Source organism: Macaca mulatta, chromosome 14 (genome assembly GCF_049350105.2).
Source record: "Macaca mulatta isolate MMU2019108-1 chromosome 14, T2T-MMU8v2.0, whole genome shotgun sequence".
In the NCBI taxonomy this organism is placed as follows: Eukaryota; Metazoa; Chordata; class Mammalia; order Primates; family Cercopithecidae; genus Macaca; species Macaca mulatta.
The window spans coordinates 30,160,061-30,404,388 of record NC_133419.1 but is presented as its reverse complement, the minus strand read 5'-3'; the positions used below and the strand labels follow the sequence as shown (position 1 = coordinate 30,404,388).

At 39.5% G+C, this 244,328-nt stretch overlaps 2 protein-coding genes and 3 long non-coding RNA genes across 12 annotated transcripts; 3 read left to right on the top strand and 2 right to left on the bottom strand.

Moving 5' to 3' along the window:
• Positions 1-10,314: 10,314 nt before the first annotated feature.
• On the bottom strand, positions 10,315-49,972 carry APIP (APAF1 interacting protein). Of its 4 annotated transcripts, none has more exons than XM_015114542.3 (8): positions 49,811-49,972; positions 33,956-34,020; positions 28,676-28,776; positions 17,823-17,871; positions 16,339-16,456; positions 15,879-16,014; positions 11,283-11,450; positions 10,315-10,764 (listed from the first exon to the last, which is right to left on the bottom strand). In XM_015114542.3, the coding sequence occupies exons 1-8, from the start codon at positions 49,821-49,823 to the stop codon at positions 10,665-10,667; spliced, it is 750 nt and encodes a 249-aa protein (XP_014970028.2). In that variant the 5' UTR covers positions 49,824-49,972; the 3' UTR covers positions 10,315-10,664. The 4 variants fall into 4 exon arrangements, with proteins under 4 accessions (XP_014970028.2, XP_014970030.1, XP_014970029.3 ...); XM_015114544.3 differs by having other exon boundaries at positions 15,879-15,951; XM_015114543.3 differs by lacking the exon at positions 33,956-34,020.
• Positions 49,973-50,188: 216 nt separating this feature from the next.
• PDHX (pyruvate dehydrogenase complex component X) lies at positions 50,189-134,160 on the top strand. 4 transcript variants are annotated; one of them, XR_003722578.2, is made up of 15 exons: positions 50,189-50,386; positions 65,219-65,299; positions 81,626-81,726; positions 83,261-83,460; positions 86,261-86,359; positions 92,363-92,537; positions 95,857-96,004; positions 103,829-103,887; positions 107,165-107,323; positions 114,924-114,988; positions 125,216-125,385; positions 125,550-125,655; positions 128,346-128,513; positions 132,764-132,827; positions 133,637-134,160. XR_003722578.2 is itself a non-coding variant. In XM_028833522.2 (11 exons), exons 1-11 carry the CDS (start codon positions 50,227-50,229, stop codon positions 117,653-117,655), a joined length of 1,287 nt encoding a protein of 428 aa, XP_028689355.2. In that variant the 5' UTR covers positions 50,189-50,226; the 3' UTR covers positions 117,656-118,598. The 4 variants fall into 4 exon arrangements, 3 of the variants coding, with proteins under 3 accessions (XP_028689355.2, XP_014970025.3, XP_014970026.3); XM_028833522.2 differs by lacking the exons at positions 125,216-125,385; positions 125,550-125,655; positions 128,346-128,513; positions 132,764-132,827; positions 133,637-134,160 and adding an exon at positions 117,616-118,598; XM_015114539.3 differs by lacking the exons at positions 125,216-125,385; positions 125,550-125,655; positions 128,346-128,513; positions 132,764-132,827; positions 133,637-134,160 and adding an exon at positions 117,555-118,598.
• A 2,027-nt stretch (positions 134,161-136,187) lies between these two features.
• On the top strand, positions 136,188-138,810 carry LOC144334269 (uncharacterized). The gene is made up of 2 exons (XR_013403950.1): positions 136,188-136,340; positions 137,678-138,810. It is a non-coding gene; the product is annotated as an uncharacterized LOC144334269 (long non-coding RNA).
• Positions 138,811-175,874: 37,064 nt separating this feature from the next.
• Positions 175,875-192,340, bottom strand: LOC106993296 (uncharacterized). Of its 2 annotated transcripts, XR_013403949.1 has the most exons (4): positions 192,046-192,340; positions 186,113-186,192; positions 183,260-183,458; positions 175,875-176,623 (listed from the first exon to the last, which is right to left on the bottom strand). It is a non-coding gene; the product is annotated as an uncharacterized LOC106993296 (long non-coding RNA). The 2 variants fall into 2 exon arrangements; XR_001439501.3 differs by lacking the exon at positions 186,113-186,192 and having other exon boundaries at positions 192,046-192,239.
• Positions 192,341-234,116: 41,776 nt separating this feature from the next.
• LOC106993295 (uncharacterized) lies at positions 234,117-237,452 on the top strand. The gene is made up of 3 exons (XR_001439500.3): positions 234,117-234,252; positions 235,588-235,719; positions 237,296-237,452. It is a non-coding gene; the product is annotated as an uncharacterized LOC106993295 (long non-coding RNA).
• Positions 237,453-244,328: the final 6,876 nt, after the last annotated feature.

The following is a 244,328-nucleotide window of genomic DNA, read 5'->3' as shown; positions in this document are numbered from 1 at the left end:
GGATATATTTTAGATTTTGAATATGTACATTTTGAATTTGTAAAATCATGTCAAATGTACATGTTTATTACACACATGAATTTAAGCTGAAAAATCAATAAACGTGGAAATAACTTAAAAGTTTTCACAGATCTAAATAAAAGTCTCTACCATATCCCTTGTTAACCAAAGGAGTAAAAATATTTAAATTCTCCTACCAAATTTATGCTTTTATTTTTAAATCTAACCCCAAATAGCCAACCTGATAGCATTGATACAGGAGCTAGAAAGAAATTATTTAGAAATTATTTAGGCAGATAATGAAGGCAAAAAACTCCTCAGCAAGATTCCCCTTTTAACAAAAAGGAGCCCCCAAATAATTTCTTTTCTAACAAAAATAAGCCTGAAAAAATTGAACTGCAGACATTGATAAGCAAGCTGGAAACTTGCACAGTGAACGCCGGCAGCTCTGCCAATAGAAAAGGGCTACCTGGGGCCAGGCATGTTCAACATGGAGGCTCCATCTTGCCTTTGTCACCACATGTGCAGTAAAGGAACAGGCAACATGGCACCAGCCAGGTATAGAATCCATCTGCATAATAAAAGATTAGAGTGGGGGTGTAGGGTGGCCAGATTTTCACACGCTGCGCAAATGGCACACCTGGTCTGACCAATCTTTCATGCCCCATGTAAATCAAACACTGTCTACTCAATATAGGTCATCTATGAAACCTCCTGCACTTCATAACAGAAGTGACAACCCACTTCTTTTCTCTTTCTTTCGTCTACTATACTTAGGCTCTGAATCTCACTCTTTGTGTGTCCATGTCCTAGTTTTCCATGACTGTGAGACAATGAATCTTGGGTATTTAACCCAGACAATGACATTGTTCAGCATGAGATAAATTGTAATAGTAAAAAACTGGTTTGTTAAGGAATTGCCACTTTATTTGGCACAAAATCAGAATAGTTTATCTACTAACACAGGGCTTTAATTTTGTTTTAGCTTTAACCTCACCCTTCAACTTTGTTATCTGTATTTCTATTTCTTCCTTTCTTTCTCTTTTCCTGCCACATCTTATTATGTAAATTTTAGTATTATCATATCCTATGTTGTGAAATATATACTTTGTTTTTGTCTCAGGTTTTCTGGCATACAACTCCTAAAAATCCTTGGACTCTTCAAAGTGATGTGTCTTTTTGTATGCTAATGATTGCCTGATGGCTGGCAGTCTCCAGGTAGCTTCAGGATGGGGACTGGTCACCAGAAAGACCAAGGCAGGATTAGAGGGTTGAAACTCTTAACCCCACTTCCTAACCTCCAGGGAGGGAAAAAGGGGCTGAAGGTTGAGTTGATTACCAATGGCCAATGATTTAATCAATCATGCCTACATAATGAAGTACCCGTAAAAGCCCAAAAGGACAAAGTTTGGATAAACTTCCAGATACCTGAACAAGTATAGACTTCTAGAGGATGGCATGCCTGGAGAGGATGTGGAAGCTCTGCACCCGCTTTCCCTGTGCCTTGCCCTATGCATCTCTTCGTCTGTGCTCTTTGTAATATCCTTTATAATCAACTGGTAAATGTTTTCCCTGAGTTCTGTGAGTTCTGTGAGCCACTGTGGCAAGCTAATTAAATCCGAGGAGGGAATGGTGGGAATCCCAATTTATAGCAGGTCAGTCAGAAGCACAGGTCACAACCTGGGGCTTCCAATAGGCATTGGAAGTGGAGGGCAGCCTTCTGGGACTCAACCTTCCACCTGTGGAACCCGACGCTGTTTCCAGTTAGATATTGTTGAAATCGGATTGGAGGACACCCAGCAGATGGTGTCTGCTGCAGAACTGATTGGTTGCTGGTGGGGAAAAATCCGCGACATATGTCTTGGTAACCAGCGGTCACAGAAGTTTTCTGTGGTGTTGTTGAGTGAGAGAAAGAAAAAACAGTTTGATTTTCCTCTGTATATATTCCTCTTTGTATCTTCAGAGATTCTCAATCCTTTTCAGAACGAGTATGCGTGTATATAAATGTAATATAAATGCTTTAACACAGGGATTCCCAACCTCCAGGCCGTAGACCTGTACTGGTCTGTGGCCTGTTAGGAACCAGGCCGCACAGCAGGAGGTGAGCCACAGGTAAGCGAGGATTACCCCCCGAGCTCTGCCTCCTGCCAGATCACTGGTGGCATTGGATTCTCATAGGAGTGGGAACCCTATTGTGAACTGCACATGTGAAGGATCTAGGTTGTGCACCCATTATGAGAATCTAATGCTTGATGATCTGAGGTGGAACAGTTTCATACTGAAACCACGCCCTCCACCCCCATCTGTGGAAAAATTGCCTTCTACAAAACTGGTTCCTGGTGACAAAAAGGTTGGGGACCGCTGCTCTAACACCGTATATGTGTTCCTGAAAAATCTACGCTGTACCAAAAATAATAAGGCAAATGGAGTAGACAAGGTTTAGGAAGACACTGAAAACTTATGAACTATATAACCAGAATACCAATAAAAATATTACTAATAAAAATGTTAGCACAGTTAGCTTTCTTCTAGTATTCATAGCTGTTAATCATTTGCTTCCTTATAATTTCCTGGACTTGTGCTTCCTCCTTTAAGATGTAAGTATTAGAAGGCATTTGCTTTGAAAAACTCAATTTTCATCAAATTTTAAAATTGTATCCAGTCTGTAGCCTTCCTAATTAATCCATTGTTTTATATAACTAGAAATATCTTCTTAGTGTCTTTATCCATGCTTGCTCCAGATAGCTTAACAGAATGAAAAATACTGAAGGTCCCTAAAGCTACTGAATCAGGCTTTTTTTCCCCGTAAAGAATAAACTTCTGCAGATTTTCACCTTTTTTTTTCAAAATGTTTTCGTGTATCTTTAAAGCTTTCTCATTAATTATAAGAAATCTTGCCCTGATTGCTTTAAAATAATGTGCTGAGAAAAATTGTGTATGAATCCATGCAATTTCCATATTATACCAATGTACTAGTAACGTTCCTTTATTTACCAGTTTTATATGAAGTAATTTGCATAAAAGACTTGAGTGTCATCAAGATTAATGTGTTAGCCTTTTATTTCATACAATTGCATAGCATTTGGTTTGATATACTGTTAGACATTGTGTAAGACTCTATTATGAAATAAATCATCTCAAAATAACGTTTAAAGAAGCAAATCTGTTCAACACTTCTGACTCAAAAGGCTGAAGGTGAATCCAAAGGTACTGCTAAATCCAAGTACTAAAATGCTGTAGTAGAACTATTTCTATATCTTGGCTCTGCTTTTTATACTTTTCTTTGTGTGTTGGTTTCATTCTCTTCAAACACAGATAGGTTTTCTTTATCTGGAAGTGGAGGTGGGTCCTGGCACCTCTTCTTGAGTTAGGAACCTAAGACTTGGAACCTCTCTGTAGGCAGGGAAACGGTGTGCCACGACTGGACAGGACTGGCCAGGTCCGGGTCACGTGGTTATGGCTGCAGCGAGAGGGCAGGTAGAACACTGTGACTGACACCATCCCAGAGCCTCGCGGGATGTGGGTGAGTGGAGGTGGGTCCAATGAGTGAGGGAAATTGGGTAGACACCACCAGCAGCTTAATTCTACACACGTACCAACACCTGAGCACTGAACAAGTACTGAGTACAAAAGAAGATTTGCTGAAATTTGGAGTTACAAGACCCTTAGAAAATGCCAACCAGAAAATGAAAGTTAAGTGATTCTGCTCAAGGTCAATGTAAAATTATTAAAAATGCTAATGATATGGGCAGGAGGTGGGGAAACACTAAGTAGAAGAGGGCAGTTCCCCGGCAAAGGCCCCACCCTCAAGTCTGGAAACCCATGCACCTAAATAGGAACAGGCATTCCTGTTTTCACACCCAAATGTTGCCTTTTCTAAGACCACTCTGGCCTGCTACACCCCTATTCTGTGCCCATATAAACCTCAAGCTCCACGAGCAGAGGATTAAGGCTTATAGTTAAGGCTTATACTTAAAATCACATTTATTGGTAAGCTTGATGAGTCAGACTCAATCAATGTTAATGGTGAATGGCTAAATGGTAACAATTTTTACCAAGTTACTATGGGCCAAAGTAATATCTTTCAAAGTGCCAGCTTTCACAACATAGCAAGGTTTTTAAACAATGTCATTCTTGGCTGCAAAGGGAGCCAGCAACTTGAAGTAGAAGTTCAAGTTTGCTTTCTGGATAAAAAGAGGTAAGGAGAAAATCAGAATAAAGTTCTGAAATTTAGGAAGATAGAGGAAAGAAGTGTTTTTCAGAGTGTTTCTATAAATGGCACACATTGATTGCTGATATGACATTGATTAGTGTTGATCAAAACGAGTTAATTCATTCTATTGTGTGATAAGAGCGCTAGAGATGTCATACAATTAAATTAACTGCAATAATTGCTAAAAAAAAAAAAAAAAAAAAAAAGGAGATTTAAAGGGCAGAATTATACCTGAAATCCTGTAAATGGCTTTGAAAGTGCCTTTGGAAAGCGTCACTTAGGTGCAAAGCCTTTAGAAGTTTTAATTTAAAGCAGAATCAACACATTTTTAAGCTGCAGTAACCAGGGGTCATCAGGATCTTAGTATCTGTGAAAGACTACTAGAACAAAGTGGAAAGAGCAGAAATGTGCAGGCTTTTCAGTTTAAGTTCATTCCTAAAAATTGTAGAGGGAGATAGAGAAATAACTGCTTCTGTGATAACATCCTAATATTCTTTTTCTTTTTTTGGATGGTTGGGCAGGGTTCTGCAACACAGCAGAAACCCCAGGCCTCCTGAGACCCAGGATCAGAACTGTATAATGTCACTTCTGCCTCATTTTGTTGGACAAAGTGTGTCACAAGATCATCTCAGTGGTGGTGAAATTATTATTGCTATTATTTTCAGACAGAGTCTCACTTTGACACCCAGGCTGGAGTGCAGTGGCGTTATCTTGGCTGCTCACTACAACCTCTGCCTCCCATGTTAAATGATTCTCTTGCCTCAGCCTTACCAAGTAGCTGGGATTACAGGTGCATGTCACCATGGCTGGCTAAATTTTGTATTTTTTTAAATACTTTAAGTTCTAGGGTACATGTGCACAACGTGCAGGTGTGTTACATATGTATATATGTGCCATGTTGGTGTGCTGCACCCATTAACTCATCATTTACATTAGGTATATCTCCTAATGCTACCCTTCTCCCTCCCCCACCCCACGACAGGACCTGGTGTGTGATGGATAACATCCGAGTATTCTAACATGATGATGTTAATCACCTCTATGCATATTGTTAAAATATGTATGCAGTTTTACTAAAATGTTAGATAGAATATGCCTGAAATTTATGTAAGGAATAAAAGCAGATAAATAAACCTGAAAATGTCCCTATGTTTATTATCTTAAATAATTTGAAGATGCATGAATAAAATGCATAGATTTGCATTTACTGAGAGGGGTTCATTCATCCAGGTTGAGAAAATGCCACACAGTTTAGAGCCAAAGGCCTAGGAAAAATTCCCCTCTCCTGCTCACAGGTCTTGGGCAAGTTAACCTTTCTGAACCTGTGTTTCATTGTTAACATGAGGGTTTATACAAAAAGCAAGTATTTTTTAATTGTCTACTAGGAGTAGGCATAGGGCTATGGAAATAAATAGGACATGGCCCTGTCTCGCCAGAAGCTTACGTGTTTTTGGTGTTTAACACCAACATCAGGATTGCTGAGAAAATGACTAGAAGGGTGAAAGTGCTTGCTAAACTATAATATTTCATGCAATTATTAAACACAGTTAATGTATAAAGTGATTCATAGTTTGCTATTGGGAAGACATACAAATTAAAGACATTTAGTAAAGAGATATCAGATAAGCTCAACAAGATTTTATAATCCTAGTCTTCCCAGTTCCTTCCTCTGAGATGTAATACATTACTGATTTATTTATTAACCACCCCTTCCATTCTGTCCCATACAGGAATTTAAGACTTTCTCAGTCCTACTCCATTAACAACAATAATTAATTATGCCCCATAACATAAAAGTTAACATGACATTCATTCTTCTTAGGCTCAATTCTCTTACAATGGAATTTGGAGGTGACCTAGACACTTCTTTTTACTCCTCAATCCTGTTTAATATTGCTGGAGGACCAAGAGTCATTCATTCAACATTTATTGATATCTACTTGCTAACGAAGGTTTACAGCAATATCCCTTGAGGGATAAAGATTTCCTACCCTGTCATGGGAAGAAATATTCAGCACCCTGAGGATGTCTACTCCATTCTCTTGCCTGTTGGAACCTTCTTGGGGTGTCCTTTAGATCATTTATATCAAACAGATAAGCTTACAGATGGTCATCAAGGCTTTGACTAGGAGCATCTGACACCAACACAACACAACTTACTGTTTCATAAGTTTACCCCTTATACTAATGTTACTTTTTTTTGGGTGGGGGTCTAGGGTATTTTGCTTTTCACCCAGTTTTTATAAAACAATGCAAGCCTAAATGAGCATAAGATTATACACATAATACTTTCATGTTTAGAGCACGGGAAAGACATGTTTGTTAACAGAAAAGTTTAACCATGCACAAGTAAAGAGAACAGATCCTAACTCTCTAGTGGGTTCCAATCACAATGTATTGAATTATTTTAAAGTTAACCTAAAGAGATTGTATATCAGGAAAACAGTCCTTTTTCTTTACGTGTATTAAAAGCAATAGATGCAATTAAACCTGAAACTGAGAATGAACAATTGTGAAACCAATGGAAAAATTTGTGGATGATTTAAAACACATTGTTCAAGATAAATGGAGGGGTGATGACTTGATCAACATCCTCAAGAAAAGAAACAAAGCATGATTATTTGAGGACACGGATAAACACTATTGAATATATGAAACAATCTAAGTTCACAAATCACACACACACTACTATATTTGATGTGTTATTTTAAAGGATTTTTTTATGATAATTTTGACTACTGGAAATTTTTACTTAACTTTCAAAGCTCTACTGTACATACAAAAAAAAAAAATTTTTTTTCCTGGTTTCAATTCCAAAGATGTGGTCCTTATTGCAATAATGAAGTAGAAAAAGTAAAAGGTACTTACTATATGTAAAATAATAGAACATATTAAAAAGTCTGTTAGAACCCTAAGTCCCTAATACCCATATCAGAAGCCAATTATACTTTAAGAGCATATTTGTGTTTATAACTTAAGACCACAAAAGAATACCTATTTCAGTGATTAGTATCTAAAACGTGATGATTCAGTGCTTACAGGTTACAGATCAGTGAAATGGAAACCAAAATCCGTTTTTTTTTTGTTTTTTTTTTTTTTGAGACAGAGTCTCGCTTAGTCGCCCAGGAGGGAGTGCAGTGGCGCGATCTCGGCTCACTGCAAGCTCCGCCTCCCGGGTTCACGCCATTCTCCTGCCTCAGCCTCCCGAGTAGCTGGGACTACAGGCGCCCGCCGCCTCGCCCGGCTAATTTTTTGCATTTTTAGTAGAGACGGGGTTTCACAGTGTTAGCCAGGATGGTCTCGATCTCCTGACCTTGTGATCCGCCCGCCTCGGCCTCCCAAAGTGCTGGGATTACAGGCGTGAGCCACCGCGCCCGCCCTTGTTTTGTTTTTTGAGATAGTCTCGCTCTGTCATCCAAGCTGGAGTGCAGTGGTCCGATCTCGGCTCATTGCACCCTCCACCTCCCTGGTTGAAGTGATTCTCATGCCTCAGCCTCTGGAGTAGAGGGGACTACAGGTCCCTGCCACCATGCCTGGCTAATTTTTTTGTATTTTTAGTAGAGATGGGGTTTCACCATGTTGGCCAGGCTTGTCTTGAAACTCCTGACCTCAGGTGATCCACCCACTTCAGCCTCCCAAAGTGCTGGGATTGCAGGCGTGAGCCACTGTGCTGGGCCTTATAGTCCTGCTTTAAAGAAACTTGGTGGGAGAATTCAAATTGCCTCTTGAATAGTGATGTCAATATTATTAGTTCCACATCTGACCATCTTGACTACAGCTGCTGCTGAGACATGGCAAAATTTTCTCAAAAGGGAAGTATTTGAACAAACTGAGATATAAAATGAAACACTCCTTAAGATTATTACTTTACCTTTCTGATTTTGGGACATTCTCTGGCGAACTATGTTATTTTGAAGTATCTCTCACAAGAAAGTTGGGTGGGTCCAAAAGGTTCTAGAATCATTTGAGAAACAATTGACAGTCTCTGGACTAAAATGTGTTAATCCCTTATTCAATCTGAGAGTGAATGGCATGTCCTGCACTTAATGAAATAAAAAGTATTTGATCTAGATCTCTTACCAGTTTAATCCTGCATTTGTAACCACATTTTCCTCTTATTTAAAGAAGCTGGAATAACTGAGAGAACAACAGTCACAAAGGCATGTGAAGAATGCCTGCTTCCCTCTCCCTCATTCACTGAACACCTATGTGCAGGCACTGAGGATTAGCTCCCAGCCTGGATTTGTATTCATCTTTGGACCTTGGATCCTAGCAGTCACATAGGAAGGATCATATTCTTAAAAAAAAGGATATTAACTAGGAAATATCGCCCTCCACCAGCTGTTCCCCCACTTCTAAAGCAGGTTTTGCAATCTTTTCTGCACTCCCAGGAAATAAATATACAATTGGAGATGTGCTGCTGCTGCTACATACTTTAAATGGTTTAGTTGCATGACAATTACTTTGAAGATAGCTAGGTGACGGGTTTTTAGGAAAGGAAGTTTATATTTTGAGTGCATACATAGTATATGACAGGTACTGTGTTAAGTTTACCTATTTTCTCTTATTTAAATTCTACATATTTATTATTCCTATCTGAGCCTCAATTTTCTCATCTAAGAAAATAGGTATAATATCTATCTCAAAAGACTATTATGAGGATTAAAAGGGATTTTAAAAAACACTAATATTTATTGAACATCTACACTGGATTAAGCATTGTGGTTTGTTCCCCCACATACTTTATCTTATTCATTAGCTGCATTTTAAAACAAGGAAAATGAAGTTAACCAGAGGTGGCTAAAACTATTTTTCCCCAGTGGAAGAACCTCTGCCAAGAATCCAGAAAACAGGCTGAGGGCAGTGGCTCATGCCTGTAATCACAGCACTTTGGGAGGCTGAGGTGGGCGGGTCACATGAGGCTAGGAGTTTGAGACCAGTCTGGCCAACATGGCAAAATCCTATCTCTACTAAAATACAAAAATTAGCCAGGCCTGGTAGCACGCCTGTGATCCCAGCTACTTGGAAGGCTTAGGCAGGAGAATCACATGAACCCAGGAGGCGGAGGTTGCAGTGAGCCAAGTGCAGTGAGCTACTGCACTCCAGCCTGGGTGACACAGCAAGACTCTGTCACAAAAAAGAAAAAAAAGAAAAAACAAACAAACGAAAAAACCCAGATACAGGCAAGGTTGTAAGGAAAAGGGAACCCTTACACAGTGATGGTAGGAGTATAAATTAGTGCAAACATTGTGGAAAGCAGTATGGCAATTCCTCAAAGAGCTAAAAGCAGAACAATCATTTGACCCAGCAATCCTATTACTGGGTATATACCTAAAGGAATATAAAGCATTCTACCGTAAAGACACAAGCACACAAACGTTCACTGCAGCACTCTTCACAAGAGCAAAGACATGGAATCAACCTAAATGCCCATCAGTAACAGAATGGATAAAGAAAATACGGTACATATACACCATGGAATATTATGCAGCCATAGAAAAGAACAAGATCATGTCTTTTGCGGGAACATGGATGGAGCTGGAGGCTATTATTCTTAGCAAACTAACACAGTAACAGAAAACCAAATACTGCATGTTCTCACTTATAAGTGGAAGCTAAATGGTAATAACTTAAGACTATGAAGAAGGAAACAACAGACACTGGGGTCTACTTGACGGGGGAGGGTGGGAGGAGGAAGAACATAAAAGATAACTGTTGGGTATTGACTGAACTAAATACCTGGGTGACATAATAATATGTACAACAAACCCCTTGACATGTTTGTCTATGTAACAAACCTTCATGTGTGTAGCCCCAAACCTAAAATTTAAAACAATTTTAAAGAAAGTACTTTCTGATTACATCACTGGTTTGATCAAGATCTGTTTGGTTAAGGGAATTTTGAGTTAATACCACCTGATCTGAATTTCACAACTGATCCCCAAATAAAATGAGTGCCCTATTGTAGACTACAGGGAAACACTAAAGTTAATAGGGGAAATCTATTAACATTAACATTGAGGGATAAATTTGGACTTAATGTTTCACATATATTTTCTGACACCAACATTAAAACAAGAAAATGCTCATTTCACAATGAGGAAATTTTCTAATGAATTTTATTATCACCAGCATCTTTAAAAATTAAGAGGAATTTTCTGAGAGTATATATAAAAAAGAAATTAAAGGCAAATATTTTGCTGCTAAGGATTTAAAAATAAACAAAAACATAGAGTATAAAATTGTCATTTCACTGTCCCCTCATTTAAAATTATAAGAATATAAGCAAATAACATCCAATGTCAGAAGAGATTCAGGGTGACCATTTGCAGTATTTAGTGGCAAATTAGTAGCATCATGAAAAATTTCAATTCATTAAAAAAAATAGCTTTTATTTAAATAATAATTATGTTGAGCTTTATCTCTGTATATAATTAGACTTCCTTTCGGCTTAGACAATTCCATTTTCTCCAACTGGGAGCTGTGAAGGATCAAGTCCTACTTTCTTCATTGATATGGCAATATCAAATAAATAGTCATAACACTCACACCTGTAAAACAAAAAGCAAAAAGAACCAGTGTTTACTGAACAACAGAGTTCTCCAATCCTAAAGAATCACATTTCTCCTCTCTTACAGTTAACTCTGCTTTGTTCCTAGTACATATTTTCTCTCAATTCTAGGCCAAAACTTTATTTTGCCCTCAACATTTTTAAAACACAGAAAGGAATCATATTAAGTCATGCAACCATATTACATACCTCTCAGGAAATGAAAGAGAGTTTAAAATATACTGCCTACATAAATTTACACTTTTTAAAAACTAGATGTCACTTTCTGAAATAGAACTTTTGTAACTTGGGATCTGTGTCTTCTTCCTCTATTAACATTCCTAGAGCCTTGCCAAACAATAGCTCATCCAATCAATACTTCTTCATGAATGAATATATAATAAAAATAAAGTATCTAGAAATAATGATAAACAATTTAAATTTAAACCAACTGACATACTTTATTTTCTTTCACATTTAGCGGGTGGTAACTTATTTCCCATGTTGATTTACACTCACATGGTTTTGGCTTTCTCCCATGTTTCCCCCCACACATATACTCCATGACGTCTGACCAGTACTGCACAGGAGTCTGGGTATTCATTCATTGCATGAGCCATTCGATCTTTGAGGTCTTTCTCCTCAGGTGTATTCTCAATAATGGGTACCACTAACATATCATCATATCTGTAAGACAAAACAAGCTATTTTTTTCCATTAAAAAAAATCAAGCATTGCTATGTATACAATATGTAATTTTTTCAAGTAACCAGTTAGACACGCTCTTTTTATGAACAGGATATTGCGTGTTATTCTATGTATCTTGTATAACCATCTCTACCAAAAGGTACCTTGGTAATGTGGCAGGCTTGGTCTAATCCTAAACCTAAGTGGTGGAAATTTGTAAAATACAGCAAAACCTAACAAAGAAATCATCAAGATCATGCAAATGTTTCCTTGAAGCAGAGACAATCATAATATTTACACAAGGAGATGGCAAATGATATATTGCAGAATCAGAAGCATAGAAAAGATTAAAAATTGAATTATATATTAAGAATTTCCCAATAATACAAAATCACTGTATTTCATTTCTGCAGAACCCCAAAGTATCTGAGATAGACAAATCAATAAACACAAGCGTGGTTTGTGGCACTAGTATCTCAGATACTTTGTAGTGCTAAAACTTAAAAAAAAAAAAATTTCTAGCTAAAGTATTCAGAAATTGCTACTGCAGGGCAAGCATAGACTAAGTAGTCATCATGTGACTGATAACTTGGCCAACCATTATCATTAAGAGTATAGAGCTGCCCATTACTTCACTTAAGTAAAACAGAGGTAATTATAGAATATCCTTAACTATGGCTGAGTGCGGTGGCTCATGGCTATAATCCCAGCACTTTGGGAAGCCAAGGCAGGTGGACTGCTTGAGCTCATGAATTCAAAACCAGCCTGGCCAACGTGGTGAAACCCTGTCTCTACAAAAAATACAAAAATCAGCCAGGTATGGTGGTGCATGCCTGTAGTCCCAGGTACTCGGAAGACTGAGGTGAGAGAATGGCTTGAGCCCGGGAGGCGGAGGTTGCATGAGTCAAGATCGAGCCACTACACTCTAGCCTGGGCAACAGAGCCAGACTTAGTCTCAAAAAAAACAAAACAAAACAAAAAACAAAAAACAAATCCCACTATCCTTAATATTGAAGGAATGAATTGCTAGTCTCAAATCTTTCCTAATATTGGCCAAGAGAACCACAAACTTATATTTTTCTCTAGCATGCACCAATAGTCAGATATATTTTCAGGAGCAAAATAATTTCACAGCAAAGTAAGACCTGAAAGCGAATTCAAGCCAATCCTCCCACTTTACAAACATGACACTGATCCAGACAAGTTAAATGAGAAAGAGAGCCAGGATAGCCCTTTGACCCTCAAAGAGTATTGTTTTCACTGTACCATAGAAACGCTGCTTCTGAAAGGGAGTACAATTATAATATAAATGTTATGTATACGTATACCATTATACAACTATAATATATGTATACATATATATTATATACACATGTATATACGTATACATTATACAGATACATATGTTAACCTTCCCTGGTAAGAACTAGTACAGTCATGACAGAAACCATGTTTCTGTCAATGTCAGACCACAGATATGATAGTGGTCCTGTAAGATTATAACGGAGCTGAAAAACTCCTAACCTGCATGGACTTGGTGGACTGAACAAAGAGGGTGAACATGGGAATAAAAGATAAAGACAAGAGAGTACGTTTGGAAGAAGGGGTTGGGGGCACCTTGCCTCTAGTGGACAAGGGCCCTGAGCTTTACATAGCCCTCCATATTTATTGGTAAAAGAGACAACGAGAAATGGGGGGTGATCGTTGGGGGGTGATTGTCAGGCAGCTGTCAGTCAGCCATTTGGTTCACAGCAGGCTTGTGAGACTGCATCCTTCAAACAATAGGTGCTAGAGTTCTCAACAGATAACTTCAAGGAGCCCTGTGCCAGGGAGTGATGTCCCTCAGCAAACCTTTTGGTGGCAGGCGCAGGGTGAGTTTGCTCACATCCTGCATTCATGATAAACAGTTAGCTGTTTGATCATACAGCCTCCAGTGGAATGCTGAGTTGGTCACGATCCCTTTGGCATTTTCGGCTCCCAACAACTCCTATCGCCTAATGACCGCTTAGCTGTCATAAGGTTACAGCACCACATATTATGCAAATATCTGTGGTGATGCTGGTGTAAAGAAACCTACTGTGCTGCTAGCTCTATGAAAGTACAGCATATACAATTATGTACAGTATTTAATACTTGATAATAATAATAAATGACTATGTTAGTAGTTTATGTATTTATTACACTATAATTTTAAAACCCTATTTTAGGGTGTACTCTTTCTACTTATATAGTTTTTAAAAAGTTAACTGTAAAGCAGCCTCAGGCAGGTCCTTCAGGAGGTATTCCAGAAGATGGCCCTGTTATCACAGGAAATGTGAGCTCCATGCATGTTACTTGCCCCTGAAGACCTTCCAGTGAGACAAGGTGTGGAGGTGGAAGGCAGTGATATTGATGACCCCGACCCTGTGTACACTAAGGCTAATATATGTGTTTCTGTCTCAGATTTAAAAAAAAAAAATTTAAAAAGTTAAAAAAAAATTAAAATAGAAAAACTTATAGAATAAGGATATAAAGAAAATATTTTTGTATAGCTGTACAATGTGTGTTTTAAGGTACTATTACAAGAGTCCAAAAGTAAAAAAAAAAAAAAAAAAAAGTAAAAGCTTGATAAACTAAAAAAGTTACAGTAAGCTGAGGTTATTAAGAAATGTTTTCAATAAATTTCGTGTAGCCTAAACGTACAATGTTTATAAAGTCTATAGCAGTGTAACGTCCTGGGCCTTCACATTTACTCACCACTCACTGATTCACCCAGAACAACTTCCAGTCCTGCAAGCTCCGTTCATGGTCAGGGCCTTACACAGGTGTAACACTTTTTCTCTTTTACATCGTATTTTTTTACCAAACCTTTTCTATGTTTAGATACACAAATACCTACCATTGTATTGCAATTGCCTACAGTACTTTGTACTAACCTGCTATGCAGGCTTGTAGCCTAGGAGCATTAGGCTATACCATATGCCCTGGGTGTGCAGTAGGCTATACCGTCTAGGTTTGTGTATGTACACTCTGCATACACAAGCAATGATGAAATCACCTAGTGACACATTTCGCAGAACATATCCCCATCCACAGTGACATGTGACTGTATTTTAAAGATGTTCTTTATATAAAAGATAAACTTAAAAAAAAATACAGTGGATAATTTTAAACTCCATCCTTTCTTACCTCATCCAGCTGTCACTGCCCTTCTTTTGATTAGACTCAGGATTCTCTTCAAATTCAGACACAATAACACTGCCTCCTGAGCTGTGATAATGACTCTATTACTCATTTCCCAGCTAGGCTCCAACAAAATTGCAAAGGGCCACCATGTTTGGCCTCTCTACAAAATTGCAAAGACTCTCTTATGCCCTGTTCCTCTACCTTACCTTTTCCCTCTTTTCAGAAAAACTGATTCTTCTGATCTATTTTTATTTCTTCATCAAAACAATAAAATTCATATGAAACTGATAGCACCCATAAGGCCTCTCCTTCAGCCCCAGATATGGAAGAGGCAATCTGGGACTCTACTTTCCTCAGTATGTACACTTCTCTTAATTTAAATATTTAACTTTTGTAAATTGGTATTTCACAGTCCTGAGGAATGCTTTAAGCACACAATAAATATTAACTGAAATCAAATCAGTATCTCAGTGCACTAGTTTAAACATGTACATTCCATTATGTGCAGTAAGAGTATGATATTGTAGTAATAACACTTTAGTAAAACGGGCACCGTTTTCCTCTAAACAAGGCAAGGTAGGATCAAGCCCTTTAGGAAATTAAGAGTGAAGGTTCAGGAATGAGAATGCTAATAAACTCAAATGAAATGCTTAGCTTGCCCCTGAACATTGAGAACATGTTTCTTCATGCCATTATATTCTAGAATTATGAAGAATTACTACACTTTTGTGGACTGGTGAATTTATTTAAACTGATCTAGAATGGTAATCTATACTTACTATCCATATCACCTTCCACACTGAAAAATTCTAAAAATACAGAGATCTACTTTATTAAGAAAACTTACATAAATATGAAAATATTCCAGAAACACTAAATTAAATCATCACGAAGTATAAACTGTAGTCACTGCTCAAATTTCTGAAGACCAAAGTGAAGGTGAAGAGATCTTTGAGTGCCTCAATATAGGACCATAGTCTTTCCATAATGGTAGAGCTCTCAGTCAAGATTTTTTTCAGTTTACTTAAACAAATATTTCATTATTCATATTGCTAATTTACCATGGCTGGTATAGGGGCGGGAGAGGAGGGAAGACATCCCATTTGTGTCATGAGAATAGGTCTGGAAGTGTAATATTAAATGGAGTATTATTTAATACAGATCCCATGACATCTCATTATACGCATAAAATGATCAGTATTCTATTTATCAAAGAGAAGGAAGAATTCTTTTCAAATTATTTAAGAAAAGGAAAAAAAATACCTATAATATCCTCCGGAAGTACATTTCTTTATTCCTTTTATCATCTCTTGATGTGTAATTTTAAACTCCCGTCCTGGAAAGAGAAGGGTGGCCAGCACAGCAGCTTTAGAGTGGGTATGAATCACTGCACCTGCTCCTGGAGGAGGAGGAAGAAAGCTGCATGCTCAGTGAAGGCCGAATTACAACTTTTAAAGAAAAAAAAGGCCATATAGTTATACATATATATACATATGGTTATGGGCTTATTTTTCCTGGCATGGAATAAGTTGGTGGTGGGCACCAGGGTAAGTGGAATAATGGACTTTCCTCATAGGTTGATGTGAAAACTGAGTAAGTTCATGCACTTAAAGTTCTTGCATATGGTGGGTATCCAAGAAATGTTAACTGAAATAATAATTACCATTATTTAGAGGAGCCTACTCTGCAAATATTCTTTATGTTGAATACATTTTCTGCATACCTCTCATTGTGTAAGCATTCATGAAAAGAGGAGTACACTGGCTTTTTTTTAGCTTCTTAGATGGCAAAGGTCCACTTATGTCCTTTTCATTTATATCACAAACGAACATGTCTTCAGGCTATTTATAGAGGGAAAAAAAGAAAAAAAGAGGGCTTATAAAATACCAACTAGAAATGTTTCTTTTCTTGTGTACATATACACAAGAATACAAGAAAGTGTTTATCTATAGTATACATACTTGTGTATATATTTAGTATACATATACAAAGAGTGCTAATATATGTATATATTTAATTTACATTTTAAATATATAATTATAGTTTCTCAAAATAATTTAACAATTTTGAGAAATAAAAAAATGATTTCTACTGGTAAAAATATTCTCAAAAGTTTAATATAAATCTCAAAAATTAAAAAAAATTTGAAGACAAAAAATGATAAGGAAAATTACTATTTATGTAATGATTTTACTGCTGTCATTTCATCAATTTAGCTTCTCAACTTTGCCCTATAATTTCACAACTATATTTCAGAGAGCCTATATAAAGAAATCGACATTCCAAAGACGGGTGTTAAAATTTTTTCTCCACATTTTGTAAAATAAAACCAAAATTTTGAGTAAAATTTTCTAACCCTTGAGAAATTTAGCTGGTACTCAGAAAGGTTAATCTCAATAAGGTATATTCTTCTTAAAGCTTAAGAAATTATGTAGATCTACAGGTTTTTCTTTTTTTTTCAACTTTTATTTTAGGTCCAGGGGTACATGTGGAGGTTTGTTACATAGGTAAATTGCATGTTACAAGAGTCTGGTGTACAGATTATTTTGTCACCCACGTAATAAGCATAGTAACTGACAGCAGTTTTTCCGTCCTCATCTCCTCCCACCCTTCACCCTCAAGTATTTCTGATTTGTAGCTTTTATCTGCCAAGGTTTATCAAAAAACTACAATATAAATGTTTTATTAACAAAGCAGCTTTTCTTTTTTCTTGTATTAGAAGTTAAATAATTATGTGTTTGCTTTAACTAGATTTGGGGTATTACTCCAGCATTAACACAGAATGAGACTTCTCAAAATCTGAAACAAAGTTTCATAACTTGAAATCTCGAAATTAGAATAACTTTGCTATTATGAAATATGAATTAATTTGTTTCATCTGAGACCATCAATCTGATTATTCCACCAGCCTGATAAAGATCGTAGTGTTATAAAGCTGCAAAGTCATACTTGTTCTTTACTGTGATTTAAGACTGCACTATTCACTTTTGCCCCCTATAGGCTGAATAAGATTTCAAAACATACACTGGTTGTATGGAGGATATCTACCACCTTAAAAAACATTTAATAATTACTCAATAAATGTTTGTTGATTAGTTATTCAAATTGTTGTGATAAAATGAACGTTTTCTTTTAAAATTAATTCCATTTCATAAAACAGTAATTAAGAAGAAGAGACACTGAGGTTAAAGAATCCCTTTATCATACCTGAATTCGTTCCTTTTGCACTCCTGAAGGAGCAATGTAGATTTCATCGCTGGCAACACAAAACATACAAATTGGTATTTATTTATTTCCTGCTTTTGCACAAAGAAAAGTATATCTTCACAGTCCAATCATGCATGTTCTTTATAAATCAAGCAATACAGCCAGTTGCTTGATTTAATTATGGATTTTGGCTGCATAGAAAGTAAGTCAAACTACATCAATGCCTTTGTAGTGCTGGTGGCATAGTAGAATTATTAGTTGTTGCTTTTGTCTTCCACGTTTTCATATATATTTATTCTTTTTATAGTGCAAAGTTGGTGGTAACCAGGTTTTTGTCCAGTTAGGGGAATAAAAATCTGAAAACATAAGTCTTCGGTGTCTTTAAACATGAATAAGCAGAGTTTAACCTATGTGAAATACAGTTATTCTAAAATCCAATCTGGAAAATATGCTCAATAGAAGTATATTTCTGTCATGCAAAGAATCAGGTTTGATTTATTGTTCGAAATGCTCTTATTAAACCATGAAGTTCAGAGACCTCTGCTGGACGGTTTCTTAAATTACTGTATTAACACTGGGCTACTTTTTGGATAGAATCACATGCTTCCCATTTGAAAAGCACATATATCTTGGAAAAAATTTAGTAAAAAGCTAAAACAACTAAAAAGAGTTCAAAATATAAGAATGGCTACATGTGAAGATCTCTTTGTTACAAGATGTTGGACTAAGGGAGATGCTATAGCCTACCATTTACCACAAGGTGCTCTCAAATTTGATTTGGAAATTAATTTCTTTTTTTTATTTTTATTTTTATTTTTTATTATACTTTAAGTTCTAGGGTACATGTGGATAACGTGCAGGTTTGTTACATATGTATACTTGTGCCATGTTGGCTTGCTGCACCCATCAACTCGTCAGCACCCATCAACTCGTCATTTACATCAGGTATAACTCCCAATGCAATCCCTCCCCCCTCCTCCCCACCCCATGATAGGCCCCGGTGTGTGATGTTCCCCTTCCCGAGTCCAAGTGATCTCATTGTTCAGTTCCCACCTATGAGTGAGAACATGCGGTGTTTGGTTTTCTGTTCTTGCGATAGTTTGCTGAGAATGATGGTTTCCAGCTGCATCCATGTCCCTACAAAGGACACAAACTCATCCTTTTTTATGGCTGCATAGTATTCCATGGTGTATATGTGCCACATTTTCTTAATCCAGTCTGTCACTGATGGACATTTGGGTTGATTCCAAGTCTTTGCTATTGTGAATAGTGCCGCAATAAACATACGTGTGCATGTGTCTTTATAGCAGCATGATTTATAATCCTTTGGGTATATACCCAGTAATGGGATGGCTGGGTCATATGGTACTTCTAGTTCTAGATCCTTGAGGAATCGCCATACTGTTTTCCATAATGGTTGAACTAGTTTACAATCCCACCAACAGTGTAAAAGTGTTCCTATTTCTCCACATCCTCTCCAGCACCTGTTGTTTCCTGACTTTTTAATGATTGCCATTCTAACTGGTGTGAGATGGTATCTCATTGTGGTTTTGATTTGCATTTCTCTGATGGCCAGTGATGATGAACATTTTTTCATGTGTCTGTTGGCTGTATGAATGTCTTCTTTTGAGAACTGTCTGTTCATATCCTTTGCCCACTTTTCGATGGGGTTGTTTTTTTCTTGTAAATTTGTTTGAGTTCTTTGTAGGTTCTGGATATTAGCCCTTTGCCAGATGAGTAGATTGCAAAAATTTTCTCCCATTCTGTAGGTTGCCTGTTCACTCTGATGGTAGTTTCTTTTGCTGTGCAGAAGCTCTTTAGTTTAATTAGATCCCAGTTGTCAATTTTGGCTTTTGTTGCCGTTGCTTTTGGTGTTTTAGACATGAAGTCCTTGCCCATGCCTATGTCCTGAATGGTATTCCCTAGGTTTTCTTCTAGGGTTTTTATGGTATTAGGTCTAAGATTTAAGTCTCTAATCCATCTTGAATTAATTTTTGTATAAGGAGTAAGGAAAGGATCCAGTTTCAGCTTTCTACTTATGGCTAGCCAATTTTCCCAGCACCATTTATTAAATAGGGAATTCTTTCCCCATTTCTTATTTTTCTGAGGTTTGTCAAAGATTAGATGGCTGTAGATGTGTGGTATTATTTCTGAGGACTCTGTTCTGTTCCATTGGTCTATATCTCTGTTTTGGTACCAGTACCATGTTGTTTTGGTTACTGTAGCCTTGTAGTATAGTTTGAAGTCAGGTAGCATGATGCCTCCAGCTTTGTTCTTTTGATTTAGGATTGTCTTGGCAATGCGGGCTCTTTTTTGGTTCCATATGAACTTTAAAGCAGTTTTTTCCAATTCTGTGAAGAAACTCATTGGTAACTTGATGGGGATGGCATTGAATCTATAAATTACCTTGGGCAGTATGGCCATTTTCACGATATTGATTCTTCCTATCCATGAGCGTGGTATGTTCTTCCATTTGTTTGTGTCCTCTTTTATTTCACTGAGCAGTGGCTTGTAGTTCTCCTTGAAGAGGTCCTTTACATCCCTTGTAAGTTGGATTCCTAGGTATTTTATTCTCTTTGAAGCAATTGTGAATGGAAGTTCATTCCTGATTTGGCTCTCTGTTTATCTGTTACTGGTGTATAAGAATGCTTGTGATTTGTGCACATTAATTTTGTATTCTGAGACTTTGCTGAAGTTTCTTATCAGCTTAAGGAGATTTTGGGCTGAGACAATGGGGTTTTCTAAATATACAATCATGTCATCTGCAAACAGGGACAATTTGACTTCTTCTTTTCCTAACTGAATACCCTTGATTTCTTTCTCTTGCCTGATTGCCCTAGCCAGAACTTCCAACACTATGTTGAATAGGAGTGGTGAGAGAGGGCATCCCTGTCTTGTGCCAGTTTTCAAAGGGAATTTTTCCAGTTTTTGCCCATTCAGTATGATATTGGCTGTGGGTTTGCCATAAATAGCTCTTATTATTTTGAGATACGTTCCATCAATACCGAATTTATTGGGCGTTTTTACCATGAAGGGCTGCTGAATTTTGTCAAAGGCCTTTTCTGCATCTATTGAGATAATCATGTGGTTTTTGTCTTTGGTTCTGTTTATATGCTGGATTATGTTTATTGACTTGCGTATGTTGAACCAGCCTTGCATCCCAGGTATGAAGCCCACTTGATCATGGTGGATAAGCTTTTTGATGTGCTGCTGGATCTGGTTTGCCAGTATTTTATTGAGGATTTTTGCATCGATGTTCATCAGGGATATTGGTCTAAAATTCTCTTTTTTTGTTGTGTCTCTGCCAGGCTTTGGTATCAGGATGATGTTGGCCTCATAAAATGATTAGGGAGGATTCCCTCTTTTTCTATTGATTGGAATAGTTTCAGAAGGAATGGTACCAGCTCCTCCTTGTACCTCTGGTAGAATTCAGCTGTGAATCCATCTGGTCCTGGACTTTTTTTCATTGGTAGGCTATTAATTATTGCCTCAATTTCAGAGCCTGCTATTGGTCTATTCAGGAATTCAGCTTCTTCCTGGTTTAGTCTTGGGAGAGTGTAAGTGTCCAGGAAATTATCCATTTCTTCTAGATTTTCTAGTTTATTTGTGTAGAGGTGTTTATAGTATTCTCTGATGGTAGTTTGTATTTCTGTGGGGTCGGTGGTGATAACCCCTTTATCATTTTTTATTGCGTCTATTTGATTCGTCTCTCTTTTTTTCTTTATTAGTCTTGCTAGCGGTCTATCAATTTTGTTGATCTTTTCAAAAAACCAACTCCTGGATTCATTGATTTTTTGGAGGGTTTTTTGTGTCTCTATCTCCTTCAGTTCTGCTCTGATCTTAGTTATTTCTTGCCTTCTGCTAGCTTTTGAATGTGTTTGCTCTTGCTTCTCTAGTTCTTTTAATTGTGATGTTAGAGTGTCAATTTTAGATCTTTCCAGCTTTCTCTTGTGTGCATTTAGTGCTATAAATTTCCCTCTACACACTGCTTTAAATGTGTCCCAGAGATTCTGGTATGTTGTATCTTTGTTCTCATTGGTTTCAAAGAACATCTTTATTTCTTCCTTCATTTTGTTATGTACCCAGTAGTCATTCAGGAGCAGGTTATTCAGTTTCCATGTAGTTGAGTGGTTTTGATTGAGTTTCTTAGTCCTGAGTTCTAGTTTGATTGCACTGTGGTCTGAGAGACAGTTTGTTATAATTTCTGTTCTTGTACATCTGCTGAGGAGTGCTTTACTTCCAATTATGTGGTCAATTTTGGAATAAGTGTGATGTGGTGCTGAGTAGAATGTATATTCTGTTGATTTGGGGTGGAGAGTTCTGTAGATGTCTATTAGGTCTGCTTGCTGCAGAGATGAGTTCAATTCCTGGATATCCTTGTTAACTTTCTGTCTCGTTGATCTGTCTAATGTTGACAGTGGGGTGTTGAAGTCTCCCATTATTATTGTATGGGAGTCTAAGTCTCTTTGTAAGTCTTTAAGGACTTGCTTTATGAATCTGGGTGCTCCTGTATTGGGTGCATATATATTTAGGATAGTTAGCTCTTCCTGTTGAATTGATCCCTTTACCATTATGTAATGGCCTTCTTTGTCTCTTTTGATCTTTGATGGTTTAAAGTTTGTTTTATCAGAGGCTAGTATTGCAATCCCTGCTATTTTTTGTTCTCCATTTGCTTGGTAGACCTTCCTCCATCCCTTTATTTTGAGTCTGTGTATGTCTCTGCATGTGAGATGGGTCTCCTGAATACAGCAAACTGATGGGTCTTGACTCTTTATCCAGTTTGCCAGTCTGTGTGTTTTAATTGGAGCATTTAGTCCATTTACATTTAAGGTTAATATTGTTATGTGTGAACTTGATCCTGCCATTATGATATTAACTGGTTATTTTGCTCGTTAGTTGATGCAGTTTCTTCCTAGCCTCGATGGTCTTTACATTTTGGCATGTTTTTGCAATGGCTGGTACCGCTTGTTCCTTTCCATGTTTAGTGCTTCCTTCAGGGTCTCTTGTAAGGCAGGCCTGGTGGTGACAAAATCTCTAAGCATTTGCTTATCTGTAAAGGATTTTATTTCTCCTTCACTTATGAAACTTAGTTTGGCTGGATATGAAATTCTGGGTTTAAAATTCTTTTCTTTAAGAATGTTGAATATTGGCCCCCACTCTCTTCTGGCTTGTAGAGTTTCTGCTGAGAGATCTGCTGTTAGTCTGATGGGCTTCCCTTTGTGGGTAACCCGACCTTTCTCTATGGCTGCCCTTAAGATTTTTCCTTGATTTCAACTTTGGTGAATCTGACAATTATGTGTCTTGGAGTTGCTCTTCTCGAGGAGTATCTTTGTGGCGTTCTCTGTATTTCCTGAATTTGAATGTTGGCCTGCCCTACTAGGTTGGGGAAGTTCTCCTGGATGATATCCTGAAGAATGTTTTCCAACTTGGTTCCATTTTCCCCCTCACTTTCAGGCACCCCAATCAGACGTAGATTTGGTCTTTTTACATAATCCCATGCTTCTTGCAGGCTTTGTTCATTTCTTTTTCTTCTTTTTTCTTTAGGTTTCTCTTCTCGCTTCATTTCATTCATTTGATCCTCAATCGCTGATACTCTTTCTTCCAGTTGATCGAGTCGGTTACTGAAGCTTGTGCATTTGTCACGTATTTCTCGTGTCATGGTTTTCATCTCTGTCCATTCGTTTATGGCCTTCTCTGCATTAATTATTCTAGCTATCAATTCTTCCACTTTTTTTTCAAGATTTTTAGTTTCTTTGCGCTGGGTACGTAATTCCTCCTTTAGCTCTGAGAAGTGTGATGGACTGGAGCCTTCTTCTCTCATCTCTTCAAAGTCATTCTCCGTCCAGCTTTGATCCATTACTGGTGATGAGCTGCGTTCCTTTGCAGGGGGCGATGAACTCTTATTTTTTGAATTTCCAGCTTTTCTGCCCTGCTTTTTCCCCATTTTTGTGGTTTTATCTACCTCTGGTCTTTGATGATGGTGACGTACTGATGGGGTTTTGGTGTGGGTGTCCTTCCTGTTAGTTTTCCTTCTAACAGTCAGGACCCTCAGCTGTAGGTCTGTTGGAGATTGCTTGAGGTCCACTCCAGACCCTGTTTGCCTGGGTATCAGCAGCAGAGGCTGCAGAAGATAGAATATTGCCGAACAGCAAGTGTACCTGTCTGATTCTTGCTATGGAAGCTTCCTCTCAGGGGTGTACTCCACTGTGTGAGGTGTGGGGTGTCGGTCTGCCCCTCGTGGGGGATGTCTCCCAGTTAGGCTACTCAGGGGTCAGGTACCCACTTGAGCAGGTAGTCTGTCCGTTCTCAGATCTCAGCCTCTGTGTTGGGAGATCCACTGCTCACTTCAAAGCTGTCAGACAGAGTCGTTTGCGTCTGCAGAGGTTTCAGCTGCTTTTTGTTGTTGTTGTTTAGCTGTGCCCTGTCCCCAGAGGTGGAGTCTACAGAGACAGGCAGGGCTCCTTGAGCTGCTGTGAGCTCCACCCAGTTTGAGCTTCCCAGCCGCTTTATCTACTTAAGCCTCAGCAATGGCGGGCGCCCCTCCCCCAGCCTCGCTGCTGCCTTGCCGGGAGATCGCAGACTGCTGTGCTAGCAATGAGGGAGGCTCCGTGGGTGTGGGACCCTCCCGGCCAGGTGTGGGATATAGTCTCCTGGTGTGCCCGTTTGCTAAGATCCTTGGTAGAGCACAGTATTGGGGTGGGAGTTACCCGATTTTCCAGGTGTTGTGTGTCTCAATTCCCCTGGCTAGGAAAAGGGATTCCCTTCCCCCTTGCACTTCCCAGGTGAGGCCATGCCTCACCCTGCTTCAGCTCGCCCTGCTTCAGCTCTCGCTGGTCGGGCTGCAGCAGCTGACCAGCACTGATTGTCAGGCACTCCCTAGTGAGATAAACCCAGTACTTCAGTTGAAAATGCAGAAATCACCTGTCTTCTGTGTGGCTTGCGCTGGGAGTTGGAGACTGGAGCTGTTCCTATTTGGCCATCTTGCTCCTCCCCCTCCTGGAAATTAATTTCAAATCTTGTCTAAAGTCTTTCCACCCTCAACAACAACTAAACAAACGTCCCTTGGCTCACGTATCAGATTTTTTCTCTTTTCGTTGGATATCTTTGATAAATTACCAGTTTCAGTTGCCACCAGAGAGTATTAATGAGCTGCCCATATATATGTAAACCAAGAAAATGCCAGTACCTGCATGCTCTAGTTTCTGCCAGTAAGGCACAGACATAGGGACATTGAACACATATCAAACATTTCATAGTGCAAATGAGGATAATGGCCTATATATCAAGCTGCTGAAGTTCAGGTTACTAATAAACCTGTAGGCTTGGAATCAATAAAAATGTAGGGTGAAACAGAAGTTTCTTTAAGGTTCTACTGATGAAGTCTAGAAAACAAATGTCTGATAATGTGAGTGGAAGTCCAATGCACTGTAAGCTGCATGCAAGCATTCGCTTTCATGAAGTGGTTATTGTTTCCGAGTTCTGCGACATAAGGATAACATAAAGGGATATTCCTCTGGAACCAGTGAGAATGGGTTGGGATCATACTATTAACAAGGGCTCTTTGTGAATACCAGTGATCTAAATCTGGTGTCCTTGTGTAACATGGAAGAAGCTCTAGACTCATGTATGGTATGTGGTCCACTCACCTGAATAGATAAGTGGACTTGTGGGTCTTCTTATGTGGGTAGAAATTTATGCAGTCCTGGGAATAGACTCAAATAAAGTACAAAACGGTCTGCTGGTAAGTAAAACTATTCTATAAAGTAGGGTATTCTGTTTATTCAGTGACTTGGTATGCTGAGTCCTGTAAATGTCTTTGTAAAACTGAAATTAATTTAGACTTTGATGAACTTAGGGTAATTAAAACATTAGCCAAATATGTTTTAGAAAAATATATTTACATCTACAAAGAACGAGATATCTGGATAAAAATATAAAAATGACAGTGTTTTTTAGAATAGAAACACGCCATATACTAAAGTGAAATATCTACTTGGTGCTTTAAGCCACACACAGAAAGCATTTTGAATTTCAAGTTACTAAATTTTGGAATATACTTCTCTGTACTCCTGCATTTTCACTGTGGTAAGCAAGGGCCAACCCCCAAGAGGTCAAAATACATCTTTGTTCAGTTGCTTCTATTTTTATTTGCTTTCTGGTCATTTAAAAAATAATTTAAATCTTATAGTGCTTCAATTATTTTGTCTACAATATGACTTTATTAATTGTAGTCCTAATCACATGCAACAGGATCAGTCTCTCCGATACCTGTCAATATTACTCTGTGAAAATAGGAAATTACAAATTTGAATGATAGGGATCTAAACTAAACCCAGTGGCTATTGAGTATCCTGGAATTGCCTTGATTACTATTATTTTTTCGGTCCTTTATTTCCTTCTTGTGACTTAATTTTTGGTACCACACACTTGTGGCATAAGCTGGAATGGCCGAGTCAAACCTTGGAATCAGTAAATCATTTTATGTTCCCGATTTTATTGTCTATATTATTGTGGAATCATAATTTATTGGGTTTGCACTTTATTCCAAATTTATTTGCCCTAAGCATCAAAGAGCCAAACTTTCACTAACAACATGAGAATAGTATTGCTGATAATGCTAGTGACTTAAGTCATTTAAATATTAGGGGAAAAAACCAACATTTTACTACAAAATATTCATTTTACTACGTAAAGCACAAATTTAATAAGATTCCAAATACAGTGCCACATGACTGTGGCTCTTTCCATCCATGATCTCCATACCCATTAAGAACTAAGGATAAAGCATTTCACATATATGATGAAAATTTCCTATAAGCTGATTATAGTGCTATAAAAACCATTTAATTTTAAAAGATGTGCCAATGAGTGGTTTATGGTGGCCACATACAATGGTAGTGCGTGGATTAGTAAAATTCTACTAGAAAGAACATAGTTCTTTATGTCTTTTTGATAAGAAAAATTTCATCTTGAGTCCTGCATTCACCTATTTCTAACTTGGCTGGTTTTTTTAAAAGAGCCAGTTGGAAATGGTTATTTTAGCTCATTTGGTAGAAAGCTTTATTTTATACATACACAAACTATTTCTGAACATGCAAATAAAAAGCAGCTAACTAAAGGCAGCATTTAGAATATGATTTATTATAAATAACACAGTTGGGAAACTGTATTACTGGGACTCAACTTCTAAATGGATACATGAAACAAGAATAAATGTTGTTATCATAGGGTTTGCTGTGAATAGGCCATCTTGAAAGTTTTGGCAAACTAATGTGAAAGCTTGAGCAATGCTGTATTTACACATCAGCAGCTAGGCTGATGGTAAGAGAAGAGGCACAGATGGATTTATTGATCTACCATGTGAAACATAATCTTACTAGACTGAGAGCATACTTATATCCCTAACTGTGCCAGAATGAAAATTTCATGAGTTAACTCAGTAATTTAAAGCAGATAAAATTACAATGGCATCATCTTGTGGTATGCCATAGACTCCCTTTTGTTCAAAATGACTTACATCCCTAAGTGTGCTAGTTGCTAACAGAGGCACCTCTTGTCATTTCCCAACGTTCATTGAAAATTTCATGAGTTAACTCAGTAATTTAAAGCAGATAAAATTATAATGGCATCATCTTGTGGTATACCATAGACTCCCTTTTGTTCAAAATGTTCTGATTATATTTAACATTCCATTCGTTAATATGCAATGCAGCCTCTTTGGGGGCATGACTATATATACTTATCAGCACATAAATATTTTAACAATCCAATTTTGTTAAAGAAAGTGAATTAGAATGAAGTAATAAATCAACATCACTCAATTTAACACACAGCCTCCAGACAATAATATTCCTAACACATTTCAGGAGGAAGAAAAGATTAATCCTATGTTGGAAATCCCTGAATGAGATTCTATAATCTTAATTTCATTGATAGCAAGTTACTTCTTACTAACACTTACTTTCTTTATCTTCTTGAATAAATGACACTAAATAAATACAATGAGCAATTGAATACTATTTATCCTTCCTGCTTCAATTTAAGTCCAGTACATCTTATTTTGTCCTCTGAGGAATACAGATTAGCAGGTACTATATTCATTAATGATACAGGTGCTTAGGAAGCATACTGCCTTTCTTTTGATTCAATAAAAAAATTATTAGGATTTTTAATGATTAGTCATCTGTATTTAAGTGACTTTAAAATATGTATCTGGGAGGCCGAGGCAGGTGGGTTGCTTGAGCCTAGGAGTTCAAGACCAGCCCATGCAACACAGTGAGACCCAGTCTCTACAAAAAAAAAAAAAAAAAAAGAAAGAAAAAAGAAAAAATTAGCCAGGCGTGGTGGTGCATGCCTGTAGTCCCAGCTACCCAGGAGGATGAGGTGGGAGGATTGTTTAAGCCTTCCCTTGACTTAAGGGAAGTCAAGGCTGCAGTGAGCCATGATTGCACCACTCCACTCTAGCCTGAGTGACAGAGCGAGACTCTGTTTCAAAAAACAAAGTACCTGAACCTTTGAAACAAATCCTATCTACCCAGAGAGGATCCGCTGGAATTTCAGGTATATGAACATACTTGGTAGCATGTTATTTAACTCTGGTACTCAAAAACTGAGGACTAAATTATTGTGATCTGAAATTGTAGTTCTTCAATCTTCAGGTATTTGATACATCTTCAGCTTTTGTACATTGCTTCCATTCAGTTATACAAACGTCCACTTGTCCATTTAGAAACTAAAGACCTACGGTATCACATAAAACTGATCATCAGTTGTTCTTTGGATGTAACACATTAGACTCGCTGTGGTCTACTCAAATGGAGAGTTCCCAGTAATAAAGGCTGCCAGAAACTTACCCATGCTTCAAGCTAATTCCTCCTCCAGTCCCAGTGACCCAGCCCAAATGGTAAAACTGTTTGCAAAGTTCTGGGATCAGGTATCTTGGATGCTCCTTGTCCTAAAAAGAAGGCAATGATTTTTAAAACAGACATCATTTTATCAAGTAACTATTCCAGCTGGTGTTTCTAATAAGAAGCTAATTTAAGAAAGTTTAAGAAAACATACTATAGAAAGAGTACAGTGAGGGAAAAAACTATTACAGACATATTTTGTTTTTAATGTTTAGAAAGTGGATCTACTACATTATTTGGCAACCCGGGATTATTCAGTATAGGGCCATATAGTCCAACACTAAGGAACAGGCTGCAAAAACAAGGTGGGGAAATGCCCAGTATACATTACAAAGCATCAACTAAAATGGCTGAAAGAAAACAGAATCTCATGCTGAAGGAACAGTCTGTCCAGAACATTTATTTACACAAAGCACCTTATTTAACTAAGGCTTAATGATATATATATATGAGATATTATGATAGTTACACATTCAACACATACTCTGTGTGTTGGTTCAATTGCATTTTTATTCCAAAAAAGTCCTTTTTCCCATAATGATTTTAGTTTCTCTTATTGCAAAAGCAATATATACTCATTATAGAAAATAAAGTGAAGCAAATTACAAAAAACACTAAGAAACAATCTCAGTTAACACTTGCTTAACCCATTTTACAAAGATATGTGTTTATGAGTGTGTGTATGTGTATGTATACAGACAGATAAATACCAAGCCTTATTTTTGTAAGTTCAATGATTACTTCTTTGGAAAAAAAAATCCACACCATTTTCTCCTGCTTTTTTGTGGTTTAAATTAATGAAAACAAACAAAATAAATAAAGAAGAAATACAATGAATTCCATTTTGGGCAGTATGATATACAATCCTTAACTTGAAAATAAGTACAAATGCTGAATAAATTATTTTAAAAAATATTTCAAAACAAGTTGTTGAGCTGGCAAGAAAGTAAGGTTTCACAGGGACCATAAAAAATGAGAATGAGACTCTCACACTAGTTAGAACGGCGATCACTAAAAAGTCAGGAAACGATAGATGCTAGAAAGGATGTGGAGAAATAGGAACGCTTTTACACCGTTGGTGGGAGTGTAAATTAGTTCAACCATTGTGGAAGACATTGTGGTGACTCCTCAAGGATCCTCAAGGATCTAGAACCAGAAATACCATTTGACCCAGCAATCCCATTACTGGGATTCTACTATAAAGACACACACGTATGTTTACTGCAGCACTATTCACAGTAGCAAAGACTTGGAATCAACCCAAATGCCCATCAATGTTAGACTGGATAAAGAAAATGTGGTACATATACACCATGGAATACTATGCAGCCATAAAAAAGGATGAGTTCACATCCTTTGTAGGGACATGGATGAAGGTGCAAACCATTCTCAGCAAACTAACACAGGAACAGAAAACCAAACACCACGTTATCACTCACAAGTGGGAGTTGGACAATGAGAACACATGGACACAAGGAAGGGAACATCACACACTGGGGCCAGTCAGGAGGTGGGCAGCTAGAGGAGGGATAGCATTAGGAGAAATACCTAACGTCGATGATGGGTTGAGGGGTGCAGCAAACCACCATGGCACAGGTATACCTATGTAACAAACCTGCACATTCTGCACATGGATCCCAGAACCTAAAAGTATAACAAAGCAACAACAACAACAACAAATGAGAATGAGACTACCTGGGAGAGAAGTAAGCTCCAAAGCCAGAATGTTCCTGAAGGTATTGCAAAACTCTGGTGACCTGGAGCTTCAATTCTGATAGCCATGTAAGCCACTAGAAGCATGAGATAAAACCCAGGCCCTGATCAATTCGAGAGAACCTAATGAAAAATCCCCACATAAACTGGAGACCCCAATGAGGTCCACCTTCAAGGTAACAGTGAACAAAACAAGATTCACTGTGGAGAAAATCACAACAAGGAAGCATGCCTTTACAGGTCCTGTCACTGGGTAAAGCGGGAAAAACATCTCTGAGTTCAAAAAGGGATCATTATTTAACAGGCTGAATTCTCAGCTACTTAACTGAATACTTGAAATTGTGGTGTTTTTCCCCAGATTCAGTGCTAATGTTCTACTTACTCATTTTAAGTATTACAAATGATGACTGATGGAGTAACCTTCCAAATATAAAATTAGTAACATGAGAACCTAGAAATTGCTAAAAGTTCTGATTCAACTTAGACTTGGAGTTAGCTCACTTAAAAGTCAAATCCACATTACTGGATTTATTGCTTACATGACTTTGGGTGTCAGTTTACTTATCCCTACAATGAAAATGCTGTGAGGATTAAAATGAGCTACAATGGACATAACGCAATCAGCACAATATCTGACACCGTCAATGTCAGTTTCCTTCTCATTTTAAAGAGCTGAAAATTCTTGAATTAAAATAGCAGATTATAGGAATTATTAAGAAATTACTTTAGACAGAGAGGGTAAGGTTGGCAAGGTTTTGTTTTCTTTTAATAATGCAGCTTGGTAAGGTTTTTTTTTTTTCTTTTAATAATGTAGCTCCAAAAATATTTCTTTTCTAGCAGAAGAGTGGCTTAAAGGGTCAGGCTGGCAAGCTTTGATATGCAAATACCAGCCATTAGAAACTGGGTCCATCCAATATGGTGATTCCTACCTTCTTCTTGTCACCATGTGTGCCAAGCACCATAGTCACCCCAGATATCTTCACGTGTACAGAACATCATGGTGGCCTGTATTTGAATATTAAAAGGCTAGTTTTTGCGTGGGCTACATGAATGACATATCTGGTCAAACCAATCCCCTGGGCCCTATGGAAATCAGACACCACCTCCTCCAGCCTCCTAATATAACCCAGTGTTTTCCGCTGCACGTGGGGTTTTCTCTCCCCGCTTGGAGCCACCCTCCTCTCTGTACAGGGGAGCTTCTTTCTTGCCTATTAAACTCTCCACTCCTTAAAACCACTCCACGGGTGTCCGTGTCATTTATCTAAATTGGTGCGAGACAAAGGGCCCTGGTGTTCCCTCAGTCATCGGAGTCGTATCATTTTGGTGCACTGGCCGGGAATCTGAGGTACAACATTCATCAGAGTGGTGACTATAGGAGCAAACCTAAAATCTGTTCTATCATTCTGAGGGGCTCTTGGCCTCTATCTTAAAATCAAATCAAATCAATCAACAGACATCCTTCAGCTAGATAAAAATACGCTTATCATGACTGCCATTCTAAAGCCTGGGATGTTAAGCTTCCAGGTGAGAACACGGAGAACCTCCCAATACCCACGGGTCATTGGGAATGTTGGCCGTGTTTCGAATCAGTTTCCTTTCATGGGGAAACCTTACCATCGGGTGAGGCTGGGAAAAGTTCTGAGGCAACTGCAAATTTCTGGCCAGGGCACACCCTGGCGTTATTCAAAGGCCTCTGGATTGGACCCAGCCTCCAACAGCCCACTTCGGGTTTTGGCAGAGAATCCCCAGCTATCCTGTCACAAAACTTTCCTTCTTTTTCTATCCACGGTCTCTTTCTCTCTCTCTGTGTAGAATGTGCGGGAATTTAGTAACCAGGAGTTTAGCTCAGGAATGCTGTTGCAATCTTCTAGGAAAAGAGGGTTCCTTTCCTCCCCCTCCTCCCTACCCCCACCCAGAGTGAGAGTCTCTCTCTCTCTCTCTCTGCCCTTGGTCTGGAGAGTGCAGGGCATTTCCAGGTCTCTCTACCGCTTCTCTAGCGAGCACATAGTATTTCTTTTCTTTTCTCTTTTTTTTTTTTTTGAGAGGCGGAGTCTCACTCTATCACCCAGGCTGGAGTGCAGTGGCGCGATTTGGCTCACTGCAAGCTCCGCCTCCCGGGTTCACACCATTCTCTTGCCTCAGCCTCGCGAGTAGCTGGGACTACAGGCCCCCGCCACCGCGCCCAGCTAACTGTTTGCATTTTTAGTGGAGACGGGGTTTCACCGTGTTAGCCAGGATGGTCTCGATCTCCTGACCTTGTGATCCACCCGCCCCAGCCGCGAGCACATAGTATTTCTAAACCAACAGTGCCACCTAGTGGAAATAGAAATCCTCTTCATGAGGCACTTTTTTTTTTTTAAATGGTAACACTGCAGCTTCCTTTTGCACCACTAGAAATCGGGCTCTAAGCCTCTTCCGTGAACAGGAAAATTCTGCTTTCAACAGATAGGGGTTAAATGTCTTCTGTGTGGCCAAATTTTAGTCTCAATATTGTCCCATCAGCAGGAAAACGGTCATTTGGTTCCTACGTTCCTTAAAGGCACCTATTCTGTCTCCGATTAAGGTAGTACTTAACTAGTAAGGGGATTTTTAAGTCCAGAAGTTAACCGGAACCATTTTTCTAAGGGTAAATGCTTTAGCATGGGCCATAATAGCAGGATATAGAGTTCAATCTAGCACACCCCCTCCATTAAAGGGGCCTTGCCCCATTACCTAGTTTTTCTTGAGATCCATTTCTTTTAGGGAGTTACACAGGTCACACAAGTCTAGGAGGTCGAAGGGAAATAATAAGCAGAGGACTAGGGCTGCTTGGGGAAGTGCAACTAGGCCCAAAAGTCTAGTTCCTCTGGTGCCATGGCTTGGAGGGTCACGCCTATAGTCATGGGCTGCACATTTAACAGGGAGGTGGGATCCAGGAACCAGGGAGGGAAAATAGTTGGGGGATGCTCCCACTGTTTTCTTCTCCACCCTGGGTCATATACAGAAAGGAAGGAGACTAAAAGGACACTTTTATTCTCACTTCTCTTTCTAAATGGGTAACAGATTGTCTTCGGCATGCAGTCCCCTGGAGTGGATTTTAAAACACTGGGACTGCTTGGACCTTGAGACTTTGAAGAAAAAGTGCCTCATAATCTATTGCACAAGGGCATGGCCTTCTTACCATCTTGAGGACAGACAAACCTGGCCTTCTTGGAGGAGCCTTGATTTTAACATCATCCAACAGTTAGAGCTTTTCTGTAGACAGAAGGGCAAATGGACTGTGGTCCCATATGTATAGGTGTTCTTTGCCCTGTGAAACCCAGACCTTTACAAGTTCTGCACAACTGACCCAGTTCCTTTACCAGCCATGGCAGGCAAGCCCATAGGCCTTCCCCAGTGCTAAAGCAGGTTCCTAAGGAGCAATCTGAGACAGTTATTGAATGTCCCAACCCTTCCAGTCCCCTCCAATTGTACCATCAGCTCCTCCAGCTCCACCATCTCCAGTATATCCTACTCTCCCCACTTCACTCTTACCTCTGCAGGAAATGCTTGATGGGAATGGTGCCATGAGGGTTCAAGTTGCCTTTTCATTACAGGACCTTAAGCAAATAAAGGGAGACTTAGGCCGATTTTCTGACAACCCAGGTAGTTAGATAGAAATTTTCCAAAATTTAACTCAGGTATTTGACCTCACATAGAGGGATGTTATGTTGCTGCTATGTTAGACACTCATTGCAGCTGAAAAGCAGGCAGTTCTGCAGGCAGCAGAAAAATATGGAGATGAGTAACATGCCTCCTATAGCAGACCAAGGAGACAAAGAGGAGATAGGGAAGGTGAGGAAGAAGTGAAAACTCCATTCCCACTAGGAAGGGAAGCAGTTCTGGTAGACACCCCTGATTGGAACCCCAATAACTCAGGAGATGAATAGAAAAGGAAGCACCTTCAATGTGTGTATTAGAGGGCCCATGGAAAACCAGAGCCAAACCTCTCAATTACTCTAAACTGTCTATGATAGACTAAAGACCAGACGAGAATCCCATAGTCTTTATGGAAAGGCTGAGAGAGGCACTAATAAAACATACGTATTAGGCCCTGATTCAATCAAGGGACAGCTCATTCTCAAGGACAAGTTTATTACACAGGTAGCTCCCGATATTAAAAGGAAACTATAAAAGCAAGCTACAGGGCCAGATAGTACCCTAGAAAACCTCCTGAGAAAGCCACTTTGGTCTTTTACAATAGGGATCAGGAGGAAGCCCAATAAAAGGAAAGGAAATACAAGAAGACAACAGAGGTTCTAGTAGCAGTGGTGCAAATTTGCAAAGTCCAGGATCCCCTAGGTACATCCACTAGTTGTTATTGATGTGGCAAGTCAGGGCATTTTAAGAAAGAATGTCCAGGTAGCAAGACAAAGCCACCTCGACCCTGTCCAGCCTGTGGCGGAGGCCACTGGAGACAGAACTGCCCCCAGAGATGGAGGTCACTGGGTTCAGAACCAGTCTCACAGATGGTCCAGCAGGACCGATGGGTCCCGGGGCTCAAATCCCTGGCTCCAGCAACTCAGACTACCACTACAGCACAGGAACCTCAGGTGATTCTGGAAATGGAAGGAAGGAAGGAAGGAAGGGAGGGAGGGAGGGAGGGAGGGAGGAAGGAAGGAAGGAAAGAAGGAAGGAAGAGAGGGAGGAACGAACGAACGAACGAACTCCTTCTGGATACTGGAGCCAGTCTCTCTCTTCTCCTCTCTAAACCAGGCCTCCCCTCTTCCCATAGTATGACTGTAAGGGGCGTCTCAGGAAAAACTCTAACCTGGTATTTTTCTCAACCTCTTAACCTGCAGATGGGGGAACCTACTATTTACACATGCTTTTAAAATCAGGGCTGAAAGTCCTGCTCCTTTCTTAGGGAGATAGTCTAGCTTGCATGAGGGCCAGCATCTGTATTAGCCCCAGGACAAACTCTGTGTCTCCCCCTGATGGAAGCTAACATTAAACTACAACTGTGGGCAACTCAAGGAAGAATAGGTCGAGCTATAACCACTAGGCCAGTCCAGACCTATCTTAAGGATCTCACTTCTTTTCCTAACCAGAGACAGTATCCCCTGGGCCCAGAGGCTAGGAAAGGGCTAGAAGCCATTAATAATAACCTAAAGATGCAGGGCCTCACCTCCTCAAACCCTTTCATAGCCCCTGAAACACCCCAATATTAGGAGTGCAGAAACCCAATGGGGAATGGAGACTAATTCAGGACTTTTCCCTCATTAATGAAGCTGTAGTTCCAATCTATCCAGTGGTACCTAATCCCTATACCTTGTTAACTCAAATACCTGAGGGAACTAGATGGTTTACAGTCCTAGATTTAAAGGATGCCTTTTTCTGCATACCATTACATCCTGATTCTCAATATCTGTTTGCCTTTGAAGATCCCTCTGGCCAGACTGCCCAGTTAACCCAGACAGTGTTGCCTCAGGGATTTTGAGATAGTCCTCATCTGTTTGGACAGACACTGTCACAAGACATTTCTGAGTTCTCTCATTCTCAAGTTAGGGTCTTGCATTAGTTGATAATATTCTGTTCTGTGCCCCAACTGAGGAAGCTTCTCAGGAAGGCACTGAAGCTCTTCTCAACTTCTTAGCTAACAGAGGACATAAGGTTTCAAAATCCAAGGTCCAGCTCTGCAAAACCTCAGTGAAGTACCTAGGATTAGTACTGTCCAAGGGGACCAGAGTATTAGGGGAAGAGAAGATTAAGCCTATTTCCTCCTTCCCTCGCCCCCAAACCCTCAAGCAACTAAGAGGATTTTGGGGCACTACAGGATTTTGTAGACTATGGATACCTGGGTATGGTGAAATAGCCCGTCCATTACATAACTTCATAAAAGAAGCTCAGGGAGCTAAAACTCATCTTTTAACCTGGGAACCTGAAGCTTAAAACACCTTCAACCAGCTAAAGCAAGCCTTGCTCAAGGCACCAGCCCTCAGCCTTCCTGTAGGGAAGGCCTTCAATCTGTATGTATCAGAAAGTAAGGGAATGGCCCTGGGAGTTTTAACACAGGCCCGAGGACTAGCTCAACAGCCAATGGGTTACCTAAGCAGGGAGCTTGATTTGGTGGCTAAAGGGTGGCCAGCATGTCTCTAAGCCATTGCCTCAGTGGCTCTACTGGTCCCAGAAGCCTCCAAACTAATCCTAGGAAATGATTTAACTGTTTACAACCCACATAACACAGCAGGACTATTGCACTCTAGCGGGGAGCCTTTGGGCTAACAGATAGCCAACTCCTTACATATCAGGCCCTGCTGTTAGAAGGTTCCAACATCCAATTAAAGACTTGTTCTCATCCAAATCCGGCCACCTTCTTCCCCGAGGAAACTGGGGAACCTGAGCATGACTATGAACAAATCATAGTACACACCTATGCAGCCAGGGAAGATACTGGAGAAACTTCCCTAGAGAACTCAGTATGGGTTCCTCTTCACAGATGGGAGCTCTTTTGCAGAACAAGGAATATGCGTAAGCAGTGGTCACTCTAAATGACGTCATCAAAAGTGCATCTCTCCCTCCAGGCACAAGTGCTCAATTAGCTGAGCTAACAGCTCTTACAAAAGCAATTAAATTAAGCAAAGGAAAGGTAACTAACATCTACACTGATTCCAAGTATGCTTTCCTGGTTCTCCATGCTCATGCTGCCATTTGGAAGGAAAGGCATTTCCTTACCACCAATGGACTTCCTATAAAACATCACCAGGAAATTAACAGGTTATTATCTTCAGTTTTCCTTACACAAGAAATAGCAGTGATGCATTGTAAGGGACATCAAAAGGGAACAGATGAAGTAGCCGAAGGATCCAGATTAGCTGATCAGTGGCAAGGAAGCCTCAAGGCATCAACACACTTCATACCCCTCTAATCTGGGAAGGCTCCATAAGAGAAATTAAACCTCAGTACTCCCCTACAGAAATACAATGGACCACTTCGTCTCGAGGGTGTACCTTTTAGTCCTCAGGATGGCTACAGTCAGAGGATGGCAAACACCACTTGCCAGCCTCTGGCCAACGGAAAATCCTTAAAACCCTTCACCAAGCTTTTCACTTGGGAAAGGATAAAACTTATCAATGTGCCCAGATACTGTTTTCAGGAGAGAACTTACTAAAAACAATCAAGCAAGTTGTTAATACTTGTGAAGTCTGTCTTAAAAATAATCCCCTGAACAGGTGACTCCTTCCTCCTCAAACCCAAAGAACGGCAAGTTATCCAGGGGAAGACTGGCAAATAGACAAGGGGCATTCAATACCTGCTGGAACAGGTAGACACCTTCATGACTGGGTAGAAGCATTTCCATGCCATACACAAAGAGCCTCTGAGGTAATAAAAATGTTAGCTAATGAAATAACTTCCTGCTTTGGTCTACCGAAGTACCTTCAAAGTGACAATGGGCCCTCGTCTAAGGCAGCTGTCACACAAGGGGTCTCGAAAGCACTAGGCATAGAATGTCATCTCCACTGTGCTTAGAGACCCCAATTCTCAGGGAAGGTAGAGAAAACTAATGATATTATCAACAGACACCTCAGAAAATTATCCCAAGAAACTCACCTTCCTTGGATCACTCTTCTTCCCATGGCCTTACTACGAATAAGAAATACCCCTTCAAAACTAGGTCTTAGCCCTTTTGAGATGCTGTACAGATGGGCTTTCCTTACCAATGATTTTCTATTAGATCAGGAAACCTCTGAGCTAGTTAAGCATGTAACCTCTCTGGCTCACTTTCAACAGGAATTAGCACAACTAGCAAAAGCCCAACCCCAGGAAACTGGACTACCTCTATTTAACCCAGGAGATTTGGTACTGGTAAAGGCTCTCCCTTCTCTCTCTCCTTCCCTAAGCCCAAGCTGGGAAGAACTTTACACTGTTCCTCTTTCAAGCCCCTAGGCAATAAAAGTTACAGGAATCCACTCCTGGATATATTATATTTGTGGGAAAGCCTGGAGACCTGAGGGAGCAACCCCTGACAGCACAGAGGAATGCCTTGAATATCAATGTAAAGAAATAGGAGATCTTAAGCTGAAAATCACAAAAGATAAGTAACTGAATGAAAATTACTCATCTTAGTCTCACCCCTACCTCACCAAATACTTCTTGTCGTTTCCTCCTCTCCTTTTGAGATTCGCTGCCAAATATTATAACTTCTTTTTGATGGAAATTATTTACTATGCCACTCCTGCAGGACTGTTTTACTCACTCTACTATTTGGAGTAGGACTATATGCTGTAGCACCCTCAGGGTGGAATATCAGACAGAGAATCTCAATTACTGTAGCATTCTGCTTAATTATTATCCTCATAGCAGGAATAACAGTTACGAAAAGGAAGTAAATACGAGCATTTTACTATCACTTAGTCCGTTAGGACTCTTTATCGGACTTAGTAATACATCACACCCTTTAGCTCCTGCAATACCTGCCATGGTCCACCTGTACATCAAGACTAATGATTGGGTCCATCCTAAGTGGTTTGCTCAGTTCAGTGACGCTAAAGAAACTTACAATGACCAGCAATTCACCGTCTTAGGATTCCCTTTATTGGCTTCACTTTTACCCTTAAAGACCTACCAGGCATAAATTGGACATGGTATGGGGGCAACACTCTGCTCCCAGTGCCGGAGAACACTCTGCCCAAAGATAAGCTTCACATCCTCAGCTGGGACAAAGCCCAGTAATAGCAAATGCCTCCCTCTGCTTTAAAAGCAGCGAGGAAGGAACATGCTTGGGAGATCTCAGATATTTTAACATCACACTTGTAATTGCTGATAGTTCAAATATTTACGGAGGAGAGTGCAACAAGCGTGATCTAAAAGGATCAGAAGCCCTAGTTGGGGGGCTTTCAGAATCTAGCCTCTCATTCTGGTTGGAAGTCCCGATGGGAATGGCAGGCTCTAAGTAACCACCTTGACTATAATGTAAACATGGGCCTTTCCGAATATGCCCCCTTATGGAATTCCAGGCCCTTGTATGATGTTTGCTAATAGTAACAGCTTACACATCTGTGGCGAACTGGAGGCATCTGGACTGACAGCCCCTGCCACAGGATCATCTGTGATATTGGCCAGGGCATATTATGTCTTTAATTCTTCGAAACTCCATTTGTCAGTTGGACGCTTCTCACTTGGCATGTCAAATTCCAAATGGCATCGTAAATATCATAACTATGGATATCCTCATCCCAAGGATGCCCCTATTATATGTAAAGAAGGGAAACTTCTATGATACAAGAAAAATCTGCTGGTGTCTCTCACAAGCCACAACTTAGAACCGTCCCTTCAAGGAACAGCACTTTTTTTTGTTTGTTTGTTTTTTGTGGCTCCTGGATATATTTAATCCTCCCAAGGCACTGGAAGGAAACTTATACTATAGTAGCACTAGTTCCTGACTTATTATTTTTAAATTCTACAAAGATGGCAGCATCATCTGGGGTTATCCCTAACTTAGGCTCTTTTCTAGAGACTACACTACATTGAATATGCTGGACAAAGAGATCTATCATTTCTATGCCCTCATAGGGAGATTTAACTGAAAGAGCAGACTGGGGAGGGCATGCACAGGACTCCCATCTTAGAAAAACCATGAATGGGAAATGCTATAGCCAGAGGTCTAGTCTGGATTACGGGCATCCCTCTCCTTGAAAGATCAGTACTTAATATTTCTATTACGATGCATCAAGGGTAGAAGGCAACTGTAGGTGCCATAGAGGCACAACAGCAATCTACAGACTGTTTCACCTCAGTAGTAGCACAGGACAGGGCTTAGACGTCCTTATAGCTGAAGTAGGAGGTACCTGTGCACTTATAAATAAAACATGCTGCTTCTGGATTAACACCTCTAGTAAAGCAGAGGAAAATCTACAGGTACTTAAAGATCAAATCAAAATCATTAACAGGCTACAAGAACATGCAGGCTTCAGCCCCGGGTGCCTACAATTCCTCTTTAATGAATTCTAGTTTTCTTTATGGAATTGGTTAGCTCCTTTATTAAGCCCCCTCTTACTTATATGTCTTGTATTAATATTTGGACCTTGCATACTCAATACTATGACTCAAATCATTTCCTTTTGCCTAGAAGCAATCAAACCAAATGGTGCTGCAAACCGAACCACACACGGACATGCCACTCTTCTGAGGACCCTTAGATCAACCCCAGGAGGAGCCCTAGCTGTTGTTCCCCACTTGATGTCCCTTTTCAGCAGGAAGTAGCCAGAAAGAGTCCTTGCCCCAAACCCCCTAACAGCAGTTAGGATGGCATCTATTTAGGGAGGGAATATGACAGGAGTTATTAAGGAAAAACTGTTGGTATTTCTTATACCTGTCCTTAAGAAATCTAGCCCAAATTACCTATGCCTGCATAATTTCCTATTTCCTTATTTAGGGATATAAGTGATATTTTGATCATCTTAAAGTACAGCTAATGGGAAGACTCCTGCAGTCTTCCAACCCTTAAAACTATCAATTTGCACAGCAAATTGCAAACATTACAGAAAATGGTCTTTTATTACAGGTCTCCCCTTTCTCTTTTGTCTTTTCCAGTGCTGAGTATTACAGCAATTAGCTAGCTTCAAGCTACAGTAATAACAATGACAAGGCAGCTGCTGTTAATACATTTTCAATCCTTGAGACCCATAAAATTAAAATTTCAGAGAGAATTATCACTTAGCAGGCACCAACAGAGATATACTTGGTGAAAATGAAGTCATTTAAACTGTCCAGAAGAAAGGAACTGCCAGAACATATATTTTAACAAGAATTGACAAGGAAAGGTTTAGTTGGTATCTAGTTCTCTACTGAATGTCAATATTACTTTCCTATTATTGTTAGATCTGGTTTTCAATTGTAATAATAATTTTGAAATGTGTATCTAAAGATTGATTACAATCAACTATTTATAGTAGAGGTTATACAGTGAGGAGGAAACACATTTAACAGCATTTTATACATATCAAAATCATTAACATCTAACACGTTTTGATTCGGTACATTATTTTTCCCATTTTTCAATCTAGTTATTTTAAGGAAATCAGCCTGGCTTGTCTCTGAGATACTACTCACAGCCAACAATGGCTCTAATCCCCTCCCCCATCTTTTCTTTCAACTTAAGCAAATACAGGCATATATTCCTCAGATACATACATGTTTTCCTGAGAGACTCTCATACAAGTATAAAATAACATGCATGAAAGCTATTACTAACTCATCAATAAACGGGGAGACTAGTAAGATGTCACAACTGATTCAAAGGGAGAATTCAAAATATACATATATAAGTAACGAGGAATCCTGACTTAGCAAAATTGGACACTGTCCACGGGTTAACAATAAAATGAATCTCCATTGAACACAACTTGCATTTCCATAAACAATAATTACCTGCGTAACTGTCAGGATTCCACAACTGACAGTTGTAAAATATCATAATGATAACTCCAAACACCCCGTAAATACTCTTTTTGTTTGCTTCAAAGTCTTTCACTTATTTTCCTGACACTGGCCTCAGGAAGGGACTGAATGCAGGCACAGTAAAGATGTGTTGTACTTTCTCTCTGTCCTTGGTCTTTGTTTCATTCTGCACATTTGTTGCACTTGTCTCTCTGTGCATCTTGGTTTTCTTTACTTGAATGCCCCAGCTCTCCCTTCTACCTTCACTGCACTTAAAAACCCTCCTCCTCCTTATCAGTCAAGTGTTGACTAGAAATCAGAAGACATGGAGCCTGTTTTTAGCTTTGACCCCCACTAGCTGTGTGCCCTAAGGCAAGTCAGTGATACTTTCTGGGCATCAGTCTCCTTCTATTAATAATCTGGATCAGTGATCTCCAGACTTCTGAATTAACACCAGTAGTTTGTTCTATGTGGTATTGTTTATACCTGTCTTAATGAAGGATGGTGGGAGTATATGCTGGGTAGGTGAAGAGGAGAACGGGTATTTCAGTCAGAGAGGATGCTTAGTAGCCGGAAGTGGTTATAAATTACGTTCTGCAGGATGGAGGTAAAAGGGAGGCTGAGTCTAAAGGGTCTTCCATGCTATGCACAGGGCTTTGGCCTATATTTTACGGATGACTGAAAACCACCAAGGAGTTTGAAACATAAGATATGTGATAAGAGTCTGTTTTTGAAACACTTGCACAGTGGCAGTAAAGGAAAGAGGCTGAAAGGCAGTGGCCAAGAAAGCAAAAGCTCAGCAGAGCAGGGAGGCTGCTGAAAGAGTTTAAAAAGGAAGTTGGAAGGCAGGGACTGTGAAGATGCATTTGGCAGATAAAGGACTTGGGGTGAGAAAACTGAAGGAGAGAAAGAAAGGCTTCAAAGACTCCCAAGTGTGTGCTCAGCTGAGTAGCTGAGTGGATATCATTCCCTGGGATGTGGGTCAGAAATATTACCATGTGCTGAACACTCTTCTAGGCCCTGGGAATTCAGCCATAAACTAGACCTGAATTCCCAGGACCTGACCTAAAAGAATTCACATTCTAGGGAGGAGTTTTTAAAAAGTAAACAGAAGAATACACAAGTAAATTGTAAAAAGTGCCAAGAAGGAAACAAACAAGGGATTTGGAGAAAAATGGCAGGGATCAACTTTGATTAAGGCAGTCAAGGAAGGCCTCTCTGAGCAGGTGGCATTTAATCTAGGACCTAAAAGACATGATCTAAGCCAGTGTGTGATGAATGACTATGTGTGCGTGTGAAAGGTTTTGTGCTGGGAGAGGCAAGTACTCCAGGCAGAGGAAACAGCAAGTGTGAAGGCTCTGAAGTGAGTAAGTATTTCACAGGTAGAACATCAGCTGGCTGGAGCAGAAGTGAGGAAGTGCTGAGGGTGGCAGAAGATAAATTTGTAGGGGCCAGATATGGAAGGGCTTGAAAGCTGATGAGAACAGTCTTACCAGAAAGGAAATGATTCCTAATAGGAGACATGGGGAGAGGGAGAGAAATAATTATAGAAGGTGAGAGGGCTTGGAGATCCTGAGCTCTAGTGGAGGAACTGGGCTTCTTCCATTTCATGAAATAAGAGAGAGAAGCTGGGTTCACATTCCAGCAGATTGGTAGGTTTTCTGGTAGGAAGGCAAGGAAGTTCATTACCCAATGACTTCTACTGTCTTAAATATAAACAAAGTCATCAGCTGAGAGTATGGCGACAAGGGTACGAGAGGCCTGACAAGAGAATAAAGGGCATAAAACAGTCATCTTGGGGAGTGGAACGGTGAACTACTAAAGAAACAAAGAAGGGTTGTTGGGCAGCATTAAGTGCCGATCTGAGGTTGAAATCATGAAGCAAGGCCAGACAACAAAGTTGTGCAATATTCTCCAGCAATGTTCAGCTGCTCAACGCCGGCCCAAAGAAATGGGTGGCAGGGTTCATCCTGGCTAAAGGTTTGGCTAGGCCAACTCCATATGTAAATTAGGTCAACCATGACCTTAAGTAACAACTGTTTCAATAGACTAGGTGCGGAAGCAAGATCACAGTGGGCTTCACTCACTTTGATTTAGAAATAAATGAAACTTGGAGGCATGGAGTTCTAATGACTCTTTCAATAGTGTTGCTATAAAGAACGGCCAGACAGGGAAAAAGAAGGGAAAACTGGTTAATTCAGACAGTTTTCTACTACATGCTAAGGGGTAACATTAGGAGATAGGGAGAGATTAAACATATAGGAGAGCAGAGGTCTAAGAGGTCAGACTTTGTCGAGATAGAGAAGCCGGCATTAGAAAAACAGGAATGGGAGGAAAGGTAAAGATGCAGGTAAGTCTGTAATAATATTAAGAAAGTAATATTAAATGTGTAATAATACCACTGATAATAAGAATTGCTAACATTTCTTTATTGAGTGCTTATTTTGTGCCAGGCATTTTTCTAAAGACTTTATATGGACTACTTTACTTTATCCTTACAACAACCCTATTGTACTAAGAGAGATTAAGTAACTTGTCCAAGGCCACCAAGATAGCAGGTGGCAGAGCCAGAATTTGAACCCAGGCAGTCTGATTCTGGTCCTTAACCTTTACATTATACTGCATGTGGGAAGAGGAAGAAATTAAGAAGTTCACACCTAATAGCTTTCAGTTTCTTTGTGATTTTGGAGGAAAGGTCACCTTTGAAACAGGTGTGGGGTAAAGGATGAGGTGAAATGGTGAGGTTCTGGAACAGCTACTTAGGGGATTGTAAAAGGAAACTCCCCAGAAGACTGTCACATGCTACTCAGAGGCCAGCTGCAGTAGGACACCAGAATATTTGTAGAGACACTAATTCATATAGTTGAATATACCCAAAAGAGTGTATGGTAAAGGGGTAGGGGTTGGGTAGAGAAGGATATGACCATGGGAATCGGATGTTAGAGTGAGGGGGAGGTAAAGATGAACAGCATTGATGAGGTCAAGGAAAAAAAAGGGCAAGGTATTGGATGTCCTTGTGTTGCAGAAATACCAAAGAACAAATATTTGTTCAGCGTCAACAGATATAGGACACTGTGATAGTTAAGGTAAAATCAAAAAATAGAAGTAGTCCCTACCTGGTTTTTCTCTGCAACTAAGCAGAGCTCCCTAAAGGGTAGGGAATGGGTTGTTGGTATAAGCTATACCTACCACAGTGCTTTGCTCAATAAACAGTGGTTGCATTAAGATCATACCTCTTACATTTAAAAAAGTCCTATATCAGAGGTTATGGTATTTTGTAGACTGCTTCGGGCTCACAGGAAGTTGTTTATTTGGTCTACACAATGCTTAGAAAGAGTCTGAGCCTAAATTTTAAAGTCAAGAGATTTCATATAAAATCTGAGTTTCCAGTTTCCTTTAAAAAAGCAAAACTAAACAATGGGCTGATAATATTCCCACATAGCAAAAACGATCAGCGTTGTGTACTGCTGCCTCTTAAAACAGGGCATATGCTGGCCCTAGTATCTTCTTTTTGGTTTCCATCTGGCCAATCTAAAATGCCATATTCTCCATAAAGTCTTCCATGAGTCACTGTATGAAATGACCTTCCCCTCCCTGTAAACTTGCAAAATACTTTGTCATCCTCTAACAGAACTTCGTCCTTTCCCCTCATGCCCCACTGCCCATTACTCATATATATTAATTATAAATACGCATTTGCAACTGCCCAAGTTTCTGAAGAATAAGAACAACTTACTCATGTTTGCATTTTTCAGCCTGGACTTTAATATACAGTTTCTGAGTAAATGCTTTCTCTTTTAGGGAAACACTCTGTGACTTTGCTGATGCTAGAAAAAATCAGTTCAAGGGCCAGTCAGTAGGGATTTAATTTCAGAACTGTAAAGCCAGTTTAGAGATTATTGTTATAAGCTGCAGCTGACCTGAAAATAACACACTTGACGCCTGAAGAATCTTTAGAATACAAGACGAAAGTACATGAAACATAAATCACTTGGGAAAGTTACTGCAAAGGATAACAAAAATTATTGAAAGGGCTACAGAGGGAGGCAAATAATATGTGTTCAGAAAAGAGTGTTTATCAAAGACAGAATAATAAATAAATAATGCACAGGTCTTGAGAGGGAAGGTTTTGGTGAGCAAGTCTTCTAAATCTTTATCTCCAATCCAGGTCTCTCTCCTAGCTTGAAAGCAATACCCAGTGTGATGGTTAATACTGAGTGTTGACTTGATTGGATTGAAGGATACAGAGTATTGATCCTAGGTGTGTCTGTGAGGGTGCTGCCAAAGGAGGATTAACATTTGAGTCAGTGGGCTGGGAAAGGCAGACCCACCCTTAATCTGGATGGACACAATCTAATCAGCTGCTAGGGTGGCTAGAATAGAAGCAGGCAGAAAAATGTGATAAGGGAGACTGGCTTAGCCTCCCAGCCTACATCTTTCTCCCATGCATCGAACTCCAAGTTCTTCAGTTTTGGAACTCAGACTGGCTCTCCTTCCTCCTCAGCCTGCAAACGGCCTAATGTTGGACCTTGGGTTCATGTGAGTTAATGCTTAATATTTATTTATTAATGCTTAATAAACTTCCCCATATATATATATAAAATTCCATTAGTTCTGTCCCTCTAGAGAACCCTGCTTAATACACCCAGTGTATAGTACCACATGCTGAGGCTGTACCTCAAACTCAACATGTCCACAACACGCCCATGATAAACTGTTTCTTCCTCCTGTATTCTCTTTCTGGTGGACCACCAGGCCCCAATCACTAGATCAGACACCTAAAAGTCATTCTTGATTTCTTTTCTCACTACACACATCTAATCAATAACCAAGACCTTCTGATTTTACTCCCTCACTCACACCTCCAGCATCTCTTGCCTGGATTCTTGCCATGGCTTCCTAGTCTGTCTCCATGCCTCTAGTCTTTTTAACTCTAGCCAGCAATCCCCAGGCTTTCTTCAGTCGCCTTGGCTGATTATCTCATTGCCCTTCGTTTAAAAACCTAAGATTTGCTTAGCAGGTCCTTTAGGTCTGGTCCTAGTGTGTCCAGAATTGGTTCCTTCCAGTGGGTTCTTGGTCTCGCTGACTTCAAGAAGGAAGCCGTGGACCCTTGCGGTGAGTGTTACAGTTCTTAAAGATGGTGTGTCCAGAGTTTGTTCCTTCAGGTGTTCAGATGTGTCCAGAGTTTCTTCCTTCTGGTGGGTTCGCGGTCTTGCTGACTTCAGGAGTGAAGTCACAGACCTTCGCAGTGAGTGTTACAGCTCTTAAACGTGGCGTGCCCGGAGTTGTTGGTTTCTCCTGGTGGGTTCGTTGTCTTGCTGACTTCAGGAGTGAAGCTGCAGACCTTCACAGTGAGTGTTACAGCTCATAAAGGTAGTGCGGACCCAAAGAGTGAGGAGCAGCAATATTTATTGTGAAGAGCGAAAGAACAAAGCTTCCATGGCGTGGAAGGTGACCCTAACCGGTTGCAGCAAGGCGAGCTTTTAGTCCCTTATTTGGCCCCACCCACATCCTGCTGATTGGTCCATTTTACAGAGAGCTGATTGGTGCGTTTACAAACCTTTAGCTAGACGCAGAGCGCTGATTGTTGCATTTACAATCCTTTAGCTAGACAGAAAAGTTCTCCAAGTCCCCAGTCAACCCAGAAACCCAGCTGGCTTCACCTCTCAGTAGCTTTTCTCTTTAGCTTCATCTCTTCTCAAGTCTCTGGCCCCTACTTTATGTTCCAGAACACCAAACTTAATATGGGAACACACCATGTCCATAATCAGGGACAATCCTGAGATTGTGTACATGCTACTTCCCCTACGTGGAATATCTTTACTTTCATTGCATGTGGTTATGTCTTCCTGATCCTTTAGGCCTCAGTAGATACTTTCACTTTTTCCTGAGGTATTCTCTAACCCAGTCAAGTGTATACTCCTAAACTACCTTGAACTTTCCCATCTAAGTCATATTGTCATATGTCATACTATGTCATATTGTCATACCATCCTTGTCTCTTTGCTAATTTGTCTCTGCCACTATACAGCATGTTCTAGGGGAGAAGGAACCAGATGCAGCTTGCACTCTTAAATCCACAATGCCTGGCACATAGTAGGCACTCACTAAATATTTGTTGAACTAATCACTTACAGTTGAACGTTCCCCTTCCTTAAGGCCAAAGAGACTGTCTCTTTCAATTGCCCATGACCCGCTAAAACTACAAAGAAATTTTATGACTTCTTAAAACTTTTCTTATTGCTGTTTTTATGTATTTGTACAAAACCAGACAGACACAAATATCTAGAGGGGCTCATGTATTTAACTGGATATTCAAATCCAGTGTGAGCAGTGGAAGCTGTGGTAACCTGGCCAGCACCCTCGGTAAAGGCGGTGTTCACTAGCAACCGCAATCCAGATCCCAGGAAAAAATAAGGGCCCGATGTCACCATATGTTCTGAGGTTTTAAAAGAAGCTGAAATGCTTCTGGACTTTGAAATGTTGACTTGGCCGGGCATGGTGGCTTACACCTGTAATCCCAGCACTTTGGGCAGCTAAGGTGGGTGGATCACCTGAGGTAAGGAGTTGGACACCAGCCCGGCCAACATGGTGCAACCCCATCTCTACTGAAAATACAAAAATTAACTGGGCGTGGTGACATGCGCCTGTAATCCCAGCTACTTGGGAGGCTGAGGCAGAAGAATCGCTTGAACCCAGGAGGCAGAAGTTGCAGTGAGCCGAGATCATGCCATTGCACTCCAGCCTGGGCAACAAGAGCAAAACTCCGTGTCGAAAAAAAAGAAACGTTAGCTCAAATTTTTCATGAACATTGAGTTAGGCAAACGAAACATGCCTGTCCATCAAGCTGTCTGTGGGCCATGTTTGGTATGAGAATCCTAGTTTATTCTGGGGTCCCTTAAGGCTCTCTTTGATGCTCACATTACACTAAGATTTACTGATTGAGGGCATGAACACTTCTCCATACACACCTGCCTAGGAACGATCTCCAATTATCTGTCCTATCTCCAAGATCTTCTCTCTCCCATCCAACCTTGCCTATCCACCATTCTATTTTCAGAGTAGTCTTCGCTAATTTGGGGAAGTCACTTATTCAAACAAGACAGCGGTTGACAAATACTTAGCAATGAAATCTCCTGCTAGTTACTACTTTTTAATTAGGATTTTCAACCCTAAGAAAGATATACATGGGAGGAATAAGATAGGGGGAATAAGGGAGCTAATTTTGAGGGGTTTCCCTGCCTCTTAGGTGGGGTTTATCATATTGTGCTGAAACTGCTTATTCGTCTAGTTCTCCAGACCCTGGGCCATTTGTCTTATGTACCGCCATCTCTGAGCGCGGAGAAGGTGCTCCATAAAACTGTTGGTTTGTGTAAATGACCGAAAACTACATGCAGAGTGAGGGTGGATTTCCCTTTGACTTCGGCTTAAGGAAGAATCGTTCCCATGATCATCCCACAATTCATCTAAAGGGAGATAGGCAAGGAGCAACTGTTCAAAGGCAAAGCGCTGGCAGCCGAGGCACAGCTCCGGTTCGGCAAATGTCTCCCGAGTGCCAAAAGTCTCCCCAAACGCCCAACTGGTCAGGGCGCAGAAAAGAAGCTCGGGGAGCGCGGTCTTCGCCCCAGCTCCACTTCGGAGCTTCACGATTCCTTCTCTGGCCTGTCTTCCTGATAAATACTCGCTGAGGTCACCCAAACGCTATTCTCTCTGCGTTATTTGCTTCTTTCCAATGTTTGGCGCCCAGCTCCCGTCGTCGGAGCGCCCCGCCCGGGACCACTGATCGCCTGGGGCCGCAGCCTTGTTTCCCAACGCGAAGGCCGCGGTGCTCCAGGGTCGCAAACTGCCCGGCCCGAAGCCCCGCCCCGCAGCCAAACGCCCGGCCCGCGACCCCGCGCCCAGCTCCCGCCGCCAGGTTCCGTCTGGGCCTCTACTCCTGGGAATAACCGGTACTGGTGACCCCGCCCCTACCTGCGCGCCGCATCTCCGGGAACAACAGTCTCCCTCCGGAGCGTCACAGCCAGACATGGCCTAGACCAGGGACCCACGCGGCCTCCAATCTCCGCACCACTTTACTCGCGGCGCTCAGCCTAGGTTGAGGCAGCAAGGCCGCAAATGCAATCAGGCGGCGCTGAGGGCAGCCCGGGGGCGGGGCGAACATGGTGGGCGGGGTCTGGTAAGGCCCCTCCGGCTGGGCTATCCAGCAGCGCACCTGACTGCCCGGGAGGCGTGGCCAACGCGGTTGGAGGCGGGACTAGGAGGGCTTCAAGTCTGAGAGACCTAAAGGCACCTCGATCGTCTGGGGGTGTGGCCAACCATGTGGGAGGCGGGGCCTTGATGCTGGACATCAGGCTGTGCTGCGGGCAGCCGGTGAGAAGGCCGTGAAGATGGCGGCCTCCTGGAGGCTAGGCTGTGATCCGCGGCTACTGCGTTATCTTGTGGGCTTCCCTGGCTGCCGAAGCATAGGACTGGTGAAGGGGGCTCTTGGGTGGTCTGTAAGCCGCGGAGCTAATTGGAGATGGTTTCACAGCACGCAGTGGCTTCGGGGTGAGTGGCCGGGGCTCGCTCAGCTTCTCTGTGTAGCTGAGTGATGGGCCTGGGACAGGGGCAGTCTTGATTGAGGACCTGCGTCTGGGTGTTGAGGTGCGCGGCCTCCCTATTCCTTTCCCTCTTTCTCTGGGTGGGGTCCGCCGACTCGGCCTAATGCATGCTGTGGAGGGCTTTCTTGGCCTCTGGGAGAATTCGACCCTACCCTAGGCCTCCTGGTTTGTATGACTTTGTGACCTTGCCTTGGAATTTGGGTTATTTGTGAGGCGCGGAGAGGGTTCCTAAACTCTCCTCCCTCAGCCCCCTTTCCAGTCAAGGCTCAGGTTTCTTTAGGGTTGTCAAACGTCTCGGACGAGAAAAAGCTGCCCAAGGTTGCCGAGATTGAAAAGCCACTGTTGGGAGTTCTTACTCATTCTCTAGGCCTCTCTGTTGGGAGGTGTTTTCATTGAGGCCAGTCGAGTTTTACCCCACGCCATGACTCGTGGAAGACTTAAATTTGTAAATTCCTACGGCATCACAGACAAAGGTCCAGGAGAATGTTTCAAGCAAATATTCGCTTGAAAGAGCGAGCATTTAGGAGATAAATCATATCAAAAAGTTTATTATAGAAAATTGTCGTTTAGTAATGATATTGATACGGTTAACACAATTCTTGCAGTATTTAACAGTATGCAAAATGGCAGGCTGGGTATTATTTTTCCTTATTTGGGGAGAGGGTTGGAGGGAAGCAGGGATTGAGAATAGGACTGACGTTTTTTAATCTGACGTATTGCCTGCCAGTCATCGTTCCTGGCACTCTACAGAATGAATTTTAATTTAAATAGGTCTAATAGACATTGCCTTCGTATTCTGAGCTACCTGAGGCCCAGAAAAAAAAAAAAATCACACAAAGCCATATAGTAAGATGAGTGTATTGGGGTTCCTAAAGATTCCGTAATGGGAACAATTTATTTCAGTTTTTTTGGTGTAATGTTTCATAACATATTCCTTGGAGCAGAGGTGCTTTAACAGTGTGTGCAGAATTCCCTCTCTTCCCTCCTCCAAGTTTGTTGAAATTAAATTTTTTTACAGCTCCTAGAGATTTGGTCTGATCTAGTGTGGGGCTCAGGAATCTGCATTTTACAAATGTTGGATGCGTTCTGATGTTTTATTTTGACGTTTAATGGAATGTGCTTTGAGACTCACTGCCTTAGAAAATCATGGAATATTAAAAGTTTAGTATTAGATATAATCTGGGAAGAGTGTTCTTAATCTTGTCTATCAAGCAGATCCTTTTGAGAATCTTTGAAAATGCTGCAGACTCTCTATACAGAGAAGGTACCATAAATGGTTACACACAAAAATGTGCACGTGGTGGCTCATGACTGTAATCCCAGCACTTTGGGAGGCGAGACTGGAAGATTGCTTGAGCCCAGGAGTTGGTGACCAGTCCGGGCAACAAAGTGAGACCCCTGCCTCTACTTGAAAAAAAAAATTAGCCAGGCGTGCTGGCATCCCAGCTACTCCAGGGGCTGAGGCAGGAGGATCCCTTGAACCCGGGAGTTAGATGTTTCAGTGAGCTATGATCCTACCATTGCACTTCAGCCTGGGTGACAGAGTGAGACCCTGTCTCAGAAAAAAAAAAAAAAAAAAAAAGTATACATAGGCCCAGTTTAATGCCTTTAGGAACTCACTTAGGCAAGCAATCCTTACCTGCATCCTCATGATGTTTTTTACCTATTGCCCATCCCCTAGACATATACCATGAACAACTTGTCTAACCCAGTTTGAATACCATCTGTCAGGAAGAAGGCACTGCATCTCACAGAAAGCCAAATTAGTTTTCTAGTGCTGCTGCAACAAATTACCACCAATTAGTGGCTTAAAACAACACAAATTCACGTCTCATAGTTCTGGAGGTCTGAAGTCCAAAATGGATCTTCTAGGCTAAAATCAAGCTATTAGTAGGAGCTGCATTCTTTTCTGGAGGCTCGAGACCCCATTCCCTTACGTTTTCCAGATTCTAGAGGTTTCTAAGATTCTTTGATTCATGGGCTTCGAAGTCAGCAATGGCTGGTTCAGTCTTTATCACATTACATCACTTTTAATACTCCCCCCCTGCCTTCTGCTACTTACAAGGACCCTTGTGATTACATTGGGCTCATCTGGATGATCCAGAATATTTTCCCCATCTCAAGGTTGAGTAGAAACCTTAATTCCATCTTTAACCTTAATTCCCTCTTGCCATGTAACAGCATATTCATAGGTTCTGGGTATTAGGACGTGAACCTTTTGAGGCATGACATTCTGCATGTGAAGCTGTGGAAAGTATTTGGAAATACTAAGTATTTAGAAACTTTGGACTTTTTTTCTAATACCGAGCCAAAATTTATCCGCTTCTGACTTTCACCTACATACAGATTTTTGTTTTGCCATGCCGAAAACACGTGGCAATCCTTGGACTGTTTGTTTTACAAAGTGTGAATTTACGATGGTATTTTTTCTCTGAGCTTGGTAGAAACTGTAGTTTCATAAAACTAAGCAACTGTTTGGATTACTGTAAACTGTGTACATTAAGTACGTTTATTGAACTGTTTCCTCTTTCACACAAATATCCAGGATTTAAAAATTTGTCAGTTAGAACTACCTTTGGAGTTTTGGTTTCCTTAAGAGGTGTTGGCAGCATTTTTATTAGCTATGACATACGCCATTGTCTTAGCACTTCCTAGAATTTCTCATTCACTTCTCACATAACCTAGTAAAGTTGGCATCATCTGCATTTAGTTGGACAAAAACACCAAGACTTAGAGAAATTGAGTCTCCTAAAGACACACAACTATGTTAATGAACTGAAGTGCATGTATGTATTTGTATACATATATTAATTTGCTTAACAAATCTTTAATTTGTATCATTCTCTCAATAGATTTAGTGAGAATGCAGAGACTATCTTTCTCACCACTTATATTATTGAAGAATGGGTGAAGAAATTGGCATCTGTTAGCTGCTAGGCACATGGTAGCCTGCTTGGGAAGTAGTGGCCAGCTGAATCAAACAGATTCTCAGTATTTGCCACATGGCACATTTAATCATACTTAGTTTCTGGACATGCAATCCAAAATTCTATATAGGGCTGATCCTTAAGGTATTTATAGTGTCTTTGGGAATGTAAACAATAAAGGCATGATTTCAGTAGTGTATGCAGTAAGCTCAGAGGGGGTAAGTTTGAGATGATCAGGAAATAATATATAAGGCAGCTTCTTAGAGGAAGAGATGCCAGCCATTACAGGCTGAAGGAACAGCAGAAACCAAGACCCAGAGGCCAGAGTGCTAGTTATATAATTGACACAGCATCTGTAAACAGTTTTTCAACCTACCCTAGACAGTTAACTTCAAACAGTTTAAATTATGGTCCTTTCAGAGTAGGTAGTATGATTTGGTATATAATTGGTAAGATGTTAATTAATAATATTGGTTTTAAGTTGTCTCTGAAGAATAACATGTTGAATTTAAAATAACCTGTGAATAGAAAAATAAATGAGGTTCAATCTTGGTGGCGATTTGCCTAGTATGTAATTATAGGCCTTGCATATTATAGACGTTAAATAAACATACCTAAGGAAGCTAGAAATCCAGGACGTTATAAAAGAACACTAGAGCCTACAGTAGGATTGCAAGTTGGCAGCCAGTGAACTGACCCACATTGTTTTAGCAGAAAAACTTATGGCAAAAGTTTGAAATCAGGAGACTTTACAGACAAATCTAGATGTTTGTTTTCTCTTTAAAATTGAAAGTTAAACCCTATGTGGTGACAATTATCTAACACTGAATAATAATTATTCTTTTTAGGTAGGAAATTGCTTCCTACTTTGTCACTATCCCCCCTACATCTTAGCAAGGCTGAATGTCCCTTGGTATTTGCATCATCTCTAGTTGTCATTTTTTTCTTCTACCCTTATCTCTATGGAAAGCAGAAGACAAAAGACCAAGAAAAATGGGAGAAAGCAGATATTGTGTATTTATGTAAAGGAGGAAAATGCTTATCCATTTAATATGACAATAAAGAATGTCAGAATCTAAAGAAAAAAGCCTTAAGATGCTAGTCCTCTTTTCTCACCTGCCTGTTTTTTGTAGGCATATGAGTTTTTGACAGCAGTGCTATAACAAGGAGAGAGGGAACTTCCTTGATAGAGTTAATGGTATGGTATTTCTGCCAAAACACAGATACTCTTTTAGGCCTGGTTCTTATTAAGTGCTGATACACTGATAACTGATCAGATTGATACTGTCCTTCGAGTTCTCATTTACCTGTGGAAACAAACATGTAGAAAGCTGTAGTAAAAGTAGGATTTATTAAAAGGATAGAACATCACTTATAAAGTGCTGCAGGGCTATGGGGAAACCATAATTATTCCATCTATTTCTTCTAGAGCTCCTATTGTTTGTCTTCTTTCTCTTATTTACTTTGTTTTTCTGTGCAGACTTGTGATTATCAATCTGTTTACTCCTGGCTTTTCTTTCTCAATGTCAGCTTGCCTTGCCTCATTGGTGATTCAGGCCTTTATGCACGATGCTCTGTCAGTTTAATTTAAGTGCCCACCATCATTTCTGTAATCTCCTTCCAAATTCCTTGAATAGAGTAACTGACTGACCCACTGTAGATCAGTTGTGCTATAGGGCACGCAAGGCTGATTCTTTCGAAGGCTACGATTTGGACATTTTCTTTAAGAAAGTAGTATACGTTGAGAATGGATGATTGGCATGTCTGTTGCTATGACCACATGACTAGAATAGCTCAGTGGTGCAGTAGTCCTTTATTTTAATTGTTTCTGCGCTAGGTAATGACCAAGCAAAATGTATCATCTAAGCAAAGCAGATCTAGACTACTCAGCTGAGATGTTTGCCCATCCAAAGAAAATAGGGCAGGGGTAAATGAGATCTTACTACAGGCAGCAACAGGAGGGACTAAGAAGATTTAGATGATCAGGAAATATTTTGTATATGTTTACTTTGTTTTAAAGCATTTTATTCTGTATATGAAAGCAGCATATTAGAAGTAGCCATCACATACTGAGCTCTCACTATATTTGCATTACTTCTAACTCATAAAAACCCTGCAAAGGTTTGCCATGTTTCATAGGAGAAGAAATAGAGACTCAGAGAGGTTTTAGCATTTTACCCAAGGTTAGTGGATAAGTGGATGACCACTTTGGAACTGTGCACCTGATGACGTCCAGAGGAAGAAAAGAGGATCTTTCTTCTTGGATGTCTTTTTTGCAGAACAAAGAAACATCTTCTGTTACCACAGCAGAATTTTCTTGTATTGACCAGAATTGGGTCGTTTGCCCTTTCTTAAGTTAGTTACTGGCTTGACTTCACTGTGTGAAAAATGGATAAACTTTGGCTAATCAAGGGGATGAGTGTGGAATCACTAACTCTGAGTATGTATGCACAAGAAAAATATATAGCTGAACAAAGTTAAGCTTCTACCAGCAAGAAAGAAATTTGGGGAGTAGGTTTGGGAGTAATAAGTAGCATTTATTGAGAGCTTACTATATACTGTGCACCCTTGTGAGCACTTTACATGAATCAGCTCCATTTAATACTCACAACTAATGCTATACTCTGGTAGATAGTTCAAGTTTCAACCCAGATCTGACACCAATGCCTGTTTCCTTAACCATAGTCTACCTCAGTATCAAGTGATAGCTTGATTATAGATTTCAGCAGAACAGTGTCAGCATGCTGACGTTTTGTTCACATGTGTACATTCTATATGAACATTTTTGCTTTTTTTTTTAAAAAAAAATGAAATCAGACATAGTAATAACTGCATTGTAGACTAGCATTTCTGTGACAGCCTATCATTTTAGTACAATTAAGGACACCAAAATTCTTGAGTACGTATAAGGGTGGCATGACTATTTAAGAGAGAGTATATATTGACTTCTCCTACCTGTAAATTTCTAAGGTGACGTACTCTTAAATATACCTTCTTATTGTTGTCTTGAGCTTAATTTGCCTTTTACAACAAAATGTGTAAGTTCCCAAAGTATCGTGTGTGTGTGTGTGTGTGTGTGTGTTCTTTTGCTAGGCTATAAATGGAATGCTAATTTCTTTTTACTCTTCTCCCAAGATGGCAAAGTAAAGTGAGATTTATGTAGAATTTTAATTTTATAGTTTAATACCAAGAAGGCCAGTATTGCAAGCTGAAATCTCTTCTAAAATGTTTGGTTTATTTCATTCAAAGGAAATGCATTCTACACCATATGCTATCTAAAAATTCTGGCTAACCTCTTTTCTAATGTGCTGTTGGATACTAAGTAAAAGTATAATAATATAGAATCAGCAGATTCTATAAACAAGATGGGGTATATGGTGATTCATTTTTTTGGTAGGCAGTACATTTACTATAGCTAGTGATCTGTTTGATACCTTTCCGTTACTGTATAAATCAAGGACTTTATTATATGAAACATTCGTAGGGAAAAATTAGGATCAGCAAATGTCTAATTCAGGAGAGATTGCTTGGGAATCTATTAGCCCTGGTTTTTGGAGGGGAACAAATCTGTTAGAAAACTGATAAAAGCTATACCACTTCTTCAGGAAAGCACATACATACAAAATTTTGTATATAATTCTGAGTCCAGAGGACTCAGATCTCCCTGTAATTTGTCCATAAGTACCACCTAGTCTAAAGCCTATTTCCATAAACATTTTCATCACTTCCTAGCTTTCTGTTTTTTGGATAATAGCCATCCTAATAGATATTAAGTAGTACTAGTACAGATTTTTTTTTTTTCCAGTCTTCATCAGGTAGAATCTCAGCTCTCATAATTCTTTGATTGTCTAATGGCACTTTTATCTACTACTGTCTAGTACTTGTGTATTTATCTTCTCATCTAAATTGTAATCCTTTTGAGGTGAAGAATCTGGTTTGGTCTAGGGCTAGGATAACAAGTGTTCAGTAGGCATTTGTTGAATGCCTACTGAGTTTAATGAGATTTTGGTTTTCAAATATGAAATGTAGTTGGAATAGAGATTAAGAATTAGTGTACTTTAGTCATGAGAACACTGCTGAATTAGGTAGAGGAGAGAGTAAAAAGGGAACCTTCAAGTTTAGGCTGGGAAGGTGAAAGGAACCTGTGAATGCATCTCTCATTACTCCAAGTAGGAACTGTGATATTCTACAATATTGTGACATCTTAACAATATTATAGGATATTGTGATACATCTAGCCAGCTATCTGAATGCCTCCAGCATATACCCTCTTAATTATTTCTATGCTGCCCATCAAAAATAAATAGCTAACATTTTCAAGACTTATTCTCTGCCAAGCCCCATGTGCTACCTTCTTTTTTTTTTTTTTCTTTTTTTTTGAGAAGGAACCTTGCTCTGTCGCCCAGGCTGGAGTGCAATGGGGTGATCCCGGCTCACTGCAACCTCTGCCTCCCAGTTTCAGGCCTCCAAGTGCCATCATGCCTGGCTAATTTTTGTATTTTTAGTAAAGATGGGCTTTCACCATGTTGTCCAGGCTGGTCTTGAACTTCTGACCTCATGTGATCCACCTGCCTCAGCCTCCCAAAGTGCTGGGATTACAGGCATGAGCCACTGCTCCCAGCCTACCTTATTTCTTTACAAAAATCTATTTATGGCACCATTTTAGAGAAGAGGAAACAGACGTGGATTGAATAAATAACTTGTAGGTGGTGGATCTGAAATTTGAGCCTAGGCAGTTTGATTCCAGTACCTGCTCTCTAAATCACTATGGTATTCTGCTTCTCCCTGAGTTTTTTTAAATTAAATATTTAACTAAATAATAAAATATTTCATGTAGCACAATAGTACATGCCTATAGTTTAAATAGTACTGAAAGGCTTGTAACAGTACAGTGGATCTCTGCCCCATCTCACCCAACTTTCCCAGTCTGCCTTAGAAGCAACTGGTTTTGTCTTTTAACTTCCTTCTGGCATTTGCCTATCTCCCTGTTTCTATTTTAGACGTTATCTGTGGATGACTGACAGTCAGTGCCACCCTCTGTTTTCCCTCCCCAGTGAAATTGTTTTGTAAGTCTTGGTCAAATATTCACTGTTTACACTAAACAAATATTATTCACAATTGAGGATTGTCCCATATTTCGATTGTTAGCCTTCTTTTTGCTGCAGTTATTGCTGCCTTTTAAATTTTTAATTAGTTTTTCTCTGTGATAATTTCTAATTTATCTAACACTACGTAATAACTTCTCCACACAGTTTTCTGTAATGTCAGCCACATCAGATACTTTCTCACTTAACTTATTTTGGCAGTTTTTATATATCCCCAGTTGTGTACATTGAACTTCAAGCTCTCTTTTTGCCCTCTGCAGAGAAAACAAGCTTCAGTCTTCTGTTGAATGAGGGTAGGTTCTGTTGAATGAGTTGTTACCTACCACTGGATTAAGAGAGGGGATCCAGGTATCTAGCTACTTTTCAAACAGCAGCCACCCAAATCCTCCCTGGCTTAGGATACGGCCTTCTAGGGTCTCTTTAGCTGATTATTATTTATCTATTTACTTTTCTGCTTCCAAAATTATGTGCCATTATTCCTTCTTTTCTCTCTGTCCTTGTGGGTTCTGTTTAAAAATAACAGAAACAAACAGCACATTTTTAAACTTGATGTTAGGTAAGTTTGAAAGAGGAAGTAAGATTGGATAAATTTATTGTAGACATATATGAAAATATAGGTTATCAGAAATAAAAGAAATAAAAAGCCCTTATAGTAATATCACTAGCTAGAGATGACTACTGTTGCCATTTTAGAGTATTTCATTTCATTCTTTGTGTGTGTACAAGCGGGGCAGGTAGAAATTGGATGATATCATCTACAGGTTTGAGCATCTCTAATCTGAAAATCTGACATCCAAAGCTTTTTGAGCACTGAGCTGATGCTCAGAGGTGATGCTTAAAGGAAATGTTCATTGGAGCATTTGGGATTTTGGACTTTGAGATTAGGGATGCTCAACCAGTAAGAATAATGCAAATATTCCAAAATCGGAAAAAATCTGAAATTAAGAACTCTTATAGTCCCAAGCATTTCTGATAAGGCATACTCAACCTATATATTGCTTATGGGTTATCTTTTTTATGTTTGTTAGCATGCCAAGACCTGTAAGTGCTGTTTTCATACAAACTGTTGTGCATTCATTTTCGATTGTGGTCCATTGACATTTTCAGTCTATTTTTACTCCAGTACCACACCAGAGTAACTCTTTGAACAAAGAAGACTTATATGGCAAACGCTCATTTAAAATAAAAAATAATGTAACTGCCTTTATTCCAAGTGTTACTATGTGCCTAGTGCTGATTTTTAAATTACTTTTACTTTATTCTGCTTTATTTCATCCAGCCTGCAGATGGCAGGATTGTTTTATTTGAACAGCAATTTTGAAGGCTCCGTTTTATTTAGTGTGTTCTGACATTGGAATGAGAAACGATTAAATGAACAGTCTCTCTCCCTATTAGCGAAGAAGCAAATTAATGTTAGAGACAGGGAGCCACACTGAGAAAGTACTGGGTAATTTACTTTTTCATTTGGTCTATCTTCATTTCATGATTTTTGCATGCTTGGATTATAAATGAACTAGAGCCTATAAATGAACTGGAGCATGATGTTTAAGCTGTACCATATGTAAACTGCTGAATACCCTTACTTACTTTAGTCAGAGTAATGGAGCTTAAATCTGCTTCATATTAACCATAAAACAGTTTGTTCTGCATTTGTATTTTAAGAGTTTGCGTGTATGAAATTTTTTTTTTAATCTGGAGACCTTTTAGTGTTCATATATAGATCATCAATTTAAAGCTTTGATATAATTGAGTTTACTGTGAAGTATGAGCGTTTTGTTCTTAGGATAAAAGAAATACTTAGGGAACAAGAAACTAGAATTAGGTTAGTGTACCATATTTGAAATTGAAGTCAGAATTATGCTATAGAAAAATTGGAACAGCCTATTTGAAGAAATATAGGAATTGCTTAGAGGGATTACTGTAAAATTCAGTGATTGCTAAATTGCTCATGTAGCAGAAATGGCAGGGAAAACAGCAATATGCTAAGCAAAAAATTGTAACTGATTGTGTCATTCTGTTGATGTAAAAAAAAAGTAAAATAGTTCTCATGAGTCATGAGACTTTACTTTTAAAATCAGCACGTTTAAATATAAACTACTGGACCACATACATTACAATAGTCATTTTAAAATTTTAAAAAATGTTTTGTAACTGCTATAGAAGGGTGGGTTTCACAAACCAATTCGGTATAATTTGTTAGCTTTATAAGAAGGAGCAGAATACTAAAGTGACTACAAAAGTGTTAAATTTTAACTAAATTTTGAGTATTTTGTGAGTACTAATTGAAAAACCTGTATAATGAGTGCAGCAAACTACTTACCTGTAATTGTGGGAAACTAATATTAGTAGGAAACATAATTGGTGCATATCTTAAGGCTGCCTTAATTTGACAAGAGAATGGTAGAATGTACAGCTTACTGGAATGAGGAGGGAGTCTGCATATAATTTCAAATGCAAATTAATTAATATTAGATAAAGGATAAAATTCCATTCCAAGGAGTCTAGAAAAGTCCACACTATCTTAGTAGAGCTGACAGCAGCCATAAAGGGCAGATATTAATTATGTCCAGTCCTGTCACTTCAAGCTGATATTATGATTGCGTAATTACTTTCTTATCAGAAAAATACATCTGGAAAAGATATCATGTAGTGTTCTAATCAAAAGAGGGTATACTAGAAAGAAATATGTACTTTTATTAACGTATTAATGCTTATGAAATGATTTTTCTAGCATGAAAGCCTGAGGATAGATTAGTTAGAATCACCACAAAATATACTGCACATTTAGCTCTCTGTAATAAGTGAGTATAATCTATCAAGAGATAGTATTGAATAATGGAAATGTCCAAAATATTTTTCTTTGGTTTTTGTCACCTTCATTTCAGAGTAAAGATAATGATCTACTACAGAATTATTATATTATCATAATTCAGATAAATAATTTCAGTTCATTTCATGAAGGGTGACTAAGGAACAATTATGTTCTTTTTATTTTTAAAATATGAAAAATTTTGAGGTTCTTGGTTTGGTAACTTGAAAAATAATACTTAATAAATGCAGAGGCTTCATAATATAGTCCTTAATGTCAAGAGTAATGGAAATGTGAAGGTCTCTTAGGTGAGAGATTATAATAGGAGATAGAATCATAAAATAAATATGAATTGTGTCATGACAATTGGAACCAAAGCATACAAATATTGGAGAGAGACTTTAAGAGAATTAAGTTAGTATTTGTCATAAATTGGAATCTGGCTATAGTATCATTGAGGTCCATTTAGTTGCTTCTTTGAAATGGAACTCTTTGATATATAAATGTAATATGTATATATTTATGAAATATTCTGTTCATAATGCCTGGCTTCAGCTTTTTGATAAGAACACATTGGGACCTTTTTTTTTTTTTTTTTAAGCTTTTGTTTTCAAAAAGAGGCTGGCCTCTTACCATGGTGCTATTTAAAAGGTAGGAGTTTTTTTGTCCACCCCCCACTCCTTTTTTTTTTTTTTTTTTTCCCCAAAACAAGTGCATTTGTTATTCTGAGCTTAAAAAAATAATGCTGAGGCTCAGGCTGACAGTACATTCTTTAAGCAACTGTTTATGATTTCTTTATCAAGCCATGTAAAAAATGAAAAAGGCAGTAAGACACACCACATAGTGTAGAGGATTAGAAAGCTCATTCTCTTATCTCCAAATGCATTTAATGTGTTGAGCTTTATGTACATTTGAAGAATTCTTGCAATTAAGTGTAGGATTGTTATGGTTTGGATTTGGAGATGCATCACTAATGTTATAATCTTGCCTGTGTGTGAGAGTGTGTGTGTGTATGTGTGTTTTCCCTAAGTGCACTTCCCTAATTTTAGTTCACTCAAGAATTTAGTTCTCCAGCGTTTTATAGACAAAACATTATGGTTGTACTTAGTAGTTTGCATTATTTTTTACCTATTTAATATTTTAATATGCCTATTTTAGTTCACAAGGACTTATTTTACTAAGTAAAAAATGCAGAGATTTTTTAAAGCTACCTTCTAGTTATAATTAGCATTTCAACTAGAGGTAGCTTGGGAATTAAGTGAAACTGTTGCAGCTACGGTTATTGAGAGTCATGGTGGACTGGAGTTGGATGGCCTTTGTTCTTCAGTGTCTTCAAAATAACCATCTTTCATAATTAGGAGTTAGGAAACTCATTCTGGCTATTTTTCCTCCTTTTTTTCAATATATAATGCACTTAGAGATAACCTGTTTTCGTGTGCATTTGAAATATTCATTGTCAATAGTAAAGATGGTTTGTTTTTTTTTTGAGATGGAGTCTCGCTCTGTCGCCCAGGCTGGAGTGCAGTGGCGGGATCTCGGCTCACTGTAAGCTCCACCTCCCGGGTTCACGCCGTTCTCCCGCCTCAGCCTCCCAAGTAGCTGGGACTACAGGCGCCCGCCACCACGCCCGGCTAATTTTTTGTATTTTTGGTAGAGACGGAGTTTCACTGTGTTAGGCAGGATGGTCTCGATCTCCTGACCTCGTAATCCACCCGCCTCAGCCTCCCAAAGTGCTGGGATTACAGGCGTGAGCCACCGCGCCTGGCCTGTAAAGATGGTTTTTTGTTTTGTTTTGTTTTTCTCAGGCAGAGTCTTGCTCTGTTGCCCATGCTGGAGTGCCGTGATCTTGACTCGCTGCAGCCGTCTCCCGGATTCGAGTGATTCTCATGCCTCAGCCCCCCAAATAACTGGGATTACAGGCATGTGCCACCACACCTGGCTAATTTTTAAATTTTAATAGAGTGGGGTTTCACCACGTTGGCCAGGCTGGTCTCAAACTTCTGGCCTGAAATCTGCCCACCTCGGCAAAAGTGGTTTTTTAATACAAGAATTCTGCACGTTCAAGGTGGGGAAAAGGTTTACAAGGATATTTAATTAGACATATATGAAGAATGCTCACGTGGATCTGATATGTCTGGTTTGCTATATTTGGATTTCTGAGTGAATATAAGCTATCAATAACCATTAATTAATTGATGATCCATGTTTGTAAGGAATATTGAGATGTTAAGTCAGCACAACTTTGAGAGTTAAGCATGCAGATTCGCATGCTGTAATCAGTCTAGATTGTGGTTTTCTCTTTGATGAAATGGGCATGTTTGACTTGAACTTTGGTTTGGGCTGTGTCATTGTTGGGGCACTAGGAGTGATAGTTCTACTTTTCCAACCTTCTTAGAATTTGGTGCCAGTGGAGAGAGAGAAAGGGTAAGACAGATGGAGATCAAATGCTGATAGTTACATTGGATTGGAGAATGTGACTTAGATCTGTGGCCTAAGATTGGGCTTCTTAGTATAACCCCACTTTAGACTTTGAACTTTCTGTTTTAGAGGGAGACTGTGTGTACAAAGCAAGCACACATATCCGAATTGCTTCCTCATATCCAGTGGGCCCTGATGGCAAGAACACAGAGAGCTGGGCCCGTGGAGCTGCTTTTGAAAGGCAGGGCCACCTGTGCCTAGCACGTGGGTGGAGGAGCTGAGAGGAGACTGCAGGTTGTCTATGATCAGGAAGTTGTTAAAATAAGGAAGGGACTGAGGCAGGTATGCATGCTTGCATTCTTTCTGCAGACCTTCAGAGTGAGGGAAAAGTGGAGAGGTACAGAAACTTTCTCTTAAATACTTCAAAGAGGTGGAAGCGCCTTTATCATGAAGCCATAGGAAATCTCCATTTGAAAATGCAGTACAAGTTATTCAGCTTCCCAAGATAAATATTTATTCTCATTTAACATTAGTGCTAAATTTCCTTGCTTTTAACCTAAAACATCAGTGGAGACAAAAGAATCCCTGTTCTTCCACGTTCGAAGTATGTTAGCTATGCTACAGTGTTTTGCTTGTTTGAGTCTGGAGAGTTGAACTATCTGAGGAGAATAGGGTCTGTGGAAAACTACAGGGGATGGGTGTATTTGTTACCATGGTAAATTGTAATCTAAAAGCCATGTTGCTCTTGATTGTAACCCTGGACAGTGGATTGGGAAGTGTTGCTGGACAAATACATAGTGTTTCCTTTTTTGATACCTAAGGAAAATGTAGTTATGCTTCATTGAGAGATCATTCTGGTTTGAGGTCTACTTCTCTGGATCCCCAATTGAATTGTGGTATACAACAAAAAGTGAGGTTAATTTAACCACTTAAATTCTAATCATCCTTGATGAGGCAAACTTTTCCTTTCACACTTATTTGTAGGAACCTTTGATTCTTGAATACTATAATATTAGAGGAAAATAAAAACAGCCAATTTCTGATCTTAATTATTCTGTTGTAGATCGTCAGAACCATGTTTTTGTTGTTGTTATTTTTTTATTGTTGTTTTGTTGTTGTTTTCTTATTTGCCTTTTTCTTTGGTCATTTTACCTATAAATGTTTTTTGCAGAAACAAAAGGGAAAGGAGGAGGTGAAACCTAAATCAATCCTAAATCAATTTTTCTCCTTTTTTTTTTTTGACTTGTAAGCACCTGGCTTGAGAAGATGCATAGAACACTGGGGAATTATGAAAACAGAGTTTAAAATATTCCAAAAAACATTTTTATTGTTATAAAAAATTGAATTTTATGTTTCCATACTATTTACTGGAGACTTAGTTTACCAGTTGGGAATCTTTTAGACTTTGGAATGCCTTTTTTTTCAAATTGAATTTGACATTAATTTACTTGAACTTATATTGATGCCTCAAGAGGTGCATTATTTGTTGTGGCTGATCTTTCCTTTTTTTTCAATTTCAGGTGATCCCATTAAGATACTAATGCCGTCACTGTCTCCTACAATGGAAGAGGGAAACATTGTGAAATGGCTGAAAAAGGAAGGTGAGGAGGTACCTTCCTAATGTCCTGTGTGCTTTGTTATTTGGTTATTTTTTTTTTCTAATCTGTCCTGTTATACAATATGTGATATAAATTAAATAAATTGTGTCCCTTTGGTAGTTAATATAAGTTTGGTTAAATAAAATTTTCCCATGATAATGTAGCAAAGGTTTTCTGGGTTCAGCCTATATCCTTACACAAGCACAGAATGGTGAAAAATATTTTAAGGCTTATACCCAGCTTTTAGTTTCAACATCATAATTTTGACATTCTTCTTAATTGATAACTTTATCATGATTGTGTGTGTGTGTGTGTGCGCGCGTGCGTGTGTGTGTTCCGGGAGGTAGGCAAGTTCATTATAAATTTTATTGGAAAAAGCAAATAAGTAGAATCCAAGGAAAACCCTCAAAAGCAGAGCAGCGGAGGAGGGTTGTAGCCCTGCTAATTATTGAAACATAGTATTAAGCATTTCTAATTAAAACTCTGGGATTGGTACTTAAAAGACAGACCAGTGCAGCTGAGTAGAGAATAAGGAAATAGATGCAGTTGCACGTGGAATTTAAGTGTATAGTAAAGGAAGACAATATTAGATTTATTTTAATAAATAAATATTAGATTTATTTAATTTATATTAGATTTATATTATGTGAAGGATAAATTACAAATGAATTATACATTTAATGTATAAAAATGAAACTATGCAAGTCTTGAATTCCTCTGAACCTGGAAGTAGAATAAACACCCTAACTATAACTCAAAATCCAGATTATAATATGGGAAATAAAATTTGATACTTTTACATGGCTAAAAATACAAGTTAAGTAAAAAAAGAAGTGACAAATTGGACAAGAGTATTTGCAATTTCTATCACAAAGGGTTAATATCCCTAAAAAATCGATAAGACTGTCAACAAGAAAGTGGGTAAGATACATGAACAGATGGTTTATGGAAAAATAATTGCAAATGGCTCTTAAACGTAGAAAAAATTGCCTGACCTTTCAGCTGATAAGAAATATGCAGATACTTTACTGAAATGTCATTTCTTGCCGATTATATTGACAGTAGTTAAAAAGTTTGACAAGCTGTTCTCTTGATGAGGCTGTGGAGGGAAGGGAAGAAGCAGGCACTCTCGGACATTGCTGGAGGAAATGCTAAATGGTGTAAATACTAGGGAAGAGAATTTGGCACTATTTAGAAAAATTACATTTATGTTTACCCTTTGGCCTAGCAGCTTTACTTCGAGGGATCTGTTTCAGTGTTACAGCAGCAAAAATAGGAAAAGTCACAAACACACACTAGGCTGTTTTTATCACAGCACTGTTTGAAATAGCAAAAGGTGGAAACAACCCAAATGTTGGTTAGTACAGGATTTGTTGAATAACTTTTACTATATCCACAACTGTAAAAAGGAATGAGGAATATCTCTTCATACTGCTATGGAGTGATGTTCATTGGAAAAAGCAAGGTATAGACAAGTGAGTATAGTATATATCATTTATCAAAGAAAGAGGTGGCAGTGCTAATATTTAAGAAATTAAAAAGAAAGGATAAAATAAAACTTTAAAAACAACAATAGATGGTTATTTACAGAGTAATGGAGGGAAAAGTGTGGGGAAGAAACTGGAAGCTGGACTTCTCTGAATATATCTTGTCTCTTTGACTTTGGGACCATATACATATTTTGCCCAAGTTTAAAACAAATTTAAAATGTAAATGAGTCCTAAAGATTGAAACAATGAGACAGGTGATTCTAATTCATTTTTTTCTCTCTCTCTCTCAATTTGCTTACATAACCATACAGAGAGGCACTATTTCAAATGTCGGATATTTGATTATATGCCCTAATAGATTATAACTGAAGGATAAAGCATCTCCAAAAGTATAATCCTCAACTGTTAGAGTAATCATATTACGCTGGTTATGTTGGTATTGTTATTCTAAGGCTTTTTTGTGTATTTTATGGGATAAAGCAAATGACTGGTTAAGATAGTATCATTGGAAACTTGGATTTTTAGTGTAGTTTAAAGGAGAAACAGGTAAAAGTTTCTAAGGTTAGGAAAGACTCTGTGATGGTAAATTTTCTAGCTCTTTCCCCTGGCAATGCCTGGAAACAAGGACCAATCGAGTCGCAGTGAGCACCCCTAGAACCCAGACTGTAGTCTCTAAATATCAGTTCCCACTAAAGTAAATGAAGGCTCCTTGGAGAGTAGCTACTTGCAGGTCTAGGGCAGGAGATGTGCAGATGAGCTTTTAATATCTTGTCAGTTCAGAAAGCAAGGACGCTGTCAAAAACTCCTGAGGGCAACTTAAAGGACTCAGGAGCCATAGATGAGATAGTTTGAGGATCACTAAGGATAATAAGGATAATATATTTAATATATTTCAGTACATTAAATATATTTGAACCGTAAGTTCACAGTAATACTAAAGGAAAAAAAAATAATTGGTTAGCTTTAGAGGGTGGTAAGAAATAACTCATTTTGAAAATGTAATAAATGGAAAGACTCAAGCATTTTTCTCTACCTTTTCTGCTATATGAACTGTAGCTCTGAGTAACCAAGTAATTGATGAGAAGTTTCTCATTATTAGCATATCGCAGTTGTTAAAAGATAGAAGAATCATAGAATGTCACTGTATCGCCGCTTTGCAATCTCTGGTAAAATAGTATCATTAACAGCTGCTAACATCACAAAAAGAGAGATAACCAGATATTACATGCTTCCCACTGTGAAGTAGTCTTGCCAGAAAATTGAACCAAATACATTCAAGCCTATAGCTCTAACTATCATTTTCCAGGAAATACAGGGGGAAATATAACATGTTCAATGACACTATCAGAAGTATATCAGCAAAAGCTAAACTGAGGAATTTTATATGCCAGTTTCTTCAACCAATAAATTTCAGGGTGGCAGGGAAGAGCTCGGGGCAGGCGGTGGGCGAACCTATAGCATACAAGAGATTTGAGACCAATGCCAACGTATGGACCTTATTTTAATTATGATTCAAGCAAACAAAACAGATGGGGACATTTGAAAACTGGCTGGATATTTAATGATGCTAAGGATTTTTTTTTTTTTTGAGACATGGTCTCACTCTGTTGCCTAGCCTGGAGTGTAGTGGTGCGATCTCTGCTCACTGCAGCCTCAGCCTGGGCTAAGGGTGATTCTCCCACCTAAGTCTCTTGAGTATCTGGGACCACAGGCACACGCCACCATGCCTGGTCAGTTTTTTGTATTTTTTTAGAGACAGGGTTTCCCTGTGTTGCTCACGCTGGTTTTGAACTCCTTGGCTCAAGTGATTCTCCTGCCTCGACCTCCCAAAGTGCTAGGATTACAGGCATAAGCCACTGCACCCAGCGTAGGGATTATTAATTCTAAAGGTTTAATAATATTTTGGTTATATTTTGATTATTTAAAAAAAATAATCTCACCTATAAATGATGTGAGATGAAATACTTATGTATGAAATGACAATATCTCTGGGATTAGCTTCAGAATAACCCTGGTGGAGGTTGAGAGGGTAGGGAGGGGTATAACTGAAACAAGATCAGTCATGAATCACTTGGCAGTTGTATAAGTAAGGTAAAAGGTATATGTGGCTTCATTGCCTTTTCTCACCACTTTTGTATAGTTTGAAATTTATTTTTTTTATATATATATTTTTTAAAGTTGTACATAGTGCTTTCAGGATATAATTTGAAATGAGAAACTAGTACCAGATGAATTGGAATGTTGATATTATTAAGAGAATATTTGATGCAATACCATCTATAAAGCTGTATTACGTCACTGTTTCTGGCAACCATTTTGCCAGATTTTAAGTAACTAATACAGTGCTTAGGAAATAAGACTGTGAATAAAAGAGGTGAGTATGTTACAGTGCTCATACAGAAGGATAGAGGAACAGTTAATGTGAAGGAAGCTGGAGAAAGGGACTTTTTGTTTTTCTGGCAGCTACTTTCTTTTCCTTTTCTTTTCCCCTTTTTCCTTTGCCATGTGTGGTAGTAGAGTCACCCCTCTAGGTATTGGCCACTGGATAGCCTCTTTTAGCACCCTATGTAGCTGTCTTTCTCTGTGCTTGACTTATTCTGTATCAGGTTAAACTATTGTGGAGGAAAGAGGATGAATCTACAGTACCTATTAGGAAAGAGGATGAATCTACAGTTAGACAGAAGAATAGAGAAATTAGAGGTGACTGAATGAGTCCCCCACAGCCATTATGATGCTTCACCTGGAGCAATGGTAAGTCAAGTGTTAAAAAGGGAAAGAAAGAAGGAAAGAGCAAGGAGAGAATGAATAACATGGTCTGGGGAGGATTTGTCTAATTCCAGAGACTAGCCCTGGCAAGGACTTCCAGGGTATCCTAATGTGATTTAGTAGGCACAGATGTCACTCACATGAATGTTGGTATTGAGTGGTCCAGTCTAGTGCATATGAAATAGTATCAAGAGTTTAGGCAGTGGGCAGGACACCAGAGTCTGGAAGAGCAGTGTTATGATCCTAGGAGGTCTAGCCTTTCATGGCATCACTTTTGCCACTAATGATGGGTTTGGGGATCAGGAAGAGGGCTGACAAGTATTTACTTGAGAACCCTAGCCAAATGAGCTGCGGAGTTTGGGACAAGACCTCACTTCTTTCAGGGAGTCTGGGGTGTAAGGAAAGGCGAGAAAAATTGCTGTGGGTTGAGCCACTATGGAGGTTAGGAGGTATGGTGCAGTGAGGTTGTCCAAATGAACATTACTGGTCCTTGATGGACCCAACCAAGTCTGATTGGACATACTACTAAATTTTGTTCCTCAGTGGGGATTATGTCTGAGTTTGTTCTTGTTTGTGCTTCCCTTTGTGACTAACATGGTAATTGGAATAGAACTGCATTGCTGTAAGTGGTCAGTTAGTAAAGGTATCGGCAGAGGGGAAAGTAAGCCAAAAGCAGGGTACATGACAAGGATCCAAGAAGGCTTTGCAGATGAGGTAGTATTTGAACTGGTCCTTGTAGAATAAATGGGCTTTTTTAAAAAGTGAGAAGGACATTCCAGATAGAAAAACATGGGTAAAGTCTTGGAAGAAAGATGTCACTGAGACATACTTTAGCAACAGCAGGTAGGTCTGGCTGCATTGGGGGCATAGTGGCTGTAAGATAAGATAGATTATTAGAAGGATCTTGAATACGAATCTGTAGTTTATCAGTCTGTGAGGGTCCTTATCCTAAAGCCAAAATACATCCACATTCATGGTTTCTTAATAGGAAGTGATTTCTTTTTTCTTTCTTTTCTTTTTTTTTTTTTTTTTTTTTGGAGACAGAGTCTCACTCTGTTACCCAGGCTGTAGTACAGTGGCCCGATCTCACTCACTGCAACCTCTAACTCCCAGGTTCATGTGATTCTCGTGCCGCAGCCTCCCAAGTAGCTGGGACTACAGGCAAGCACCACTATGCCCAGCTAATTTTTATATTTTTAGTAGAGACGGAGTTTCACCATGTTGGCCAGGCTGATCTCGAACTCCTGACCTCAAGTGATCTGCCCACCTTGGTCTCCCAAAGTGCTGGGATTATAGGCGTGAGCCACTGTACCTGGGCAGGAAGTGGTTTCTACATACTTTTCTGAGCCCTATTAGTAGCATTATTTTGAAAGGAACAGGCCCTAAGAGTAACCTGGTATGAAGAGATAACTATAGGCAATTTAAAGTAGCCTCCTTTTCCTGCTCCCATTTGAAAAGCCAACACTGAGGACTCTTAATCAATGTGACCATCTAAACAGATGGGGTAAAGCATCTGCTCTCTATCGGATATAATATTATAAGTAAATCTTTTCAATGTTAAGTGGTGCTGGAATGCAGAGAAAGGAAATCACCAAGTGTACCCACATCTGGAGTGGTGAATGGGAGTTGAGGCCATGTGCACCACTAGGCCTGAGCTGGAAGGCTGGAGTTTCTGACCTTTTTTTTTTTTTTTTTTGGTGGTAGTGGGGTGGGTGGAAGGAGCAAGGAAGAGAAATCAAGAATCAGATTAAGATTTGGATGTGGTAAGATTTGAGATGCATATTAGACATTCAAGGGAAAGTGTTCAATAGGCAATGATTATAGGAGTTGAAGTTCAGGAGTGAAGTCTGATTTGGAGACAGAAATTTGAGAGTCATCAGCATGTGGATGGAATTTAATGCCATGTGATAACAGGCAAATCGATTTTGAATCTATATGGAATAAGAATGCCTACTCCCCTAAAGAGTCCTCCTGAGGGTCAAATTTATAGTACTTGCATTTTCTGGGAACCCACAGGTAGAAGTGAAGTTGTCCTGGGCTGATTGCCTCCGTGGGTTACCTGGTAGAAGCCATTATTCTGGAAGAATACAGCTTCTAATCCAAACCACACAGAATTTGCAGATAAAGTCTCACTTAGCAAAAGTCACAATCCCATATTTACTAACGTATGTAGAAGAAGTCTTTTAGGAGTGAAAGTCAATAGGCATAACAAGCAGCAGGACTGGATCCCAGAACTTCGGTTAATTGGAATTACAAAAGTCCAGGCAGATTTGAAAAGGATAAACAGAACTTCTAATAATGAAAAATATTATCCCTCAAATTAAAAACCCCCAAACCTCAAGGGTGGGCTGAAGTGTGATTAGACAGGACTGAATGAAGAATTTGTGAACGGTAGGACAACTGGAGGAAATTAGGTTGCATGTAACACATAGAGACAGCACTGGAAAATATGAGAGAGAAGTTGACATATGAAGGGTAAAATGAAAATTATTCAGTAACCCAATAGGAATTTCAGAAGAAGAATAAAAAAGAGGAAAATGGGAAGAGGTAATTTTCAAAGAAATATTTGGCAGATAATTTTCTAGAATTTAAGAAAGATACATGTAATGTAAATGGAAGAGCCAGTACCCCATTGGAAAGCATTTTGAGCAGTTGGCTCTGAATAGCTGCTACCATATTTTAAAATAATTGTCAGTATCTAAGAAAGTTTTACCTTTATAAATAATGTAATGAATTGGAATCTATTTTTAGGTTTCTTTTCTCTGATGAATTATAGAGCTTTGGCTATTTCCATATTCAATATGACATGGTGTTGGTGTCATTAAATAATTACTCAGACACAGAACAGTCTTTTCGGGATTATTTTAAAAAGATTAACTTTCTTCACACTTTGAGAATTTATAGGTAAGCAGATGAGGGGATTCTTGGGCCACATTTATCTTTCAGACTTCCAGCTCACTGGCAATCTAATAAGTTATTCACACCCGTTAGAATATGAGCAGTAAGATAAAGAGCCAGGAGACATATGGTCTCATTATTCTGTTCTTTTTCCCTTTTGATTACAGTATGCTATTTTCATGTAGGACAGGCCAGGATATATTTTAAGTCCCTGGAGCGTGTTTCCCAGAAGGTTGCTCTTAAAATTCTGTGTTCTGCCAACTGAAGGGAAATTTGTTTTTGCCAAAACACAGTAAATAATTGAAAGCAATCTTAATCCTTGGTTCTTAGTAGTTCACTGGCTTCTTTTTTAAGCTCATCACCTTTGTGATTTGTGATCTATAATTTGCTGCTTTTCATTAACACTTATGTACTGTATACATGGGTATCCATATATGTTTAAGTATGCCTGGTTCTTGGTACATTTATGATAACTTGCTTCATTCATTTTATATTAAAAACAAATTTATATTCTGACACTATACTTTTCATAGATTTTTTTCTCTTATTAACTGTTTTTTGTTTGAATTTTGAGATTTTAAAAAATATATGGTCACCATAAAACAATGAGTTTAGACCTTTATGCATTAAGAAAATTGATATTTTTCATGAAAAATGATAAGTGTTGCATCTAATTATGAATCTAGTTTACTTCTAAGCAAAGACTAGATAAGTATTTGAGAACATTCAGTGGACAGCAGTTCAGTCTTGAAACCATTAAGTTTTTTAAAAAATCTGAGACTGATTCACAGCTTCTTTTACTAATGCTGTGTGTGTGTGTGTTTGTGTTTGTGTGTGCGCGTGTGTGTGTGCGCGCGCGACATTTTATGCCAAGGAGATAAGGGTGCAAAGAAAAACTCTGGCCCAGGAATCATGGTTTTTCCTTTGGGTTTCCTCCTCTGCCATGAACTACCTGGGAGTGAGTTGAACTAGATGAAATCTAAGGTACAGAATATCCTGGATTTATAATTCTATGATAACTTATTTTCTTTTTTTAAGTAACTGAAATATGCTGTATTATAGCATATAAATTATTTCCATCTTTGTTGAACTCATGAGTCTAAGAAAATAAGTTCTATAATGACTCTTAGAGTACTTCATTTCAGTCTGAGGATTGACTAAAACATTACACATGATAAAATTAGTACAGAAAACACTCTGAAAGTGCTAGGTAACAGCCACAATTTCAAAATCTTTTGAAAGGTCAATTGAGCTATCATTCGGCATTTTTATTACAGGTTTTTTATTTGGAGGGGGCATGTGCTTCAGATATTTTCAGTTTAAACTGGACCTAGTTTATTTTTTCATCAATTGAACTGTCAAATCTGTTAAAATAATAAAAAGGAAAAAAAAAATTCTTGTTCCCCTTTTGTAAGAGAATATTTGAGGTTGTGAAAAACCTTGTTTTTTTTTCTCAAAATATTTGAGATTTTTCTGCTCTGCCATGAAGCACTGTGGAACAAAACCAGGCTGAGATAATTCCATCAAGCACTTAGCCGCACACACAGTGCCTAGAATGTACGTGGCAAGCATGCTTGACAGTAGTGCTTGTTGCTGCAGTGTTCCTTATGTCATGAGACAAGGGTTTTTTTTTTTTGTATTTCAAATAGTTTTTGTGAAAGTCTTACACTATGTCTAATATACTGTTACTGTTTAAAATTCAGAAATAAAACCATTTTGAAGAAAGCCTTATCCTATATCACTAGATGCCACTAGAGAGTTATATGGGTCTCTGAATTCTGCTGTAGAAGACGCTTTGGTTCTATTATTTCTGGGAATATGTATATGTTTGTGGTGCTAAAATGGAAAATTTTGAAAAGTACATTTCACAAATAGCTTCCCTTTTTTTTGATGTACTACGGTTTTAACAGCTTTATTGAGGTATAATTTACATACCATAACATTTACCTATTTTAAGTATTCAGTGATCTTTAGTAAATATATAGAGTTGTGCAGCCATTACCACAATCCAGTTTTAGAACACATTTCTGTCACCCCAAAAAAGATCCCTGCTGCCTGATCGCAGTCATTTTTTTCTCCCATCTCTATCCCTAGACAGTCCGCATCTGTTTTTTGTCTCTAAAGTTTTGCGTTTTGTCTATGTTTCATATAAATAGAAGCATGTAATATTTGATCTTTTGTGACTAGATTTTTTCAGATTTAGCATCAAGGTTCATCCATGTCGTAGCATTTATCAGCTGTTCATTCCTTTTGTTACTGAATTATATTCCATCATTATGCCTTTTTACACTTACTGCTAAATCTTTGTATGATATCAGAATTTTAAAATTAGTGAATGGAATTATAGATTATAGTTTTATTCAGTAGAAGTTTCTGTGGTGATGGAAATGTTCTGTGTTAACCTGTTGAATACAGTAGCTACTAGACTTAAGTGAAGAAGCCCGAGGGATGTGTGGGCAGTTGACCTTGTCTCACAGGGCCCTTCTCAAACTACTACTCATGCCTTCACCCCGTAGGGCAGGACCTCAACTGGCCTAGCAACCAGGTTGCCTCAGGTCTTTGGCCATGCAAATATTATCCTTCTTTGTGTGTGTGTAAAGTGAAAAGGGATGACAAACACTGACTAGGGGCCCCTCCTCTATATTCCCATTCTGCTCTAGGTACTAATTGGATGGGATTGTCATTGCCTGCTTGTTGTACTCTTCTTCAGTCAGATTAGGAACTTCTTGAAGCAGGTCTGTCTTACTTTATTACTATTTTTATCATAGTGTCACACACAGTGTCATTCACATGGAGCAGCTAGTAAATATTTGTGGAGTAAACAATTGAATTATTTTTGTCTCTGATTATTGTTGTCATTGTGGTTCAACATAGCACTAAGAAGAGGAATTTTTCTTTAATGTTCATGTTGATCTGATAACTTGGTCTTACAGATAAAAACTAGCTCTTCTTCCACCACTACCACCACACGCACCTTTTACATAAAGACTTTTATTCTTAATTTTTGGCGGAACAAAATTATTTTGTGAAAGCCTCAGGACTTAGTCCATTAATAAAATAAACATCACCATGAACTGTGTTTGACCAAGGCTATACTTAATGTCTAGAATTTAAAAAGAGAAAGGGAAGCCTCTGTATACTTCAGTCCTCAGCTCTGGCAGCTGCCCATCGGACAAAGGAACGGGATGATGATGCTGGCGTCAGTGCTGGGGAGCAGCCCCCAGGCGGGCCTCTGCTCTGGCCCCTTCTGGGGCCCGCACTCTTGCCCCGGGCCCGCTCCACTTCTGCCACTGACATGGACCACGAGAAGATGGTGCAGGAACACTCCTGGGCCGCCATCTCTTTCTTCAAACAGTCAGCTATGAACCTGACAGCTGAGAAGCCATGTGTCACCTCACGGTGTCCAGGACCCTCTATCCTAGCTGCTCAGTCTTTTCCACTCTTCTCCACTTTAAATTCTTTGTGGACAGAAACTTCTCTTTTTGTTGTTTTCATACCCAGTGCTTAGTACAGTGCCTTATACGTTAATGTTTGTTGAATGATCTGGTAGAAATGACAGAATATGGAATAAATGTGTCTTGATTCTGGTAGAAATGACAGAATATGGAAAGAAAACGTATCTTGATTCTGGTAGACATGACAGAATATGGAATACATGTGTCTTGATTCTAAATGGCTATATAGCTAACATTTTATTTTTACCTAGAGATGTTGTGAAGTGTTACATAAAGATGTATGTGAAGCGTTAACACTTCCAGCCCCAAGACTTTAAAAAAAAAATGTATATATATATATACACACACACACACATATTTAAAATTTTCCTGAGAGTCAGAGAGATTAAGTAACTTGGTCAAGATCCCTAGTAACTGTCAGAGCTTGGAATCAAACTCATATCTGAATTAGGAGAGGTTCCTTGTAACTACTCTGCCAAGGAATCGTTCTAAGCTACAGCACTAAATTTTTGATCACAGCTGAAACTCAGTAGATTTGGAATATTCATGGCTCATTATTTGGTCTCAGAGTTTTCTTTTGGCATTTACATGATGTTTGATTATTGAAAAATAGAACTTTGGTTTTGTGATGAATTAGGGGTAATGCTTCCATATGTAATATTATTGTGTTTTTAAAACTTTCCTGGGGTTTGTTGGTAAAGTTTTCTGTGTCTCTTTTCACCACTTCCCTCTCTTTTGTCCTCTCATTTTTTCCCTGTCTTTCCTCCTGCTTTTCTCTTCTCCCCTCTCCCTTGGCATTCTCATCTAGCTAACATATATGTCTGTGTTATGTGAAAATATATAGGTATAGTTTTTTAAAAAAGCAAAAAAGGCTGTCTTTTTAAATATCAGAAGCTTGCTACAAATCGAATGTTAGAACCAAAAGAAATGTAAAGGATAGTTTGATGTATACCTTATGAGGAAATAAGGATTTGTGAAGTTACGTTTTTTTCTAAAGCATTTTAATCTAAAATTCGTTGTGTATGGTGCACTGGCCTGAAACCTGAGGAATGGGGATGGGAATATAAAACACTTAAGTGTCCTATCCCTGTTGTGAAGAAGCTCATAGTCTAGTAAATAGAGGAAATCACAATTTAAAAAAGTAATTAGCAGTAATGTAACATTTTATATGCAATTTGTGATTTTTAAATAAATTAGACCTACTATAGGAATCTGGAATATGAACAAAATTATGTAGGTCAAGTTACTCAGAGAAAGTTATATGGCTGGAGTCGAATCTGTAGTTCTTAAAGTGTGATTGGAATTTGAATACTGATGAACACAAATGATAATATAGCATCATTTTGTTTTTCTGTGGCTGGAGTCTATTTTCTAGGCATCTAAGAGGTATTTAATTGCTGGGTTTACTAGTTCTATAGTTTTTCCTTGATTATAGCAGAAACCTTTGAGGATATGTTTTGTTTTTTTTTTCCTTTTGAAGTACAATCTGTTTTAACCACTAAAACATCTGCCATTTAAAGAAGTATGTAAGATGATATAATCTGACACTGTAGCTTTCTCTATGACATACAAAGGTCATTTTTGGTCTCTTTCTACGTATCTTACCAGCCTAATCTCTCCTCACTTCTCTGCATACTATTTGCAGTTCCTCTGAAGTTTCCTGTTCTCTCTGCCTCCAGGACTATAAGTATATTACCTTCTGCCTGGATCACTGCCTGTTTACAGATTGTCTCCTCCTCACCTCTTCAGGCTCAGATTAGGTGGTCATTGTATTCTAGGAAGCCTTTTCTCACCTTCCGAAAACTGAATTAGATGCCCCTCCTGAACATTCCCAGAGCATCCTGACCTCACCTTATCCTGCTCTATTTTCCAGTTTACTTGTCAATGGATATTAAGCAAGCTTCTTGAGGTCAGGAATCTTAAATCTATGCTGTTATTACTGTCCACTGCTGTATAGTCAGTGCCCCTCTCTCTCTCTCTATATATATATATAAAATATATAAATATATATAATATAAATACATATATATATATTTTTGTTTGTTTGTTTTGAGGCGGAGTTTTTGCTCTTGTCGCCCAGGCTGGAGTGCAATGGCATGATCTTGGCTCACTGCAACCCCCTTCTCCCAGGTTCAAGTGATTTTTCTGCCTCAACCTCCTTAGTAGCTGGGACCACAGGTGCCCCCCACCTCTCCTGGCTAATTTTTGTATTTTTAGTAGAGACAGGGTTTCACAGTGTTGGCCAGGCTGGTCTTGAACCCCTGGCCTTAGGTGATCCACCCACCTTGGCCTCCCAGAGTTCTGGGATTACAGGTGTGAGCCACCATGCCTGGCCACCCCAATGTATTTTTAATAAATGTTGACTAGGGACATCTCTTTGGGGTTAGACAAAGGACCTTTTAGGTGGTAAATAAATATCATCTAACATATCAATTTATTTTTAAAAATAACTTATATTAGTGTCTCTGAACTGTTTTACCTAAAAATGTAACTATCAATTTGAACATCTTGGTACACAAATGAAGTACTTTCTGTACTGTGAACATTCAGAGCATATTTATTAATTTAGTGTTTTAGATTTTCTTTTTTTCCTCTTATGATGCTTGCCTGTTAATATTGCTATTCCAGCTATTTTTGATGTGTGAGGAGGTGTATTTATATGTTACCTATTTTTTATCCCCTTATTTTTTATTCTGTTTTTGTGTTAGGGCTATCTCTTGTAAGCTACATTTACCTAGATTTTATTTTTGTATCCATTTTGATAATCTCTACTTTTAATGGGTGATTTTAATCCATTTATATTTATTGTGATTACTGATACATGTGGACTTATTTCTACCATTTTTTGTGCATTTTTATTTTTATCCTCTGCCTTTTCTTTCCATGTGCCTGCCTTCAGTTAATCACCTTATTTTTTATTTTTCCTCTGTTTTTCTAATGCTGTAGATTATATTTGTTTTTAAATTTTAAATTAAATTTTGCCAATTACGTTTAGTGTTATTCAGTATTTTTTTCCTATTATAGGTTGATGCAAAAGTAATTGGGATTTTTGAAAGTAATGTGGTAAAAATAAAATTACTTTTGCACCAACTGAGTATATCAAAGTTGTTAGCATGCATCTAAACATTTCCTTACCTATCTTATTATTGTTTAGAGTTTGAGTTTTACACTTTTTAAACCCTCAAACATTACTTTAAAAATACAAGTGGTTAACATTTTAGTAATTTTCACAATAACTTGTTTCTTATATCCCATGGGTTCCATCTGCTTCCACTTTTCTTCTTAATGAACTGCATCTTGTAAGAGCTTTTTAAAGAGATCTTTAATAGATGGTAAAATTTCTTAGCCTTTATATGTCTAAATAATACTTCTCTTTCGTTCTCAAATGATGGTTTGGCAGCATATAAAATTCTAGACAGTTATTTTTCCTCAGTCTTTTGAAGATATTACTTCATTGTTTTCCGACCTTTATTGCAGCTGCTAAGTGTGCTCTCAGTCTTTCCATTGAGGTAATCTTTTTTTTTCCCCTTTGATAGATTTTTAAAAGACTATGTTTTTATCATTGATAGTATGCTATCTCTTTACATTGTATCTAATATGGATTCATATTTATATGGTCTAATGCTCTTTTTTCTGTTTAATTTTTTTATCAAGGTATAACTTGCATAAACTTTAGGCTCAGTTAAATTTTATATACATGTATACCCATGTTACCACCACCTAGATCAAGATTTAGAACATTCTTAGCAAGCTACACAGATCCCTTATGCCCCCTGCTAGTCAGTACACCTGCCCTAAACTCATTCAAAACTCTTTGATGATGAGAGTATACATCTCCAGTTCTGGGAAATTCTCAGCCACTGTTTCTTCAGGTATTGCTTCTCCACCATTGCCTCTAGCATATTCCCTCAAAACTCCATTAGCAAACATTGCAGCCTCAGTCTTTGTCACTTAATTGCTCTTTTCTGTTTTTTGTTTTGTTTTGTTTTTTGTTTTTCATGTTTGTATCTTTTTGTCTGCCTGCATGAAGTTCCGGGTAGTTCATTAGTGCTACCTTTCAATTTACTAATTCATACCTTCACTGTTCCCTGTCTAGAATATATTCTGTTGTTTCTTTTTATTTCAATTACTTAAATTGTCATTTTTAAGATTTCTAATTTTTTTTTTATTTCTACCTGATACTTTTTTTTTTTTTTTTAATTTCTTGTTATTGTGATGGCTCTTTTACTTTCATTTATGTTTCTGGATATCCTCAAGTACTTATTTTACCATCTTTGATAGATTGCACTAAATAAATTGCTTCTGAAATGAATTTTTATTACAATTATTGATTTTGTGGCTTGCTTTCTTAGCATTTGATTTCTTCATGTGTCTCAGAACTTTCTTTTTTTTTTTTTTTTCTGAGACGGAGTCTTGCTCTGTGCCCCAGGCTGGAGTACAGTGGCGAGATCTTGGCTCACTGCAAGCTCGGCCCCCCGGGTTCACGCCATTCTCCTGCCTCAGACTCCCGAGTAGCTGGGACTACAGGCGCCCGCCACCACGCCCGGCTAATTTTTTGTATTTTTAGTAGAGATGGGGTTTCACCGTGTTAGCCAGGATGGTCTTGATCTCCTGACCTCGTGATCCTCCCGCCTCAGCCTCCCAAAGTGCTGGGATTACAGGCTTGAGCCACCGCGCCTGGCCGTGTCTCAGAACTTCTGCAATTTACTTTTAAGTGGAAAGTTTATGCTTTAATGTCTTCCCTCCTACACAGTTCCCCCTCAGTCCCCGCCACCACCCAAGGAATTTTGCAATTGATATTGGGGACGTTGGTAGATACAGCCCTGAAGTCAGAGGGTGGCTTGACTCTGTTCCTGGTATTGAGGCAGTATTCTGGTCCCCACCTTCCTAGACCCGTGGTTGCTGATTAGAATCATAGTCTCAGTCAACAGGTTTTGATTGTGCATTTTATCAGCCTCACGTTATGAGTAGAAGAACCCTGATGTAGCCCTAGCTTCAAGTAGTGAATCTGATTTGAGTCTCCTATATCCAACAAACTACTTTTAGTTCCCTTTAATCCCTAAAGGAAACTGTTGTACCTCTTTCCCCCTGTTTACTCCAAACCTGCTCCTAGATCCAGAAGCTAGTAAGCCTGTAACTTCAGGTCTTCCTCAATGTTTTTGAGTTTCCAGATATTTTCTTTTGCAGAGAAGTGATCCGTATTTGACTTCAGTTGTGTCTTTGATTTTCTCTTTTTATGCTTTATATGTTTTATTCATTTATACTGTGTGCTGCCAACAGGTTTTTTGAATTTGCCCTAAGATGTGAACCCCAAAGTACTGCTACTTGTAAAACTTTTCTTCAGGGAATATAGTCAAAATATTTGAAAAAGTAAGGGGGTATGGAGTCTGGAATTGATTTGTTCAAAGGTGAATACACATTTGTTGCTATTGTCTCTAAAGTTGATTTCATTTTTACATGCTCAATAATCTTTGTAATAGCTTTTTTATTATCACAAGTATAATTTATGTCTGTTATAGAGCTTTTGGAAATTACAGCAAAGCATACACATACACACACACACACACCCCCCCACAAATAATGAGAATTACTTGTATTTACACAACCCAGGTATAGCTATGGAATATTTTGGTATTTGTTTATGTTTTATTCGTATGTACATGTATACATAGTAATATTTATATTTTAAAAAACAAAACAAACCCAGTCTTGTTTTGTAGGTGAAGCGGTGAGTGCTGGAGATGCATTATGTGAAATTGAGACTGACAAAGCTGTGGTTACCTTAGATGCAAGCGATGATGGAATCTTGGCCAAAATCGTGGTATGTTTTTATTTTAATTGTCTTCAACAGGATGAAGAGCTCTTGAGTGTAAAGTTCATTGTAGTAAAATTACCTTTTATTTTTGCCTCCTTATTTTTAATGTGTATGGTCTACTACATAATACATTTTTAACTCAAGTGTTTAAAATGTTTTAGAGTTAAGGTCTAGTAGCCTGTTTTTCTGTATTTTCTAAATTTTCTGTAATGTGGGTTATTTTTGTAATGGAATGTTAGAGCTTATGTGAAAAGTAAGTGAAATAAAATGCTCAGAGCTACATGTGGTAAAAACATGACTATTTAGCATTATGTGGTATATTCCCTGATTGAGCCAACCAGCATGTTTGTTTCTTAATTTCTAGAACGTTTACTAGATAGTATGGTGGAACAGCTAAGACTGTGGACCCTGGAATCACCCCGCTGACTGATTCATATTATATCTAAAAAGTTCTGCCAGTTATTAGTTATGTAATGATTAGCAAAGTCTTCAACCCCTGTGCCTTTTTCTTCATGTTAAAGTAGAGATGATAAATACCTACCTCATGGGACAGTAGGGAAGACTGAGAGAGTACATACATGCGCATCTCAAGACCTGTTACTCAGTTGCTCAATAAATGTTACTTCTCCCATTATTACAATTGTTTCCTCAGCTCTTGGTGACCATCAGTCCCCAAGTCAGTCTGTATGTTTGCCTAGTAATTTGTATTGGTTGGTTGCAACTGCATAATAAATATCCATTTGCGCCTCTGGAGTTTGATTTGTACAGATGAGCTGCATGTCTATTAGCAGTCCCTTGTGGATGTGTTTTTAGTTCTGAGCCACCAGCTTACCTCCGCTTTGAGCATAGACATAACACCTTCCTTTGTATATTCTATTCAAAGACTACACTTCAGAATGCTATACTCTAACTAGGTGCAAATCTAGAGACAGTTTTTTATTTGTTTTTCTTACTAGAAAATCCTCTTTTCCTTTTTTTTTCTAGCACTTATGTTGTATTTTTAACTTCTAATATGTTAAACTTCCTTTACTTGTCATCTCTGATATTGGATACTAGATATAACATTCCAGGTTGAAACATGTTTTCAACAGGTTTTAGTAGATTGGACTAAGTTGAAGGAATTAATCCCTTCTGAGCTTTTTGAATTCTGAAGCTATTGCATAGAAACTGTCTGGGAAAGACAAATGGTTAAGATATGTAGCCACAGGCTCCTGTTTTGGATTTGTATTGACATCAAAAAACAAGATGATAATGATGGATCTTATATGTGTATTTGAAGGCTCTCAGAGGATACATTCTAGATTTATCCTTTGTTTCAGAAGGTAGCATTAGCAACTGGAAAGAGGAGAATGGTGAAGGAAGGTATAAGTGGGAGAAAGTGGAGAAGGTGACAGGTGGAAGACTGAGGCAAACAGTCTTGGAAGCAGCTTTTAGCTCAAATTAAGATATCTTAAGGGGAGAATTTCCCAACAAGGGAATAAACTACTTAATGCAGTCATGGGGTTTTACTTCTCTACAGTTATTTCTTTTTTAAATATAGGTTGAAGAAGGAAGTAAAAATATACGGCTAGGTTCACTAATTGGTTTGATAGTAGAAGAAGGAGAAGATTGGAAACATGTTGAAATTCCCAAAGATGTAGGTCCTCCACCACCAGTTTCAAAACCTTCAGAGCCTCGCCCCTCACCAGAACCACAGATTTCCATCTCTGTCAAAAAGGAACACATACCCGGGACACTACGGTGAGTATATTTATTCAAAGGATGATGTAAAAAAAAAAATGGTTATGGCAGTTCTTACGGAGTTGTAATCATTATATTCGCACATCGTTGTACATAGAAGTTGCTGTTCTCAGCACACTCAGACCTTAGAGTGTGTGCTTTTTTTTTTCAACCATCATTGTTCATTCAGTAAATAGTTATTGAATATCTGCTATGTTCCAAGTACTCTGAAAGCCCTGCTTGCACAATGGAAAACCAAACAGTATGTGTCCATGTTGAGGTTGAATTAGGTTTTAGAAGTCTAGAATGGAATTCAGTATACCAGACTTCATACTCTGTTACCATTTATGGAGTTCTAATTACTTACAGGAATTCCAAGCTCGAATGTCTCTCTGATATAAAATAGAATTCGTGTTTTAACATGCATTCGTTTTCAAACTAGTCTGCATTATGAGTTTCCGGCACAGACTGGAGCTCAGTTTTGTCTGTTCTGTAACAAAACAGACAACTTACTACACATCATTTCACTTTAGCTTTACATTGCTTTAATAGAAGAACTCTATAAATTCTAACATTTCATTTGTTTAGTATTCTATATAATTATACAACATTACTTTTTCTTTATGAGAAAAAGATCTTCATAAAGTAGACCTCTTCATTCTTAAACATTTTTTCCTTTACTTTATCATTGTCAGAAAAGAATCCACCGTGCTTTTTTGGGGGAGGCGGTGACGGAGTTTGTTCTCATTGCCCAGGCTGGAGTGCAATGGTGCAATCTCAGTTCACCGCAACCTTGGTCTCCTGGGTTCAAGCGATTCTCCTGCCTCAACCTCCTGAGTAGCTGGGATTACAAGCATGTGCCACCTTGCCCGGCTAGTTTTTTTGTATTTTTGGTAGAGACAGGGTTTCTTCATGTTGGCCAGGCTGGTCTCAAACTCCTGACTTCATGAACTGCCTGCCTTGACCTCCCAAAGTGCTGGGGATAACAGGCATGAGCAACCACGTCCGGCCTGCTTTTTGAAATATTGATTTTTAAATTCCCTGTGCAAAGTGTTTCTGACTCTGTTGCCTTGACTCCCATTTACTGTCTCCTCTTTCATTTACGCTAAAAATTGGAAGACAGTCTCACTGATGTCTTCTAACTAATGGTCTTCTCCCCTTGCAAAGATAATAATAGTGTATACCCTATTTAAGATCAGTCATCATCAGAAACTTGCATGAATCTGAGGCCCCACTATGTAGGTTAAAAACCTACTGACCTATGAACTCTGCATATTTTTGGGCCCACACAGTGAATGAAAAAAAAAAATTTTTATTTTGGTTGGTTGGTCACTAATCTTATGTAAAAATCTAAAATTTCAGTTTCTCTTGAAAAATCTAAAGATTTCATAATACTGGGCCCATATGAGAGTTATTTAATACTTCCCTGAAATGCAGCAAGTTCCACAGTTGTTTCTGTTTCTTAGCTTTAATTTCTAGACCCAGCCTGTTTTAATCTGTACTAATCAGGCTTATTTTCTTTATCTGACTGTGTAGTCATTTGTTTACTACTTTGCTTAAAGGAAATATACTGTTAGTCATGTAATCTTAGGTATACTATATATATATATATATGTTTATATATACAATTCAACCTCAGCAAAACAACCCAATTAAAAAATAGGCAAAGGACTTTAATAGCATTTCTCCCAAGAAGACACATAGATGGCCAGCAGGCAAATGAAAAAGATGTTCACTGTCACTAACCATTAGGGAAATGAAATCAAAACCACAATGAGACATCCCTTCATACCCTTCAGGAGGGCGATTATCAAAACAAACAAACAAACAAAAACCAAACCAGACCCAGAATATGACAGGTGTTGGCAAGGACATGGATAATTTGGAACCTTTGTTGTTGCCTAGTGGAAGTGTAAAATGCTGCAGCTACTGTGGAAAACAGTATGGCAGTTTCTCAGAAAATTAGAATTACCATATCATCTAGCAGGTCCACTTCCGGATATATATGCAAAATAACTGAAAGCAAAGACTGGAAAGAGATATTTGTACGTCTATATTCATAGCAACATTATTCACAGTAGCAAAATGGTAGAAACAACTCATAAGTCCAAAATGCTATGAAATGTGATTCAGCTTTGTAGGAAGGAAATTCTGGTAAATGCTGCATAGATAAACCTTGAGAACATTATGCTGAGTAAAATAAGCCAGTCAAAAAGACAAATACTGTATGATTCTACTCATGTGAGGTACCTGAAGTAGTCAAACTGATAGAGACAAAGAGAATGGTTACCAGGGGTTGGGAGGAGGGAGGAATGGAGAGTTACTGTTTAATAGATACAGAGTTCAATTTGGGAAAATGAAAATTTCTGGAGATAGATGGTGGTGATGGTTGCTCAGTAGTGTGATTGTACTAAATGCCACTCAATTGTACACCTAAAAATGCTTAAAATGGTAAATTTTAGGTATCATTTGCCACAATACAAAATATATGAAGCAACAATATAACAAAATATATGAAGAAACAATTGATGTTTGTGATGAGCACCCATGTGAAAGTAATTGGTTGAAATAGAAGTTCTTTCCCCTAATGAATATTTATTCTTACTAAAACAATATTTAGAAATAGTAACTAAATTTTTATGAAAATGTTTAAAGAATAAAATAAATTGGTACAGATTATTTGACGGTGACCATCTGTGGGAGTCATTTTAACTTTATTATAAGATTTTTAAAATTATTTGCAAAACTGTTAACATTTAGATCTATTTGAATCAAATGTAAGTGTTAATTGGTTCTATTAACCTTCATATTTTTTTCTTAGGTTCCGTTTAAGTCCAGCTGCCCGCAATATTCTGGAAAAACACTCACTGGATGCTAGCCAGGGCACAGCCACTGGCCCTCGGGGGATATTCACTAAAGAGTATGTGTTTGCTTTTTGTAATAACCAATTCCATTATTTATTATGATCATGTTTTTTTTGAAAGAAAATAAAAAGAGCTTATTCAGTCTTAAGATTTAAAAGGAGGTACACTGTTCTTTTGTACTTTTAATTGCTTTTATCATTGTAAATTATATTGTGTGCAAGAGTTGTTTTCTGAATAATTATAGCATTACTGAAGAACAACTCTAATTTGGTAACTAAGCAAGATCCTTAGAAGTGGTAATAAATGCAGAAAATTAGAGTGCCAAACAGTGAAACTTTATGCAGTATTAAGTGTATGAAATCATGCAATAACATTTACATTTCTAAAACAAGGAAATATATTTTAAAAAATTATTTTCATTATCCATTTGAATTTTATTCACTTGTACTGTTATAAAGCAATTTCCATATACAGTTTGGTCTCTTTTTAGATTTTCTTTTCTATTTCATTGATCCATCTGTTCACGAGTTAGTACCATACTTTTTTAGTACCACATTTTTAATTAGAAATGTTTTACTGTATGCTTTACCTCTGATAGCAATAGCCTTGCTCTTTTTTTTTTTAATTAATCAGTTTTCTTAGTTCATTCTTATTTTATTATTCTTCCAAATGAATTTTAAGCAGTTCATCTAGCTCCATGGGTAGGAGTGAGGGGTATTTTTATGGGATTGTATCACATTTTAAATAAAGTTTGTGAGAACAGACATCTTTATGATGATGGGTCTTTCTATTCCGCAACACTGGTGTGTCTTTGCATTAGTTTAAATTTTTGTGTCTTTCAAAACAGATGGCCCCTTTTCTGTTGAAACTTAGTCTAGTAGGGTAGACAAAGATTAATCAAATAGGCTTATGAACTAATGTAAAATTTCAGTAGTGTTATGTGCTACATTTCTATTGGCAGTAAGAGTAAATGTTTCAAATTGAGTTTATGTTTTAAAGCAATGTACTCATTCCATGTTTATCTAATATTGATAGAAAATAATAAATAATATTGGCCAGAATTTTTGTAAGTCAAGAGAGAGCAATGGTTATTAAATTATAAGTGGCAGTGTTGGGCCAGGCAACTTCTTCTTTTTTCCACTGGGTTATTTTACTCTGCATGAAAGCATTGGCTTACTGTTGGGTGTTTATTGAAAGCAGTATGTAGCTTTAATTCTTAGATATCCTCATTTATCTATATTGCACTCTTACTGATTTGTTAACTGAATGTGAGTATGTGGTTCTATCACACACATACTGTGAAGTTCATGCCACACTGCATGAGTTGGAAATCAGCTGTCCTGAGAGCTGACTGAAGGGCAACATCCCAGACCGTGGGATTTTTAGTTAAAGGACTTAAAAGTTACACTTAGCTGTAAAAAATTAAAATTAAGAACCTTGGTTGCCAGTTAATCCCAGTTTCTTCCCCACACCAATCCCGATTTGTGTCTGCTCTTGGTATCTTAATCTTGTTAATCTCTACCAGTCTGTGCCTTAGTAGCACTCTCTGTAAAAATGGGAGAAAGCAACTATTTTTATGACAAAGTAGACTTGCCTTGCTCATAATTCTGAGGATTAGGAAGAAGAGTCTGTATTTAATTCATTAGTCTTTGAGGATTTGGTGAAATGTAAAATAATAATTGTTGCATCTTAGGGGGATCAGTTCTGCAAATTTGTGTAAGATAAACTGGAGCAGAAAAAGATGAGTTAAGGAGATAAATTAATAGGCTCCTAAAGTAATCCAGGTAAGAGATAATGAATACTTGAATGTGGTTAGAAGATCTAAAAGGGAGATTCCTGATACAGACAACATTGTAAGGATAAAGTCCAGAAACCTTCACAGATTAAATGTGGAGTGTAGGCCAGAGTAGCAACAAATAAAGGAATGAATTTGGATCTGGTCTAGGTGATGATAGTTTTGTCTCCAGAAATAGAAATAAAGGATTTGGGAAGCATTTGTTTTGGTGGAGTTAGTAATGTTTGAAGCTTACTTTCAGGACTTAGAAGCCATGTAGGTATCAGGATCAGTGAGATGAAGATGTATCTCAGGAGACAGTTTGGGATTAGAGAGATAGATTTGGTAGATAATAAAGCAATAGTTGTAATTGAGTTCATAAATAGGGAAACTATTTAGAGGTTAAAATCCTTGAGTTGGAGGATACCTGGGAAATGTGGGAAAAGTCAAGGATGGTAGGATCTAAGAAAAGACTCTTAAATTTGGTGATGTGGTAACCTTTTGGAGGGCAGTTCAGTAGTGTGAGAGCAGTAGAATAAAGAAGTAAAGGTTTCTTCCTTCCTTTTCTTTCCATGTGTGCTTAATACATGTATGGTGCACAAATATCTTTTTTTTAAAACCTGAGTTGAAAGTTATAATATTAATGAAACGTTTCTTAAGAACAAGGTGGTATTATCTCCCGAATACCATAAGGAAGCAGTATTAAAGAGTTAGGCTTTTATTATTATTGCCATCTTTTCTACCCTGTTACCCTTTTCTCTTCCCTGCCCTTATTCCTTAACTCTCCACAAGAAAGGCATCAACTTCTGGTCTTCAAAATAAGAACTAGTACAAAAGATTTTATGAGAAAAATGAATCCTGAAAGCATACATTATTGAGGATTTTTGCTTTTCTATACTACTAAAAATGCCTGCATTTTAAGTTTATCATTAAGGTGAGCTTTGGAAAAATTTTAGCCTAATGTCATCTTCTGATACGGTTGAAAAATTGCAGGCCTTGGCATAGCTCTCCCCAAAATATCTTAGCACACTTTTTTTTTTTTTTTTTTTTTTTTTTTAAGAGAGAGATAGGCTCTCACTCTGTCACCCAGATTGGGGTGCCATGATGTTGTTCATAGCTCACTGCAGCCTTGAACTCCTAGGCTGTAGTGGTCCTATCACCTCAGCCTCTCAAATAGTTGGGACTACAGGTGTGCCACCATGCCTGGCTAAATTTTTTAAAAAATTTTGTAGAGACAGTTTCTCACTAGGTTGCCCAGACTGGTCTCAAGCTCTTGGCCTCAGGTAATCCTCCCGCCTCAGCCTCTCAAAGTGCTGGGAATGCGGACGTGAGCCACCGTGCCCGACCAGCACACATTCTTGACATGGTGAGGACATCCTCCATACCATGTCTACTAAAAGTGCGAGTAGAAAAATCAGTTCCAGATGCCTCCAGCCCACTGTATTTGTGAAAAAAATCTTGGGTATCAGGGCTACTATTTTAATTTTGCCTTAAAACAAGCATTGCTCAGAATACATATGTTGTACCAAAGCGTGTAGACTTGACTCCGCTTGTATATGTGACTATTTTAAGAAAGCAGTGTCAGGGCCACAATTAGAAGCAGAAGACGTTTAGGTTCTTTGCCTGCAGCCCCAATGTCTTTGGTACATCTGTGTCTTAAATCATAGTTGTAGTAATATTTGTATTTATCACACAGCATCAAAAATTAGGTAAGTATGACAGGCAAGTGCCTAGTGTGTTTTAGTGGTATTTCTTTTCAAAATGAATTCATGTCACACCCAAATGAATTGTTCTCTCGGAAACCAGTAGAGAAGGTTCTACCTGAGTTAACTTCCAGAGCATCCTCTGCCTATCTGCAGATTTGTTTTTCTCCTGATTTTTGTAGCTTTTAATGTCTACCTAACGCTCCAAGTTTAGTCTGATTATTTAATGTGCAGAAATCATTAAAACCATTTTCTGCCTTACAGAAAACTAAATCGTTGGCTGTTACTAAAGAATAATTAAGATTTATACTTCATAGGTATGTAAAGTATAAAATAGGTAATAAAAAGGCCAGGTGCAGTGGCTCACACCTGTAATCCCAGCGTTTTGGGAGGCCAAGGGTAGCGAATCACTTGAGTCCAGGAGTTTGAGACCAGTCTGGCCAACATGATAAAACCCCATCTCTACTAAAACTATAAAGCTTAGCCAGGCGTGGTGGTGCACACCTGTATTCCCAGCTACTACGGAGGCTGAGGCATGAGAATCTCTTGAACCCGGGAGGTGGTGGTTGCAGTGAGCTGAGATTGTGCCACTGCACTCCAACCTGGGTGACTGAGTGAGACTCTTTAAAAAATAAAAAAATAAAAAATAAAATCAGCAATAAAAGTTTTTGTGAGCCAGTGGCCAGAATGAATTTTCTTCCTGCTTCTTTATGATTAACCTACCCAAGAACCTTAATTACTACAGAGACAAAACTAAACTGCTTTTTAAAAAATAAAGTAGCAAGTAATAGTTATGTTAACTAAATATTACATATTACTAAATATGCTAATAAGTAATAGTTATGCTAAAAATGTGTCAATTTAGTGTCAGCAGCCTTTTTTTTAAATAGATGTAATCAGGCATTAACCATACAGATTTTTGCACCTCAGTTAGAGTGTTCCTACTTGTGTTGGTGTTCTATTATTGCATAACAAGTTACAATAAACTTACCAGCTTAAAATAATACCTGTTTGTTTTCTAACAGTTCAATAGGTTAGAAGTCCTGGCATAGCACGGCCAGGTTCTGAACTCATGGTCTCATAAGGCTGAAATCAAAGTGTTGGCCAAGGCTGGGGACTCATGTGAAGCTTGGGGTCCTCTTCCAAGCTCATGCGGTTGTTGACAGAATGTATTTCTTTGGGACTGTAGGACTGTGGCCCTTGTTTTCTTTCTAGCTCTCAGCCAAGAACCCGTGACAGCTCCCAGAGGCCATGTGCAGGGCCTTGCCATGTGTGGTCTCCACAGGCAGTTCGCAACATGCATGTTTGCTTCTCTCAGGCCAGCAGTTGAATCTCTTTACTTCAAGTCTCTTCTTCCAGGAAGGCCTAATTTCTTTTAAGAGATTACCTGATGTATTTGCCCTCTCCAGGGTAGTTTGCCTTTTGATTAACTCAAATGCAACTGATTTGGAGCCTCATATATCTATAAAATGCCACCAATTTTGTCACATAATAGGGCCTAATCATGGAAGTGACATCCATCGTATTCACAGGCCAGATACCGTCAAGAGGGATTATATGGGGTGTGTACACCCGGGGCAGGAATATTGGGGCCATCTCAGAATTCTTCCTACCATGTTGCCACAAGTAAAAGGGTCTTCTCAAATATGCTCAACAGGTTCTAGGTTTTAATCTTTCATCAGTTTTTTTGAAAAATAATACCAAAATATTAACTGCTTGAGAAATAATTTTTCTTTAGATTTTGTGTCACCCTGAATTTTTTTTAGGTTATATAAAACAATTTTTTTTTCTTAAATTGGAAAAAATACTTTCCTAAATACTTACTGGATATTAAAATGTCCCAAAAATTATTTTAAGAAAATATATTGCCTAATACCACTGTAACTTAGCATAGTGAGTTGAGGGCTTAGCATATTTAGTAATCTAATTATATCTTCTTACAAGACAAAAATACCTTTGTTTTACAGAGTAATACAAAGGCAAGTCTGTAACTAGTTATTTTTCATTCTAAAATATATCATGGGTTAGATTTGTTATATTAGGTTGTACTGATGGCATATTGAGCAAAATTTAAAATGATTTGATTTCCTGGTCATAAATAAGCTGATTTGCACTATAATAAACAATGAATAAACAATAAGTGAACAATGATGTAGGAAGTATCCTGGTGAAAGCCATATTTACAATAAACGACACTTTTTGAATGCCATGTGAATATTATTTCATGAGTATGAAGGATGAGAATATGGTTTAATTAATTGTTGATCTACCAAATAGCATCCACTGTACAGAAAAAAGACTAATTTCCTTTTTAAAAATCAATACTTATGCCCAATTTTAATAAAATTTTAGTTATTGTTTGGTTTTTGAAAATATGCAAATATTAAAACATGACAAATAATCGTCAGCAGACCAGGTAAGAGACAGGATTTAATTTTCTAGCTCAAGTAATTGGTTTTTAATTATAACCTTGACATCTGTATATTTGTGTATCTTTTCTCCACGTTTCATCTACGTTTTCTGAAAGTTCTGTTATATTCCTTATTGCTAGTTATGGTTATCTCCTTTGCTCTTATTTCCAGGGATGCTCTCAGACTTGTCCAGTTGAAACAGACGGGCAAGATTACCGAGTCTAGACCAACTCCAGCCCCTGCAGCCACTCCCACAGCACCTTCGCCCCTACAGACCACAGCTGGGCCATCTTATCCCCGGCCTATGATCCCACCAGTATCAACTCCTGGACAACCCAGTGCAGTGGTAATGTTCTCTAAGTGCATTTTTATTTCTTTTTTTTTTTTTCTGAGACCGAGTCTTGCACTGTCACCCAGGCTGGAGTGTAGTGGCGTGATCTCAGCTCACTGCAGCCTCCGCCTCCCAGGTTCAAGTAATTCTCCTGCCTCAGCTTCCTGAGTAGCTGGGATTATAGGCGCACACCAGACGCCCATCTAATTTTTGTATTTTTAGTAGAGATGGGGTTTCACCATATTGGCCAGGCTGATCTCAAACTCCTGACTTCAGGTGATCCACCCGCCTTGGCCTCCCAAAGTGCTAGGATTACAGGCGTGAGCCACCATGCCTGACCTGGATTTTTATTTTTCAGATTTAAGTGAGAGAGAAAATAAGAACAATTACTGTGTGTTTTAAGAATAGATTTAAAACAGATTAGTTTTACTAATCTGTTTCAATAGTAACTCAGTGATAAATAAAAAACAGTCCAAATGCTTTGTTTTACAGATTTCCTATCAGAAACCAAAATTTGTTTGTACGTTAACTTCCAAATAAACGTTAGAACTATAATTCAATTTAAAGTTACCATAGGTTCCACAACTTCAGTAACATATATTCCCTACAATCTCATGTTTCATGTCTTTTCTTAAGTGTGATACTAATAATTAGTGGCTGACACTAGCTCCCTTTTGTGGATGTGTTCTACTTTTTAACTAGGGAATTGATAATCTCCCTATAAAGAACTATATAGGTCGTCATTCTTTCCTTCTCAGGTGCATGCAGCATAACAGCCCCTTTTTGTTTTCAAATTCCTCCATTTTGTCTCTCTGTGCCTTTCCTATTCAGGTTATTTACTTCCTATCAGAAGAAGTGTAGGATAACCAAGTTTATTTAAAATTGAATGGGCACTTAAAAAAATAAATAGATAAATCTGTACTCCTAGTGGAGAACTATATACTATATGATACTTTAAAAGAGTTGAAAACAGTACAACTTTCATGGGAAACAGATTTTCAAATATCCATTAATAATTAATATACTGCATACTTGAATAACCTAGTCTTTAAGGACATGCAGTTGGACAAGACACTATGTATATTGAGTGTATAGTCCACTCTTCGACTATATAACATATATTGACTATAAAATATGTATAGTTCGATCATATATCTTTAAAAAGTAGATTATTCAAGGCTGGGTGTGTTACCTTACACCTGTAATCCTAGCACTTTGAGAGTCTGAGGTGGGAGGATTGCCTGCACCCAGGCATTCAAAGACCAGCCTGGGCAACATAGTGAGACCTCATCTTTACAAAAATATTTAAAAATCCGCTGGATGTGGTAGTGTGTGCCTGTAGTCCCAGCTACTCAGGCAGCAGAGGTTGGGGAATCACTTGAGACTGGGAGGTTGAGGCTGTAGTGAGCTGTGTTCATGCCACCGCACTCCAGCCTGGGTAATAAAGGAAGACCCTATCTCAAAAAAGAAAAAAAAAAAAGTTATTCAAGTTAGGAAGGTAAACCTTACTTTCGAATTCTTATAGTGTGTAGAGAGCATTTATTCTACTTGACCAAGTACTTTGCTAACATAAAGTGTTTAATTTCTTAATGATATTTGTAAAAATAAAATCAGCTGCACTTTCATTTGCTTTGTATTATCTTGAAGTGATTGTAATGAAATTCCAAAATAGAGTGAAGGACGAGAAAGGAATTAGATATAATTTAAAGCCTATCATGCTTTTTTGAGCGGTCCAAGGAACAGAATGAAAAAACTGCAGAGAAGTTACAGGGATATTTTATTATCTCGTTCATACTTTCTATTATGAATCTCTAAGAAATAAGATCCTCATGTTATTTTTAAAAATTACAAATCCAAATAGAAATAATGGAATTGCCTATATAGAAGGTCTCTGAGCTTCTAATGTCCCTTGTGATTTCTTTGATCCATGAGTTGTTTATAAGTATGAATTTAATTTCAAAATATTTGAAGATGCTTCAGTTACCTTTCATGATTTCTAGTTTAACTCCACTGTGTTTAGAGAATGCACTTTGAGACACACTTCATTTTTAGAACAATCTTCTCAAATTTATTGAGATTTATTTTATGTTTATAATATGGCCTGTCTTGGTGGATGTTCCATGTGTGCTTGAAAAGATGGTTCGACTAACAATTTTTTGACTTTATGATGGTGTAAAAGTGACATACATTCAAGTAGAAAGCAGTGCAGTATTTCCTTGCAATGCTGGGCAGCAGTGGCCCGCCACAGCTCCCAGTTAGCCGTGTGATCATCAGCGCAAACGACCGCTACTTTGCAATGTAGTGTGTAGCCAGATAATTTTGCCCAACTGTAGGCTAATGTAAGTGTTCTGAGCACATTTATGGTAGGCTAGGCTAAGGCTAAGCTGTGATGTTCAGTAGGTTATGTGTATTAAATGCACTTTGACTTATGATATTTTCAACTTACAATGGGTTCATCAGAGTGTCACCCCATCAAAAGTCAAAGGGCAACTATATATTAATAGTTTGTTGATTTATTGGCTGTTTTATTTCAGGGTTTTTTTGTTTGTTTGTTTGTTTGTTTGTTTTCCCTAAGACAGTCTTGCTCTGTCGCCCAGGCTGGAGTGCAGTGGCGCAATCTTGGCTCAGTGCAACCTCTGCCTCCCCAGTTCAAGTGATTCTCCTGCCTCAGCCTCCTAAGTAGCTAGTATTACAGGCATGCGCCACCACACCTAGCTAATTTTTGTTTTCTTAGTAGAGATGGGGTTTCACCATGTTGGCCAAGCTGGTCTTGAACTCTTGACCTCGTGATCCGCCCACCTCAGCCTCCCAAAGTAATCCTGAGATTACAGGCATGAGCCACCGTGCCCAGCCCATTTCAGTTTTATTAAGTGATATTTGTAACAAAAGCTGCTTACAGATGGCTTATGTCTGTGTGTCTCTTCTCACTCCTCCCTCTCTCTCTGTGTATGTATGTACACATACATATATTGCTCCTTGTGTGTGTATGGTGTGTGTGTATGTATGTATACACACACAAACACACCTATGGAGGAATTATTTGGTAGGTTTCTTTTTTATCATCTTAAACATAGTAACATAAGATATCCCATTCACAATTGAAACATGAATTTTATTACTTTTTTCTGTAGTTACATACTATAAAACCAAAATATCCCAGATTTTTTCATATTCTTCCCTTATACTAAGAATTTTAATAGTGCTTTTCTTGTATTAATCTTTAATTAATAAGTTAGGTCATCAAGAATGAATTTCATTTATAAAGTTGCTTGTTTTTTGTTTTATTTTTCTATTCCACTTGTGGTTTAATGGACAGGTTGCTATCTTTTTGTAGGGCACATTCACTGAAATCCCTGCCAGCAATATTCGAAGAGTTATTGCCAAGAGATTAACTGAATCTAAAAGTACTGTACCTCATGCATATGCTACTGCTGACTGTGACCTTGGAGCTGTTTTAAAAGTTAGGCAAGATCTCGTCAAAGGTTAGTAAAATTGAATTTACTTAATACAAAACACATGCTAACTTAACTGTCATGAAATCCTTTATAAAATTACACAACGTAGCTTTTAATTTCAATTTCGTAATGTACTTGCACTCTACTATGGGTATATTTGTGCTAGAGAAAAAAAAATTAGTAATGTTTTCCTTGAAAAAGTGAATTGGTTCCACAGTATTAAATAAACCACAGATGCCTTTATGCAGAATAAAGGTTTCTGTTCTACTTTGCTTTTATTTCCCCTTTGTCATATTTGAATAATGTACATTTAGTTAACATTCATTTAGCAGGCAGTTATTGTGTTCAATTCTCTGTTACATACTGAGCTTTAAAAATACAGGTTGAGCATCACAAAACCAAAAATTCAAAGTGCTCCAACATGTGAAACTTTTTGAGTGCCAACATGAAGCTCAAAGGAAGTCCTCATTGTAGCTTTTCAGATTTGGGGATTTTTGGACTAAAGATGCCCAAACAGTAAATGTAGTATTACAAAATCTGAAAAATTTTGAAATCTGAAACACTTCTGGTTCCAAGTATTTTGGATAAGGGATATTGAAATCTAAAGTACTGTAATTTGGTTGGTTATTTTAAAAGCAAAAGTGGTCTTAATGTTTTGGTTTGCTTTAGCATTTACATAGGTCAATTTTTTGGTAAGAACACATGAATGATTTGTGTAGACCAAATGGTTATTTTTTATTTTGAATGTTCTTTGGTATGGTATTTAAACAAAGCAGTCCTTAACATTTCATTAAGTTTAAAATCCAAAACTTTTAAGGATGTTTTAGATTATAAATATCTTAGATATTCTTCTGTATGCAAATTTTGATTTTATATTTCTTGTTCAGAGTGCATTTACAGATTATTAAATTTGTAATATTTCTTACAAAAATCAATTATAAGTTTGCTGAGAGACATACAGATTTTTTAGCATGAACTGATAGTTTTATTTCTTCATTTTTGACCTATATGGCCTTCGTATTATTTTCTTGTCTTATTGCACTGACTAGAACCTCTGGTATAATGAATATAGATGGTAAAAGCAGATATTTTTGTCTTGTTCTTGATCTTGGGGGAAAAGCATTCAGTCTTTTATGTTAGCTATAGGTTTTTTGTAGAACATTATTTTCAGGTTGAAAGAATGTCCATTCCTAGCTTGCAGAGAGTTTTAAACATGAGTAGATGTTGAATTTTGTCAAATACTTTTTGTGCATCTTTTCAGATAACTTTTCCTTTTTCTGTCTGTTAATAAAGTGAATTACATTGGTTGATTTTCAAGTGTTGAATCAACTTTGTATTCCTCAAATAAAGCCCACGTAATCATTAACCTTCTCATATATTGTTTGATTCTGTATTCTAAAATTTTGTTTAGAATCTTTACACCTATGCCCATGAGAAATGCCGACCTGTAGTTTTCTTTTCTGGAGACATTTTTTCGGATTTGTTATCTTATCTAGTGGAATGGGTTGGAAAACATTTCCTGCTCCTTTATTTTCTGGAAGAGTTTGGGTACAATTGGTATTATTTCTTTTTTAATTGTTTAGTAGCATTCACTAATGAGTTTCTTTTTGGAAAGGTTTTTAATTATGAATTTTATTTTAAAAATGGATGCAGCTTTTGTTTTCTTGAATGAATTCTGGTAGTTTGTGTCTTTCAAGAAATTTGTGTCATCTAAGTCACCAGGTTTATTGGCATAAAGTTATTCACCACATTACCTTATTATACTGTCATTTTATCTGAAGTAATGTTTCTGTTTTTGATATTAGTAATTTGTGTGTTTTACTCTCTAGATCACTCTGGCTAAAGGGTTATCAGTTCTATTGATCTCGATCTCTTCAAAGAACCAGCATTTGGTTTTATTAACTTATCTAGTATTTCTGTGATATTGATCTCATTGATTTCTGTATTTTTTTTTCTCTTTGCTTTCAGTTTACTTTGCTATTTTATTTCTAGTTTTTTAAGGTGAAAACTTGGATCATTTATTTGAGACCTTTATTTTTTAATATAAGCATATAATACTCTTGAATTATCTTTAAGCACTACTTTAGCTGTATCCCACAGATGTTGATTTTTTTTTTCTTTTTTTCTTTTGAGACAGGTTCTTGCTCTGTCACCCCGGCTGGAGTGCAGTGGTGCAATCTCGCTTCACTTCAACCACCGCCTCCTGTGGTGATTCTCTCACCTCAGTGCCTTGAGTAGCTACGATTACAGGCACAAACCACCATGCCTGGCTAATTTTTTGTATTTTTACTAGAGACAGGGTTTCAGCATGTTGGCCAAGCTGGTCTCAAACTCCTGGCCTCAAGTGATTCACCTACCTTGGCCTCCCTTAGTGCTGAAATTACAGGCATGAGACACCACGCCTGGCATTATTTTTCCTTTTATTCAATTAAAAATGTTTTCTCATTTATTTCTTTTGTGATTTCTTTGATCAATGAGTTATTTATAATTGTGCACTTAATTTCAAATTATTTGAGAACTATTCATTTCTCTTTCTTTTATGATTTCTAGCTTAACTCCATTGTGTTTAGAGAACACACTTTATATGATTTCAATTTTCTTAAATTTGTTGATATTTATTTTGTATTTATAGTATGGTCTATCTTGGTATGTGTTCTTGAAAAGAATTTTTTTATTTTTACAAGGGAATGTTCTGTAAATGTCAGGCCAAGCTGGTTAATAGTGTTGTTTATGTCTTTTGAGAGGAGTGTTGATATTTCTCATTATAATTGTTTATTTGTAGTTTCTCCTTTCAGCTCTGTCAGTTTTTGCTTCATGTATCCTGAAGATCTATTATTAGCCACATACACAGTTAGAAATTTTATGTTTTCTTGAACAGACCAGTCATGTTATGTCCTTATCTATTCCTTGTAATATTCCTTATCCTCAAGCCTTCTTTATCACATCTGTAGCCATTACAGATTTCTTTGACTTGTGTTTCTATAGTATATCTTTTTGCATCTTTTTACTTTTTAAATGTAAATATGTTTATTTAAATAGGTTTCTTGAAGGCAGCATGTAGTTGGTTCTTGCTATTTTATCCAATTCTTTAGTCTCTTAAGATGTTTAGACCACTCACATTTAATGGGATAGTTGGATTTAAATCTACCATTTTGTTCTTTCTTTGTGTTCTCTTTGTCCCACCTCTTTTATTCTTTCCTTATCTTTTTGGTTACTTACTTTGTTATCATTCCATTGTATTTCTTCATTTTATCTCCTTTTTTCTCTTCTTATCTGTCTTTGCAGTGGTTTTCTTAGGGTTTACAATATAATTCTTTAATTTATCACAGCCTGATTACACCCCACTCCATGTTTAATATAAGAACCTCATAACTATATACTTGCATTTCCTCCCTCTCATATTTTGTACTGCTGTTGTCATGTTTTACTTCTATATGATATAAGCCCCAGAATACATGTTTAATGTTTTTTTTGCTTTAGCAAATCAACTATTTTGGAGTTTTAAAATGAGGGGAAAAGTGTCTTTTATATTTATCTGTACCTTTTTTCATTTCTTTGTATAGAATTAAAGTGCTGTCTGCTATTATACTTCTTCTACCTGAAGAACTTCCTTTAATGCTTTTTATAGTACAGATTAACTGACAATAAATTTTCTGTTTTTGTCTGAAAAAGTCTGTTTTGTCTTTCACATTTTTCCTTTTTAAAACAATTTTTTAAATTGTAGTTGGATATATAACATGAGTCTTCCATTTTCGGTGTACAGTTAGTTCATTGACATTAAGTACATTTACATTGTTTGCAGCCATTACCACCATTCATCTACAGAACATTTTTCATCCTGCAAAATGGAAACTCTGTATACTCTTCATTCCTCTTTCCCACCACTCCTGACAAACCACCATTCTTCTTTCTGTTCCTATAAATTTGATGATTCTAAGTACATCATATTAGTGGGATCATATGGTACTTGTCCTTTTATGACTGGCTTATTCCACTTGGCATTATGTCTTCAGGGTTCGTGCATGTTGCAAAACGTATCAAAATTTCCTTTTTAAGGCTGAACAATATTCCATTTTATGTATATACCCTACTTTGTTAATTCATGTGTTAATGGATAAATACATTAGGTTGTTTTTACTTTTTGGCTATTGTGAATAATACTGCTGCAAACATGGCTGTACAAATATCTCTTTGTGTCTCTGTTTTCAAATATTTTAGGTATATCCCCAGAAGTGGAATTACTGGATCATATGATAATTCTATTTTTAATTTTTTAAAGAGCTACCATACTGTTTTCCTTAGTGATTGTGCCATTTTGCATTCCCACTAAGGGCGCACCAATGGGTCAGGCATGATGGCTCATCCCTGTAATCCTAGCACTTTGGGAGGCTGAGGTGGGAGGATCGCTTGAGGACAGGGGTTCAAGACCCACCTGGGAAACAGAACAAGACCCTGTCTCTACAAAAAAATTGAAAAACTAGTCAGGCAGATGGCATATGCCTGTAGTCCCAGCTACTTGGGAGGCTGAGGTGGGAGGATTGCTTGAGCCCAGGAGCTGGAAGTTACAGTGAGCTATAATTGCACCACTTCACTCTAGCCTGGCTGACAGAGCAAGACCTGTCTCCAGAAACAACAATGAAGTGTACAAAGGTTGAAATTTCTCCACATTTTTGCCAATACTTGTTATTTTCTGTTTTTTTGATAGTAGTCACCCTAATGGATGTATCTTCATCATTTTTAAGAAGTATTTTTGCTGGATATAGATTTTTGAGTTAATAGGGTTTTTGTTTCAGTTCTTTAAATAAAGATACTATTTCATTATTTTCTGTCTTAGAATGCCTGCTGCCATTCTTAATATTTGTTCCCTTGTATATGATGTTTTCCCCCTATCTGGTTGCTTTCAAGATTTTCTCCATTACCAATTTGGCTATTGTATGCCTATATTTTTTTTTTTCCTATTGTATTTATTCTGTTTGGGTTTCTCTCAGCTTCTTAGATGTATGGTTTGTTGTCTTCCTTTAATTGTGAAAATTTTCCAGTTATTTTTAATGATATCTTCTGTTTCATGTGGTTTCTCTTTGGGGCTCCAATTTTAAATGTTAGACTTTTTGAATTGTCCAAAGCTCTTAAATGCTCTATTCCTTTTGTTCATTCTTTTTTCTCTTTATGTTTCATATTGGATAATTTTTGTTTACCTAGCTTCAAGTTCACTGATTTATTTTCCTAGTTGTGTCTGCAAAGCTTAGCAAAATATATATATTTTTTATCTTGGTTAGCATGGATTTTCCCCTCTGGATTTCCAATTGAATGTTTTTTTAGTTTCCATTTCTCTGCTGCTAGTCCGCATCTGTTTGTGCATGTTGTACCATACTCTGCCCTCTTCACTCCTGTACTCTGACAGTGGGTATTTACTTCCTGTGTTTGTCTCTCCCCTGAGTGGATTATCACTCTTTGGCATTCAGTTCACCTGTTTGCTTTGTAACCTCAGCTCCCTAATGAGCTTAAGAAAAGTTATGATTTTGTAACTTATCCTGCTTTTTCTTTCACCCTGTCAGGATGGGAGCAACTTTCTTTTGTAACTTTCTACATCCAAGGTGAAAGCAGGATGTTTTTCAGTTTATATACAGATCTTCAGGATTTCATATAAAGACAACTTGAGAGCTTTTAAAAGTTCAAGGAACTAAATGGAAAGCTATATTAGAGAAAGTGATAAATCTCTAAAAAATGAACCCTGGAAACACTCCTGTAGTTCTCAGATCATACTTGCTTAGTCATGATATAGAGGTTAATGTGGAAATCACTTTCCTGTTTTCTTACTCTAATAAGGCAGAAAACAGCAGTATTTCAGAGGAGATGTGGATTAATTTGTTATCTTTGCATGGTCTGGTTTTGGTACACCCTTGTAATTAGGAATTTTCTTAAAAATCTTTACACCCCACATTGTGTTCACTCCTCTTTCTCGTATAAAGTTACAATATATAACATTCTATATGCATGCTTCACACTTTGCTTTTCTGTCTGGACAATGTGTAAATGAGAATGTTTGATATTACCTTACAAACTGTTTTCTACTCAGTAAATGTAACAACATCTCCTTTCAATATGTTTGGAAAATCTCCATTATAAAGAGTTAAAAATAAAGAATTCAAAGAGAAACCTACTTTACACATGTTAGATTTGAGATGCATGTTAGAGATGCAAGTAGAAATTTTTTGTGAGAAGTTGGATATACAAGTCTGAAGCTTCAGTATCTCAGAATTAGAGGTAGAATTTGGAAGAGTCATCATTATATAAATGGTATCAAAACCTTGGAAATGGAACTGGAACTTCCAGGCTGGGGAGATGCCAACATTGAGAGGAAAGGAATAAAAATGAGTGAGTGGGCAGAAAGTGGAAGAAAACCAGGAGAGTATAGTGACATAGGTAGAGGCCAGTAAAAGAATATGTTTCGTTTAACTCAAGAATGTTCCTAAATGTGGGAGTATGCTGAATACAGAATTTTAAATGAGGACTGTGCACTTAGGTGGTAGGTTTGGGGGTCATTAGCTGGCAGATGGTTTTAGAAGTCTTCACTGTGAATACCTGTGGGTAAGTAGATAAAGTGGGGAGAAGGCTGAGAGAGCCATGAAAGGTAAGCAGAGTAAGTTCATGAGCTGTTACATTTGAATTTGTACAGACCAAATCTTTTCTATGTGGTTATCATTAAAAGCCTCTAAGCACTGTAAGTCCATTTATATCTCTATTCCTAAAGGGAATTTAAGCCAAAATGTTTACATATTTCTGGAATTCTGAATTAGAGGAGCTTTGATACTTTGCACCTGACAGTTACTGTGACAGTTTGACAGTATTTAGATTTATGGTAATTCATCTAATCCCTTTCTGAAGTCTCTAGGATGCCTTTGGAATGAGTTGTTATTCATGTAAAATTCCATGATACTTTAGTAATAGGATAGGTTTTTTGCCACATACCATTGACTAGATTTTGATCTTAAAGTCTTTTTCTATAAGCTCTTGCAAGAAAGAATCGAGTGTTGTTTACATTTTCCAACATTGTTATGTGCAGTGGCAAATGCAAAGACATAAACAAATACTTTAGTTATGATCAGCTCTGTAGGAAGTGGGAGGACCCTAGCTTTATCTTAAAATCATTACGTATACTGCAAAGAAATTGATTCAAATGCATTCACCATGAAAGTATGGACAGAGAACCTCATTTTATTCATCACACTAGGACCTATGCCAGCATTGCTTCATCTTTGGCTTTTGTTATATCCTGTTTTGTTAAGTTAAAAAGCAGTTAAATTTGTTTTCACCTACACCCCATTAGTAAAAAGAAATTTTTGAACACTCTCTCATATATGTATATATAACTGTTTATATAAAGTACCTACATGTGTCACTGTTCTAGTATAATCAATATATTATAAAGCATACAGAGAATAAGTGCATTTGAAAAGAACGAGGAAGAAACTGAATCATCTTGTAAACTTCCTGACTGCACACACCACAGAGAGACCATTTGTCTTTTTTGAGACATAGGAGTTAGTTCTTTTTTTTCTGATTATGCTTGTAATATGTCCTTCAGGTTCTTGTATATGATATCTAAACAGTTTAAAAAATTGATAACCGAAGCCCAGAAATAAACTTACATTAATGGTTAATATTATTTATCCAGGACCTCACGTAAGTTTTTCTAATCATGGGAACCTTATTGACTAAGCAAACAAAAGCTTGTAATTTTTTTATCATTGTTTGTCAGTACATTCCATAATTTACAAGTTTGAAGTTGTAATGGTCAATGTTAAAGTTGTATTAGGAATACTAATTTTACTAAGCTTATTTTTCTTTCAGATGACATTAAAGTATCAGTAAATGATTTTATCATCAAGGCAGCAGCTGTTACCCTTAAAGTAAGTAGCAGACTTCAAATGATTTTGTCTTCTAAAGTAGTTTCATGTCATGGAATTTTTACAATGACAAATAGAACTCTTATTTTTAAATCACAAAAATTTTATAATTGTCTTGCTAAAATATCCTATCATTTGATCTCTCTCATTTTTCTAATGAAGAAACTGTAAATGAAAAGGGCTCACAACGAAGTAGAGCAGAATAAAAACCATTTATTCTAGGCATTAGACAGATAGCAGTAAACCAAAGCTTACATGATTTCTGCTCTCGCTGGGGCTTATATTCTAGTTGGAGGAGACAAACACTATTATATATCAGATGATGAAAGTACTGAGGAGAAAAAGAAAGGATAAGGGGACAAAGTAACGAGGTGTGCTCTTTCAAAAGGGAAGCGAGGGAAGCCCCCCTGACAAGGTGATAATTTAGATACGGCCTGAGAAAACAGAGGGAGTGAGCCACACAGGTATGTGGTGAAAGTACGTTCCACACAGAGGGACCAGCAAACACCAAGGCTGTGAATAGAGGATTGCATTAACTCAAGATATGGTGCTGAGGGTGGAGTGTGCCTAGAGTGGAAAGGGCGGGAGATAAGATTTAAATAACAGTGGGAGAGCATGAAGGGGAACCCCCCAAGTACATGAGGCCTTGTTGGACATGGTGAGGACTAGGGATTTTATTATGGGTGAGAAGGAAGCCTTTGGAGGGTTTTGAACAAGTAACTAATGTGATCGACTTACACTTGAGAAAGGAAAAGGAGAGGCTGCCCTGGGTGCTGTGTAGAATACGGCCTGTGGAGAGGCAAGGGAAGAGACGATGAGCTCCCCTGGGAGGCTTTAGAAGATGACTGTGGCTTGGACAAATGTAGTAGCAAATGGAGCTAGAGTGAAGTGGAGATTTGGGTTATGTTTCAGAAGTAGAGCCAACAGGATTTGCTGATGGATTGGATATGGGGTGTGAGAAAAAGGAACAAGCATTTTGGCCCAAGCGATGGGAGGAATGAGTTTTCCATGTACTAACATTGGGAAAACTGGGAGGGGTATAGCTTTGGGGTGAGGAATCTAGAGTTTGGTTTTAGACATGTTAAATTTGAGGAGCCTAACAGATATTCCAGTGGAGGTGGCAGGAAGGCAGGTGAACATATGAGCCTGCAGTTCAGTGGAGGTGATGTAAACCTAGCTGCCTTTAGATGTAAATCTAGAACCCTGGCTTCCTGCCTTCCTGCCTGGCACTATTTTTCATCATGCCTTCTTTCTGTAATGAGGCTATTTTCTGGGATCACTGCTTGTTAACAGACTGTATTTAAAGTACATTTATAATTAACTTGTTTTTATTTCTTGAAAAATACATTAAGGAGGGTTCCATGGTGTAATGGTTAGCACTCTGGATTCTGAAAAATACGTTAATACAGAACTTAAAAAGCATGCATTTTCAGCATTATCTAATTATTCATATAACTTTTCTCTTTTGATGAAATATTTTTAATTATATTAATGATTTAATTATTAATTGACTCTTGTGATTAATATCATTAACTGTGAATCATTTTTGCACTCCTTAAATAAATCTCTAATAGGCATAAGCTATTTGTTAATATTTCATTGGATAATTTTTGTATCTGGAGTCCTAAGTAGTGGTAATTTAAATTATGTGCCAACATTATCAGACCTTTTTCCCCTAATCATTGGCTTCATTCAATGAATTTGGATTATTTCTTCTTTTCTTTCCTCTGTATTCATTTCAATATTATAAAATTTTTTATATTTTCTAGTTTCATAGAATTCAGTAAAAATATCTGAACCTGCTTCTATTTTGAGGAGGGGATCTTGGCAGCTTTCCCTTTTTTTTTCCCTGCCATAATTACTGATCTGTTTTAATTTTCAGCTTTTTAAAAAAATCAATTTTAAAAGCTAATATTTTCCCCCAAAATCACTCATTTAATTTAGATTCCCAAACTTATTAGCCTAGAGTAATTTAAATTTGTTTCTTATAATTATTTTAACATCCTCAATGCCTGGGGTTATTCTGAACTCTCACTTCTATTGCATATTTATATTCTTAGTTTATATTGTTTTGTTATGTATTTTTTCCTTCATTTCCTTAGATTCATTTTGGTTAGAAAACTTGAATGTGTAATTCATTTTAATTTTTTTAATAAGGTTTAAGATAATAGTTGTTTTGTTTTGTTTTGTTTTTGAGCAGCAGCAAGATTTATTGTGAAGAGGGAAAGAACAAAGCTTCCACAGCATGGAAGGGGACCCGAGCGGGTTGCCCTAAGATAATAGATTTTTAATACAATTTTGACCATGTCCCATAAGTCTTCTTTACGTTTTGTAATTAAATTTATTTGCCAGATATTCTTCATTCATGAGGGTTTTGTTTAGTTTCTCTTTTACTTTAGCGTTGTCTATGAAGAATTTCAAATCTTCTGAGGGGTTGGGACTTTATTCTTTTAACATAGTGATATTGCTGAATGAGTGAAGGAACTAAGCCTTGAAAGATGGAAAAATGGAAGAGCAATTGAAAAGCAATGTGAAGGTAGCCTTGAAATGGAAATGAGCATAGCATGACAGTGGAAAATCCATCTCAGGGGAGTGGTCACAAGTAAAATGGGATAGATAGAGTAGAATCAAATTGTGTATTGCCATGCTTAAATGACACGCCAGGAGGCCTGGATCTTTTTCTTTAAAAAGCAAAGAATTTTTGAGTACAGAAATTCTTTCCAGTTTCTGTTTTTCAGCATCATTTTCACCTGTAATACAAGGCAACATTATTAATAGACAGGATTTCCAGGCATTTTGTCATTTGATGAAATCTCTTTTAAATAGGGAAGTAATTTCTTGAGGGCCTGCTGATATATATCCCAGAGCTGAGCTAGAAAGGAATAATATGATCTTATATCGTTACCCTTTTCCACTCTCCTCCTCACCTCAAGATCATGTTCGTTACCATATGAGGTAGGAAGTACAACAGACATTAAATAACTTCTAGCAATCAGGAAAGAAAGCCCTTTTTTCCCCACTAGGATATAAAGAGATCAAAGCATGTACCTCATCATAATTTCTTCAAACTTCCTTCAAAAAGGTAGTATGTTTAATTATTCTTGGCAGACATAAAAGATAATTGACAGAACTCCAAACCATTTTTTCAAACCAAATTTTTACTTATTTCCTCTTATCTAGCTATGTTCACTTTGGAAAATGCACAGTAATTTTATTTTTCTGTAACTGCCTTGTTCTAAAGCCACTTTTTTAGTAAGATTTTTTTTTTTCCTATTTCTAGCAAATGCCAGATGTTAATGTAAGCTGGGATGGAGAGGGCCCAAAGCAACTGCCGTTTATTGACATTTCAGTGGCTGTGGCAACAGATAAAGGCTTACTTACACCAATCATAAAAGATGCTGCCGCTAAGGGTATCCAGGAAATTGCTGACTCTGTAAAGGTATGTCTTAAGGAAGAGTGTGCTTTCAAAATGTTAGCATATACTTTTGGATAATTACTTTCTGATAAAGTCTTGACGTAATCTAGTCAGACTGTGATTTTTTTGTATGTGGGGAGAGTTATTTCATCAAGTGATTGTCACGTATCTATAGGTTTTTAAAGTTTTTATCCAAGTATGACCCATTGTAAGAAAATTTAATATTCAAAAATTAAGAGATAACATGTAAATAGAACAATATCATGCTAAAGACAAACTTTATTTTCCAAAGTCCAGAATTCAACCCTAAAGATGCTATATCAGGTAGGTTTTAAAGTTGAAGTTAAGCTGAAACTGTATTTCTATGGAAGTGGTAATAGACCTCAATATTAATAACATTTTATTCTTAAAGTATATTTACTTCTTCTCTAAAACTGAGACCATTAAAAGAACTTAGCGGCCATGCACAGTGGCTCACACCTGTAATACCAGCACTTTGGGAGGCCGAGGTGGGCGGATCACGAGATCAGGAGATTGAGACCGACCTGGCCAACATGGTGTAACCCCATCTCTACTAAAAATACAAAAATTAGCTGGGTGTGGTGGCACGTGCCTGTAATCCCAGCTACTTGGGAGGCTGAGGCACAAGAATCACTTGAACCCAGGAGGCAGAGGTTGCAGTGAGCCGAGATTGCGCCACTGTATTCCAGCCTGGCAACAGAATGAGACTCCATCTCAAAAAAAAAAAAAAAAAAGTGGACTTAGTGTTCCAGAAGCAAAGTTATTTTACTTTTTCAGGATTTCTTGAAAAGCAGTTTTTGTAACTCCAATGTGTAGGAATCTTATTTCACCAAAAAATAGCACATCGAATAGGCAAGAACACAGGCAGTAGGGCAGCTTTGACAGCCTCAGTAATTTCCGAGGGTATTTTTTGACAGAAGTATCACAAGTCTTAAAGTGATTGCATCAAAAATTTCTGATTCATTTGGGTAAGTGATTTCTTTCCATTTGCCAAGGACCTGTTGTATGTATAGTGGTAGAACAATTTAGAAGGTAAGATTTCTTTGGAGAGCTGACAGTACATAAATGTGTAGACCTTCTTGCTCAAAAGAAATAAGTACAAGTTAATCTGATTTTAAAAGCATACCCATAAATACTGAGTTTACTTGGAATTTTAGAGGTAGATATAATTAAAGGTGAACCTACTAGAATCAATATTTTTAGGTCTTTCTTCACTCCTCTTTGAAAAGATTTGCAGAAAGTGTTTGTATAGATAAAAATGGAATTGTTAATTGAAAAATGAGGCTGCACATGGTGGCTTATGCCTGTAATCCCAGCACTTTGGGAGGCTGAGGCAAGCAGATCACTTGCAGGAATTTGAGACCAGCCTGGCCAACATGGTGAAACCCCATCTCTACTAAAAATACAAATATTAGCTGGACATGGTAGCACACACCTGTTATCTCAACTACTCGGGTGGCTGAAGCACGAGAATTGCTTGAACCTGGGAGGCAAAGATTGCAGCGAGCTGAGATCGTGCCATTGCACTCCAGCCTGGATGACAGAGCAAGATGCTGTATCTCAAAAAAAAAAAAAGAAAAAAGAAAGAAAAAAGAAGGATAGCATTAATTTGGTCAGTTCAAAAGTCAAAGTAATAGAGATTGGTTTGCTGAGATATAGTATGTTCCTTATATTTATCAAGGGTTTTCAGCAACAATGAGAATACTTTTGTCTGTGTTTTGTAAAGGTTAAATGAGATTAAGTGTTGAAACAACCCGTAAAATAAAAAGTACTATTATAATGTTATGGAACTTTACTGCGCAGCTAGAATTTCCTTATTTTTATATACATTAAATTTTAAAAATTAACCATTATGGGAAGATTTCCTAGATTCTGAGCAATTTACTAATTTTACTACTATAATACATAACTCTTAAGTAGTTATGTTAGCTTCCTCTATTCCTTGCATCCTGAAGACTGTAAGTTTACGAGGTAAGGAGGCAGTCTCACCAGCCTCTCAGTTGGGTCTCACAGCAATGGGAAGGGCAGTCATAACCCTCTGGAGTGTAATGGTCTCTGGCGGGCCTTAGGCATTTCCTGTAACCCCCAGCAGGGACTCAGGGTTTGCCGAGCTCTGGCTGCCCCTGTTTGCTTCTCATTCTACCTGCTTCTCTTTCCCACTCTGCTCTCTTCACTCTTGTTCTTAGTGATGCCAGGCACTGGGCTAAGTGCTTCATTTAATCCTATTAACCCAGTCCAATTGGAACCTTAATTTCTCCATGAAATTGAGGAGATGGAGTTTTAGCAACTTTGATAAATTTGCCCGAGGCAGTACAGCTAGAAAGCAGAGGCAGTGAGGACTAGTTAACCCAGGCAGTTAGATTCTAGAGCCACTACTTAATGATCTGTTATACCACCTCTCTCCTTGCTTTTACTGTTTACCTTTCTTTTTTCCTATCTAATCATTCACTTCTTTACCTCTCTTTTGTCATTTTCTCCCTCAAAGTTACCAAAAAGGAGGGTTTGATTTGGTCCCCAAGTAGTACTTTCTTGTATGAAGTACTCTAGCTGGGCAAGTCTCTCATGCCAGGCCAATGTGTCATGTGGTACAGAGCATAACAACCAGATGCATGTAATCACTTTGGTTGTACTCAGAAAAAATAAGGGGACATTGAAGCACATTGAGGCCTCTCATGAGAAACAGGTGCCTTGCATGGCCTATTTAGCGTATTAGTTCTCTAGTTTACATGAGAGAGAGAGAAAAAGAAAGTGTGTGTGTGTGTGTGTGTGTGTGTGTAAGAGAGAGATCTGAGCTCCTGCAAAATTAGTTTTTTGTTGAAATGGCTTGTCTTGTAAGCATGATTATTTTAAAAACTTAAATCTTGGATTGTTTAAATGGTGGCTTAAAAACTAAGTATTTTAGATAGGCTCTATAGAGATATGTTCATTTAGCTGCTGTGCACGAATAGTCGTTAAAAATATGTATGCACCAAGTAGAAACCCTGAGTGTGTGTGTGTTTGTGTGTGTGTGTGTGTTCTTCACATCCAATGTAGATTTTGACTCAATTCCAAGTTAAGCAAGATTATATTGAATTCAGCTTTACTGTGCAAAAAAAAACAAAAAACAAAAAACAAAAAAAACAAAAAAAAAACCAGCATCTATCTGAGTGTCCAAGTATAGTAGTGGGTCATCTTTGGTAATAAATGCATTTTCTGTCCTGTGCTTTAGTGTTGTTATATTTTACCCCATCCACCAAAAAGGGTAGACAGTAAATGTTCCATTTATGGAATAGTGCCATTTTATACAGTTTGAGTCTTGTCAGTATTTCTACATCAAACTTTGTACTGTGGCTTATTAAAAGGTTTTATGTATTAAAAAGGTTATGTATTTAAACAGTTTATGAATGTTTATGTATTTAAACAGATAAAATTTAGAATGATTTTAATTCCAGGGTAAAATCTGCTCTGACCAGAGAGAAATATATGACTAATTCATATATGAATGTAGTATTTGTAATTTTCTTATTTAAAGACATGCAAGTTCTAGAAGTATTTGTACAGTTTAACAGTTTTAACAACTCTAACAATAATAGCACCTGGCATACTTTGTACCAGTTTTTGCTGTAAGCCTTTTATATATATTAATCCTCTTTAAAACTACCCTATCAAGTACAAGATAATAATTTGATATGGTCGATGAAGCAACTGATGGGAAAAAAAGAGAAGTTAAATAATTTGCCCCAAATCTTACTAAGTGATGTAGCCAGCATCTGAACCCAATCAGACTGTAGACTAGAGCCTGCTCCCAACCACTTAGCTTTGCTGCTGCTTTCACACTAGTTACATAACTACTGTATGACTATAGTGGTCAGGTTATCAGCCTTCTAGAATCAGTAATGTTTTCTCTAAAAATAAAAAATACTTGAGAAGCAGCTCCTGAACTTTCAGAAATGAACAAGAAGAATAGCTAAGGACTCAACAGTTATACCAAATGCACCATAATTAGTTGATTTGCCAGGTAGACGAAAGGAGTACAATCATTTGTTTTCTGTGTCTGTAAGACCAATCTTTTGGTTTGGAATTTGAGATATTGTAGTTCTGTCTTATCCAAGGTTTCACTTTGCATGGTTTCAATTACCCGTGGTCAACCACAGTTGAAAATAGGTGAGTACTGTACAAGGTATTTTGAGAGAGACCACATTCACATGATTTTTACATTGGTACAATTGTTCTGTTTTATTATTAGTTATTGTTAATCTCTTACTGTGCTTAATTTTTAAATTAAACTTTATCATAAGTATGTATACGTAGGAAGAAGAGTACAGTCATGCATCACAGCAGGGATACATTCTGAGAAATGCATGGTTAGGCGATTTTGTCATTGTGTGAACACCATAGAGTATACTTACACAAACCTAGATGGGATAGCCTACTACACGCCTAGGCTTTGTATGGTACAAACCTGCAATACAACCAATTACTGTACTGAATAGTATAAGGAAATAGTGCTACAGTGGTACGTATTTGTGTGATAGGAATTTTTCAGCTCCATTGTAATCTTAATGGGACCACTGTCATATATGTCTGTCGTTAACTTAAGTGTCCTTAGATGGCACATGACTGTAGGTATAGAGTTCAGTATTATCTGCCATTTCAGGCACCTACTGTGGGTCTTTGAAATATCCCCCACAGATAAGGGGGAACTACTGTATGCAACTGGGAGAAAAAAAGAGTTAAGAAAGAAGAGACCTGAGTCACACGGGAGAGTACTCTGCCAAAGAAGCAGTGAAGATTCCCTGAGGAATGTGAGGTTGTGGTCTTAGCAAGTAGGCAGTGGATAAGAGAACCTGCAGCAAAGAGACCAAGGCTCTCTACCTGGTGAGGCAGGAGCAGACTTTTTGAGGAGACTGTGGGATCATAGACAGGTTGAGCTCTGGATTCTCACTAAGAGACATACTATCCAGTACACACATCCCTCTGATTGTCACTTGGCTGGCTGTTTTTCATCATTGGTTTCTCAGTTCAGTTGCTAATGTCTTAGGCCTTCTGCAGCTTCCATAGCTGAAATAGTTTCCTAACACTCTTTATCTCATTACCCTGTTTTATTGTCTTCATATGGTTTATTTGTCTTTGAAATTACCTTGTTTATTTATTTGTTCACCCTTCTGTGTTCCCTACTGTCTGATGTTCACTGTCCATTGCCATTTATCTAATTCTAGAAGAGTGCTTGGGATACAATAGTTGCTTGGTGAATTTATTTTAAAACAAATTTCAGTAAAACCTATTTCATTGAAATTAATTTTTCAAGAGTTTGTGGCTCTCTACAGATTCATCCATGAACCCCAGGTGAAGAACACCTGTACTACGCATTTACTTCTTGACCCTCAGTAATCCCAAGGATGCCAGTGTGGGGGCTGTAGGCATACTGCAGCCAAGTTCAAGTTGGTATTCCTTGAATAAAGTAATGTAGTAACACACCTTGAATCCTGTGTTATTCTTAATTCTTCATTACTTATAACAGTATTAAAAGGCAGAGGCAAAGTTTACCTTATAAGTACCCAGTAAATTTTTTTGAATGAATTAGCAAGGCATTTGATGTATTATAGAAATATTTAGTGGTCATTTTTTATTCTTTCAGCTGGATGCTTCAGGTAACATGTACTTTGATTTTGAGTCCACATTGCCAGGGGATCCCAGTGATAATTACAAATTTATACAACCAACAGTCCTTCTCAGACTCCATACCTATTTCAGACTCTTACTCGAGTTCACTGACAGGAATTTCCTGTTGATGTATTTAGGATCTACAGAGTTTTTGTTTTTAGTATGTGTGCTTGCAATCTAGTTATTAAAATGAATTTTTTTCATTTGTTGGAGTGTGGTAATTCATCAGGATAATGCTGAGATCATCTGCCTTTAGAAAATGCCTTTCAAAGTTCATATATATATCTTTTCAAATCATGTAAACAGTTACATTGCTTAAGGGAGGAAAAATGCATTTGTAGATTATTCTCTCTCCTGTTATTCCAATAACTATATAAGTCAGAATTCATCTCTTTTTTTGCAAACAGCATACACCTGTAATTTTTTCCATTGGCAGTATGTTGCAGTGATGTGTTTTTAGATTTTTGATATTTTTAAAGACTTAATTTTAAAAATTTAAATCATCTATGAGTTAAAGTTATCAACTGTGATTGTAATAGTGCCTATGTTGCCTATGCAATACAAAATATTAAGTAAACTCCACATTTATTTTATCTACCCAAATGACAGTGACCTAATTTTTCTGTATCCTTCCTCTTAATTCATTATTAAGTTTTTATATATGATGACTCAACCTCTGTTCCCTTGCTTTTAAGCACTGAAAAATAAAAATTAACAGAAGTATAGTTAATTCCAATTACAAGTGAGAGGAAAATTTTACTAATGTGTCATGTCTTGTCTTCTGTAAGATTTTTAGAAATCAGTATGGTCAAGAGTGATAAGAATCAAGTACATCCTTATATTCCTTGTGGCAGTATAAATTGGACTAGCTTATTCAGGAAGTGATTTAGCTGTAGAATCAGGAACCAAAAGAAGTCTATTCTCTAGGGCACTATAATTCCACTTCTGAAAATTTACCTGAAATAATTCAGAAAAAACCATGAACCAAATTATAACACTGGGAAATAACCAAGTAAATTAGGCAGATGCATTCTTTAGGAACAGACATTAAAAAATCATTTCTGAAGGCTGACAACACAGAAGATGCATATAATACTGAACAATTAAATATAAAATTTATGTTTTATAACCATTGTGTGGGGTTGAGATTGTGCATAAAGATGGAGCAAACTCTGAAAAATAAAAACGGAATGTTGGTTGTGGGATTGTGGGTATGCTACTTTGGTTGCCATTGGATAATTTATTTAAAACACACTAGATTGGCCAGGCATGGTGGCTAATACCTGTTATCCCAGCACTTTGGGAGGCCGAGGCAGGTGGATCCCTTGAGTTCAGGAGTCGGAGACCAGCCTGACCAACATGGTGAAACCCCATCTCTCCTAAAAATACAAAAAAATCAGCCGGGCGTGATAGTGGGTACCTGAAATCCCAGCTACTCAGGAGGCTGACGCAAGAGAATTGCTTGAACCTGGGAGATGGAGGTTGCAGTAGGCCATAATCATGCCACTGCACTCCAGCCAGGGCGGCGGAGTGAGACTTCTTCTCAAAAAAAAAACAAAAAACAAAACAACAACAACAAAAACACTAGGTTGATGAGAATGTATTCTTGTTTTTTTTTTTTCTTACAATAAAGTTTTATAGGCAAAATAGAAAATTTCACTGTGCATATAGGAAACTCTAAAGCATTCTGCATAGTAATTGGTGGTACACAGGGTAATTCCCATATTTGAAAAATTGTTGAAGTAATTTTTCTAGAGTTTTGATTAACAGCTTTAGTTTCTTGAATTATCTGTGCTCTTGTTTGTTCTTATAATTAGAGAAAATTATTTTTATATAGGTAACATAAAATCAAATCAAGGCATATCAGAGATGAGAGTGTATGACTTACAAATATTTCAAATGACAAGATCAACTGTGTAACATTTTGTTGGTTGTCCTATTCTGTTTGTATTTTTCTCAGGCTCTATCAAAGAAAGCAAGAGATGGAAAATTGTTGCCTGAAGAATACCAAGGAGGATCTTTTAGGTAAAATTTAAACTCTTAATTATCCATAACATCAAACAGATAGATGTAAGACTTATAAAGACCCTGTCAGCCTTTCATTTATCTGAAATATTTTTTAAAATTTAAGCTAAAAATATTTAGACAATAGAATATCTGGAAATATTCTTCACACTAGTCAGGCTTTCATATTAAAGCTAGTAGGAACCTATTTGTGTTGAACTAAACGTTCATTGGACATTGACTAACATGGAATGATAAATATTATGTATTCTTTAGTATCTGACCCCCCAATATTAATATCTGTGATATTATATTGCTATGTGAAGCAACCACTTATTTGTTATTATTGCAGTATATAATATTCTATTGTATAAATATACCAGAATTCATTTTACTGTTGATGGGCATTTGTGTTGCTTCCAGTTCGGTGCTATTACAAATTATGGTGCTATGAACATGCTTATTGGTGTCTTATGGTGAATATATGTACATTTTTTGTTGTATAGACCTAAAAGTATAATTCCTAAGTTAGAAGTTTTAGCAGATACTGCCAAACAATTTTCCAAATGGTTATACAAATTTACACCTCCACCAACAGTCCTGAGAATTCCCATTGCTCCACATTCTTGCCAGTGTTTAATAATGTTAGGTTTTAAATTTTAACAATTATTGGGGTGTGTAGTGGTACTCTTTGTAGGGAAATGCAAATTAGTGATGTTGAGTACTTTTCACTCATCAGCCATTTGGGTATCTGGTAATTCATGAGATAAAGTACCCATTGCAGTCTGGTGTTCATTTAAAAAATGATGTATAGTTCTTATTTCTGGATACACAGACCTTTGTAGGATATATATTGTTTCAAATAGCTTTCACACTCTGCGACTTGCCTTTGCGACTCTCTCAGTGATTTTTTTTAATGAAAGGAAGTTCTGAATTTTAATGAATTCCTGTTTATCAGTATTTTTCTTTATAGTTGATATAGTTGATACTTTTCTATATAGTTGATTATATATTTTTCTTTATAGTTGATACTTTATAGTTCATTTTCTGTTAGGAATTTTTGCCTATCCCAGAGTCATGAAGTTACTCTTCTGTGTTATCTTCTAAAAGCATTTATGTTACTTTTCACATGTAGATCACAATTCATCTGAAATTGGATTTTGTAAATAATGTGAAGTTTAAAGTTCTCTTTTTTCCCCACATGGATAGTAAATTTACACAGCATCATGTAATGAATATTGATTTCTCCTTTTTCATAGCACTGAAAAGGTGATTATATATGTGTTGGTCTGGTTCTATGCTATTCTTTTCCACTGGCCTGTTTGTTGATCCTTTGTTTACTACCACCAAGCTACAACTCTTCATAGCTGGTAATGAAGGCTTCCAATTTTATTCACCCTCAAAATTGTCTTCTGGCTTTTCGTATTTCCAAATAAATTGTAAAATTGATTTGCCATTTTTCACACACACACACACACACACACACACACACCCCTACCTTGCTGGAATCTTGATTGGGATTGCATTAAGTCTTTTGATGGTTTGAGAATTGACATTCTTACAATATTGAGTCTTCTAACCAGTGAATATGGTAGAAACCATTGTGTATTCAGTTCTTTGATTTCTTTCAGTTATGTTTTATAATTTTCTGTGTAGAGGTCTTGTATGTATTTCATTCGATTTATTCTTTGGTATTTGTTTTTTGATACTGTTATAAATGATATTGTTTTAATTTTTTATTTTCTAATTATAGCAACTTATATATAGAGTCATGTGCCACTTTATGATGGGGATATGAGAAATGCATTGTTAGGAGTTTCATCATGCAAACATCATAGAGTGTACTTACGCAAACCTAAATGGTACAGCGTGACACACCTTAGCTGTATGATATAGCTGTTTGCTCCTAGACTACAAACCTGTACAGCATGTTACTCTACTGAATACCGTAAGCAGTTGTGACACAATGATGAGTATTTGGGTATCTAAACATTTTTAAAATGTACAGTAAAAATGTAAAACGTAAAACATGGTACACCTGTTTAGGGCACTTACCATGAATGGAGCTTGCAAGACTAGAAGTTGCTCTGGATGAATCAGTGAATGAGTGAAGACTTAAGACATCACTATACACTACTGTAGACTTTATAAACACTGTACGCTTAGGCTGCACTAAATTTACTTTTAAAATAAAGTAATTGCAATATGTTATGACAGCTATGATGCCACTAGGCAATAGGAATTCGTCAGCTCCATTATAATCTTGTAAGACCACCATTGGATATGTGATCTTTCATTATGTGGGACATGACTCTAGATATAAAATGGATTTTTATATTGACCTTTTATCTGATGACTTAACTAAATTTACTTTCTAATTTTACTAGTTATCTGTAGAGTCTTATTTTTCCTATGTACACAGTTAATTTATTTGTGAATACTACATTTTTCCTTTTTTCATTACTTAATATATTTTTTTCTTGCCTTACTATACTGCCTAATAAAATATATATAAAATATGTGCTTCGGGGAAAGGGAACTTTGATTAAGGATGTCCCTCCCTCAGAGCTTTTTCTTTCCCCCCTAGTATTTCCAACTTGGGGATGTTTGGCATCGACGAATTTACTGCAGTGATTAACCCTCCTCAGGCCTGCATTTTGGCGGTTGGGAGGTTCCGACCTGTGCTGAAGCTCACTGAGGATGAAGAGGGAAATGCCAAACTGCAGCAGCGCCAGCTCATAACAGTCACAATGTCAAGTGACAGTCGAGTGGTTGATGACGAACTGGCAACCAGGTTTCTTAAAAGTTTTAAAGCAAACCTAGAGAATCCTATCCGACTTGCCTAGTCCTCAAAGATAAGAAGTTGGTGTTCAGCTTAGTTGATTCAGTAGTTGTTACCAAGAAACATGTGTTAGAGGAAAACAACTTGGTATTTAAGTATGAAGTGGATGAAATGTTTATTTATTTAAGATGAAAGCATTTGACCCAGGGTGTCTTCATCTTCAGTTTGGGTTTAATGTTATAGAAATAAATGATGATAAACTCTAACTATTAAAGGAAAGAGAATATTTGGTTACTCAGATCCATTTTTTAACCTCTGGTGCTGTATAAAGGGAATATTCAACTAGATGTAAATCAAAGTATATGTTTGGCTCATTTGAGCATTTTAGAATATTTGAGAATGTATAATACATGTAAAATAAACTATTAGAACTCTACCATAATTGTGTTGAAGGTAGAAGTGATCTTCAAAGAGATGGCCATTAACTTAGCAGTGGGACCTCACTTTTACAAGCACTGCTCTAGATATACTTGAAGAATTTAATATGTACAGAATTTTATTCTGGATAATAAATAGGATCACACTGTATTAGGGGTTATGGCAACATTATTGAATTTTTTATGTACATAAAGTCTTATGTTTAGGGTGGTTTCTATCTGTCTTGTTTTTCACTTGTATAACACTGTGAACTTCTAAAGAGAGAATAAAAGAAGCATGAATGAGAAGAATGACATTTCAGAAAAATGGTTCAATGAAAATCTATAGCTAAAATATGTAAACCTAGGTAAAGCGCTTGCCTTCATCCTGAGTCAGAATATATTTAAATAAATTGTGTTATCTCTTGCCAAACATTTTGTTAGTGTTTATTTAAAAAGAAAATGTTGTTTCTTAATGCATTTAAATCAGTTTTGTATTGTGCAGTAAAATGTGAGAAAATATGAACATTTCAATTGTATTTTACATGTTAAAACACAAAAGTTCAGTAAACTTTGAAGTTGATTAGTAGTTTTTCTAGAACACCTTAAAAAGGACTCTACAGGAGGAAAGAAGGAATTTCAAATTAGTATGACATTAGGAAAGTAACCAATAGGAAATGTAAAACTTTGGAAAGAGAATAGAAGACTTACGAAGCCAAACAGATGAGAACTACTCTTTTTATTCCACTAATACGAAATTTTCACTAATTATTATAAAGTTTGGAAGAGCTTATTCTCTCTTTTGGCAACTCTGCTATAACTGTCAAGATAACTGTATTTAAATTGGACGGTAATGAATGATAATTTAACTTGTCACAAAAAGATTTGTTAGTGTCGGCTGACATGAATCACCAGAAGGAAGTCTATAGTACAAGTTGTGTGGTATGACATGATGAATTATAAACCCTAACAGAAGAGCCTTCTAAAATAATTAGCACCCTGGTGTATTAATTGTTAAGAAAATGCTTAATCCAACTATCCAACTCAGTTTAACAAGCCATTTTTAAAAAGTCTTCAAAACTTTCGTCATATTAACAGTTACACTGAAAATTATAACCAAGTGCTATTTTCAAAATAATTTTTATGTTAAATTATTTCCAAGGTCAGTTTTAATCGAAATTATTATTATTTTTTTTTCTTGAGACAGAGTCTTGCTCTGTGGCCCAGGCTGTAGTGCAGTGGTATGATCACAGATCACTGCAACCTCGACCTCCTAGGCTCAAGTGATCCTCCTGCCTCAGCCTCCCGAGTAGCTGAGGACTGCAGGCATGTGTCACCATGCCTGGCTAATTTTTCTATTTTTTTTTAGAGACAGGGTCTTGCCATGTTGCCCAGGCTGGTCTCAAACTCCTGGGCTCAAGCAGTTGACCCACCTTGGCCTCCCAAAGTGCTGGGATTACACAGGCATAAGCTACTGTGCTGGGCCATTGTTTTTGTTGTTGTTGTTTGTTTGTTTTAATTTTTATATCTGAGGAACAGAACATGATGAGGCAACCTTAAATAAGCCTGGCTCAGAGTTCTGCTTTTCATGAACTGACATACATAAGCAGTAGTGCATCTGTTTCCCTGTAGGTGAAATGGGCATTAATATTTACTCAGCCTGCTTTAGAGAGTTGAACTGTACAAGGGAAATAGCTGTATAAATTTAAGATGTTTTAATTCTTCATGGACCTCACAGTCAGGCTTTTCATATAATCACCTGCCTCTCATGGTTTGACTTCTCAACTTTTGGTACAAATGCTTGTTCATTATGACCAAAAATATTTTCTCTGGTATTTCTATACTGATGAGGTGGTTTAGATAAGGAAGTTTTCATTTCTAAAAAGAATTTTGTTGTAGTTTGAGATCAAAGAATAACACTGAGAAAGGAGTTTGGTACACTTGGTTTGAACTGTGTGCTACACTATCAGGCCCCTTTCACATTATACTACTAATTTATTTATAATAGGTATCACACCGAGAGGATATAAAAATAATTTCTACCTCTTCATTTTTGTTTCTTGTTTGAACAGAGAAAATGACTAAAATATTGGGAATACTTCTAAGGAAAAGTCAACACATATTCCAGTCAACACTTAGATGTGAAAATATCAATGAATATTAGAATTTATAAGTCAGAATGGCTCTGCTCACTGATTGCAATTTTTAGTTACATTAACTATTTTGTGCTAAATTTAAGTCATTGGTATACAACTGGCCAGACCCCTTGGTTTGAAACATTACTAAGAACTTTATATATACTGTTAATGGGTGTTTTATATAGTGTTGAATGAAACTTTCATTTTTAGATTTTTAAAAAATATTTTGCACTTTGGGCTTAATTTTACACTAAATTGTATCGGCCAGCCTACGGGCATTATGCTAAATGTAAATCTAGTTCTTGGTTAAGCTTTTATTGAAAGATAGGTGGTGCTGTAAGTTAATATATTGTAGTGAAAGTGTGGGAGAAAAGTTAAATTGGCACTTAAATCTTAGTTTTCAAGGAAAACGTGTCCTTCACATACGGCATTATGATGGACTTTGTCTCAGGTGAAGTGAAGAAGTGAAAGAATCAAGTGTATGGCCGGTAAGAACTAACCATTAATTTAAATGGGATGCTATTAGTTGGAAACTTTTACTGATTTTTGAAGAAGGAAGTGACAGTGCAGATTTACTTTTATCAGTCTGGCCATAATGTGCAAGTCAGTAGGTCAAAACCGGGAGAGGATAGCAGTCATCAGAAAAGAACTGGAAGATTTTGCCATAATGAAAGCGTAAGTTGATTAGGATCTGTACTAGGTCAGTGTCTTTAAAGGAGAAAATGGGTAAAAATTGACATGTTACCATGCTATGGTGTCTTATGAATATACAGGGTAGATGTATTCAGTCAGATAATGCACTTAAACTATAGATAAGTGATGGAATTTCCCATCCAAAACACAGTCCTCCATGGCTCACGTTCACTAGTATGAAAAGGAGTAAGATTCCAGTAAGTTATGTACAGCAAATAGTATATTTCAGTAGACATTTAAACTTTTCGTGAATAGAAAAGCCAATAGTCTTTCTATAAAATCATTTTACTTAGTTTTATATTACAAAAATGTGTGTGTGTGTGTGTGTGTGTGTTTACATTGGTTTCAGGAGATGGGGGCAGACAGGGTTGGAGGGAGGATATAGTTTGTCTAGACTTGTAATATTGAAGCACCATTTAATTGAAACTATAAGGTATGCAGATGTATTTTGAAAAATTATTACCCTCTCTTAATGGCAGTCTTTTGTTTCTTTGATCATATGAATTTTATTTTCACATTCTATCCTTATCTTTGCTTTTTTTGCAAGAAGTCCAAGCAGCTTTCTTCCTGGGAAAATGAATGTTTTGTAAATCTCTCAGTTTAACCTCTGTTGTATGATATATACCATTAAGGAAAATGGGTTTTCATTAAAAGTTGAGAAACTTAGCAAAATCATTAATTAGTCATGATTTGTTTTTTTTTTTCCATACCTAAAATGTATATTTTAAAATTTCTTAGTTTATGAAATTCTGTCACTCCTATTACTAAAAGATGAGCCTTTTTTAAAGATGAGACTCTTGTGATCAAGTGGAATAACATTGATTATAGCACTTTATAAAGCATAAAGTATTATGGAAATGTAAAATGTTAAATTTAAATTTTTAATCTCATAAATTGCACTTAGTAGCTCATCAGTCTGATGGGGAATGGTATTTATCAGAAACTTATAAGATGGTACTTAATACCATAACTTAATAAGTTATTCTTCCCAGTAGAACTACTAGTTGTTGTACATAACTTTGTCTCCCAAGTTTGCATACTCTTAAAATCAAGACTATTTTAAGCCTAATTTCAGCTTTGTAAGTTACTGTGCTCTTGGCAAAACCTTATTTCTGTGCCTCAGTATTCTTACCTATAAAATGAGGAAGCAAAGGGGGAAATTAATCACTGTACTGGTTGCTTATCTTTTTAAATTTCCTCAGTTATATGTGGGAAGTGTATGCTACTTATCAATCATCATGGATGATGTAACGTTTACCTCCCACATAGAATTTCAGAGATTACACATAGAAATTCAGATATTATGTAAATTGACCAAAGCTCAAAAGTGCTACAACTGGGATTTGAACCCAGATCTGTGCAGCACCAAAGCTCAAGCTCACTACATTGCAATATATAGCCTTCTGAGTTGTGTTGCTACAGCTGGAAGTTCTGTATGCAAAGAGTGTTTTCCACCTATAATAACTGAAGGTCCTGAGGTCCTGTTCTTCTGTATTAAAGCTAATGTGTTTATGACCTAACCACTTTTAAAATCAATTCATATTTTCTCTGTAGTGGCTCTCTTTGTGCCTTTCTAGTAAGTGTGCAGAAAGTACTGAGGGATTTTGTTGTTGTTGTTTTCATTATGGACAGCTCTTAACCTGAAATAACTAATGTTAAGTGTCATCACTTGTACCTCTAAGTAGAAAAATAGAATCTTATGGGGCTTAGTGCCTCTAGGTATTAAAAAAATGACCTAGAAGCTGCTACTTTTAATAAATAGGTGATTCTTGTCCAAGTTAAGACCAGAAGTGGTTACCATAGTTTTCATTTCCGAGGCCTCAGGCTTCTATATTGATTACTGTATCAGCCATGGTCTAAACAGTTAGGGTTCAGTAGTTTATGGTGGAGTTCATTGGGTCACCAGGTTGGATCTGTTCATAGTTGTCAAGTGAACGGGAAGCAACCATCCAGGGCACATGTAAGCCTCAGCTGGCACGCTGAGAGGGTCAGGGTACCACTGCAGGTGGGAGGCCTGGCATATGTGGTATCTGTTGAGAAGACCACGCAAAGGTGTGGAGAAGGCCAAGCTGGGGCTGCTATTCTGGGCAAACGGCAGGGTCAAAGCACCAGTGGATGTCCACCATTTTAAGCTGAGAGTCACAAGTCTCCTTTTTAAAAACATTTATTTCTTAGAAAGTTTTGGAGTTCAGCACATTAAAAAGATTTTTATGAGTTGGGTAATAGCTCTCTCTTGATGTAGTGAACACAGCCTGTCGAACTTCTCGGGAGCATCTTCTACAGGGATTGCACATGCCATAGAAATGTCTGTGGCTAAAACCACAGTAATTTGACATTTGGTTTCCTTTAGATTTTAATATTAATGTATAGTGTATTCCTTCAGCCTTCTGATTCATGAAGGGGTGGTAGCTGGTGTGAATTAATAATCAAGAGTCAAACGGGAAAATAATACCTCAATGTTCTTATTTAAAGGGCATGTTATTGGGTGATGACCAAAGAGTTCTTTAGTTTTGCTCTGGGATGACAAGTTACAGAGGAGGAAAAGTAATAAATTTTTAAAAAGAAAATGTAATGTCTTTGTGGTTGAAAGTACATGTTCTTTCTATGCAATTAGCAGAGCTTGGCAGGTAGAAATACCTCCTTGGTTTTCCCCGGATTATTTTGCTAGTTTAAAGTATGTCACTTGTTCCTTCATCCTTACTATCACCAACACAATTGTTTTGTACAGTATTAACACAAGGCTCACACCTTGTAAGGATGCCAGGCTGATTGGATTTCTCACTCTTCCCTGCTCCAACCCTTTCAGTGAGTCATTCTGACCCCCACCAAATGCATTCCTTTTTTAAGGGACTGGGGGAATCTTGCTGGAGTGTTCTGTGCCTAGCTGTCAAAAACATACTGATTAAGTAAAAGCACTATTTGTCAAGACTGGCCCATAACATTATGCTTTTTTGTAAGATGTTCTGAGGCCAGTTTCCCTTTTATGGTGGGTGGGTATGTGAACATTTTATGCTGGTAGCATTGACTCATTTCTTATTTGGAGGCCAGATAAGTCATCTTGTATATTTATTTTTTATGATACCGTAAATAAGACATTGAAAAGCAACTAACCTGAAGACTCCTTTTTAAAATGTCCCCCAGTTGTGTTTTTTCATAAATGAAAAACTGCACTCCCTTTAATTTGGGAATGACTTTATACCCAAGGTTTCTACCTTACGATACTCAGATAAAAGATATTTGGTGGACTTTTGCTTTTTTAAAGAGAAAAATTATTAAGGAGAACGTGTAGGGGGGAATAAGACTAACAAATGGAAAATACTCATGGTATGTTTCATGAAAACTATAGAACATACAATTTTGTGGAAGTATGTAAAAAAATTGAATAGGTACATGCACAGGAGCTCAAGAATAATATGGTCAGTCAGTCATCTGATTTAATGAGAGACAGAGCTGGCCATTCAAAAAGAAAAATTTAAAGTTTCACTGCGTTCTTCTTTTTTCTTTTTTTTCCTGCACTAAAGGACACTCCTTACTGGTTAGTATTGGTTATTAGCATTGGCCTAAAGACCAAACAACACCATTGAGTAACAGGATTTTTAAAGATTCCATATATTTGTCTGGTATTTGCATTTTATTTCACCTTTACAAAGACGTTTTCTTTTTGGTTGTTGTTGTTTTATTATACTTCAAGTTCTGGGATACACGTGCAGAACATGCAGGTTTGTTACATACGTATACATGTGCCATGTTGGTTTGCTGCACCCATCAACCTGTCATCTACATTAGGTATTTCTCCTAATGCTCTCCCTCCCCTAGCCCCCCACCCCCAACAGACCCCAGAGTGTGATGTTCCCCTCCCTGTGTCCATGTGTTGTCATTGTTCAACTCCCACTTATGAGTGAGAACATGAGGTGTTTGGTTTTCTGTTCCTGTGTTAGTTTGCTGAGAATGCTGGTTTCCAGGTTTATCCATGTTCCTGCAAAGGACATGAACTCATCATTTTTTATGACTGCAAAGTATTCCATGGTGTATATGTGACACATTTTCTTTATCTAGTCTATCATTGATGGGCATTTGGGTTGGTTCCAAGTCTACAAAGATGTTTTCAAATACAAGTATTGATGATTTTAAATAATTGTACACAAAGCTGTGATGTTCATGTGTACTCCATTTGGTAGAAGGCAGAAATGCTCACTGATCTTTTGTTATGTACCCCCAGACATGTATGAGATCCCACCAGGAAGCAAGAGAAACTGCTTTTGTTCCCTGCTTCTCCCCCCACTGTCCCCAAGGAGCCATCTGATGTGGACTCATTAAAAGGGAGAATATTTATTAGGCTACAGTGCCAAGGCTGCCATCTGTTAGGATTGCTCTCAGCTTTTCCACATGGTAGGTGTGGTCACATCAGCCTCAAGCCATTCCTACTTGAGAGGCGGCCTTCTTAGGAAGGGCTGAATTAGGCAGATTAAATTATCTGCCTTAGATCTTATTTATTTCTTTTCCTTTTGATTTAATTGTACAAACGTTTCTATTCTTTGTTTTCTTCTTGACAGGAGAATGGTAAACTAAAGAGCTGAGATAAGGGTGTGAACCTATGGGATAGAAGCCCAGGAGGCTGTTTAACCTGTTTCTGTTCTTGGCTTAGGCAGCGGTGTGCCGGTAAATATTTAACAACCAGCTCTTTGGAGAAGAAATGCATGTGGATATATAACCAATTATAAGTCTGTTATAAATTTTACTGATTTACAAGTAGTAAAATATACAACTTAAAAGAATTATAGAACATACAATACTCCTTATTGTATGTTATCACAGAATGCTTAACCTGATTTTATAGAACGCTTTTATTTGCAGCCAAACTGTGGTTGCAGTTGATGAATAAGTAGGTTACTGACCTGAATGTTGGTTGATATTTTCCTTTACACAAAAGAATAAGATAAAAGTTAAAACAACAATGACATAGAAGTTCACTTGTTTGTCAATGAAGAGAGTACTTTCTCTACTGAATAAGAAAATTTTCAAATACTAGAAGAATATTTTCTCAAATTCTATGCTATTCACAGTGTACCAACTATAAACATGACATTTTAAGTTTAATCTGCATTATTTACATTTTCTCTATTATTTTCTTAAGTCTAGAGACAATCCACAATAAATCAATCCCTGATTTGTAGTATTTGTTGATTTCTGTGGTATAAATGCTCTGATTTAAAGCTTCCAATGTAATGTTACTGAGTGTAGAATTAGGAAGAGATGCATAGCTCTACATTATTTTACTATTTCCACCATTAAAGATACAATAGAGGTAAAAACCTCAAGAACATAGATAATAGTAAATGACTAGGAAGTGGTGAGCTTTGGCTATTTATCATCTTTGCTTTCGGTGTAATTTATTGAATCCTAAGCTTATATAATTTAACTTTTAGTAATAACTGTGTTTAATAATCAACTTGCAAAATTCTTAAAAAGTTTAACAATCAGCTCTCACGAGCTGGTACAAGCCAGCTTCAGCACACCACTGGCCTTAGGCATTCCACTGGCAGTGGTGCTGGGGGTTGGGGAAACATATGCCAATATGCCATGCTTTTTGAAATATGAAACCCAGGACCCCACTCCTGGAGATAAGTCTAAGGTGAGACATCAGGGTTTGAGGTCGGAGCCCCATTAACAACCTCGCTTTGCCAGGTCTTGTTCTCTGCTCATCTCCTTTGGAACCTCATGGGATAGAGGGTGGAATGGGGGTTTGAGGTGGGAAAGAGTTCATGTGCTCTAGATCCTGGGGCTCAGCCACTTTTTTCACTACTGCTAACTTGGGGTACTGGCCCAGCCCCCTTGACATCCTGCGGATATCTTGCTATCCTATGGAAGTGGAAATCAACCCAATTTCTCAGTTCCTAACCAGAAATTAGACTCCTAGAGACCACTGAGAAAGCAGAACTGAATGTGAAAGGCTGTGGGGTAGTTAGTTGGAACCATGAGATGTTTTGCTGGGGCTGGCTGCTGACTCATGGGGGAACTTTTCTGTCTCAGTAGCCCACATGCTCAAATGTCGTTGTTTAGTAAAGATTAAGGGCAAAGCGTGATGGCCTCTTGTGTTGGTGTAAAGCTTACTCAACAAATGAAAAAGAATGGTGACCTCCATCATTTTTTGAAATTAGTCCATGAAAACCTCAACTTAGAACACACGAAATAAGGAATGATGTTAATTTTTAAAAGGGCTTTTGCTTTACAAAAAGATTCTCAGTTACTTAGAAAATACCCCTCAGGTAATTTTAAATGGTGCTTGCAAAATCCTCATTTACATATATATTTGCAGAAATACACCTATTACATTAAACCTATATTCATTGAACAGTACGCAGAGTCCATTGCATTATAACTGTAAAATAGGAAATGTGATCCTAATTGAGGGGACCTGAGGAGGTTCCATACTAGCGTAAGGTTATGTTCAGGACAGTAAACACAAGAACTTTTTTCTTCTCTTTTGCTAGGCTGAGAGTCAACTGTGGGCATCGTGACTGAGCAAGTAATTTTGAAACTATTTGGTAGTCTCTGTAACACCTCCTAGCCAATGAAGACACTAATGAAAATTGAGGCATCTTAGCTTGAGTGAAAGTGTTAAAGCTTTTCTTTCAGGTGCCTGAAAAAACCATCATAAAACATACAGGTGAGGGAAAAGACAGTGGGTTGTCATGGAGCAGGAAAGCCATGAAATCAGATGAAGCAAAAGTACCATGCACTCAGAAAATTATGTTATTATTTATTAGCCCAGAATTCCTTGTGGAAAAATTAAAAGGCTAATGTCCACAGAAAAAAATAAAAATAATTGTTCAGGGATTATTAGGAATCCAGTTGTTTTCCCAAGCAGTTTCCAAATCCTGCAGATACAAACAATAATAGGAGATGATTAGGGCATTACTTGAGCTGTTTTTTTTTTCTTTCTTTCTTTCTTTTTTTTTTTTTTAAGAGTAAAGACATTTCCACCTGAAAGCTTCCGTAAGCTCTGTAAATGCATTATTTCAAAGACAGAATGTCTAACTTGATTTCACAGACTCTTCTTGGCCATGGCAAACAGGTTAGAAGCAGGCATGTGATTTGTTTTATTAATTTGCCGCTGCCTCATATCTGTGCTTAGACAATTTACACCTTTGTACTTTAGTGTCTCCAACTTGGAAATGTGTAATCCTCTGTGCAGTAACATTCTCATGTAATACAGGGAACCAGTAAATCTTTTGACCTCTTGTACCATGTCTCCCACTTCTTCCCCTACTCCCTGTATTTGGCATGTCATATGTGGGGTCTGCTAACTTGTGTCTCTGCCTCTGCTCTTACTATTGTCCCATCTCCAGCTGCCATTTACACTTCCCTGTACCATCTGGATCCCTCATTTTATGACCCTGTGCAAAGAGATCCTGTTCCAGGAAGGCTTCCAGGATGATTAGTACCCTTTCACCTTCTGCAGACCAGAATATGGAACAACCACAGCAATCTTGGAGAGCTTGGAGAAGGTCATAGCTGTAAGTGTCCTGGAGAGGTAAACTGGCTTCAGGAATTGGTGCTAAGCCTGAACTAGTTTTCCGGTGCTCTGTGTGCTATCGCTGGGGCCAAGAAGCAATATTAGATGAAGCAAACGGGGACACAGAATCTTACTTTTAGGAAAGTAGCATGAATTTTGTCCTTTCATACATGATACAATGCTATATTACAATTCCTTGCTCGGAATTGGTGGCTCCTCTACTTTAAGATAAAGCTCAAATTTCTTAGCCCAAGGGACAAAACCGTTCATGATCTGGCCATGACTCTTTATGTCCTTTGCTGTATCCACATCAACCCATCCCTTGTTTGGACTCCCCCAACATGACTGCTACTTGTCTTTTAAGGTTCAGGTCAAGCATAACCTCTTTGTGGCTCTTGGATGGGTTTTGTTTGTATGTTTGTTTGCGAGTGACAGAGTCTCCCTCTGTCGCCTAGATTGGAGTGCAGTGGCATGATCTTGGCTCACTGCAACCTCCGCCTCCCAGGGGGTTCAATCGATTCTCCTGCCTCAGCCTTCTGAGTAGCTGGGACTACAGGCGTACGCCACCACAGCCAGCTAATTTTCTGGTATTTTTAGTAGAGATGGGATTTCAACATGTTAGCCAGGCTGGTCTCGAACTCCTGACCTCAGGCAATCTGCCCACCTTAGCCTCCCAAAGTGCTGGGATTACAGGCATGAGCCACCGTGCCCAGATTTGGATGAGTTTTTCTGGATTCTTCCAGGTTGGGTCAAGCAATCCTCTGCATACCTGTAAATGCCTTGCTCACCTTTCCTTGGAGTACTTCCTGCTTTGCTTAATCATGACCTTAATGATCACATTCACCATACTGTGAGCTTCCTGAGAACAGATCATGTTTCTTCTCAGTATCTCCAGCACCCAGTACAGTGCCCAGCCCATGGTAATTCCTGAACTAGTGTTTGAATGGTATCGGTGGCATTTTTTGGAAATTAAAGTTAATGAGTAAGAAGGACAGGGTAAGAGATTGTCTTGGAGCTCTACTACTAAAAGAAATCAGAATGTTAACACTGTTCAGCAACCCATGGAAGAGAAGAGAGAAAGGCAGTAAAATCTGCCCCCTGCCTGGGATTGCTGAATGCTGGCAATCTGACCACTTATAACTTGGGTATTCCTAGGAATATAAAGCATTGGGAAAAAGAAAAAGGGCAAATGGACACCCAGGAAGAGCGTGTGAACAAAAATTATCATTAAACAAACACTAAGGGAGAGTTGTCTTCAGTAAGAAATAATGCTCTAAGAATGTGTTAGGGTTCAGAACAAATAAATCTAGATGAAGAAGAGATTGTATTAAAAGTAACCTGTTCTGTGAAGCTGAAAAGTTAGGAAGGATGATTCATAGCCCTCCTGGGTTACAAAGTACAGTAGATAAATCAATGGCATAGCAGCAAAGAATCTATAGCTTATTATGTGCTTTTGGCTCAAGGGAAAGAAAGGTATTTCATTCAGTACTGTAGCATGTGTGCCACAAAGCTGTTTGGTTGACAGAATCAAAGAAAGTATCAACATATAGAATTCCTTCCAAGTTGCAATGGTACATATCAGTGACCACTAGCAACCTGAAGCTGTGTCCACCAGCACTGTTATGTTGGTTTCCCCCAAAAGGTGGTGGTAACTTGTGGATATGCTGGTTTGCATAAGGACAGCTGCAACCAGAGTTATATGATATTGTTCCCAGCTCAGCCCCACCCTGTGCCAAGAGGATTACTGATGGAAAAAACCCAAAGGGTAAAGAACTAACTGACTCTTGGTGATGTTTCTATGAAACTATGGTAAATAAGCATTGAAAGGAGGCACCATTTGGGACCCTGGGCCCTAGAGCAATGAGCTCAGAATCTAGATAGTATTACAAGTTCTCATCACTACCTCTCTGTAGTAGACTAGCAAGCAACTTTCCTGGTTTTCTTGTTTGGTTTCAGGAAAAAAATAAGAATGTTGTCCTTTCCTCTGCAAATATCTCACTCAGCTAGGGTCAGACTCAGTGAAAGGCACTTGCTTCTGCAGAGGCACATGCTGGAGATCAGAGAAGGGCAGTCAGGACTTCCAAGTGGCTGTGTTTTGAAGACCCTTGAAGTCGGTTTATTTCTCCAAACTAGTCAAGAGTCACTCTCTGGGGTTGGGCATGATGGCTCACACTTGTAATCCCAGTAATTTGGGAGCCAAGGTGGGAGTTCGAGACCAGTCTGGGCAACATAGCGAGACTCTGTCTCTACCAAAAATAAATAAATAAATAATAAGTAAGTCACTCTGCCTGGCCTCTTGTATTCCCTCCTCAAGTATCATTTGACGTACTTCCCACCCCAAACTGCCTCAATACACTGACAGGTCAGTAGGTGGCCAAGAGATCCCAAACTGATGGTTTTATCTTGGAGCGACTCTGGGCTTTACTGTCAGAATCCTCCTAATTTACACCATTGCCATAAAAGTGCTTGTGTTTCTCTATAGTAATGTTGTGCACTAAATAATGCCAAGAGAATCCAACAGGTAACAGTGAGGACACTCTCTGGCTCCAGTCCTGGTTTTCTGTAAATACCGTTGATTGGCAGATTAACTATGATTCTCACACTCCCTCTGAAACCTTCTAAGCATGCAAACGTCAAGGAAGCTTAGTCCTCAGATCTGCCCATTATCCTGCATATGGTGGTTAAAAATACAAACCCCATCCTTAAAACTACCGGATAATGGGTCAAGTTACTCAACCTCTCTCTATTTCTTCTTTTCTCATCTAAAATATAGGGGTAATAATTATAACACCTACCTCATATGGTTATTGAAGGATTAAATGAGTTAATACACATCAAGCGCTTAAGTGTTAGGTACTATGATTTTGTAAGCCCCTTTGGCATGCACAAATTCTCAGATTGTCAACTTTGCACTTGCAAAGCGTAGAACATATACCTGAAAGAGACATAGACATGACTGATTGGCTAACCAGCTTCTCATTTCTAAAGAGGAGAAAACTAAAGTCCAGAGAAAAAACAGGTCTTTTCCCAAAGTTAAATGGCTACTAGGGATAGTGTGTGAGCTAGCATGCGGGCTCCCTGCCATCTGAGGCAACTCTTCAGTATTCCGTGGTTATTGGGCAATGAGAAGATCAGATTTCCATAAATAACCATTTCTTAGATTAAATAATCTTACTCAGGCTTTTGGGATGGGCATATAGTGGAGGACTTTATAGCTTAAGAATATACTGCCAATTCTGAGTGTGTGAATTCAGAAAATACAAGGATTTCAGAAGGCAAAATGGTAAGTGGCCAATAGCCAGAGCTCCCACCCTTTGAGGGCCATGGACTTTTGCTTTGGCAGTAGCAGATGGCTGAATAGTGACCAAGGGATGCTGCCTAAGAAGAGCAGGTAGTGGGTTCGCCAGCTGGAGCTGAAAAAATTAAAAGATTGGTGGTTCAGGTGGACGCGGTGGCTCACACCTATAGTCCCAGCAGTTTTCCAAGGCTGAAGCAGGTGGATTGCTTGAGCCCAGGAGTTCAAGATCAGCTTGGGCAACATGGCAAAACCCTGTCTCTACAAAAAAATAATAATATGATACAAAAAATTAGCCGGGCATGGTGGTGAATGCCTGTAGTCCCCACTACTCGGGAGGCTGAGACGAGAGAGTTGTTTGAATCTGAGAGGTCAAAGCTTCAGTGAGGCTAAATGGCACCACTGCATTCTATCCTGGGCGACAGAGCGAGAACTTGTCTCAAAAAAAAAAAAAAAATTAAAAATTAAAAAAAAAAATTTAGAATTAAAAAGCACCCTTTAGAATAAGCCAGCCTATAGGCCCAAGTTTTCAGTGGAGCCAGGGTCATGCTATCAACCTTGCTGGTTAGGTAGCCTCCTAGAGCCTGGGACACGGAGGCACCCGCAGGAAGGAGAGTTCTTTCTAAAGCTGCAAAGCACATTATTCCTTTATTTTTGTTGCATCGAGATAGTCTCTTCATTCCCCTGAAGGTTGACCATACCTCTTACTGTTTATCTCTGAGTTCTCAGGCAGTTCTCTGGCAGTTCTCAGAAACTGGCAGATTTTGTCAGTTAGTATTGTTTAGACCTCACCGCACCCCAGCAGGTTGAGAAGTAAGTGGTGTTTTCTTCTAGGATTAGACCTGCTGACATTTTGAAATAGCCTAGGACTGCTGGGAAGAGGTACCCAGGAGTTCCCTCCCTTTGAGGTCAGGACCACTTCCAGTTGACCTGTCTCCCCCTTTCCTTCAAACTAGGATGTTGGCAACAGAAGATGAGGCCTGGTATGAAAATGAACAGCCTGTGAAAGTGTAACAGGATGTGAGTAAATTAAAGAATTGGGTTTTTTCCCTTTGGTTTTTTAGGTAGAGGGGAGCCCACCTACAATAAAATGTTAAATAAAAAGTACCCACATGAATGAAGGCAGGGGCAAGTCCAAAGCCAAGATACCATTTCACTCTAAGTAAATCCACTGAGGGAATCCCCTCCCTTAGAAAGAAAAAAGAAAAAAAGAAAATGAAAGAAAACTGGTTGGGCACGGTGGCTCATGCCTGTATCCCAGCACTTTGGGAGGCCAAGGCAAGCAGATCACTTGAGGTCAGGGTTCGAGACCAGTCTGGCCAACATGGTGAAACCCCGTGTCTACTAAAAATACAAAAAATTAGCTGGGCGTGGTGGCGCATGCCTGTAATCCCAGCTAGGCTGAGGCAGGAGAATCGCTTGAACCTGGAAGGTGGAGGTTGCTGTGAGCTGAGATCACGCCACCATACCCCAGTCTGGGTGGCAGAGTGAGACTCTGTCTCAAAAAAATAAAAATTAAAAGTTTTTAAAAAAAAGAAAACAACTTATTAGAAACTATGACCCTCATCGTCTTTTCTGTGCCTATTCTCCACTGACTTCTGAGGGGGATCTTAGAGTTTCACCCAGGAGAATATGTCCTTGGGTTATATGGTTGCAGAAACAAATGAGTTGGTATTGATAGTCTTTACAGAAAGAGAAATCAAAGTGCTGCAGTTAACACTGGCCAGGGCACTTGAATGCAAAGCAAAAGTGACAAAAGGAACTGAGGTTGCAGTACAGGAAGTACACTACTGTGTCAGTAATTAAAGGTGGTGGCCTTGATTTTTCAGAGGGAGAGGAATCAGCTTTGAAGATGCCTGTCACAGACACTGGAAAATCCAACCATCTAGGGCATTGTATCTGCTGACTCTGTGCTGAGAGATAGACCTGGAACCCCAATTCCAGGTCCCTGTGTGTTGAAAAAAGTCAACCAGCATTCTGACCCTGCCCTGATTACTTTGAATTTGGTGGCCTGGAAAACCCCATTGATTTCACTGTCTGATTTCTGAAGTCAGTTGAAAGAGAAACTTAACAGCAAGAACCTAAAAGAAAATATAAAAGTTAGCACCTTCTAAGAATAACTTCTTGGTCTCAAATTGGTGTCTATACCTAGTCAGCGCCATTAAGAGTCATCCCCATGGATGGGGGAAGGTAGGTAGCATTGTCTACCTGGGGCTTTATAACTTTTACTCTTTAAGTTTTGCCTGCTTGCCAGAGATGTTGCTTTGTTTATTGCTGTTGCTTTCAAACAGAGTTGCCTTTTATTTTCCTCTTGCCATGGAAACTGAAATAAATAAAGAGAAGCATGGTTTTTTAATGTTCTCCAGCTTTAGATGCATTATAGTTTTCAAGATCAGTCAATAAGCATTTTTCTGCCCAGTTACCTGTGAGAAGACGTATCTATTGGGAATAAAAAAAAAAGATAAATATAAAAATATATATAAATATAAAAATTATTTTAAAAAAGAGATAAATATAAAATTAAAAAAAGAGATAAGGTGGAGATGGGAATGTTTGCTAATTAACTACCTGTGAGAAGACGTATCTATTGGGAATAAAGAATGGGGGTGGGGGGAGAGTATTGGAAACGCTGGTCAATAAGGCTGGGCTTCATGTCAATGTAGCCTTAGGCCAGTTTCAAATGTTTGGTGGCATTTTGTTCACAAAAGGATGAAGTGTGTGCATCGTATTTGTGTTTTTTGTGTTTTTACAAAGTTGAGTTAAATCCAGTGCTTTTGTTATTGGCTATTTTTCATGTAGCTTTCTTTAGGGTGGTTGTTTACAAAGACTTCGGCATGGTTTCACAGAGACTCATTCCAGTGGAATCCAGTTAGATGGTCCCAATGCTTTCGTTCCAGCTATGAACGTATGTTTTGATTCACAGTATGCTTGGATGGACCGCGTGGATGCTTCATTCCTATGGAAGACATAATTCGTAACAGAAAACTTGTAACAGCAGCATCTTGCCTACAAAATTATTTAAGAAAAAAAAAAAGACTTTCTGATTAATACCAAAGTCTTTAACTGTCCTTTAGATAGGTAGTGTTTCAAGTAATAAACCCATTGTGATTCTCAACATTGGGTCCATAGTAGTCTTACCTGGGTAGAACATTAACTCCTCCTGTTTGCCCCCATTACTCCCAGAGATTGCGGTATTTTTTTAGTGGGGCTTTGGTGGTGGTGGTGTGTGTGTATGTATGTATGTGTATATGTTATGTATACACATGCACATATGAGGCTTGGGTGTATGTAGCTATGTATGTATACACACACATATTTTTAAACATAAATTTTTATAATATTCATTTTAAACCAAAGTATACAAATCTATAATCTGAAGCACCACAGGTGAGTTTGAAGCTCACTGTTGGAAACCATGGACTCAAACACAATGTTTTAAGAGTACTTTGTTTTCATGACAAATAATAAACTTAAGGATAGGAAGAGAAGGAGATGCTCACAGATACAAACATGTTAAAAAAAATGCCCGTGTTCATGAAGGGGCTTGCTTGTAACCAACTGCTCTCTTATTTCACAGGCTCTTTTGATTTTACATAAAGTTCAGTGCTATAAAACTCTGTAAAATTCATTATGTTTTTAAAGTCAGAGGCAGGGAAAAAGTCGCCTCCAGGTATTTAGAAAAATAAAACAGACTGCCATTTCACTGGGCTAAGTTTGAAGCCCCGCAGATGAAAGTGACTTGTATTCATGAGTCCACAAATAAGGAGCTGCTAATGATCAGGATAGTGGTTGAGTGGATCCTGGTAAATACAGCTTCAATTGGAGATGGGCTCAAGCAGTTCAGCATATACAGCAGACACACAAGCTGATGATAACCACTTACTATGTGCTAGGTACTGTTCTGATGCTTTGCTTACATCACCTCCTGACATTTCGACAGCAAGGTAGGTATTGTTATCCCTGCTTTATCAATAAGAATTTCAGTCACAGACCCTTGACCACATTTGCTCAGCTAGTAGATAGGGATTGGAACTCGAATCCATGTGACTTCAAAGCCATGCAGCAACCACTACACCAGTCACATGCTCTGCCCTGTGGATTGGGCCATATTGAAACAATAAAGACCATCGAGCTGATGGATTTCTAACCACTTCAGAGAAATATGTAAAAGACTTACATGCAAAAATATGTTCAGAAGACAAGCTACAGCAAAAGGCCAAGTACCCTTGTAAATGTGGCAGTGATGACTAAAGAGCTTTACTAAAAATATATTAAGCATGTATGGTAGAGAGTGAACTGCTCATAAATCTAGGTGGGTTATTTACTTTTCTTTTTCTGTATGTTTGAGATATTTCATTGCTGATTATTTTTGGGCAACAGGACATGGAAGAAAATTGATAAGCTCTTCTGCATTATGAGTTATTCAGGTAGTTTTGCATAAACCGAAGGGCAGATAATTGCTGATATGACCTCAACAAAGAGATAAGGTGGAGAAAGGAATGTTTGCTAATTAACTACAAAGGAAAGAGAAAGGTGAGAAATAATTAAGTTACCTGGTTCTCTGTGTTCTGCCCTTACTTGCTCCTCCAAAACATTCTCCCCAGCATGTCTCTTCCAGCTTAATAACTGGAAGCAATTAGTCAACAACATTACACTCTAGTGGAAAAGAGATCCTGTTAGTTTTCTAGATGATGCCTGTTGTGGATGTATTGTTTTCAAAAATTATATTGGTGCTCATGAGCTGGAATCGTTGCACTTTACACTCAAAATTATGAGACCATTCGTCCCCAGTGGTAGCTCAGTTTTTGGAGTGAACCTCAAAAGCAATCCTTGGCTAACGGAAGATTCTTCCTGATTCTAGCAGTGTTTGTTCAAAGTGGGGCATATCTGGCCAGGTATAGTGGCTCATGCCTGTAATCTCAGCACCTGGGGAGGCTGAAGCAGGCAGATCACCTGAGGTTAGGAGTTCAAGACCAGCCTGGCCAACATGGTGAAACCCCGTCTCTAGTAAAAATACAAAAAAATTAGCCAGGCATGGTGGCACACGCCTGTAATCACAGCTACTTGGGAGGCTGAGGCATGAGAATTGCTTGAACCCAGAAGGTGGAGGTTGCAGTGGACCGAGATTGCACCACTGCACTCCAGCCTGGGCAACAGAGCAAGACTCCATCTCAAAACAAACAAACAAACAAACAACAACAAAAAAAAAAGAAAAGAAAAAAAAAAAGATGACAACAAAGTAGGGCATATCTTATTATCTTATTTACACTCACTTCCAGAGTTCACTGTAACACAGAAGGTTGTCCTTTGATTTTGACTTTTGATTCATGGAAATGTATGCATGAAATTTAATTTCCTAATCTTACGTTTCAGAACAGCTGACTCATCTCAGGCAATGTTTGCTGTGTGCGCATTATATTAGGAAGCAGTGGTTGTTTGTCTCATCATGTATTGGACTGTGAGGCATTAATGTATATGTCTTGTTCGTGGGAGCTGTTGATTTTACGAAAGCTACTTATGTAAATAAGCAGTAACAGAAGGCGCTCAGCCAAGCTTTAATGAGACATCTCAGCTCTCCCTCTGCTAAGTCAAAAAATCTACTTTGAGACTTTAATCTCCAGTAAAAGTGACAATGGAAAGAGCAATTTAAGAAACACTCCTTGCACATGTTCGCAATGTTAATTTTTAAGACATCAAAGCCATATATACAATATAATTCTACTTTTGTTTTTTTAAAGTGCATAAATGCAGTTAATTAAATAAGACTGCAAGAATATACAAACCAGAATGCTCACAGTTGTTAACTTGCTCTTGGTGTATTTCAGATGATCTTAATTTCATTTAATTTTTTTACCTTTCTGTGTTTTCAGACTTCTTTGTATTAAGCCTATATAGCTGTTTAACAGGAGAAAAATATAACAAATATTTAAAGGACATGAAAAAAGAAAAAGAAATGAGTATACTCCTTCATGCTACAAACAGACCATTTCTAGTACTGGAAATGTCTCCAGCTTTATTCCTCATTTTGCAAATGTAAATCACAGTACTGCCTATGATCATAGCCATTGAAGTGGTCAGGAAGAATCTTGTCAGTTCTCCAGCTTTTGCAGGGGAGTAAGTTGGATAGATTTCCTCCTCAAAGGACGTTTGGATGAGTGGGAGCTTCATTAGGAAAGAAGAGAAGCCTATAGGCAAGTGTAGAACACCTACGTCCCATCACCGTACTGTAAGACACATGAGGTCCGGACGAAGTGTGATACAGCCTGGTGTCTTGCACACAACAGATGCTCAGTAGTGTGTAATGAGAGCCATGACCCAGCTCTTTCAGGACACCGTCGAGCAGACGTTTGTGGGATTGTCGAAAGTCATTCAAAGAAGAGATGTCAGTAGTCACCTGGTTCAGCAGGCTCACTGGCTCCCCATCAGAATTTCCTGGGGAATCTTTTAAAATGCACATGTCTGGGTCCCACTCTCAGAATGCTGGGTTCAGGGTTCAAAGCTCTGCAAGTGATTCACATAGACTGGTTTGTTGGTGGTCTACTTTGGGAAAACTCCTTTTACAAATGAACTGAATCAATTGAATAGTTTCTTTTTCCTTTTTACATTATGCTGGGTATGCTAAGCGAGTGTTCGGCCTTTTCAAGTGTCTCTTTTCAGAAATGCCATGTTTATTCCATTGCCTTTGCTCAAAACTCTGCTGGGACTCCCCTACTTTTCTTAACAGTGTTCAGAAATAGAATTCTTTTAACTGTCTTCAAAAATAGGGTGACAGCACGCTTTTGAGAGGAGAAAGAATGCTCAAATAATTTGTTATATATTTTTGAAATATTTATCAAATGAGAAAGGTTTTGTTTTATTGGTGGAATGACAGGAACTATAGTATTAAAATATTTTCAACAATAATTTCTAATAAACCAAATTATATATCCTTGTACATTAATGTAAAAAAATTTAAACATCTATATATTGGCTCTATGACCAATAAAAATAATATAACCAGAAATTATTCTTGTTTTGTAATCACTTTCTTAGTTATTTTTTTCTTTAAAAATATTTTACTACTTCTAAAATGTATTATGTGTAATTGTGATACATAAGTAACAAAACAAACCTACAGAAATGTTATTTTTGGTGTCCGAATTTTATACAATACAAAAAGTAGTAGTACTTTATTAATGTGATATCTTGACTGATGATAAAATTTTTCTCGCTTGCATTTCTGCGAATTCATTTATTAGGTCATACCTTTAGCAACTTTTTTATGCTTTAATATTTTTTTAGTATATTTTTTAAAAAGCAGTTTTAGGTTCACAAAAAAATTGAGTGGAAGGTACAGAGATTTCCCATATCTCCCCTGCTCCTACACATGGCATTGTCTCTGCCATTAGCACCATCTCCCACTAGAATGGTGGATTTGTTGCAACTGATCAAAATAGTTTATATGTCATTATCCCCAAAGTCCGTAGTTTGCATTAGGATTCACCCTTGGTGTTATACATTCTATGGATTTGGACAAATGTATAATAACATGTATACACTATGACATGTATCTACTCAGAGTAATTTCACTGTCCTAAAAATCATTTTCTCTTCACCTATTCATTCTGAGCCATTTTTAACTCTAGTAGTGTGTCACTAATATTTTTCTGAAGGTTCTATTTTTTAGTATGTTTTAATGTTTTGTGGTTTTTTAAAAATAAAGTTACTGAGATCTTCAAAGTTATAATCTATAACTAATAAATTTAAAATTATTGATATATCAATTGACTCTTCTTTGTAGCAAAAAGCATGTTTTTCAATTGAGAAAATATCCAGTTTTACAGATGCTGAGGTAACTGGTAAGATCAGGGCAATTTATGCTGGATGGAGAATATTCTCAATTCTGTATTTAGTATTGATAAAACTAAATATTTCACAGATACTGTTCCACTTAGAGTAACTTTTTTGACAATTTTAAAAATGTTTTTGGGTACATAGTAGGTATATAGTATATATATTTATGGGGTACGTGAGATATTTTGATACAGGCATGCAATGTGAAATAAACACATGGAGAATGATCCCCTCAATCCATTCCCTCAATCCAATTCAATTTTATAGACAATCCAATTACATTCTTTATTTTAAAATGTACAATTAAGTTATTATTGACTAGAGTCAGTCTATTGTGCTATCAAACAGTAGGTCTTATTCATTCTATTTTTTGTACACATTAACTATCCTTACCTCCCCCACAAATATTTTTAAAAACAAAATTTAGCAAAAAGGTTGTCTCTGTTTTAAATGCTTTATCAAATTTAGATGCTGAAAAACAGTAGGTTTTCTGAATTTTACTTTATTCCAGCACAGAGTACTAATTTATCTAATTAATTAACAATAGAAGCCCATCAAAATATTCTTTCTAGATGTCAAGATACTTGAAGCTCAATGACTAATTTTCCAAATAAAATCTCATATACTGTTTGATCATTATTTTATGTGTTTAGAAACACTTTGATTTAATATGAGTACATTTATTTATTTTTTGAAACAGAGTCTGGCTCTGTCACCCAGACTGCAGTGCAGTGGCATGATCTAGGCTCACTGCAACCTCCACCTCCCGGGTTCAAGCGATTCTCCTGCCTCAGCCTCCCAAGTAGCTGGGAGTACAGGCACCTGCCACCATGCCCGGCTAATTTTTGTATTTTTAGTAGAGACAAAGTTTCACCATGTTGACCAGGCTGGTCTCAAACTCCCAACCTCAGATGATCTGCCTGCCTCAGCCTCCCAAATAAGAATACATTTCAGTGTCTTCTTGTTTACTAGCTTTGTTTCTATTAATGGCAGTTCTCCAAAATCTTCAAGAGCTACACTTTGGCTACTTTCCATTTATTGTATACTTTAATTAAAGGTTTCCAACTGATTTTAAATTAAATTGAATTTAGAGCTCTCATTTTAAAATAAGTAAATAAATAAAATTTCAGTACATTATAAGACACTTAGGTTGATTTCCAAAACAATAATTCAAAGGTTTAAAAATTTCTAATATCTGATTGATTATGGGCAGTGAAGAGATAAATCTCATATCATTATGCCAAGATTTTTTTCTAATTCAACATTAACCTTGTGGAAAAAAGTTGATAGTTTAGTTGCTGTGTGTGTATAAATTTTGACAAATACAGCTTCTGTTTTTATTAGCAGAATGTTGTAGCTTGTTTGTACAAAATGATGGCTTACATCTTTTTTAACCAACCATAGGGACAATTTTGTAGCGTGATGAACCTATTGCTTTCGTTGAATGGGAGCAAGCGATGGGAAATGTCTACCATTTGACTTTAAAAGTCTATAAGCAACAGTTACCCATGATGTGTGAGTTTGGGGTAGCTTCCAATTCATCATTGCCCTAACACATGTCAATTACCACATAGAAAGTCAAATACAATGTCAAATCCAAAGCCTCAGAGAAAAAAAAAAAAAAATCCAATTTCCAAGAGAACAGTGATAACTTAGTGTGAAACTAAAGTATATCAACATTAAATTAGTACTGCTGAAACAGTATATTGAGGATTTACAGTAACATCTAGAAATTCCTTCTAATGTACATATGAATAGAATCATGGAGCTTTTTATATTGCCTCTCTTGTGGTCTTATAGATTTAATAAACCAAATAAAACTGAACCTCCACTCCACATCTCATTCTTTATCTCTAGATAAGATAAAATCTATTCTTATTTGTAAGGTAGGGTTTTAAGCATTCATTGTTTCTTAAGCCGCAGTTAAAGAAATTATGTCTTTAACTAATTTTGGGTGTTGTCTCTTCATTCTGTACATGGAACTCCAGCAGATTTAATATCGGCATTTATCATCTGGTCAAACCCTTTACACGTTCTTCAATCAAACTTAGGATTCTCAACATTTTCTGTATTAATAAAATAAGGTATGGAATGAAATTTGATGAAGACCTGCTTTTTCCTGGCCACACTGGACTTCTAGAAGACATTTGGATTAAGTTTAGAGGATGGGCAAGTATTGAAGTTTCTTGGTCTGAGTCTCTGTTTAACAGTTAGAGAAGCAGAAGGAGCAGGAGATCACGTGGATGGGCTGTGACCTCCAGCTGTGCTGCCTGCCTTGGTAGTGGTGTGAGCTGGATTTGGGGTTGCAATGCTATTCTGGGAGGGAGGAGTTCCTTGAAAGAGTTAATAACAGTTATTTGATTTGAACAAAACTGTGTGGTTAGTGGTAGTGCCAGAAGCAGCAGGCCCCCTGTGTGAGCCTGGCCATCATCATTCTGCCGTGTGAGCATTAAACCTTTGCCCCCCAAGGGACAAGTTCCAAGGTGCCCGAATAGGAACAGCTCTGACGTACAGCTCCCAGGGAGGTCAACACAGAAGATGGATGATTTCTGCATTTCCAACTGTGGAACCTGGTTCATCTCACTGGGACTGGTTGGACAGTGGGTGCAGCCCATGGAGGGTAAGTCAAAGCAGTGTGGGGCATCAGCTCACCTGGGAAGCACAAGGGGTTGGGGGATTTCCCTTTCCTAGCCAAGGGAAGCCGTGAGTGACTGTACCTGGAGGAGCAGTACACTCCTCCCCAAATACTGTGCTTTTCCCATAGTCTTTGCAACCAGCAGACCAGGAGATCCCTTCCCGTGCCTGGTTTGGCAGGTCCCACACCCACAGAGCCTTGCTCGCTGCCAGCGCAGTACTCTGAAATCAATCTGAGATGCGGGAGCTTGGTGGGGGGAGGGGCGTCTGCCATTGCTGAGGCTTGAGTAGGCTGTTCTATGCTCACAGTGTAAACAAAGTGACAGGGAAGCTTGAACTGGGCAGAGCCCACCGCAGCTCAGCAAGACCTATTGCCTCTCTAGATTCCACCTCTGGGGACAAGGCATATCTGAACAAAAGGCAGCAGACAGCTTCTGCAGACTTAAACATCCCTGCTTGACAGCCCTGAAGAGAGCAGTGGTTCTCCCAGCAAGGCGTTTGAGCTCTGATAATGGACAGACTACCTCCTCAAGTGGGTCCCTGACTCCTTTGTAACCTGCCTGGGAGACATCTCCCAGTAGGGGCTGACAGACAACTCATACAGATGAGTGCCCCTCTGGGATGAAGCTTCCAGAGAAAGGATCAGGCAGCAATATTTGCTGTTGTGCAGCCTCCGCTGGTGATACCCAGGCAAACAGCATCTGGAGTGAACCTCCAGCAAACTCCAAGAGACCTGCAGCTGAGGGGCCTGTGTGTTAGAAGGAAAACTAACAAACAAAAAAGAATAGCATCAACATCAACAAAAAGGACATCCACACTAAAATCCCATCCATAGGTCTCCAAAAAACCAAAGGTAGATATAACCACAAAGATGGGGAGAAAACAGAGCAGAAAGGCTGAAAACTCCAAAGACCAGAATGCTGCTTCTCCTCCAAAGGAACACAACTCCTCGCCAGCAAGGGAACAAAACTGGATGGAGAATGAGTTTGATGAGTTGACAGAAGTAGGCTTCAGAAGGTCAGTAATAACAAACTTCTCCAAGCTAAAGGAGCATGTTCTAACCCATCGCGAGGAAGCTAAAAACCTTGAAAAAAGGTTAGATGAATGGCTAACTAGAATAACCAGTATAGAGAAGAGCTTAAATGACCTGATGGAGCTGAAAACCATGGCACGAGAACTTCGTGAAGCATACATGAGCTTCAATAGCTGATTCAATCAAGCAGAAAAAAGGATATCTGTGATTGAAGATCAAATTAATGAAATAAAGTGAAAAAACAAGATTAGAGAAAAAAGAGTGAAAATAAATGAACAAAACCTCCAAGAAATATGGGACTATGGGAAAAGACCAAATCTATGTTTGATTGGTGTACCTGAAAGTGACAGGGAGAATGGAACCAAGTTAGAAAACATTCCTTCAGGATATTTTCCAGGAGAACTTCCCCAACCTAGCAAGGCAGGCCAACATTCAAATTCAGGAAATACAGAGAACACCACAAAGATACTCCTCAAGAAGAGCAACCCCAAGACACATAATTGTTAGATTCACCAAAGTTGAAATGAAGGAAAAAAAATGTTAAGGGCAACCAGAGAGAAAGGTCTTGTACATACAAAGGGAAGCCCATCAGGCTAAGAGCAGATCTCTCTGCAGAAACCCTACAAGCCAGAGGAGAGTGGGGACCAATATTCAACATTCTTAAAGAAAAGAATTTTCAATCCAGAATATCATATCCAGTCAAACTAAGCTTCATAAGTAAAGAAGAAATAAAATCCTTTACAGACAAGCAAATGCTGAGAGACTTTGTCACCACCAGGCCTGCCTTAGAGGAGCTCCTGAAGAAAGCACTAAACATGGATGGGGAAAACTAGTACCAACCACTGCAAAAACATGACAAATTGTAAAGACCATTGACACTATGAAGAAACTGCATTAATTAATGGGCAAAATAACCAGTTAGCATCATAATGACAGGATCAAATTCACATATAACAATATTAACCTTAAATGTAAATGGGCTAAATGCCCCAATTAAAAGACACAGACTGGCAAATTGGATAAACAGTCAAGACCCATTGGTCTTATTCAGGAGACCCATCTCACTTGCAAAGACACAAATAGGCTCAAAATAAAGGGATGGAGGAAGATCTACCAAGCAAATGGAAAGCAAAAAAGCAGGGTTTGCAATCCTAGTCTCTGATAAAACAGACTTTAAACAATCAAAGAGACAAATGATCAAACAGACTTTAAAAGATCAAAAGAGACAAAGAAGGCCATTACATAATGGTAAAGGGATCAATTCAACAAGAAGAGCTAACTATCCTAAATATATATGCACCCAATACAGGAGCACCCAGATTGATAAAGCTAGTTCTTAGAGACCTACAAAGAGACTTAGACTCCCACACAATAATAGTGGGAGACTTTAACATTATTAGACAGATCAACAAGACAGAAAATTAACAAGGATATCCAGGACTCGAACTCAGTTCTGGATCAAGCAGACCTAATAGAGATCTACAGAACTCTCCACCCCAAATCAATAAAACATACGTTCTTCTCAGCATCACATTGCACTTATTCTAAAATTGGCCACATAATTGGAAGTAAAACACTCCTCAGCAAATGTAAAAGTATAGAAATTACAGCAAATTATCTCTCAGATCCCAGTGCAATCAAATTAGAACTCAGGATTAAGAATCTCACTCAAAACCACACAACTACATGGAAACTGAACAACCTGCTCTTGAAAGACTACTGGGTAAATGATGAAATGGAGGCAGAAATAAAGATTTTCTTTGAAACCAATGAGAACAAAGACACAACATACCAGAATCTCTGGGACACATTTAAAGCAGTGTGTAGAGGGAAATTTGTAGCACTAGATGCCCACAAGAGAAAGCAGGAAAGATCTAAAATTGACACCCTAACATCACAATTAAAAGAACTAAAGAAGCATGAGCAAACAAATTCAAAAGCTAGCAGAAGACAAGAAATAACTAAGATCAGAGCAGAACTGAGGGAGATAGAGACACAAAAATCCCTTCAAAAAATCAATGAATCCAGGAGCTGGTTTTTTGAAAAGATCAATAAAATTGATAGACCACTAGCAAGACCAATAAAGAAGAAAAGAGAGAAGAATCAAATAGACACAATAAAAAGTGATAACAGGGACATCACCACCAATCCCACAGAAATACAAACTACCATCAGAGAATACTATAAACACCTCTGTGCAAATAAACTAGAAAATCTGGAAGAAATGGATAAATTTCTGGACATATACACCCTCCCAAGACTAAACCAGGAAGACATTGAATCACTGAATAGGCCAATAAGAGATTCTGAAATTGAGGCAATAATTAATAGCATACCAACCAAAAAAAGTCCAGGACCAGACGGATTCACAGCCAAATTCTACTAGAGGTACAAAGAGGAGCTGGTACCATTCCTTCTGAAACTATTCTGATCAGTCAAAAAAGAGGGAATCCTCCCGTACTCATTTTATGAGGTCAGCGTCATCCTGATACCAAAGCCTGGCAGAGGCACAACAAGAAAAGAATTTTAGGCCAATATCCCTGATGAACATCAATGCAAAAATCCTCAGTAAAATACTGGCAAACCGAATCCAGCAGCACATCAAAAAGCTTATCCACCACGATCAAGTTGGCTTCATCCCTGGGATTCAAGGCTGGTTCAACATATGCAAATCAATAATAGTAATCCATCACATAAACAGAACCAACGACAAAAACCAAATGATTATCTCAATAGATGCAGAAAAGGCCTTCAACAAAATTCAACAGCCTTTCATGCTAAAAACTCTCAATAAACTAGGTATCGAAGGAACATATCTCGACATTATAATGAGAGCTATTTATGACAAACCCACAGCCAATATCATACTGAATGGGCAAAAACTGGAAGCATTCCCTTTGAAAATGGGCACAAGACAAGGTTGCCCTCTCTTACCACTCCTATTCAACATAGTATTGGAAGTTCTGGCCAGGGCAATCAGGCAAGAGAAAGCAATAAAATGTATTCAAATAGGTAGAGAGGAAGTCAAATTGTCTCTGTTTACAGATGACATGATTGTATATTTTAAAAATCCCATCGTCTCATCCCAAAATCTCCTTAAGCTGAGAAGCAACTTCAGCAAAGTCTCAGGATACAAAATCAATGTGCAAAAATCACAAACATTCCTATATACCAATGACAGACAGAGAGCCAAATCATGAGTGAACTCCCATTCAAAATTGCTAAGAGAATAAAATACCTAGGAATACAACTTACAAGGGATGTGAAGGACCTCTTCAAGGAGAACTACAAACCAATGTTTAAGGAAATAAGAGAGGACACAAACAAACTAGGCCCCCCAAAACCCACCATCACTTATTAGATGGGATTAAGTGGGGTTGGGCCAGAACAGGGGAAGGTCTGAGCAAATAAAAATCTCAGAGATGGCATGTATCATTCCATCTTCAACCTGCAAACACTGAGACATAGATCTCCATGGTCTCATGTGCATTGCCACATCAAACACCGTTAAAGGACGAGAGTGTGGCCTGTCTCACAGGACACCACAGCAAGGCATACTCTGTGCTTGTCTTAAGGATCCCATCACCCTAAAGAAGGAAGCCAGACAGACAAAGGATTAACAGGAAACAGCTGCAAATATACCGTTAAAGAAAGATATGAAGGGGAAAACACTTTGACATTAGAAAGGTTTTGTTTGTTGTTGTATTCCATGCTCATGGATAGGAAAAATCAATATCGTGAAAATGGCCTTACTGCCCAAAGTAATTTATAGATTCAATGCTATCCCCATCAAGCTACCACCGACTTTCTTCACAGAATTGGAAAAAACTACTTTAAACTTCATATGGAACCAGAAAAACAGCCTGCCTAGCCAAGACAATCGTGGGCAAGAAGAACAAAGCTGGAGGCATCATACTATCTGACTTCAAACTTTACTACAAGGCTACAGTAACCAAAACGACATGGTACTGGTGCCAAAACAGCTATATAGACCAATAGAACAGAACAGAGGCCTCAGAAATAACACCACAAGTCTATGACCATCTGATCTTTGACAAACCTGACACACACAAGCAATGGGGAAAAGAGTCCCTGTTTAATAAATGGTGTTGGGAAAACTGGCTAGCCATATGCAGAAAACTGAAACTGGACCCCTTCCTTACGCCTTATACAAAAATAAACTCAAGATAGATCGAAGACTTAAACATAAGACCTAGGATCATAAAAACCCTGGAAGAAAACCTGGGCAATACCATTCAGGACATAGGCATGGGCAAAGACTTCATGTCTAAAACACCAAAAGCAATGGTAACAAAAGCCAAAATTGACAAATGGGGTATAATTAAACTAAAGAGCTTCTGCACAGCAAAGAAACTATCATCAGAGTGAACAGGCAACCTACATAATGGAAGAAAATTTTTGCAATCTATCCATCTGACAAAGGGCTAATATCCAGAATCTACAAAGAACTTAAACAAATTTACAAGAAAAAAGCAACCCCATCAAAAAATGGGCAATGGATATGAACAGACACTTCTCCAAAGAAGACATTTATGCAGCCAACAGACATATGAAAAAATGCTCATCCTCACTGATCATTAGAGAAACGCAAATCAAAACCACAATGAGATACCATCTCACACCAGTTAGAATGGTGATTATTAAAAAGTCAGGCAACAACAGGTGCTGGAGAGGTTGTGGAAAAATAGGAACACTTTTACACTGTTGGTGGGAGTGCAAATTAGTTCAGTCATTGTGGAAGACAGTGTGGCGATACCTCATGGATCTAGAACTAGAAATACCATTTGACCCAGCACTTCCAATACTGGGCATATACCCAAAGGATTATAAATCATGCTGCTATAAAGACACATGCACACATATGCTCATTGCGGCACTATTCACAATAGCAAAGACTTGGAACCAACCCAAATGTCCATCAATAATAGACTGGATTAAGAAAATGTGGCACATATACACCGTGGAATACTATGCAGCCATAAAAAAGGGTGAGTTCATGTCCTTTGCAGGGACATGGATGCAGCTGGAAATCATCATTCTCAGCAAACTATCACAAGATCAGAAAACCAAACACTGCATGTTCTCACTCATAACTGGGAGTTGAACAATGAGAACACATGGACACAGGGAGGGGGACATCACATACTGGGGCCTGTAGGGTGTGGTGGGCTAGGGGAGGTTTAACATGAGGAGAAATACCTAATGTAGGTGATGGGTTGATGGGTGTAGCAAACCACCATGGCACGTATATACCTATGTAACAAAACTGCATGTTCTGCACATGTAACCCAGAACTTAAAGTATAATAATAATAAAAAAAATGTGTCCCCCGGTCACTAATGCCTATAACCATGTGCAAAACTATGTGCCCACAGGTGACAATATCGGCTTTTGCTTACTGCCATATAGTATGTTTGAGTTCTCTTTATTTTGCCTTGGAGATTTCCTTTATGTCTCTTGAACTTGGTCATGTATTTCAGCCAGCATTTCTTTAGGTTTATAAAGGGAAGGACCCCATTTCTGTTACCTTAGTCTGGCATGTTATGAGGAGTTCATTTTTTAATGATATAGAAACCTTGTATATCTGTTAATCTGTTGCTGTGTAAAAAAAAAAAAAAAAAAAATAGTAGCTTAAACAATCATTCCTCACAAATAAGGGGATGGTTCTGATTCTCAGGGTCTGACCCAATTGATCTTGGCTGGGATCAGTCATGTGTTTGTGCTCAGCTGATAGGTCAGCTGGGTGCTGCCTGGTCTGGGATGGCCTCACTCACATGTATGGCTATTAGCTATTTATTGACTGCATTTAAAGTCTCTGGTAATGAGGTTATATGTTTCTCATCAACCAGAAGCCTAGCCCAGACTCATCCATGTGGCATTGGCAAGATTCTGAGAGTAAGATTGGAAGTGCACAGCCCCTTGATGCCAAGACTCAGAACTGTCACAGTGTCAATTTTGTGTCATTATAGTGGCCTAAGCAGATCACAAAGCCAGCCCAGATTCAATGAATGAGGAAGAGTTGCACAGTAACATTATAAAGAGCTCTGTACCAAGAAGGGAACAACGTGGACATTTTGGCCACACTGTATCTCACATTGGAAAACTGAATTTTTAGACATATAATCATTCAAAACTATTTAACAGTCTTTATTCTAGCCAATCAACCATGAGTGCTGAGTTTTCCATTCATTTTGAAAGCCAATAGCTTTAAAATATATATATTAATTTAGAAGGATGCAGAAGTAAGCCAACAAAATTAATTCAAAAAAATTAGTACCAGGACTATTGGGCAAATGTAAGGATTACAGATTACTTTTTTTAAAAAATCTAACATTTTCTATTGCATTAAGTTTTCTAGGTACTTTCATATATTTCATTGTTTCTGAATTGTACAATATATATAGTTCTTTCTGCTTTATGGATACACCTCTGAGTCTCAGAGGCTTGCCCTAAATCATTCAGTAAGTGACAAAACCATCACTTGAATCCTGGTCTTCTGACTATAACCCCATGCATGTCTACTTTACTCTGCAGCCTGCAGGTCAGAAAGGGTTGGTCTAAATGAAATTGTGTCTATTTTTATGCCATGAATACATTCTTGAAATTTTTCTTGAAAATCATAGTTATAGCTTAAATGCTATGATAAAAGCTTTCAAAAAGTAAATAATCATCAATGGCCAGTGACTCTTAGCTGTCATTGAATGCTGTGGATAAAAAAAAAAAAAAAAAAAAATCCCTGAAAGAAAATGAGCTCTGAGGTTTGTATATGAATTCAGAGGTAGCTTGGGAGTTTGAGGTTTTCTAACTATAGATCCCCCAAACCCTCTTTCTGGTGATAATGACAGCTTCTTGGGAAAAGTCAAGATGCCTCTGTTTTGGGTGTGGTTCCCGAATTTGCTTCTGCAAGCAGTGTGACTCATTTGTTGAGCTCACTTAATGCAAAGTGGTTGTGGGAAGTGAGCTACTTACCAGGAGAAAAATGTAGTATTTTGGGGGGTTTCTAATGGCTTTCCTGAGACGAGGTGTCTGCTGAGCCGGAACAGCATTAGCACTTTGAAGGGTGTGTTCTGTGTCAGACAGAAAACCTAGAGTTAGTATCATCTGATGACTTCTACCAGGAAGGAAGGAAATTGACATTTATTGATCATGACTCGTGGAGATCTTACGCCAGGTGCTTTGCATACATTATTATTTTTTAATCCTCATAAAAACCCCATTTTATAAATAAGGGGACTAAGGTTTAGAAAATTCGACAGGCTTGATCTTAGTCACACAGCCAGTAGGTAACAGAGATAGGATTTTAACCCCCTTACTCTTTCTGAATCCACCAGACTGGGGAGGATGTGCGGTAAAGATCATAAATTTAAGTCAATATTGGGAAATTATGTGAAATGCTTAAATTAGCAACTGTAGCACCTTAAGAAAAATTAGAGAGAAATTGTGTGTGGTAAAGGGAATTTTTTTTTTTTTTTTAAGTGAAATTTTGTATCAGTCTCCCTGGGCTTCCTGTGTGAGATGTTCTGTGTTCCTGGTGAGGCTGGCCCCAGCAGGACTGTCCTTGTGCTCAGCGATTCTCCCTCGTCTCCAGCCAATTCCCTCTATCCTTGTACGAGGCTGAATTCTGACGCCCAGGATGAGCTCCAGTGGACGTCAAGCTGATGTGTCCTCTTATGAATGAGGGCTTCTGAGCTAGTGCCCATGAGCTCTGACTCATCAGGCTTCTAATTATAACTTGTCCTGTCTTCTCAGATAATGGGTTTGTATCAATAGTTTCCAGGGACAGATTAGACCAGTCCTATATTTTGTGGGACTTGAGTGTTTAGGCAGCCTGTGGTGTTCTGGGCGGAAATAGAGAAGAGACTGACAAGCTCTCAAGAATTTGAGTGGTGCCCCTGAAAGTTGTCACAGCATCTCGAATACACCTCTAAGCAAATGGTCTTTGGCAGAGCTTGGCAATCCTGCTTCAGGTTCCAACACTAGAGCGTACGATCCCTAAAAGAGCTTTGGCATCCCGAGGATGTTAATGTCCCATAATGCCCAGTGGCTGTGGTGGTAATGATGGGTAATAGACTTTAGACCCCACAGAACCAGTTCCCCAGGGCACCCCACAGGGAACAGCAGTGGGCAAAATAGTGGGCAGAGCAGAGAAGGAAAGTAACATAGGATCCTACGTGTTTCCCACCCGCGAAAATGAACAGGTCCCTTGCAAGTCCATTTGGGGCACCTCTAGTGACTCCTCGAAGACAAAGCAGATAAGGACAAGAGCTTCTGAAATAAAAACTACATTGACCCGGAACTTTGGGACTGCAAGAGGCCTGAGAGGCCCTAAATTTAACCACTACATTTCACAGACCAACTAGAGCTCAGAGAGGCTGTGATTTTCCAGTATTGCACAGCTAGTTAGAACCTATAGCTTTTCAACCCTCCATCTAGCATCTTTGATGCCCAACAAATAGTAAGTATTCCTCCAAAATTAAAAAATTTCCTTGCGTTTATGATTCAGGTGATTAAAATTGAGGATTTTTTTTTTTTTTTTTTTTTTGCCATTTTAAAAGACATTGAAAATCATTCAGTGGTATATTTCCAACTGTAAGATCTTTTGAATTTGACACCACATCTAAAGTTCTTTTTTTTCTTTTTAAAATTTTCTTTTAAAAGTTTACTTGAATCGATGGATTCAACATGTAAAGTTAGTTCTGTCTTTACGGTTTTCACACAGAAATTTGTATTGATGGTGCAGAGCTTAGGATTCTTTGAATGAGTTTGTTATGGAGGCTTGCTTTTCTGTCCTGCCTATCGCTACTACATTATCTCTGCATCTCAGACACCTGTCAACACTGACTGAATCACAGAGCCAGCTCGTGATAGGAATGTGATGATGAGTGGACCAGAAAAAGGGCAAGAGGGGCCTGGGGCTAAATCTTAGCCTGAGTCAAACTTGGGAAGAGACCAGGACTACATATCAAGTGTGGAGACCCAGAGTGAGAGTAGAACCAGTCTTTGGAATAGAGCAGAGACAAGGTTTGAGGGAGAACAGAAAGCAAAGAAGGAGGGTCTAGGGAACTGCAAAGAGATTTCCTTTCTAGTGCTCAGACTCATCAACTGGTAGGAGTTCCCAGATCAATGGATTAGTGATTAAGTTTGGTAGGATTGTCATGTAAATGACCAGTGGCGTCTGCTCTGGATGAGGAAAGGAGAGTAAATGTATGAGTGCTGTATATTGCAGTCTACGGCACTACGGCCAAATGCTTACAAGTGCAAACTGTGCAGATGGTCGCATCTCTACCCCTTATAGCTGGTGATGTTGGGCAAGTCACTTGATTCTTCATTGTCTCATTTTCCCAGCTTGAAAAATGGGTAAAAACTCAAAGGTTTTGTGAACATTAAATGGAATTACGTAGAAACATTGCCTAGAACAATGCCTGGGACACAGTCATTGCTCAACACATGTTAACTATTATGACAGTGCTATCCCTGGTCTTGAACACTTGCTATGAAAAGCTTTGGAGTATCTGCAATATGTAAGGATGAGGATCAGATTTAAAAGGGCATAGCAAACTTGGGGTTAGTTGGACAACTTCCCTTTTTCTGATAATGTCTATAAAGGTGTTTTGAACCAAGAGTACTTAAAACAAAACTTTAAAATGTGTTTTGAGCCTGAATGCTGGAGGGGATGCTTGGAAAACAATGTGGATTACCTAAAAGCAGCCTCCACCTTAATCCATGTTGGCCGCTAAGTGTGGGGTTTTGTTGAAACCACTCATACCACTTAATTAGCTTGCTCAATCATTATTTTTAGTCCGAAAATTTTTGAAAATCCTCCCCCTGCACTAAAATTAGGGAATGGAGGAGTGGGAATAAGAGAAGCTCTAACCAAGCAGGCCTGACCTTGTATTGTGGAACAGACTTTGCCTTGCACCAATGGGGCTTGAAGATGGCAGTGACCTCTTCCCTGAACTCCATCTCATTGCCCTAATGAGGACCCGGCAGTCCCTGGGTCCACCACTTGACATCCAAATCTCATGATTAGAGGATCTTTATTTGCTCACACCTCACATACTTCAGGTTCAGGAAGTAGAGGAGGTGCCAGATCTCGTTCCTCATCCCTCCTGCCCCTTTAGAAGGTATACTTCCTTGCTACCTGTACCCTCTTTCCTTTCTGCCCTCAATCCTCAACCTGCTGGTCCCACCTCATTCTCTGAGGACTTAAACCTCTCTCTTCCTCTCAAGGCCAAATTTCATTGTCAAAGAGAATGAGAGGGGAATTATGTCTTCTCCACCTTCTGAATAATTGGACATTGCAAGAGAAAACCAAAGAATGAAGTTCACTGGTTTCACGTAACATTCATGATCATCAGTCTCAAAAGACGTCTAACAATCCTATCATTTTTCTCTAGAAATCTAGCCTTTCCAGTTTCAAGGTGACTGTTTATACCCAAAACACATCCTGCTTTCTTCCACTTACCTCTGGGGGTACCTTTCCCCATACCTCACTAAGAAAATAAAAGTGGGCAGACACGTATCACCTGATTTCCCTAATACAAAAACAACAAACCTCTCCATGTGGCACTGATCTGCTACTTGCCTCCTGTTGCAAAGCACAAAGTGCCCCTCATCCCGCCAAAGGCCAATCTCTCCTATCTCCTCCTGTCCTCTCAAAGACTTTGATGTCTTACTGCCTTCTTTCTCTCTGATAGCTATAAATGTTTCCTTTCTACTACAATATTCTCATCAGAATGTAAATATTATGTAATGGTATTTCTCTAAAAAAGCAAAACAAAAAGTCTCATCCCTCATTAACTGAACACTCCTCCACCTGTTCTACTCTTCTTAGCCAAAATTCATAAAAAGCTCCCACATATTCCGTTTCCATGTTTTCTCCCATTTAATCCTCAACTCATTTCAGGCCTGACTTCCGTCTCCACCTCTTAACTGAAATTGCTTTTCTTGGAGTTGCCCAGGACCTTGAAATTCAAGAGAACCTCTTCTTACTCAACCTTCCTCAAAATGCTTTCTTCTGTTGACTTTTCTCTCACTTCACTGCCTACGCCTGCTCAGTCTCCTAGGCTGTTTCTTCTCCTTCCCTCAATATCCTAACAGTAGAGTACCCAAGGTTCAGTGCAGGACAATTTGTCTCCTCTGTCTATACACTCATCTCAAAGATTTAAATGCCATCTGACCACTCTCAAATTCATGTATTCTCAACCTTGATGGCTGTATTGACATCCTCATTCTAATAATAACAATAGTAAATAACAACAAAAGTAAGTGATATGCTACATACCAGGCCTATTTGGAGCACTTTACATGATTGGATAATTGATACTTATCACGTACCTTTGAAGTAGATACATTGTCATCCCCATTTTATAGATGGGAAAATGGAGGTATAGATACATAGTTGTGTATCTTGCAACCTACAATTGATAAGCAGTAGATTGAGAACTAAAATCTATCTACTAGACAGAAATTGTTTTATATATCATTCCAATATAGTCTCATGAGATGTTACTTAAGACAGAAATCTGAAAACCATCTTTGGGTTCTTTGTTTCCCTTACTTTCACAAGTAATCTATTAAGAATTCCTGGTACTTTCAGCCTCACAGTGTATCTTGAGTTCAATTGCTTCTTTCCATTTCTCCTGCCATCACTGAGTCCAGAGTTTTTTGACCTTGGCACTGTTGACACTTTGGACTGGATAGTTATTTGGTGTGCATATTTTAGGATGTTTAGCAGCATCCCTGGCCTCTACCTAGCTGATGCTGGTAGCATCTGTGACCATCAAAACATCTCCAGACATTGCCAAGTGTCCCCTAGGAACTGAGAATAACTAACCTAGTCTGAGACATCATTAACTTTTGCCTGAACTACACTAGTCTCCTACCTGTCCTCTTGCTTCCACTTTTATTTCTTTTTTTTTTCAGTTGTCCACAAAGCAAGCAGAAAATTGGAATAAGATTATGTTATTATCTATCTAAAATGCCTTAATACTTTCCTATCAGATTTATTTAAAATGTAGGGAAAAGTACGAGATTTTTACAAAGGCTTTGTGTGATCTGGCATCTGCCAAACTCAGTCTCATCTCATATTATCTTCCCTTTTGCTTAACCCATATGGGAGTTCTTTCAGCTCTGGAATCAGTTGAACTTTCAACCAACTTGTTCTTCCCTGTGACAGAAAATCTGTCTCTTCTCCTTCTCCTCAGCATGCATGTGTGCGTGTATGCGTGCACACACACTCATTCTACATATTACTCCTACCCCATCCTGCATGTCACAAAACTGGCTCCTTATCATTCTTCAGATCTCAGCTTTAATATCACCTTCATGGAGAGACTTTCTTGGATCACCCAATGCAAATAAGTTCCCCCCATTATTCTCCATCATGCCCCATACCGTTTCCTTTGTTATACTCTTCATTGTATTTATATATACATTTGTGCCCATTTGCATGTTTTCCATCTACCATATTAGACTGTAAGTCCCACAGGGCTTGTTCACTGTGGGGTCTCTGAAGTTTTGCACAGTGCCTGGTGCATAAAGACAATAAATCACTCATTGAAGAGGCTGCTAATTGCATGTCACTTAGAGTGGTTAAATAATTTCAAAGATTTCCCAAAACAACACCAGACGATGGAACGCAATCTTGGGAAGAATAATATGAGTAAAGGAGAGGGATTTAGCCATAATCAGGAGTTTAATCAGAGCTGACGTGGTTTGTCTTGAAAAAAGGGAAATCCTCGTTGCGCTGCCACTATACATTCTTGAGCTATGAACTGGCCAGACTTGTTATTTCTGGCCACAGTTATACACTACTGAATAAGTCATTGGTTAGCATGGTTTTCCCCCTTTCAGTTGGTGGTTGCAATATGGCGGAACTAACCCCATTATCAATTCTTCTGGGCTTCACGTTCAGGATGTGAGGAAACAGGAATTAAGTATAACTCCCTTGGGGCCATTTCAACAGCTGTGGTTTTTGAGGAAGTTCCTCTCTCCCAGAGCCAGCTTCAGGGGAAAAGGAGATGCACAGCAAGAATCATGCTCTGTGATTCTAGAATCACCCTGATGTGTTTGTGTCTGTATGCGTGTGTGCATGAACACATGTGCACTAGAAGTGGTTTAGTCATTTCTAAAGCTTGAAGAGTCTTTAGGCAATATTTAGCCCAACCTTCTCATTTTATAGAAGGAAATTGAGGCTGTGAGAAATCTGACTTTCCCAGTGTCACATAACTAGTTGATAGAAAAGCTGGATTTATTGGCAAATAACACTGATGTCTGAAATAAAAAAAGATAAGAAAAAAAGAAAGGAAAGAAAAGCGGGATTCAGACAAAAGCCAGGTCTCTTTTTATCACACTTCCATGTCTGGAAGGTCCATTTCAAAATACCATTTGATTGTTTTTTTCTGGTTACAGAGTAATATGTAGAGGAGATTCACAACTGTCTTTCTGGGTGTTCTGGGTTCTGTCAAACCTTGGAAGGATGACTTCCAGCTGCCTTTCTAAGAGGCAGCACTTGGCAGAAGCCATTGTCAGCAAAAGTCATATCTTCTAGGTGAAATCCCGGCCTTGTCCTCTGACCTCAGTTCACCCTTTAGTTATTTTGGTTTCAGCCATGACTTATCAACCACCAGCCAACCTGCTGGGGTTCCACCACCAGCCAACCTGCTGGGGTTCCTCCTCCAGCCTGTGGTTCCCCGTTAGTCATCTGGCCAACCTCTAACTTGACTGTAGACCCCTTTACTAGCATAGTTCTTGCTTGTCCTGAACACACATTGGCCATTCCCAATACCTATAGACCCAACCAACCCAGCAGCCCATTGCCTAAAGGCTTACCCATCAGCACAGCACACCTCTCTGACCACCAAGAGAATACAAAAGCCCAGACAACTTCCATCCTCTTTGTTTGCTTCCTCTACCCTAGAAATAATGAGAAGCAGCCATCACACAGAGTCCAAGGGCATTTCCCATTGCTACAATCTGTCTTCATTTTTCAGAGTATTAAAATTTGTGAGCCACCTCAAATATTTCTCAGAAGAAATAGACAAATATTCCTATTTATCAGGGAATAAATAGATGAGACCACAAACAGTGTCTTTAATGTGACAGAATTTGCCAAAGAAGACCAAATCATGTGAGAAGCACGGACTATACAGCTCAAAACTGGATCCTTTGAGCGAAGAGTTTTTCTTATGCTCAACATTGGATCTTTTTAAAAGAGGACGAGATTTGGATACCGTTGTCTAAGGAATGAACTACAGATTTGGCTTTTTTGGACAAAACTGAAATATGTGGTAGATGTTCCCTCCCTTTTCTATTTTTGGCTGTCCACCATCCTACTCCTTCTATCTGGGGAGATTTTCTTACCCTATTGTGTTTTGTATTGGTAAAACCCAATGCCCTATTTCCTGCTATAGAAGTTGGAAAGAGGAAACTTGTCTCTTCTCCTGAATTCTGGCAGTGTTGGTTTGTGACCTACACTTAGCTAATCAGATACTTGGATATGTAGGACTTGGAATCTTTTCAATGCGACACAAGGCTGCAGGTGTACATGGAAATAGGATCATCTCAGCAATAATGGCACAGCAGTAATGGTGGTGACAGCAGCAGCAGATAATGGCTACAGCACTGGCAGCATCCACAGCACATTTTAGACGTGTTCTTCTTAACACACGATCTTGATCATGTTTGCTGTTCCCTGACTCCCCAGAGCGGCTCAGTTCTTACATTTTTCCAAGCCTCATTCTCCTGCCTTTCTGTCTATTCTGTGAACTTCCCTAAATTCTTCCAATAAATTTATTTCCTGCTTCAGTTAATCTAGAGTTGATTTTGGTTGCTTGTGCTTAAAGAATCTAGATCATAGCATGTGGGTGAGATGAATCATTCCTTCTCAGGACTCTTCTAAATGGAACACTAGAAAGACTCAATGGTGTACTTAAGTAACTGGTTTTAGAGGAAAAAAAAAGGTTGGAGAGGTGCTTGTAAGACCAATGCTCTTCAAGGAGCTAGGAGGAATTGGTGATTATTTATTGTCAGGTCTACAGAACTATACAAATCATATTAGTTGAGTGATGAATACAATCTTTCTTCAGAGAAAGTTTGGCTTGTCTTTGAGTTTTCTGCCCATGTAGTGAACATAAGTGGGAAATAATGGTACATAATACCTTTTGTTTTTATGGTGCTATTTGCCTAAGTGCCCTGGAATCTTACTGAACAGCAAAAAATACTCCTTCTTTATCTGATAAATGTCTTGAGACACACAAGAAAATTGGATCTTGGAAGTCCTGATTCCTTAAGGGCTGCATCCTTCAAAGGTTCTGGAAAAAAAAAAAGCATCAGTGAATGGATTGATTTGTCTCTGGTTCCTTGGATCAGAAGGACTCTCTAACACTGGGCTTATGTAGTATTTATGGGTCAACCCTGAAACAGGCTTCTGTACTGCTGGGAAACTACCCAGAGTCAGAAGCTAGTTCCCAAATATGATGGAACATGTTGATAAAGAACATTAGTTGATCTGCAGTGTACTATCTGGAAGCCATGTGGAGGCCACATGAAATGCAAGTCCTTCATTGAGACCTGGTGACTCAATAAGCAAACTGCCGCCAGGGGTCCCGTCCCAGCAACAGCCCCACCAGCATCATTTCAGTTGAAATGTCTCTATTTTGCTCACAGGGGACTCTCCCATACATCCTAGTTTGTTGTTCATTTTGTTTTATTTCAGTGGTCTTACAGTTCTCTTAGACGAGAATCCATTGCTAAATGCTATAGACAACATTTTTTTCTAAAATCTAAACCAAGACATAGAGAAGTTCTGGAAAACAAGAAGGAATTTCTTCTTCTGGAAAATGAAGGTGTGGTGGATCAAAAAAATTGTCAATAAATTCCTTCAGGAAGGCCAGTGCAGAACCATCAACACCTTTTTGGAGTTTTAAAGGCAAAGGTTGCCACACCTGCTTCCCAGGTGACAGAGCCATGCACATCTTGGTAGAAATAAAACCTGAGAGTGTGCTGGGGTCAGTGCTGGAAATCGACAGGGAACTGGCTCAGTCTTGTTCAGAGAGGCAGGATGTAGGGGAGTATCCCAAGTTAATTCTGAGTCACCAAAAATGATTTTGCAGATTGGGGAAAGATTTAAAGAATCCAGAGAAAAGAGAGTGTCTGGAGGTAGGAAGACCCAGTGAGAACAACCAAAGATGATAATCTGATTGATTTTGCTGAATATCACCTATCTCATGTATAACGTCATCCTCAAGTGAGTGACTCTTACCCCACCATGGCCTAAAGGTACTTCTTGGCATGGACCTGATAGAAGAATAAATATGTTTACATTTAACATAAAATTTTGAAAACCTTCACATGCTGCCTATTCAAGGATATGAATTACCCAGCTCCTTTTCAGCTACCCACGTTTAAATCTCTTGCTGCTTCTCACTGAGCCTGGGAGAACCATGCCAGCTACCTGATTCCTAGAAAAGTGCTGACTCCTCCTTAGGTTATATTTTCCCTGCCCAGGTGAAGGTAAGATGGAATTGACTGCACTATTGTCTGTTTTTGTCAATGCCATTTCTCTAGGAGTCTTGGAGTCTTATTTTAGTAGCAGAAGTTTGTTTTCCTTTGTTGACCAAAATTTTCAGATGCAGAAAAAATCCCAAATTCTAAAGATTCTAGTTCCTTAAACTCTGCTTTCTTCAGAATTTTTGGAGGATAAGCATCAGAAGAGGGTTATGGGTACCAAAAAAGAGAAATAATGAATAAGATTTACTATTTGATAGTACAACAAGGTGACTATGGTTAATAATAACTGTACATTTTAAAATAACTTAAAGAGTGTAATTGGGTTGTTTGCAACTCAATGGATAAATGCTTGAGGGAATGGAAACCCCATTCTTCATGATGTGCTTATTTCACATTGCATTCCTGTATCAATACATCTCATGTACCCCATAGATATATAATCTATGTACTCTCAAAAATTAAAATTAATAAAAAAATTAAAACAGAAGAGGGCTAGAGAGTGAAAGAGGGCTCCTCATTGAAAGATGAGGAGGGAATCCCCCATCAAGAGTCTGTTTATGTACATCGTGGCCCAGACCTACCGAGATCTGCATAGAGACAAGGTGAAATAAGACTGTGTTTTGGAAACTGTGGTAAGAAGGAGGCAATGAGTCAGTGCTTACTATCGCCAGAAAAAGATATAGCTCACTGGGGAGTCTTTGGGGCAACGTCTGTACATGTATCTGGGGGTGGAGTTGGAAAGAGAGATTGGCACATGGGTATTTGGAGGAAAGCAGTGGGAAAGAGAGAATGTGAATGAATGAAAAGTGGGAAAACACATTGGGGAAATAGTACCGAAAGTGGGTCTCTGAGGCAGAAGGAGCCATCAAAGCAGAAGCAGAACTCAGTGCCGTGTTGATAGTGAAGGGAGATTTGAAGATTGTATAGGGAACACACAGACATTCATTTCATTTTTTTCATGCTTCTAATTTTAGTTTCTTTTCAGCTCAACACGTGAAATAATTGTGGTTTAGAGCAATGTAGTTTCGGTAACCTTAGGGCTATACTTATGTCCGAGTTTAGGGCTTAACCAAACATAGCATACCTGGAAATGGTCCTTTATTTATCAGTAGCTGAAATAGAAGCTGAGTCACAGTAGTGACACAAACACATCTGGTGTCTGTCTCATGCCTTCAAACTCCACATGGTGTTGGCGATCTTTGCTTTTACTTGCTCAAGACTTGAAATATCCTTGGTTGATATCCACTCACCTTGCTCAGTGCAAATGCCCCTCAAACTGATCCTTCACTAGTTATTCTCCCAGATATAAGTGACTTTGTTTCTATAATTGATGTTCAGAGTTGAGCTATAGGGCATTTCATCAACTAAAGCGTCTGCAATTCCGCTCATTATTCCAAACACTGGGAATTAAACGGAGCTCATCTTTGGAATTTCAACTGTGCTTACATTGGATTTTATGTGTGGGAGGAAGAATCATCTTGTTGGGAAAAGAAAAACAAGTACCCTCTTCTCAGTTTGTAGTAATCAACTACAACTGCTATCCTTTCTACCAGCTTCCTCTACCCCTAGCATAGAAGAAATAGGCGAGGATGGGGAGTGCCACTATTTCAGTGGCTCAGAAGCCACTAAAAATCAGTGGGATAGATATACATCTGCAAGTCACAGTAGGACATTCCCTTATTTCCATGCATTATTTCTATTACATTCAATACCATGAGAATCCTCTAATGTAAGCTGTGCCTACATTAGGGAAAATCAAGATGATCCCTTGGACACAAGAGAAAATACTAGAGCTTCTATTATATTTATTTTTTATGTTATCCTTTTACATTTTCTATTTTTGTGTATATGTTTATATGTTTGTGTATTAGTATATTGGTAAATGTATATTATCTATCTACTCATCCCTTCTCTCTCTCTCTGTCTGTCCCCCACCTCTCTATCACATCTGCCATATGTCATCTATCTAGCCATCCTTCTATCAGGAAGTACACTGAGAAGTTTTTTTAGAAATACACATCCATAAGAGATTCTATTCCAGCAAGTTTAGGTGAAACCTAGGAAACGATAGCTATCAGGCTCATTTATTTCTGTTAAAGAACCTTTTATTTGAGGTAACCTTACACAAAATCTTACCATGTAAAACAGATCAAGATGGGCTGCTCTTTTGCAGGAGGGCTAGAGGCAGGGTTGGGATGGTCCAGTCCTCCAGGGTTCCCCTTTCATTTGCTCTCTCCTCTCCTCTCTGTGGTCAGTGTAAACTCTTGTTTGGAAACCACCGTGGAAACTACTGAAAGATGCATCCTTGGAGATTGGTTGGTTCAGTTATTGAAACTGGACTAACAACACAATTAGATCTTATAGAATTTCCCACTAGCTGTATTCATTCTCGCTGTTCTTCATGGCACGTGCTAAACACCTGTTCACCATCGCAGCCCAGGATAAGAGAAAGGATTGTAGCTGCTCGGGTCTGACACTTGGAATAGATTCCTATTTCTAAAAGAATCTGTTCTCCCCATGTCATTTCCTGTCTTCCCTTATTGCTTCGTTTTTCTCGCACAGTTTATTTCCCTGCAGTGAACAGTCAATACTCATGATCATGTGCATTGCAGAGTATAACCAGACTCCTGCAGCAAGCATTTGTCTGATCTTATTTCAGATTTCAGTTAGCTCCCTCTGCAGAAGGAGAGTCTGCTTAACCTAAATGCAATCCCATATCCTAGGCGCACTTCGCCCCCTGGTCAGTGCAATTAGGCTCATGTTTGGCTATGATTTTATTTTTGATTTTGCTGGTTTAGAGATGGCCTGTTTCCCAAGAGCACGTTACACTATCATTTATAGAGTTATGTTGTCTTTGTGAATAACCTTAAGGGGCAAAATTACCTTGTAGAATTAGGGAGAAATGTTGGGTATGGCAGATGGAGATACATCACTTCTCTTCAAGAAAGGACTCACTGTGCAGCTACTAAGAGGGTAATCAGCAGACAGTGTCCCTGTTAGCAATTTTTGAGCCCATGTCATACTCTGCTCAGAGTGGTCCCATGACTGAGCAGGACCACGAAGGGAGGGCTTGACTATTTCCGTCCGGTGGGAACTCGGCTCCAACAGGCAATTAGGCAGGTTAGTCTAATAAAGACTGTATCATGATCGGGTGGCTCTCCCATGCCCAATCCTACTTCCTCCCATTTCCTTTCATAATTGTTACTTCCCCAAAAGCCTTATGCACTTGGAATTCTGCCTTGGCATCTGCTTCCCTGAGAATAAGAGGTTGGGGATGAGGGAGAGGAAGTGACAACCAAATATAGATTGCAGTATGCTCCTAGACTCCTGAAGTATACTATTCCCAACCTGTGGCTATGAATAGCCTCTGGGGAGCCTCAGAGGTATTGCAAGAGATCTGCAAATATACACACATGCCCAACATTGCCTGTAAACTGAATACATAATATATCTAAGTATATTGAATAATGTGCGTTCTGTTTTTCAAATATGTAAATAACAATTCACTAAAATAGTTTTTCTAATACTGCATTTTTAGATCAGTGGGTACTAATAGTACCACACTCATGTGCGCCCGCACACACACACACACCACACATACATCCAGGAAAAGTTTTTGTTTTGAAGAGGTATGTTAAAAGGGCTGTGAACCACTGTTTCAGATGCGACCCTCTTGTTTTTATACATTAACGGAGACTTTCCCCAAAGACAAAAAAAAACAAACAAAATCTTTGAGAAAGGCTACCTAATTCCCAAATTGAACAGCTCTAATTTGATAAATCTTGATAACTAAGAGGTGCAGAATGACCAATTCTAGAGGATAATGAGACGTTGTGTGGCCTCTTAGTTCAATCTCAGACCTCTTAGAACATGTGCTTTTTTTACTGGCAGCCTGGGATCCTGACCCTCCTGTTCAGAGAGAGAGGACAGGTAAAAAGTGTTTGACTTGAGTTAAACATCTCCGCTTGTTTTGGGGCAAATTGCTTGGTCTTTGCATAGAAGAGTTATTTTTAGGGAGCAGATACCATGTAATTTTGGACTGTCAGTTAAATAGAATCTTATAGCTGAAAAGGACCAGTTACCTACAGAGGAAGACACAGACTTATTCTGGGGAGTATAACAACTTGTCCAAAGCCACACAGCTAATAAGCAGAGCATGTTTCTCTTAACAGCAGACAAAAACTGTTAAATCAAACTAAATTTGGGCTTAAGAAGCCTCCTCCAAGTCTTATGTGATAAACTACAACCTAATTTAGTATGTAAACAAATTGAAAACCTAACTTAGGAATTTGCCTTTGTAACATATAGCTGAGTCTCAGCCAATTACAGCAGCTGAACTTCAACCAATCACAGCTGCCAAACTGTTCTCAGCCAATTACAGCAGCTGAGCTTTAGCCAATCATGGCTGCCAACTGATCAAACGAGGTTCAAGTAAGACAGACACAAGCTGTAACCAATCAGTCTGCCTCTGTAGGCCACTTCATCTTTTTTGTATGTCACTGCCTTTTCTTTGGAGATAAGTATAACCTGCACATATGGTGAGGCAGAGCATTTTTGGTCTGACATGCTGCCCAATTTTAGAATGGCAAATGAAAGCCAATTCAGATCTGCACAACAAATCTAGTTATGTAGATCTTGATTGATTTTTAATGAAGTAATTTTTAGTAGTTTTGTCTTTTATCAGAATCAAACTGTGGATTGTGATTGAAGTGATCAAAAATTACTAGCTTTATCTGTCAATATGCTAGATTATGTTGCTATAAAAAATAACCAAAAAAATGTTGATGGGTTAACATAAGGGAATTTTATTACTGTTTCATCCAAAGTCCATTGTAGCCTGGGATGATTCTTTAAGACTTTGGTCCTCCACATGGTGCCTCAGTGATGCAGGCTGCTTTAGTCTAACACCACTTCCATTTCAACAACAAAAAAAAGTTTACAATTGTCATAGCAGAGAGGGAGCATATTGGAGGGTCACTCACTGGCAATTAAATGCCTTGGTCTACATGTGACACACAGACCACAGGCACATGACCCTTTCCAAAAAGAGAGGAGAATGGGATGAGAGGAAGCACTAAACATCTCCACCATACCAACTTCCCAGGGAGCTAGAAAATTCCATTAGTTATTGTTAAGGTAAATTGCAAAAGTTCTCTGACAGTATTAATTTATTAAGTCATTATCACCCAATAGCATATAAATCATACATTATTTGATCAGTTTTGATTTAGTAACTAATGTTTCGAAGGACTAAACAGCTGTGGGGAAAAATTAATTTTAAGATTCCTTCTCTAATTAAAAAAAAAAAAAAAAAAAAAAGCAGCCCACGGGTTTAGTGAAGTGGGACAGAATTATATGGGAGGCACTTCCAAGGTGGGGGAACAGCACTGGAGATGGATAGTGGTTGAGGGCATGAATGTCAGAGAGAGGACTTTCCAAGGGAAGAAGGTACTGAAAGAGGATGGAGGCTGCCATGACCATTGTCTTTGAATTTGCTCCACGTTGTCCATGTGAGCAGAGCACCTTTCATATGTCTGTGGGTATCACTTGAATGACACCAAGTCTTATCAAACCTTTGATTTTTGTGTCTATGATCTGCCTTCCCTCCCCATCACCCTAGCGACGCTTTGAAAATAACTTGCTAGGCTAGACGATTGGGTTTCCTGTCACATTTTAGTGTCTGCCGTGCTGTGAAGACTGCGATGGCAGAGCTACACATTGCGGAAGGAAGTCAAGCTTGTTTTCAGCATCAGTTGATTTATTAGATCCTTGATATTTTCCAGGCTACTACAGATACTTCTGTTGACCTGGCATATGCAGGTGAGGTAACCCACCGAGGCTGGGAGCTTTGTTAGTGTTTCACAGCTGAGTGTTTACCCAAGTCCTTTAAGCCATCTAGGACTATGGGATGGACTTAAACACTCTTCTCTTTGAGTTCTTCCACCTTTTCACTCTGAGTTGAAAATATTAGTGAAGAGCCACTTCTGTCCTTAGCAGGTATGATATATTTACTCTCAGACTAAAAATTGCTATAAATGTTATAAGAACAAGATCTAAGGGTCTTATCAACATATTCTAATGGAGTTTTCTTGAAAAAATGGGCTAACAGAGGTGTCACTTATTAGTCTAGTGCATGACTTTGGAGTCAGACTGCGTGGATTCACATCCTGGTTCAACCACTTACTAATGATGTGGTTGTAGGTAATATACTTAATCTTTCTGAACCTCAGTTTCTTTAACTTTCAAATAAGGACAATTGCATCTACTTCAATGCATTCAAAGCACATAGGAGACATGCAATAAACGTGAACTCTTATTGTTCTTGTTGTGCTTTCAAGATATTTCTGGGCCAGGAAGCTCATGCCTTTAATCCCAGCACTTTGGGAGGCTAAGGCAGGAGGATCCCTTGAGGTCAGGAGTTCAAGATAAGTGTAGGTAACATAGCAAGACCCTTGTTCTACAAAAAAGAAAAAAAATCACAGGTCTGGTGGCGCAAGCTTGTAGTCCTAGCTACTTGGGAGGCTGAGGCAGGAGGAGTGCTTGAACCCAGGAGTTTGAGGCTGCAGTGAGCTATGATTGTGCCACTGCACTCCAGCCTGGACAAAAGAGCAAGACTATATCTCTTAAAAATAATGAGTAAATTAAAATATTTCTGGAGAGCGGATCTGATAATTTGACATCTATGACTATCATTGTCATTGTCTACAAGATCTAATATGATACTACTGGCATGTTCTTCATTTTCCACATCCATAAAATAGGACTAATGTTGCTGGCCCTTCCTGCCTTACTGGATTATGATATATTAATACATAAGTGAAGTAAAAGATGCCTTGAAAAATGTATTTATACTATTGTAGATATGATATGTTGTCCATTGTCTTAGACCATTTGGGCTGCTATAACTAAACACCATAGATGGGGTGGCTTGTAAGCAACAGAAATTTCTTTCTCACAGTTCTGGAGGCTGGAAAGTCCAAGATCAAGGTGAGGGTAGATTTTTTTGTCTGCTGAAGGTCCACTTCATCATACATGACACCTTCTCACTATGTCCTCACAGGATGGAAGGCACAAGGCAGTCCTCAAGGTGTCTTGCAAGGGCACCAATTTTTTCATAAGGGCTCCACCTTCGTGACCTAATTACCTCCCAAAAGGCCGCACCTCCTAACCATCACCTCCTCTCCTTTCCTTGGTAATTAGCTCCTACCTATCACCTTGGTAATTAGGTTTCAGCATATGAATGTAGGGGCACCCAAACATTCAGACTGGAGTACTCATCTCATACAAAGTAACAGCAGCAATGGCAGTGGTGGTGATCGAGTATCATTGTCCATCCTTTTGGCACTTACGTTGAGTCTGTCTCTGTGTGTGAGTGGGATTGAGGCGGCCCTGTTTTATTAGGGGTAGTGGAAGCTGGCTCTCACTGCACTGTCTTTGACAGAACTTAGTGCTGTTGAGAGCATTGCTTTTGACATCCAGTATTTCTATCATGGAGTCTGAAGCCCTTCTGTCAGGGGTTGTCAGTCTCTGGGAGGTCGATGCCAGGATCTGGTTTCCAGCTCAAGAACCGTGGGGTCCTAGAACCACGTCAGACTCAAGTGATGGGGAAGACCTTGTTCCCTCTTCTGTCTGTGGTGGAGGACTCCTCTGAGGCTGCTGCTGGTTAGGAAATGGTAAAGAGCTTTCATTCATAGAAAAAGGAAGGAAAACAAAGCACCAATGCTTTTATCAAATTCAGCATTACGCACTTCCTGTTTAAGGAAGAAGGCTCATTTTCCCCTAAGTTGAAAATATTTAGTGAGGAGCAAAACTCTTCAGTTCAGAGCTAGGCACAGATTTGCACAGGCAGTGAAATATGTTGGGACTCTCATTTTTAGATAGGTTATTTTTTATTCCAAGCAAAAGAAACCAACTTTAGCTCATTTAAGAAAAAGAAAATTAAAACACACATACACATATTATACCATACACACATACATATTAGAAGGCTACAGGATAGCTCACAGAATCAAATAAAAAGCTAAAGAATCTGACTGCATATGGGACAGGAAATTAGGAACCTAGGTTGGAGACATTAATAGACTATTCATTAGCTAGGGGTTCCTCACGTCACTTTACTCAGGGATTCTCTTTTCTGGAGATAGTTAATTGGCCTTGCTTGGTGATACGGTTTGGTTGTATACCCACCAGAATCTCAACTTGAATTGCATTTCCCAGAATTCCCATGTGCTGTAGGAGGGACCCAGGGGGAGATAATTGAATCATGGGAGCCAGTTTTTCCATGCTATTCTCATGATAGTGAATAAGTCTCATGAGATCTGATGGTTTTATCAGGGGTTTTCACTTTTGCTTCTTCTTCATTTTCTCTTGCTGCCACCATATAAGAAGTGCCTTTCACCTCCCACCATGATTCTGAGGCCTCACCAGCCACGTGGAACTGAAAGTCCAATTAAACATCTTTTTCTTCCCAGTCTCAGGTGTGTCTTTATTAGCAGCATGAAAACGAATGAATACAGTACATTGGGACCAGTAGAATGGGGCGTTGCTGAAAAGATACCCGAAAGTGTGGAAGCAGCTTTGGAACTGGGTAACAGGCAAAGGTTGGAACACTTTGGAGGGCTCAGAAGAAGACAGGAAAATGTGGGAAAGTTTGGAACCTCCTAGAGAACTTGTTGAATGGCTTTGACAAATAGTGATATGAACAATAAAGTCCAGGCTGAGGTGGTCTCAGATGAACACGAGGAACTTGTTGGGAACTGGAGCAAAGACGACTCATTGTGTTTTAAAATAGAGACAGGCAACATCTTGCCCTGCCCTAGAGATCTGTGGAACTTTGACTTGAAAGAAATGATTTCGGGTATCTGGTAGAAGACATTTTTAAGCACCAAACCATTCAAAAAGTGACTTGGGTGTTATTAAAAGCATTCCATTTTAAAAGGGAAACAGAGCATAAAAGTTCAGAAAATTTGCAGCCTGATGATGCCGTAGAAAAAATATCCTATTTTTTGAGAAGAAATTCAAGTTGGCTGCAGAAATTTGCATAAGTAGCAAAGAGCCTAATGTTAATCCCCAACACCATGGGGAAATGTCTCCAGGCCATGTCAGAGACCTTCGCTGCAGCCCTTCTCATCACAGGCCTGGAGGTCCAGGAGGAAAAAGTGGTTTCATGGACTGGGCCCATGTTCTCCGTGCTGTGTGCAGCCTAGGGACTTGGTTCCCTTGTGTCCCAGCTGCTGCAGCCATAGCTAAAAGGGGCAACATAGAGCTTGGGCTGTGGTTTCAGATAGTGGAAGCCCCAAGCCCTGGCAGCTTACACATAGTGTTGAGCCTGTGGGTGCACAGAAGTCAAGAACTGAGGTTTGGGAACCTCTGCCTAGATTTCAGAAGATGTATGGAAATGTCATCTATGGATGTCATCTAAGATGTATGGAAAAGCCATGTATGGAAATGCTGCCAGGCAAAAGTTTGCTGCAGGGGCGGGGCCCTCATGGAAAGCCTCTGCTAGGGCAGTGTGGAAGGGAAATGTGGGGTAGGACCTCCACACAGAGTCACTACTGGGGCACTGCCTAGTGGAGCTGTAGAAGAGGGACACTGTCCTCCAGACCCCAGAATGGTAGATTCACTGACAGCTTGCACTGTGAGCCTGGAAAAGTCACAGACACTCAATGCCACTCTGTGAAAGCAGCTGGGAGGGAAGGTGTGCCCTGCAAAGCCACAGGGGCAGAGCTGCCCAAGACCATGGGAACCTACCTTTTGCATCAGTGTGACCTGGATGTGAGACCTGGAGCCAAAGGAGATCATTTTCGAGCTTTAAAATCTGACTGCCCAACTGGATTTTGTATATACATGGTGTCTGTAACTTCTTTGTTTTGGCCAATTTCTCCCACTTGGAACAGCTGTATTTACCCAATACCTGTATCCCTGTTGTATCTAGGAAGTAACTAGCTTGCTTTTGATTTTACAAGCTCATAGGTGGAAGGGACTTGCCTTCTCTCAGATGAGACTTTGGACTATGGACTTTTGGGTTAATGCTGAAATGAGTTAAGACTTTGGGGGACTGCTAGGAAGGCATGATTGGTTTTGAAATGTGAGGACATGAGATTTGGAGGGGCCAAGGGTGGAATGATATGCTTTGGCTGTGTCCCTGCCAAAATCTCAACTTGAATTATATCTCTCAGAATTCCCACGTGTTGTGGGAGGGACCCGGGGGGAGATAATCGAACCATGGGGGCCCATCTTTTCCGTGCTATTCTCATGATAGTGAATAAGTCTCAGGAGATCTGACGGGTTTATCAGGGGTTTCCACTTTTGCTGCTTCCTCATTTTCTCTTGCTGCTGCCATGTAAGAAGTGCCTTTTACCTCCCACCGTGATTCTCAGGCCTCCCCAGCCATGTGGAACTGTAAGTCTAATTACGCCTCTTTTTCTTCCCAGTCTCTGGTATGTTTTTATCAGCAGCATGAAAATGAATTAATACACTTGGTAACAGGCCAATTACTTGAACAAGGGAAGGTAAGGTACCTTGCTTTAAAAGTGAATGCCAAAGAGAAGAGCAGCTCCTCAGTGAAATAATGAAGCTGTGTTAGCTGATAGGAGAACAGGTTGCTGAGGAGGCCATAGGAACAGATGTCTGCCGAAGTGTCTCTGTTTCTTGTCATCAGCCTCATTGCTGTAATAGCTCTCCAAGGCTGCCAGAGTTTACATTTATTTAAATGGAGTCAACAAGTTTCTGTTTCATAGCATCTCTGGTAAAATTAAACTATGTAAAAAGGGGGGATTACAGTTTTCTCATCAAAAGTAAGATCTTTGCCTTGTCTTTCTGGCCCATCTGGAGAGAAGGAGCTTGGGCCATCCTGAAGAGCTTTGGTTGCCTCACCTTTCTTTCTCTTTAAAAGCTCCATTCTGGGGATTCTAGGGGTTTGGGCCCCAAGGTCTCTAGTTAGCAAGCCTAGTGCTTCCTTAGGCAGTAAACTAAAAATAAGTGTCCTCAGCACCGTTCATGTTGGCCATGACAGTTGGGCCATCATTTGACCACAAAGATACTTGTCATTTGGGGGTTTGGAAAAGGGAAACACTTAAATGCTAGTTTATCAGCCAAAAGAAGCTGCAACAAAAAAACACAACACTCATCCTACCCACAGACTTCTGGTCTGAGTATCAACTTACAGGAGAAAGTTTAGCCTGTTACAATTTAAAGGCACAGAGGCGTTTCTTTATTTACACATTTGCTGGGGGAAGGATGGATGATGCGAGCCCACAGCAGCTGCCTTTTAGAAGTTCCCAAGGAGACTTTAAAAGAGAACAGAAGTGTACTTTAAAAGGTGTTGGAACATTTGCAAAATACAGAGGATCAAAGAAGGAAAGCTTGCAATGATGTATAGTATTAATATTTTGGTGTACTTCCAAACCTGAGTTTAGATCAAGAGGAAGAACTTAGGGGTCGACAGCACTGTGCCATGGATCGAGAGGTTCCCGTCTTGTTGCCAGGCTGGTCCTCCTGTATCACATTCGGAAATGATGCCTGAATGAAAGTAAATGTGCAGTCAGTGCAGCTACTGTAAAGATGTGTTTTAATGACTTTCATTCATAGAATTTCTTCATTCGTTTAATATTACAACATCAAGGTTTTCCCCATGTTTCAAAATTTCTTTGTCCCTATTATTTTAACAGCTTTATAATATTTAATCAAATGGCTGTTCTATAGCTAATTGAACTAGGACCCCAGCATTGGACAGGGAATATTATAAATAATGCTATGATGGGCATCTTTGTGCATAAATCAGGGCATTGTTTGTCAAAGAAGGGTCCAGCCTCAAACCCTGTTGGGTGAGAGGCCATGGTGCTATCACTTTTAACTCTGTTAAAAGGCAGCTCTTCATTAGACAAAGTTTAATGATCTAGGTCATGGGTTATTCTAACCCAATTTATCTTCACCCTGTTTCTTTTTTTCATGTCTTCAGAAGTCATTTCCTATTTTGTCAGCAAGGAGACTAGAAATTAAAAAGATAAACTTTATTTTAGATATTTGTTGCTAAGTCAGAAAAAAACCTGATGAAGATCTGCAAGAACTGGGGCAAAACCTGTTTAGGAAAATCAATCAGACAGGTCTCAATGCTGCTTTTAAAAATATAGTTTAAGTGTTCTTGCATTTTTTAAAATATATTTTACACTACTATTGTAAAACATGCCTCCATTATGCATGTAGTACTTGTGTATTTGACAATCATAGCCATAACATTTATTTTTAAGGCAGGAAGGAGGATTTATAAGACTACATTGTTTCTCCTTTAAAAATATCTAAGCTGCCTCTCTTAGAAGCCCCTGGGGCCCAGATATTGATGTGATTTCTCTTCCCTACTCCATTTATCTCATCATCTAGGCATGTATTTTTAGAATATTCACTATAACAACGGTCAAAACAAAAACAAAAGCTGACATTAATTGAGTACTTACTGTATGCCAGGTGCTAGTCTAAGACTTTGAAGGGGTGGATTTGATACACTGAATCTTAATAGAGGGAGGACATCTACTTCAGGTTCAGTGGACCTTTTTGAAGAGGTGACAGCCATGGGAAGAGGGTCAGGGGATGACTCTGGCATGGGCGAAGGGTCTAAAGTGCAGAAGCGTGTGACCCATTCTGTTGTGGCTGGGAATTAGTGACAGCATGGGAAAGTGACATCAAATCCAGCTGGAAAACTCTTAAATAACAAAGGGACAAGATCCAATACACATCCTAAGAAAAGCATACACATCTCTATGAAGATAAATTGTGGGGTGGACAAGGTGTGCAGAGGAAGGTACTGTTGATGTAGTGTGGGCAATGGATGATGAGGCCTGGACTCAGGTCTGCTGGGGGTTGGGGTGCACAGAAATAGATATGTCATAATGTACTTTGGAGATAGAATTGACATAACTTGATGGTAAACTGCAGAAACAGAAAATAGAGTAAGGGAAAGGGAACGGCCAAGTCTTGAGTTTTTTATTTGGGCCCCTGGGCTAGTGGTAGAGCCATGGTCTAAAATGAAAAAATCTGGGGGAGTAACTGATTCACTGGCGAGGAAATGGAAAGTTCTATTCTTACCTTGTTATTTGCCAAAACTGGCATTCTGACTAAAAATAAAGAACACAAAACTAGAAGCTCTAACCTTTCTATAATCAAGTTTGTGTTGTAAAAAGAGACCAGATGTTGGGTTCAGGCAGACCTGGGACTGCCATTTCAAGTTGTGTGACTTACGTTAATTACCTAGCCATTTACCACTTGATCCTTCAATTTCCTAATTTATTTAAGAGAGAGTTAATACTACCTGCCCTGCATGGATGATGATATAGCACAAGTACACCTCCTAGCGCAATCTCTGGCACATAGTAATTCCATTTCCTAAATGTTAGTTGCATTTCTTTGAAATAACCTGCACAAGATAGAGCCGCTGTATGCACTAAATTCTTCCATGTGGGTGACCTGGGCATCCCTCAGCCTGGGTGATAGGATATGATATGTATGAAGGGCACCTGAAAGGCAGGGGTGGCCCCAGATAGACCTGTCACTTGCCATCTGAAGTCCCAAATGTTTCACTCTTTCAGCTGAAGGCTTTTTGCCTTTCCAAAATACCAAAGGTCATGAGAAAGAGAATAGTTTAAAGCAGGGGTCCCAAACCCCTGGATGACTGACTGAAGCTTCGTCTGTATTTACAGCCATTCCCCATTGCTCACATTACCACCTGAGCTCTACCTCCTGTCAGATCAGCGGTGGCACTAGATTCTCATAGCAACGCCAACCCTATTTTGACCTGTGTGTGCGAGAGATCTAGGTTGCATGCTCCTTATGAGAACCTAATACCTGATAATCTTGTCACTGTCTCCCAACAGCCCCAGATGGGACTGTCTAGTTGCAGATAAACAAGCTCAGGGCTCCCACTGATTCTACATTATGGTGAGTTGTATAATTATTTCATTATATATTATAATGAAACAATAATAAAAATACAGTACACAGTAAATGTAATGTGCTTGAATCATCCTCAAACCATCCCTGCCCCTGGTCCATGGAAAAATTGTCTTCCACAAAACAAGTCTTTAGTGCTAAAAGGGTTGGGAACTGCTGTTTTAAAGCATATTTGTCAGCCATAGAAAGTCATCATACTGTAGTGATTAAGAGCATGGATTCTGGAGTGATTGCCTGGGTTTTGAATCTCATCTTTGCCACTTATGAGCAAGATCCCTGAATTCTCTGTACCTAAGTTCCCTCATCAGTGAAATTGGGAAATTAATAATTTCTACCTCATAGGATTGTTATGAGTTTTAATGAAGCTCATATTTATAAAACCATAAAACAATGCCTGGAAAATAGTAATCACTATATAAGTATATGTTAAATAAAATAGTAATCATTAAGGTGTTGGAAAACAGATTACTTTGAGAAGATGAGAGAAGGGCAAGGCTGAGGAAGAGAGGGAGGGCTCGGGAGTAGCTAGACACCCAGAGAAAGTAGAAACAAGGCTAAGACACTGTGAGCCACCATGAAAGGAGCTGAAGACAGACTTTTCTGCCTCTCTATTTTGTCTTCTGAAGCCCCTGAAAAAAGAAAATTCCAAGATGACCGTGGTTTCAAACATTAAAGCTAAGTTTTTCCCTCTTAGAAGCAGCCTTTAATCCAGGTTGGGCTCAGGCAAGGTAACATAGATTCAAATGTGCATTTCTGCTGTTCCCACTTCCATCTGCAAAGTCCCTCTACCTGGAGTTTATAAAAAACGTGGTCAAGGTGTGATATGGTCTGGCTGTATCCCCACCTGAATCTCATCTTGAATTGTAGTTCCCATAATCCCCCTTCATGGAAGGGACCTGGTGGGAGGTAATGGAATCATTGGGGGCGGTTGCCTCCATGCTGTTCTTGTGATAATGAATGAGTTCATAAGGTGCTTCATAAGGGGCTTCCCCACCCAGCTTCACTCCGTACTTCTTCTTGATGCTTCCATGTGAAGAAGGACATGTTTCCTCTTCCTTCCACCATGAGTATAAGTTTCCTGAGGCCTCCCCAACCCTGCAGAGCTTTGAGTCAATTAAAATTGTTTCTTTTATAAATTACCCTGTCTTGGGCATTTCTTCATAGCAGCATGAGAGTGGACTAATACAAGGTGTCTCCTCCCTGCCTGATTTGGCCTAAGTGTGTGGTATCCTATGGCTTATCAAGGTCTCAGCCTGAGTCCTGCCACATACTCTCCTCAAAAACCTCAAAGGATGGTTCATCTTTTCTGACATTATTTACAGTTAACTAGGAAGTTCAGAAAGTGTATGAGTTTCCTTTCATGTTGTCCTAAAGGAAAATGATGGACTTGGCTTGGTGGACTGTTTTATCTAGATGGTGGTTGGCTTTTATCGTTAATGTAATCCCCCATCTGAGCCAAACTAGGGATGGAACATCAGTCTTTTTAAAAGTTGGGGGAAAAGAAAGGCTGTTAAGGAATCCCCAAACTCACCTGGAACTCCGGCAGGATCTACATAACACTTCTCAATTTTTCCAAATGTGGTGAACATGTGTAGAAGCTGGATCACTTATATATTGCCGGTGGGACTGTAAAATGGTACAGCCACCCTATAAATCAATATGCAGTTTCTTAAATAAATATACAACCCAACAATGGTTGGGTTGTCTTTAATCATTTATCCCAGAAAAATAAAAACACATATTTACACAAAGCCTGTGCTTGAATATGTATAGCAACTTTATTCAAAATAGCCAAGACCTGGAAATGACTCATATGTCCTTCAATGGGCAAATGCTTAAACAAGCTGTGACACATTCATACCATGGAATGCTACTCATCAATAAGAAGGAATGAATTACCAATGCGTGCAAACACCTGCGTGAATCTCCAGAGAACTGTGCTGAGTGAAAAAGGCCAATCTCAAACGGTCACATAAGGCTTTTGAAATAAGAAAATAGTAGAACTGAAGAACAGGTTAGGACTTGCCAGGGGTTAAGGAGGTGGTGTCAGGAGGGAGGTGGGGGTGGCTGTAAAAAGAAAGCATGAAGAATCCTTACAGTGAAGGAATGCACTGTATTTTATTGTATCAATGTTAACATCCTGGTTGTGATATTACATCTTTTTTTTTTTTTTTTTTACCAGATGTACCACTAGGGGAAACTGGAGAAGGGTACAAGGAATCCCTGTATGATTTCTTAAATTAGATGTGAACCTATAACTATCTCAATTTTAAAAGTCTAATTTTAAAAACTGGGGACAGGAGAAAGGCTGTTAACTTATCCCTAAGCTCACCTTGAATGCTAGCAGGACCTAAATAATACCCTTCAATTTGCCCATATTCCCTATTCCCAAAGACTTTTTAGTTGTAGAACAACCTAACCAGATAAAAATTCAGGCAAACATGTATTCCTTGCCACACAGTTAATCCCTTAGTTCACCTGCAGTTCATCCTATCACTCATTCATTCAGCAAACACTTATGGAGCTGATAGAGGCCTGGCCAGGAGAGAGAGAAAGAATAAGCTCTGGGTCACTTTTTCACTTTCAGACTTGAATAAAACATCACATGACAAGGTGGCTTCATGCATAGTAAAGGAATAAGTATTATGATAATGATTATGCATACGGGAAGTATAGAGTTAGCTCTTCAAGGGTAAATCCCAAAGGACAATGGGATCCAAAAGGGAGCCATCCAGCTACATTCTTCATTCCCTTCTCAACATCTTCCAGTAACTCTTCTGAAGAAGTCCCACATGCTGACTGAACACAACTTCCGAGTGACCTGCTGGGTCTCTTTGCAGCTCTGTGAAGAGGTGGGCAAAATGGTAATGTGGCTCACCACATCATATCATTCATCATATCACAATACATATATTATGTACTTTCCCTGACCTCCCTTCCCTTTTGCTCCTACATGCAATACCTTGAACTTGCACCTCTCAATTAAACTGTTGGCACCTTAATTCTTGCTTCAGGCTTTGTTTTATAGAAAACCCAATTATGACAACATCCAAACAAAGATATCAAGTAAGAAGTTCAAAGCTTAGAACTCAAGAGCAAAGTCAGGATTGGAGCTATCAATATGGTTTGGCTGTGTCCCCACCCAAATTTCATCTTGAATTGTAATAATCCCCATACGTCAAGGTTGAGACTAGGAGGAGATAATTGAATCATGGTAGTGGTTTCCCTATACTGTTCTCATGGTAGTGAATAAGTCTCATGAGATCTGATGGTTTTATAAATGAGAGTTCCCCTGCACAAGCTCTCTTGCCTGCCACTATGTAACATGTTACTTTGCTCCTCAATCACCTTCAACCGTGTTTGTGAGGCACATGTACCCTAGAACTTAAAGTATAATAAAAAGAAAAAAAAAAAAAAAAGAAGGGAAAAATCATGTGGGTTGAAGTTAGCTGAGAGGTTAAGGAAGATGAGAGAGAGGGGAGGCCACAGGGCTGTGTGACATGGAAGTCATGGGTGGAAGTCAGTGAGAGCAGTTGCGGTGAGGAAGTAAGATTGGAGTGGTCAAAGAGAGAACAGTAGATGAGGAAGTCGAAGTAGCTAACATCATAGACAAGACTGAAGAAATTTAAATGGAAACAGGAAGGAAGTAAATTGGGTAGGAGGAGACTAGTCTGTTTGCCGGGTGCTGAACCTGGGAAATGTGTGTGAGAGAAGCACATTGTCCTGGAGTCAAGAGACCTGAATTCTAATCCTTTTTCTGCCAATAATGAGCTGAGGAGGCCCAAGGTAAATCCGTCCTCTCTCTGGGCATTCATTTCCTCATTTGTCAAATCAAATGTCTCTCAGGTCCCTTCTAGCTCAGAAAAGCTATATTCTATGGAAACATTGAAACTAACAGAGAAGGAAAAAAATGGCTGGGGAAATCAGGATCCTTGAGAGGATAGTGTAAATCCTTAAGGGGAAGGCAAAGGATATTTACTTCCTAGGGTGATGGTCAGGATTAAATAAGGTAATTCAGGCACAGCACTTAACACAATGCCTGACACAGTCAGAACACAATACATTTTATTTATTACTAGAAATACTAGAGTTAGTATTAGTAGCTGAAACTTGCAGAGAATTGTGGTGCATATATCTGCTGCACACAAGAAAGTGCCAGTGGAGGTAACGCAGGAAGGATGAGAAGAACCAGGGGCCAGTCACTGCCTGGAATGGCAGTGAGGCCTATGCTAGGGGCCACTTGAAGAATGAAGTGTGGGTATGACTTTATTACTCCAGAGATGGTAGTCTAGGTGGATGTGAGGGCACCTCAAAATGAGAAGGCACTTTACCTTTAAAGATGCTTTCTGCTGGGCGTGGTGACTCATGCCTGTAATCCCAGCACTTTGGGAAGCTGAGGCAGGTGGATCACCTGAGGTCAGGAGTCAGGAGTGGTCAAGACCATCCTGACCAACATGGTGAAACTCTCTCTCTCCTACCAATACAAAAATTAGCTGGGCATCTTGGCGGGCGCCTGTAATTCCAGCTACTCGGGAGGCTGAGGCAGGAGAATTGCTTGAACCTGGGAGGCATTGGTTGCAGTGAGCTGAGATGGCACCATTGCCCTCCAGCCTGGGCAACAAAAGTGAAACTCTGTCTCAGAAAGAAAAAAAAATGCTTTCTATCCTACATAAAAGTAAGGTAGTGAGACAAAGAGCCAAGGATAGCTAAGCTCACATCAAAGAACAAAGTTGGAGGATGTACATGACCACACATCAAGATCTATTGTAAAGCTACAGTAATGAAGACCATGTGGCATCAGCACAACAAAGAACAATGCAACAGTGGAACAGAATAGAGAGCCCAGAAAGAGACTCATGCCATATACAAACACTTAATTTATGAAAAAGGTGGCACCTCAGAGTAGTGGGTCTTAATCAATAAATGGTGCTAAGTCAAATGGATATCCGAGTGGAAATAAGAATGAAACTCAACTCCTGCCTCACACCACAGCAAAAAAAAAAATCAATTTTATTTGGTTTGTAGATTTAAATATGAAAGCTTCTAAAAGCTAATATAGGAGAATAGCTTCTTGGCCTAGGGGTAGGCAAATACTATTAAATAAGACACAAAAAAGTACTAATTATAAAGAAGAATATTTATACATTAAATTTCATAAAATTAAAAATGTTGGTTCATCAAAAGATACCATTAAGAAGATGTTTTAAAAGATGTCATAGAGTGAGAAAAGAGACTCACTATACATATAACTGATAGAGGATTCACATTCAGAATATATAAAGAACTCTTAAGCCACGCGAAGTGACTGACACCTGTAATCCCAGTACTTTGAGAGGCTAAGGTGGGATGATCACTTGGGCTCAGGAGTTTGATAGCAGTCTAGGCAACATAGTGATACTCCATCTCTAATTACAAAATTAAGACATTAAGGAATTCTACAAAAAAAAAAAAAAAAAAAAAAAAAAAACGGGCAGCCTAACTGAAAATAAATCAGGCAAAATACTTGAGCAGGCACCTCATAGAAATAGAACGGCCAATGAACACGTGTAAAGGTGATCAATCTCACTAGTCATCAGAAAAATACAAATGAAAATCATATTGATGTATCACTATACACCCACAAGAATGAAAATAATTAAAATTTCAGATGATACTACATGGTGGTGAGAATGTGGAACAACTGAAACTCTCATTGGTGAGAACTTAGAATAAAACAACCATTTAGGGAAAAGTTTGGCATATCTACTAAACCTAAATGTAGTCTGTACAAAACCTTTCAAATCCATTACTGGTATATATCGGGCAGAAATGAGAGCTTGTGTTCATCAAAGACATGCACAAAAATATTCATTGCAGTATTATTCATAAGAGCCCCAGATAGAAACAACCCAAAGTTCATCAAGAATAGAACAGATAAACTGTGGTATATTCATAAAATGGTATACTGTACACAATGAACATAAATTAATCACTGCTATGCACGACATTGATGAACCTCACAAATATCATGTAGAATGAAGGAAGCTAGTTATAGAAGAATACATGTCATGTGATTCCATAAGGGGCACAGGGAGTGCTCTGGGTGCTGGCAATGTTCTATTTGTTGACTTGAGTGGTGTTGTATGGGTGTGTTTACTTTGCAACGATTCAGCAGTAATTCATTTAAGCTTTGTGGACTTTTCTGTATGTATTCTCTACTTTAAAAAAGAAAAGATAAAAACATTTATCTAAAAAAATGAAACAGGTGAGGTGACCTGTATTTCAGTAAACAATAAAATGTTTCTCCCGCCCTGCTTCTGACACCCTTCCTACATCTGAATTCCTCACTGCATGTGAACTTCTTGTTCTCATCAAATGAGTCAGGCAAAATGGAAAAAAAAAAAAATTAATGGATCTTGATAGATGTTTTCTAAGTTTAATGTTGTCCTTATAAGGTCATTAGAAGCTCTACCTTCAAATAAAACTATCAAACCTCACCGTCCCTCCCTTTATTTTTAAGGAAGCTGAAATGGTGGCTCCAGAAACAATAGGGCTCCTGGGATCAGAGGGTGGGGGGAGATTAGAAATCCATTCATTTGTTCATTCACTCATTCACTTGACAAATATTTATTAAGCAATTATTGTATCTCAGGCACTATTCTAGGCACTGCAGCTAGAACAGTGGACAGAAGAGAAATAGTCCCTGTTCTCATGGAACTTACATTGTGGTAGTGATGGAGAATATACTGTATTGTAAGTATTTTTAATTTTTTGTATATTATGATGCTTTGACATCTTTAAAAACTTTTCTGGCTGGGGACAGACTGTCCCTCCTAGGCCTAGCTGATTCTTAAAAGGTAGCAAAATGCTCATCTGGCACAAGCTTTCGTTATGCAAACTAATGAATCCAGAGCTATAGCTCATTGATTTTGCCCATGCCCCCCAAACAAGCAATATCCATCTGCCTTAATCATCCCAGAGCCAGGCATCAGGCAACTAGGCACCACCCCTAGAGTTTAAAGCCTGCTGGAAAGAGTCAAACTAGCCAATTCTGAACAGTTTACCCCCCTTGCTTGCCTTTCCCATGGAAAGCCCCCAAAAGGCTCTGGCCTAATGTGTTTGCCTTTCTTTCGTCCTCTGCCTCCTGACTACCTCAACGCTTCCCCATGTGGTCTTCCATGGAGTGGTGTATCTCCTGTCTGCAGAACCTGTGAGTAAAATAAACTTTGTTTCCCTGAACCTCTCTTGTGCCTCCTCTTGTGGCCACACCTGACTGACCATCACTAAAAGAAGAAAAGCATATATGAACGACGAGGAAATGCCACAGAGAATTGTTTATGCTGCAGTGATGGGATGACCAGTTCCAGAGGTATGATTTTGCTGTTGTATGGAGGATGGTCAAGGAAGATCTCACCCAAAGGAAAGGGACCCGAAGGAAAAGATGGAGTGACCACGTGAATATCCGGGAGGGAACTCCCGTGGAGGGAAACTGAGGTGAGAACAGCTAGGAGGTCAGAGTGGCAGAAGGGGAATAAGCAAAGCTGAGAGCCATGGGGGATGAAGTCAGACAGGGAAGGGCCAGGGCAGATCATCAGAGCCTCTGTGGCCATTGTAAGGACTTTGGCTTTTTCTTTGCATTAGATGAGAGGTGCTGGAGGGTTCTGAATGGAAAGAGTGACATGACCTGACTCAAATGTTAAGAGTCACCCAGGCTGCTGGGTGTGAATAGACAGAAGACAGGTGGAGCAGAAGCAAGACCTGCTAGGAAGCCATGACAGTGACAATGGCGAGATGGCGGTGCCTTGGACCGGGGGATAGCAGTGCAGATGGCAGAGAGCTGGATGTGTTTCATGGCAGTGAAAATGATTTACTGTGGAGGTGGGTTGTGAGACAAACCGAGGAGTCAAGGTTTTTGGCCTGAGCAACTAGAAGAAGGATGTTCTTGAGATGTTGGTAGACGGTTCCGGAAGGCTGTTTGCACATGTTCAGATATCCAAATGGAGATGACAAGGAGGCAATTGTAGATAATGAAGCTGAAGTTGAAAAGCAGAAGTCGGGACTGAAGATACAAATTTGGGTGTTGGTGTTTAAAGCCATGGGATTGGATGAGATCACCTTGGGAGAGGATATAGACAGAAAAGAGAAGTCATCCAGGCCTTGGTCCTCTGAGATCAGCCCTGCCCTAAATCCTGCTTCCGCTGCAAGAAGAGAATATCCTCATGGTGAAGCAATTGGCCCCATTTTGCCTTGTGCCAGATAGCTGATTCCTTAAGGTGTGAGGATAAATGAGGCAACACCACCTCCTGGAAATTGAACCTCATTGGAGACCAACCATTCTGTGAGGGAAACAAAGAAACATCCTCAGTGAACATCTCCTCTCCCTGTCCTCAGCTCAGTTTGAGATTTGAACTAGCAACCTAGGAGACAAGCTTCTTCATGCCTCTACTGGCTCTCCCAGCACCCTCAGCCTGCTCATGCTAGTCCAGCCCAGGGCATTCTGCTCCCCAAAAGAGAGCTTGGTCTCTAGGCAAGCAGGGTGTCCTTTCCACACTGAGCCAGAGACTGACCACCGAAAGAAAGTGAACTCCGAGGCAGCAGCAGCCTGGCTAGGAGCTGCCCCACACATTTTACCCATTAGCTGAAAATCTTTTCTAACGATTTCCATTCCCCTTATAATGAATCATCAAATAAGCAGGGCCCCTGCTGGAAGGTTAATAAAAACCATACAGGATTTTATGGTCTGTGCAAAGAGAAAAATTGGCAGTCTGGGGCCCTGGAAGGCGGGAATCCGAATCTTTTTCCACAGTGGATCTTTAGTCCTGAAACCAGATTGCAGGAGGAAATCCTGAAACCAGATTGCAGGAGGAAATGAAGAAGAGTGTGGGGGAAGAAGCTCTTGAAATACCTCCCAGTTTTCTCTCTTCCTCATCTTTTGTGTCACCACTCAGGCTCCCCAGGACTCGCCTGAGGGAATCCCAGCCACAGAAAGCACCCATGGAAGAGCAAAGAAGCTGGAGAAACAATAGCAGCAGAGATAGCATTTACTGTACTCAACTTTCTGGTCCCCCAGCTTGCTGTCCAGATACTCACTCATTTCCCACCTTAGCTGTCATTCTTTTAAAGGATTCTTCCATACACTTGGTTTCCCTACCCATGCCCTCCTACCCTCAGCTTGATCCCTTTTTCCTTCTCTCTGAATAGATACAACTATTCCATGATCATCAGAGTCTCAACTGCCTAGTACCCATCTGAAGCCCTCCCATTCTTTCATCCTCTCACATTCACTAGAGACTCTACTCTTTGCTTTTCTGCCCAGAAGGAAAAGTGGTCCAAAGACCACACATCTCAAAGCTGGGGCAGTATTTATGTAGCCAGTGTTTCATTTGTTTCAGGATGGAGTTCATTTTAAGTCGTCTCTGGGAGCTTGGTACACAGCAAAAAAAAATGAGGAGTTTGAGGTCCCTTGAGAACTGGAAAGACAAGACTTCTTTTCTCTTACCTTCAACCAAAGTCCTAGAGCACAAAAATGAATTACAATTGATTCTTTGCTTCTTGTAGCTGGTGAGATAGCAATGGATTTTGCTGTAGCCGAACTCCATGTACAAATGGTGATGTAAATCAGTGGAAAGGGTGCCTTTCCTCATGGTGCCTCCTCCTCATGGTGTTCCCTACTGCACACCAGGGATCCTCAGCAGGACCTACAGGGGCAAGCATTAAAAACAGTCCTTTGGGTTCAATAAAAATTTGGTGAAGATGCCGCTAGTGCTAGGTGCCTCTTGTGCTCTAAAGAGAGACCTTGCAATTTACCAACCCAAAATTTTCATTCATTCCTTTATTCATTCAGCCTTTTTATTGAATGACTACTATGGCCAGGTTTGGTGCTACATGCTTCAGACAGAATGGTGAACAAGACAGATGAGCCTTACAGTAAAGGTGGAGGGAGAGGCAGAGATATAAACAAATTCATCAAATCATTACACACTTTAGTAAGTGCTATGAGATATTTGTGGGCTGCTAGCCCAGAGGGTGAGGTTTGATGAACTGCAGGCTAAACATAGAAATAAAAGCAAGTTGCATTTTTTTTAATGACTTGCTTTTACATGTAACTTAGGAAATGTTTTTTGGAGAGTCACATCATAGCAGGAGTTTAAAATGGAATTGCTTACTCCTGAGCTAGGACATCAACAATATCCATGATCTCATGGAGGCAGATTTCATCTCCTAAAATGCCTTTCAAATGATGTGGGTTTGCCTCTATTCGGGAAATAAATCAAAAGGACAGCCCAATCGCCCCAGCAACAGACACTACTGGTTTTCTGCTCAACAGCTGTTCTCTCCTTGCCCCATCCCCTTTACATGTCTGGGGACGTCTTTGTGACATTGTGCCTGAGAGAATGGTCTAAAGCTCACTATTAGGCACTTGTTTGGGGAAAAGTGGATCGTGTCATCTACTTGAAGGAGATATTGGGAGGTCCAAATAAAGGCATGGAAGTTGATGCTTGCCCTTCTTAAATTGTTTTCCCCTGGACTAAGAGAACGAAATCTATACCATAGGCCTATGACTTCTCAGTTCCTCTTAATAGGACTCAAGCCACAAATCCTCTTCTGTAGCAACCCAGACATGTGGCTATTTTCCTACTCTTTGGTAACTGAGGCTCTGCCTGGTGAGGAAAGGGTAAGTGATCATATTTTAGAGAGACCTGTAAACCCTAGTTGCCTTCCCCTAGCCTCCCCAATCTGACCTCACATGGTTGGAGTTCTAAGTGTGACAAAGGCTCTTTAGAGACTTCGTCTAAACCTGACTTGATTTTAGATCAACAGAAAGTGTATGTATCCTTTTCATGGAACCATTAAGTTCACCCTTGGGTAAACCAGGACAAGAAAGAGAAACTAAAGCTTTCCTATGTTAGGGTAGAAAGGTGGTCTGTAAAGTACATCTTTTTTTTTTTTTTTTTCTGTTCCTGGTCTTTTAAATTGTCCCACCAGATCAAACCAGATTTATACTCCAACTTGTCCACATTTCCAAACCAGCAGCAACCCCTGATGGTTGAGGGATTTGATCAGGTCCTTACCTTATTGTTCTCCACCAGCTTCCATTTCCACCTTGTTCTACAGCCTCCATCTCCATCCCTCCTCTGGTTTCTTCAGATTTGATTGCTTTCTATGGCTCTGCTTTCCCTGATTTTAGAGCCATGCTTTAGCTCTCAATGAGAGATCTACACCCCAACTTGACCCAGCTTGATATGAATCCCATTAGCATGGGACTTGCTGACCTGTTCCAGTGCTTTCCCTTTCTTCTAAGGCACCATTGGCAAATGCAGACTCCTATGGCTGGTGCTTCCTCTACCAAAGCACATCAGGCTAAGCATAAGACGGATGCCACAGTGGGTAGGTCATGTTTGTAAAATTAGACCTTGAACTAGTTTTCAGTTTGCCCACTTCTCCTCTCATCTTGATAGTATCCATATCACCTTTGCTGTTAGTCCTAGTCTTGTCTTAGGAAATGATCAACTAACTTAGTCCTTAACCAACCTGCTCTGCATCTTAGATTTGAACCAACATTCTCTCTCCTGATCTAGTGCAAAATGGGCTTGTGTTTATCTGCTGAGCACTCTTTGAGAGAAACCACTTCCCTCTCTCTCTACTTTTGCTCAGTCACAGGATCTAGCCCATCTCTAGCCACAAAAGTGGGAGTGAGATCAGTCATACTATTCAAATTTGAATTCATCTGACCCCAAAGTTTCATTAGTACATAGTTGTCCTCTAGGTGTGAAAACTTGGAAGCCAGTAATTAGAACAAGTTTGGGCTGATAAACTCTGTGGTTGAAAGAAATGAGAAAAGAGTTCACTGAGTACTGTAGGTAATAGAGCAGCCAGTGGACAGTCCACTTGGGGAAATTGGAGGGGCTGGTGTTCCACTATAGAACAATTTTGTGTCTTAATAGAAATATCATCTTGTATTTCTTGGCCACCTAGAATCTCATCTAGAATCTGCTCTTGTTGGAACATGCTACTTCATCTGGGAAAGATCCCACGTCTGAACAAAAGTTGTCACATAAAAAAATTTTTTAAAAAAATTTTACCAATAGTTGTTTTATTATTATTATTATTATTATTATATTAACTTTTATTTTAAGTTCAGGGGCACATGTGCAGGTTTGTTATATAGGTAAACTCATGTCACGGGGATTTGTTGTACAGATTATTTCATCACCCAGGCATTAAACCTAGTACTCATTAGTTATTCTTCCTGATCCTCTCCCTCCTGCCACCCTCCATCCTCTGATAGGCCCCAGTGTCTGTTGTTCCCCTCTATGTGTCCATGTATTCTCATCATTTAGCTTCCACTTACAAGTGAGACCATGCAGCATTTGGTTTTCTGTTCCTGTGTTATTTTGCTAAGGAAAAAGGCCTCCAACTCCGTCCACGTTCCTGCAAAGAACATGATCTTGTTTCTTTTTTATGAATGCATAGTATTCCAAGGTATATATGTACCATATTTTCTTTATCCAGTCTATCACTGATGGGCATTTAGGTTGATACCGTGTCTTTGCTATTGTAAATGGTGCTGCAATGAGCAAACACATGCATGTGTCTTTATGGTGGAACAATTTATATTCCTTTGGGAACTCTAATGGGATTGCTGGGTCAAATGGCATTTCTGTCTTTAGGTCTTTGAGGAATCACCACACTGTTTTCCACAATGGTCAAACTAATTTTAAAGAACCTTTTTGGGGAATGATTATACAGTTGTTATGTGACCTCCTATAATATATTGTTGTTGAGAGAACTTTCTTTTTGGGCACAAGTATATAATACTTAAAGAAAACCCAATATGAAAGCTTTATTAGAGAAAAAGAAAGATTAGTAAACTGGAAATTAACTATTGGCTTTTAAAACAGAGGTCTCCACAGGACATGGGGGCTTATTCTTGTAATTCTAGCACTTTGGGAAGTTAAGGTGGAGAATTGCTTGGGCCCAGGGTTCAAGACCAGCCTGGGCAATATAGTGAAACCCTGTGCTTAAAAAAAAAAAAAAAAGAAGAAAGAAAGAAAGAAAGAAAAAGAAAAAAAGAAAAGAAAACAGAAGCCAGTGTTTAATTATTTTAAACCTGGGACAAAAATATTGCTTCCTGGAACATTATTTTTCACAATAAAATTTGAGAATAACTCCCTAAAAACCAAATGAGTGGTTCTGCTTCAAAAAGGTGTAGCAGGTACATGTTTTCCTATTTTTTCCCTCTAAGTACAATGGAAAACTTTGGACATTATATATAAAACAAAGGTAGAAAGGCTCTAAAGGGAAGAAAAGAAGGTAGATTGGCTGGGGACTTAGGGACCAAGGAACAAAACAGTGCTGAGTTCCCTGGGTTCCTGGGCTTTCTTGTTGCCACAGCTATTCCAGACTTGGGAATAAGGAAGATGATAACCTAGAAATGCCAATGGGCACAGACAAAAAAAGCCACAACAAAAGACCGTTCTCTTTAGCCAAGGAATAGGAAATGAGGAGCCCAGCAAGACAGAGGACTTTTAGACCAGAACCACTCTACTCCAGTCAGACACAACAGAGAAAAACAAAACAAAACAAAACAGCAAGGACAACAACAAAAAAACACTGTAGCCCCATCTCCACTCATACCTGGAAAGGCCTAATGGGGAGTCTAGATTTCTACCCTAATTAGGCTGTGATTAGGCCCCCAACACTATTCCTTACCTCCACCATTCCTCCAGGGTGGTGTCAGAAAATGCTGAATAGAAAAATCAGGACTTTATTCCTGCTTGGTGAGAAGAAGTATCCACACCACAGTATCAGTGGAGACTATGTGGGAGCCTGGAGTTTTACCTCTGCCCAGCAGTGAAGAGGTGCCTCTCCCTCCCTCTTTCCCTAAATGGTGGCATGTGAGAGGAGGCCTAGTGCAGGGTCAGGACCTTTGTCACAGCAGTAGTGTGACTCTCCCCATGGCATCAGTGGAGGCCATAGGGTATGCGATAATAAGGCATTCCTACTCCTTCCAGCCAGGGAGGTATGAGTGGAGCCCTACTGGGGAGCCAAAACACTGTCCACCAGCCAGCAGTAATGAGGAGCTTCCTTGAGTGTCCATAGAGGTTAAATTGGAGCATGAACTTCTATCCCCACATGGCAGTAATGAGAGGTGATCCTCTTTCCCCTGCCGGAGCAATGTCACAGGAAACCAGTGAAAACAGAGGTTTAAATAAAATCCAGAGTCTCATAATACCACAGATATTCAGGTTTTAATTTAAAAATCACTCATCATACCAGGATCTCCAATGGAACAAGACAAAACAATAGATGCCCTTATCAAGATGACAGAAATGTTAGAATTATCTGCAATTATTTTACAGTAGCCCTCATAAAAATGCTTCAAGAAGCAATTAGTAACACACTCGGAAAAAATGTAAAACTAGAATGTCTCAGGAAAATAATAGAAAGTCTCAGCAAGAAATAGAAGGAATAAATTACTAAATGGAAATTCTAGAACTTAAAAATACAATAATTGATATAAAAACTCAGTGGATGAGCTAAACAGCAGCAGAATAAAGAGGAAAGAGGAAATAATCAGTGAACTAGAAGGGGGAATAATAAAAATTACCCAACCTGATAGAATTTTAAAAAAGAAATAAACAAATTCACAATTATAGTTGAATACTGCAATATTCCTTTCTTAACAATTGATAGACTACTTAGACAAAAAGTTAGCAAGGATATAGAAGAACTCAACAGAACTCAACACCATCAACCAATAGGATGGAACTGACATTTATAGTGCCCTCTACCAAACATCAGCAGAATACAAAATTCTTTTCAAGTGTGCGCAGAATATATAGCCAGATAAGCCATATCCTAGTGTATAAAAACAAAGCAAACAAACAGAAAAAAAAACCCCAAAACTTAAAAAATTAAAAAGAATTGAAATCATACTGAGTGTGTTCTCTAGTCCAAATGGAATGAAATTAAAAACAATAGAAAGTTACAGAAAATTATCCAAACACTTGAAAACTAAATAACACACTTTTAAATAAACCTGGTTATTTAGAAAGAGGATCAAAAAGGAAGGCTCAAGAAAATTTTTAAAAAACTGCTCACCTACCTGAATGAAAATGAAAATACAAAGTATCAAAACTTGTGGAACATAGCCAAAGCAGTACTGAGAGGGAAATTTATAGCACTAAAGGCATAAATTAGAAAGGAGAAATGTCCTCAAATCAGTCACCTAAACTCACTTGTCAATAAAAAAGAGCAAAAATAAATACAATGCAAGTGGAAAGAAGGAAATAATAAAGAGCATAAATTAATGAAGTGGAAAACAGAAAACAATAGAGAAAAATCACTGAAACAGTTTGTTCTTTGAAAAGATCAATAAAACAGACAAACTTCTAGTAGGACTGATAAAGAAAAAAATAGAGAAGACACAAATGACTGGTATCAGGGATGAAACAAGGGAAATCTTTATAAAACCTCCAGACTTTAAAAGACAATAAGGAAATACTATGAACAACTCTACACTTATAAATTGAACAACTTCAATGAAATGGACCAAATTTTCAAAAAACACAAACTACCACAACTATCCAATATGAAATAGATAATTTAATAGCATTATAAATATTAAGGAAATTGAATTAGTAATTAAAATAAAAACTGTCCCTCACAAAGAAATTTTCACATACTGATGATGATTTCACTGAAGAATTCTACCAAACATTTGAAAAAGAATAACAATAACTTCCATAAAATAGAAAAAGTAAGGTGGGAAGACACATCCTAATTCATTTTCTGAAGCTAGTGTTACCCTGATCCCAAAACAAGAGAAACACAGTTCCAAAAAAGAAGCTGCAGACCAATATCTCTCATATATATAAATGCAAAAACCCTTACCAAAATATTGGCAAATTCAATCCACAGTATATAAAAAGAATTATAGATTAGACCAAATGGGATTTATTCCACAGAGGAAAAGCTGTTTCAGTATTTGAAAATCTAGGTGGTCTATCATATTAACAGGCTAAAAAGGAAAAATCACATGATCATATTAAAATCATGCAGAAAAACTATTTGATAAAATTCAATACCCATTCATGATACTGTCAGAAAAATACAAAGAGAGGGAAACTTCTTCAACCTGATAAAGACCAGCTACAAAATACCTGCAGCTTCCATTATACTTAATAGTGAAAGACTGAATGCTTTACCCCTAAAATTGGAAAAGAGGCAAGGATGTCCACCCTTATTCAACATCATCTTTAGTCAATATTGTACTGTAAGTTTTAGTGAGTGCATTAAGGCAAAAACAAACAAACAAAACCCCCAAAAACAGAAATAGAAGGCCTATATATTGGAAAGGAAGAAGTAAAATCATCCTTATGACATGAATGTATAGTAGAAGATGCCAGGGAATCTACAAAAACTTCCTAGAACTGAAAGGTGAGTTCAACAAGGTTACAGGATACAGGATAAATATAGAAAAAGCCATTTTGGCTGGGCGTGGTGGCTCACACATGTAATCCCAGCACTTTGGGAGGCCAAGGTGAGCAGATGGCTTTGAGCTCAGGAGTTTGAGACCAGCCTGGGCAATATAGTGAAACCCCATCTCTGCAAAAACACAAAAAAATAGCCAGTTGTGGCTGCATGCGCCTGTGGTCCCAGCTACTCTGGAGACTGGGTGGGAGGATCACTTGAACCTAGGAGGCAGAGGTTGCAGAGGTTTCAGTGAGTTGAAATTGTGCCACTGCAACTCCAGCCAGGGTGAGAGTGAGATGGAAAGAAAGAAAGAAAGAAAAAGAAAGAAAGAAAGAAAGAAAGAAAGAAAGAAAGAAAGAAAGAAAGAAAGAAAGAAAGAAAGAAAGAAAGAAAAGAAAGAAAGAAAGAAAGAAAGAAAGAAAGAAAGAAAGAAAGAAAGAAAGAAAGAAAGAAAGAAAGGAAAGAAAGGAAAGAAAGGAAAGAAAGGAAAGAAAGGAAAGAAAAGAAAGAGAGAGAGAGAGGGAGGGAGGGAGGGAGGGAAGGAAGGAAGGAAGGAAGGAAGGAAGGAAGGAAGGAAGGAAAGAAAGAAAGAAAGAAAAGAAAGAAAGAAAGAAGAAAAGAAAAGGAAAAGACAATTTTATCTCTACAAACTAACAATAGGCATGTGGATATAAAATTTAACTATACAATATCATTTACAATTGCTAAAAAGAAGTAAAGTACTTAGGTGTAAATCCAGCAAAACATGTGCAAGAAGTGTATGCTAAAAACTACAAAAGCCTGATAAAAGAAATTAAAGAAAACTTAAATAAATGGACAGACATATATTGTGTTCATGCATCGGAAAACTCAACATGGTAAAGATGTCTGTTATCCTCAAATTGACATACAGTTTTAACGCAATTCCTATCAAAATCCCTGCAAGATATATTGTAAATACAGATAACATTATTTTAAAATTTATATGAAAAGGCAACATAACCAAAATAATTAAAACAATTTTTAAAAAGAAAATAAGGTGGCAGCGATCATTCTACTCCAATTCAAGACTATTTATCTGGCTATAGTAATCAAAACTGTGTGACATGTTGAGGGACAGACACATAGATCAAAGAAACAGAACCCATAAGTAGTCCTAAACAGATGCGCCAACTGATTTTTTCACAAAGGTGCAAAAGCAATACAATGGAGGAAGAATTAGTTTTTTCAAAAAGCAGAAACAATTGGACATTTATAAGCATAAACAAAACAAAACAGAAAAACAACTTCAACTTCAGTCTCATATCTTATACAATAATTAACTGAAAATGGATTATGGATTTAAATATAAAACATAAAACTATAAAACATAAAGAAAAAAACAGAAGATAAAATATTTGAGATCTAAAACTAGGCAAAGAATTCCAAAAGCATGATCTATTAAATAAAACATTTAAAAACTGGACTATATCAACAATTTAAAAAACTTCTTTGTGAAAAACTTTAAGAGGATAAAAAGACAAGCTACAGACTGGGAGAAAATATTTGCAAATTATATAGTTATGATATCTGGATCCAAAATATATAAAGAATTCTCAAAACTGAAAACAAAAAACCTAATTTAAAAAATTTTATGTTTGGGAAGACATTTCACCAAAGAAAACATCAGAGTCAAACATGCACATGAAAAAGTTCTTAACACCATTAGTCAATGCAAATTACACAATGAAATGTAATAATGAAATTGTATTAGTCTGTTCTCACATTGCTATAGGGAAATACCCAAGACTAGGTAATTTATAAAGGAAAGAGGTTTAATTGACTCACAGCTCTGCATGGTTGGGGAGGACTCAGGAAACTTGCCATCATGTTGGAAGGCAAAGGGGAAGCAAGCTTGGACCTTCTCACATGGCAGCAGGAGAGAGAAGAGTGAGTAAGAGAGGAACTGCCAAAGACTTATAAAACCACCAGATCTCGTGAGAACTCACTCACTGTCATGAGAACAGCATGAGAGGGACCACCCCCATGACCCAATCACCTCCTACCAGGTCTCTCTTAAATACCTAAGAATAGTCATTCTATTCTTAGGTATTTACCTAAGATAAATGAAAGCATACAACCATATAAACATTTATGAATGTTCATAGCAGTTTTATTTCTAATAGCCCCAAACTGGAAACAACCCAAAAGGCCATCAACAGATGAATGCACAAACTGTATTTAAACAGTTATCAAACACATTGGAATATTACTCATCAATAAAAAGGAATGAATGATTGATGCACACGTTAATATGGAGGAATTTGAAAAAAGAAGCCAGACAAGAAAGAGTGCATAGTATGGGATTCCAGTTACCTAAAATTCTAGAAAATGTAAACTAATCTATAGTGACAGCAGATCAGTGGTTACATGGGTATAGGGGTAGGGAACGGATGGGAAGGCATGAGAGGGAGGGATTACCAAGGGGAATAAGAAAACTTTTCAGGTATATGGATATGTTCATCATCTTGAAGGTAGTGATTGTTTCACTGGTTTATACTTATGTCAGAATTTATCAGATTGTATGCTCTAAATATGTGCAGCCAATTGTATAATGATTATCCCAAATACACCTGTTAAAAAGTGTGTTAATAAAATTTTGACCATTGATCACAATTATTACATAGCCATTTACCTCAATTCACCAGTATATGTGGACCACTGGTGTAACACAAATAGCTGTAATCAAACCACAAAATGGTAGTAATGTAAATATCTGATGGTTTTAGATTTTTTCCAGAGTCATCATAATTAAATTATAATAGTTGACTGGTTTGAAGGATTTCAGATAACTCAAAGCAGATTCTTCCTAGGAAGGTATAGAGAATTTCAACTGAGAGATATAATGGCTATTGAAAATCTGTTATAATGTAAGAAAATAATTTAAAAACACATTTTTTAAAATGAGGGAAGGACATCTCCAAAATTAAAAAATGAGCTCTCTGTATTTAAAATAGGATTTGGCTTACAAAACCTTCAATTGCACTTAACTTTTGTGAGAAATATTTATCCCATAAAAGGATATGTAGTCAAAGTGGTCACACTGACCTGGAACAGTAGCCAGAGTCAATCAACATTATTTTTATAGATTTTTGTGGACTTGGTTTCAAAATTGTTGTTTTTTCCTAATTTAAAATTTTATTTTTGAAATTCATTCATTAGGTTCCAAAGTCCTGTCCTTGTGAATAAATGGATGTATTCATACACATATTTAGTTGTTTATAAAATCTGCTTTGCATGTTCACACCATAGCAAGGTCATTCTAAGGTCATAGAATTACTTTTAAGAACAGCATTAATACAATTCATAATGTTGATTTTTCTTCATGCTAAAGCACTTTACATGTATCCCTGTAGCCATTTACTAGCTACCTTTGCCTGGTTACTGCAAGGTATTTTTAATCATTTGAGAGAGAAGGGTTTTTCTTTAAATCCATAGCTATTATAAGGCAAACCATTCTCAGCACTGGTGGGTAGTTTTGTGGACTTATTATGCAAAGGAAATCACATCAGCAGTGATGAGCAGTTGAAGACTTCTCAGGTAGAATTCCAATTTGAGACAGAGTTAGTCCAAAGCATTGGCAACTAAGTCTCAAAGTAAGGTAGCATTTGTGGAAATAAAGGGGGTAGTGGATCCTAGATATAGTGTGGAAACAAGTAGAAGTTGGCTTATTGAGTGTGCTCATCATCAAGTCATGCAGGGACCTCAGAAGGTGGTAGAGGAGAAGAGAAGAAAGCTGGGAATTTTCAAGCCCAAGATGAGGGTGGCAAGACTGTAAAATAGGACTGGTCTCTGATGGAGGCATGGAGAGGCCATCAGCATCACATTAAGTAAACAATATGAACCTCATTGAGCTAATAGGCCAACATCTATATCTAAGTGGAACCTTTTTGGCAAGAAAAGCAAGATCCCAGGATCTTCTAGAACAGAGGTTAACAAACTATGGCCTTTGGGCCAAATATAGCCTGTGACCTATCACAGCCTTATTTATAAATAAAGCTGTACAGAAACACATGTCTGTTCACATGTTACAATGGCAGAACTGAGGAGTTGTGACAGATACTGCAGGGTTTGCAAAGCCAAAAATATACTCTATCTAGCCCTTTGCAGAAAATGTTTGGCAACCTCTGTTCTAGAAGATGGTGAGACTTGGAGTCAGTATTGTGTTTCCAAGTGATATGTTTGTCATGGGCTGAGGGAAACCATTGAACAGAGGGAAATGGCAAGGTTTAGGCAGGATGTCAAGACCATATCTGAATAGTCTAGAGTCCAGGACCCCAGGTATAAGCAGAAACCAAAGCAAAAGATCACTCTGATTGCCTGGACACACATGGAGAGGATTACAGCAAGAATAAGGCTCATTAGGCTTGTGAAATCCAAGTTCACCTTATAACAGATATAGACAATTCCAAAGCAAGGACAGCAAGTCCAGTTTCAATGACTGGCTGATGAGTTTCAGTCAATGGTCAGTTTGAAATGCTCAATGCTGAGTGGAGCTGGGAAGGCAGAGGCTGCCCCGAGAGTAAGGAACTATCAAGTCTGAATATCCTGGATCTTTCTGCTAGACAATAGGAGGATGGCGCTATCCTCTCTACTTCCTATTCAATATGGTAGCTCATCGCACTCACCAACAAAAGGAATGCAATGGAAATTAAAATATCTCCCAGATATGGCTGTCCGATTTAGCAAATAAAAATAGAGAACACCGAGTTAAATTCGAAGTTCAGATAAACAAAGAAAAAAATTTAATGTAAGTATGTCTGAAATATTTCATTGGACATTATTATACTAAAATTATTTATTATTTGAAATTCAAATTTCACTGAGAGTCCTGCATTTTGTCTGGCAAAACAATTCTCTGGAAACTGGCCGCCTTTGTGATAAATTATGATTAACAAAACAATGTTTTAACTTCTGGGGCAGTAAGAAATTTCTAGACCTCTGGACCTTTTTGTTTCTCCCTCTGTCTACATACTTCCTTTCCCACCTCCTTTTATCTCCTCTCTATCATTTCCATTTCAAGGCTTGTCCAGAAGGGAGGACCAGTCACATCTCTCAATACTTCCAAGAATTATAATGTAGCTTTAACTCTCATTGATTAAACCAGAGAAAGGCTGGAAACAGAGAAAGAAGAAGTCAAGCTTCTTAAAGTGACTCACAGGAAGGAAACCTGGTGGACGGACAGTTTGACGATTGGTTTCTGACTCACTGGAGGTTTCTTTGCTAGAGATATGCATCGTTAATTTGGTATCAACAAACCATTGACATTTCCCGGGCAGTACACAGAATGCTGTCTTGGTAAAAACAGGTTTAGATTAACTGCTGGGCACTTTCTGGTTCCAAACATTCAATTAAAATGGAGATTTTTGGGTTTCACAGAAATCTCTGAGATGAAAAGCAGAAGACTCTGTGAGGACCGTGCTCATGGTTTTCAGGCATCATCCCAGCACTATATTCTTTGAAAATGTTCTTGGGAAAGGTTCAAGGAAGTCAAATCTGTGTAACTTGCTGTATGCTGTGGTCACAGTGGATAAACCTCACCTGCAGTGAAGAGGATGTGGGCTAAGATGATGCTCAGTGATGACTTTAAAAGCTTGGGCAATATGTAAAGAACACTTATAAAATATTAAACTGATGGGATTTTCATTATTCCTCCCTACCAATCATTCTCTAGTAACCTTTCCACCACTGTGACAGTATTGGAGGCACCCATGTGGATCTCCCTCTGAGAAAGAACTTGCTGTTCAGCTATAAGGAGTGCAGTTAGTTTATAGCCTCCAGCTGTTAACACCTTAGCATTGTCTCATCTTTGAAGCTAAGGCCATCCTCTTCTTGGGCAGACCCCAGAGAAGGGCTGAGCACAAAGGGGTTGCTAGGGCTTGTCCATTTCTTTCAACATGGGGCTCCTCAAATGGGCAATATTTGTTTTCAAAATCCCCATGAAGTAAGCCAAAACTTTGTCAGATCTGTACTGTGCTCTGACGCTCTTGCAGTCCAATCCTGTTTCCTCCTCATTTTGTCTTCATTTCCCAATGCGATGGATTCAATGATTGTGTCCCCTTAAATTCATATGTGGAAATCATAACCGCCAAGGTGATGGTATAAGCAGGTGGGGCCTTTGGGTGATAATTAGGTCATGAGTGTACAGCCCTTATGAATGGGGATCAGTGCCTTTATAAAAAAGAACCCCAGAAAGTTCTCTCACTCTTTCCACCATGGGAAGATACAATGAGAAGTTGGAATCTGCAACCCAGAAGAGGGCCCTGTCCATAACCCAACCATGCTGGCACCCTGATCTTGGACTTCCAGCCGCCAGAACTATGAAAAATAAACTTCTTTTGTTTCAGCCACCCAGTCTGTGATACTTTGTTATAGCAGCCAGAAATAAGACACCCAAGAAACCTCTTGCTTTCCTAATTGTGCCTTCCTGGCCACTTCCCTGAGAGCACATCTGACACACTATCATGGCCCCAAGGAAGCAGGCAGAACGGGTGCCATTTTAACAAAAGAAAATATTTTTGATGGGGAAAGTTCTTACCAGAAAGGAAGGGGACAAAAGGGTAAGTTCAGTCCTTCCTGCCCAAGAGAGACTGTGAGTAAGAAAGAAATAGAGGCAGAGTATGATCTTCAAATATTAGGGTCTTGCCTCCACTCTTTCCTGGGGTCAAGTCTTGTTGGGGGCAGGCTATAGAAGCATTTAGAAAGGTAGTAGGAACCTAAGAACATTGGGCGAGTGACATACTTTCCCACACATGGCCTGGAGAAGGCTGAAAGCACCTAGGAGAAGCCCCGTATTTGTCCTGGCGCCATGTCTAACATGGCTTGAATGAAATAGTGCACCATTAGCAGACAGAGGAACCTTCATAGACAGCAATGTGATGTTTCTCTATGTTTCTACAGGCTCTGGTAAAGGTCAGGGAAATTCAAGGGGGGATTGCTGAAAATGTAGAGGCCTGAGGTTGGGAAGTAGAAGCCACTGAGATCAAGGACTTTGATTTCTAGGGGCAATGACATTATCAGTGTTCCACAGCTATGAATGCCATTGCATGCCAGTGGAGGGCCTAAACCAGGATTACGTCAGGGGAACTAGCATAGGACCTAAACCAACCCAGAGATCACCATACTGATTTCCACATGTACAGTCACATGGTAATGCCACTCCTATCAACCATAGACGCAGATGCTAACGTTGGGGAACTTAAGGATGATGGAAGAGACCAAGATACCCTGATTGTGTAAGTCCAGTCTTTTCCTCTTTACGCCACAGGGTTAAGGGTGCACAGGGAAGATTTGATCAGTTACAGAAAACAAAAAAGTTGCACAGCTTATTTTTGCACAGCTGGCAGTATGTGAATCAATTAGTGACCACACTGCATTTGAAAAAAACAGCTTACATTTTGAATTTTAGTCCAAGCTATAGAGTTAAGGAGGCTCAAACTTAGGGCATCTTAAGTCACATCTGAATAACAGCCACCTGAAGAGAACCTCCATGGGCAGACAAAATTATAGTCTCTCTGTGTGGTGAACGTTTGACCTTTCCCTAGACCACATTTTCCAAGCGGTGGGAAATGAACCGCTGGTGATAACCAAGATGATTTTAGGCGGTGTGTGGACACCATTAATTAACACTGAATACGCCCAAAGTATTTCCAGTTTCTATCAGTCCTGATGACATAAGAGAAAGTTTTTGTGGCACTCTGGTCTTCAGTCTCTCTAAAACTTTCCAATTCCTGTCCTTCCCCCGGCCTTTTGTTTTTTGGAGACAGGGTCTATCTCTGTCACCCAGGTTGGAGTGTGGTGGCACCATCAGGGCTCACTGAAGCCTCAACCTCCCAGGCTCAAGCGATCCTGCCACCTCAGCTCCCTGAGTAGCTGGGACTACAGGCATGTGCCACCATGCCTGGCTAATTTTCTTTTTTTTAAATTTTATTAAAGATGAGGTCTTACTATGTTGCCCAAGCTGGTCTCAAACTCCTGAGCTTAAGCAATCCTCCCACCTTGGCCTCCCAAAGAGCCAAGGCATGATTAAAGGTACGAGCCATGGTAAGCCACTGTGCCCAGCTCCAGTTCCCCTTTTTGACAATTAAATCAGACTTCAGAGGTTCAGCAGCACCCCCTATCCCAATGCTGCATCTATTCTCCATGCAGGAGCCAAAGTGACTCTTAAGGAGACGTCAAATCGTGTCCATTCTTCACTTAAGAACCTCCCATGGCTCCTCATTTAACTCAGAGGAAAAGCCCAGTGGCCCTCATGGCCCTCCCTGACCTGGCACTTCACACTCCAGCCTCAACCACTTCCCACCCCCTCACTTAACTGCTTCAGCCTCAGTGACCTCTTGATTGGTCTCAGAATGTTCTTTCCCCAGACACAGTGACAGCTCACATCCTCTTCTGTCAAGACAACCCAGATGCCACCTTCACTGTGGGGGCTCCCCAGGTTATCCTGTCTTGGATTGCAAACCTTCCTCCACTCTATCCCTTGCTCTGCTTCATGTGTATGTGTGTGGGCACAATATCATTTACTTACTTGTATTTTTGTTGTTTAAATAAATGTGTGACTTTTATTGCCTACTTCTGCCACTAGAATGGAAGCTCCATGAGGTCAGGAGCTTCTGCCTGTTGTCTTCATTGCTGTCCCCTCAACCTTTAAAGCAGAGCTTGGTACTTAGCGGTTACTCACACCATATGGACTAATTAACAAATGAACGTTCCCAGCTCCCACCAGCCCCTCCTATCTGTTATGGTCAATATCATGTCTTCTCTCCCTCAAGGCTCCCTTTCACCCCCTGTTTTCCTGGCAAAGCAAACATAAACACAAACACAACAAACAAAAATCTGCAAGATGCTGGGAGGCCAAGACAGGTGGATCACTTGAGGTCAGGAGTTCAAGACCATTCTGGCCAACATGGTGAAACCCTGTCTCTACTAAAAATACAAAAATTAGCCAGGTGTGGTGGTGCACACCTGTGATCCCAGCTACTCAGGAGGCTGAGGCAGGAGAATCACTTGAACCTGGGAGGTGGAAGTTGCAGTGAGCGGATATCATACTGCTGCACTCCAGTCTGGGTGACAGAGTGAGACTCCATCTCAAAAAAAAACAAAAATAAAAACAAAACAAAAAAACCTGCAAGATGCTATAGTGCTCCCTTCTCAACTTCATGGAAATTCTGAAACATATACAGGATTCATTTTTCCTTCCAGATGTGCGATTTGGGGCGTGGAGTATCAAAGGAAGAGAACTGGGGGAATTCTTGACCTAGCTGGGCTCTTCTTTGGCCCCAGCTCCCGGTTCATCCTTCACCTCCCTCCCATCCCGGCTGCTCACATTCCTACGTGGTGAGTTCTGCTCCTCAGCAGTGGAGCAGGGGCTGGGCTGGGCGGGGGAGAGTCACAGGCTCCATGTGTCCAGCCTGCACTGGTGGACTGATGTACGAAAGGCGTGCGAGGCCATGGCTTCTGACAGTCACAATCTGGAGTTGCTGTTAGGTCTGATTGAATGATTGACAAACCACAAGCAGAAATCTAGAACTCCGAAACGGGTCTGGTGGAAGGAACCAACTCTGTTTGCAGTTTCCTCTTCTCGCCACAGCACTGTGTCGGGTTACCACGGAGATAGGGAGGAACCTTCTGAGACCTCTCCAACGGTGGGTGGCAGCCACAGTCAGCCAGGAGGACCTCACCCAATCCTTGGCTCCGCCCCACCTCCCACACCCCAAAAGAAGCCACACAGGGAGCTGGAGAGGGGCTGCCTCTGGAATGCACACCAGGGCTTGTCCACACACACTCCCTGGCCCTCTGCGCCTCTTTAGGGAGGTTCCTACCGCTGGATCTGCTGCCTTCTTCGCCTTGAGAGTGCATTTTTGTAACAAGAAAACACCTGGGTGTTTTCACGATTAGGAAGAGATTGGCGGCTGAGCTGTTCTGCTCTCATTTGGATGCAAGACTGTGAGACGGGGCCTTTGATGGCCTAGAGGCCCTGAGAAATTGGGAGGAGAGGTGCTAGCAGCAAGCCCCAAGGTTGGGGTTACTCCTCTAACCTCTCTGTGGGGTGGAGGCATCCACACCAAACCTTAAGAGGGAGCAATGGGTCTAACTGCTAATTCTGAAGGTGAGCAGGCCCGTTTCCACACGCCAATGTCAAAATCCAACCACAGTTTGACAAGCCTTTGGGAATATACAGTAATTACATAATAGCACTCCCAAACACGCCGAGTGCTTTCATCTTTACAAAGACTGTCCTGTCTGATCTCACTCTCCCCCGGTATGAGTGGCTTCTCTTGCTTTCCCCTATTTTACAGATAAGAAGGTGGAGGCTCACTTTACAGATAAGAAGGTGGAGTGACTTTCTACTACTAAAGAACTAGCAGGGAAGTATTTCAAATTCAAGTCTCATGACCCTAAATGTAGGGTATTTCCCAGTGGCTCATGGTAAATGAGTTCCTTAAAAACGAGCCACTGCTGTCTGAGGCCTGAAACCACAGGGCTTACTGATGTGGGTACAAGCTGCAGCTCTAAGCCAGAAAGGGGACAAGCTAAGGAGAAGAGGAACCACATTTGCATTGGCGGACCTCAGCGTGTCTCACGCATGTCGAATGTTTACATGTGTTCCCCACTTGGTCTCCATAGCAACTGGCAGAGGTGCAAAAATGCTTCATTGGTATTTGTCAGAGGATGAGAAGAGAGCCCTCCGAGATCCTCTTTCTCCCAGTGGGCAGGGCTATTTCCATCCATGGCTTCGTGACTTCTCCTAGCAGCCGTTTGGCATGAGGATTTCAAACAGCAGGGAGCCAGTGAGTCCACTGGATAAGTATTTGAAATGTACTGAATGGAGCCCTCATCTCCTTCTCCCTCTTCCGGGCAATTATTCATGGAGTCAGGAGAGGATTCTGTTATTCAAGGAGTCTCCAGAGTAAGGGGCTGAGAGGTTGTGGTTTCTAGCCTTTAACCACAACATTGAAGGCGTGGCTCCATTTTTCTTATAATTTCCAAGTGTACATCATTACCTAATTCTCCCTGAAGAATCGAAATTGCTTTATGATGCATATGCATTAGTGATGTGAGCTGAGGTTCTGAGCCAGCAAACATCTTTCTCAGAAACCTCCCTCTTGTTCTCCTCTCCCATGTTGCCCCTTGAAGTTACCCCTTCTACCAGAGACGCCCAAAGGTTCTTGGTCAGAAAGTCTATATTGCAGCAATTAAAACTGGGGTTCAACTCAACATGTGTGTAGCAGAATATTTTATCTCTCAGCATCTCAGTTTGTGGCTTATATGATTCATGAGATGTTTGTTAGTGCATTATGGTCAAAAGCACCTTTCTAAGTGCTTTGAGAGAAACAAGAATAAAAACATTCCTAACCGCACCCCACACCCTGCAATCCCACCAAGGATCTTACAAAACCCATTTAGCTAAGCTCTTGTATAGTATTGAGCCAATCATTGCACACTCAGCACGTGACCAACACATATACTGAAGCCCACATGAAAAACTGAGCACCTATGCAAGTTTCCCAGGGAGGGCTAGATTCATGGGCAGGTAACCAGAGCAGTTGCACAGGGACCCCTCCTCAGAAGGCCTCGCTTGGGGTTTAATGCACAACTCTTAATTTATCTTTCAATGTATATTTTTAAAGAGGAGTCTCTTGGGACAAGGAAGCTCACTCGTGGTCCTGCCTCCTATCCGCCCTCTGTTTGGGCCCTTAGTGTCCCAGGCTCCACCCTACCTCCTCCCCACCCTCTGCTCCACGACACTTGCTACCCTTCCCTCAGGGTGGCTACTAGGTCAGGTTGGCAGACAGGGAGGCAACATTCTGCCCACACCCTCTGCAGGGGCCTGGGAGCAGTTGTGGGGAGAGGCTCTGCTGGGCATGCACGCCGTGGCATCCTGGGAAAGAGCATGGCAGTGCTGTCCCTACCCTGGGCTGGCAGCATGGTGGTATATTTGGAAGGCAACTGGATGGGGCCTTCTCACCCACTCCCATCCAGGCAACAGGTGTGTCCTGGTGTGGAGGTTGCAATCCTTTGGTAGGGGCACTGTAGGTTGAGGAGAGACAGGCTGTGGGAAGGAGAAACTAACTTATCTTCCATGGCTAGGCCTCATTTTCACTTTGCATTTAGGTCCCACAGTTATGTAGCCAGCTCTGGTCCTGGACCAGATAGCCTCTAATGACTCTCACTTTCCGATCTAAGCAGGTCTTGCACAACTGTAATGAATGAAGCTATTTCTGATTTCCTATCAGTTCAATTTTTTAAAAATTGCATTATGTTCCTCAGAATCCATTCCAACCATAAAAACATGAAAAATTGATTTTGATCTCAGTATAACATCACCTCATAAATATATTTGATATAATCATGATCTTTAAAACTTGTTATCTGTATAAAATGGGTTTCACAGCTCAACTCTTAAAGGCACTTGTTTATTACGGAAAATCAAGCACAATGTAAAATTTACATCGTACGTGTGGCTTAGGAGGGATTTTCCTGCAGAGATATGACTGGCTGAAGCTTTGTTCTCTAAACTTGGGCAGACATTTTACGTGTTGAAAAGTATCATTCTGATGATTTCTTTTCAACACTGTTCCAGCTTTCGAAGGAAAAATTACAAATAACAAGGCATGAGATTCCCCCCAAAGGTACATTTCTAGCAATTTAGCACCTGGTAAATTTTCCTTTCTTTTTGCTCAACAGCTAGGCGACTGCATAGGAGGTCGGTCCAAGCCAGCACACATTCATTGGACATCTGCCATGATGTGAGCCAAACCCTGGTTCCCAGGAAATATGGAAAATATACAGATAAATTAGAAGGTCCATGCCCTTAAAAAGCATCTAAGACCCTCAGTTACTGAATAGAAATAAATCTGTAGCTGCTGAAGGAGATGGCCAAGAGCTGGAGCAAGGCTGACAGGCATTGCTTAGTGGCTTACCCCTCTCTGAGCAGCATATTGTCAGCAGAAGAGGCCACTTGGCCCAGGCTGACTGTGGACAGGTCTTGATTACTTGAGGTCCACTGGGAGTTGCTGTCTGCAGCCTGACACACAGAGTGCCTTCCTTTCTGTTCTCTCTCTATTATAGAAGTTGCTTTTGGAAAAGCATCATTTCTTGGGTCAGCATGAAGATTACCCTTGTGGTAGATGCTGGAAATACTAACTATTATTAACAGATGTTATTTAGGGCTTGCTATAGGTGAGGCACCATGCTGGATTCCAGGCCTATGGTCCCTGTTCTCAGGGCAGCATGGAAAATTGTAAAAGATATGTAAACAAATGACTAAAATGTGTATGGAACTTGGCACTGGGGAGGTGACAGTCAAAAGTCAGTTAACTCTCAGCTCTGACTTCAGCTGGCCCAGTGCATTTGATCAATGCCTGCAAATTCTCTGGGCTCTGGTTTCTTGATTTGTAAAATGGATGTGTGGCCGAGGAGAAAGAACTTGTCTATCTGGTCTCCAAGTTGACTTTTCTGTTAAAATTCCCTGACTCTTTGAACCTCCTAGAAATAATCTGCACCCCATAGGCAAGCTTTCCTTTGACCTGTGTATTAGTTTTCTAGGGCTGCCGTAGAAAGCACAGCAAACAGTGACCTAAACAACAGAAATGTATTGTCTCCTGGTTCTGGAGTCTACAATTTGGAGATCTAGGTATCTGCAGGTTGGTTCCTTCTGAGGGCTGTGAGGGAGAATCTGTTCCATGACTCTTCCCTGGCTTCTGGTTTGTTGGAGATTTTTTACATTCCTTGGCTTATAGAGCCCTGTCTTTGTGTTCATATGATGTTCTCCTGTGTATCTGTGTTCAAATTTCCCCTTTTCATAAGGACACCAATCATATTAGACTACAGGCCCACCCTACATCATTATAAATTCATCTTAACTAATCACATTTGCAAAGACCCTAATTTCCAAATAAGGTCGCGTTCTGATGTATTGGCAGTAGGACTCCAACTTATGAATTTTGGAGGGACAAAATTCAACCCATAACAACCTGGTTTATTTATTTCTAGAATCTTTGGTCCAGTCTGACTCAAGATAGTAAATAGTTTTCATTTCAGTTGCTAAATCTGATCAATTGAAGTCATTACCTGGAGCGTTGCATGAAGACATGTGAGTCAACATCTTTTTCCCTTTAGTGGGAAAGGCAACTGGAATTGGTTCAACCCACCTGAGAAACAGGAGATTTAAAAAAATACTACTGTCTATCCTTGAACCAAGGACCCCACCCAAAAGTGAGAAACCTACAAAGAACTGCTTTTTTCAGATCTCTCCGATTGAAATGTTTCCCAAAAGGTGATTGCCAATTTGCAATCTTGCTACAAACAATCATGCTAGCAGGGCCATCAAGCCCATCCCATGAGAATGATCAAATCTCCAATAAGACTCAGCTGTTCCATGCGGGAGTGAGTGGAATGAAGCATTTAGAAAGATAAAATCATCTGGGTTTTCTGAATGTTTTCCCTGTTGAGGTTGAGGCTGAGAACTTGCATTGGCTGAAGACTTGCAGCTGGAACCAGAGAGGAAGTAAGCTTCTGGAAGCACTAAAATGAATCGTCACTCCCACTCTTGATACCCACAGCATCAAAACCAGCAGATGCTGACAGCTGCTGTGGAAATCTAAGCAAGTGGAGGGATGTCCAGATTGAGCTGGCCAAGTTTGGTACAAGAGCTAAGAGTTTGGGAACAATGGGAGATCAGCTTTCTGTGTCACTGTGGATACAAAGGAAGTACTTTTAAAACACAGACAGGAAGTGACTGAGGACTTTAAAGGCAGCTTGGGCTATCCAGGAAAGTTCTTCATTCTTGTTTTTTCTGCTGAGGCTCTAGAAGGACACCTGTCAGACTGACCAAGGCCAAAGCTGCTCACTACCGAAAGATACAACTGAGGGCTTGCTATAGGTCTTGAGACATTGCTATTGATCTTGAGACATTCATCTGAAGCATGATTGTCACTGGCTTGAAACTTTCCCCATCACAAGAGAGGGACTGAGTCTACTTCAAATGTTTCGCACTGATGAAGTTACATTCCCTTTCATGGTGTGGTAAGCTGATTGCATTAACAGCCCCAGTTTTTCATTCTCCCCTGAGGCCATCCATTTGATAGTACCCTCCCACACTGATTCTTGGTTTAGTCATATAACTTGCTTTAACCCCCAACAGAAGCTTGAAAAACACTTGTTCATTTCTGCTTGCCCTCCTTAAGCCCTGCCCTCATCATGAGACCATGCCCAGGCTAGTCTGCTGGAAGGAAGTCAGAGGCACAGGGAAGAGAGCCACATTCAGCCAAGGCCATTCTAGACCAGTTGTTCCCTGTCACTTCACCAACTGGCCACAGCACAAGGTGAGTACAGCCAAGATCAGCAGAATCACCCAGCTGACCTGTTGAATTATGAGAAATAAGGAATGGTTGTTGTTTTAAGTCACTAAATTTTGCAGTGGTTTGTTATTTAGCAATAACTAGTAAAAATGGTCTTCTTCATGTAAGGGTAAAGAGGGAGGGATCATAGACTGGGCTTAAACTATGTTCACTGTTGCCATTCAATCTGACTAGGAAGCTCTGAGAAACTGATGGGGCAGGTCTGTTAGAAGGTTATTTGCATGTGGTGCCTCCAGGAAGAGAACATCCCAAGGCAAGAACAAGTCAAGGAGAGAAGGTTGGCCAGGGAGCAAAGACTTAGTCATAGAGAGGCTGAGAAAATCCACCCTGGTGTCTGTCATTCTAATGGGTCCTCTGGCTTAGGCTCAATAGATTCTTGTCTGACTCTTACAGTTGAAGGTACAGGGAAGGTATAGATAGAAAGGATTATTTCACTAACAGCTCCACAGGACTCTGAGACAAGCTCCACAGCATTAAGATTAGTGTTTAAAAAAAAAAAAAAAAAAAAAAAAGTAACACAATTGCAGCAGGCTGGGTGTGGTGACTCACACCTATAGTCCCAGCACTTTTGAAGGCTGAGGTGGCAGGATTGCTTGAGGCCAGGAGCTTGAGACCAGTCTGGGCAACATAGTGAGATCCCATCTCTACAAAAAACAAAAAAAAGTAATAGCCAGGCGTGGTGGCACTCACCTGTAGACCCAGCAACTTGGGAGGTTGAGGTGGGAGGATTGCTTGAGCCCAGAAGTTGGCAGCTGCAGTGAGCTATGATCATGCCACTGAACTCTGGGCAACAGAGCAAGATCCCATCTCAAAAAAATAAAAATAAAAGCTGTTGCAGCAAGAGAGGATCTCTGTGAACAAACTACAAGTTCAGCACCCAGATGATTTCAGCATCTTAGTCAAAGGCCAATGCCCCAGAAGAGAAGGTGGTGCCCAGCAGAAAGAGACTTAGTAACATTTGTTTAAATAGCTACATTAATTTATTATTTCATTTATTTATGCATTCAACAAACATTGAGGGCTATCCTAATTACTTTATGTAAGGTTATGATGAGCAGGGAGCAAATGTATTCATAAGGTAGGATTCCTATCCATAAGAAGCCCAAAGACGGGTTCATATTAAAATATACTTTTTCTCTTGCATTCTCTTATTGATTGGTAATGACTGCTTACAGCACTCCAGGAACATTTGAGAGCCACATCCTGGTGCAGAGGAGTGCTGTGATTGATTAGCAATGTCTGCTTTGGCCACATATTTGTAACCCTGATGGTCTGGGTTTCCGTCTGGCTCCATAAATAGCATGTAGTTTGAGACCTATGAACTAGGCCATTTGCATGTCTTATATGAAAAATCCCTCTCCCATTTCCTCTTCTGAGCCTAAGGGCCAAAGAGATGAACTGATCTCAAGAGAGGAGGTTCCAAGTTGGCACTCTTCTTTTTTTGACAAACAAAAGAGCATGATATTTTCTCTGTCTCTACTTCCACTCCTCCCGTGTAAGTCAGAAGGATAATCCTTAGGATGGGGTGGGTAGGGTGGGGTGTGGAGAAAAAAAATCCATGTACAATGACAAAAAGTACTCCCCCTTCCACCTACAGAGTGATAAAGGATTTGAGGATGTGAGAGACCATAACCTAGCCTTGAAAATAAGCATGAAATAGTACCAGCCCATGTTGACTTGGTGGTGTATGGACAATGAAATAAAATCCAATCAGCCAGGTTTGTCTGGTATGAATGTGGTTAATCTGTTGACAGCTTGGGAGCCTACAGGAACTATAGAGTGATGGGCAGAGCTCTCAAAGCACATTTAATAGTATTGTAGCTGACTCTTCAGTAGTCTCACTGATAAGTTCCACCTGGATTTAGATGCTTAATACTCAGACAATTGTGGGGAGACAAAAGATTTTCAATTCACTCTACTACTCTGTTCTAGAAGATCTGTTTTGTGAGCCAGTAAGAACTCAAAAGGCTGAGAACTTAATATAATATGGCTTTTGCCATCTGCAAGACCCGTTCTCAAATTTCTGCTCTGTCATTCTTTACTCGTGTGACTTTGGGCAAATGCCATAAGCCTCAGAATCTTTATCTAAAACCCTCAGGGATAATAATCCTGTCTCCAGGTTTTGTTGAAGACTGAATGAGCATGTAAAGTGTCCAACAGAAAGTCTGGCACATGGTAAGTACTCAATGAATGGTAGATGTAATGATTAACAGTAGAGTTTTGGACACTCAAATCATCACTCACCTCATCTCCTTTCCACCTTCTCTTTTCTACTCACAAAAAGGCTTTGTGCTGTAGTCTGAATGTTTATGTCCCCCCAAAATTCATAAGTCAAAATGCTAACCCCCTAGGTGATGGTAATAGGAAGTGGGGCCTTTTGGAACAGATTATTAGGCCATGCAAGTAGAGCCCTCATCAATAGGATTAGGGCACTTATAAAAGAGGCCCCAGAGGCACCCACCTTTACTGAGGCTTGAGTAGGTAAACAAAACAGCCAGGGAAGCTCGAACTGGGCAGAGCCCACAGCAGCTCAGCAAGGCTAGCTGCCTCTGTAGTCTCCACCTCTGGGGGCAGGGCATAGCTGAACAAAAGGCAGCAGAAACTTCTGCAGACTTCAGTGTCCCTGTCTGACAGCTCTGAAGAGAGCAGTGGTTCTCCCAGCGTGGTGTTTGAGCTTGGAGAACGGACAGACTGCTTCCTCAAGTGGGTCCCTGACCCCCATGTAGGGATTCACTTGAGGAGTGGGAGACACCTCCCAGTAGGGGCCAACTGACACCTCATACAGACGGGTGCCCCTCTGGTACAAAGCTTCCAGAGGAAGGATGAGGGAGCAATATTTGCTGTTCTGCAATATTTGCTGTTCTGCAGCCTCCACTGGTGGTACCCAGGCAAACAGGATCTGGAGTGGACTTCCAGCAAACTCCAACAGACCTGCAGCTGAGGGACCTGACTGTTAGAAGGAAAACTAACAAACAGAAAGAAATAATGTCAACATCAACAAAAAGGACATCCATACCAAAGCCCCATCTGTATGTCACCAACATCAAAAACAAAGGTAGATAAAACCACAAAGGTGGGGAGGAATCCAGAGCAGAAAAACTGAAAATTCTAAAAACTAGAGCACCTCTTCTCCTCCAAAGGATCACAGTTCCTCCCCAGCAAGGGAACAAAGCTGGACATAGAATGACTCTGACAAGTTAACAGAAGTAGGCTTCAGAAGGTCGGTAATAACAAACTTCTCCGAGCTAAAGGAGGATGTTCAAACCCATCGCAAGGAAGCTAAAAACCTTGAAAAAAGTTTAGACGAATGGCTAACTAGAATAAACAGTGTAGAGAAGACCTTAAATGACCTGATGGAGCTGAAAACCATGGCATGAGAACTACATGACGCATGCACAAGCTTCAATAGCCAATTCAATCAAGTGGAAGAAAGGGTATCAGTGATTGAAGATCAAATTAATGAAATAAAGCGAGAAGACAAGGTTAGAGAAAAAAGAGTAAAAAGAAATGAACAAAGCCTCCAAGAAACATGGGACTGTGTGAAAAGACCAAATCTACGCTTGATTGGTGTACCTGAAAGTGATGGGGAGAATGGAACCAAGTTGGAAAACACCCTTCAGGATATTATCCATGAGAACTTCCCCAACCTAGCAAGGCAGGTCAACATTCAAATTCAGGAAATACTGAGAACACCACAAAGATACTCCTTGATAAGAGGAACCCCAAGACACGTAATTCTCAGATTTGCCAAGGTTGAAATGAAGGAAAAAATGTTAAGGGCAGCCAGAGAGAAAGGTCAGGTTACCCACAAAGGGAAGCCCATCAGACTAACAGCAGATCTCTTGGCAGAAACTCTATAAGCCAGAAGAGAGTGGGGGGCCAATATTTAACATTCTTAAAGAAAAAAAATTTCAACCCAGAATTTCATATCCAGCCAAACTAAGCTTCATAAGTGAAGGAGAAACAAAATCCTTTACAGACAAGCAAATGCTGAGAGATTTTGTCACCACCAGGCCTGCCTTCCAAGAGCTCCTGAAGGAAGCACTAAACATGGAAAGGAACAACTGGTACCAGCCACTGCAAAAACATGCCAAATTGTAAAGACCATTGATGCTAGGAAGAAACTGCATCAACTAATGGGCAAAATAACCAGCTAACATAATGACAGGATCAAATTCACACATAACAATATTAACCTTCAATGTAAATGAGCTAAATGCCCCAATTAAAAGACACAGACTGGCAAATTGGATAAAGAGTCAAGACCCATCAGTGTGCTGTATTCGGGAGACCCATCTCACATGCAGAGACACATATAGGTTCAAAATAAAGGGATGGAGGAAGATCTACCAAGCAAATGGAAAGCAAAAAAAAAGCAGGGGTTGCAATCCTAGTCTCTGATAAAACAGACTTTAAAGCAACAAAGATTAAAAGAGACAAAGAAGGTGATTAAATAATGGTAAAAGGATCAATTCAACAAGAAGAGCTAACTATCCTAAATACATATGCACCCAATACAGGAGCACCCAGATTGATAAAGCAAGTTCTTAGAGACCTACAAAGAGACTTAGACTCCCACACAATAAAAATGGGAGACTTTAACACCCCACTGTCAATATTGGACAGATCAATGAGACAGAAGGTTAAGAGGAATATCCAGGACTTGAACTCAGCTCTGCACCAAGCAGACCTAATAGACATCTACAGAACTCTTCACCCCAAATCAACAGAATATACATTCTTCTCAGCACCACGTTGCACTTATTCCAAAATTGACCACATAGTTGGAAGTAAAGGACGCCTCAGCAAATGTAAAAGAACAGAAATCACAACACACAGTCTCTCAGAGCACAGTGCAATCAAATTAGAACTCAGGATTAAGAAACTTACTCAAATCCGCACAACTACATGGAAACTGCTCCTGAATGACTACTGGGTAGACAACGAAATGAAAGCAGAAATAAAGATGTTCTTTGAAACCAATAAGAACAAAGACACAATGTACCAGAATCTCTGGGACACATTTAAAGCAGTGTGTAGAGGGAAATTTATACCAAATGTCCACAAGAGAAAGCAGGAAAGATCTGAAATCGACCCCCTAACATCACAATTAAAAAAACTAGAGAATCAAGAGCAAACAAATTCAAAAGCTAGCAGAAGGCAAGAAATAACTAAGATCAGAGCAGAACTCAAGGAGATAGAGACACAAAAATCCCTTCAAAAATCAATGAATCCAGGAGCTGGTTTTTGAAAAGAACAACAAAATTGATAGACCACTAGCAAGACTAAGAAAGAAGAAAAGAGAGAAGAATTAAATAGACACAATTAAAAATTATAAAGGGGATATCACCACCAAGCCCACAGAAATACAAACTACCATCAGAGAATGCTATAACCACCTCTATGCAAATAAACTAGAAAATCTAGAAGAAATGGATAAATTCTTGGACACATACACCCTCCCAAGACTAAACCAGGAAGAAGTTGAATCTATGAATAGACCAATAACAGGCTCTGAAATTGAGGCAATAATTAATAGCCTACCAACCAAAAAAAGTCCAGGACCAGATGGATTCATGGCCGAATTCTACTAGAGGTACAAAGAGGAACTGGTACCATTCCTTCTTAAACTATTCCAACCAACAGAAAAACAGGGAATACTCCCTAATTCATTTTATGAGGCCAGCATCATCCTGACACCAAAGCCTGGCAGAGACACAACAAAAAAAAGAGAATTTTAGACCAATATTCCTGATGAATATTGATGCAAAATTCTCAATAAAATACTGGTCAACCAAATCCAGCAGCACATCAAAAAGCTTATCCACCATGATGAAGTTGGCTTCATCCCTGGGACACAAGGCTGGTTCAGCATACCCAAGTCAATAACCGTAATCCATCACATAAACAGAACCAATAACAAAAACCACATGATTATCTCAATAGATGTAGAAAAGGCCTTAAACAAAATTCAATAGCCCTTCATGCTAAAAACTCTCAATAAACTAGGTATTGATGGAATGCATTTCAAAATAATAAGAGCTATTTATGACAAACCCACAGCCAATATCATATTGAATGGGCAAAAACTGGAAGCATTCCCTTTGAAAACTAGCACAAGACAGAGATGCCCTCTCTCACCACTCCTATTCAACATAGTGTTGGAAGTTCTGGCCAGGGCAATCAGGCAAGAGAAAGAAATAAAGGATATTCAATTAGGAAAAGAGGAAGTCAAATTGTCCCTGTTTACAGATGACATGATTGTATATTTAGAAAACCCCATTGTCTCAGCCCCAAATCTCCTTAAGCTGATGAGCAACTTCAGCAAAGTCTCAGGATACAAACTCAATGTGCAAAAATCACAAGCATTTCTATACACCAATAGCAGACGAACAGAGCGCCAAATCATGGGTGAACTCCTATTCACAATTGCTACAAAGAGAATAAAGTATCTGGGGGTCCAACTCACAAGGGATGTGAAGGACCTCTTCAAGGAGAACTACAAACCACTGCTCAATGAAATAAAAGAGGACACAAACAAATGGAAGAACATTCCATGCTCATGGATAGGAAGAATCAATATCGTGAAAATGGCCATACTGCCCAAGGTAATTTATAAGTCAATGCCATCCCCATCAAACTACCAATGACTTTCTTCACATAATTGGAAAAAACGACTTTAAAGTTCCTATGGAACCAAAAAAGAGCCTGTATTGCTAAGAAAATCCTAAGCAAAAAGAACAAAGCTGGAGGCATCATGCTACCTGACTTCAAACTATACTACAAGACTACAGTAACCAAACAGCCTGGTACTGGACCAAAACAGATATATAGACCAATGAAACAGAACAGAGGCTTCAGAACACCACACATCTACAATCATCTGATCTTTGACAAACCTGACAAAAACAAGACATGAGGAAAGGATTCCCTATTTAATAAATGGTGCTGGGAAAACTGGCTAGCCATATGTAGAATGCTGAAACTGGATCCCTTCCTTGAACCTTATACAAAAATTAATTCAAGATGGATTAAAGACTTAAATGTTAGATCCCAAATTATAAAACCCCTAGAAGAAAACCTAGGCAATACCATTCAGGACACAGCCATGGGCAAGGACTTCATGACTAAAACACCAAAAGCAATGGCAACAAAAGGCAAAATAGACACATGGGATCTAATTAAAATAAAGAGCTTCTGCACAGCAAAGGAAACTACCATCAGAGTGAACAGGCAACCTATAGAATGAGAGAAAATTTTTGCAATCTTCCCATCTAACAAAGGGCTAATATCCAGAATCTACAAAGAACTTAAACCAATTTACAAGAAAAGAACAAACAACCCCATCAAAAAGTGGGCAAAGAATATAAACAGACACTTCTCAAAAGAAGACATTTATGCAGCCAACCGACACATGAAAAAATGCTCATCATCACTGGTCGTTAGATAAATGCAAATCGAAACCACAATGAGATACCATCTCACACGAGTTAGAATGGCGATCATTAAAAAGTCAGGAAACGACAGATGCTAGAGAGAATGTGGAGAAACAGGAATGCTTTTCCACTGTTGGTGGGAGTGTAAACTGGTTCAACCATTGTGGAAGACAGTTTGGCGATTCCTCAAGGATCGAGAACTAGAAGTACCATTTGACCCAGTGATCCCATTACTGGGTATATACCCAAAGGACTATAAGTCATGCTACTATAAAGACACATGCACACGTATGTTTATTGTGGCACTATTCACAATAGACTTGGAACCAACCCAAATGTCCATTAATGATAGACTGGATTAAGAAAATGTGGCACATATACACCATGGAATACTATGCAGCCATAAAAAGGATGAGTTCATGTCTTTGTAGGGACGTGAATGCAGCTGGAAACCATCATTCCGAACAAACTATCACAAGGACAGAAAACCAAACACTGTATGTTCTCACTCATAGGTGGGGATTGAACAATGAGAACACTTGGACACAGCGGGGGAACATCACACCCCAGAGCCTGTCATGGGGTGGGGGTCAGGGGGAGGGATAGCATTAGGAGAAATACCTAATGTAAATGATGAGTTAATGGGTGCAGCAAACCAACATGGCATATGTATACCTATGTAACATACCTGCACGTTGTGCACATGTACCCTAGAACTTAAAGTATAACAAAAATAAATAAATAAATAAATAAATAAATAAATAAGGCTCCAGAGAGACTCCTTACCCTTTCAGCCATGTGAGGACACAGCAAAAATTGGCTGTCCATCAACCAGGAAGTGGGCTCTCACTAGACACCAAATCTGCTGGTGCGGTGATCTTGGACTTCCTAACCTCCAGAACTGTGAGAAATAAATTTCTGTTGTTTATAAGCCACCCAGTTTATGATGTTTTGTTATAGTGGTCCATATATACTGTGTCAATTCGGCTTTAATGCCCCTTTGCCAGAAGCTCTGGGTACAGGCCCTGAGGGGGACTGAGTCTCTCCTCTTCTCTTTCCTCCAGCCTGGCCTCAAGCTGCCCCAGTGAGCACTGGCCATGTGGTGGTACACTGGCTTCCAAAAGGTCATGCAGCGTCAAATGGTATTTCTGGTTCCAGATCTTTGAGGAATTGCCACACCATCTTCCACAGTGGCTGAACTAATTTACATTCCCTCCAACAGTGTAAAAGCATTCCTGTTTCTCCACAACCTTGTTACTGGGTATATAACCAAAGGGATATAAATCATTCTGTTACAAAGACATATGTATGCACATGTTTATTGCAGCACTATTCACAATTGCGAAGACATGGAATCAACCCAAATGCTCATCAATGATAGATTGCCTAAAGAAATTGTGGTGCATATACACTATGGAATACTATGCAGCCATAAAAAGTAATGTAATCTTGTCTTTTGCAGGTTACATGGATGGAACTGGAAGCCATTATCCTCAGCAAATTAATGCAGGAACAGAAAACCAAATACTGCATGTTCTTACTTATAAGTGGGAGTTGAACAATGAGAACACATGGGCATAGGGAGGGAAACAACACACACTGGGGCCTGTCTGGCAGTGGGGTTGAGGAAGGGAGAGCATTAGGAAAAACAGCTAATGCATGCTGGCTTAATACAGGGTGATGGGTTGATAGGTGCAGCAAACAACCATGGCATATGTTTACCTTTGTAACAAACCAGCACATCCTGCACATGTACCTTGGAACTTAAAATAAAAATTAAAATGTTTTTTAAAAAAGGTCATGCTGTTTTCTCAGCAGCCCAGCTCACATTTCTAGACCCCTCTGGCTTGTGTTACTCCAGAAAAAGCCCAGTGTGTGCGAGACCCAGGCCACTGTGACACTATATAATGAGAGGAGGGAGTAGGCTGCTCCAGCCAAAGCCAACAGCATCCTGGGAGCTGCTGCATCTGGCCAAAGGCTGTTTACTCTTTGCTGCAGACATCGAGGCCTGCTGTTCAGGGGAGGAAGATATCAGTATGTGACCCCACAAGGCACAAGCAGAGCCACCTCTGTCAGACTGACCTGGACAGAGTGGTAGGGCCAAGTTTTAGAAAGAAGTTACATTGGAGAGGGAGGCAGGAAAGAAACACTTTGATTCTTGCTTTCTGAGCTTGTCTGGAAAAACAAGACCAGAAAACAGAGCACCTCTCCAATTGTGTGACAGAATAGGAAAAGAATCGGAATTGATGGCGGTGGCTCAGCTTCAGTACTGGCCACTGCTGTCTTCCACCTGCATAATCTCCTGCAAGTCCCATAGTCTCTCTGTGCAGACTCAGATTCCACATCTGTAAAATGGGAACAATAACAAAATTGACACGAGGATCACATGGAATAATGCATGTCTTGGACTTTTTTAAAGCAGGCAGTTATGTGCACAAATATTTCATTTGCTTATTTGTCTTTTTCTCTGTAACTTTTCCTTTTGTCCTACCTAATCCCTATTTCTCTTTTTTTTCCATGTGCCTATACCTCAGGCCAGAAATGTTCAAATGTTTCCACCAAAAGTCCCCTAACAAGCAAAAAAAGACGTAAAAAGTTTAGCCCAAAGTGCCTGACACAAATGTGAAATTTCATTCACATTTAATGTTTATTTTTAAGATGCATGTGAATCTTGCATTTGATTCCATAATATGTTCATGTGAATCATTTACATTTAGTTCTTGGTTGAAAATAATGGAGTCCATTCTAGGTAGCTTAGGCAGAACAAGAATTTAAGGGCAACCATGGATCTTCTAGGAAATCTAAAGCATTGGGTTCCCCACGTGCTGGAAACATGATGAAGCCAGTACCCAGGGGCTGCCCCAGCAAATGTCCAGTGGTGTTGGCCTTGGACACAAACACCCCAGCTTGCCCCAGACAGAGGTGCTTGCTCTGATCCCACTGGGGACTGGATGCAGAGGCTCTGCCACTGCTGCGTGTGGCTCTGTCACAGTGCTCCCCAAACAGATTCCTCAAGGCCCCTTCCCCATATCACTTTTGCCCAAATTGAAGTCTTTTGTGGTTGTGTCTGCATGGTATAGCCTAAGACCCAGCCTATAACCCAGCTACAAGGGAGGATGGAATAGTAAATTCCAGCTTCTACTTTATGAAGGCAGAATTCACAAGGTAGGACATTTTCCTGATACCTAAAAGACTTTCAATGCACACTTAGTGGTCATAAACATTATATATCTTAACATTCTTTTTAAACCACCTATCTGCAAGTAAAGTGAATGTTCTGGAAACATACGCCCTGTTTTTCTAAGCTTTGTGTATCTTTCATAATCTGTGTAATCCCAAGGATACATGCACTGCAGTTTGAAAATGCAGGCCCTAGGCCCTCCAGAGGCATTACCCATTTTCATGGAATGTACCTGAGGTTAAAGAGATGAGTCATCCTCAGAAAGAGAGTACAGTTTCCATCGCCTAGGAGTGGAGGCACATTCAAAATAATTTGAATAATTCCAGATACGAAATTGTCATATTAGGGTCACGAAACTGATACCCTTTAACTGCTTTAGAATCACCAGTCCCACTCTGAACACCCATCTCCTAATGCTTCCCTGATGTCGGTTTCCATGTCTTCGTCCCATCTTTTCCCAGTGCAGGCTTAGTTCCTATCTAGTCAGAGGAATTCAGGTCCATTCAGCACATTTCATGTCCAGTTTTGTTTACAGTAAAGGATCAAGCCCCTCCTCTACCACAGCTAATAATTCCTGTTAGAAATACAACCCACTGGGAAAAAGTCACAAAAAAACAAGCACTCTTTTCTGGGAACTTCAACTTTTCTTATTTACATGACCTGAAGTTTCATCATCTTCATTAGCAGAGACCCCCAAGTCTGTAACTGAATCTTTGAGAGAAACAATACAATTCAAATTTCCCTGTGGCTTGAAGGTAGTGGGACTGGCACTGTGGAGGTTAACATTCTCTCTGCCAACTACAGGATGATATTCTCCTAACAACACAGCCCTGTCATTGTTGGGAAACAATTCTGTCTTGCTAACCCTCTCCAGGGAGTGGACTGTAAAACCACTGGCCAAATTTCAAGTATGTCCATGCAGAATGACAGTTATTTTTCCAGTTGGTCACTAGAAATAGAGCCCAGGCAAGGGCCAGAAAATTGGAAAGTATAGTTCATAGCAGTTTTTTATTCTAAAAATAGAATGATACTCACGCCTGTAATCCCAACACTTTGGGAGGCCTAGGCGGGTGGATCACCTGAGGTCGAGAGTTCAAGACCAGCCTGACCAAAATGGAGAAACCCCGTCTCTACTAAAAATACAAAATTAGCCGAGCGTGGTGGTGTGTGCCTGTAATCCCAGCTACTTGGGAGGCTGAGGTAGGAGAATCACTTGAATCCGGGAGGCAGAGGTTGTGGTGAGCTGAGATTGCACAAATGCATTCCAGCCTGGGCAACAACAGTAAAACTCCATCTCAAAAAAAAAAAAAAAAAAAAAAAAAATTGAAAGATAGCTTTGCTGCTCAAGAGATGGGATTTTAGGGCTCTAGCTCAGGGGTGAGAGGAAGGCTGTCCTAGTCAGCAAGGCAGTAGGGTCTCAACCTGCGAGACACCACTTCCCTGCTTCAGTAGGAGCCTCATCTCTTGAAATCTGACTTCAAGACCCTGAGCACAGCCCTCCTGCTGCCCAGCCCAGCTATATTCCACAGGAAGGGTGGGACCCTTCCATCTCTCACCATGCTGCCCAGACCAGTGTGTTAGGTTGCTAAAGCTTGCTGTTGGGACAGACCTGGGGTCATTAATACAACTTGTACTAGCTCCAAGAATAACCAATATTTTGGAAGAGGTAATAGATAAATACTTAAGTTGGTGACAGATACATTTGCTGGATGGACAGGATGTGGGTCCATATAGTCTCACATGAATTCGAAACATGACTTGTGTTTCCCCAAGAGGACATGAGTCTGGGTGGCAAAGGTGGGGTGCAGTAGACAGCCATAAATCGTGTTTCACTGGCCCCACCTGCTATTCATACTTCACCTCTTCTCGAAGTGTCACTCAAGTATTTCTGAGAATTCTTAGGGGTATGTCAAACATGCTCCTAAACAAACGCTTGCCATTTCCATTTGGTGCCTGCCATTTTCCTCTTGTGCACCTCTGGCCCCTCAGTGGAGTCTCATGGCCATGATTCTTCAGCTGGCAACTACTGGGAGAACCCTCATACCCAGGGCTTCCTCTGTGCACTCAAGGCTTAGCTCCATGACAATGGGAAATCTCCGCTGCTCAGATTTTTCTCACAGCTTGTCTTTCCCAAGAATTCTCACATTGAGTCCACATGGCGCCGGATCCAGTATTGACATAGTCATGATGTCGCCATCCTGGATCCAAAATCATCCTGTCCTTTACACAACAAATGCTTTGTCATCTGGGCCCGCTTCTCTGCTGAAATTCTCTCCTTAGAGTTCCAGTCCCAATCTGATGACTTATGGTGGGCAAAGCATTTAACCTCTCTGTGTTTCAATTTACTTATCTATAAAATAGGGGAGGTGAGCTAGATATCTTCTAGAGTTGCTTCTATTCCAGGGTTTGATGACCCCTTGGAAGCATGATGCTTTATCAAGCGATACACAAGAAGATATATTAGGTACTTCCATGTATCAAGCACTAGCTAGGTGCTGTGTAAATGGAAAATTGCTATTTTCTTTCACCTTTCTGACAAGAACCCAGCCTCTCCGGTCATCACTTTGCTTAAAACCCTCCAGTGACTTTTTGTCATATTTTGGAAAAAATCCAGGCTCAGTGGCAACCTACCTCAGTGCTCTCACCTCATTCTCTTCTCTCATTTTTCATTTAATATACTCCAGATGGCCAGTCTTCTTTCTGATCCTGGAATGTGCTGAACCCCTGCACCCCAGAACTTCTGCAAGTGTTCATTGTCCTACCTGAGATGCTCATCTCCCAGGTAACCCATGACAGACCTCTTACCATTCGGGTCCCCAAGGTGCCTTGCTTGACATCTGCCCCACTTTCAGCCAACTTGCTGTGTCTCAAAGGTTGGCAAATTGTTGGCTGTGGGTCAAATCTATTCTCATTTATTTACACATTTTCTCTGGCTACTTTTGGGCTACAACAGCAGAGTTGAGTTCCATGTATGAGTAGCAAGAGAAATGGATGGCCCACAAAGCTGAAAATATTTACCATCTGGCCTTTACAGGGAAAGTTTAAGAATCCCTGCCTATCCCATAGCATCTTTTATTCACATTGCTTATCAGTATCAGAATTGCTAACTCAATCTGCTTCTTTCTGTCTTCTTTTTCTCCCCCACTAGGATGTAAGTGCCTGCAAGTTGAAGAACTCATCTATCTTGATCCCGGTGCTTTTGTTAGTTCTTAGCACAGCGCCTGACACAGAGCCAATCATAACGGTAAGCTGGATGGATTTAGGTCTGTTTCCTTTTGCTCTGTTGAAGCAATAACAAAATTCAGTGCAAATCGTAAAATAAACTCCACCACCTCCACAGTTCTTTCTACACCCCCGTGACCAACTGTCAAGCTTCTCTCTGTTCCCACCTTCATCTTGTTGTGTCCTTTTCTGATTCTGCTCTGACACCCCCAGATACCAGTGTCTTCTTGCCCTATCACTCTTTATACTTTTCTAATCTGCTCTTGACCCTCCATGACACCAGCAGCCCTCCAGGGAAGAGCTCATGGCTAGAAAACCAACCAAAGGCCAACAGTGCATTCCTCTAGGGTATTTCTGGGTAGGACTTGAAAGTCTGGTGGACTCAAACTCAGACACATGTTTGAGGGAGCTTCATACCTTCCTAAGTGAGCCTTTCTACTTGGGACCACTTGAAAAATGAATTTGGGCTCTCAGAGAATAGAACTCCAGGGCCAGGAGAAGTTTGAATCTAAGAAGCTCTGGCTATCAGATATGGGGGAGCTCCTAGGAATCATCTAGCACCTCTCAAACCTCCCCACCAAAACTAGCCTAGTAGCCGATAACAGTGACACATTTCCCCAGGAGGGAATGAGGTTGATACTTAAACTACACCACTCTAACTTCATGTTATTTTAATAATCCATTAGAACATTGTATTCTATCTCATAATATATTTTTAAAGAAATAATGAACCTTTTCCATTAAAATGTGTGGCTATGGCAACTACACATCTGCAATCTTTGAGCAAAAATCACAATCTACCTCTATCCTTAGCACACTCTTGCCTAGGCCCATATACCCACTGGTACTAAGACAGCTTGGAAAGCAGGAAATCTTATCCAGTGTATCCTTTAACAAATGAGGATACTGAAGGCCCAACAGAGACGGCAATATAAATGGAGCACCTTCCCTTTAGGAGAACTCCATTCCTACTTATTGGTAGGATAAACTAGTCTGTGGTGGGATTCGAAGTGTATTCAACAGTCTCTGTCTGCCCTCCAGACACACCTGCCACCCTACCCACCTGCTCTGTGACCCTGCAGGCTGATATCTGTGTACTGCATAGCCAGCCTTCCTTGCCCTCTGACTTCTGGTTGGGTTTGACCAATGGCAAGCAAGGGAGGGAATTGGAAGGCAGGATGGGAGTGTGGTCAGGGTATTTGTTCCCCCAGCTCCCTCCCTGCCAGGCCTCATGTTGGCAATGGCTGTGCTCTTCTACCAAAGCAGGCTGACCCCACAGCTAGAGATCTACTAGGTTCTGGGAACCACTCCATGCTCTCATTCTCCTCAGACCCAGGAGTGTAGTGGCTTCCTCATTTGTCATCCCCAGAGTTCTTTACTATCCCAGCCATACATTTGTAACTAATGCCATTGTTAGACTTTCCTAATCTCTTTTATCAAGGAATCATTTGTTTCCTGCCAGGACACTTATAGTAAATGGCACTGGAAGAAGCCCAAAGAAACATCCCTCAAAATGGGATTCTGAGATTGGGTTGCTCACACATTCATTAAGCACACATTAGCACACTCTATTTTGTGGCATGGGGAGGGGCATTTGTTATTGTCATTTGCAGTGACCTTACGATTACTTAAAACATCACCTGCTATGGCCTGGGATGGTGTGGAATATGCATGAAGGGCATTATGTTTTGAGATCAGGAGCCATGGGTTTTTAGTCAGTCTGGTGACAATGATGATTGCAAAAATTATGGTGTGAGCTGGTTGCCTCTGAAAACCCTACAGAATATTCATAGAGAAAAGAACAAATGAAAAGCTTCTAATATCCAACTGAGACTACAAATAGAAAATCAGAAAGCCTCTTTGGTCTGAATGATGCAAGTAACCTGGATAAGCAGATGGCCCAGACTCCCGTGACACTTACTCCTTCTCCTTGAAAGCATGTCTATGGCTCATGAGAAGTTTCTGATGGCAATGACAGACCAGTTTATACAGGGGTCTACAAGGTGTTCTGGAACCAACCAGAAGTACTGGCCACTACCTACAGACCTACTCAGGGGTGGCCCTAAAAAATAGTGATGATGGTGAATCTTCCAGGTGGGTAGAACTTTCAGAAGTTCAAGGACATGGAAAGAACAGAACTGGAAGATTGGTGACAAGGAGGTCTGGGGAGAAGTCTGTATATGGATACCCGGGAATAGACACTAAGTGTAAAGATATCTGCGTTCCATGTACATACCTACCTACTGAGGACATTTACTGCAGATGATGCGCCAAGTAATTAGATGGACAAGATGATCTGTCTAAGAGATGTCAGTCTCTCTTTTGGATAACTGTGTGCATACTCCATGTGCAAAGTGCTCATGCCAGCAAAGATGGATGATATTTATGCACGTAGATAACAAAAAGACACATCCTTAACAAGGCTTATCAGGCTATCCTCATTGCCAAGACCGCTCTGCCACAAAAAAAGAAGCCAGTATAAGCCTCTAATGTGGCACCATTCCCCAAGGGATCAGCTAACTACCTGGTGGCAAGATGATTTCATTGGATCCCTCCTGTTACGGAGAAGGCAAGGTTTTTGTCTTCATAAGAAAATATATCTACTTCACTTGCAGAATTTGCTTTCCTTACCCACAATACTTCTAACAGCACTATCTTTTGGGGGCTGTATTGAGAGATTTATCTATTGCCATAGTATTCCACACAACATTGGTGCCAAGCAAGGAGCTCATTTTATAACAACAACAAAAGTATAGCATGGGGCCCATGACTGCGGAATTCCCTGGTGTTTCCATTGATCCTCTCATCTATAAGGAGCTGACTTTATGTATTAGTTGTTTATTATTGCATAACAAATTACCCCAAACTTAGCATCTTAAAACAACAAACATCATCTTCCAGTTTCTGTAGGTCAGGCATCTGACCTCTAACTTGGGGTCTCTCGCAGGCTGCAAACATTGGCCAGGGCTGTAGTGATCTCAATACTTGACTAAGGGAGTGGGCACTCCCAAACTCACTCATGTGACTGTTGGCAGGGCTCAGGTCCTCGCTGGCTGCCGGCTGTAGATATCAGTGTGTTGCCATGTAGACCTCCCTACAGAGCAACACACACCAGAGCAGCTGGATTCTATCAGAGCAAGCAAGCAGGAGAGTCAGAGAGAGCAGAAAGTCAGAAGCCGGAGTCTTTTTGTAACTTAATCTCTGAAAGTGACATCTCTTCATTTTCTCTATATTCTATTCATTAGAAGTAAGTCACTAGGTCCAGCCCACATTCAAGGAGATGTAAATACACAAGGGCAAGGACACCTAAAAGAAAGGATCATTGGGAGCCCCTTTAGAGGCTGCCTATCACCCTGGAAATAAGAGCACAATAGCATGCCAAAGCCTCAGCTATGCTTCTGACAGGCAACACCCTGTGAGGGTTGGGTGCTACCCTACAGTATGCAGTATATGGCTAACAGCCAGCATGTGGTACTATCTCCTCTATCCAGAGAATGCACATGTCTGGAAAACCAGGGGTAGAGGTAAAAGTGTCCCCTCTCCCCATTTTAAGAAATAATCTACTTTAAAAATGTTACCTCTCTCTCCTGTGTCCTTTGGTTCAATGGGTTTAGAGGACCTAATGCCCAAGGATAGAAAGCTTCCTCTAGAGACCACAGCCATGGTTCTAACAAATTACAAGTTAGGCCTGCTTCTGGCCATGATGAGCATCTATCCTTAAACCAATGGAGAAGAGAGTCACTATATTACCAAGGAAGAATTTGGGTGCTGCTGCACAATGGAAGCAAGAAGGACTACGTTACAAATTTGGAAGATTTCAAACATAAAAAACCAGGGATGCCTTCTGGTAGTGTTGCCTCATGATCCTGATCATTTGGAAAACTATAGTTTCAAAATTAAGAGAGTACTACCGAGGACTCATATCCTGTGGCCATGAAGGTTTGGGTCACAACAGGTAAATGACCGAATTCAACCAGGGTGCTGGCAGAAGGTATAGAGAGCATAGAATGGGTCATAGAAGAAGTATGGTTATAACCTTAATCCCAATGACTAGGCACAGAAACAGGGTCTGTAGAAGCTATATTTTATGTTAATTATATCTTTGCCTATGTTTCCTCCCACTACCTTCTAAAAGAACGCAGGTAGTGACTAAAGTTTCAGATTGCAGGTGACAATGTGACTGAACTCACCCTGACATGATACAGTAGTTGAGGGACTTTATGGAGGCCAAAAGGCAAAAGAGATGGGCTAGGATGAAGAGTTACTATCTGCTCTTCCCAGTCTACTCTCTGCCCTTCTCTGTCTTTCTCTGGGCCCTGGGAGACTGGTCTCTACAGAGCACATCAATGAGATGTTTTCACTTCTGGTTTCTGAGAGGAACTGGCAGGATATCAGAGGGTGGAAGGAGATAGATAGGGTTATTTATCACTCATGTTTCCTCCATGTTTGGCTGCAGATTGTCAGTGATTGGGCTGCTCTGCCAAAAGTTGATTTTCTATGTCTTAGTTTGGGTTCTTTTGAAAACAGTGCAACTTGAGTGTTGGGGGTTGACTCAGGAGGCAGAAATAAGAAAGAAAAGCCAATGGAGTGTTTAAAAATTATCTGGTAATTGTTGTGGGCAATTGGGGTGCAATCACTCTGGGGACCCCCTGAGGAACTATGATCGTGTGCCTCAGAATGATTTCCACAGAGGCTGATGGGCTCTGGGCATTTATCCATGGACTTTCACCCACTATCTATTGAGTTTGCGCCTGGAGACATATATTCCATGAAATTTCTCCATTGTACCTATGCTGGCTAAGTGGCCTTCTGAAACTTTGGAAAAAGCACCAAGGAACACAATTGAGAAAGACCTTGAATAATCCATCCTTGCCTTTGAGGAGGGACTCAGGTAAAGTGTGTGGAACTGTCCACCCTGTGTTGCCAAAGTCAGGCAGATTGAGGGTATATGTTGTGGTACATCACCAGCACCTTCTTGCCCTCTGACAGACGCAGGACTCCTGGGTTTGCTTCTTCTCTTTGCTGTTTCAGATGTAATCATAACACATCCTGTCCTTACTAGTCCCAGGGTATTTCATTATCTCTTTTTTGTTTCCTCTAAGGAGGTCTATGCCTTTGTAATAGCTCCTCCTAACTCTCTCTTCAATCATCCTTTGGATCTGTTTTGTGCTAAAACTCTGATAGATAAGATTCGTGAATTTTCAAAAGTGAACATATAATGAACTAAACTCCAGATAAGTAGTCTGGACAAGGTCTACTGTTTCTACCCACCATCCACATACTAGTTTCTTATTAAAATGTTCAAAGCCACAGAATCAATTTTTTTGGACTCCTCAAGATGCAGATACTTTGAGAAAGTACTTTTCATGCCAAGGAAATACTGGCTACTTTGGGGCTAACATGCAGATTTATTATTTTTTTAAAATGTCTGTAATATGGTTTGGCTGTGTCACCATCCAAATCTCATCTTAAATTGTAATCCTCATAATTCCCATGTGTCAAGGGAGGCATCTGGTAGGAGGTGATTGGACCACGGAGGTGGTTTCCCCCATGCTGCTCTCATGATAGTGAGTGAGTTCTCATGAAGTCTGATGGTTTCATAAGAGGCTTTTCCCCCTTTGTTTGGCACTTCTCCTTGCTGCTGCCATGTGAAGAAGGACATGTTTGCTTTCCCTTCTGCCATGATTGTAAGTTTCCTGAGGCCTCCCCAGTGTTGTTGAACTGTGAGTCAATTAAAACTTTTTCCTTTATAAATTACCCAGTCTTGGATATGCCTTTATTAGCAGTGTAAGGACAGACTAGTAAAGTAAATTGGTTCTGGGTAGTGGGGTGCTGCTGTGAAGGTATTCAAAAACTTGGAAGTGACTTTGGAACTGGGTAACAGGCAGAAGTTGGAACAGTTCAGAGGGCCCAGAAGATGAAAGGAAAATATGGGAAAGTTTGGAACTTCTAGAGACTTGGAGGGCTCATAAGACAGGAAGATGTGAGAAAGTTTGGAACTTCCTAGATACTTGTTGAATGGCTTTGACCAAAATGCTGATAGTGATATAGGCAATAAAGTCCAGGCTGAGTTGGTCTTAGATAGAGATGAGGAACTTATTGGGCACTGGAGTAAAGGCCACACTTGCTATGCAGAGAGACTGACAGCATTTTGCTCCTCCCCTAGAGATCTGTAGAAATTTGAACTTGAGAAAGATGATTTGGGGTATCTGGCAGAAGAAATTTCTAAGCAGCAAAGCATTCAAGAGGAAGCAGAGCATGAAAGTTTGGAAACTTCGCAGCCTGATGGGATGCAATAGAAAAGAAAATCCCATTTTCTGGGGAGAAATTCAAGCTGGTTGCAGAAATTTGCATAAGTAATAAGGAGCCAAATGTTAATCACTAAGACAATGGGGAAAATACCTCCAGGGCATGTCAGAGACATTCACAGCCACCCACCCATCACAGGCCTGGAGGCCTGGGAGGTAAAATAGTCTTGTGCATCAGGATCAGGGCGCCTGCTCTATGTAGCCCCAGGACATGGGACCCTGTGTCTCAGTTGCTTCAACTCCAGCTATGCCTAAAAGAAGCCAACTGACAGCTCAGGCCATTCCTTCAAAGGGTGCAAGCTTCAAGCCTTGGTGGCTTATACATGGTATTGGGCCTGTAGGTACACGGAAGTCAAGAATTGAGGTTTGGGTGCCTGTGCCTAGATTTCAGAGGACGTATGGAAATGCCTCTATTTACAGAAGAGGGAGAGGATTCCAGATACCTGTTAATGTGGACAGTAGAACTCCCTTCACTAAAGGACAAAAGTAAAGAAAGATTACATGGTGCCATGTTCGTACAAGGTGCTCAATAAATATTTGCTTCCACATGTCAACTGAAACCCAATATTAGCTATATCTGCTGGAATCAGAACTCAAAGTGTTCTTTCATTTACCAATTCAAGAAAAGCACAGAGCATCTAATGTTTTCCAGAAATTGTGGTGCTCTGGGGCATGCAACAGCAATCACGCAGAATGTGTAGTCCCCCATGGGCTGAGCTTGCAGTGTGTGGGGAGTACATGCAAGTAACTGGCTCTTAAAATGCTGTGTGGTAAGTCCTTTGATGTAGGGACAGAGGTGAGAAAGGCACTGACCCAATCTTTGGAAGAAAGGATATATTGCTTATAATTGTGCTTGTCTGTAATAGTAAATTCTACTCATCTCCTACCCTCTGAGTGTCCCCCCACAAAACAGTGACTTTAACAATGAGAGATTATATACTTCCAGAAGGAGGTGGTCCATGCTTATATGGCAGCTCAAAAAACGCCATCAGGGCCTTTACTTGGTCATCCTTAGCAAATGGCGCTTGTCCTCATGGTGGCAAATGGCTCCTAAATTCCAGGGATTAATTCTACATTCCAGGCAGGAAAAAGAGGAAGAACAAATGGCCAAACACTAGGTGAACCTGTCAGAGGTTTTCCAGGATCTCAACCTAATGCTTTATCTCTTTAGCTACACCTGTGTCCCATGGCTGCTCTGGATCCAAGGGTGCTGAGAAATAAAGCTTCTGGCTCTAAACTTCGACAACTCAGACAAAACTGGATTTCTGTTAATCAGGAAGGCAAAATGGCTACTGCAGAAGCAATTATAATTCTTTGCCCCGTGGGTCAGAACAGAAGGAAGAAGTGAGCACTGAGTTCCTAGACACCTTGCTTTTGCCCCCAGGGGTCCCTTTTGCCACTCTGGACCAAGTCTCACTCTGGCCTTGTAGGTGATCACAAGGCTGGAGCAGGGAAGTGGGACTCGATAAGGCCTGAAGCTGACTTCCTCCCACCCCTGCCGTTTCAGGCAGAATCGCCTCCAAACATGCTAGGGAGGCATGCTCTGCGTTGGCACGCAGCAGTGACCCCAACAAAGCAACTCCTGCCTCCAGAGAAGTCACATTTAGTGAAGAAGTCAGATAACACAACCATTCTCAGTTAAGACCTTTCGATAATTTTATATATTATATTCATTCCTCCAAGCCAACAGTAGGGAAAGCAAGTGTCTCATTATACAGATAAGGAAATGGAAGCCCAGAGAGAGTTGAAACTTGTGCAGTTCACACTACTGGTCAAGACTGGAATAGGGTTTGCTTCCCAGTTCAGTGCTTTTCCCTCTCCAGAACCGTTTTCTGCTCCCCAACCCCTACCCCAAGCCTCAGTCTGGTGAGAGAGAGAACTGGAAGAGAAGGTGCTGTGGTTCCAGGCATTAGAGCAACTGAACATGTTCTGAACCAGAAGGCCTGATTAGGAGCCACTGCTCTGTTTTCATCGTATTCTTGCAAGAGGAAGTGGTGGTGGTTTTCCCCGCAATCAGGAAGGAATTCCATCGTACATCTGCTAGCACAGCACCTCCCTGAAATCATCTCTCTTCTCCTAGTCAGGCCTAGCTGGCTCCTTTCCCTCTGCAGCAGGATTGGAAGGGTTGACCTTATTATGGTCCCTTCTGGCTCTTGATTCCTGTGGGGCCTTCTTGACTGCCAGTAGCACATTGGCTTGGTTCAGGGTGGAGTTGCTCTGAACTACCTTAGGAGGGAGAGGCCTTGTCCCCGGCACTTTCCCTTTCCCTTCATTCCCTCCCAGCTGTGGCATTCACAGAGTTTCCCTCCTCCAGCGCAGTCCTGGGCAGCAATGACCTTCATGTTAGATGCCAAAAGGAGCATTCATCCTTCCCCCATGGGCTGGCACTGGGGCACTAAACTTGGGCACCAAGGTGGGGCCTCGTGGAGGCTCACGGAGGGGGCTGTGTGAACGGGGTGTGCTGTGTCATGTCTTTCCACCACTGTTCCTGCTCCTGCCTGCCTCCGAGGCCTGCATATGACTCAGGAGTCAGTTCAAGTTTATCTCCCTTGGCAGATCTTCCCTGCTCCCTGCCCACTCCACCACCACATCCTCTCCAGAGCTGGAAGATCCCTTCCCACATCCCACAGGTCTGAGAGCACTTAACCCCTGGTTCCAGTGGACACATCTGTTTCTGTCTTTCACCTCCCTCCTTTTGACTGTGAGATCCTTGCATTCTCACAGTGCCTTGGCACTTAGTAAACCCTCAGTACATATTGGGTGAATCCAGGATGTGCCCTGGTGCAGAACATTACAGGAACATGTAGAGAAAGCGTTTATCACATTCCTGAAGTAGCTTAAGGTGAGGTACTTGTAGAGAGGGAGGGAAATCCTAGTAGCACATTTTTGTTGAGGATTTGACAGTTGCCAGGCACTAGTATGGCTTTTTGCATACTTTGTGTATTTGCTCACTGAGTCTTCACAACAACCCTACAAGGTAGGCGCTGTCTCCACTTTGCCCATGAGAAAACAGAGGCTAAGAAAGATTAAGTAACTTGCTCAAGATCCCACAGTAGGACAAGATAGAGGGATTTTGACCTCACACTCAAGCTCTTAACCCTGTGCCATGCATGTTGTGTCCTTAGTACCACCTCCCCACCCTCCCAGCCACATAGGAACCCATATTATAGGCTAGACATTCTCAAGTGGATCAATTAGATGAAAAAGCAAGACAGGGCCTGCCCCAACAATTAATGCTCAATTATTGCCCAAATGCTAATGTACAGAAATGATGAGGACTGGACTGAAGGGAAAGCCAGAAAGGACTTCCACAGAAAGGTGTGCCTCATCCAGCTTAAGAGACATGGAGGAGCAGGACCAGCAGGTGATGGGGGCTGGGGACAGGGTGGGGTGAGCAACCCGTTTCAGGTTTCTTCCAAGAAGACGTTTGCAGGGGACTGGCTGAACTTAGCCACAGTTTCAGGAATGCATAGAAATGAAACCACTAGAAGCATTTGGCTTCAGTTAAACTTGGGGCCAAGCAGAGCCAAGACCAGCACACATGGCTGAGGAGCATGGGCTGTCCGATGGCCATCTCGCCAAGATGAGGTGGGAGCAGTGACTGGGAGGAGACCCAAAGCCAAGGTGGGAAGGTATCACCAGCTTCCTGACCACATGGGAAGAAAGGTGGCTCCTGTTTATCCATCAAATATTTGACTAAGAACAGGTCTTAGTAAGACACTGCTTTGGCTTTGGGAGGAGGGCAGGTTGGTTTGTTTGTTTTTCTCTTACCCCTGGAGAGAAGAAATAGAACCCATGTGAGCAGAGCTTGCTGCAAAAATGTCACCTCTCCATTCAGATGCTGTCGCACTGTCGGAAATGCCACCATTAGTAAGGGATTTAAAAACTTGAACCTTCTTCTTCATTCAAGATGAAAAGAGTTTGCATAACTATAGACCTTGACAGGTGACTAAAAAGTGTTCAGGCTCCTGAAAAACATATGAGAATCCTCAAAACATGAAAAATAGAATGGCTATATGATTCAGCACCCCACCACTGGGTATATATCAAAAAATATGAAATCGGTCAGAACTATCTGCACTCCCATGTTTACTGCAGGAGTATTCTCAACAGCCAAGGTTCGGAATCAACCTGAGTATCCATGGAGACTCATGGATGGGTTTTTAAAATACGGTACATATACATCATGAAATATACATCAGCCTTAAAAAAAAAAGGAAATCTTGTCATTTGAAACAGCATGGATGAACCTGGATGACATTATATTAAGTGAAATAAACCAGGCTACAGAAAGACAAATGCCATATGACCTCACTCACGTCTAATGTAAGAAAAGTGTTGAACTCATAGAAACAGGAAGCGAAATGGGGTTACCAGAGACTAGGGACTGGGAGGATTGGGGAAATATTGGTCTAAGGACATGAAGTTTCAGTGAGACAGCAAGAATAAGTTGAAGAGATCTATTTTACAATACGGTGACTATAGTTAATAGCAATATATTGTATATTTGAAAACTGCTGAAAGAGTAGATTTTAAGTGTTCTCACCACAAAAAGCAAGTGTGTGAGACAAAGCCTATGTTAAATAGCTTGACTTAGACATTCCACAATGTATACAAACACCAGAACATCATGCTATACATCATAAAGTTTACTTGTCAATTAAAAAATAAATTTAAAAAGGATTTCAATTCCTTGTATCTGTTGAATCCTCCAATAGGTCTATGAAGTATGGTGGGCTCTAGAATGTAGTTGTTTAAGCACCCAAGTGATGAAGCCAGACTGAGTTTGAATCCCATCTCTGAGTAGCTATGAAACCCGGGGCCACCCACATAACCTCCCTGTGCCTTAGTTTTCTTTGCCCATAAGTGGGGTGATGATAGTACTTACCTCGGAGGGCTGCTATGATTAAATAAACTGCTGATATAAGTGATTGGAACAATGTCTAGCATGCAGCAAGTGATATGTAAACATTAGCAATTATCATTATCCTATTTTATAGGTGTGGGAAACTGAGGCTCAGAGAGGTGAAGTGACTTACTCCAGGTCACACCACCAGTTGATGGCAGAATGAAGATTTAACCTCTGCCATTTGGTCTTCCAACTTGAAGCCTGACGATCACAATGAGGAAAGCTCTCCCTCTTCTTCTACCCTCTCAAAGCAGTGATAATCATTGTGAAGACCCTTTCTTTTAAATATGACAAAAAAATTGCCTGGCAGAGAGGACTTAAAAAGCAGGTGATGAAGCCCCAAGGAGAAGGGAGAGCAATGCTTATTAACATTCGGCTATCTGCTGGACTATTAGATGATGAGTTGGAAAACCTTTTTCTGTAAATGGCCAAACAGTAAATATTTTAGTCTTTGTGGGCCACCTGGTCTCTGTCAAAACCACTCAATTCTGCCATTGTAGTTCACAAACAACCATGAGCAATATGTAAATCAATGGGCATGGCTATGTCCCAGTAACTCTTTATTATGGATACTGAATTAGGTAGAATTCTATTTCATGTATGGTGAAATATTTCTCTTTTGATTCTTTCCAGCCATTTAAAAATGAAACAGCAATTCTGTGCTTGAGGGGCGTACAAAAGCAAGCAGCAAGACAGATACCAGGGGGCTGTGGTTGGCTGACCCCTGATGCAGAGGCTGAGATTAACTTACTCCTGCCAGCACTGCTGAGACTCATTTTGTGCATGAGTAAACTGAGGCTCAGGGGCTTCCATCACCAGCTTACAAGGCAGACTAGTGAGGAGCAGAGCTAGGATTCAGTTCCTCTTTCCATCTCCTCTGTGATGCCCTTGGACCTAGTTGTTCCTTCTGCGTTTGTCACCACTGTGTGAAGAGGTTGCAAGACCCTTTGTTATAGGACAGGGGAAACTGTCCTAATGGACATGCCTCTTCAATGTGTGATGATGGCATTTGCCATACTCAAGCCTTTTAAGGAAACAACGTCAATCAGTTGATGTTCAGGACATGTCGCTTCAGGAAATAGCAGATCCCAGCCACAGCATGGGGAAGGTGCCTAGTACTCATTTGGTATGTGGCGTAGGGCAATGGTTCTGTCATTGCCCCAGCTCTGTGGTACTGGTGAAAAGACTCTTGATTCTCTGGCTTGTGGTCAGCAAGAAGAAGGTTGAGAGGTTCCCACATGACAGATCACCTTCATGAGATAACACAGAAAGGTGCATTGGTCTCAAGGGCTTTGGATCATAATGGACAAGCAGCAGCAAAATGAGAAAGGTGCATGTCTGAAAGATAAAACTGGGCTAGGATGTTTCCTGAAGGGTGTAGCCTGGGACTGGGAGATTTTCCGAGAGCGGACTAGGCTTTATCTCCCTCTTCCTCACATCCCGCATCTCAGACCTCAGACTTGGCCTCTTTCCCCACCTGCCAGACACACTCTCAGCTGAGCCAGCTGTGAGACTGGGGTCCAGCATCCAGCCTTTCCTCCCTGGTGCACATTGAAGACCCAGGAGTGCCTGCGCTGAAGCTGCTGTTCCCAGACTGCAGCAAAACCACAGCTGTGGCTGCCTGCAGGTCTGAGCTTGTTTAGGCTTCACCGGAAAGAAAAATGCCCCCGCCTTGTGCAATGGGTGCAGTCTGTCCTGGGAGCTGTGGCAAACCAAGCCTGTCTGAGTGAGGGCGACTGGGGACCCTGACACTTGCCTACTTACTTTATATCCTTTTAAAATTGTTGTTTCAGAAATAAACACTCTCGAAGTAGAAAATTTAGAAAATATGCATGACAAAAGAAAAAATGAAGATGACCCATAATCCTGCTTCCTAAAAGTAACTGTTTTTCTTCTCTTTCCAGTCTTTTTTTCTATGCATGTGTGCTCCCTATGCAAATGGAATCATAGGATAAATGCTGCTTGGGGAATTTGTTTCTTTTTTATTTAACACTGTAGAGTGAACATCTTTCCATGCCAAAGCATACTTTTCTTTGCCGTTATTTTTGCCTATCATCTGTTTTTGGCAAGTCCTCTTCCAAAGGTGTGTGGAACTTGGAGAGGATTTCTGTGTATTGGGGTCCTAGGCTCCAACTGGATCACCAGATCCAGTCCTTTTTAGGATCACCGGATCCAGCCCTTTTTAGGTAAGAGTGCGGGGGCAGCTCTGTGGCTTTGAGTAATAAAAAAAAGCCCTAGGCTCATTGTTTGCGCAAGAGTTCCTGCCCCAGCCCTGCTCTGACTCTTGGTGCCATCTTAGACTTGTCACTTCATCCCTCTGGGCCTCAGTTTCTTTACCTATAAAATGGGATGGTTGGATTGAGGGCTTTGCCAGCTCTAATGTCCATGACTAAGCACTTGTATACTGAGGAAGATTCCAGAAGCCTCTGGGAGCATTGGCTGCTGGGAGGAAGTTGTCTCTTCCCAGTCAGTAAGCTGGCATCCAGCTCAAGGCTAACCAAGGAGATAGGGGTCTTGGCCTGGATGATCTGAAACCTCTCTGGGGTAGCCAGCACCCTATGCTGTGATCCCCAGGGCTTCACAAATCACTGGGTTCTCCCCACCTTCCTGTTCCCTGCCTCTGGGGAAAGGGAAGCAATTGTCCTGTGCCAGCACCGAGCTCACAACTCCACTGCTTCTTGGTCATGGTATTAACAGTCAGAACCTGCAGCAGCCAATAGCTACCGGTCACTCTCTGAAATGCAAACCAGGTGACTGGGCAGAGAGTACCATCTCAGGCAGTGCCAGGGCCAGTGTCTGGGGGGCTGGGCATGTGGTGGAGCTGGAGCTTCTGGGAGCTGCAAAGGGCTTAGGAAAAGGGCCTTGGGTGGACAGGCTTTCCTCACCTCTGTTTTCCCTTCCTCCTGTGGTCCAGGAACAGCAGCTGGCTTTTCTTAAACTGATGTGAAGAGTCCTGCCAAGAAACTTGGAGGCTGAGGCAGCTGCTGTGTGAAGGTTTTGAGGAATGGGAGCATCACAAAATATAAACAACAGAGTCTTTTTTTTTTGTGGCACTTGGGTTGTTTGTCTTCCATACTCTTTTATAGAAATTACAACAACAACAACAACAAAAACAGCAACAACAATAATAGCAATACAGCTACCATGTAATAAGCTTTTGCTGTCTTCTAGGCAATGAGCCCAATGCTTTACTTTCTTCATCTTATTTGAGATGAGCTGTTGCTGGTATTATCTCTATTTTACAGCTGGGGAAATAAAGGTTCCAAGAGGTTAAGCTGTTTGCCTAAGGCTCCCCAGCAATGAGTTGCTAGGCTACAATTTGGACTCAGAACATCTGTTCTTAAGCTTGGTCTCTTACCCACCTGGCCCTGCTACCTCCTCAAAGTTTCATGCTTCAGTTGGGCAGGAACCTCCCACTGTAGTTTCAGTTTTTACTTATATGCAGAGATTGCCAGAGGCTTAGAAATTCTATCAGTTCCAGGCATCTATGTGCTAGGTCCCATACTCATCAACAGCGTACCCAAAATGTGTAAGCTTTGGTCTTCAAGTGCTGGCAGTTTAACATTTCATTGATGAGGTGAGTGATAACAGATCCTGAGGTCCTAGGGGGCATTTATATTTTTCATGGCATCGTGGAGTATGTGTTTTGAGCTATGCCTTCTGCAGTGTGAATCCCAGCTCTGCCACTTACCTGTGACTCTGGGCAAGTCTCTTATCCTCTCTGTGCCTCAGAATCCTCCTCTCTTAAACAGGGGGAATGCTATACACTTTATAGAGATGACTCTTAAGGATTAAAGAGAAGGTGTGTAAAGGACCGTCACTTAGTAGGTGCTTTATGAATGTTAGCTCTTATTATAAAGACTAAAAGAATGGTATCCTGAGTCAGATGCCTGAGTTTTATTCTAACTTAACTACTTAGCAGTTGGGTGACTTTGGATAGCTCACTTTTGTCACTCTGTGCCTCAGTTAATAGGATTGTTGTAAGGAGTAAATGTGTATCTTCTATGTATATAAGTATACAAATACACACACATACCTCAGAGCAACACATGTTTACTAAGTATCTATTATGTCCCTGGCACATACTAACTGTTCTGGTTTTTATTTTCCATTATTATTATTCCTCTACTATCAGCATAATTTTATATTTATTACCATGCCTATTAGTCATGCATCTGATTTGTGGATTCAAAACCACCTCACTCGCTCCTCTAGATGACCATATTCGTATTCATGGCATTGCACATTTAAGTCATCAAAATTTGTAACTTTGGAATTATTTAAAATTTTCCTTTCCCCCTCCACAATCACCCTGTCAGTACTGTCTGGGACTGTTTCTTCCATCAACACCCTCCTCTCCATTCCCACTGGCAGTCATTTAGAGTTGGTGTAGGTGAGTGTCGCAGCTCCTTCCCTGGGAGCCACTTTTGATGAGAAGAAGCCAGGAAGGGAGGGGGCACGTGGTTCTTCCACATCCACTCTCCTATGGTTGGTCGTTTCTCATCAAGGCATCCAAAGAATTATTCCTTGAACTCAATTCTGTTTACTTCTCTCCTGAAAAACAATCAATACCCCTCCCACACCCACCCCCGGCCCCCCCCACCACCGCCCCACCGCCATGCCTTTTATTTTTCACAAAGATTCTTGAGTCTGGGATTCAAGGCTTTCCACAGTCTGGTACAAGCATTTTACAGGAATCACCATGGATGATGCCTGACCTTGCATTTCGCTCATGTAGTTTGTTTGTACCATTCATGGTAGGTCGCTAGTCAGTGATGGGTTCAGGAATGGGCAGTCCTAAGCTACTTCATGTCCGTGGGATCTGAGGAGAAGTTTGCTTGGGGCTTCTGGGAATGATAAACTATTTTCTTTTTCCCTCTCTGCTTTTCAATGCAAACACCTTTTGCCCCAGGTGCAGCTGACAGCCAGCTTGCAACCACAAGGATGGCCACCATGAAGTCAAAGGAGAACTGAGAGAAGAACCAAGAAACAGACCAGGAACCCTGACTGAACTGCTCTGAAAAGCCGCTGCTTCTGGACTCCAGTGTGTAAAATACATTTCCTTATTGCCTAAGCCTGGTCAAGACATACTTTTGTTACTTGCAGGTTGAAGAATCCCAATGGATACACTCATCTTTCCAGCTTTATCTCCAGCCATACAGGATAACTTGTTTGTCTTGAAATTTCCCCTCAGAGTCCTACCTTGGTGTCTTCTCTCATTCTTGTCTTCACCTGGAATGCTCTGCCCAAATTATATTGTTAAGGTCTTATACACTCTTCAAAGTCCAGATTCAAAGGCACCAACCTATCCTCTCATTCAGAAGGACTCTCTGCCCTCCTGAGTCTCCAAGATGCTTTGTGTACACCTGATAGCACTAAAACGTCCAGCTCTACAGCACACTCATCTGCCTCCTTCACGGGATGGCATATTCCAGGGAGGCTGTTTCTCTTTATCATTTTGAATCCCCTAGCTTGGAACAAAGTGTGCTTAGGAGATATGTGTTGCATTAAGATGTGGAATTCAATACAAATGATAACCAAATGTCAAATGATGGTAACAAAAACAATCAGTGTTAAGTAAGACAGAAAGGGATGGGATCTCTCTGGGCTGGAGCAGTGAAGAAATGATACTTATGTCTTGAAGGTGGGAACTGTGGCTCATGTCTTGTAATCCCAGCACTTCGAGAGGCTGAGGTTGAAGGATTGCTTGAGCCCAGGAGTTTGACACCAGACTGGGCAACACAGCAAGACCCTGCCACTACAAAAAAATTAAAAAATTAGCTAGGTATGGTAGCATGCAACTGTAGTCCCAGCTACTCAGGAGGTTGAGGTGGGAGAGTCACTTGGGGCCAGAAGTCTGAGGCTGTACTCCAGCCTGGGTAACAGAGTGAGACTCTGTCAAAAAGAAAAAAAAAATAAGAAGAAAGAAAGGAAGTAAAGAAGAAATCAGTGCTACTTATGTCTTGGGATGTGCCCCAACTAGCAGGTAGAATTTGGATAGGTTGACTTGGGGGGAATTCCTCCGTGGAGAGGACTAAGCAGATGCAGGGATCTGTTTCTCATTCCTCTACTCATTGTAGTATGTTTGAGGGGTTCTTTGTAATTGTTGGGAAATGTGGTCTCCGTAATAAAATTCTGGTGGGTGGAAGAGGAGAAAAGTTGGTTTCGTCCAAGTGGAAATGAATTCTTCATTTTTTCTATGATTATAAAATGAATAAAACACAAGTGGTAGTTGGGGATGGGCTGGGAGCATCTCAAGATGGTTTTTATAAGCCCAACAAAGTATGACTGTGAGACAGAGGGGATGTTGAACTCATCACCATGTTCCTCCAGGTATCCAGAGATTCCTTCCGTTTCAGGGGCTTATGTGTTCAGGCTGTTATAAAGAGTGTTGTCCATCCATATAAGGTACTATGGTGGACACATTATGTGTTCTTATTATCTCATTTTCTTCATGATCACATGAGAAGACTACAAGTGCTGCCATGTGACTGGGTCTTTGCAGTGGAATATAGGTGGTAATAATGTGCTACTCTACTTCCAAGCCTAGCCCCTAAAATGGCCCATGCAATCTTTCATGGTCTCTCTCTCTCTCTCTCATTGTCTGGTTGAATCTACAGGTTCCAATGGAAGACTCTGAGGAGGACTTAGACAAGGCAAACCCACCAGATGAAGGAAGGCTGAATCCCAGAGTTTCACTGCTTGGAGAAAAACAGCTCAAGAGAGCTGCTTGGCCAAGAACACCTGCATTGAACCTCGTATGAGAAAGAAATAAAATTCTACTACTACATTAACACCTAAAATGTTGAGTCTGTTTGTTAGCTAGCCTACCCCGATTAATACGGATGTCAAAGAGATGGCTTAGCAACATCTGAGGGCATGTGTAAACGCAGTCCTATGAAGATGATCAGCACGTGATAGGTAGGAGGCTTTTACCTGATGCTCATGAGAAGGAGAGGTAATACAGACCCTCAGTACTGGAAAGATTCAGTGTTTGCTCCACTGGCAAGGGATAGTTTGCTTTAAACTTCCTAATGCTGGCTGCAAACAGCACCTGCGGGGCAGAGGCTGGGCAGTCTCTGGACACTGATTTCAGTGCTGTTCATGAGGTCCTGCCTGCTCCTATTATTTGACAGCTCTCCTTTTAAGCCCTGTGGATTTCCTCTTCGATAACACTCCTCTGATTTTCCTCCTTCCTCTACCTTTAATTTTGAAAGATATTGCCAAACCACTATCCACAAAGGAAAGCCCATTTAAAGTGCCATTATATGTTTGTGGGGTGGACATGAATGCCTATTTCCCTACTTACTATCCAGTACTGCATGTTATCAAACTTTTAAAATTTTATTTCATTACAAAGAAATTATTGCGGTAAAAACATGACACAGAATTTACCGTCTTAAGCATTTTAAGAGTACAGTTCAGTAGCGTTACGTGTGTCCACATTGCTGTACAAGCAATCTCCAGAAGTTTTTAATCTTGCAAAACTTCAACTCTATGTCCATTAAACAACAACGCCTCATTTCCTCCTCCCCCATCCCCTGGAAACCACCATTCTACTTTCTGTTCCGATGAATTTGACTACTCTAGATACCTCATGTAAATAGAATCTTGCAGTATTTGTCTTTTTGGATTGACTTATTTCCTTTAGCATATTGTCCTCAAAATTCCTCCATGTTGCAACATGTGTTAGAATTTCCTTCCTTTTTAAGGCTAATATTCCATTGTGTGTGTGTGTATATATTTTGTTTACAACACAAATTTTGTTTATCCATTCATCCATTGATGGGCACTTGCACCTCTTGGCTATTATGAATAGCGCTGTTATGAACATGGATATACAAATATCTTTTTGAGATTCTGTTTTCGTTCCTTTGGGAGATAAATATACTCAGAAATGGAATTTTTAAATCATGTGGTACCTCTATTTTTAATTTTTTGGGAACCTCCCTACTGTTTTCCATAGTGACTATACCATTTCATATTCCCACCAGCAATGCACAGGGTTCCAATTTCCCCACATCCTCGCCAACAGGTATTACTTTCCGCTTTGTTTCAGGGTTTTCTTGACAGTAGACAGCCTAATGGTTGTGAGATGGTATCTCCTTGTGGTTTTAATCATTTTTTCATGTTCACCTAATATGCTTTAAATTTTAATTCACATTTTTTGTTATATATAGAGGTCAGAAGAACCCATCCTAGTAATGAGATGTTTCTGGTTTCCAATCTTATAAGAACTACACCAACTTTGCAAACAACAACTAGTGTCTGGAGTGAGTTATGCCTTGGCAGTAGTAGAGAAACTCATGTTCCTCAGATGCAAGGTTTACACAGCACTTTGTAGTTTATACACATTATCTCACTTGATTATCACAGCAGCCTGACAAGGTGCAGAAGGCAGATGAGGAAATTGAGGTTCAGAGATGAGAAAAGAGAGAAAGAAGGAGACCGGCTCTTTAAAATCATAACCACAGAAGCAAATGCCTAGTGATGCGCAACAGATATTGCTTTCTGCCTGTCCAACATCGGTTCTCCCCTTTTCCTTTCGTCAGGGTCCCAGTTTTGTTAGAGTATCCACCCTATGTATTCATAACTCCCATAATGGTAGTTCTATTTCCTTGCTTAGAGATTGGTTTAGCAGTGGTCAGTACAGTGTGAAAGGGATTTTATGAAAGATTTCTTCATTTTTTTTTTTTTAAACAACTTTAGAAAAAAGGTGGAATTTTCTCCCTTCCTCTGGATGATGTGGTTCCTGGATGGGATGCCAGGAATTGTAGCATCTATCTTAGGACCACAGGGGGAACCAGTCTTAGGATGAAGCCAGGGGCATATGACAGAACAGAGTAATAGAAAGCACCTGGGTCCAATATCACAGAGTTGTCAATAATAACACACTATGTTTTTTTCTTACTTCTTGTGGTGTGAAATAGTACATTTCTTTCCTGATTGAGCCAATCTGAATTGAGATTTTTTAGGGGTGTTTGGCAGCTGAAATAATCCTATTAAATGGTGGATGAAATTATAAAGTGACAAGAAAGTGGTGTGAAAACATGATTCAAGCACGTAAATGTCACATCCCTGCATCCCCATGTTGGGTAGTAGGTCAATACCGTTCCAGAGGTGTAATGAGGAAAGCCAGGAGAGAGGGAAAGGCAGTGGGTCTAACCATGGCTGCCAGAAACCGCCAAAGGTCCAAATGGTGAGAATGAACCTGTTGTCATCATATCCAGCAGGTCAGCACGAGATCAAATATTGGGTCCCAAAAGCAACCTGTTGTACACCGGCCTGATATTCTCATTTTGAGGAACTTTAGCTGCAAACGCTCCTGGTCTCTCTGACCATCCTTTGCTCCCTTCTCCCCACAAAAGGAGGAGGAAATTCTCTCTGTTGGTGAGTTTGGAGATAAACTGGACATTTTCCACCTGGCACCTCCGTTTCCCTCTCAGATATGCCACCCGCAGTGAGGATCCATTCTGGGCTGCTATCCACTCTGTGGCAAGTGAGGAAAGCTAGAAATTTTATGAGGTGTGCTGCAAGTTCATTTCAGGGGACAGGATTAGGGACTCTGCTGTGGCTACATATTTAAGCTGTATTATTTTCTTCAGCTTTTCCTGGTCATAAAGCTCAGATTCTGATCTCCATCTATCTGATTCCTATATAATTCCTTCCATATCTCTTCCTGAGTTCAGAACCAAATAAGAAAAATATTTGGAAGGCATTATTCATTGGACCCTTAGACTCTAACTCAAACCATGAAATCAAAATTGGTTAGTTTTAATAAAACTAAAAATAAAGGTATGAATAACGGTGTGAGGGTAAAACCTCACATCCCATCTACTAGCATACTGCTTTTATGTGGTCTGTTGCTCCAATGTAGCTATATTTTCTGCAGAATGTGAGGGATATTTTCATATCCTGGTGAGAGCTGGGATGTTGTTTCCAAAATTTAAAAAGCTGGGATTCTACAAAGGCCTTTAAAAAACCTTAGAAGGGATGAGAAAAGAACTGAGTTCAGAATAGAGTTTCTGAGCTAGGATGGGTGGGATGAGTGAGTGGCGTAAGTGGCTCTAAAATCATTTGACCTGTTGGGTTATTGCAAATCAGGCTGCGTTTGGCTCTAGGAAACATTCTGGGTTTCAGCCGCATAGTGTTGAGCCAGCTGAAGGTAAAAGAATAGAAATACAGTGTTAGTAGTAGTCAGAGCAGCAGTAGTATTAGCACCAACTAAAGTATGCTGGATATGTGCTATTTTATTTTATCATTTTATTAAGTCCTCACTATGACTCTTTGAATTAAGTATTACATTAGCCTTGCTTTACATTTGAGAAAATTGAGGCTTAGAAAGATTAAGTAGTTTGTCTAAGGTCACACAGCTAGAAGCACCAAACCTGGATTTTAACCTGGCCACTGGGACTCCACTTTAGATACTAACTCCATATTGCAATCAAACTGTTTATAACCATTCCAATTTCCGATCAGTTTTCTGAAGGGATAATGCCACAGAAGCAAAAAGCTACATGTGTAAAATTTTCCATTAGAATGTTTTATATCGCTGTGATCCGAAGAAGCGACTTGAATGCACACCAGCATGGAACTATATTAATAAATTATGTTACATCCAATAAATAGAATGCTAGATGTAATTTTAAAATAGTAATTCCAGAATTTACATTAAAAATGAGCATTATATTCTACTATAAAGACACATGCACATGTATATTTATTGCAGCACTATTTATGATAGCAAAGACATGGAACGAACTCAAATGCCCATCAATGATAGACTGGATAAAGAAAATGTGGTACATATACACCATGGAATACTATGAAGCCATGAAAAGGAATGAGATCACGTCCTTTGCAGGGACATGGATGAAGCTGGAAGGCATCATCCTCAGCAAGCTAATACAAGAACAGAAAACCAAACACCAATGTTCTCACTCACAAGTGGGAGTTGAACAATGAGAACACCTGGACACAGGGAGGGGAACATCACACATCAAGGCCTGTTGGAGGGTAGAGGGTGAGGGGAGGAGGAGCATCAGGACAAATACCTAAGGCATGCGGGGCTTAAAATTATATGATGGTCACTTGGACACAGGAAGGGGAACATCACACACCGGGGGCTATTGTCGGGGGGGAGGGGGGAGGAATAGCATTAGGAGATATACCTAATGTAAATGATGAGTTAATGGGTGCAGCACCACCATATACATAACTGCCAATACATAACTGCCAATACATAACACTGGTGTTATATATATGCCAATATACATAACACCAATACATAACTGCCATATGTATTACATATGGCACATGTATACATATGTAACAAACCTGCACGTTGTGCACATGTACCCTAGAACTTAAAGTAAAATTAAAAAAAAAAAAGAAAACTGAGAAAAAAAAATTATATGACGGGTTGATAGGTGCAGCAAACTACCATGGCACATGTGTACCTACATAACTAACCTTTATGTATGGTGTATACTTTATGTATGTATGTACACTTTCTCTACGTGTATCCCGGAACTTAAAGTAAAATTTAAAAAAAAAGTTTTGAATTTGTCCAGTAAATAATAAATAAGTATAAAGCTGAAAATAAATGAGTTCCTTAGTAAGGCTAAGGAACAAAGCTGAGGAGAAAATGGCATGTATGCCCAGATGGCAACAGTCTAAAAAAAGCAGGCCCACCTGCGATCCAACACTGAAAGGAAATATGCACAAACAAAAATAACAACGTTTAATAAGAAGTGGGATCTAGGTGAATATTTTTCTTTTAGCTAAAGTTGTTTCTAACATTGCAGAGGCCCTATTTTGTAGAGAAAAGCAGAACATATCGGTAGGGGATACTGCAGGCAGAATCACGTGTATGTGCGTACACTGGCTAGTTCATTGGTGGGGAGCAGGGCCACTGGGCACATTTGCAGAGGGCTTTCTCCCTGCTGAAATGTGGCTCAGCCTCATCTGACCTGCAGATATTAGCCTGACCTTCAAGAAGGCTGCAGCCAGGTGAGATTCTTCTCCTCTCGAGTCTCTTTAAACTTTCAGTAGACACTGAAGTCATAAGTGCAGTTTCCTATAATCATCCCACAGAAAAGGAAAACTCTGTCTCCAGACAGCTTGTATCCTGAGGTATTCAGGAGCCTACCCAAGATGCTGGTGACACCACTGAGACGTGGGAGAGAAGCACATGGGGCAGGACAGCGCAGAGGGAAAGACAACACAGCAAAAACTTTTCTAGAGGAAATAAGATGCAAATGAGCAAAGGGCATGAAGAGAGAAACACATGTTAAGGCGTTGGATGGTAAGTGACTTTCTCAGAGGGTTAAGACAGAAAAAGGTAATATGATTGATTAGTCGGTTTCCTCCATCTACAGAGGCCCTTATTGCAATGCAATGAAAGGGGCTTTGGTGTGAGACCAGGTTCCATCTTCTTCCTGGCTGTGTGAGTGTGGGCAAATGGCTTAACCTCTCTGATCCTCAGATTCTTTAAGTGGTAATAGCCATTTCTCCAGCACAGCAGTGAGTGAGATGTTCTGAGAAAGCCCTTCTCCCAGTGCCTGTCTGATGACATAGGTGGCACTTCAGTTATTCTCTACTTCTTTCCCCTTGGAGACGGGGCTTTCTGAAACCATCCACAGTACAGGCATAGACCCAGGCTCTGTCCCAGACAGCAAAGCATTTCCTGTGCCCTCCAAGTCCATCCCATGGGACAGCTCCCTGCCATTCTCCCTTCCTCTCCAACTGGGTACCAGAAAAGCCTGCCACTGCTTACCAGAGGTAAGGGAGAGGTGACCTGAGGGCTGCCCCCGAGCATCTGCTCTGCTCTGCAAGTGAGTTTCCTGATTGCGTGTGATGAGAACGGAAACAAAAGCTGCAATCACTTTTGCACCAACCTAATATAAAAGGTCTGAATCAGGCCACCAGGAGCTGATACTCTGTGGGTGGGGGAAGAAAAAGGGACAAACCCAGGCTGAGGAAGTGGCAGGCTGTAGCAAGACCAAGGTGGGTTGAAGAAAGAGTGAAATTAAACCAAAAAACTCCCCAAAACAGTCATATATGTGACTGGTGGGAGGGGAACCAGGGCAAGAGATAGGAATGAAGGGAAAATAAGGAGAGGATGCAAAATGAGAAAGTGAGGGAGACAGGGAAAAAGAGAAGGGGAGAAAAAGTGGGAGTGGGAGAAAAACAGAAATTAAAAGAAGACAAAAAGAATGGGGCGCTTGAGAAAGGTTAAAAATGTCTGGGAAATTGGTAGAATCGCCATCATTCCTCTGCAACCTGGAGAAAGCAAGAGGCACCTACTGAATGCGATGATTTATGGAGCAGGTAATGTTCACTGGATGAGGAGTGGCTTCTCCGTGGGGTGAAGCAATGGAAATGTTGTTGGTTTGTCTGTGGAGACATGACTACCCCATGCTGGATGTCCCCTGACCCACAACACTAGGTGAGAATAGAGGAAGTTTTCCATCCCTGAAAACAGCAAGCAATGACTTGGACAGTACTAACAACCACCATTGGTACAGCTCCATCTGGACTGGGACAGAGGACATTGGTTACTTCTGAGAAAGTCAGACTTAGGCGTAACTTGGGCTAAAGTCCAAGCCAAGGGTGTTTCTGGGTTTTCCCTTGTTTTTTTCTGAGTGCTCA

What these genes read in the sequence shown, in the direction of transcription:
- APIP (XM_015114542.3), bottom strand. An exon ending in TGCAAAAGGAACGAATTCAG is followed by an intron (nt 16,457 to 17,822) that starts GTATGATAAAGG and finishes CTCTATAAATAG; the next exon opens with CCTGAAGACATGTTCGTTTG. An exon ending in TGGGAGAAAGCCAAAACCAT is followed by an intron (nt 10,765 to 11,282) that starts GTGAGTGTAAAT and finishes TTTGTTTTACAG; the next exon opens with GTGTGAGTGTTATGACTATT.
- PDHX (XM_015114539.3), top strand. Translation starts at nt 50,227, where the DNA reads ATGGCGGCCTCCTGGAGGCTAGGCTGTGATCCGCGGCTACTGCGTTAT. An exon ending in GAATCTTGGCCAAAATCGTG is followed by an intron (nt 81,727 to 83,260) that starts GTATGTTTTTAT and finishes TTTTAAATATAG; the next exon opens with GTTGAAGAAGGAAGTAAAAA. An exon ending in CACATACCCGGGACACTACG is followed by an intron (nt 83,461 to 86,260) that starts GTGAGTATATTT and finishes TTTTTTTCTTAG; the next exon opens with GTTCCGTTTAAGTCCAGCTG.